The sequence below is a fragment of the Pseudorca crassidens genome, chromosome 2 (genome assembly GCF_039906515.1).
Source record: "Pseudorca crassidens isolate mPseCra1 chromosome 2, mPseCra1.hap1, whole genome shotgun sequence".
Taxonomy (NCBI): Eukaryota; Metazoa; Chordata; class Mammalia; order Artiodactyla; family Delphinidae; genus Pseudorca; species Pseudorca crassidens.
In genome coordinates, this window is record NC_090297.1 from 22065045 (window position 1) to 22293022 (window position 227978).

General features: G+C 42.7%; 5 protein-coding genes, 3 long non-coding RNA genes and 7 other non-coding genes across 40 annotated transcripts; 7 read left to right on the forward strand and 8 right to left on the reverse strand.

The window, feature by feature from the left end:
* The first annotated feature begins 5038 nt into the window (after positions 1–5038).
* PHACTR4 (phosphatase and actin regulator 4) lies at positions 5039–122114 on the forward strand. 17 transcript variants are annotated; one of them, XM_067725077.1, is made up of 16 exons: positions 5052–5165; positions 45439–45493; positions 45900–45953; positions 90735–90762; positions 91717–91887; positions 92527–92607; positions 98717–98881; positions 99599–99994; positions 104211–104814; positions 106204–106391; positions 107172–107325; positions 113518–113573; positions 114791–114852; positions 116119–116256; positions 116878–116954; positions 119814–122114. In XM_067725077.1, the coding sequence occupies exons 2-16, from the start codon at positions 45461–45463 to the stop codon at positions 119827–119829; spliced, it is 2223 nt and encodes a 740-aa protein (XP_067581178.1). In that variant the 5' UTR covers positions 5052–5165; positions 45439–45460; the 3' UTR covers positions 119830–122114. The 17 variants fall into 17 exon arrangements, with proteins under 17 accessions (XP_067581177.1, XP_067581178.1, XP_067581182.1 ...); XM_067725082.1 differs by having other exon boundaries at positions 5088–5165; positions 90735–90758; XM_067725087.1 differs by lacking the exon at positions 45439–45493 and adding an exon at positions 75293–75579 and having other exon boundaries at positions 5112–5165.
* Positions 122115–127899: 5785 nt separating this feature from the next.
* LOC137218396 (uncharacterized) lies at positions 127900–131213 on the forward strand. Its single transcript, XR_010940687.1, has 3 exons — positions 127900–128022; positions 129026–129059; positions 130736–131213. It is a non-coding gene; the product is annotated as an uncharacterized lncRNA (long non-coding RNA).
* LOC137220308 (small nucleolar RNA SNORA73 family) lies at positions 128712–128915 on the forward strand. The gene has a single exon (XR_010941612.1). It is a non-coding gene; the product is annotated as a small nucleolar RNA SNORA73 family (small nucleolar RNA).
* On the forward strand, positions 130458–130662 carry LOC137220309 (small nucleolar RNA SNORA73 family). The gene has a single exon (XR_010941613.1). It is a non-coding gene; the product is annotated as a small nucleolar RNA SNORA73 family (small nucleolar RNA).
* Positions 131214–136912: 5699 nt separating the features above from the next.
* On the reverse strand, positions 136913–137103 carry LOC137220383 (U2 spliceosomal RNA). The gene has a single exon (XR_010941679.1). It is a non-coding gene; the product is annotated as a U2 spliceosomal RNA (small nuclear RNA).
* Positions 137104–139777: 2674 nt separating this feature from the next.
* On the forward strand, positions 139778–158907 carry RCC1 (regulator of chromosome condensation 1). Of its 9 annotated transcripts, none has more exons than XM_067725094.1 (12): positions 139829–139921; positions 146957–147179; positions 152026–152107; positions 152659–152766; positions 153579–153766; positions 153948–154127; positions 154953–155049; positions 155164–155286; positions 155792–155947; positions 156193–156312; positions 156659–156811; positions 157759–158907. In XM_067725094.1, exons 2-12 carry the CDS (start codon positions 147165–147167, stop codon positions 157932–157934), a joined length of 1398 nt encoding a protein of 465 aa, XP_067581195.1. In that variant the 5' UTR covers positions 139829–139921; positions 146957–147164; the 3' UTR covers positions 157935–158907. The 9 variants fall into 9 exon arrangements, with proteins under 9 accessions (XP_067581198.1, XP_067581202.1, XP_067581203.1 ...); XM_067725098.1 differs by having other exon boundaries at positions 139830–139921; positions 152659–152724; XM_067725097.1 differs by lacking the exon at positions 146957–147179 and having other exon boundaries at positions 139778–139921.
* LOC137218401 (uncharacterized) lies at positions 157186–162940 on the reverse strand. Its single transcript, XR_010940689.1, has 2 exons — positions 162806–162940; positions 157186–158120 (listed from the first exon to the last, which is right to left on the reverse strand). It is a non-coding gene; the product is annotated as an uncharacterized lncRNA (long non-coding RNA).
* TRNAU1AP (tRNA selenocysteine 1 associated protein 1) lies at positions 162908–185331 on the forward strand. Its single transcript, XM_067725104.1, has 9 exons — positions 162908–163064; positions 163596–163693; positions 168623–168722; positions 169327–169379; positions 171448–171579; positions 172907–173026; positions 177037–177199; positions 177420–177453; positions 185056–185331. Exons 1-9 carry the CDS (start codon positions 163038–163040, stop codon positions 185190–185192), a joined length of 864 nt encoding a protein of 287 aa, XP_067581205.1. The 5' UTR covers positions 162908–163037; the 3' UTR covers positions 185193–185331.
* A 915-nt stretch (positions 185332–186246) lies between these two features.
* Positions 186247–189027, reverse strand: LOC137218400 (uncharacterized). Its single transcript, XR_010940688.1, has 6 exons — positions 188874–189027; positions 188379–188434; positions 187726–187825; positions 187348–187432; positions 186955–187007; positions 186247–186370 (listed from the first exon to the last, which is right to left on the reverse strand). It is a non-coding gene; the product is annotated as an uncharacterized lncRNA (long non-coding RNA).
* LOC137220377 (small nucleolar RNA SNORD99) lies at positions 186441–186514 on the reverse strand. Its single transcript, XR_010941675.1, has one exon. It is a non-coding gene; the product is annotated as a small nucleolar RNA SNORD99 (small nucleolar RNA).
* LOC137220351 (small nucleolar RNA SNORA61) lies at positions 187194–187320 on the reverse strand. The gene has a single exon (XR_010941653.1). It is a non-coding gene; the product is annotated as a small nucleolar RNA SNORA61 (small nucleolar RNA).
* Positions 187549–187676, reverse strand: LOC137220347 (small nucleolar RNA SNORA44). Its single transcript, XR_010941649.1, has one exon. It is a non-coding gene; the product is annotated as a small nucleolar RNA SNORA44 (small nucleolar RNA).
* On the reverse strand, positions 188192–188326 carry LOC137220331 (small nucleolar RNA SNORA16B/SNORA16A family). Its single transcript, XR_010941633.1, has one exon. It is a non-coding gene; the product is annotated as a small nucleolar RNA SNORA16B/SNORA16A family (small nucleolar RNA).
* Positions 189028–194677: 5650 nt separating the features above from the next.
* On the forward strand, positions 194678–200755 carry RAB42 (RAB42, member RAS oncogene family). Its single transcript, XM_067725106.1, has 2 exons — positions 194678–194930; positions 195725–200755. The coding sequence occupies exons 1-2, from the start codon at positions 194692–194694 to the stop codon at positions 196146–196148; spliced, it is 663 nt and encodes a 220-aa protein (XP_067581207.1). The 5' UTR covers positions 194678–194691; the 3' UTR covers positions 196149–200755.
* A 4662-nt stretch (positions 200756–205417) lies between these two features.
* Positions 205418–224849, reverse strand: TAF12 (TATA-box binding protein associated factor 12). 2 transcript variants are annotated; one of them, XM_067725107.1, is made up of 7 exons: positions 224720–224831; positions 217561–217645; positions 216583–216834; positions 214848–214925; positions 211419–211533; positions 207359–207447; positions 205418–205896 (listed from the first exon to the last, which is right to left on the reverse strand). In XM_067725107.1, the coding sequence occupies exons 2-7, from the start codon at positions 217630–217632 to the stop codon at positions 205861–205863; spliced, it is 642 nt and encodes a 213-aa protein (XP_067581208.1). In that variant the 5' UTR covers positions 217633–217645; positions 224720–224831; the 3' UTR covers positions 205418–205860. The 2 variants fall into 2 exon arrangements, with proteins under 2 accessions (XP_067581208.1, XP_067581209.1); XM_067725108.1 differs by lacking the exon at positions 217561–217645 and having other exon boundaries at positions 224720–224849.
* Positions 224850–227978: the final 3129 nt, after the last annotated feature.

Below are 227978 nucleotides of genomic sequence, written 5' to 3' on the forward strand. Positions count from 1 at the left end.
TGGGTACTTTATGGGTTACTTTAATTCTCACACCAACCTATATATTAGGTACTATTATGTTTCCTATGGTACAACGAGAAAACTGAATTTTTTTTTTTTTTTAGTAAAAGGTGAAAAATTTATTCGATCTGAAGAGAAACAGGAGTGTGGAGGCTGAATCTTAACAAGTTTAAATAACTTAGCCAATTGCACACAGAAAGGGACAGAACAACTCTCTATTGCCAAAGCCTGTGCTGTTAAATTAACATTATGTTTCAGTAGTGCCCCAAAGCCCCAAATCCAGAAATATTAATAGTTAGAAATAGTCTTTATGGTTAACTGGTCTCTCAGAAGACAAGAGAGGCCACCTTCCAGCTAAAAATTATATCAGGAGTATCATACATATGCAGAAAATTATACATACCCCACTGATTAATTTTTACAAACTGAATATATTCATGTAACCAGCACCCAGATCAAAAACCAGAGTATTACCAGCATTTAAAAAATGTCCTTTCACCCTCTTCCAGACACTGTTCTTCCACTTGGAAGGGTAGCTGCTGTCCCAACTTTCAACAGACTATTTTTGCCTGCTTTGTGTTTTATTTATGTGAAAGCATACGGTATACACTACTTGGTCTGGCTTCTTTCACTTAATATTATTTGTGAGAATCATCCATATGGTCGAGTATAGTGTTTATAGGGCACAAAAGGCATATGGCACAATGTACATTTTGCAAAGAATTATGAGCACCACTGAGATTGTAGCCAGCCATTACTGAAGACTAGGTGATAGACTGGATTGAATGTAGAGCATGGGCAAATCTGAGTCTTGCAGGGGATGGTGTGGGACCTCTTTTGCCTTCTGTCATCTCAGCCTTACCTTAGATTCTAGATGAAGCTGCAGAAAACAGTACAGTGGGAGCCTACCCAGAAGTGGGAGGGGAGTTGATGCCCCTGGGCCATCCTAAACAATGGGGGATGGGAGTCAATGGATAAATGCTTCTTCATGGCAGTCCTTAGGTGGACCATGCTGAGAAGCATTCTAGGAAATCCTCAGATAGCTTTGGTAGGATCTAGCCCCAGGTACCCACAGCAGTGAACACCTTGGTAATGCATCTTTTGTGTTGGCCTTTCTTCCTTCCCTATTTTACCCTGTACTTTCACATTAAATCCCTGGGATCACATTCCAAGTAAATTACCTGCAACTAGTAGTTGTCTTGGTTCTGTTTTCTGGCGGGACTCCTAATTAAGACATATGTAAACTACCTGGTTCATGGCAGATGTTCAAGAAAAAGTAGCAGTTGTTTGTTTTTTGTTTGGGGTTTTTTGGGATGCATTGGGTCTTAATTGCGGCACGTGGGATCTTTCATTGAAGCATGCGGGCTTCTCACTAGTTGTGGCAGGCAGTCTCCAGAGTGCAAGGGCTCAGTAGTTGCACAGCACGGGCTTAGTTGCCCCATGGTATGTGAGATCTTAGTTCCCAGACCAGAGCTCGAACCCGCTTCCCCTGCATCGGAAGGCGGACTCTTAACCACTGGACCACCAGGGAAGTCCCAGCAGTTTTATTATTACTACTTTACTGCTACTACTACTGTTACCACCATTATTAGTTACCTGGAATTTCACTATTGCCATCCCTATTAGTCCCCTTCCTCATGGATGATACTGAAGCTTCACAGTTAGAGCTTCTATGCAGTGATTTTTGCTTTTTTCCTAGGGTACTAGGAAGCCATTGAAGAATTTTCTTTCTTTTTTTAAAACAATTTTTAAAAAATATTTATTTATTTATTTTGGCTGCACCAGGTCTTAGTTTCAGCACACTGGATCTTTGTTGCAGCATGTGGGATCTTTTAGCTGCAGCAGGCGAACTCTTAGTTGTGGCATGCAGGATCTAGTTCCCCAACCAGGGATGGAACCCAGGCCCCTTGCATTGGGAGCTCGGAGTCTTAATCACTGGACAATTTTTTGACTATATTATTTTTCAGGTTTCGTGAAGTATAAATGGCAAACAATAAACAGCATATATTTAAAGTGTGTAGTTTGATGAGTTTTGATTTTTTTTTGTTTTTGCCGTGCTGTGGCAAAAACCATAAGCACAAACCTTGAAACCATAAGCACAATCAAGATAATTAACACAGTTAATTACTGTGTTATTGTGTGAATTAAAAATATTACTTGCCGTATCAGTAAACAAAGGATGTTGCAGCCATCAAACCATCACATTACAGCCTCCTGGATGGTGAGCCCCAAGGGAACTCAGGATAGAAACAGGATGCCCGCCATCTAGCATGCTGAGGAAACTCAGGATGAGAAAGCACAGGATGCTGGCCCCAGATACCTGAGGTGCATACCAAAGGAATGATTTCAGTGAGCCCAGACTCTTTCATCTCTCCATATATAGAAAAATGCTAAATTCCTTAACTTGAGACATCTGGTTTTCTTTAATTAACCATAATCTTTTGATGTTCCTACTACCTGGTCTTTGTTGCAAAAACTCCTATATATCCTGGGTCTCCCCTTACCTCTTCAGAGCAGCCTCTCAGAGTTATCTGAGATGTTGTGTCCCGGGCTTAAGTCCTCAGTTTTGTACACCAAATAAAACATAACTCTCAACTTTTAGGTTGTGTATTTCTTTTTTCAGTTGACATCTGTCACCCCAAAAGTTTCCTCATCCCTTTTATTTATTATTATTATTTTTACTTTGGGGGATCTTAGTTCCCCAGCTGGGAATGGAACCCACACCCCCTGTAGTGGAAGCGCAGAGTCTTAACCACTGGACCGCCAGGGAAGTTCCTCCTCATCCCCTTTATTATCCCTCCCTGTCATGCTTCTGCCTCGTTGGTCCCCAGGCAACCACTTGATCTGCTTTTGTCACGATAATTCCTAGAATTTATGTAAGTGCAATCATAGAGAATATACTCTTTTATGTCTGACTTCTTTCTTTCTTTCTTTCTTTTTTAGTGTCTATTTATTTATTTATTTTTGGCTGCATTGGGTCTACGTTGCTGCTCACGGGCTTTCTCTAGTTGCGGCGAGCAGGGGCTACTCTTTGTCCTGGTGCTCGGGCTTCTCACTGTGGTGGTGCACGGGCTTTAGTAGTTGTGGCACGCGGGCTCTAGAGCGCAGGCTCAGTAGTTGTGGCACATGGGCTTAGTTGCTCCACGGCATGTTGGATCTTCCCGGACCAGGGCTCGAACCCGTGTCCCCTGCATTGGCAAGCTCATTCTTAACCACTGTGCCACCAGGGAGGTCCCTGTCTGACTTCTTTCACTCGGTATAATTATTTTAAGATCCATCATGATGTTACATGTATTAGTAGCTCATTCCTTTTTATTACCGAAGAGTGTTCCATTGTGGAAATATCCATTTGCATTGTGAAGAACATTTGAGTTGTTTCCAGTCTTTGGCTAGTAACAAAGCTGCTATGAACATTCATGTTCAAGTCTTTGTGCAGATGTATGCTTTCATTTGTCTTGGGTAAATACCTATAGTCAGTAAATGGTTGGGCCATATGGTAGGTATATATTTAATTTTTAAAGAAACTGACAAACTGTTTCCCAGAGTGGTTGTAGCATCTTAACAATCCAGCCAGCAGTGAGTAAGAATTCCCATTGCTCTACATTCTCACTAACACTTGATACTGCCAGTCTATTTTATGTTAGCCAATCCAGTGGGTGTGTAACGTTATCTTGCTGTGGTTTTAATTTGCATTTCCTTAACATCTTTTTTTTTAAATAAATTCATTTATTTTATTTTTGGCTGCGTTGGGTCTTCGTTGCTGCGCGCGGGCTGTCTCTAGTTGGGGCGAACGGGGGCTACTCTTCATTGCAGTGCGGGGGCTTCTCATTGCGGTGGCTTCTCTTGTCGCGGAGCACAGGCTGTAGGTGCACAGCCTTCAGTAGTTGTGGCTCGTGGGCTCTAGAGCGCAGGCTCAGTAGTTGTGGTGCATGGGCCTAGCTGCTCCGTGGCACGTGGGATCTTCCAGGGCCAGGGCTCGAACCCATGTGCCCTGCATTGGCAGGCAGATTCTTAACCACTGCGCCACCAGGGAAGCCCTCCTTAACATCTTTTATGTGTTTATTTGCCGTACATTTATCGTCTTTGGTAAAGCGTCTCTGTTCATTTTTTTTTTTTTTTTAACTAGGTTGTTTGTCTTGAGTTGAAAGAGTTCTTTGTGTGTTCTAGATACTAGTCCTTTGTTGGCTATAGGTTTTGCTGCTCTTTCATCCAGGTCTGCAGCTTGTCTTTTCATTTTCATAACCGTGTTTTAAAGTGCAAAAGTGTTAATTTTGATGATGTGCAGCTTATCAGTTTTTCTCCTTTATGGATTGTGTGTTTGAAAGTCACATGGATTTCCTCCTGTGTTTTCCTCTAAAAGTTTTGTAGCTTTAGGTTTTACACTTAGGTCTAACTTGGGTTGTGACACAATGTGTTTGGCATTTAGAAAAATCCTCTGGCAGCAGGAAGGAAGGTGTTTGGACGGTGACTGCCTGGAGGCCTGAAACTAGAGAAACTTGGAAAGGTGATGGTACCTCCCCTTGGAAAGGTGGTAGTGGAAAAACTGGTAAGGAACTGGGATGTAAAATGACTGGACTTAATAGGCTGAAGGAGATAAAAATGATTCCTGGGTTTCTTCCTTATGCACAAAATTGAGGGTAACTTGCTTCTAAGTTTACTGCACTTCAGTAACTGGCCCTCAATAGCTTTTTCCTTTGCGGAGATTATAACTGAACTTTAGCCAGACAGGGACTGGGCACAGATTTCTATAACAGCACACCTCCATCAGCTCCCTCCTTAGGCACTCCCTGAAACCCAGCATTGAACTCTCTCCTCCCAAGTCCAAAGACCTTTGCCCTCCTGCATAGCAGGAAAGGTGCCCAAGCTCTTTTACAAGAAGGGGCGGCGCATGCCCAGAGAGGCCGTGTGGGGCCGGCCGCCCAGAACTAAGGGCGAGAGGTTCCCGCCATTTTGTCCGGCCCGCGGCACAGCTGGCTCCTCCTGGAACTACAAGTCCCATGAGCCCCCGCGGCGGCACTTCCTACCCCTCACTGTCCCGCCGGCTCCCTTCCCCCCCCGCCACCCCCCCTCCCCGGGGGCCGAAGTCTCTGGCTGCAGCCTGGCGGCCGGCAGGCCAGGTAGGATTTCCGGGGGAAACCACTGAGGAGGCGGCGGCGACGCCCCGGGTGAGTTCGGCAAGCAAGGGAAAGTGAACGGAAAGTGCACAGAGTCGGGCTGCGGGCGCCTGGTAGGCTCGGGCCACGCTTTCAGGTCCGCGAGAGGGTGGCGGTGCGGGCCGGGGTAACGGCCGGGCGGTGGTCGCTTCGAGCCAGGGCGGGGCGGGCGGTGGCCGCCGCCTCCTCCTCGGCCCTCCCACAACCGTCCGCCTTGGCTTCTCCGCCTGCGGCGCGCCTCGCTCAGGCTCGCCCTCTCCGCCCACCGCGACTTGGCTGGGCCCTTTTGTCTCGGCTGCTTTGCGCCCCTTTGTGCCCGGGCGTGGAGTCGCCTCCTCGGGGGAGCCCGCCGGGCCAGTCCCTGACAGGGTCCGGTCCCTGACAGGGGATCCGGTTACGATAACCAGATCGGGTCAAAGTCCACTTTTCAAACCTGTCTTCCCTCATACCTCTGCATCCCAGCTGGGCAGATCGGAGGCTTCGGAGCCAAGGCGAGGCGGACGGGGTTTCTATTGAAACCTCGAGGTTATTGTCCAACTCTTAAACGTCAGTCCCGGTTGGCTTCAGGGCACTAATCTCCAGGCATTTTTCTGGAGGGGGGATGGGCCTGTAGGAAAGAAGTGAGCCCCCCTCCCCAGGAAACCGGGAAGGGATCGAATTTGCTTCGAAGTCCGTATGGGTCGCTGCTGTGATCGAGGAATCAGAACCGGTGCGGATGGTCAGAATGGTAGTTCACACACCGCTAGAATCCCGGAGGAGAGAAAGTGATTTATAGGGCGGCGAGCAGCCTCTTCATCCATTGCACGCAGAAAAAGACCACAGTACTTCATCCAGCCGCCCAGTTCCACGCCCTGTATTCCCCTCAAATCCATTTTCACTTCTGCTGAAAACGCAGAGTTGAAAGCAAATGTCCATTAATAGAAGGATCTGCTTTATAAAGAAACCAGAAACCTAGTGGCTTCTAGAAAGCTACAGAAGTAATCGAAATCAAGCCAGTTTGAGGGAGGAGAGGTAGTAGATCCTTACTGCAACTGGTGAATTTTGTGGGTTTGATCACATTTTGTTAGTGGCATCTTTGTGTATGTCCCGTTGGAAGACTAGGTTCAGCTTAAGGTAAAGCTTTTAAAATAAAAGCCATTGCAGATACTTCTCTTGAAAAATACGTTAGTCTTTCAAGTCTCTGAAATGAGGACAACCAGGTCCCTTTACATGAATCAGGGAAGGTTATTTAAGTTATATAGGTAAAATTCCCACCCTAGTCACGTAGGCAAATAAACCCCTTTGTACTTTATTACTTTGTTTGATACCTCTTAATGCAAGTGATTTACTCTGAGAATCTCTGATTGTGTTAGTAATATTGTGTAGGGATGATAGTGCTATCGGTGCTTTTTTTTTTTTTTTTTTTTTTTGTGGTCTCCCTGCCTGGCTTGAGGGATCTTAGTTCCCGGATCAGGAATTGAACCCGTGCCCCCTGCAGTGGAAGTATGGAGTCCTAACCACTGGACCACCAGGGAATTCCCACAGTGCTATTTTTGAAAACTGTTCATATATGTTATATAATTGAATTTTCACTGTGCAGTTCTGTGAGGTGGTGGTTCTCTCATTTTACAGCTGTAAAATGTTAAATTGACAGCCTCTGAAATGCTAACTGACTTGCCGGGGGTCACACAGTTAACCTGGATAGGAAATAGTAGGGTAAACCGTATTCCAAATCCAGGGCTCTATCCGTTACCTCACGCCTATTGCAGTTATTTATCATAACACTATCAACAGCTTGTGATTCACTGAAATTTAAATATTGGAGAAAAGTATGGAAATATTTTCAGTCAGAGCCCCTGATTTATAAGGAACTGGACTTTCTAGGACCACAGACCATTGCCATACTGAACATCGGTTCCGTCACCTTGTCTTATGGTATGCTGTGTTACCTTGTGCCCAGGCAGAATGGCAACTTTATGGAGCCCTGGAGGTGGGGAAGGGTGGTGAGTTATTGGGCTGTGGTTTTGACTAATGGTTATTGAAAGTTTTATTTACTAAAAGGGTTTAACTAATCTTTGCTTAAAGGTATATTAAGAAATATATTGGAGAACGTATATACGGCAGCGTCAGCCGCTGAAAATAACAGAAGGAACTGATATTCAGACATTTTTCTAGCCAGAGAGTCAAAACTCAAGAAAATGCTTTCTTAGTTTTTGCTTTTAATAAAAACTTTTGATCAATTTCAAACTTGCAGTTTAAGCCTGGGTTTATGTCAGTACATGCCATGAATGTGACATCAGAAATAAAAACCTACTTCACCTCCCTTACTTAAATTCTTCTTAGGTAAAATGCATTACATGCCAGTGGAATTGAGTCAATACAATTAGTATAGCCTTTCTAACTAGTAGAATCCTGTTTTAAATCTTTTATTATGCCATCATAATGGGAAGGAGCTTTTTTCCTTTGTGTTTTTTGCTCTTGATCTGCTGTATTTTCAAATCAATTCAGTCAACAAATATTTATTGAAAGCCTGTTGTGTGTTCTTTTTTTAAGAAGGGAAGTTATTTTAAGAAGGGAAGTTATTTATTTTATTTATTTATTTGTTTATGGCTGCGTTGGGGCTTTCTCTAGTTGTGTTGAGCTTCGTTGCCATGCACAAGCTACTCATTGCAGTGGCTTCTCTTGTTGCTGAGCACAGGCTCTAGGCACGCAGGCTTCGGTAGCTGTAGCTCGCGGGCCCTAGACCGCAGGCTCAGTAGTTGTGGCGCGCACGGGCTTAGTTGCTCCGCGGCATGTGGGATCTTCCCAGACCAGGGCTTGGACCCGTGTCCCCTGCATTGGCAGGCGGATTCTTAACCACTGAGCCACCAGGCAAACCCCACCTGTTGTGTTTTAAGCACCTTTGTAGTCCCTGAGGACAAAGCAGTGAGAACAAGTCTTTTTTCTCTGGGGCTTACAAACTGATTAGGTTTGAAAGGGAGGAGTAAGACTGTAAATAAGTACTAAATAAATCCCCTCTTATTTACTGTGCAATTTTGATCAGTAAGCTCTTTGAACTTTAGTTTTCTCATCTTTAACATGGGTGTAATGATTCCTGCTCTACCTAGCTTGTGGAATTGTTTCCAGAATCGAGTAGGATAAAAATTTGGTTGCACTGTACCCTTCACATTCCTGTGGTAAGTTATTGTTACTGCTCTTAGAAAAGGAAAAGGAACATTGGGGAAATGTTGTTTATAAAGAAAGACAAGGCTTCCCTGGTGGCTCAGTGGTTAAGAATCCGCCTGCCAATGCAGGGGACATGGGTTTGAGCCCTGGCCCTGGAAGATCCCACATGCTGCGGAGCAACTAGGCCCGTGCGCCACAACTACTGAGCCTGCGCTCTAGAGCCCGCGAGCCACAACTACTGAGCCTGCGTGCCACAATTACTGAAGCCCGCAGGCCTAGAGCCCGTGCTCTGCAACAAGAGAAGCCACAACAATGAAGGGTCTGCACACTGCAGCGAAGAGTGGCCCCTGCTCACCGCTACTAGAGAAAACCCGTGCACAGCAACGAAGACCTAACACAGCCAAAAATAAAAAACAAACAAATAATTAATTAATTTTTTAAAAAAAGAAAGACAGAGTAGTTGCGTTCTCTGTTCTGAGAGAGTCTGATGTCCCATTGTTAAACCTTCTGTGAGTGTTAGTCACATCTTCACATGGGCTATCACAGCCCTTCATGTAGACCTTTTTAAATAGCACTTATCAAATAAGACCATTATTATTCTATATTGTCACAGTTAACTGCCTTAATGTCAGGGACCATGCCCTAGTCTACATCCTTACTGCTTGGCACACAGTTCCAGGTATTTCATTGGAACTTTATAAATGTTTGGTGAATGAGTGAATGAGTAACAGAAGTGGGCAGGAGCAGTTGAGTGCCAAAATTGTTCAGCAGATTTTTTTGTTTTGCCCATCATGTGCTAGGACCTGGGTTATGTTCTGGCGGTACAAAGATGTGAAGGTATATAGCTCCCGCCTTAAAGCTTACAACATTACAACACCTAGTAGTCTGGTGAGTATTAAATAGGGATGTGTTATACTATAGGTAAGGGACTGAATGATTCTGTTTTGGTAGACAGTGAAGGAAGGCATTACAGAGGAAGTGATTTTGGAGCTTGTTCTTGAGGGATTAATAAGAACAGTTACTATTAAGGTTATTCCAGCCAGAGGGGGCAGTTTGAGCATAGGAATGGAGATGCTGAAGTATAAGGTGTGTGTCTGGTGTGGCTAGAGGATATTGCAGTGGGTTTTTACATTTTTTGGTTCAGGTACCCCCTCTAGAAAATTTGAGAATAGCAATAGATTTTCACCCCAGAAAACTGCATATAAGGAGACATATGCTGGGACTTCCCTGGTGGTCCAGTGGTTAAGACTCCACACTCCCAGTGCATGGGGCCTGGGTCCAATCCCTGGTCAGGGAACTAGATCCTGCATGCCGCAACTAAAAGCCTACATGCCACAACTAAAGATCCCACATGCCGCAACTGAAAGATCTCACATCCACAACTAAGACCGGTGCAGCCAAATAAATAAATACATAATTAAATATTTTTTAAGAAAGGAAACATATACATACCATTCTAGAAAGTTATGGAATACTTAGGGATCTCTGGACCAGTGGGGCTGAGAAGTTGAAAAGTGCAATGGCAGGTGAAAGGAAAGATCGATGGCTGGGTGCTGAGAAGGATTCAGAATGCTTGTTAAAGACTTCAGGCTATGGGAATTCCCTGGCAGTCCAGTGGTTAGCAGTCGGCACTTTCACTGCTGTGGCCTGGGTTCAGTCCCTTGTCAGGGAACTAAGATCCCGCAAGCTGTGTGGTGGCACGGCCAAAAGAAGACTTCAGGCTTTATGTTTAAGGAATTGCTAAACCATCAAAAGTTTTTAAGCAGGAAATTGACATAAGCTGATCTGTTTTGAGGTAATTGCTTGCTATCTTAGAGGGTTTAGGAGCATATTTAGAGTAAGTGCTAAGTAGGAGGCAGGATTGAGGGCCTTTTTTTGATTTTGTTTTGATTTTAAAGAATGGGAGAGATTTGACATGTTTGAAGGTAAAGGAAAAGGAGCCAGCAGAGAGCTAGATATTGAAGATCTGCGCAAAAGAAAAGGAAGATAATAGAGAAACATTGGGAGGAAATAAAATCAAAGCTCATAGAGAGGTGAGCCTTGAAAATGAAACATGAAGAAAGGATGGGAGAAGATATATTTGAAGTGACGGAGGTGGACATTGAAATTGGAGTAAGTTACCAACAGCCTATTTTGTACCCAGACACTGATCTAGGTACTTTTCTATGTGCTATTTCATTTAATTTTACAAAAATTCTGTAGATTGGGTGGGCATTCCCATTTGACAGCTGAAGGAGGTATGGCTCAGAGAGATTAAATTTCCCAAAGGCACTTTTAAGTAATTGAAGAGATCTGGAACCCAGATATATTTTGACTTCAAAGTTTAGAATAATAATTTCTGCCTTGTAGGGTCTGTTAATGCCTGATGACTTCTTTGTTTAAAATCTTTCTGAATGAATGAGTTAAGTTATCTGCAGAATGGGCTAGAGGACTTCAGAGAGTGTTAAAAGTTTGGAATAGCAGTCATGGAAAATGTAAGGGAGCCCACCAGAGATGAGCAAAAGGGCTGCTGAACCTCAGTTAGGGCCCCACCAAGGTCAGACAAATTAGCCAGTCGGCCATCCATTCTGTCTCCTCCATTCTCAAGACATTTCTTGAATACAGTACTGTTGATGTGGGCCTTAGAAAAAGACAAACTATGTTGTAATGGGAGACTCGGAGCAAGTCACAAGTCTTATGCTTCAGTTTTCTCATCTCTAAAAGGGTCTGGTTTAGTTGATTTCTCAAATTCTAGGATTTTTATGGTATTCCGAGGAGTTTAGGAAAGGAAGTGTGTTTAGTGACTGATTTTTAGGGAAGAGATGATTGAAACCATACAGCTTTCAGATTCAAGCTTGGTTTTCAGTTGAACTTCTCTATTGTGTTAAAAGCACCAGGTGTCTGTTTTGACAATCTGAAAGTTCTGACATAGTTACTCAATGCAATGTATTTACTACCTTTGGAGTCTGAAAACCTGCGTTCTAGTTCCAGCTCCATCACTTCTTAGCTGTGACTATCCAAGTCAGCTGACCTTGAACTTTAAGTTTCCTCATTTATAAAACAGAGTTAGTAACTATTTCTTCAAAAGTGTCAGATGGGATAACGTATATGAGAAGTCTTTGTAAACTGTATAGTGTTTAGTAAATAAGAAAAAAGATATGATTATAGCTGGCAAAGAAAAAGGGATTAGTACTGTGATCAGTGCTGTACAAGGGAGTGAGAACTGGTTTAAAGTGCATCCTTCACTTCCAGGGTACTGAGTGGGTAAGGGAAACCTCTCAGGGTATGTACTATCAGTGCACTGAATTTAGAAATTTGTTTGTAGTATATGATGTTGCTGGATGTTTTTTCAGGTATACATTAAAATCAAATCTTGAATCATATCTGTGACTTAAAAAAAAACCCTCCATTGTTAAAGATTCTCTGCATTTATTCTCTCAAATGTGAACTTGTTAGCCAAATTTCCAGGAATATTTTTAAAATAGTTGTTGACTGTATTTTATTTAAGGGTAGATAACAATTTTATGATTATCTCACAGAACTTAAGTACATTGCTTCATTTGTTTGTTTCCTTTGTGCATGGCTAATTCTGATGGAACTCAACAAAATCTCTTATAGAGAACTGTCTTAGCCCGCCTTGACCCTGCAGATATCTAGCAGATAACCAACGTACTTGATTCTATCTACCCAGCTACCTGTTCTCTTCTTTGCTCTTAGGTTGGAAGTACAGTGTCAAAAACTGGCTTAGAAGGTTAATGATTCATCCTTACCTTGAGTGATCCCAGAGCACTTTGTCCATGTCTTTGCAGGGCACTTTTCCCTCTGTGGCTTATTTACCTCTTTATTCTCCCCACTAAACAGTGCCTGTTTATGAAAATAAACTGAACTAAGGGAAATTCCCTGGCGGTCCAGTTGTCAGGACTTGGTGCTTTTACTGCAGTAGGCCCAGGTTCAATTCCTGGTCCAGGAACTAAGATCTGGCAAGCCACACAGCACAGCCAAATTAAAAAAAAAAAAATTAAAGAACAACTGAACAAAGGATTCCTATATTGTTGGCTTCAATTTATTTAACCATTGTGAATAATATTTCCACATAGGTCTCTGTACGTGTAACTTTTTTTTTAATGAAATTACTGCCATATTCAATATCCTGTGATAAGCCATAATGGAAAAGGATATGAAAAAGAATGTATATACATGTATAATTGAGTCACTTTTCTGTACAGCAGTAATTAACACAACGCTGTAATTCAAGTACGCATCAATAAAAAATAAATTAAAAAAATGAAATTACTGGATCACCAGGTATGAACATTTACACAGTGCTTGATTTTTAAAATATTTTATTTATTTTTTTCATTTTATTTCATTTATTTATTTTGGCCACGCCGCACAGCTTGCGGCACAGCTTGTGGGAGTTCCCCGACCAGGGGTTGAACCTGGGCCACAGTAGTGAAAGCCCGGAATCCTAACCACTAGGCCAGCAGGGAACTCCTTTATTTTACTTCTTTAAAAAATCTTTTTTTTATTAAAATAGAGTTGATTTAAAATATCTCATGTCAGATGTACAGCATATATATCCTTTTTCAGATTCTTTTACCTTATAAGTTATTACATAATATTGAGTATAGTTCCCTGTGCTATACAGTAGGTCCTTGTTGACTATTTTTTTTAAATTTATTTATTTTTGGCTGCGTTGGGTCTTCATTGCTGCACACAGGCTTTCTCTAGTTTGTGGCGAGCGGGGGCTACTCTTCGTTGCGGTGCGCAGTCTTCTTATTGTGGTGGCTTCTCTTGTTGGGATGCACGGGCTCTAGGCACACGGGCTTCAGTAGCTGTGGCACTTGGGCTCAGTAGTTGTGGCTCACGGGCTCTAGAGCGCAGGCTCAGTAGTTGTGGCACATGGGCTTAGTTGCTCCTTAGCATGTGGGATCTTCCCGGACCACGGCTCAAACCCATGTCCCCTGCATTGGCAAGCGGATTCTCAACCACTGTGCCACCAGGGAAGTCCATGAGATATTCATTTTTATTTTTGTTTTGTTTTGTACAGAAATCTAAATATTTCATGCCATAGCTCTTCACTGGTTCCTTTGTAATTTCTTCCATCATTAGAAAATTGTTTCTCCATAGGTGGAGCAAATATTAATTTCTCAACTTCTGTTTCTCCCATTCTTTTTTCTTTTTTTTGAAAAATTAATTTTGAGGTGTGGGAAAAAACGTTTGTTTTTTTTAATTTTTGAATTTTATTTTATTTATTTTTTTATACAGCAGGTTCTTATTAGTCATCCATGTTATACACATCAGTGTATACATGTCAATCCCAATCTCCCAATTCATCACACCAACACCAACACCACCCCGCCGCTTTCCCCCCTTGGTGTCCATACATTTGTTCTCTGCATCTGTGTCTCAATTTCTGCCCTGCAAACCAGTTCATCTGTACCATTTTTCTAGGTTCCACATATATGCGTTAATATACGATATTTGTTTTTCTCTTTCTGACTTACTTCACTCTGTATGACAGTCTCTAGATCCATCCACGTCTCACCAAATGACCCAGTATCGTTCCTTTTTATGGCTGAGTAATATTCCTTTGTATATAATGTACTACATCTTCTTTATCCATTTGCTGTTGATGGGCATTTAGGTTGCTTCCATGACCTGGCTAATGTAAACAGTGCTGCAGTGAACATTGGGGTGCATGTGTCTTTTTGAATTATGGTTTTCTTAGGGTATATGCCCAGTAGTGGGATTGCTGGGTCATATGCTAGTTCTATTTTTAGTCTTTTTGTTGGTTTTTTTTTTTTTTTTGGCGGTACGCGGGCCTCTCACTGACGTGGCCCTCCCGTTGTGGAGCACAGGTTCCAGACGCACAGGCTCAGCACCCATGGCTCACGGGCCCAGCCGCTCCGCGGCATGTGGGATCCTCCCGGACCGGGGCAGAAACCTGTGTCCCCTGCATTGGCAGGCGGACTCTCAACCACTGCGCCACCAGGGAAGCCCCTATTTTTAGTTTTTTAAGGAACCTCCATACTGTTCTCCATAGTGGCTGTATCAATTTACATCCCCACCACCAGTGCAAGAGGGTTCCCTTTTCTCCACACCCTCTCCAGCATTTATTGTTTGTAGATTTTTTGATGATGGCCATTCTGACCAGCGTGAAGTTAATTTTTTTCTTAATGCTATCCAGTTATTTCTTTTTTAAAAAATATTTATTTATTTATTTGGTTGTTCTGGGCCTTAGTTTCAGCATGCAGGATCTAGTTCCCTGACCAGGGATCGAACCCGGGCCCCCTGCCTTGGGAGCACAGAGTCTTAACCACCGGACCACCAGGGAAGTCCCGTATCCAGTTATTTCTAGTAGCATTGTTTCGTGAGGACATTTTAAGCTTTGGAGGACACTAAATTGAAGTGTTCTTATTAAACTTGCACTACTAATATCCACCTAGGTCACTAGAAATTAAAAATCTTTATAAGGAATCAAGGATATTAAAAAAAATATGAAGTATTTTTCTCACATTCGTGTTGATGATGTATTTTATTCTTATTTACCTCGGAATGGGTTTCATAGAAAATAGTAGTTCTTTGGGTGGGTTGATTGTCTATTAATCAAGGTTAAAAAGTAGAGCCCTGAAATACTTTTTCCCCTCTTCCTGTGGGTGACAGGTAGAAAGGAGGCGAGTTCCGAAGGAGGGTAGCCTTACCTGTCTTCCCCTCCCTCATGGATAAACCCCTTTTAAAAATACTGCCAGTAGAAACTAACACACCATTGTAAAGCAGTTATACTCCGATAAAGATGTTAAAAAAAAAATACTGCCAGTAGATACCAAAGAATAACTGGATAGAACCAGTCAGAAGGTATGAAGAGTACTTTCCACTTCCTTTTATTTGCACACACTCAGCTTAGCCTCCCGTCCCTTCCTCTGAATTTACATTTGAGGGAGAGCATTAGGATTCAGGATATGGGTGCATCTTTGCTGTAAGTATTTTAAAAAGACACAATTTTTTAAAAATAAATTTATTTATATTTATTTATTTGGCTGCGTTGGGTCTCAGTTGTGGCACATGGGATCTTTGTTGCAGCATGCAGGATCTTTCATTGTGGCGCGGGGGCTTCAGAGCATGCGGGCTCAGTAGTTGCAGCATGTGGGCTCCAGAACACACAGGCTTAGTTGCCCTGTGGCCTGTGGGATCTTATTTCCCAGACCAGGGATTGAACCCGCGTCTCCTACATCGGAAGGCAGATTCTTAACCACTGGACCACCAGGGAAGTCCCATGATGTTTTTTACCTATTGGTGATACCACTAAGATTGGCTATTTTACAAACAGTCTTTTACATATTCTGTGTGCTTACATAAAATCCCAGAGATAATTGGCTTCTGGGATATCTTTGTATAATTGGGAGAGGGACTTTGTCCTTCCACTGTAGGCACAGACCACTAAGACCGTTCTGTTAAACAAATATGCATTTGCATATTATGGCATAAGATAAGTAAGAAGTCTGCTTCTCTGCAACTGCATTAATGATTGCAAACTTTTTCAAACTGTAAAATTTACCATTTTATCCTTTCTTTAGTGTATAATTCAGTGGTATTAAGTACATTCACAGTGTTGTGCAGCCATCACCAATATCCATTTCCAGAACTTTTTCAGCATCCCACACTCTGTACCCATTAAATAACTCTCCATTGTCCTCCCCCCTCAACCCCTGGTAACCTCTGTTCTGCTTTTTATCTTCTATGAATTTGCCTATTCTAGGTGCCACATATAAGTTGAATCATAATATTTGACCTTTTGTGTCTGTGTTTATTTATTCATTTATTTTGCGGTACGCGGGCCTCTCACTGTTGTGGCCTCTCCCGTTGCGGAGCACAGGCTCCGGACGCGCAGGCTCAGCGGGCATGGCTCACAGGCCCAGCCGCGCCGTGGCATGTGGGATCCTCCCAGACCGGGGCACGAACCTGCGTCCCCTGCATTGGCAGGCGGACTCTCAACCACTGCACCACCAGGGAAGCCCTATTTCTTTATATTTTTAAAACTGTCTCCTCTTTGTGCTTACATTTGTTTTATTTTGTAGAAAATCAGAAGCTTCTCTCTAGCCTCTTAACCCTCTGGAGAAGAGCAAGCATTTAACTATCTTCAGGGTGCTTATATTAAGAATTATTAATAAAAGGTTTAGAGGATTTGGTAACTAAAATATTTTAGTATGTGCTAGTGCTTTTGGAGGGCAGAACAGAAAGGAAAATATTAAGGAGCAGTTGTTGAGCAACTTCTTCTTTTTAATTAAAAGAGATTAAAAGGGTTAACCTACTGGGACTTCCCTGGTGGTCCAGTGGGTAGGACTCCGTGCTCCCAATGCAGGGGGCCTGGGGTTCGATCCCTGGTCGGCGAACTAGATCCCTCATGCATGCTGCAACTAAGGAGTCCACATGCCACAATGAAGATCCCGAATGCTGCAACTAAGACCCAGCACAGCCAAAATAAATTTTTTAAAAAAAGGGTTAACCTATTAAACATCAGTTATGCCACATTAAGTTCCTATAAATAGTGATCCTCAATATTATTTCATGAAAAAATATTCATACGTGATATCGTATGATCCAGGGATACATGAAACTTTTTAAAAAAATTTTTTGAAGTATAGTTGATTTACAATATTGTGTTAATTTCTTCTGTACAGCAAAGTGACTCAGTATATACATATATATCTTTTTCATATTCTTTTCCTTATGGTTTATCATAAGATATTGAATATAGTTTCCTATACAGTAGGACCTTGATGTAATCCATCCTGTATATAATAGTTTACATTTGCTAATCCCAAACTTCCAGTCTTTCCCTCCCCCACTCCCTCTCCCGCTTGGTAACCACAAGTCTGTTCTCTGTGTCTGTGAGTCTGTTTTTGTTTTGTAGATATGTTCATTTGTGTTGTATTTTAGATTCCACATATAAGTGATATCACATGGTATTTGTCTTTCTCCTTCTGACTTACTTTGTTTAGTATGATAATCTCTAGGTCCATCCATGTTGCTGCAAATGGCATTATTTCATTCTTTCTAATGGCTGAGTGATATTTCATTGTATATATGTACCACATCTTCTTTATCCATTCATCTGTCGATGGACATTTAGGTTGTTTCCATGTGTTGGCTGTTGGAAATAGTGCTGCTATGAACATAGGAGGTGCATGTATCTTATGAAACTATTTTTTAAAATTCATTTGTCAGTCTTTCCATTGACCATTTTTACTTCATTTCTAACACTGTATAGATATATTTAACCAAACTTCATCTATTAAAGGGAAACTTTCCTTGCCTAAAACACAACTTTAGTCTCAAGTATTCCAGGAGAAGAAATAAGATGATTAATTCTGATTCTGCAAATCTTAAAAATAATTTTTTTTTTTTTTTGGTCATGCTGTTCAGGATCATAGTTCCCTGACCGGGGATCAGACCCATGCTCCCTGCAATGGAGGTGGGGAGTGCTAACCACTGGACCGCCAGGGAATTCCCTAAAAATAATTTTTGATTGTAAAGGAAATATACAATAAAAATTCAGATAGTATATAAGTACATAAAATAAAAAGCAAAAGTCCTTATCACCCTACTCTCTCTCTCTTATTCCCACTCCTGTCCCCTCCAAACTTCCACTGAGAACCCTTTTGGTGTGTAGCCTTATAATCCTACCTTTCGTTACGCAACTTGTTTCTTTTTTTCATTCAACAATATGTTGAGTATATCCTTTAATGTCAGGACATAGTAGATCTTTGAATGTCTTCATGGTATTCAATGTATGAAGGTTTCATTCTTTAGCCATTTTCCCGTTGACAGACATTTCAGGTATCTCGAGTTTTTGCCATTATAAATAATACTGCCACAATATCTTTTTGAGTCTAGTATATCTGTACTTTAGAAGTGGAATTGCCGGGTCAAAGGTTTACAAATTTGATTGGTACTGCCAAAGTGTCCTCCAAAAAGACGCATCAAATTACCTGTTAATTTATGAGAATACTTTTCTATGCATTAGTATTATTTTTTTCTTGAATTTTTGAATTTTATTTCTTTTTTTATACAGCAGGTTCTTATTAGTCATCCATTTTATACATACTAGTGTATATATGTCAATCCCGATCTCCCAATTCATCCCACCACCGCCACCACCCACTGCCGCTTTTTTTTTTTTTTCCACTGCCGCTTTTGTTTCTTGAATACCATCACTACTGGATATTTTATTCTTTTTTTTTTCCAGCTTTATTGAGATATGATTGACAAATAAATAGTGTATGTATTTAGGGTACACAGTGTGATATTTTGATGTACATATACTTTGTGAAATGGTTACCACATCAAGCTAATTAACATATCCATCACCTCACACAGTTACCAGCGTGCACACATGTGTGTGTTGAAAACATTTGAGATCTACTCTCAGCAAATTTAAAGTATGCAATACATTGTTATTAACTGTAGTCATCATGCTGTACTTTAGGTCTCCAGAACTTACTTATCTTATACCCTTTGATCAATATCTTTCCTTTTCTCCTTCCTCTCTCTGCCAAACTGAATAGTTTAAATCTTCAAATTTTTAGCCATTCTGATAGGCAAGAAAAATAAAAATGAAACTCACTTTACATTGGCATTTTCCTTATTAATAATCAGGTTGAACATATTTTCATCTTTATTAACCATTTGTATTTCTTCAATGAATTCCCTCTCATCATTCCCATTTATTTGTTCATGGGTCTTCATCACATAACTATTTTAAAAGTCAAGTTGACAACAAATATGAATTTCATTTCTTTACATTTTCAGTTTGGGGATAAAGTTATTTTTGGAGATTTTATAAATAGTATTTTCATCATAGTTAATGTTCACTGCCAAAACTGTTTTTTAAGAAGATTTGATGTATCACTGAATACTGTAGCTTTTAAAAATATGTTTTGTTCTGGGGGATTTTCTCAAAATGTGATATACATAATGCCAGTGCTACATTTTTCTGGGTGTAGATTTTGTCATGGCTATTTGAATTGCCCTTGCTGAGGTCTGTCCTTTATAACTCACTAATGATATTTCCTGAGAGTACTTTTGGTTATCAGTAAGCCACACCTCTGTTTCAAAGCTGATTCATACTGCTTAGTGTGAATGGACTTAGACAGAAGGACTGTTTAACTAGGAAGAGGTTACAGTTTTTGTTTTTTTTTAATAAATTTATTTATTTGTTTATTTTTGCTGCATTGGGTCTTCATTGCTGCACGCGGGCTTTCTCTAGTTGCGGCGAGCGGGGGCTACACTTCATTGCAGTGCGCAGGCTTCTTGTTGAGGAGCGTGGGCTCTATGGTGCGCAGGCTTCAGTAGTTGTGGCACTCAGGCTCAGTAATTGTGGCTCGCAGGCTCTAGAGCGCAGGCTCAGTAGTTGTGGCCCACGGGCTTACTTGCTCTGCGGCAATGTGGGATCTTCCCAGACCAGGGCTCGAACCCGTGTGCCCTGCATCAGGAGGCGGATTCTTAACCACTGCACCACCAGGGAAGTCCCTACGGTTTTTCTTAAAAAGGGAAATTACCCCCATTTTTATGTCTTTACCCTTAAGTAATATGTTAGATGTTCATTATTTGTGCTTAAAATTAAGTAATCTTTTTGCAAGTGTAATTTTTATTGAACAGACCTTTTAAAAGACATTTGTAAAACTGTTGTACTGAGAGCATGATTGTAAATCTCTATTTTAAATTTTTCAATATTTTTTATTTCTGCTAAAATCCCATTTATATTTTTAACTTATCTGTAAATCTCTTTATAATGTTTCATTTTTCTGATAAGGCAAAAACAAATGAAGTTCTTTGTGAACCAACTATTTGTAGCTGCCAAATTTCTATGTAGTATTAACAAAAATAGTTAAGAAATGGCAAAGAAAGTTATTTTAAGAAACTAGAAGTTTTCCAATTTCCAGTCAAAGGGGTAGATTCTGTGGTGACAGATAATAATGGTACATGTAGATTACAGTGTTAATTCCTTACATTAAAGTAGTAGCATCTGTCTGAGCAATTGTAGATCACTCTGGAAGAGCAGTTGATACACTGTTTCTTAATTTTGTTTATTTCTGTAATGATGTGCTTTCCGGTCAAGTCCAAGGAATAAATGGAAATGATACTTTAAATTGTCCCTTCTCTGCCAATGTAAATTGGTTTCATCATCTTGATAATATTTGTAGATATTATGTATTCTGGTCAAGCTTAGACTCATGACAGCTAAAATCTGCTTTGAGTTTTGATTTGGAACTAAAATCAAGGAGTGGGGTGAGCTTTAGCATTACATGGAAGTCCAGCCCTACTTCTCATGTGGTTAAAAAGGAAAGGGCGGGGGAACCCTTTTCTTTGCTATCTGTATTTACATTATTGCATGTGTATTATATTAATACCTATTTGTTAACATGACCATCTCTTTTTCTTTACTGGTGTTGGTTTTTAAGTTTAAAGACCATAAACTTACTTCTCTTTGTACACTGTCTGGCACGGTACTTGGCATCTATCAATAATTGGTTCTTAATAGCCACTTGCTTAGCTGAACACTTATTAAGTACTTACTGTATGCAGGCACAGCTCATTTTTTACTGTTTTTTTTTTTTAACAAATACTATTTCATGATATTCTCACAACTCTTTGAGGTCAGGTATTATTAATCCCACTTGAAGCCAAAAGGACAAGGAGATTAAATTCTGCAGTCTTATCTTTTGTGACCAAAATGACTAATCAGTTTTGTGTGAGTGAATGATATTTAAAACTAATTTATGCTGATTTGTTCAATGGAAAATAATCTGAGTTCTCTTAAACATCTACCCAGTAAATGTTTGTTCTTTAGTTTTTGCCTGAATAATTATATTCACTTGTTGTGCTTTCTCAGGAGGAAGAAGGTTATTTTGCAGAGCACGGGTCTAGCATTTTGGAAGTGCCATAAAAAGGAATAGAAAAGGCAGAAAGATAATCTTTTCATTCTTGATGGTTCACATATTGGTAGACTCATTTATATCTGTATTTACAACTTGTGGCTATCTTGGACACACAAAGTGAAACAAAGAATGAAGGCTATTACTAGGGTGATTGAGATAAAGAACCATTTTTGCTTTTAATATCAGAAGTTATTAGTCTACAGTGCACGCTTATGTGTTTCTCTCACTAGATTGACCTAGCCATGGTTATTAAAGTTGAGGAAGCTGGTACATATGAACGGTTTTGCTAAAGCTGGGAAGGGGATAGTTGTATTTCACGATTTTCATACACTAATGTTAATACCATCAAGACTATGGCTACCATTAGCAACAGCAGCATTAAATATCTATTAGGTAAACTATAGATCAAGGCTTTTAGTTTTGCAGATATCAAATAAAACTAAAATTACTTTTCTTATTATTTGCCCTAGATTTTATGGACGTGGTCACAGATACAACTTAAATGTAAACCAAATTGACAAATCTGGTTTTCATATACCTCTAAAATTTTATTTTAAAATCTGCTTGATATTAAAAAAAAAAAAGATGGTTTTGGCTCGGAAGTAGAAACATTATAGTCGATTGTCCTTTGTAAATCCACTTTTATCTATGTGTGGCCCAGCACATCCTTGTATTGATGAATGGCTGCTGTTTAGTTTAAAGCAGTGTTCATGCAAAATAAGATTTTTAGCATTTGATGAAGTAATTTAACTGATTTGTTGTTTGGCTAGTTTCATTTGTAATCAGTGCTTTCATGGAATAAAAAAATCCACCAATATATTTCTTACCCTTTTCTGAATATGCGGAACCAGAAGGGGACTTTGGAGGGATTTGTTAGAAGAATTTGGAGATGACGGTGGGGTGTGGAATAGTATTGGGAAGAGGATGAAGAGCATACAAGGATTCGTGAAAAGAGGGGTGGTGTCTTGGGATTTGACTGCCTTTCCTTCTTTCTTGTCCTGCCATTTTTTATGGCGGGAGCAACTTTCCAGTTTTTGCAAATTGAAATGAACCCATTCACATATCAGGGGTTTGCCATATTTTTTAGAAACGTCCTGCTGTTAGTATGCATTTGTTCATAATCCCCTAGTTGAATTTTTATATGATCTTAAAACCACTTGGCGGGATTCCCCGGTGGAGCAGTGGTTAAGAATCTGCCTGCCAATGCAGGGGACACAGGTTCAAGCCCTGGTCCGGGAAGATCCCACATGCCGTGGAGCAACTAAGCCCGCGTTCCTAGAGCCTCTGCTCCACAACAAGAGAAGCCACCACAATGAGAAGCCCACGCACTGCAACGAAGAATAGCCCCTGCTCGATGTGACTAGAGAAAGCCTGCGTGCAGCAACGAAGACCCAACGTAGCCAAAAATAAATAAATAAATTTATCTATTAAAAAAAAAACTTGGCAGTTTAGCTGGTGAAGAATCTTCTAAGACATATTAGACTAGTGGCTGTGCTTTTTTTGTTGCTTTAAATAATTCTAATTATCTTACAATTTTAGATAGAGGAAACCTGTATTGATCAGGACTTTTAACATACGAATCTCTTGCACAAGGGAATTCCTCAGCTCTTTGGTTTAGCAGAGTGTAAACCTCTTACAGATCTTAAATCAGTTAACATTCCTTGATTTAGGATCAGGCAACATCGTATATGGTTTAAATGCAAACTCAGAAGTCAGGCTGCCTGGATTAAAAAATCCTGGCTTCACTATTTATTAGGTAATTGACCTTGGATAAGCTACTTAACCTTCCATATACCCTAAGTTCATCTTAAAATGGGGATGGTAATATCTACCTTATGGTTATGTTGAAGATTAAGGTCATATAGCAGGCAAGTAGCCTATTCAAATCCTGAGAGGTACCAGTTCAAGTACCTTTGACTTTTTTTTATTTTTTTGGTTGACAAGTTTTCTTTACTTGTTTTTGTCAGTTTGACTTTTAAATTCTTTTTCCTGGTTTCCTCGTAGTTAGATAAACTATACTACTTTACTTTATTTCCTTTATTATTTTTATTTTATTTTAAAAAAATATTTATTTAGGCTGTGCTGAGTCTTAGTTGCGGCACGCGGGATCTTTAGTTGTGGCATGTGAGCTCTTAGTTGTGGCATGCATGTGGCATCTGGTTCACTGACCAAGGATCAAACCCCGGCCCCCTGCATTGGCAACGTGGAGTCTTACCCGCTGGACCAACAGGGAAGTCCCGGAAAAAGGGTTTCTAATGGACCCTGAGACTACATAATTTCCTCTAGCAGGATATATACATTTTGAGAGATTGTTTGCTGTTCCGGTCAAGCCAGGACTGAAAGCAAGAAGACACTGAAACAATATTTTACAAATGCTAAAAGAAAACACCTGTCAATTTAGAGTTGTATACCCACTAAAATCATATTTCAGAAATAAGTCTAGGGACTTCCCTGGTGGTCCAGTGGTTAAGACTCCATGCTCCCAATGCAGGGGGCCCAGGTTTGATCCCTGGTCAAGGAACTAGATCCCGCACGCTGCAACCAAAGGAGCCCGCATGCCACAACGAAGATCCTACACGCAGCAATGAAGATCCCACGTGCCGAAACTAAGACCCGGCACAGCCAAATAGTTAAATAAAATAAATAAATATTTTTAAAAAATAAGTCTAAAAGAAGGAAAATTTCAAACAAAGAAACTGAGAAAATATATTGCCACACAACCTCACCAAAGGAACTTCTAGAGGATGTACTTCAGGTCGACGGAAGAATGCTTCTTGGAAACAAGGTCAGAGATGCAAAGAGGAATGATGAGCGAAGGATATGATGTCCGCTGGGGAAAATCTTAAGAAGGATTGACCTAATAAAACAATAATAACATATTATTTGTGGATGTAAAAATGGAAAGTACTCAAATATAAGTAGGGAAGGGGTTTGAAGTAAAAGCATTCCAAGAGTTCTTGTTTAATTAAGAAGGAGAGTAAAGATATTAACTTTAGACTTCAGGTAAAGTATTCATTTTTGCCTTTCAGGGGTGACAATAAAAAAGTAGAAATAGAAAGAATTAAAATAAATAGAAATTAGTAGAAAAATGGATGAGAAAAAAATCCAACAGAAGGCAAAAGAAAAAGAAAACTGGAAAGTGGAAGAAATAAAAAATGGAAAATAAAATGGTAGAAAGGGATACAGATATCTCTTATTCACAATAAAAATAAATTAGATCAGGTTTTCCCCAGAACTCTCTGTTTAAAAGACCAAGATGGTCCAATTAGAGAAGTAATAAAGAAGTCCTAAATAAATGGGAGACACATATGATATTCATGGATTGAGAGTCAGTATTATAAAGATGACAGTTCTCCCCAGTTTGTATTTTAGGTTGAATGTAATTCTAATAAAAGTTCCAAGAAGTTTTTTTCATGGAACTTGACACTTTGATGGAGCAGCTAAGATACTTCTGAAGACAAAATGGGGAAACTTGCCATACCTGATTACAGGACTCATTGTAAAACCGTAATCGTTATACAAGGTGGTTTTGGTCCTGTGATCAAGAAATAGACCTGTAGGGCTTCCCTCGTGGCACAGTGATTGAGAGTCCGCCTGCCGATGCAGGGGACACGGGTTCATGCTCCGGCCCGCGAGGATCCCACATGCTGCGGAGCGGCTGGGCCCGTGAGCCATGGCCGCTGAGCCTGCGCATCCGGAGTCTGAGCTCCGCAACGGGAGAGGCCACAACAGTGAGAGGCCCGTGTACCGCAAAAATATTTATTTATTTATTTATTTATTTATTTATTTATTTTTGGCTTTGTTGGGTCTTTGTTGTTGGGTCTTCATTGCTGCGCGCGGGCTTTCTCTAGTGGCGAGCAGGGGCTTCTCTTCGTTGTGGTGCGTGGGCTTCTCGTTGCGGTGGCTTCTCTTGTTTCCGAGCTCAGGCTCTAGGTGCGCAGGCTTCAGTACTTGTGGCTCGCGGGCTCTGGAGCACAGGCTCAGTAGTTGCGGCGCAAGAGCTTAGTTGCTCCACGGCATGTGGGATCTTCCTGGACCAGGGCTCGAACCCCTATCCCCTGCATTGGCAGGCAGATTCTTTTTTTTTAACATCTTTATTGGAGTATAATTGCTTTACAATGGTGTGTTAGTTTCTGCTTTATAACAAAGTGAATCAGTTATGCATATACATATGTTCCCATATCTCTTCCCTCTTGCGTCTCCCTCCCTCCCACCCTCCCTATCCCACACCTCTAGGTGGTCACAAAGCACCGAGCTGATCTCCCTGTGCTATGCAGCTGCTTCCCACTAGCTACCACTAGCTATCTATTTTACATTTGGTAGTGTATATATGTCCATGTCACTCTCTCACTTTGTCCCAGCTTACCCTTCCCTCTCCCCATGTCCTCAAGTCCGTTCTCTAGTAGGTCTGCGTCTTTATTCCCGTCTTGCCCCTAGGTTCTTCATGACCTTTTTGTCTTTTTTTTTTTTTAGATTCCATATATATGTGTTAGCATACTGTATATGTTTTTCTCTTTCTGACTTATTTCACTCTGTATGACAGACTCTAGGTCCATCCACCTCACTACAAATAACTCAATTTCGTTTCTTTTTATGGCTGAGAAATATTCCATCGTATATATGTGCCACATCTTCTTTATCCATTCATCTGTCAATGGACACTTAGGTTGCTTCCATGTCCTGGCTATTGTAAATAGAGCTGCAATGAACATTTTGGTACATGACTCTTTGAATTATGGTTTTCTCAGGGTATATGCCCAGTAGTGGGATTGCTGGGTCATATGGTAGTTCTATTTTTAGTTTTTTAAGGAACTTCCATACTGTTCTCCATAGTGGCTGTATCAATTTACATTCCCACCACCAGTGCAAGAGGGTTCCCTTTTCTCCACACCGTCTCCAGCATTTATTGTTTGTGGATTTTTTGATGACGGCCATTCTGACCAGTGTGAGATGATATCTCATTGTAGTTTTGATTTGCATTTCTCTAATGATTAATGATGTTGAGCATTCTTTCATGTGTTTGTTGGCAATCTGTATATCTTCTTTGGAGAAATGTCTGTTTAGGTCTTCTGCACATTTTTGGATTGGGTTGTTTGTTTTTTTAATATTGAGTTGCATGAGCTGCTTGTAAATTTTGGAGATTAATCCTTTGTCAGTTGCTTCATTTGCAAATATTTTCTCCCATTCTGAGGGTTGTCTTTTTGTCTTATTTATGGTTTCCTTTGCTGTGCAAAAACTTTGAAGTTTCCTTAAGTCCCATTTGTTTATTTTTGTTTTTATTTCCATTTCTCTAGGAGGTGGGTCAAAAAGGATCTTGCTGTGATTTATGTCATAGAGTGTTCTGCCTATGTTTTCCTCTAATAAGAGTTTTATAGTGTCTGGCCTTACATTTAGGTCTTTAATCCATTTTGAGTTTATTTTTGTGTATGGTGTTAGGGAGTGTTCTAATTTCATTCTTTTACATGCAGCTGTCCAGTTTTCCCAGCACCACTTATTGAAGAGGCTTTCTTTTCTCCATTGTATATTCTTGCCTCCTTTATCAAAGATAAGGTTACCATATGTGTGTGGGTTTATCTCTGGGCTTTCTATCCTATTCCATTGATCTATATTTCTGTTTTTGTGCCAGTACCATACTGGCTTGATTACTGTAGCTTTGTAGTATAGTCTGAAGTCAGGGAGCCTGATTCCTCCAGCTCCGTTTTTCTTTCTCAAGATTGCTTTGGCTATTCGGGGTCTTTTGTGCTTTCATACAAATTGTGAAATTTTTTGTTCTAGTTCTGTGAAAAATTGACAGGCGGATTCTTAACCACTGCGCCACCAGGGAAGTCCAGAACATGAGGTTTTATCTGTTTTGTTTTTTCTTCCAGTTTTATTGAGATATAATTGACATATAGCACTGTATTAAGTGTTAGGCATACTGTATAATGATTTGACTTAAATACATCATGAAATGATTACCTCAATAAGTTTAGTGAACATCCATCATCACATGTGGATACAAAAGTAAAGAAAAGGAAAAAAATCTTTTTCCTTGTGATGAGAACTCTTAGGATTTACTCTTAACAACTTTCATATATAACATAGAGCGGTGTTAACAATATTTATCATGTTTTATGTCACATCCCTAGTACTTATTTATCTTACAACTAGAAGTTTGTACCTTTTGACTGACTACAACCAGACCCCCCCGCCACCCGCTACCCCAGCCTCTGGTAACCACAAATCTGATCTCTTTTTCTGTGAGTTTGTTTGTTTATTTTTTGAAGTATAATTGACCTATAACAGTATGTTTCTGTTACACAACATAGTGATTTGATATTTCTATACATTTCAAAATGATCACCACAATAAGTCTAGTTACTGTCTGTCACCATATGAAGATATTACATAATTATATTGACTGTATTCCCCAATGGTACATTTCATACCCATAACTCATTTGTTTTATAGCTGGAAATTTTTACCTCTTAATCTTCCTCACCTATTTCTCTCCTCCCCACACCTCCCTCCCTTCTGGCAACCACCTGTTCTCTGTATCTATGATTCTGTTTGTTTTGTTCTGTTTGTTCCTTTATTTTGCTTTTTAGATTCCTCATATAAGTGAACTCATATATTATTTATCTTTCTCTGTCTGACTTATTTCACTTCTCATTAAAGTCTCTTGTCCCAACCACGTTGTCACAAATGGCAAGATTTCATTTTTTTTTTATTTTTATTTTTTGTGGTATGCGGGCCTCTCACTGTTGTGGCCTCTCCCATTGTGGAGCACAGGCTCCAGACGCGCAGGCTCAGTGGACATGGCTCACGGGCCCAGCCACTCCGCGGCATGTGGGATCTTCCCAGACTGGGGCACAAACCCGTGTCCCCTGCACCAGCAGGCGGACTCTCAACCACTGTGCCACCAGGGAAGCCCTCATTATTTTTTATAGGTGATTAATATTCCAGTGTGTGTGTGTGTGTCTGTGTCTGTGTGTGTGTGTGTACCACATCTTCTTTATCCATTCATCTATTGATGGGCACTTAGGTTGCTTCCATATCTTAGCTGTTGTAAATAATGCTGCAACGAACATAGGGGTGTATATATCTTTTCTAATTAGTGTTTCTGTTTTCTTTGGGTAAATAACCAAGAGTAGGAATTGCTGGATCACATGGTAGCTCTGTTTTTAATTTTTTGAGGAATCTCCGTACTGTTTTCCATAGTGGCTGCACCAACTTACATTCCCACCAATAGTGCATGAGGGTTCCCTTTTCTCCATATCTTTGCCAACACTTGTTATTTGTTGTCTTTTTGTTAATAGCCATCCTGACAGGTGTGAAGTGCTGTCTCATTGTGATTTTGATTTGCATTTCCCTGATGATTAGTGATGTTGAACATCTTTTCATGTACTTGTTGGCCATCTATATGTCTTCTTTGGAGAAATATCTATTGAGATCCTCTGCCCATTTTTTAATCGAGTTTTTTTTTGATGTTGAGTTGTATGAGTTCTTTGTATATTTTGGATATTAATCTCTTACAGAATATTTTGTTTGCAAATTTCTTCTCTCAGTAGGCAGCATTTTCGTTTTGTTGATAGTTTCCTTTGCTGTGCAAAAGCTTTTTAGTTTGATAAAAAACATATTACTGGGCTTCCCTGGTGGCACAGTGGTTGAGAGTCCACCTACCAATGCAGGGGACACGGGTTCGTGCCCCGGTCTGGGAAGATCCCACATGCCGCGGAGCGGCTGGGCCCGTGAGCCATGGCCGCTGAGCCTGCGCGTCCAGAGCCTGTGCTCTGCAACGGGAGAGGCCACAACAGTGGGAGGCCCGCGAACTGCAAAAAAAACAAAAACATATTACTAAGACCGATGTTAAGGAGTGTACTCCGTGTGTTTTCTTCTAGAATTTTTATGGTTTCAAGTCTTACATTTAAGTCTTTAATCTGTTTTGAATTTATTTTTGTGCATGGTGTGAGAAAGTAGTCCAGTTTGATTCTTTTGCATATAACTGTCCAGTTTTCCCAGCACCATTATTGAAGAGGCTGTCTTTTCCCTATTGTGTATTCTTGCCTCCTTTGGCGTAGATTAATTGCGCAAGAAGCGTGGGTTCATTTCTGGGCTCTCTATTTTGTTCCATTGATAATATGTGTCTGTTTTTCTGCCAGTGCCATACTGCTTTGATTAGCTTTGTATTATAGTTTGAAATCAGGGAGTGTGATATGTCCAGCTTTGTTCTTCTTTCTCAAGACAATTTTGGCTATTCGGGGTCTTTTGTTTCCATACAAATTTTAGAATTATTTGTTCCAGTTCTATGAAAAATGCCATGGGTATTTTGGTAGGGATTGCACTGAATCTGTAGATTGCCTTGAGTAGTATGGTCATTTTAACAGTATTAATTCTTCCAATCCATGAGCATGGTGTATCTTTCCATCTGTTTTTGTTGTCTTCAGTTTTTCATCAGGGTCTTATAGTATTTCAAGTATAGGTCTTTTACCTCCTTAGTTAGATTTATTCCTAGGACTTTATTCTTTTTGTCGCTACTGTAAATGGGATTGCTTTCTTAATTTCTCTTTCTGATATTTCATTGCTAGTGTAAAGAAATGCAACAGATTTCTGTATATTTTGTATCCTGCAACTTTACTGAATTTGCTGGTGAGTTCTGGTAGTTTTTTGTTGGTGTCTTTAGGATTTTCTATGTATAATATCATGTCATCTGCAAACAGGGACAGTTTTACTTCTTCCTTTCCAATTTGGATTCCTTTTATTTCTGTTTCTTGTCTGATTGCTGTGGCTTGGACTTCCAATCTATGTTGAATAAAAGCAGTGAGAGTGGGCATCCTTGTCTTGTTTCTGATCGTAGAGGAAATGCTTTCAACTTTTCACTGTTAAGTATGATGTTAGCTGTGGGCTTGTCAAAACTGGCCTTTATTATGTTGAGGTACGTTCCTTCTACATGCACTTTGTGGAGAGCTTTTATCATAAGCAGATGTTGAATTTTGTCGAAACCTTTTTCTGCATCTATTGAGATGATTTTTATTCTTCAGTTTGTTAATGTGATGCATCACATTGATTGATTTGCAGACATTGAACCATCCTGCATTCTGGGATAAATTCCACTTGATCATGGTATATGATCCTTTTAATGTATTGTTGAATTTGGTTTGCTAATATTTTTGAGGATTTTTGCATCTATGTTCAGTGATATTGGCCTGTAATTTTCTTTTTTTGTGATATCTTTGTCTGGTTTTGGTATCAGGATGTTGCTGGCCTCATAGAATGAATTCGGAAGCATTTCTTCCTCAGCAATTGTTTGGAATAGTTTGAGAAGGGTAGGTATTAACTCTTCTCTAAACATTTGGTAGAGTTTACCTGTGAGGCCTTCTGGTCCTGGACTTCTGTTTGTTGGGAATTTTTTAAAATCACTGACTCAGTTTCATTACTAGTAACTGGTCTGTTTATATTTTCTATTTCTTTCTGATAATCTGTCTTGGGAGATTGTACATTTCTAGGAATTTGTCCATTTCTTCTATGTTGTCCATTTATGGTACATAATTGTTTGTGATAATATCTTATTGCCCCAGTTATCAAAGGCAGGTGAGGAACAGGAATTGGGAATCAAAGAGTTTGGTTTTTAAAGTATAACATGTTTGAGAGACTTACTAGATTTCTAAGTAAAAGTATTGTGTAGACTGTGAATATACCAGTCTGAAGTTCAAGGAAGAGATTCAATCTGGAAATAGGAATTTGGGAGTCATCAATATATATATAGCATTTAAAGCTATAGAAGTGGATAAGATGACTAGTCAGGGTTCATATTTGGGGTGTTACTACATCTCTAGGAGGATTTAGATATTTAAGGGGATGGTTTTGGGTGTCATAATAACTGAGGAGGCAATGGGCACTTAATGTGCTGGGGTAAAGAATACTAAGTGACGATTGCTAAATGTCCTGCAATGTATGGGACATTACTCAATAAAGAATTGTCTCAGCCAAAATGCCAGTGATGTTCTAGGGAAGGAGAGAGTGAAAATAGTAAAGAGATGAGATTCAAGGGCCAAATCTGGAGCTCTGCAATGTTTAGAGGTCAGGAAGAAGAGGAGGTTCCTGCAAGAGGCTACCTCAGTTGAAGTAGGAAGAAAACAAGGACTCTTAAGAGTTGCATAGACCCCAGTTTAGGGAACACTTTAACAATTAATTACTGGAGCTGTGGTACCTAGATTAAAGAGGAATAAGTCCAGAGGCAGTGAGACTATTTTGGATTCTGTTGTGTCTTCAGGCAGTGGAGATGAAGAGATGGATATGAAATATGTTTTGGAAATATCTCATATGATGTGGAGGATGAGATTTCTGGTTTGGGCAACTAGGTGGGTGGTGGTAAGGTAGGAAATTGCAGGAAGGGGAAGGAGTAAGGATGAGTGGGAGGTAGATAATGAATTGTTTTGTGCATGTTGAGTGGAGGTTTATGGATATCTAAGTGGAGATGTTTAGTGAGGTGTGTGTGTGTGTGTGTGTGTGTGTGTGTGTATATATATATTTGGAGCTCATTCATTCAAAATATATTTGTTATTGAGCACTTACTATTTTCCAGGTACTATTCTAGGTGTTATAGAGATATAGCAGTGAACAAAAATAGGCAAAATACTTTTCCTGAAAGAGCTTGTATTTTAGTGAGAGGAGATGATAAACACAATTTAAAAAGTAAATTTATACAATGTGTAGAAGATAAGTGCTCTCTGAAATATAAAGCTGGGAAAAGAGATAAAGCAGGGGTAGAATGGGGTGATACTGGTGATTGCGATTTAAAGTAGGATGATAGGGACTTCCCTGGTGGTCCAGTGGTTAAGAATCTGCCTTCCAATGCGGGGGACGCGGGTTCGATCCCTGGTCAGGGAACTAAGATCCCACATGCCGCGGGGCAACTAGGCCATGTGCCCCAACTACTGAGGCCGCGTGCCCCAACTAGAGAACCTGTGCACTGCAACTACTGAGCTGCGCGCTCTGGAGCCCACACACCACAACTAGAGAGAAGCCCACGCACCACAACGAAAGATCCCGCATGCTGCAAGGAAGATCCTGCATGTCGCAACTAAGACCTGAAGCAGCCAAATAAATAAATAAATATTTTTTTAAAAAAAGTAGGATGTTAAAGGAAGGCTTCACTAAGAAGGCAACACTTGAGCAAAGAACTAAAGGAATTGAGGAATGAATATCTGGGGAATGAGCATTCCAGAGTGAATAGCAAGTGTAAAGGCCTTGAGCATTCCTGGCAGATTCAAGGAACAGCAAGGAGGCTCACCTGCCTGACGTTTTAGTGAGGGAGGGAGAGCGTAGTTGAGCATGATGGGGGTATGTGAGCATGGTCATCTGTTGAAAGTACTTTGGGACTTCCCTGGTGGTCCAGTGGTTAAGAATCCACCTTCCAATGCAGGGGACGTGGGTTCGATCCCTTGTCAGGGAACTAAGATCCCACATGCCGCAGGGCAACTAAACCTGCGTGCCGCAACTAGAGAGAAGCCGTGCACCGCAACTACTGAGCCCGTATGCTCTAGAGCCTGCACACTACAACTACTGAGCCTGCGTGCCACAACTAAAGAAAAGCCTGCAATGAAGAGCCTGCACACTGCAACGAAGATCCAGTGTGGTCAAAAAATAAATTTAAAAATTAAAAAAAAAAGAAAGTACTTTGGCTTTTATCCTGAGCTTTTGAGAGGGATCTGGACTGAGCATATGTATAGGTTTGGGCATCTTCTGCACGTAGACGGTTAGAGAAGCCATGGGAATATTTCTGTCTTGCACATGCATTCATTTAGATGGAGACACAAAGTAGTCTCATTTTCTGCAAAGACTACACAGGATTCTTCAGCAAGATACCCTTCTGTTTGTGATTCTCTGAGGACAGGGGTGTGTTTGTTTGTTTTATTTTATCTTTGCCAGGTCTTAGTTGAAGCATGCGGACTCCTTAGTTGTGGCATGCATGCAGGATCTAGTTCCCCAACCAGGGATCGAACCTGGGCCCCCTGCATTGGGAGCATGGAGTCTTACCCACTGGGCCACCAGGGAAGTCCCAGGGGTGTTTTTTGTTTGTTTGTTTTTTATTTATGTTCTTGGCTGTGTTGGGTCTTAGTTGCAGCATGTGGGATATCTTTTGTTGTGGCATGCGGGCTTCTCTCTAGTTGTGGTGCGCGTGTTTCTCTCTAGTTGTGGTGTACGGGTTTTCTCACTCTAGTTGTGGCATCAGGCTCCATGGCATGTGGGCTCTGTAGTTGTGGCGTGCAGGCTCCAGAGCGCATGGGCTCTGTAGTTTGCGGCACATGGACTCTCTCGTTGAGGTGCGTGAGCTCAGTGGTTGTGGCACACATGGGCTTAGTTGCCCTGCGGCATGTGGAATCTTAGTTCCCCGACCAGGGATCAAACCAGTGTTCCCTGCATTGGAAGGCGCATTCTTTACCACTAGACCACCAGGGACGACACCCCAGGCGTGTTTTAATTGAAACTTTACATCAGCTAACCCAGGATCATCATCCCTATTATCTAGTGATAATGTGATTAACAGTTGAGGTACTACTGATTCTCCCTTCTCAATCTGCCTGTAAATCCTGTTACTTTCATTAACCATTTCAGATATTCAATTTTTTGTTATTATTGCCATTTCACTTGTTTACCAGATATTTATCCAGTGCCAAGTACATATGAAAAAAACGTGCTAACCTCAGATCTGTTGGCATGAGAGGTTGGATGGAGCTTTGTTTACACAAATGAACACACTGTATTGAGGTTTCTAATGACTGTTGCCCATATTAGTGACAATTTTCTAATTTCTTTTGTACTTGTTCTTAGAAGGTTAACACTCTACTAATTTGACTTCCCAGCTAGTTTTAGTGGTTGCTCTGGGGATTACAATTCACATTTTACCTTAAAACAATCTAGTTTAGATTAATACCAACTTAATTTCAGTAGTGTACAAAAAAATTTCTCCAATGTAGCTTGACTCCTTCTCCCCTTCTTGGTGCTTTATTCTCATATAAATTATATATTTATATATTACAAGCCCATTAACATGGTTTTATAGTTACTGCTTTATGCATTGTTTTTTAAATTAGATAGGAGAAGAAATAAAAAATACATTTATACCGTCTTCTTCTTTTGGGAGGGGTGTGCCAGCTGTCATGTGGGATCTTAGTTCCCTGACCAGGGATTGAACCTTTGCCCCCTAAAGTGGAAGCACAGAGTTTTAACTGCTGGACCACCAGGGAAGTCCCTATACTGTCTTCTTTATTTTTATATTTATCTATGTAGTTACCTTACTGGTACTCTATTTCTTCCTGTGGATTCTAGTTACTGTCTGGTTTCTCTTTATGTCAGCATAAAAGTCTCCCTTTAGTATTTCTTGTAGGCATGTCTGCTAGTAATGAATGCTTTATGTTTTTGTTTATCTGGGAATGTCATAATTTCTCCTTTGTTTTAGAAGCATAGTTTTGCTGGATATAGAATTCTTAGTTGACAGTCTTTCTCTTTCAGCACTTGAACATAAGTATGGATCACTTTGTGTTTATCCTACATAGACTTTATTTAGCTTCTTGGATGTGTTTTTCATCATATTTGGGCACTTATTGGCCATTATTTCTTTTTTTTTTTTTTTGTGGTACGCGGGCCTCTCACTGTTGTGGCCTCTCCCATCGCGGAGCACAGGCTCCAGACGCACAGGCTCAGCGGCCATGGCTCACGGGCCCAGCCGCTCCATGGCATGTGGGATCCTCCCAGATCGGGGCACGAACCCACGTCCCCTGCATTGGCAGGAGAACTCTCAACCACTGTGCCACCAGGGAAGCCCGCCATTATTTCTTCATCCTCCCATTTGCTTGTTTGTATGCTTGGTGGTTTGTATACTTGATAATTTGTTCTCTGAGGCTCTGTTCATTTTTCTTCATGCTTTTTTCTTTCTGTTCCTCATATTGGATAATCTCAATTAACCTATCTTAGAGTTTGCTGATTCTTCGGCCTGCTCAAATCTGCTGTTGAGCCTATCTAGAAAAATCTGTTTCTTTCTTTTTTAAATATAATTTCTGTCTCTGTTGAGATTCTCTATTTAATGAGGCATGATTCTCATACTTTAATTCTTTTTTTTTAAATTTATTTTAATTTGGCTGCATTGAGTGTTGCTGCACGCGGGCTATCTCTAGTTGTGGCGAGCAGGGGCTACTCTTTGTTGTGGTGCATGGGCTTCTCATTGCGGTGGCTTCTCTTGTTGCAGAGCACGGGCTCTAGGCGCACGGGCTTCAGTAGTTGTGGCTCACGGGCTCTAGAGTGCAGGCTCAGTAGTTGTGGTCCATGGGCTTAGTTGCTCCATCACAGCATGTGGGATCTTCCCGGACTAGGGCTCGAACCTGTGTCCCCTGCATTGGCAGGCAGATACTTAACCACTGCGCCACCAGGGAAGTCCCTCATACTTTAATTCTTTAGGCATGGTTCCCTTTAGTTCTTTGAATTTTTGCTTGTGTGTTCTTAGTTCCCAGACCAGGGATCAAACCTGGGCCCTCTGCAGTGAAAGCGCAGAATCCTAACCACTGGACTGCCAGGGAATTCCCTTCTTTGTAATGTTTATAATACCTTATTTAAAGTCTTTGTCTAGGGCTTCCCTGGTGGCGCAGTGGTTAAGAATCCGCCTGCCAATGCAGGGGACGTGGGGTCGAGCCCTGGTCTGGGAAGATCCCACATGCTGTGGAGCAACTAAGCCCGTGTGCCACAACTACTGAGCCCGCATGCCACAACTACTGAAGCCTGCGCTCCTAAAGCCCATGCTCCACAACAAGAGAAGCCACCACAATGAGAAGCCCTCACACCACAACAAAGAGTAGCCCCCACTCGCCGCAACTAGAGAAAGCCCACGCACAGCAACGAAGACCCCAACGCAGCCAAAAAATAAATTAATTAAATAAATTAATTTTTAAAAAAGTCTTTGTCTATTAAGTCCAACATCTAGGCTTCCTCAGATACAGTTTTATTGATTGCTTTCTTCCTCCTATATATGCACCATACTTTCCTGTTGATGTGTCTTATTTTTGTATTGAAAAGTGAGCATTTAAAATAATGTGGCGGGGGCTTCCTTGGTGGCGCAGTGTTTGGGAGTCCGCCTGCCGATGCAGGGGACGCGGGTTCGTGCCCTGGTCTGGGAAGATCCCACATGCCACGGAGCGGCTGGGCCCCTGAGCCATGGCCGCTGGGCCTGAGCGTCCGGAGCCTGTTGCTCTGCAACGGGAGAGGCCACAGCAGTGAGAGGCCCACGTACCGCAAAAAGAAAAATAATAATAATAATGTGGCAGGACTTCCCTGGTGGTCCAGTGGTGAGGAATCTGCCTTACATTGAAGGGGACGCAGGTTCGATCTCTGGTCAGGGAACTAAGATCCCACATGCCGTGGGGCAACTGAGCCTGTGCGCCACGGCTACTGAGCTCACACGCCTCAACTAGAGAGCCTGTATGCTGCAAACTACAGAACCCACACGCTCTGGAACCTACACGCCACAACTAAAGAGAAGCCTGCGCGCCACAACGAAAGATCCCATGTGCCGCAACTAAGACCCGACACAGCCAAAAATAAATAGAATAAAATAAATAAAATGATAAATAAATCTTTTTAAAAATTAAAATAAAATAAAATAATGTGGCAAGTCTGCAAATCAGATTCCCCTCCTTCCTGTGGGTTTCTCATTGCTGTTTGTTGAGTGACTTCCCTGGACTAAATCTGTAGAGCCTGTATTCTTTGTTTTGTGCAGACGTTGAAGTGCCTGCTTGGTTGACTTAGTGGTTAGCTAATGATTAGACAGAAATTTCCTTAAATGCCTTGAACCAATAAGTTTTCTAGCCTTTGCCGAGGGTACTCTGTGTATATTGCAGTATGCCATCAATGTTCCTGCAGGCAATTTACAACTTTGCCTTAGCCATCACTTTCTGCTTGCACAGACCTCAAGGTCACCCAGAGGTGAGAGATTAGGGCCTTCTTAAGACTTTCCCTGAGCCCATAAATGCGTGTGTCCTTCTAGATATCCAAGAATATGTCAGCTTTTCAAAGCCCCTTATAGACGTCTCATTCCTGAACATTCAAATTTTTTGGTCAGTGTCCTGTTAGCCCTAACTGGTATCATCACTGCCTTAGGCAGTTGGGATGTTAAACAGTTGCCACTGATTATTTTTGAAAAATGTGCTAAGGATAAGGTTGTTCACACACAACAAGCTCTGAGTCAGGTCAAATAAAGTAACTCTGAGAATGGAACTTCTTGGTGCTAATCAGATCAGATAGTAACAGTTCTCTGGGCATGGGGTTTTTGGGGAGCTCCAAATTTGTTCTGCCCCCTCCAGTGGTTGCTAGGCTGCTGGTTTTAATAACTAATGTTGTGAGGCTCTTGGTTTTCAAGGCTGCCAGAAAGCTAGGGGAGGAGAGGGAGATGGGAATCAGGCAAGTTAAAATGCCATAAAACTCACTGTACTTACCAAGATTCAGGCATTTTCTTTTTTTTTTTTTTAATTATAGTAAAATATACATAATATAAAGTTTACCATTTTAACATTTTTTAAGGGTACAGTTCAGTGCCATTAAATACATTCACATTGTTGTGCAGCTGTTACTACCATCCATTTACAGAACTTTTTTATCTTCCCAAACTGAAACTCTACCCATTAAACAACTCCTCCCCCTACCCCGGGCAACCGCCATCCAACTCTCTGCCTGTATGAATTTGGCTAGTCTGGGTACTTCATGGAAGTGCAGTCATACAGTATTTATCCTTTTGTGTCTGGCTTATTTCAGTTAGCATAATCATCCATGTTGTAGTATATGTCAGAATTTCATTCCTTATTAAGGCTGAATAATACATACCACATTTTATTTACCTGTTCACCCACTGATGGATATTTGGATTGTTTCCACCTTTTGGCTATTGTCAGTAATGCTGCTGTGAACATAGGTGTACAAATATCTGTTTGATTTCCTGCTTTCAATTCTTTGGGGTATATACCCAGGAGTAGACTTGATGAATCATATGGTAATTGTTTTTAATTTAAAAATTTTTTGAGGAAGTACTATTCTGTTTTCCCAGCAGCTGCATCATTTTATATTCCCACCACTAATGCACAAGTGTTCTAATTTCTCCACATCCTCCTAACACTTGTTATTTTCTGTTTTTAATTTGGATAATGTCAAGTTTATCTATTTTTTTCTTTTGGTGTCATAACTAAGAAACCATTGCCTAATCCAAGGTCATAAATTTATGCCTATGTTTTCTTTTAAGAGCTTTCTAGTTTTAGCTCCTACATTTAGATCTTTTATCTATTTTGAGTTAGTTTTTTCAAAGTACCTTTTAAATTAAATTAAATTTTATTTACTTTATTTTTTGGCCACACCATGCAGCATGTGGGATCTTAGTTCCCTGACCAGGGATCAAACCCGTGCCCCCTGCAGTGGAAGTGTGGAGTCTTAACCACTGGACCACCAGGGAAGTCCTATTTTGAGTTTTTTTTTTTTTCCGGTACGCAGGCCTCGCACCACTGTGGCCTCTCCTGTTGCGGAGCACAGGCTCCAGACGCGCAGGCTCAGCGGCCATGGCTCACGGGCCTAGCCGCTCCGTGGCATGTGGGATCTTCCCGGACGGGGGCACGAACCCGCGTCCCCTGCATCGGCAGGCGGACTCTCAACCACTGTGCCACCAGGGAAGCCCTTGAGTTAATTTTTGTATTTTCTATTTCATTAATTTCCACTCTAATCCTTATTATTTCCTTCCTTTTGATTTATTTTGTTTTTCTTCTATTATCTTACAGTAAACTATTGTGTTGTTGATTTCAGATCTTCCTTCTTTTTTAATGTAGTATTTACAGCTATAAATTTCCCTCTAAGCACTGCTTTAGCTGCATCCCATACGTTTTGGTATTTTGCATCATTTTCATTCGTCTCGTCTACTTCTTTATATATGTTGAGAGAGTAGCTGGAGGGCCTCTCTTCCTGGGGAATACTTAGAAGAGGAAGATTAGTACTTTGTCTCCTGCTGCTGCAACTGGTTGGTCTCAGGGTTACAACTAATAATTGTTACCTCTTTCCACTCTCCATTTCAGATTCCCCTTGCCCTCAGCTACCATCTCTGCCAGTCTCAATGGCTTTACTTAGTGGTATGACCTAAACCCTCATTCCTGAGGGATCTGAACCACTGGTTACCATGCTTTTCTCAGGTTAGAGTTTCCAACTTGTCTGTTTACTGTACTGTCAGAATTGGGAAGGAGAATACCAGTAGGCACCAAAGTGGATCATCTGAATTTTAAATATATTTTCATTGTGGTGCGGAATAGCAACCCTCTTTCTGATAATGAGGATTAGTTACCCCTACCAAGATGATAGTTCCTCTTCTTGCCTGATGATCCCTGGATACGAGGACTCCACAATGCCCAGGTGACAGCTGTAGCTTATAGCCTCTTGGGACTCTTGTCTCCTGTGGAAGTGTTCCTTTTTTGGTGACCAAGATCTTTAACTCTGCAGAACCCAGAGTTGCAGAGATAGGAAACAAAAATTCCCCAGGTGGGTCTTTGGGATTGATAATAAACAGGGTATGCTATTTCTACCCATCACCCCCCCGCCCCATTTCTCACATCCATGTATTTTTCCTGTTTTGAAGACCACTAGCATATAAAGGTCTTTGATTTGGTGTATATATTGCACCCTGGAAGATGGTACTCTTTTGTCATAAAATACGTCATTGAGTTGGTGCTTCAGCTGTGCCTTCATCAGGCCATTCCAGTGCTCTTTTAGGTTAGCAGATTCTAGGTGGTGTTGTATATATACCACCAGTAGATCCCATGGTCCTGGGCCCTCTCTTGCACTTACTTTACTACAGAGTGGGTCCCTTGTCATGAAATGATGTTATGTAGGATGATGCTTACTGGTAGATTAAACATTTCCTTAACTCTCATGTACTGTTCACTGCAGCCCTGAGGGCAGGAAAGGCAAATATACAGCCAGAATATGTCCCTATTTCTTTCTTTTTTTTTTTTAATTAATTAATTTATTTGGCTGCTCCAGGTCTTAGTTACAGCATGCAGGATCTTTGTTGCAGCATGAGGGATCTAGTTCCCTGACCAGGGATCAAACCCGGGCCATCTGCATTGGGAGCATGGAGCCTTAACAGCTGGACCACCAGGGAAGTCCCCCTGTTTCTTTCAGAATAAATTGTTCACCTTTTCAGGGTGGAAGGGGCCAAAAACAGTCAGCTTGCCATCCAAAGGCTGGTTGGTTTCCTTGAAAGATGTCATACTGGAAGCTTTGTGTTTGTCTCTGTTGCTGGCCTTTCGGGCTCTTGGTGGCGTCAGTAGCTAGAGCATACTTGGTAAGTAGGACTTCATACTGTTGTCTATGCATAGAGTATATCTCTGCCACATGACCACCTTCTTTCAGGTGCTCATTTTTCTAGCACTGGGGAGGCCATGACAAAAGATGGCTGATGTAAACTGGTTGAGTCATTGTCTACTTGGTTGTTTTGTGCTTTTTTCATGGTAGATGTTCTCTGATGTCTGTTAACATGTGATATGAAGATCTTCAAATGTGTCTATTTTTGTATCCTCCCACGTGCCTCTACCTTAAGACCTCCTTCCCCTAATTTTCTTTTTTTCTCCCCCTAATTTTCTAATCATTCTCCTTTTATGCCCCCTGACCAGCACATCAGGACATTTACCTGTGAGTCCACATATATTTTAACCTCAAACCAATTCTTTGTCTGCACAAAGTAGACAGTCTGCCTGAAGCTCTGCCCATTGGGCACTGTCCTTCAGTGCCAACCCCGAGTGAGGCTGTGGTGCAACCACTGTCCATTTTTGACTTGGACCCAGTGACAGCCATCTGTGAAGAAGGTGAGGGTTTTTCCTTTGTCAGCTGGCTGTGAGGGCCCCCCAGTATGGCCAAAGGTATATGCTAATGAAGGGGCACTTTGCAACAATGGTAGATGATATGAGGGTTTGGGCTATCTGCTCATGCTCGTGACTTCTGGTCCTACTTGTGCTAGATACTGGTTGTATCACCTTCATCTTAATGCTGAATTATTGCTGGGTCCACCCAACCCTATGACTTGGTATCTCATAGAACCTAGGTCATGGTGGGTGATTCTGGATAAATGGTCACTTGGTGTCACATCATCAGGTGTTCTATATATGCTAGGACCCAGTAGCATGCCAGGAGTTGTTCTGCAGAAGGCATACAATTTTCCACTGAAAATGGAATGGCCTTGCTCCAGATCCCAGGGGTCTGCATAGTGATTCTCCCACTGGGGCTTGCCATAATACCATAGCATTTGCCAGATTGTTTGCCTCACCATCCAGACCTACCTGCAGAGTCCTTTACTGTTCTGGAAACTGGTAACTTTTTGTGTCACCTGATATAAAAGCCAGAACAGTATTCTTGGGTGTCATGCTTCCCTCTTAATGGTGGGAGGTGCAAGATGCAGTTGGTTACTTGGATGCCTTTACTTGAATGGCATGTTTTATCAAGCCCCTGACTACTGGGCCTATAAAAATTTTACTGATGAATGGGTGCCTGAATCTCTGTAGCATTTATCTTTCACCCTCTGGAGTCCATGTGTTCTGTCAAGGCCTTCAGTGTGCTATCCACCTCCTGTTCATCTGGCCCAATTAGCATGATGTTATTAATATAGTTGGTCAGTGTGATATTCTACAAGAAGTCTATATTATCATAAGACTATATTACATGAGACAGTGGCAAAATTGACATGGTCCTGTAAAAGTATGCTATAATCCATTCCATGTGAATGTGAATTGTTGCTGATCCTACTTTCTTGACGGGATAAGAGAAAAAGAACTTATTCCTTCAATCTCTGACAGTGTACTGTGCTCTTGGGGCTGTGTTAATTGGCTCTAGCAAAGATACCACATCTGGCATGGCAGCTGCAGTTGTGGCTACTATTAGATTGAGTTTGTGGTAATCTACCTTCCTCCAGGATTTATCTGGTTTCTGCCGGGACCACACTGGTAAATCCTGCATCCTCTGGGGGTGTAGCACTAATTTCTGCCATCTCCCCTCCCTTGCCCCCAGAATACAATATTGTTTTCTTTTGTGTTTATTATCTTGGAAGGTGGGATGGGGCACCCACCTTTAGAGGCTTCCTTCCACTTGGCCTTCTCCAGTATAACTCCTATCCCATAGGCCAAGGACTCACTAACTTCCAGGTATGTCTGTTTCAATTATACATTCAGGGTCCAGGGAAGTGACCACCAGGATGGTTCACACACCCAGTGGGCCCATCGTGAACTGGACCTTGGCCAGGGCTCAGTTTATTTCCTGGTCCTCATAAGTCCATGATTATACTTCCAGACTCCTGGTGTCAATGTCAACCTATCCTTAAAATGTTAGCATTCCCGTTTACGCAGTTTACTGTTACCTGAGTAAATGACCGTAGACAGAGCTGACTACATAATTTGCATGCTGATTACACCTGGATTGAGAATGGGCGAGAGAAATTGCCCACCAAAAGTACGTGGCACTCCTAGCCCAGGCAGGGAAAGGATGGCCAGCTGGGACCAGAGGGAGTGGCCAAGAGGCCGCTCCTGGGAAGACAGGAAGAGGTGGACTGTGTGTGAGCTGAGGCTTCAAGCCCCCAGCACATGCTTCATTTTCCCCCTCAGATTTCACTTATGGAGCAGAAATTCATAGATAAAATTATTAAGAATTTTAAGACAGTGACTGCAGAGCATTAAACTTCAAGTGCAGGGACCTTCTGAGTATGGAGTCCGTAAGACCTATAGTATATGGGTCTCTTAGGCCATAGGTTTCTCAGGGAATTGTTATACTTGCTTTGGTGTTGCAGGTTCTTTTCTCTTGGGTACCTGGCCTCCTTCAGTCAAAGGGGTCAGGATCTGAAACTGGCTCATGTTCAGACACTGGGCATGGATTCTGATATTTTTTTATTGAGGGGACTGACCTCAGCATCCAGATCTTCCATCCCTGATTTCTTTTGATGTTACAGATGGAGAAGTGCTCTTATTAGCTGCTTGTCTATTTTGCTTCATAAATACACCATGCTTTATTAACTATCTCTGCAAATCCTGTGAGTCGGATTCCTTTGACTGCCACTCTGACTTTGCTGATCTTTATAGTAAGTGTCTCCATCTGGCTTCAATCATTAAGTACCATGGCCTGGTCTCCTTTGTTTTAGGGTCCTATCATCACCGTTGCTATCAGTGGCATTAGGGGGTTTTTTTGTTTTATACATCTTTTTCTTTTTTTGGTTGTGTTGGGTCTTCATTGCTGCGCGCGGGCTTTCTCCAGTTGCGGCGAGCGGGGGCTGCTCTTCATTACGGTACACTGGCTTCTCATTGCAGTGGCTTCTCTCGTTGCGGAGCATGGGCTCTAGGTGCGTGGGCTTCAGTAGTTGTGGCACGCGGGCTCAGTAGTTGTGGCTCGGGGGCTACAGAGCACAGGCTCAGCAGCTGTGGCGCACGGGCTTAGTTGCTCTGTGGCATGTGGGATCTTCCCAGACCAGGGATCGAAGCCGTGTCCCCTGCATTGGCAGGCGGATTCTTAATCACTGCACCACCAGGGAAGTCCCAGTGGCATTAGTTTTATAACAAATTCTCTGTGGAGAACAGCTTTTAAACTTCTTAATGATGCTGGTGCCCCTCTCACCAGCACATTCCTTATAGTATCCTCCCAGCCATTTCAAGGAACGTAATACTTTTTTCTGACCACTTCAGCAAGCCAACTTCACTAAGTGAGCCTTTTAATCCCTTCCTCCCCTGTCTGCCACTGCAGTTTTGTCATTGCTACTTACCATGGGCCATGACTTTTCCAGCTTTTAGGAACCATCCTAGTGATAAGTTCATACCATATTCTGAGGTTTTTGCCAGGGTGTTAAATCCTGTATCTCTGGAGAGTGATCAGTAACTTTATGTTCTGGTTCTGATGTTCAAGCACCCTCAGAATTCACATTTGCTCTCACTTAGCCCCTGCCAGTACATGCTGGCTAAGTCTTGCAGCTCCCTTGGGTTATAATTCCTTTGTGACCTTATCAGGCACAAAATATCTGGGCTGGGTTATGCCCTGACCTACTACAAGTTAGGAGGCATGGAGGTGGCAGATCCTGAGGGGACATTGTTTATTGAGCAGGGTGGGGAGGCCTCTGCATCATCTTCAAGTGCGGGAAGAGTGCTAGCTCTTACAGAGATGGTGAGCCAGTTTCGCAGTTTCAAGGGCCCTATTGCATTCAAGATATTGGAGGGGCATCAACTCACTTGTCTCCATCGCATGTATGAGGGTCTCGTTCTTTCCCAGTCAGGGGCCTGACGTGGCATAGCATACCTCCCTTGGCTGAGAGTTAACCTTCCTTGGTGCTCGGCTACTCTGTTGATTAACTCTTGGGCCTGGTCTCCAGCTTTTTCTCTCCTCCTGCTGCCACAGAAAAGAGCCTCTTTATGAATTACCAGGAGGCCCTGGGGTGTTCATATTTGACTTTTTTAAAATTACTTATTGATGCTTACTTACTTATTTATTTAGGCTGCGCCACACAGCTTGTGGGATTTTAGTTCCCAACCAGGGACTGAACCCCGGCCCTTGCCAGTGAAAGCATGGAGTCCTGACCGCTGGACTGCCAGGGAATTCCCCACATTTGACTTTCAGTTGACTGTTGATCACTCTTAGCTTTTTGTTATCTTCTTCTAGAGCATCAGTTAAGTTTAGTAATAGCCGTTCAATTCCATTGTCATTATAGTTATTTCCCCCTTACTCTTCAAGTACCTCATCAATCCAATCAACTAGATCATTCTGTCCATAGATAGATCATCATTATTCACCACTAGTGAAAGTTTAAGAATTGTACCAGCACCTTGTGCCAGGGATTATCTGGTTACCTACCACCACCAGTGGGGTCCTCAGTGCTATCTAGTCTGTGAGGATTCAACTCCAAAACCCCTTCACAGTCCTAATTTTCTCAGATCACTGCCAGCCCCCACTGTTAGTAGGTTATATTCTCTGAAAAGCAGACTCTGAATTGGAGTTTAGTATTCAAATTGTTAACTAAGGAGTGCCCTTGGGATCAAAACTATGAAAGAGATAAAAAAGCAAGATTGGGCAGATTCGATCCTTGTTTTGATTAAGGGTGAGGGAGGTTGAAAATCTATACTTATTCGACTTTTTTCAAAATTTTTTTGTTTTATTTTAATACTTGAGCATTCTTAACTTACTGAACTACTTTCTACTTTCCTCAGGCAAAACCAATTCCTTCATTCTATGATATCCTCATATGCTTTCCCAGATGTTTATGTGAGTTTTGTGAGTTTTGTTTGTTTGGGGGTTTTTTTGCATAAAAATTTGGCTTTTTGCTGCTCTCTCTCCTTCCCTCCCTTCTTCCCTCTCCCCTTCCCCACCCTTCCCTTTTTCCCTTTGTCCCCCCTCCCTAAAAAATAAAAAAAAATTTTTTTAACTTGCTTTTTTCCTTACACTCCAGTAAATTCAAGATGGAGATTGGAAAGGGAACTTATATCTGTACCTCAACCCCCTTAAAATAAATCCCAGTTGGCAATGTTCTCACTTAATAAGTTGTACATTTCTATAATGTTCTAGTTTTAAACTATAATCAGTGTTACTGAATTGGGTTTATTTTTTAAGAAATATAAAAGGTGATGGATTTTATGTTTTAAGTATATCATTTACTTTTTTCTCTTTTTAGAAACTATATACCACCTCCCTAAACTGGTTAATAGTGGCATGGAAGATCCATTTGGTGAGTATCACCTACATTTTTCTTAGTAAATGATATTTGTGTTTTATCCTTACCTCCATTAAAGCTTTGAGAATAAATTGATTTTTTTCATGTTTAGTGTGCTAAGCTCTCTAGTTTATCAGTTCTCAAACTTTTTGGCCTCAGGATCCCTTTATACTCTGAAGTATAATTGAGGGCCCCAAAGAGCTTTGTTTGTATGATTTATATCTATTGATATTTACTATATTACAAATTAAAATAGACATTTAAAGATATTAATTCATTTCAAAATAACATTAATAAACCCATTATATGTTACATAAATAAAATTTTTTAATGAAAAATAACTCCCCAAATAAAAAAGAGTAACAAGAAGAGTGGCATTGTTTTACATTTTGCAAATCTCTTTAATGTCTGGTTTAATAGAAGACAGCTGGATTCACATATCTGCTTCTGCATTTAATCTGTTTTGTTATCACATACCCTGTAGACTCTGGAGAATTGACTGATTGGAGCTAATGAGAGTGAAAAGGCAAATAGCACTTTTGTAATATAAAAAGTAATTCTGACATTGCTATGCGTCATCTCTAGTAGTTCCTAGACCACACTTTGAGACCTAATGCTCTAGAATGTTAGTTACTTCAAATACAGCAAAGAACCAGTTGGCAAGTTAAAATAATAAGTTTTAAATTCTGTAACAACATGGTTAAGGGAGTATAAATCTAGATACACAAAGGTTTTGTATCTACCTTTTTGACTAAAAAGTCAGTCACTGTGTATTGAACTCTGTTTTCCTATTGACTGCAATTTCACAGAGAGATACGGTCTGAGATAGTTAGTAGGCCATTTTGAACACTTGTGCCTTGGGGTGTTTATTGAAGCTTTTTGAAAATTATTGATGTTTCTTTAGTATCTGTAGAGTTATATCCGTGCTTTAAAAAGTTTCTCTGTAGGAGAGAAATGGTATTTCTACCATATTTTAAAATTCTCTAAGATGAGACATCTTAGCTGCTTTCCAGGCTTTTATTTTATTTTTTATCATTGTGTTCTGAATCCACAGCATTTTATTTATTTATTTATTTATTTATTTATTTATTTATTTTTGGCTGCGTTGGGTCTTCATTGCTGTGCACAGGCTTTCTCTAGTTGCGGTGAGTGGGGGCTAGTTGCAGTGCATAGGCTTCTCATTGCGGTGGCTTCTCTTGTTACGGAGCACAGGCTCTAGGCACGTGGGCTTCAGTAGTCATGGTGCACGGGCTTAGTTGCTCTGCAGCATGTGGGATCTTCCCAGGCCAGGGATTGAACCCATGTCTGCTGCATTGGCAGGCGGATTCCTAACCACTGCGCCACCAGGGAAGTCCCCAGGCTTTTAAACTATTAAGCTACTCACCTTGCCTACATGTTATTGGAAATACTTTTAAAAATTTTTCCTGTGGTCATCTAGAAAGCCCTTTGGGGGAAAAATTCACAATTCCAGTGTCATTGCTGTACAGCTTCATTAGAATTGTTGAACCACAGCTGAAACAAGCCTTCTATTACTTTTTAGTTCCCCCCGATACGATTTAGAATTTTAAAAGTAAAGGTGGTGTGTAAAAACTTAAGAAGGAGCCTTTCCATTATCTTAAGTTGCAGGAAACTTCATAGTTTTTTAGGTTTAACACATTGTATATCCTTAAATTTACATTAATCACTATGCTAATGAGTATGTAAAACATTCTTGTACATTGATGCATATTGTACCTCCCACAATTAAAAGCGTAACAGCCAAAAAAAAAACAAACCCACATATTATACACTTGGAAGACTAGTTAGGACGTACTTCCCACTTTATATGCATCAGCAAAAAAAAAAGCAACCAGAGAAAGTTTTCCTTGTTAATAACCTCATTATGCTAGAGGCAGGTTTTGTTTTTGTTTTTGTTTTTTTAAAAGATAGGTACTTTTATTTTATTTATTTATTATTATTTTTTTTTGGCTGCGTTGGGTCTTCGTTGCTGCGCGCGGGCTTTCTCTAGTTGTGGTGAGCAGGGGGGCTACTCTTTGTTGCAGTGCGCTGGGCTTCTCACTGTGGTGGCTTCTCTTGTGGAGCAAGGGCTCCAGGCACGCAGGCTTCAGTAGTTGTGGTGCATGGGCTTAGTTGCTCCGCGGCATGTGGGATCTTCCCGGACCAGGGATCAAAGTCGTGTCCCCTGCATTGGCGGGTGGGTTCTTAACCATTGCGCCACCATGGAAGTCCCAAGAGGCAGGTTTTTTTTTTTTTTTTTTTTTTTGCGGTACGCAGGCCTCTCACAGTTGTGGCCTCTCCCGTTGTGGAGCACAGGCTCCGGACGCGCAGGCTCAGCAGCCATGGCTCACGGGCCCAGCCGCTCCGTGGCATGTGGGGTCTTCCCAGACTGGGGCACGAACCCGTGTCCCCATCGGCAGGTGGACTCTCAACCACTAGGCCACCAGGGAAGCCCAAGAGGCAGGTTTTTTTTTTGTTTTTTTTTTTTTTTTCAAGAGGCAGGTTTTGATTCGAGCATTTTGTGCTTCTTCACCAAATGGGGAAAAGTCTGAATCTCATTTTATGGCAGTGTAACTTGAAGTAGTAGTGTAAAAAAGGTTCCAAGTTTATATTCTACTCACACACAGTTACTGTAGATGACTGAAATTAGGCTCTTTGGGCACCTGGTACAAGTAAGTAACCAGATAGCTCAGATTAATAGCTTGTTGTCTTGCTTTGAAAAGACTGTTGTTGAAAACCTTGCCAGATAAGAATTTCTCCTCTGATTTTAATGACCCTAAATGGCTTCTTTAGGAGTTTGGCTTTTTTCACCCTGTAGTGTACCTTGCATCTAGCTCATCAGTGAAATCCTTATTTTGAACACTAGAGGGCAGTCAGTACTTTATTCATAAATTTGCAGTTTCTTTACAAATTAATTCTTAAGGGCGTTATTTATGAACAATTTGGTGAATCGAGTTGATATAGTTGCTTGGTGACAAATCCTAAAGAACATGTTCGTATGATAAACTAGCGTAACGTACGACAACTCCAAAGGCTTTTATGGGAAACATTTTTTTTTCTGCTGAGTGACCTCCTTACCTCACCTAACTTAAACATAACTTAAATGGAATTTAATCTAATTAATTAAACTTATTATTAAGCTAATTAAATCAACTTAAATTAAATTTAAATATAATTTAAATTTACTAGAGAATACCAAAGGGAAAGTTGCTATGGAAGTTACAGTTGGCTAGTAGTCAGTTGAAATATAAATTAATATGTGCTTTTGATCACTAATATGAGAAAATGTTTGTCTTCTGTGCTAGTGAGAGGATTTTTTCCTCTTATACTTTTATTTATTTATTTATTATTTTGGCTGCATTGGGTCTTTGTTGCTGTGCATGGGCTTTCTCTAGTTGCTGTGAGCGGGGGCTGCTCTTTGTTGCGGTGCGCAGGCTTCTCATTGCAGTGGCTTCTCTTGTTGCGGAGCATGGGCTCTAGGCGCGCGGGCTTCAGTAGTTGCAGCACGGCGGGCTCAGTAGTTGTGGCTCTTGGGCTCTAGAGCGCAGGCTCAGTAGTTGTGGCGCACAGGCTTAGTTGCTCCGCGGCATGTGGGATCTTCCCAGACCAGGGCTCGAACCCGTGTCCTCTGCACTGGCGGGCGGATTCTTAACCACTGCGCCACCAGGGAAGCCCTTATACTTTATTTTTATTTTTTTAATTTAATTTGGTTATATTCCCTGTGTTGTACAATATATCCTTGTAGCTTATTTTATGCATAATAGTTTGTAGGGTTTTTTTTTTTAATTGCTCACAAAACATACATATGATAAGAATCTGGTTTATTGAGTTATGGTCCACTCAGTGCCATTTGAAAAGGAAAAGAATTCTGAATGTAAAATGAATTTGTTTCTAAGAAGATGGAGCCCCTGGAAGATGGTTGAGAATTTTGTTACAGTTAGGTTAACTAACAGTTATGTAGATACATTGGAAAAGAATTATTTGTTGCATTCTGAAAATTAAAGTGAGAGATTTTTACCCATCACATTCTAGTGGGACAGACCTAAGGCCTCTAGGACCTTTCTTACATGGACAGATGTTTACACATTTTATTATATAATATTCTAAAATCACATTTGTTAATGCCACCACTGATCTCACCAGAAAAGTCTTTAAATATTGGGAAGTTGGCAGGCTCACTCTAGTGGATATGTTTTCCAAAACTAGAATTTTCTCTTGAAAGCTTGACATATATCACTGGCAACAAGTACTGTCAGTTTTATTTGTAGTGACAGGCTCCATTCATTTTTGAGAAAATATCTGTGAAATATCTAAGCTTGAACAAAATAGTTTGTCATTCAGTCTTTCCAGTAAAAGCAGTACTTCATGAAACAAACTGGCCAGTTCAGCTTGCAACTCAACTACACAGGTGCCTTAACTGAAGGTAACCATTGTACTTACCATTTCATCATGCAAAATAGTAAAAAGACACATAGAGGGCTTGAGATTCATTAAAACTAATAATAGTTTTTACGGCTTTATCAAGGATATTCTTAAATTGGCATTATTTTTAACTGTAATTATGTAGTGGTGAAGATTATGCATCCTACTACAGTTTGGTGCTACTGCCTTGATATGTGTGAAGGTGCCAGCAGTTTTGCTCACCATTGCTTTTGTACCCTTAGTACCAGTGTCAACATGATGAAAAAGGCAACAAATTCTTTAGTATTAAGTATATCATTGTACCTCTTGGGTCCTGAAAGGATCTTGGGGGATACCCAGACATCAGTGGACCATACCTGCTTCAGTTTCCTAATTTTCAGAGTCTCTTCTGTGGAAGTCATGGACAGAGTCAAGACTTAGTCCTGGAAATTGTTTTGGGCAGGGCTTCAATCTTGGACACTTGGCAGAAGTATGGTCAGAGAGAGTGAGCTGCTCTGTGGTCTCTCCTAAGTTGATCATGACCTACCTGAAGCTTTTAGGAATAAGTTAAAGAACACTTCTGTGGGTGAAATGAGTGTTCTGAGCTCATTAGGCAGCTCAGTATTTTGAGAAGAAATTCACCAGCATTTAGTCAAGATGAGCTCACCTGGGCACTATCTTCTTATCTTTAAAAAGAGAGTAAATGGCAGCAGAGATCTTGGTGACAATAGCCTTCAGTATGTCTGTTGAGTCACATTGCTCCAATATGGACAAGTGTCTCCCTGTGTGTGGTACACAGCTGTCATCCTGGGGTATTCTTATTCACCTGGGAACTCTGCTTCTCTCCTGTGTTGGCTCTTTTGTTTCCTAAATCCCATGTCTTCTGCTTTCTTTCTTTTTTTTTTAATATTTATTTATTTATTTATTTATTTATGGCTCCGTCAGGTCTTATTTGTGGCGCTTGGGCTTAGTTGCCCCACAGCATGTGGGATCTTAGTTCCCTGACCAGGGACAAACCTGCGTCCCCTGCTTTGGAAGGTGGATTCCTAACCACTGGACCACCAGGGAGCTCCCGCTTCTTCTCTCTTGATTGCCAATAGCTGCTTGATGATGGACTCCTGAAATAGTTCTCTAATTTTCATCTCTTTTTTTCTTTAGCTCTACCTCCTGAAAGATTTCTTTATCTTTATATTCTATTAAATTTTTCTTTTCGGGCTTCCCTGGTGGCGCGGTGGTTGAGAGTCCGCCTGCCCATGCAGGGGCCACGGGTTCATGCCCCAGTCTGGGAAGATCCCACATGCCGCGGAGTGGCTGGGCCTGTGAGCCATGGCCACTGAGCCTGCGCGTCCGGAGCCTGAGCTCCGCAACGGGAGAGGCCACAACAGTGAGAGGCCCGCGTACGGCAAAAAAAAAAAAATTCTTTTCTACTATTATGTTTTTTAATTTCTAGGAGTTCTTTTTTTTTTAAGATTTTTTTTTGATGTGGACCATTTTTAAAGTCTTTATTGAATTTGTTACAATATTGCTTCTGCTTTATGTTTTGGTTTTTTAGCCTCAAGGCCACTTCTGATCTTAGCTCCCTGACCAGGGATCGAACCCACACCCCCTGCATTGGAAGGTGAAGTCTTAACCACTGGACCGCCAGGGAAGTCCCTAGGAGGTCTTTTTTATTCTCTGAATATTTCTTTCATAATATTCTTTATTGTTTCAACAGATTTACTTTGCCCTGCATAGGCTCTTTTCCCCCAAAGTTGTTTTCCTTTGTTTGTTTTGATCTCTCTTATGTAAGAGTTTTCCTCTGAAGTCTAGTAATAATTAGCTGTCTGCTTGTGATTAAGAGTGGTGAGCTTTAAATTAGAAGCTTTAAATGCATAGGCTGGTTGCCTTTGGGCCTTACTATAGTGTGAGCTTCTTGTTCCTATTGTTGAGGAACATGTCTGTTACCAGTATCAGGGTTCAAGGGGCGGAGTCTTCTCATCACTGGATGGTAAAGGGTGATGAAGACTGGGAGGGTTGCTGCATTCAGTATTCATTATGTTCACTCAATTCCCCTCAGTTTTTCATGCTCAACCGCCCTTTGAGTCCCCCAGTCCAGAGACCATTTGTTTTATCCCTTCCAGAAAACAGGCCTCCAGAATTCTGCCAGGGTTGGTATGGGACAGACATTCAAGGTCATGGAGTGGGGAAGGTGGTAAAGGAATCAAACAGCTTTTACCCTGATTCTCCTTATTTTATTCCCTTTCCTTTCAAAGGGACCTGGTAGAATACAATGAAAGTATTCATTGTTAATTTATATTGGTATAAGCTACTAGTTTTCTTTTTTAAAGTAAGGGCCACACTGTACATAAGTGCTGGGGGAAGACAGGGTCCAGAGAAAATACGTATACATTTTAAGCTACTGTGATGCTTCATACCCTGCTACTTTTAAAAATGGCTTATTCCTGCTTCTGCTTTCTTCCTCCCTTCTCAAATGTTTATGGGTTAACAGCCATTCTCTCTGTAGCACACCCAGGAAAAGGGACTGAAACCCTGGCATATGAAACTTCTTCTAAAAGGTTTTTTGGGGTAGGAGAGGATCTGTATATACTAAATTGCCTTCTCAAAATGTTTTAAATTTTCTAACAACTTCATTAAGTTTCTATATACCCTCCCTTCCACAGAAGAGAGCACAGTTTGTTGAAAAAAAAGTTTTTGGTTGTGTTTGATGAAATAATTATTTAATGAGATAGATTGTTGTTGTGAAGCCTGAATTTCAAGCTAGGTGCAAAGGCTTTATTCATATGCATGGTATTCTGGGAACAGATTAAACAGATTAAACAAGGTAATATCACCTTTAAATTAGAATTTGTATCACATAGGAAATATGAGAATCAGTTTGTTGAAGTGGAAAACAGAAACCATATCCTAAACAAATAAAGTCAATTGTTTTCTTCCTATTCTGAATCTGAATTTATAAATCATTATTATGTTTTAAAGGGGGTTTTCCTAACCTTTCAAGGACATTTGTTAAGGAACCATGCTCAAGACTAATGCATTTCACTTAAGTTCACGGGAAAATTTTTTGTGATGTTATCATGTTATTAGTACTTGAAGCTCAAAATATGCTAATAACACAGCCCTTCCCTCCCTTCTCTTTAAGAATGAAGGCAAAATATGAACTTAATTAGTTTTGAGATTCTTAAGGTGTAGGAGATAAATTCCTCTGGAATTAAACAATGCCAAAAATGATGTTACTTCTATTTTTTTCCCTGTGGTGTTCAATAGAAATTTAATATAGCATTATTATATGTATATTAAATATCTTCTGTCATCTTATTTTCTGATAAGAGTATAACTTATGAAGGGCAAGATCTTTTTACTGTTATATCCTACTGCTCAATAGTAGGCAATATTTGTATGTATTTCTTATAGTGGTTTTAAATTTTCTGCATAAGATAGAATTAACAATCTTAAGGGAAATAGAGTGCATAGAACACCATGAAAGTTATAGTAGAACACTATGAACTTTAATAACACAGATGCTCTATAATTATTTTTTTCTGTCAATAGGAAAAGATGAGCCATCTTTGTAGTCATGCAAGCCTGAAAAGTAGTGATGCTGACATTCTGGACCATCTCCCATATCGTCTCACCACTGTTCATCACTTCTGATTGCTACTTACTCCCTAGAAAATCATAGAAAGTATGATGGGTGGACTAAATGTGTAGATGATTTTCCATCCGAATTTATTTCTGCATACTGAGCCCTTCACCAGTGGGTCTTGGACAGGGATTTCCCTGGTGGTCCAGGGGTTAAGACTCACACTCCCAATGCAGGGGGCTGGGGTTCAAGCCCTGGTCAGGGAACTAGATCCTGCATGCGTGCCGCAACTAAGACCCAGCACAGCCAAAATAAATAAATATATATATATATTTTTAAATGTGTCTTGGACACTACATAGGCAATGATTATAAGAATGAAAATTAAAAGGGAGGGATAGTGGGAATTCCCTGGTGGCCCAGTGGTTAGGACTCTGAGCTTTTGCTACCATAGGCCTGAGTTCAATCTCTGGTCAGAGAACTAAGTAAGATACCCAGTAGCTGCGCAGCACGGCAAAAAAAAGAAGAAAAAAGAAAAAGGAAGGATAGAAGGTTTTCACTTATCATTTTGTATCTTCCCGTGTGGTTTGCATTTTCATCTATATACATATATTACTTTTGGTTTTTTAAATGTAAAAAAGGATTTTATCTGGATTGTAGGGTTATGGGTGTTTTAGTTCCTTCTTTGTATTCCTCAGTGTCAAAAATTAAAATATGTAAAATTATTTCTTAAAGGAGGTAAAAGAATAAAAGGGTATTGTTAAAGGGTATTAAAGACTATCATGGTCATTCTACATTCACAGCTTACCTGCTACACCTAAAATTACCACTTTACTTCTGTACTTAATAACGTGTCCTTTTAAATATATATATGTTTTATTCTTCCTATGAACTGTCAATAGATTCAGCCTACCCTACCAAACTCCATCATAGTTGACTTGTTCCTCATCCATTCATTTGTTCACTAAACACTAAGCAAAATCAGCAAAGCAGTATATCCTAACAGTTAAGCCCTCAGGCTCTGGAGTAAGCAAACTTGGTTTCAGATCCCAGTTCTGCCACTTTGTGGCTGTGTCCTTTTGGGCAAGACAGTTACTCTCTAATCTTAAGTTTATCCCTAAAGTACAGATATGAATTTTACCTTTCCCACAAGGTTGCTATAAAAATTAAATGGGGACTTCCCTGGTGGCACAGTGGTTAAGAATCTGCCTGCTTGGGACTTCCCTGGTGGCACAGTGGTTGAGAATCGGCCTGCAAATGCAGGGGACACGGGTTCGAGCCCTGGTCCAGGAAATCCCACATGCCGTGGAGCAACTAAGCCCGTGCACCACAGCTACTGAGCCTGCACTCTAGAGCCCGCGTGCCACAACTACTGAAGCCTGCATGCCTAGAACCTGAGCTCTGCAACAAGAGAAGCCACCGCAATGAGAAGCCCATGCACCACAACGAAGAGTAGCCCCCGCTCACCTCAACTAGAGAAAGCCCACATGCAGCAACGAAGACCCAACAACAAAGACCCAATGCAGCCATAACTAAATAACTAAATAAATAAATAAATAAAAATTTAAAAAGAATGTGCCTGCCATGCAGGGGATACGGGTTTGAGCCCTGGTCTGGGAAGATCCCACGTGCTGCGGAGCACCTAAGCCTGTGTGCCACAAATACTGAGCCTGTGCTCTAGAGCCCGTGAGCCACAACTACTGAAGCCTGCACACCTAAAGCCCGTGCTCCATAACAAGAGAAGCCACCGCAATGAGAACACACCGCAACGAAGAGTAGCCCCTGCTCGCCACAACTAAAGCCCGCATGCAGCAATGAAGACCTGACACAGCCAAAAATAAATAAATAAATAAATTTTTATTAAAAAGAATTAAATGAATTAGTACTTATAATGTGCTTAGCATTGTAACCACATAGTGAACATACAGCAGCTGTAATATTCTTATTAATTATGATCACTAATAAGATGTAATCTCTGTTCTTATGGAGCTTTTGGTGTGTGTTAAGCAGTTACAAGGTGCTCCTTAGAATTCCTTTTTTAAAAAAATAAGGTTAATTGAGATACAATTTATATACAATAAAATTTACCCTTTTTAAGTATATAATAGTTCTTTTTTTTGACAAACACGTAAAATCATGTAACTACCACCTCAATCAAGATGAAGAGTACTTCCTTCCATACCAAAATTTCCCTGCTTACCTTTTGTAGTCAGAATTATACAATATATATATAGCCTTTCTTTTTTCTTTTTTCTTTTTTTTTTGCGGTACACGGGCCTCTCGCTGCTGTGGCCTCTCCCGTTGCGGAGCACAGGCTCCGGACACTCAGGCTCAGCGGCCATGGCTCACGGGCCCAGCCACTCCACGGCATGTGGGATCTTCCCGGACCAGGGCACAAACCCATGTTCCCTGCATCAGCAGGCGGACTCTCAACCACTGCGCCACCAGGGAAGCCCCAATATGTAGCCTTTTGTCTGGTTTTTCACTTAGCAGAAAGCTGTCAGGATTCATACATGTTGCATGTATCAGTAGTTCATTCCTTTCATGCCTTTTTTTTCCATATTTTTTTTGGTTTTATTTTTTAGTAGATCTTTATTGGAGTATAATTGCTTCACAATACTGGGTTAGTTTCTGTTGCAGAACAAAGCGAATCAGCCATATGCATACAGATGTCCCCATATCCCCTCCCTCTTGAGTCTCCCTCCCATCCTCCCTATCCCACCCCTCTAGGTCATCGCAAAGCACCGAGCCAATCTCCCTGTGCTGTGCTGCTGCTTTCCACCAGCCAACTATTCTACATTCGGTAGTGTATATATGTCGATGCTACTCTCACTTCGCCCCAGCTTCCCCCTCCCACCCCATGTCCTCAAGTCCATTTTATATGTCTACCTCTTTATTCCTGCCCTGCAACTAGGTTCATCAGTACCATTTTTTTTTTTTTTTTTAGATTCCATATATATGTGTTAGCATACGGTATTTGTTTTTCTCTTTCTGACTTACTTCACTCTGTATGACAGACTCTAGGTCCATCCACCTCACTACAAATAACTCAATTTCGTTCCTTTTTATGGCTGAGTAATATTCTGTTGTATATATGTGCCACATCTTTATCCATTCATCTGTCGATGAACATTTAGTTTGGTTCCATGTCCTGGCTATTGAAAATAGTGCTGCAATGTACATTGTGGTACATGTCTCTCTTTTTTTTTAATTTATTTATTTTATTTATTGATTTTTGGCTGTGTTGGGTCTTCATTGCTATGCACATGCTTTCTCTAGTTACAGCGAGTGGGGGCTACTCTTCGTTGTGGTGTGCAGGCTTCTCATTGCAGTGGCTTCTCTTTCTGCGGAGCACTGGCTCTAGGCACGCGGGCTCAGTAGTTGTGGCTCACGGGCTCTAGAGCGCAGGCTCAGTAGCTGTGGCACACGGACTTAGTTGCTCCGCAGCATGTGGGATCTTCCCGGACCAGACAGGGCTCGAACCCGTGTCCCCTGCATTGGCAGGCAGATTCCTAACCACTGTGCCACCAGGGAAGCCCTACATGTCTCTTTTTGAATTATGGTTTTCTCAGGGTATGTGCCCAGTAGTGGGATTGCTGGGTCATACGGTAGTTCTATTTTTAGTTTTTTAAGGAACCTCCATACTGTTTTCCATAGTGGTTCTATCAATTTACATTCCTAGCAACAGTGCAGGAGGGTTCCCTTTTCACCACACCCTTTCCAGCATTTATTGTTTCTAGATTTTTTGATAATGGCCATTCTGACCAGTGTGAAGTGATACCTCATTGTAGTTTTGATTTGCATTTCTCTAATAATTAGTGATGTTGAGCATCTTTTCATGTGCCTCTTGGCCATCTGTATGTCTTCCTTGGTGAAATGTCTATTTAGGTCTTCCTCCCATTTTTAAATTGGATTGTTTGTTTTTTTGATATTGAGCTCCATGAGCTGTTTGTATATTTTGGAGATTAATCCTTTGTTGTTTCATTTGCAAATATTTTCTCCCATCCTGAGGGTTGTCTTTTTGTCTTGTTTATGGTTTCCTTTGCTGTGCAAAAGCTTTTAAGTTTAATTTTCCATAATGTCATAAAGTTGGAATCATACAGTAGCTTTTTCATACGTAGCTTTTTTTTTTTTTTTTTTTTTTTTACGTGGGCCTCTCACTGTTGTGGCTTCTCCCGTTGCGTAGCACAGGCTCTGGACACGCAGGCTCAGCGGCCATGGCTCATGGGCCCAGCCGCTCCGCGGCATGTGGGATCTTCCCAGACCGGGGCACGAACCCATGTCCCCTGCATCGGCAGGCAGACTCTCAACTGCTGCGCCACCAGGGAAGCCCCCATACGTAGCTTTTTCAGATTGCCTTCTGTCACCTAGTAGTATGCATTTAAGGTTCCTCTTTTCGTGGCTTGATAGCTCTTTTCTTTTTAGCACTGAAAAATATTCCATTGTTTGGATGTGTCATGGCTTATTTATCCTTTACCTACTGAAGAGCATCTTGGTTGCTTCCAAATTATGGCAGTTATGAATAAAGTTGCTATAAACATCTGTGTGTAGGTTTTATGTGGATACAAGTTTTCAGTTATTTGGGTAAATACCAAGGGTACAGTTGGAATGTATGGTAAGGGTATGTTTAGTTTTTTAAGAAACTGCCAGATTGTCTTCCTGAGTGGCTGTACTATTTGAGTTCCCATCAGCAATGAATGAGAGCTCCTATTGCTCCAGCATTTGGTGCTGTCAGTGTTTTGGATTTTGGCCATTCTAATAGGTGTATAGCGGTATCTCATTGTGGTTTTAATATGCAGTTTCCTCATGACTAATAATATTGAGTAACTTTTCATGTGTTTATTTGCCATGCATATCTTTTCTCTGATGAAATGTCTGTTCAGATCTTGATCTTTTTAAAAATTGGCTTATTTTCTTATTATTGAGTTGTGAGAGTTTTTTTGTTTTTTTGCGGTATGCGGGCCTCTCACTGCTGTGGCCTCTCCCGCTGCGGAGCACAGGCTCCGGACGCGCAGGCTCAGCGGCCATGGCTCATGGGCCTAGCCACTCCGCGGCATGTGGGATCTTCCCGGACCGGGGCACGAACCCGTGTCCCCTGCATCGGCAGGCGGACTCTCAGCCACTGTGCCACCAGGGAAGCCCATGAGAGTTTTTTACATGGTCCACATACAAGTTCTTTATAAGTGTTACTACACAAATGTTTTTTTCCCAGCCTGTGGTTTGTCTTATTAGCAGACGTTTTTAATTGATGAAGTCCATTTTTTTCTTTTTTGGTTAGTGTTCCTTATCTTCTAAGAAATCTTTGTTCAACTCAGGGTCAGAAAGATATTTTTGTTTTTCCTTCAAGATGTTTTATCTTTTTAGGTTTTACATTTAGATCAATGATTCTTTTCGAGTTAACTTTTGTATATGGTATGAAGTTGAAAATATTCTCCTTTGTCCACTGCATACTTTTACACCTTTATTAATAAATTCCTGATTAAATAGGTAATTTTCTAGGGAAATATAATTTACTAAAGTGACTCAAGACATGAAAATCCCATATAGACTAACAGGCATGGTCGAAATGTTAAAATGTATCTAAGCCCAGTGAGTTGTTTGTTTGTTTTTCTTTTTCTTTTTTTGGCTGTGTCGGGTCTTAGTTGCAGCACACGGGATCTTTGTTGAGGCATGTGCTATCCTTTGTTGCAGCACACAGGCTCTTCATTGTGGTGCATAGGCCTCTCTCTAGTTGTGGCAGCGGGTTTTCTCTCTCTAGTTGTGGCGTGCAGGCTCCAGGGTGCATGGGCTCTGTAGTTTGTGGCACATGGGCTCTCTTGTTGAGGCGCATGAGCTCAGTAGTTGTGGCATGTGGGCTTAGTTGCTCTGTGGCATGTGAGATCTTAGTTCCCTTACCAGGGACCAAACCCGTGTCCCCTGCATTGAAAGGTGGATTCTTTACCGCTGGACCACTAGGGAAGTCCCCCAGTGATTCTTATGGACAGTTTCATTAATTGTTTGAAGAAGCAAATAATTATAATGCTATATCACACACTGTAGAGAAAAAGAAAGTACACTCATTTATTTTATAAAATCTTGATAACTGAGAGCTGACAAAGATAGTGCAAAAAGAAAATTGAAATTTTTCCTATCTCACTTAATGAATATAGTTGTAGAAAGTCTGTATAAAGTACTTGCAGATTAAATTCAACAAGTCATTATTATATTTTTTTCTGATTTCAAAAACAATACATATTTCCTCTGGAAAATATAAAGTGGTGTAAAGTAGAAAAATTTAAGTCACACTTGATCTTTCCACCCTGTGGTAACTACTGATAATATTTTGATATATTTACGTCCATGTTTTTTTCTAGAGCAGTTATCTATATAGTTATAGATAACTATATTACTATAGCTATATAGTTATTTTAACATACTGATTAGAACTGCTTTTTTCCCCATTGGATATGTCAGATCTCTCAGTATATTAAAAGAATATAACCAAGAGGAATTCTTTCAAGATCTAAGTATTATATTAAGGAAACTATAAATAATAACACATTAGTACATTGATAAGTCAAAAAAACAGGAGGAAAACGATATGCTTATCTCTACTGATCACAAAAATTTTTGATAAAGTTCAACTATTCCACTCAAAGCTTTTATTACACTAAGAATAGGATAATTTATTTTTATTCTAAAATATTTAAATAATAACAAGAACCTATATTTCTACTCAATTGATTTTAAAATTGGTAACATTAGGGCATATTTATAAAAGTTAGTTATAATCTCCTTTGACCACTACTCTCCAGTGACAACCCATAACATGAATGTTGTGTATATCCTTTTAGTTCATTTTTTTCTTTTATAATATGCTTGCATAATCCTTTAATATGATAAAGAATAGCTATCTGAAACCAAGAGACACTAGCACACTTACCAGTGAAATACTGAAGAAATGTCCACTAGAGCAAGAACAAGACAAGAATGCCCACTGTTACTTTATTTAACATTATTTTGGGGGTTCTTAGTGCAGTAAGATGAGCAATCATTAGAGGTATGTTTCCAATAACAAACAGAATAAGTATATAGTTGTTGGCTAGTATTATTCTCTCTTCAGAAAAATATTCGCAAAAGAATCAACTGAAAAAGAATTCAGTAACATGGCTGATAAATGCAAACTAAATGTTCAAAAATGAATCATAAAATTTTTATATCTATTAGAATAAATTTTTTTTTTTTTTTTTTTTGTGGTACGCGGGCCTCTCACTGTTGTGGCCTCTCCCGTTGCAGAACACAGGCTCCGAACGTACAGGCTCAGCGGCCATGGTTCACGGGCCCAGCTGCTCTGCAGCATGTGGGATCCTCCCGGACCGGGGCACGAACCCGTGTCCCCTGCATCGGCAGGCGGACTCCCAACCACTGCGCCACCAGGGAAGCCCAAGAAAAGTACATAACTTATAAAACTAGAAATTTGCTATCATAGATAAGTAAATAAAGGCGTTACGTCAAGAAATAAGAAAATTTATGAGTGTCCATCTACCCAATTTACTTAAAGAAATAACCTTGATAAACAGCAGTGTGCACAGCACAGTGTATTGGCATATTCAGATTTAAAAGTGTGTATTATTTTTATTAAAGAAAAGAAAACTTTAAAGTTCTTGAAATTTTTATGGTTTAATAGTAAGTGGTGAGTGGGACTTCCTTGCCGGTCCAGTGGTTAAGACTCTGCACTGTTGCAGGGGGCATGGGTTCAATTCCTAGTCGGGGAACTAAGATCCCGCAAGCCCCATGGCACGGCCAAAATAAAAATATAAATAAATGTTTTTCTTCAACTTTACTTCAAATTCAGGTTAAGTATGATCAGTGGGATTTAAAAGTTGGTAATAAAACGTATATGAACATTTCCCATTAGGCGGTGGACCATTAGTTTCAAAACAACCTCAGTGGTTGGCTTCTTGGCCCTCTAGAGTTCTATCATACTAAAAATGGCCTTTCATGATAGAGCTTTGACTTGATTCAAAGGCAGGATAGGTTTTACAAGATTGCAACATGAAACATCAGTGGAGTTCAAAACACGCACAGATGTGCACACACGTACACACCCCGTAATGGAGGCTTCCATTAAAAGAGGGGGATAGTAGTATAATGGACTATCTTGTGGAATGATGTTGATGGCCTTCAGTTCCTCATTGAATATTTGTGTGTGTGTGTGTGTGCGTGTGTATGTGTATGTGTTTAATATTTATTTATTCTGGCTGCATCGGATCTTAGTTGCGGCATGCAGGATCTTCGTTGTGGCATACAGGCTCTTAGGCATGGTTTGCAGTCTTCTTGGTTGCGGCATGCAGATTCTTAGCTGTGGCATGCAAACTCTTTAGTTGCGTCATGTATGCAGGATCTAGTTCCCCGACCAGGGATCGAACCCAGGCCCCCTGCATTGGGAGTGCGGAGTCTTACCCAGTGGACCACCAGGGAAGTCCCAAAGAGTTGTGTTTTGTTTTTTCCTCATCAAACTAGTGTGTGTATCTCTTGGTAGCCAGAGTGACATCATATCAGATTGCAGTCTGTAGCTACAGCTTTCTTTTTTTTCACTGCATGAGAATATTAAATAAATACTGCATTTTATTTGACTATTCAAACATTATAAAATTTCAGATTTAGGTTTCTTTTGATGATTGTGTATCTTCTGTTTTTCTTCTTTGATCTCCCAAAAGAATTTAAATGGTGTAAAGCAGATGGGTCTAGCAGCTTTATTTTGTCCATTTTACACCCCGCCACCCACCCCAGGTCAGTCTTTTCCCTCTTCAGTATAGAGCTGGATAATCAAAGGGCTTGAATAGCAAGAACCCGTAAGAATTATGTCTTAAATAGTAAAGGAGAAAAGTGGCACCAAAGAAAAGACATTCTTGCTGGGGTGAAGCGCTTTGGTGTGTGCTTGTTACTTCTAGTTATAATCTCATAATGCATCCAGGGCCAGTAGCTTAACATTGGTTACAGTGAAGTCCAGTTGGTTTTGCTTGATAATTTATTGTCATACTCACTACATACCCTAACCAATCAAAAGGTGAAAAAGCGGATGGGTGGGTGATTGGCTGGCTGAGTAATTCATTAATTCATTTAATAAATTTTCCCAGGCACATTGCCCTAGCTGCCATGAAGGACAAAAAAAACAAACAAAAAAAGAATAAGATATACTTTCACCAAATGACCCAACAATCCCACTACTGGGTATATACCTAGAGAAAACCATAATTTAAAAATACACATGCACCCCAATGTTCATAGCAGCGCTGTTTACAATAGCTAGGACATGGAAGCAAGCTAAATGTCCCTCAACAGAGGAATGGATAAAGAAGATGTGGTGCATATATAAATGGAATATTACTCAGCCATAAAAAGGAATGAAATTGGGTCATTTGTAGAGATGTGGATGGACCTAGAGAGTGTCATACAGAGTGAAGTAAGTCAGAAAGAGAAAAGCAAATAACATATAATAAGGCATATGTGAAGAATCTAGAAAAATGGTATAGGTGATCTTATTTGCAAAGCAGAAGTAGAGACATAGACGTAGAGAACAAATGTATGGATACCAAGGGAGAAAGGGGTGGGGAGGCAGGAATTGGGAGACTGGGATTGACAAATATACATTACTGATGCTATGTATAAAATAGACAACTGATGGGAACATACTGTATAGCACAGGGAACTCTACCTAATGCACTGTGGTAACCTAAATGGGAGGGAAGTCCAAAAGGGAGGGGATATCTGTATGTGTGGCTGATCTATTTTGTTGTGCAGTGGAGGCTAACAGAATATTGTAAAGCAGCCATACTCCAATAAAAATTAATTTTAAAAAAAGAATAAGATATAGTTTCATCACTCAGAGAGGAGATTAAAAACTATTAATGCTAGGCAGAATGAGTAAGTGTTTTTATACAGATAAAAATAATTGTGTTATTGGAATTTCATGCCATGTTATTCAACATGACTTGTACTTAAGGAAATTATTAAAACAAAACTTGCTTTATAGCATCTATATTGCCTTTTCTATATCTGTGTTGTTTGAACAGTTTAATACTGATGACTTTAAGTAGAGTTTTTTTGTTTTAATTGTTTTTGTCTCATATCTAACAGGAAAATTTGGTGAACATGGAGAAATAGGAAAAACTAGGGGCTCCTAAGTACCTTAGGGAGTATGGTACTCCCTAAGGAGTACATGGTGGTGAAGCACACTTGTACATTGCTAATCATGATTGCTCCCAGTAGCATACATGTGGGTTAAAGATGTAAACCTGTGCTTCAGTAATTTGGGTTTCTCATGCAGTATTGGGCCTGAAGTATTTTTGTTCTAGATTTGGTTTGAGGGGTAGTAGAAATGTCTGTATCCCATATAGCCAACTTCTCTTGATTCTAGACCTTTCACTTATTTTCTAAGTAATTCCTTTAAAAATTGATTTTGAGATAAGAAACATCATTCTTTTTGGTAGTCATACTGGAAATATCAGGGGTAAGCTAAAAGAACAAATTGTTGGTGTTTTTAATTTTAACATTGTCATTTTGGGCAATTCACATAACTGTTCTGTACCTGAATTTTACTTTTGTTAAAGTACTACCTCCTGGGCTTCCCTGGTGGTGCAGTGGTTGAGAATCTGCCTGCTAATTCAGGGGACACAGGTTCGAGCCCTGGTCTGGGAAGATCCCACATGCCGCGGAGCAGCTATGCCCGAGAGCCACAACTACTGAGCCTGCGCGTCTGGAGCCTGTGCTCCTCAACAAGAGAGGCCACGATAGTGAGAGGCCCGTGCACCGCGATGAAGTGGCCCCCGCTTGCCACAACTAGAGAAAGCCCTCGCACAGAAATGAAGACCCAACACAGCCCTAAATAAATAAATAGATAGATAAATAAATAAATAAAGTACTACCTCCTAAAGTTTTTATAAGGTTAAAAATAAATGTTCTTATCTAAACACCTAGGAGGTATTGTGTGAATTCAAAGTCCATTTCGTAGTACAAACTATCTTGTAGTAGTTGGGAGTGGAGATTCACATCCAGATTACTTAGATATGAACCTTAGCTTTGCCGTTTATTAGCTATGAACTCCTTGGACAGGTTTACCCCTGGGTGACTTAGTTTCCTCAACTACTAAATGGGGATAATAAGTGGTATCCTTCTTATAGCCTTGTTGTAAGAATTAGACAAAACAAAACACTTAGAATAGTCCCTGGCATTATAATACATGGTCGATTAATGTTAGCTATTATTATCCGTAGAGAATGGGGAGAAGGAATGCATAGGAAGTTGAACTTAATTTACCTTTTCTAAGCTTTAGCTTTCTTTTTCGTCAGATCTTTTGTTAGAGATGTTCATATGTAACAGTAAATCATTTTGAGTTTAGTATTATTTTCTTTATGTTTTGATTTTTTTGATGGAAACTTTTACCATTTAATGAAATGATCAGAAACCAGAAAACAGGAATGAAGGGAAGAAGAAGCAGAGACCAGAAATCAGCTTTGAGTGATTAAAAACTCGTGGCGCTACTTTAGTCCTTTTGTTTCTCTTAGGAACTAGAAGAAAAGTAGAGCTATTTTTTTAAATCAGTTTTTTATAAGTCTAAAAGCAAGAGTAATTAGAAGATTATGTCACTGTAAGCATCTATGGAAGTGAATTTATAGTAACATGTAACCCATAGCTAAGTTAGCAAGGTAATCTCAATTATATGCCTTTTTCTTTCCTGTTTGTCATGAAACTGTTCAGTGATTTATTATAATATGTTCAGTACCTACAGGCCTGGCATGTTTCCCAAAACAAATACTCCATAATCTGAAAGGGACACTTAACAAGCTAAACTAGTGAAAGATCTTACTTTCCGTTTGCCTCCCTCCATTTAAAAAAATATTTATTGAATGCCTTCTATGTGCTGAGAAGTATGTTACTAGCTGAGGATATAAAGACAGTCTGTTCAAAGAATGTAGGAGAGACAAATAAGTAAGTAGATAATTTTAACAAAAGTGATTTATACCCCTATATGTAGAGGTATATACAGGGTGACTTCAGAGTACCGAAGGGGTGCATAATTCAGTCTTAAGTATAGAAAGGTAGATGTTCAAGGAGCGATTCCTAGAGGAAGTGAAACATAAACTGAATTTTGAAGGAGTGGGAGTTAGCCAGATTAAAGAATGGAGGGAGAGGACATTTTAGGCAGCTAAAAGAGCAGATGCATAGATAGATAGACCTGGGCAAATATATCATCATTTAAGAATTCCAAGTGGTTTGGAATAGAACTTAAAAGACAGCAGGCATGGGAGAGTGGTGAGAGAAAAGGTTAGACAGAAAGATAAGCATTAGTGCAGCAACATGGATGGACCTAGAGATTGTCATACTGAGTGAAGTAAGACACACAGAGAAAGACAAATATTTGATATCACTTATATGTGGAATCTAAAAAATGGTACAAATGAACTTATTTACAAAACAGAAATAGAGTCACAGATGTAGAAAACAAACTTATGGTTACCAAGGGGGGGGGATAAATTGGGAGATTGGGATTGACATACACACACTGCTGTATATAAAATAACTAATAAGAACCTACTGTATAACACTGGGAACTCTACTCAATACTCTGTAATGGCCTGTATGGGAAAAGAATCTAAAAAAGAGTGGATATATGTATAACTGATTCACTTTGCTGTATACCTGAAACTAACGCAACATTGTAAATCAACTATACTCCAGTAAAAATTAAACAAAAAAAAGAAAGAAAGATAGACATTGGGCCAGGTCTTGAAGGATTTTTAATAAGCTATGAAGAGTCCTGTCAGATTTGTGTTTTTGTAAAGGTCATGGTGGTACCACTGTTGAGAATAGATCAGAAAGGGACAAAACTGGAGTCAGGTAAGAAGGAAATTATTACTGTCCCAAACACACATAAAAGGATGTCACATTTGAAAGCTGTGATCCACAAATAAATTCTGTCAGACTGGGATTTATAAATAGAAGACTTTTTGTCCCAAGTGAATAAATCCCAGAAGAATCATTTTAGTCCTTTATCTTTTTTTTCTTTTCATTCACTACAAATCAACACAACAAACTTGGTTGTCAGCAATTTGGATTTTAGGATAGGTGGTATTCTGAAGGCTCTTGGTGCCTAGGCCTGGGAACAAGATGAGAATGGGTAAAGTGTTTAATAGCTAATTGGATCCATTTGGGGCTTTTTCAACAAAGGAACTTATTTTTAGGCTGAAAAAACAGTAATCAGATTTGCATCTTAGATGGTTTTATTTGGTGACTACATTTTTATAGACCCGGTAGCACTAATATAGATTAGCTTTTCAGAAAGGTTAAACTAGGTTTGGGCTCATTGCTTTAACATAGACAGATGAGCAAAGGGACAGGTTGTTCATATTTTCTCTGACCTCATACATTGTTTTCCTAAAGTGTTAAGGTGTTTCACTGTTACTTTATTTTATTTTATTTTACAAGATTTAGAAGCAAAGGTATGTATAATCCAAAACACTATTTCTCTTTGAATTTAGAAATTATATACATAGCCTTTCTTTTCTCCTGTACCTCACCTCCTAGGTTCTGTGGTTGTGAAAGTTTGAGAATTTTGAGGGAAGAGAATGGTATAAAAGAGATGGATATTTCTTACATGGAAAACAAAGAATAAAGTACATTTGAATTACTGGCTGGAACAAGTTTGATAGAAACACCATTCATTTATATGGTCATCCTTGGTTCTTTTGTAGAATTACTGCTGACTCACAGTGTAACCAGGTGTTCATTACTCAGAATTTTTATTTAGTAGAAGATGAAGTCTGTATTCTCCTGCACGTGTACCAGAAAAGAATGTTTAAGGAGATTTCTTGTTAGAAATTTCTGAATAACTTTTACAAATGTTATAGCTATCATCAGACTTATTGTATTTCCACTGGATATGTGGCTGAGTGTTGGTAATATTTGGATTTCTTTCTCACTGTCTGAAAGTGAAACTGAGAACCAAATGAGTTAGAAAGAGTTATGAAAGAGAGAAGGAAGGAGAGACGTGGCATCGACTAGTAGTCATCTCTGAGTCATCAGCAATGAATGCCACTTTACTGGAGAACATTCAGTGTTTCAAAACCCTGTGACGGGCAGCTCCTTGATTTCTGACTGGTTAGTTTCTACACATCATTGATACCTCCAGGTTCCTTAGTAGACAGAGGCCACTTGGGACTTAGTTTTTATGAATATCATGTGGTTTTATTAAATTTTTTTTTCTTTAAGATTAAGATTTCTCAATCACTTTCACTGTAACTACATGAAAAAATACTATTTGGGGTAGATAGAATATTAAATGGATGGCCAGTAAGATGGAGGTTGTTAATTTTCAATTGGTAACAAATGGATATAATTCTCAGTAGATCTTTAAATTGAAATAAAACCATCCTTCCCTGAGCTTTGAGTTGTTATTAATAGTCAAAGACTTTGCTTGAGTGTTACTAGGAAAAGAAACAGTAATTCAACTGTTAAAGTAAGAGTATCAAAGATTGTGAGTATAAATAGCTCAATAGTTTGTGACTGAATAAAAGGAAACTTTTTTTTTTTTAACTGTCAGTGTTCCTTCGGAGTATACTGCCTCTAGTAATTAGTGTTTAGTCATTGGTGCCATGGAAAATAGATACCACGTGCTGATGAAATACTCTGTTTTGCATTGTTACTGGAAGACTTGTAAGTGTACTTTAAAAATACTTTGGGTTTGGCCTGTCTGATAGAACTTTGTGCAGTGATGGAAATGTTCTAGATCTGCATCGTGCAATGTGGTGGCCATGTGTGAAATGTGGCTAGTACAACTGAGAAACTGAATTGCAAATTGTGTTTAATATAAATGTATTACATATTAATATACATATAAATAATCATTCGTAACTAGTGACCACAGTATTAGACAGCACATCTTTAAATATTTGAGAACTGAGCAGCCTGTTTGATAACCCTTACTTCACTGACCAGTCATTAAAATATACTATAGTTGTAATTAATATCTACTTTTAGTACGTTAATTGAGGAATGTGTTGTTTACTTCAGGTCTTTGTTTATATGTCATCTTCCCAATGAGGCCCTTCTGCTTGCACAGTTTATAATTTAGCACCCTCTTTCTCAGCCCATTGTATTCCCTTTCCCTGAGTAATTTTTTTTCTATAGCACTTATCACCGTCTAACATACTAGAAAGAAGGCATAGATTTTTCCCTCTTTGTATCCAGTCAGTGTTTCCAACACCTAGAACAGTAACTGATACTTTAGAGGTGCTCAGGACATTTTTTGTGGAATGAATAAATGAGGATTGTGGTTTCCCAATAATAATACCCCAATTCATTAAGCACTTATTTTGCATTCTATGGCAAACATTGAGTTGGATTAGCTATATAAAGTGCACCATGGCCACTGTTCTCTTCCGTAATAAAACATTTCTTGGAACCATTATTTGAAACAGAACACTGAATTAGTTGTCATTAGTTTGACTCTGCTGTAGAATTTCAGAACCTGAAGGGAGCTTGGCAATAATTTGATTCAGGTGCTTGATGTCACATAGTGGATTAAAGTTTTGATAAATGTCATTTGTATCCTCTTCTCATTTCCCTTTTTCCCTCATCCACACAACCTGTGAATCTTTTTGCTCAATTTTTTTTCCACTTCTTCTCATCTCCATTCAGCTATTCTTTTTTCTTAATTAGGATTTTTTAAAATTAATTAATTTATTTATTTTTGGCTGCGTTGGGTCTTCGTTGCGGTGCATGGGCTTCTCATTGCCATGGCTTCTCTTGTTGCAGAGCACAGGCTTTAGGTGTGCAGGCTTCAGTAGTTGTGGTGTGCGGGCTCGGTAGTTGTTGCTCGCAGGCTCTAGAGCGCAGGCTCAGTAGTTGTGGTGCACGGGCTTAGTTGCTCCGCAGCATGTGGGATATTCCTGGACCAGGGCTCGAACCCGTGTGCCCTGCGTTGGCAGGAGGATTCTTAACCACTGAGCCACCAGGGAAGTACCCATTCAGCTAATTCTCATTTTCATCTACGCCTACCTTTTCCACTGACTCTACTGTACTCTGAGGAACTACCTAATCCCTTAACCCAACCAGAGAGAAATGTTTCATCTTTCTTAACTGAAACTTTCCTGCTTACTATAATTTTTATAACTAACTCCTCAGTTCTAGAAACATCTCCTGACCACTAGGGCATCCTTAAGAATTTATTGTCTTCAAAACAAAAACTTTAAGAGAAAGCAAAAAGAATTTCTGTAGCTCCAATTTCCTAGCCTGAGGTCTCTTATTCCATGGATCTGAAAGCAGTCCTGCTGGCATAATTTCAGTTTCTTTCTCCCATAAACATAGTCCAACATACTGTAGGTTTGCAAACATATACATTACTTCATGCCTGCCATATGTATAGCCACTGTGATGTAAAGGCATAGCAGACCTCCCCATTTTTTCCTAAGGAATGGTGGTACTTAAATGTAAGCATTCGGTGGAGGGGAGGAGTCATTTATATGAAGAATCTAAGTGAGGTGAGAAGGATCCAAATATATTAAGCACTTTCAGTCATCAGACTATAATTTAGAGATTTCTCTTATTTGATCCTCACAAAAACTCTGAGTAATTATCTCTATCTCATATAAGTTAAGTAATTGTTCAGAGTCACCTAATCAGCAAATGGAAAAGCTGAAATTTTACATAGTTACGTATATGTAACTCCAAAGCCTCGAAAGCTTTCCTCCGTTGGTAAGCCATGCTTCCTTCTGGAAGTGGGGGTAGGCAGGGGACAAGAGTTACAGTATTTGATGTAGAATAGGTGGCGCGTGTGTTCATTTTTTGCCTCCAATGAGCCAGCCACAGAAAGAAACCAGTGTCGTTGGGAGTAAGAGGGATGAGTATCTGGTGGTACCAGTGGCTCCCCCTTAACTTTAATCTCTGTCTTTCAGCCTGTTCTTCCGGCTAGTTCACATGGAGTAGAAGTGCTTTCTGCTGAGGATCTTGAGCCTAGCAGTCGTGATTATATGAGGGTTTATGTAAACATTCACCTGACACATTTGTCTTCTTTGAAAGTTATTACGACTTGCAAAGCAGTAAATTCTCAAAAACCATCATAAGCATGCCATTTTTTCACAGAGAATTGAGAGTTTCACAGTAGTTCTCAAGATTGTTTGGAATGATAAACTAGTCTATGGTCTTGACATTTCTTCCACCCTTCGTCTGTGGCCTTTTTGCCTTAACTGTCTTTTGCTACCAGATTCTGTGAGCAAAGCTTAAAGTTGAGGAATGCTGTTTCTTCCCTTGTCCTCAAGGTTAATAAATACTTTTTGCATGTCCACCGTGCACTGAGTCCTGCCAGGCACTGAGGGCTTAAGTGTAGGCACGTCATGGTTCCTGCCCAGCAGAGAAGTCAGAAGATCATTGCAGTTTAGGGTGATACATCCGTCATGAGCAGCTCTTTACCTCTACAGTCTTATCTCTTGCTGCCCTTACCTTTTTCTCACCTCTGTTATTCCTTCTACGACTGACTCTGTCAGATTTTAGAAGTCACTTAATTCAAGATATTTTCTCTCATCTCTCAGGAGAAAGCTAGATGCCCCCAGCCCCATCAATATGTGTTTGTGTAGCACCTAGGTACTTATCATGCTCTATTGTTGATCCTACTTATTTGAACTGTAATCACCTTAAGGACAAAAACTATTCTTTTTAGTTCCAGAGCATTGCTGGGCACATAATCAGTGATCAGGAAATCTTTGTCTGAATTCTGCTTGAGTGACTAAGAAAAGACTCTTAATAGTGGAAGCAACATTTGAGCCAATTCTTAAAGGATGGGTAGGAGTTCCCTAGATGGATCTGGGAAAGAAATTCCAGGCCAAGGGAGTGGTTTGTACAAATAGATGAGACAATGAAGAGTTTACAAGTGACTAGCAAGGCTTTCTAATTTCCACATGGAATATGAGACAAAGGTTATTAATTGTAGGATTTTATCTCCTATTCAGAGCCAGCCAGACTAGATTAGAGTTAGATGGTGGAATAAAGAATAGAAAGCTGCTCCCACCCTCAATTATATATAAAGAAGTTGAAAATTAGTCTTTTACTTGAATATGTATCCGTGTGACCTGTTAATAATTTCTGTTGGTCAGCCTTTCCAAGAGGAAAGTGACCTTCTTCCCAACCTCTCACTAGAGCTCACCTCCTTGAGACATCTCAAACTTAAAGTGGTATGCTGAATTAAGCTGAGGGAGATGTAATTGAAATAGCGAAGAGTTTACTCTCCTAGGTAAGCCAATTTATATAGGTACCTCAGCATAAAATTACATTTAAATGGAAGCATTATACTTTTGTGATTGATCTTGTAAACTGTTTATTGACAACATAAAGCATGTTCTCACGTTAGTGTCTGATGTGCTGGCCAATAAAAAGTTTTGGAATTGTAAGTGTCACTAAAGGTTTTGAATGCTCAGCAGTGTTTGTTTAGAAACAGTTCTTCGATAAAATGAGACTGCTTGGGGGCTTCAATTGCTATCTAAATCTAAGCTGTAACTTAGATTCCTTTGCATATTAAACTTTATAAGGCCTTTTTTGCTCTTTCCCTAAATAAAATAGGAAGAGATTCACAAATTTTAATCTGTTACTTGCCCCATTCCTTGAGGCAATAAGCTGTGGAAGAAAAGTACTCTAAAAAGAGAATATCTTATTAGGTGACACTTAAGAGAGAGTTGTCTACTTCTTATAAAGTTGAAGTGAGAGTTACCTTTGCATTTCTAAAATGTAATACATGGAAAACTAGAATGAACACAAGGCCTTATTGTTAAATTTTAAAGCCATTAGTAGGCCAATACTTTCCCCTCTCCCTGCTTGTCTGCTTTTGTCAGCACAAAGTAAATATTGATTGTTAAAATGAAACTGAAGCATGCTGATTAGGGAACATGTGTTGGTTTGGTCCATAGGTGACAGAATTAGAATCTCTGAGAGATTTGTCATTGTTGTAGAGTGTGGACTTCCCTGGGAAATGAATATATCTTTAGGAAATAAATATTTCCTTGGCCATTTATACAAGAGCCAAAGTGAGTCCTGGAGTTAGAATCAGGAGTCTTGGGTTTTAGTTCTGGCTCTGAGCAAAGCATTTAACCTCTTGAACCCTCAATTTCCTTCTTCCGTAAAGAATAGGAGATTGAGCCAAATGATCACTAAGAATTCTTTTTCTAATCTTTGAGTTTATTGCTGCTTTCAAATACCCAAGATCAGCAGTGAGCCAAGTCAAGTTGGACATTTAAATTTGGCAGGTGGTAAACAGCAGCCATATGAGGATCCTTAAATCTATCTGTTCTTCTCTTGTATAACTCTGTCAACATGAACTAGATTCTGTAATACTGTTTCTGGGCTCTGTGTGTGTGTGTGTGTGTGTGTGTGTGTGTGTTTAATGTGCCTGGTTTGAACTAATTCATGATAATACACACATCTGGGCTGTTCCATCTGTTTAATGTTTCTGTGCACCAACCTGATTGTGTTCACACTTCCTCCTTGGCCTGCTTCTTCCAGTTTGCTCTCTGGATTCATGGTACAGAAATGTCATCCTCTTCCGTTTCTGACTAACCTCCTTGTAATGACTGGGTTTTCTGCCATGTACCATTGTCTGGCTGCCCCTGACCTGCCCTCTCCTTTTTTGACTTGTTTTTTTTTTTTTTTTTTTACTATAACAGCTGTGATAGGTATTGCTTGCATTTATTGAGAGCTTTCCATGTGCCAGGCACATTACAAAGTGCTTTATTTCTGTTCATGTCATTTAATGCCTTGTACTGGTAAGTATTGTTATGCCCACTTTACAAATGAGGAAACTGAGGCTCAGGGAGGTGAAATAACTTGCCTAGTGTTAACAGCTAGTAACAGATCTGGAATTAAAATTTTAGTCTGCCTCCAAAGTTCATCTTCTTAAACAATATGCTGTATTGTCTGCATGATGATGATAACTACAATATGCTGAGCACCTGCTAGGTGCTGGGCAATGCATTTGCCACCTTTTGCTTCCCCATTTTACAGTAGTGGGTGGTGCTCTTGCACATGATCTGCTTTTAGGCTTATAAATGTAAGGGCCAGCTTAGAAGGAATTTGACATTCTTAGATTGGCGCATTCTTTTAATGGAAAATTTCGCTGTTTTTTTCCTTTTATCCTTTCCTATTTTAATGGTCAATGTCATAATTTTTTTTACTATTACCAGTACTAACAACTGAGTTTCGCCCAAGTGTACACTTTTTTTTTCTTACTGATGCCTTAGCATTGTCGTTTCCTATTCCTTACCTTTGCTACTTTTTTAATCAAAAGCAGATAATAGAGATAAGGTAATGGGGAAAGAGGAGCAGGTGCTAAGGAAAGGCAAAGGAAAAATCCAGATACTAGAAATCTTTCCGAAATCTCAGTTTGGAGAACAAAGTTTTAAACTAAAAGCTCAGTTTTAGGGGTAGCTGTCATTTGTTAATGGAATATTAGGGCTTTGACAAACACAGGATTTAACCTCAGTAGCCTTATTCTCATCTGATAATAGGGTGAGTAATATATTCTTCACAATGCCTGTTTATTTGTGGTGATAATTAAAGGACATAGTATAAAACTCCTTAATACAGTGCTCAGAATTGTTAGTTCCCCCTTTACCTTCAGATGTTAAATTCATCAAGCTATATATCCTTAATATTTATGTATATGACTGTATATAAATTAGTTATATCTGAATAAAAAAAATCAGCATGCAGGCTGGCCCTTCCATTGCTGCATGTGGTTAGCTGATACTGCCTGTGTATTATATGCAGCACGTAGGGCTACTCCCTATAGTTTTGTATTCCTCAAGATCATTATTGAACTTTAGCAGAAAGAGAAATATTGCATAATACCTTAAAATATTCATTTCTAGTTTACTATTTTAGTAAGCAAAATTTTCAGAAATGTTTCTTTTTATTTTTAGAAAAGGTATATTTAATTCTAAAATATTGTTCCTAATGTTATTAATTCCCAATACACAGATCTTATTCTGCTCTGAGTATGCCACTCACAGGTACGAAATACAGTTTTAGAGCAAGCAGTGAAATGTCAGAATGGTCTGATTTTGAGATAAGCTTGTATCTAAAATGTACCTTTGAATGGACTTCTGCTCCCATCAGCTTGCTTACGCATAACCCTGATGTTTTTTGTGTGATTAAATTTACAAATTCTTTGGTAGACTCTTGAGCAGCCTCCCTTTCTTCGTGACTGTGAGTCTGGAAAGTTGTAACCCAGCTCAGTGTCAGAAAAAGTAGGTGTGGACTTTGAGGGCTGTGCCGCTCAGCAGCTAGAATGTGGTTGGCAGTCTCCTCCCCTTCCTGCACTTGAGCTCTTCACAGTGTGCACTCTGGAATGACAGGCATTCCTGTGTGAAGAGAGCCAGCGTGAAGACATATTTGTGAGAAACACCAGTGCCTTGTCCGGGATACAGGGAAACAGAAACTCCTGCGGATTAACTGACTTCCTGCCATTTCCTGATGTCTGGCGGTGACACTGAGAGAGGAGTGCATGTCCCCTCCTTACGTGGATTTATCGTTTAAGAAAAGTTCGCTTTGGTCGGGGACAATTTGTTGTTGTGAGACACATGAGACAACGTAATCATGGGGCAAGCTGACATCTCCAGACCGGTAAATCCAGATGGAGTTGGTGAGTAATAGAACGCAAAGAAACAAAATCTTGACAGAGGCAAGGCAGATCTGTAGGTGAAGTTGACTATTTTATAGGAATTTGAATATGAGGATTTTGATGTTTTTAACTTTGGGATGTTTATCACTTTGTGAAGAATAAATGAAAAATAAGTTAATTTTTCATTCAGTTATATTAATTTACCACTCATAGTTGTGTTTTACTGAATCCTTTTGGACTTTTTAAAGACAATATTGCTAGTAAACCATCTGTTAATTTCTTGCCCTTGCAGAACATAAGTGCTACAGGAACTCGTGTTTAGAAATCAATGGTGTTTTACTGCTCTTTTGCAGGACTTGGGCAGCTGATATATACGTGTGGTATAGCATTAGAATTGTTGACTTCTATAAACAGGACCTGTTTTGTTTTGTTTTGTTTTGTTGGCTGCAGCATGCGGGATCTTAGTTCCCCCGACCAGTTCCACCAGGCCCCCTGAAGTGAAGCACAGAGTCCTAACCACTGGACCACCAGGGAATTCCCGACAGGACCATTTTTGAGATTTGACTTAATTTTTTAGACTCAGTTATACATTTTCCAAATAAGTCTCAGGCTTTTTCCATTGTGCTGGTGTTTCCGTTTCTCATAAGGCAATACTTGGTATAAACATTGCTGAAGGCAGTGCTTTGCGTTTGAAGTGTTATTGTCTCAAAGATAGCTGGAGACCAGGCTGATAAGTGTAGCCAGAGTTTCAAAGCATGTAAGTGAAATGGAAGTCCACTGTCACTAAAAGACTCATTTTCCCAACCTTGTGGGGTTTTGTATAAAATGAAGATAGAAAGGTGGGAAAGATAGATTTAAGTGGATGCTCATTAAAGGCTTCCTAAATATAAACAAAGTGGGGAAAAGCCTGTGAATCATTCCTTGACATTATACTTTTTTTTTTTTTTTTTAAGATTCATACCTTCTTATACCTTCTCTTTGATTTACGAAGCAGCAGAAAACATGTTCAGTCCCAGGGTGCTTTTTTTTTTTCCCCCAGAAATGAAAAATGTTAGTGACTTTAAAGAAAACCATAAAGTGTGGGAACACAGGTAACACGCCCAAATGTGTCTCATGATTTAATGTAATTTCATTTCTAAAGGTATGTTTTCCCCTGAGAACTTTCCAGATGAAATTCCTACAAAGTACTTTTCATATTTTATTGAAACTGAAGCACATGGATCGCAAAGTGAGTCATTCAGCCACAGATTTTTAGGACTGAAATCAGAACTTGACTTACTTTACTTTGATCACCAGGGCTGGGTCCATATCAATTCAGTAGCTCAGTTGTTTTGTTTTGTTTTTATTCCCTTAATGAAATCGTTCTCATCGGGTTGGCCGAAAAATTCATACGATGTTAATGGAAAAACCCAAATGAACTTTTTGGCCAACCCAATGGCTAGAAAAGGGTATAGAGGAAAATATAAAGGACCCTCTGGGGCCTCTACTCAGCTTGAGATGAAATTAAAAACAGAGTTATATCCCACCCCACCCCTCTCTCTATGCCTACATTCCCTTATGATGGCATTTTGCTTGTTTGCTCCCAGAGGTAACCACTCTCCTGAATTTGGTAAATTCCCTTTTGGGCCACTAAATTCTCCTGTGGTTTCTACTACAAAGGTGGTTCTCTGTTAACAAGTCAGGATGTAAATCATGCTAGGCATTTATCTATGAGATGGAAATGAAAGGTCTTTGAAAAGCAAGAAATGGGTAAGCAGGTACAGCGTACCAATGAGTGGTAATATTTATGAAGAATGCCGATTTAATATCTATATACTAGACAAAAAATTTCATCTCAACAGATAAAGTTTCAAATTTTTTCTGCCTATTAAAAAAAAGTAGGGCTCATCATTCATCAATTTTTCCTTCTACCAATAATCCTAATAAAAGTCCTGTGAAGTGGGGAGTTCCCTGGTGGCCTAGTGGTTAGGATTCTGGGCTTCCACTGCCACATCGCAGGTTCAATCCCTGGTCTGGGAACTGAGATCCCGCAAGCCGTGCAGCGCAGCCAAAAAAAAGATTTACTGAGATAAAACTTTCAAATAGTACTTTGTAGTTCTCAATCAACATAAAAAGCTGTTTCTGTGTTCACTAGAATCCTTTACTATGTATCATATTAAAACAAACAGCTAAAAAAAAAAAAACCAGCTGATTTAGCACATGTCCTTAAATTAGGCACAAGACCAAAGATATTTATTTATTTATTTAGCTGAGCCGGGTCTTAGTTGCGGCACACGGGATCTTTAGTTGCAGCATGCGAACCCTTAGTTGCAGCATGCATGTGGGATCAAGTTCCCTGACCAGGGATCGAACCCAGCCCCCTACATTGGGAGCATGGAGTCTTAGCCACTGGACCACCAGGGAAGTACCAAGAATTTTAGTGAATTCTACCCAACCATTTAAGCTGGAACTTTCCTTCTCTCTCTAACTTTCCATTCCCTCTCTCTAGCTCTTTTTTTATTTTCCCCATCATATACCTTCCACTCAATAATTAGCCTCTTTTTTCCCCACTTTTCCTTTGTATAAGAATATATTGCTTTAAAAGATGTCATATTGTAATACGGGAGTTCCCAATCCCCGGGCCGCATACCAATATCCCCTCATTCATATTACTGCCTGAACCATCCCCCACGCATCCCCCCATCCATGGAAAAGTTGTCTTCCACGAAACTGGTCCCTGGTGGCAAAAAGGTTGGGGACCACTGTTGTAATATTTCCTCTTTCCTTCATTCCTTTTCCATCAGTATTCAATTCATTTTACTCTGAAATTTGTTGTTATGTGTTCTCCCACATGAGAATAGGAGTGGTTTTGGGAAAGGTGCTTTAGAAATAATTTTGTTATTTGGAGGCAAAGTTAGTAAGGAGATTGCTGGATGAATAAATTTTCATATAGCTATAGAACAATATTAACATAGAAATAAATAATAGATGGATTAATTAAAAATAAACTTCTTCATGAGACTTGAAAGAAGAACATTTGGCATTATTTGGTCACCAGAATTATCAGAGACATTTCTCATACCTATCTAGATCTAAAAATAAATGCTTCTGAGAGAGAAGGAACAGGTATACTTTCTTCATGTAATCCAGGAATCAAGAGAAAGTGTTAGGGGTCTGTCATGTACTCCTTAAAGGATTTTCTGTTGAATACCAATCAAAAATTATTATTCCCTCTTTCTGCTTCAGTAGATTTTCTGAATGGCCTATTGTCACAACAGTATATTCCCTCTTTCTACTTGCAGGTTAATTTTGATAGGTTTAAAGTTTTTTTCCTTGAGAGAATATATTTTCTGGCACCTCACCTTAAAACCTTTCTCTCAACTTAGAACTTTTATCAAAAAAGTATACATATCAAATTACCAGAGTAAAGCAGCATCACTTCTTGACGTAGTTACGGTCAAAGATCTCTTTTCCCAGAGTTGGAACCTCAGACCTAATTGTACCTGCAGGTACAGAGAGAGACCTTCTCCCTGGCTATCTTCTTGAGTGCTTTGCCCAGTTCTATTTCCCAAAGGTCAGAACTATGCAGTATTTCCAAGGGAAGTTATGGGCCTGCTCTAGACAAAGCCTGCTTTGTTCATTAGTGGCAGGTTTTGCTTTCTGTAATTTTGTTGCAGTTTTCTAAAACAGTTTTTTAAATTCAATAATAATCCTCTTTCAGAAGGCAAAAATGAGTATAAGTACAATAGTGTAAGTACCATAAATTAGTGTTCTCCATTTACAGAATTCTAATGCTGTTAAAATGATTGTATAAAAGCAAGATCTGTTTCAAGCTGGATGGGCATAAAAGATAATTAAACAGACCCATTAGATTATAAAAGTAATTGGCCACAATATACTTAAGTCAAACCATTATGCCATATACCTTAAACTTAAAAAAAAAAAGATAATTGGTACCTCTTGATAATGGAGTATGTATCTCGTTGCACAAAGCTATGTATTTTTAAGTTTTGGACAATAACTGATTATTAAAAGTTTTGGGGGTAAAATGAGAGAATTTTATACACTTTAAATCTACACATTTTTTAAGACCCGACAAGGTATAAGAAATAGGTGTGGAACTAAGACGGTCCCAGTAATTTTGTTGCTTATTACTAAGCCTAGTGAAGGGGAGTGGGTAGTGAAGGCTATCTTGAAAACTAAGTTATCTGTCAACTACAATTGCCTGTGCCTTACCTTGCCTTCCAACGTGAATGACTAATTGGTTGTAAATCAGATTCTCAAATGAACTAGGTTTACCGTCTAACCCTGTTTTATCCCTTATCTCTAGCAAGTAATGTAGGTATAACATGTATCTGTAGCAAATAGTTTATCTGAAGATGAAAAGTGCTAAGTTATTTTTTAATAATACTATACATTTATTTTAAAATCACCTCAGAAATTCACCTGGAACAACTAAACTTGAACTAAAAAACATTGAATTAAATGTTGACCAGGAAAAAACTTAGGGTTGAAGAAAGAAACTGCTAGAACTCTGCATAATATGTGAAATAAGAAACAAGCCTCTGAAATGTGAGGTGCTAGCTACAACTTGGAGGAGGGAGTAAGTAGTTTAAACACCAGGGCATAGTTTCACGGTACTTCTCAAACTGGAAACTCCCAACTGTAATTAGTTATCTTCCTCTCCTAACTCCACCCCCTCCAAAAAACACCAAGACCTCCAACTCTGTGAATTGCTTTCCTAGTGGCCTGCGGCTGCATGACTTCCTTGGAACACACAATCCTAAAACTATAGCCAGCATTCTACACCCTGTTTTCTGGCAAACAAAGGGAAACAAGGAGGGAAAAGCCACCTTGTTTTGGTTCTCATTGGAAAACAGAATGGGACCATGAGGACATTTTAAATTCCATACTGAGTTTAAATAGAAACAGTGGGGTATCCAAATGTGACTCCAAGCCTGTATTTCTTCTGTCAAATTGGAAATAGGGGCTTCCCTGGTGGCTCAGTGGTTAAGAATCAGCCTGCCAGTGCAGGGGACACGGGTTTGAGCCCTGGTCCATGAAGATCCCACATGCCACGGAGCAAGGCCGTTCACCACAACTACTGAGCCTGCACTCTAGAGCCCGCAAGCCACAACTACTGAGCCTGCATGCCACAACTACTGAAGCCGCGTGCCTAGAGCCTGTACTCTGCAACAAGAGAAGCCACCGCAAGGAGAAGCCCGCGGACGGCAATGAAGAGTGGCCCCCGCTTGCCGCAACTAGAGAAAGCACGTGCGCAGCAACAAAGACCCAGTGCAGCCAAAAATAAATTAATTAATTTTTAAAAATTGGAAATGGGAGGGAGATGGTCATAAAATCAGAATTGCTGAGAACAAATATTTGGTTGATGTGCAGGTTTGCTTATGAACAGTTTCAAATTCACCTCCCTAAGCCTTTTATTTATGAGTACAGAAACAATATTTGAGGTGTAATTGTATCATTAAGAATAAAAAAGATCGGGACTTCCCTGATGGCGCAGTGGTTGAGAGTCCGCCTGCCGATGCAGGGGACACGGGTTCGTGCCCCGGACCGGGAAGATCTCACGTGCCGCAGAGTGGCTGGGCCTGTGAGCCATGGCCGCTGAGCCTGTGCGTCCGGAGCCTGTGCTCCGCAACGGGAGAGGCCACAACAGTGAGAGGCCCGCGTACCACCAAAATAAAATAAAATAAAAAAGATGGTTTCTCAATACCTGAGTATACTTTTTCTTGTATAATTTATTCATCCATCAGTTTCTCTTTCTTTCTATTGCAGTTTTCTAAGTGATGCAATTGAATTTTCTTAAAGTCAGACAAAAATTCACAGTAGGAAGCCTGAATAGTTTCAGTGGATCCAAGAATGCTACGGAGATTAGTGGCTTCAATTAGATCTAATCAGCCACTGCTCTCAAGAATTTATGCATACTTTAAAACCCTTTATTCCACAGCTGAAAAGTTTACACCTGGTGAATTTAGATTACCGTTAAAGTTGGTCTCTAGCTCCTTTAGCACAAGATTGTACTCATGGTGAACAAGGGTGGTATTCTTAAAAGAATGTAGGACTAGAAACTGTTGTTTGGGTGATCCAAACCTACTTACTTTAACATGTGTCACTACTCCAAGAAAATGTCCTTGAATGGTTTAATTTGCTTAATACTTCAGACTATGATTTTTATGTAGGAAATAATTCTTTTTTTTTTTTTTTTTTTTGGCTGCATTGGGTCTTTGTTGCTGAGCGCAGGCTTTCTCTAGTTGTGGCGAGCGAGGGCTACTCTTCGTTGCAGTGCGTGGGTTTCTCGCTGCAGTGGCTTGTCTTGTTGTGGAGCACGGGCTCTAAGCACGTGGGCTTCAGTAGTTGTGGCACGTGGGCTCAGTAGCTGTGCCTCGCGGGCTCTAGAGCGCAAGCTCAGTAGTTGTGGCACACGAGCTTAGTCGCTCCGCAGCATGTGAGATCTTCCTGGACCAGGGCTCGAACCCGTGTCCCCTGCATTGGCAGGTGGATTCTTAACCACTGTGCCACCAGAGAAGCCCGGAAATAATTCATTTTTATAGGAACCTAATGTTTAGAAAGAATTGCTTTCTTTTATGTACTTATATATATGCTGGACTTTATAAACTGTTATGATTTGAAAGCTCCCACTTTCAAAGTAAATTTGTTTTTATTCCAATTATAAAAGCCATACATGTTCACTGTAAAATAAAAAAACACACACACACAAAATAAAAGAAGCTAGAAGAAGCACAGATATCCTGTAGTCCTATCATCAAATTATATTTACATTTTCATTTAGTTCTTTGCATTCTCCTTTTTTTTTTGAATTTTTGAATTTTATTTTTTTTTATACAGAAGGTTCTTATTAGTTATCTATTTTATACATATTAGTGTATACATGTCAATTCCGATTTCCCAATTCATCCCACCACCAACACTGCTCCCCCCTGCCCGCCACTTTACCCCCTTGGTGTCCATACGTTTGTTCTCTACAGCTGTATCTCTTTTTTTGCCCTGGAAACCGGTTCAACTGTACCATTTTTCTAGGTTCTACACATATATGCGTTAATATATGATATTTGTTTTTCTGACTTACTTTACTCTATATGACAGTCTCTAGATCCATCCACGTCTCTACAAATGCCCCAGTTTCGTCCCTGTCTGAGTAATATTCCATTGTATATATGTACCACATCTTCTTTATCCATTCATCTGTCGATGGGCATTTAGGTTGCTTCCATGACTTGGCTGTTGTAAATAGTGCTGCAATGAACATTGGAGTGCATGTGTCTTTTTGAATTATGGTTTTCTCAGGGTATATGCCCAGTAGTGGGATTGCTGGGTCATAAGGTAATTCTATTTTTAGTTTTTTAAGGAACTTCCATACTGTTCTCCATAGTGGCTGTATCAATTTACATTCCCACCAACAGTGCAAGAGGGTTCCCTTTTCTCCACACCCTCTCCAGCATTTATTGTTTCTAGATTTTCTTATGATGCCCATTCTAACTGGTGTGAGGTGATACCTCATTGTAGTTTTGATTTGCAGTTCTCTAATAATTAGTGATGTTGAGCAGCTTTTCATGTGCTTCTTGGCCATCTGTATGTCATCTTTGGAGAAATGTCTATTTAGGTCTGCTCATTTTTCGATTGGGTTGTTTGTTTTGTTAATATCGAGCTGCATGAGCTGTTTATATATTTTGGAGATTAATCCTTTGTCCGTTGATTCGTTTGCAAATATTTTCTCCCATTCTGAGGGTTGTCTTTTCGTCTTGTTTGTAGTTTCCTTTGCTTTGCAAAAGATTTTAAGTTTCATTAGGTCCCATTTGTTTATTTTTGTTTCTATTTCCATAACTCTAGGAGGTGGATCAAAAAAGATCTTGCTGTGACTTATGTCAAAAAGTGTTCTTCCTATGTTTTCCTGTAAGAGTTTTATAATGTCCAGTCTTACGTTTAGTTCTCTAACCCATTTTGAGCTTATTTTTGTGTATGGTGTTAAGGAGTGTTCTAATATCATTCTTTTACATGTAGCTGTCCAGTTTTCCCAGCGCCACTTATTGAAGAGATTGTCTTCTCTCCATTGTATATCCTTGCCTCCTTTGTCGTAGATTAGTTGACCATAGGTGCATGGGTTTATCTCTGGGCTTTCTGTCCTGTTCCATTGATGTATATTTCTGTTTTTGTGCCAGTACCATATTGTCTTGATTATTGTAGCTTTGTAGTATAGTCTGAAGTCAGGGAGTCTGATTCCTCCAGCTCCGTTTTTTTCCCTCAAGGCTGCTTGGGCTATTGGGGGTCTTTTGTGTCTCCATACAGATTTTAAGATTTTTTGTTCTAGTTCTGTAAAACATGCCACTGGTAATTTGATAGGGATTGCATTGAATCTGTAGATTGCTTTGGGTAGTATAGTCATTTTCACAATATTGATTCTTCCAATCCAAGAACATGGTATATCTCTCCATCTGTTTGTGTCATCTTTTTTTTTTTTTTTTCTTTTTTTGCGGTACGCGGGCCTCTCACTGTTGTGGCCTCTCCCATTGCAGAGCACAGGCTCCAGACGCGCAGGCTCAGTGGCCATGGCTCACGGGCCCAGCCGCTCTGCAGCATGTGGGATCCTCCCAGACCGGGACACAAACCCATGTCCCCTGCATCAGCAGGTGGACTCTCAACCACTGCGCCACCAGGGAAGCCCCTGTTTATGTCATCTTCGATTTCTTTCATCAGTGTCTTATAGTTTTCTGAGTGCAGGTCTTTTACCTCCTTAGGTAGGTTTATTCCTAGATATTTTATTCTTTTTGTTGCAATGGTGAATGGGATTGTTTCCTTAATTTCTCTTTCTGATCTTTCGTTGTTAGTGTATAGGAATGCAAGAAATTTCTGTGCATTAATTTTGTATCCTGCAACTTTACCAAATTCATTGATTAGCTCTAGTAGCTTTCTGGTGGCATCTTTAGGATTCTCTATGTATAGTATCATGTCATCTGCAAACAGTGACAGTTTGACTTCTTCTTTTCCAATTTGTATTCCTTTTATTTCTTTTTCTTCTCTGATTGCTGTGGCTAGGACTTCCGAAACTGTGTTGAATAATAGTGACGAGAGTGGACACCCTTGTCTTGTTCCTGGTCTTAGAGGAAATGCTTTCAGTTTTTCACCATGGCGAATGATGTTTGCTGTGGGTATGTCATATATGGCCTTTATTATGTTGAGGTAGGTTCCCTCTGTGCCCACTCTCTGGAGAGTTCTTATCATACATGGGTGTTGAATTTTGTCAAAAACTTTTTCTGCATCTATTGAGATGATCATATGTTATTTCTTCTTCAATTTGTTAATATGGTATATCACATTGATTGATTTGAGTATATTGAAGAATCCTTGCATCCCTGGGATAAATCCCACTTGATCATGGTGTATGATCCTTTTAATGTGTTTTTGGATTCTGTTTTCTAGTATTTTGTTGAGGATTTTTGCATCTATATTCATCAGTGATATTGGTCTGTAATTTTCTTTTTTTGTAGTATCTTTGTCTGGTTTTGGTATCAGGGTGATGGTGGCCTCATAGAATGAATTTGGGAGTGTTCTTTCCTCTGCAATTTTTTAGAAGACTTTGAGAAGAATGGGTGTTAACTCTTCTCTAAATGTTTGATAGAATTCAGCTGTGAAGCCATCTGGTCCTGGACTTTTGTTTGTTGGAAGATTTTTAATCACAGTTTCAATTTCATTACTTGTGATTGGTCTGTTCATATTTTCTATTTCTTCCTTGGATCAGTCTTGGAAGGTTATACCTTTCTAAGAATTTGTCCATTTCTTCCAGGTTGTCCGTTTTATTGGCATAGATCTGCTTGTAGTAGTCTCTTAGGATGCTTTGTATTTCTGAAGTGTCCCTCGTAACTTCTCCTTTTTCATTTCTAATTTTATTGATTTGAGTCCTCTCCCTGTTTTTCTTGTTGAGTCTGGCTAAAGGTTTATCAATGTTGTTTATCTTCTCAACGAACCAGCTTTTAGTTTTATTCACTTTGCTATATTGTTTTCTTTGTTTCTATTTCATTTATTTCTGCTCTGATCTTTATGATTTCTTTCCTTCTCCTAACTTTGGGTTTTGTTTGTTCTTCTATCTCTAGTTCCTTTAGGTGTAAGGTTAGATTGTTTATTTGAGAGTTGTCTTGTTTCTTGAGGTAGGCTTGTATTGCTATAAACTTCCCTCTTAGAACTGCTTTTGCTGCATCCCATTGGTTTTGGATCGTCGTGTTTTTGTTGTAATTTGTCTCTAGATATTTTTTGATTTCTTCAGTGATCTCTTGGTTATCTAGTAACATATTGTTTAGCCTCCATGTGTTTACGTTTTTCTCCCTGTAATTGATTTCTGGTCTCATAGCATTGTGGTCAGAAAAGATGCTTGATATGATTTCAGTTTTCTTAAATTTACCAAGACTTGATTCGTGACCCAAGATGTGCTCTGTCCTGGAGAATATTCTGTGTGCACTTGAGAAGAAAATGTAATCTGCTGTTTTTGGATGGAATGTCCTATAAATATCAATTAAATCTATCTGGTCTATGGTGTCATTTAAAACTTGTGTTTCCTTATTAATTTTCTGTCGGATGATCTGTCCATTGGTGTAAGTGAAGTGTTAAAGTCTCCCACTATTATTGTGTTACTGTCGTTTTCTTCATTTCTAGCTGTTAGCAGTTGCCTTGTGTATTGAGGTGCTCCTATGTTGGGTGCATATATATTTATAATTATCATATCTTCTTCTTGGATTGATCCCATGATCATTATGTTGTGTCCTTCCTTGTCTCCTGTAACATTCTTTATTTTAGAGTCTATTTTATCTGATATGAGTATTGTTACTCCAGCTTTCTTTTGATTTCCATTTGCATGGAATATCTTTTTCATCCCCTCACTTTCAGTCTGAATGTGTCCCAAGGTCTGAAGTGCGTCTCTTGTAGACAGCATATAGATGGGTCTTGTTTTTGTATCCATTCAGCGAGCCTGTGTCTTTTGGTTGGAGCATTTAGTCCATTCACGTTTAAGGTAATTATCAATATGTATGTTCCTATTACCATTTTCTTAATGTTATGGGTTTCTTTTTGTAGGTCCTTTTCTTCTCTTGTGTTTCCCACTTAGAGAAGTTCCTTTAGCATTTGTTGTAGAGCTGGTTTGGTGGTGCTGAATTCTCTTAGCTTTTGCTTGTCTGTAAAACTTTTGATTTCTCTGTCGATTCTGAATGATATCCTTGCCGGGTAGAGTAATCTTGGTTGTAGGTTCTTAACTTTCATTGCCTTAAATATATCATATCACTCTCTTCTGGCTTATAGAGTTTCTGCTGAGAAATCAGCTGTTAACCTTATGGGAGTTCCCTTGTATGTTGTCATTTTTCCCTTGCTGCTTTTAATAATTTTTCTTTGGCTTTAATTTTTGTCAATTTGATTACTATGTGTCTTGGCATGTTTCTCCTTGGGTTTAACGTGCCTGGGACTCTCTGCGCTTCCTGGACTTGGGTGGCTATTTCCTTTCCCATTTTAGGGAAATTTTCAGCCATAATCTCTTCACATATTTTCTCGGGTCCTTTCTCTCATCTCCTTCTGGGACACCTATAATGCGAATGTTGTTATGTTTAATATTGTCCCAGAGGTCTCTTATCTCTTAGGCTGTCTTCATTTCTTTTCATTCTTTTTTCTTTATTCTGTTCCACAGCAGTGAACTCCACCATTCTGTCTTCCAGGTCACTTATTCTTCTGCCTCAGTTATTCTGCTATTGATTCCTTCTAGTGTATTTTTCATTTCAGTTATTGTATTGTTCATCTCTGTTTGTTTGTTCTTTAATTCTTCTAGGTCTTTGTTAAACATTTCTTGCATCTTCTTGATCTTTGCCTCCATTCTTTATCCGAGGTCCTGGATCATCTTCACTATCATTATTCTGAATTCTTTTTCTGGAAAGTTGCCTATCTCCACTTCATTTAGTTGTTTTTCTGGGGTTTTATGTTGTTTCGTCATCTGGTACAAAGTCTTCTGCCTTTTCATTTTGTCTAACTTTCTGTGAATATCCCATTCTCCTTTTTAATGTATATTATAGTTCAGGTAATGCAGTGCATGTAACTTCCTACTGTATTTTTTTTTTTTTTTTTTTTTTGCATTACGCGGGCCTCTCACTGTTGTGGCCTCTCCCATTGCGGAGCACAGGCTCCGGACGCACAGGCTCAGCGGCCATGGCTCACGGGCCCAGCCGCTCCGCGGCATGTGGGATCTTCCCAGACCGGGGCCCGAACCCGTGTCCCCTGCATCGGCAGGTGCAGTCTCAACCACTGCGCCACCAGGGAAGCCCCCTACTCTATTTTTAACCTGTATTTGAAAAAATATGTTCATGGCCCTGGCCCCTATTCTAGTTCTAAATAATACCTAGTTAGGGACTTCCCTGGTGACCAGTGTTTAAGAATCTTCATTCTAATGCAAGGGACATGGGTTCAGTCCCTGGTTGGGGAACAAAGATCCCACATGCCACAGGGCAACTAAGCCCGCACGCTGTAGAGCCCCCATGCCACAACTAGAGATAGCCCCCGCGCCGCAACAAAAGATCTCACATGCCGCAGCAAAGATCCCACGTGCCACAACTAAGACCCAACGTAGCCATATGAATAAATAAATAAATGTTTTTTTAAAAAATAATAGGGACTTCCCTGGCGGTCCAGTGGTTGAGACTTTGCCTTTCAATGCATGGGGTACGTGTCCCATCCCTGGTCAGGGAGCTAAGATCCCACATGCCTCATGGCCAAAAAATGAAAACATAAAACAGAAGCCATATTGTAACAAATTCAATAAAGACTTCAAAAATGGTCCACATCAAAAAATAAATAAATAGAGACTTCCCTGGTGGTGCAGTGGTTAAGAATCCGCCTGCCAATGCAGGGGATACGGGTTCAATCCCTGGTCCGGGAAGATCTCACATGCCACGGAGCAACTAAGCCCGTGTGCCACAGCTACTGAAGTGACCTGCATGCTGCAACTACTGAGCCCACATGCTGCAACAACTGAAGCCCAAGTGCTTAGAGCCCATGCTCCACAACAAGAGAAGCCACCACAATGAGAAGCCCATGCACCGCAACGAAGAGTAGCCCCCGCTTGCTGTAACTAGAGAAAGCCCGCACATAGCAACGAAGACCCAATGCAGCCAAAAATAAAGAAGGGAAGAAGGGAAGAAAGGAAGGAAGGAAGGGAGAGAGGGAGAGAGGCAGGAAGGAAGGATGGAAGGAAGGGAGGGAGGGAGAAAGAAAGAAAGAATTAGGTTACGTGCAGAGAATGTCTGCCTGTCTCTTTTAACATGCAAAAGTTTTCCAGATAGTAATCTGGAATTGCATTTAACAAGCTGACTAATCATAAGAATTGCCTGAGAAATTTTTTAAAAACAGATTTTTAGGTCCCAGCTCCTGGAGATTCTGTGTTTTGAAAAGGCAACTGGGCTGATTCCAAGTATTTGGAACAGATTTGGGTGTCACGGAAATAATGTTCTGTTTGTCATGAAAGTGAGGAGGGGAGAAGGGGAAGGAAAGGAGAATGTGAGAATATAAGAATATGAATGAATGAATTTGGGATGATAACTGGGTCAGGACTTGGTGTGGCTGAACCTCACTGCCTGATGCAAGAGGCATACCAGTTTCTAAAAGCTTTATGGACATGAAGATTAAACACATTTTCATAAAGCGTCAAAGAAAAAAAGTACTGCTCTCTTTGCTTTTTGTTTTCAGTGCCTTGATGGCAGATGCATTCATTTTTATCGTAAGCTGTTGGTATTTTCCACACACACTGTGACTTAATAGAAACTGAACTTATTTTGAGTTCGTATGCTAGCAGGCGTAAATATGTTTGAAAGGATATCATGATTTTCTTGTTTTGAATGTATAAGAGAAAGGACAGATAAATTTGTTGTTCAATATAATGAAGAACTAAAAGGGTTGAACTAAATCCTACTTTAGAAGGTCATTAGATATCCAAGAAGATAGTGGAAGCAGGCTAGATTGGATATATTTCATTTTAGGACTTTACAGACAGGAACTTTTCTGTGAATATGTTACCACCTAACATTCCTAAAGTTTTTGGCTATTTTTCTTTGTAAAAGCGTCACATAGCGCTAATAACCTTTACTTTCATACTGTTAGTTTGGGGTTTTGTTTGTTTTGGTTTGGGTTTCGTTTTTTTATATCATCTTCCCTATTACTTTTAACCAAACAGGCTTTTTCCTGTGTGTCTTTTGGAACTCAGTGAATTTCACTCAGTGGGTGGGTTAGCAAGAGATTTAAAGTTTCAGTCCTTCCTTGTCTCTGTAAGGAAGGCTACTCTTTGAGAATGAACAACTTATGATACTTATCTCCATTTCTGAAAGTGTTATCATTAACATATGTTAAATATCAATGTTATGATATCATGAATGCTCTGAAATGTGTCCAGGTCTCATTGACATTCCACAATTGGTAGAATACTGTCTTAGTTAAAGCACTCACTCTTAAAAACAGTACCATGTGTTCACCCTAGTGCCACTCTTGGTGGTCCATCCTGGGGTACCATTGAGGGGAAATTGTTAGGATAGGAGTTATTCTACGTCTCTAGCAACTAAACTTTAAAAAATATGATCCAATGTTATAACCATGTTCTATTGCATTTCATGTAAAGAATTAAAGTAGTTGAGACCCAAGATGCCCTCAAGTAAAGAAAAGAGTCACTGTCCTCTGTCATCTTCATCTGTTGCACTTCAGGAAACAGACCCCTGTTTTGCCTATGTCATCTTAGGCATAGCAAAGTAATGCATCAGCAGCCATTGCTGCAGTCGCTCTGATAATTACTGTTGTGTAAATCTTACCTTTATCAATGGACTTCCCTAGACTCAGCATCTATGAACTGAAAAAAGATTGAATTTTTCAAGTGTTTCTTTAAAAAAAATTAATGCTTGTTGATTGTGTATTTTCTCTTATGAAAAAATATCGAATTAAGAGGGTTTTTTTAAGAGTATATATTATGCCCCTTTGTCCCCCCCACCTCCAAATGCATTACTTGCTTCAAATGTGAAATTGTTTACAATAAACATGTTAACTTATTACATGTGATTATACAGTATGTGGTCCTTGATGTATTTCTATAAAGTAAAGGTCCCAATTTAATTCCAGGATTGTTATTCCACATGACTCTTTTTTTTCTTCTCCTCTAGACTTCTCCAAAGAACGCTGGGACAGTAGGTGGAGTGCAAAGTTGTATTGTGTTGCCTTCCTGCTTTTTTTGTTGCCTTCCTGCTTTTTTTTATTATTCTTGGCCCAGTCTTGGCTGCTCCTTTCTCTGCCACTAAAGCTCACTCACTAAACCCTGCATGTGTGGTCATTATGAGGGACTCATGGCCTTTCATTTCGATCCTGCACATTTATCATGTCAGTTATGTTTCTTGTCAAATCTTTAGAATCAGGATTGTCCCTAAAGCAATATTGTAATAAGCAAACTGAAATCTCATCTCTACTTTCAAAAAAGTTTTCCTTTATTTTGAAGCACTAATACCCCTGCCTCACCCCGCCCCCCAAGCCCCTTCCAATACTCCAAAACTACCTAAGGTCTTTTTTGCAAAGGGAGAAAATAATTTGATAACATATACAAGTAAGGTGTTAATACTTAAGTGTTACCCCCCTCCCTGAACTATTTATATCCTGAAAAAGGAGGGCAAGGGAGGGCAGTGTTTAACAGAGAATAATGACTCACTCACTGATGGTAGAATTCTCTGCTTCAATGACACAAGAGATAGTGGTGTTAGCTGAGACAGGCCTTCCCCCATGCCAAGAGGATGAGCATAGCAACAGCAATAGCCTACATTGGGGCAAGATCTCATGCACATTGGGAAGATATCCACATTTGTGCGTGTGTGTGCCTTTAAGAGACTTGAGCTGGTTATGATCATCTCATTGAATTTTTGTCCTAAAATGATGTCAGCTCCGTTTGGTTCCTTTTCCTCCTTAGTAATTTATCTGTTATGGATTTTGATGTTTGGTGTCCATGTGATGTCAAGGAGTCTGTCTGCATGATTATTTTATCATTGCTCTGATCCTTTCCAACTACCACAGGAAGAGAGGGGAAGGGACGTTTTCAAGATTGTGCTGAAATAATAAATTGGCTGTTCTCTTCCCTTTCTCCCTCTCACCATGCAACAGAAGAAGCAGGTCAGCCCACTGCAGACCCAGGCATGGTCATGGACAGTGTGGAAGCAGGAGACACAACACCTCCTACCAAAAGGAAGAGCAAGTTCTCAGGGTTTGGCAAGATCTTCAAGCCCTGGAAATGGCGGAAAAAAAAAAGCGATAAATTCAAAGAGACATCAGAAGGTGAGATGTTAAGATTTAAATATATGTTCTGAGTTAGAGAATTCCCCATTGAAGGTACCTAACTTTTTCATTCTCTTCCCAAGTTTCTATAACCCCCTGTTTGAAAAGGGAATTGAATCTTTTAATTAAAAAAACAAGTGGTCACTCACTAAGCCATATATGCTATATCCTCATTCCTAGGTTGGTATTTTGATAGGGTTCATGTTTATCAATTGAGTGGTGAATGGAGCTCCTGAACTACAGCAGATATAAGATGCTTCTTTTTTTCTATTCTGGCCACTTCCTCCCAGGAGAAGTTCATCCATAAGTATCTTACTATTGCGATTTCCATTAAAAAAGGAGGGAATTCTCTGGCGGTCCAGTGGGTTAGGACTCCTCGCTCTCATTGCCAAGGGCCCGGGTGGCGGGCCAAAAATTTAAAAAAAGGAAAAGCTAAACTTATGAAAGGATAATTCTTTTTGGAAATGATATTTTCCCAATAGTACAGGTTGTGAATGAAATTAAGTTTTTAAATTCAAAGTTAGTTTTTGTGTTCTTTTCTTTCCTAAGAATAGAAAATTGAATCACTTTATTCTTTTACCTAAGGAGGTGAATTTTATCTGCCACATTTCTGAGTGTTTTTTTCCAATTTAATGTTAGTTTTAGAGCGAAAAATATCTATGCGAAAACCGAGAGAAGAGCTGGTTAAAAGAGGGGTTCTGTTGGAAGACGCTGAGCAGGGTGAGTTTGCAAATAGCATATGCCTGTCTCTGTACACTTGGTCTTTGGTTCTGCTAAGTATTTGAATTTTCTTTCTTTATTATTGCTGTTGTTGAGAGGGAAGGGGACTTAAAAAAACTGTTCATGCATCTAGAATATATATTTTTCTAACTTCTGTTAGAAAAGAAAAAGGCAATGCGGTAGAAAAGTCTGCAAAAGCACTGAACAGACAGTTCACTGAAGAGTACATACAAATGCCCAATAAACAAAAAGGTGGGTTTTTTACTTCATTAGTAATTAAGGGATACAAATTAAAACCAAAGTAAAATAGCTCTACATATAAACTAGAAAACCTAAAATTAATCAGATGACCAACAACAAGAGTTGATGAGGGTACGAAATAAGTGGAATTCACATACACCTATTGATGCAAGTGTTAAAGTGGAAGAATCACCTTGAAAAACAGTTTAGCATAATCTATGAAAGCTGGAGATATGTAAACCTATGTGCAGTCTTTGGTATATACGCAACAAAAATATGTATACGTGTGTATCAGGAGATATGTATAAATATGCTCATAGCAGCAATATTTATTAACAGTAGAGCAAAATTGGAAACAACCCAAATGTCCATCAATAGTAAAATATATACATAATTTGTGACACATTGATAAAATGAAATATTATATAGCAATGCAAACAAACTATACCTACATGCTTTAATATGAATGTCATAAGTAATACTGAGCAATTGAAGTCAGTGATGAAAGAATATATATTGTATCATTTCTGTAAGTGTGAAGAAAAAACAGTGTTAGGGAAAAAAAAAAGAGTTTAGTGAGCTGTATTAAGGAGAAAACTGGCCACCTCACAAAGAAAGGCCTAATGGCAGCAATGACTCTTACAAGATAGGAAATAATTAAAAGTTAAATGTGAGTTGAGACTGAACTGAGGAATAAAAAGTTCTTCTTGCCCTTTTACTAATTTTTGCTTACAAATTCACTCCAAACATGCTTTTCAAAGATACTTTCTCCCAGTAAATGATCTAAAAAAGTGATTGTTTAGAAAAGTGGGTTGATTCTCCTGATTATCAAAAGAAAATGGAAACTAACTTTTTGGACTAAAGCTCAGGGGGTTTTAATGAATGAACTGTTGAAATAAATGCCTTCAAAACATAAAAAAAAAAGAAAAAGGAAAAACTGTTTGGAGATGCATGCTTATGTGGTTAAACTATAATAACACAAAGCAAGGATTATCATAAGAGTTAGGAGAGTGATTGATTGCTTTGTGGGGGAAGGAAAGGATGTTACTAGGGAGAGAGAGAGGCTTCAGAGAGCTCTGAAAACATTTTATTTCCTAATGTCCATGATGATCACACAAGGTTTTCCTTGTAATATGTCTTTGAAATTTACATTTCTATTTTGTACATTTTTCTCTACTGGCATTAAACTTGACAATGAAAAATACTAAATAATGATAAGATATTTCTATGGAATTCAGTGGCATACCATCTATATTTGATTTATTTTAAGAAGGCATTTTTTGTATAATTTTTAAAGATTACTTTCCATTTACAGTTATTACAAAATATTGGCTATATTCCCCGTGTTGTACAATACATCCTTGAGCCTGTCTTACACTCAGTAGTTTGTACCTCCCACTTCCCCACCCCTTTATTGCATATAATTGGGCATATATTTTTTGTGGGAATGAAAATATCTAATGAAGAAAAAAATATTAAAACATAAATGAGAATAATTGATTTTTTTGTTTAAGGAATCTCAGCTTAGGGGGTAAACATAAGGGGTAAACCCCTTCCAATAATTGCTGCCTAATTTTCTGTATTAAAGTCCATTTTCTTGCTGAGGAATAAAAAAAGCTTCCTTCACCCTTCCTTCCAAGTACCTACCTTATCTGGTTGTGGTCTTTAACTCTGGAATTGCAGTTGAGTGGTTGGTGAAGGATCCTTGGGACAACCATTCTCTGTCTCTTTGTACATCCTCAGCTTTGTGCCAGCTGCAGTACTGTGTCATTTCCTTTTTATTTTTTAAATACCAAATTTGTCTCCAGGCCCATATTGCTGCCCTAATATTTCTTGTTTGTCTGTCATAAAGATCATGTTTTGGTATTTCAACACTCACTGCTGGTTTAATAATGTCAGGACTTTCTCTAATGTATGACTTTTATGAAGCAGCTTATCAGAAGAGTAAGGCTGTAGTACATTGGTTGCATTTCATTTCTCTTCATTAGAATTACTTAGCATGAGACAAAATATGAAAGCCACGTTTTTGTTTGTTTGTTTGTTTGTTTTTTGTGGTATGCGGGCCTCTCACTGTTGTGGCCTCTCCCGTTGCGGAGCACAGGCTCCGGACACGCAGGCTCAGCGGCCACGGCTCATGGGCCCAGCCTCTCCGCGGCATGTGGGATCTTCCCAGACCGGGGCACGAACCCGTGTCCCCTGCATTGGCAGGCGGACTCTCAACCACTGCGCCACCAGGGAAGCCCTGAAAGCCAAATTTTAAAAATATATCCTTTGGTTGGTGGAAGAAAGGAACCAAACCGAAGAAATACTATACTCTTTAGGTTTTGAACCATTTGAATATATTGCTTGTTTGCAAAATTTAATTAAATTATGTATTTATTGTCTCAACTATATAAAAGCTTAAGTAGAAAAAACAAGCTTGAAGGAAAAATACTAAAATATTATTAGCATTGGTTATTTCTGGATGTTGGAATAGGAATGTAGGGGATTTTTTTTCTTTCTATTTTTCTAAATTTTCTAAATTTTCATGAGTGTATTTGTTTTTTTACAGTAGGACACAAAAACTTCTAGGTATTTAGGTGGGTAACTACAGTTATAATGCCTCTGTTGCAACGTCTTTGGCCATTGTTTTTTGATAATAGCCGTTCCTCACCCTATGCCCTTTCCTACCTCTCACCTTTCTTGCTCACTCACCAAACCCCATACATTACTTCTTTCTTGTTTTTCACCTTCATTCAGTCTTTTTTGCCATATGCTTCCTATTGGCTCTTGATCCAAGTTGTTTACAGCTTAGAAGCAAGCTCAGAGGTCCAATTGCTAAGTGAATTGTAGCCATTGGACAAGATGTCCCTCTGCCAACCAGAGAACTGACCTAAACTGTACTCTGTAAGAAGAAACTAAGAGGACTTCCCTGGCGGCACAGTGGTTGAGAATCCGCCTACCAATGCAGGGGACATGGTTTCGATCCCTGGCCCGGAAAGATCCTACATGCTGCGGAGCCCCTAAGCCCTTGAGCCACAACTACTGAGCCTGCACTCTAGAGCCCGCAAGCCAAGAGTACTGAGCCTGCGTGCCACAACTACTGAAGCCCGCACGCCTAGAGCCCATGCTCCACAACAAGAGAAGCCACCGCAATGAGAAGCCCACGCACCGCAACGAAGAGTAGCGCCCGCTAGCCGCAACTAGAGAAAGCCCGCGTGCAGCAACAAAGACCCAACACAGCCAAAAATAAATAAATAAATAATTTTTTAAAAAAAGAAGAAACTAAGAGATGGGCCTCACAGCCTGGCTTACATATCTCCAGTTAAGGCTAAAAGCAGTATTTGAACCTTGCAGTTCTTTTCATACTCAGAGATGGCTTTTGGCTTGATTATGGTTCTGACTTGACTATATTATAAAATATGTAATGGATTTTCTGAGTTGGGGGTTGAGAGGCACTCATAGATGTTGAGGCCAGATTCTAATTCTATTCTATTCTGTTAGCATTTAGCACAAACCCTTTGCATTAAATATAAGAAGTTTGGGACTTCCCTGGTGGCACAGTGGTTAAGAATCCACCTGCCAATGCAGGGGACACAGGTTCGAGCCCTGGTCCGGGAAGATCCCACATGCCGTGGAGCAACTGAGCCTGTGCACCACGACTACTGAGCCTGCGCTCCAGAGCCCGCAAGCCACAACTATTGAGTCCACGTGCCACAACTACTGAAGCCCACACGTCACAACTACTGAAGCCCATGGGCCTAGAGCTCGTGCTCAGCAATAAGAGAAACCACTGCAATGAGAAGCCCGCACACCACAATGAAGAGTAGCCCCAGCTCGCTGCAACTAGAGAAAGCCCATGCACAGCAACAGAGACCCAACGCAGCTAAAAATAAATAAATGAATTTATTTTTTTTAAATATATGTATATATAAGAAGTTTCACTTCAAAGTAGACAATCCTGATTAAGTAACTTGCAAGATGACTGATCACTTTTGCTGGTATGTGCTGAGTAGAAACTAATTAATAATGTGTCTTTACCTTTCACTGTATGTTTTTTAAAAGTAGGGGCTTTGGGCTTCCCTAGTAGCACAGTGGTTAAGAATCTGCCTGTCAATGCAGGGGACATGGGTTCGAGCCCTGGTCCAGGAAGATTCCACATGCCACTGAGCAACTAAGCCCGTGCACCACAACTACTGAGCCTGCACTCTAGAGCCCGCGAGCCACAACTACTGAGCCCGTGTGCCACAACTACTGAAGGCCACGTGCCTAGAGCCCGTGCCTCGCAGCAGGAGAAGCCACTGCAATGAGAAGCCTGAGCACTGCAACAAAAGAGTAGCCCCCGCTCGCCGCAACTAGAGAAAGCCTGCACGCAGCAACGAAGACCCAATGCTGCCAAAAATAAATAAATAAATATTTTTAAAAAAAGAAAGAAAGTAGGGGCTTTGAAATGATTCATTGCTTTACATTCTAGAAAGTCCTGTTTTTGTTAAAGGTGCGCTATATTAACATAAGCAGTAACTTACAACATTTACATAGTTGTTGTCATCTTGTCCCTTCCTCTGTTTCAAAATTTAAAAAATAGTTGTCAGAATACTTTCACTTTAGAAGTACATTTTTCATTCAGTGCTCATTTGCCTTAGACTTATACTACTTTTAGCCCAAGCTCCACCTCTTTCTGAGACTGTATGAAGAATGATACTGTCTAATCTCTTAGTAGGAAGTGGTGGGTTGGGGTGAGGGAGTCTGGTCTATGAGAACTCGAGGGACTAACTCAAGAGACACTAAAATGAAGAGTGTCTCCCTATGGAAAACAAAGAGAGTAACTAGAGAGCAAATAGTTCCAGTTCCCATGACACTAGGAGGTGAGACAGTTTTCAGTCTCTAACCTCAGTGTTTCAGTTCTCTCCTCCAAAGGAAACCTCAGCAGTAACTGGGAACACTTGTCTATTTCCTCCATAAAAGGATCTTGCCTACAAGTTTAATAGCGATGAGTGTTCATCCCAAAGCCTGCAGCCTAGTGATCATTCCTGCAGTTTAGCTTATAGGAATTCATCATGTGTACCGTGTTTTACCTTTGATGTGTCTATCAGTTCTCCCCCTTGCTGTCCACTCCTAATGCCCTCAGGCACCCTCTGCTATTTCTCACCTACATTCTGCTCATTATTAGTTTTCCTATTCCAATCACTGCCTAATCCATCCTTCTCACAGCTCTCAGAATTAACTTTCTAAAAGACAGAGCAGATCATATCTCTCTCCTACTTTAATTCTTTGGCTTCCTGTTTCCTAAAGGATTCAGTCCAGGCTCTTTTACATGGTGCTTGGCACCCTTCATAGGCTGGCTTTTGCTTGCCTTTCCATTCCTATTAACTTTTTCTTATGTGCATCTGTTCTCCTGCCAGGACAAACTAATTGTCAGTTCCCAAACATGTCGAATAATTTCACACCTTCATACATGCTATTTCTTCTTCCTACGTGGTCTTTGCTCATCTTGTCATCGAGTGGCAGGCTCCTACTCCTCCTTTAAGACTCAGTTTAGCTACGACTTTCTGTGAAGCTTTTCTAACCCCATTCCCACCCCCAAGAAAATTGTTTCTTCATTTGTACCATAGCACATCACTCATAATAGCTCTTAACATTTAGCATTGTAATTATTTGTGTGAAATAAATCTGTCTTATTCATGTAGCAAAGCACCCGGCACATAATAGACAATCAAATGTTTATTGGAAAAAGAACTACTTATTTTCATTACTACTATAAAATCTAAATAATAAGCTAAAACAGGAAGAGGGTTGGATAAAGGGGATAAGAAAGGTTAGAAATTGCCAACTCTTCTCCCTACCTGACCACACCAGTCCATCAATTTGCTCTTTCTTTTGGACCTTGCAGGTGGTGAGGATCCAGGGAAGTTGAGCCATGCCACGTTAAAGAATGGCCATACCACCCCCATAGGGAGTGCCAGATCCTCTAGTCCAGTCCAAGTAGAGGAAGAACCAAGAAGAATAGCAAGTCTTAAGAAGCCTATTCCAGAAGAGGACCCAAAGAAGCGACTAGGTAATTAACTCTGAATTTTTTGCAGTTCGCGGGCCTCTCACTGCTGGGGCCCCTCCCTTTGTGGAGCACAGGCTCCGGACACGCAGGCCCAGCAGGCTTGGCTCACGGGCCCAGCCGCTCTGCGGCACATGGGATCCTCCCGGACTGGGGCACAAACCTGTGTCCCCTGCATCGGCAGGCGGACTCTCAACCACTGCGCCACCAGGGAAGCCCAACTCTGAATTTTTTAGTTTAAGAGCCATGGATCAGTCATTCTAATTTACTTCGGGGGTTTACAAGAGCCAGGGGAGAAATAAAATCCAGAGGGACTTCTGTTCTCCTCTAGCAGTTCCTCACCTAGTTGCCACTTTAAGTACAATTTCTCCCCTCATTCTTGTATTCACAAAATACCTAAATGTGTGATTCTCAAGGATGGAAGAGGATGTTAAATATCAGATAACTGTAGGACTTTTTCAAGCTACACATTCCTCCTCCTCCACCCAAGGGACTCTGTGTCCAGTTGCCTGGCTCTTGTATGAAGAATCACTACCATAACAAGTCTGTCTTATGATTGAGAAAGTGTCATATACCTTAAGTACGTTGAGGTTGGGAAACTTTGTCCATAAACCAATCTATACATTAAATAATGGATGGAATTGACCGTAAGCTATGGGTGTGTTAGCTTTTTCAGTCTGTCTTGTAACTCTTTCCTTTTAAATCACATCTGTTATTACACAGGCTCAACTGGAAACCAGCCTAATTCTGAAGCAGAGTCCATTCCTGAGAATGTACCCAAACAGCCTTTACTTCCCCCTAAAAGACACTTGTCCTCTTCTCACGAAGCAAATGAAGGGCAAGCAAAGGATGCCACTTCCTCTGGCAGCACAGCAAGACCACTCTCCTCCACGCCCACCACTGCCATCACCACAGCACCTGCTGCCACCACGGCTGCCACAAACCCAGCAAAAACGGTTAATTCCTCTGTCCCCCCTTCCCAAGCACCCAGGACTCTGCCTGCTTCTTCTGCCAGCACTAACACTACTGCTACCCCGAGCCTCACTCATACAGTTCCTGCCAAGCAGCCCCCTATCCCTCCCCCTAAACCAGCTCACAGAAACAGCAACCCTGTCATTGGTAAGTAAGTCTTTAGATTTCCATTGTTTGGGGTTTGGTTTGGTTTTAGAGAGTTGTTTGGTTTTTTTGGGGTTTTTTTGCGGTACGCGGGCCTCTCACTGTTGTGGCCTTTCCCGTTGCGGAGCACAGGCTCCAGACGCGCAGGCTCAGCAGCCATGGCTCACGGGCCCAGCCGCTCCGCGGCATGTGGGATCTTCCCGGACCGGGGCACGAACCCGTGTCCCCTGCATCGGCAGGCGGACTCTCAACCACTGCGCCACCAGGGAAGCCCAAGACAGTTGTTTTATTGGATAACTGGTACAATATTGATTTGGTCTGTGAGAGAGTTCTCCATAGCTTGTCCTTATGAATGCCCTCAATATAGAAAAAAGCCTTGAAAATGAGGCAGATGGCTATAAATGGAAACAGTGGGGTTAAATATCACTAAAATTAGGTTCAAGTTTTGGGGGATTAATATTTATTTTCCTAAAACAATGTTTCTGAACTACTGTTTGTAGTTGGGGGACTGTACGTGTGAAGACCACAATGGGTTTGATCTGCTTGGAGAAAAGGGTTTTTTCTTTAACCTACTTTAAACTGCCAATGCCTTCCTTCAGCATAAATCCAGTGGATAAAAAGATGATTGTATAGGTGCCAGTGTAACTTGCGATTCAGTGTCTGGCATAGTACATTCATGGGGAACTGCAAAGGTATTTAAATTATCCTGATAAAATCATGTTTTGTCTCAGGAGAGTTAAGAATGCTACTTTTAATAAAATAAGTGGTAGAAGAATGAAAGCAGGGAAGATAACCAGTAACTTTTTATTGGTTTAGTAATTTTTTTATATTTACCTGAATATATTATAGTATATTTAGGTCAGTTTTCCTTATATAAATTTAGAGGAATTTTAAGAAAGGGAGGAGAGGAAAAAAGGTAGTTTTTCAAGAAAAATGATATTAGGCTTAGTACTGCTTAAAGTTTTTGTTAATGATTGGAGAAGCAAAAAGTGTGCTCATCAAATGGCTAATTAACCAAATTGTATGGAGTGACTAGAACCTTGAAAAACAGGCTTAGAGTTCATTGTGACTATAGCAGGTTGGAGGAGCTTGATAAAAACAGGATGAAGGTTATTATTATTATTATCACTACCTTGGATGGATAGTGCTGTGTTGACTTATCTCTGAGGACTGAGGAGCTTTCATATACTTATTTTCAAAACCTTGTGAAGTTCTATCTATTTTATCTATTATATAGTTAGGGCAATAAGAATGTGAAGAAGTTGTGATTGACTCAGGTTGCAGTTAGTGAAAGATAGAAACCAAACACAACCTTTTCAACTCTGGAGTACAGACCTCTGTCCTGTATACTTGTGTTCTCAACCTGTTGTCTAAACAGGGGTTCTCATCATGGTCACCTGGAGGGCTTGTTAAAACACAGAGTGCTGGGCTCTGCCCTTAGAGTTTCCAATTCAGTAAGTCTGGGGTAGTGCCTGAGAAGTTGCATTTCTGATGAGTTCCCAGATGATGCTGATGCTCTGTATATGGGGACCACACATCGAGAACCACTGCTCTAAACCAGTAGTACTCCACCCTTTTCAGGGTAAGACAATATTAAAAAATGATAATATGTGTACTGTATCCTGGGCTAAACTGCGGAGGCCACTCTTGGCCTCAGATGAATAGCCCAAAGCAATAGGCCCTGTGACTGAGGGACCAACATCAGTCCACAAGTGGTCCTCGGCAGAAAGAGAAAAATAGGATAGTTCACAGAGTTTTTATTAAGGTTAAGTAGACTTGATTTAAAGAACTATCCTTTAGGGAGTTCCCTGCTGGCCTAGTAGTTAGGATTCCGAGCTTTCACTGCCGTGGCCTGGGTTTAATCCCTGGTCGAGGAACTGAGATCCCACAAGCTGCACGACATAGGCCCAAAAAAATAAATAAATAAAAGGACTATCCTTTATTCTGAAATTATGGACCTTCCTAATTCTTTGGTGTTAAAAGACCATTTCTTCCATGAAGGGGTTGTGTTCATAAGTGGTTTACTGAATATCAAGCCTTAGTTGAGGGAATTCACTGGCAGTCCAGTGGTTAGGGTGCCATGTTTCCACTGCTGGGAACCTGGGTTCAATCCCTGGCTGAGAACTAAGATCCCACAAGCCACGCAGCACGGCCAAAAAAAAAAGAAGCCTTAGTTGAAAATAATAAAAATTGACAACCTGAGATTGGTTGAGAATCTTTTTAATAGTATTGGTCCATGAAACCCAAACATTTGGAAACCAATGTTTAGACATTGCTATGTCTACTAACGGGCATAATAGTATTAGGACTAATTAGTAGTGTTGGGACTAAGGAAGGACCACCATAAATAACTGAACAGATGAAGGGAATTTGTAACCCCTCCAATGAACATTTTGGCATCTTTCCCACGGAACTACAGCCAAATGCCATTGGGTATTTGTACCAGAGGGTATGTGTACCAGAGGTCATTTCCTTTACTTTTCAGGTATATGTTTTCCATAAATTACCAAAGGTAATTTACTTTATCAATTCAAATGTTAAAATACTCAAATTTGGTCTTGTCAGGGGTGGGTTTTGTTGTAGATGGAATAGCTAACCACTGTTTTTAGACAGACAGCAAAAATCCAGTCTACCAAAAAATACCTTTTATTGATCCTGAAATTCACATTTTTCGAATCCTTTTTTATATGTGTATGCAGTATTTTTCTAGAAGGACCTTTTAAAATTTTACTTATGAAGAGTGACATTAAAGCATTATCAGATTAGCTAGACTTTTACTTTGAATGCTGCCAATGGAATGGGATTTAGTGCAGTTAAATTTTTAATTTAGGGAAACTAGAAGTGTTGCTCTCTAGGTAAGACATATAAAACCTTTGAAAACAAGTGAGGGGTTTGGGTAGAGGGTTGGAGGTTGGTAACCGAGAGAACTACTATTTAATTATTTTGCAAGGTTGACCTTTTGTGATGTGTTGATCCACTTCTTTTTTTTTTTTTTTTTTTTTGCGGTATGCGGGCCACTCACTGTTGCGGCCTCTCCCGCTGCGGAGCACAGGCTCCGGACGCGCAGGCTCAGCGGCCATGGCTTACGGGCCTAGCCGCTCCGCGGCATGTGGGATCTTCCCGGACCGGGGCACGAACCCGTGTCCCCTGCATCGGCAGGCGGACTCTCAACCACTGCGCCACCAGGGAAGCCCGATCCACTTCTTAGAAGCCATTTGGAGCTCTCCAAAGGGACTTTGTGGAATCAACACCTGAGACGTTGTGGGCTTTGGGGGATCACATAGGGATATATACTGTCATGATACAGGGTAGGGGCCTCTCATCTAGTAAACATGTATTGAGGACCCACTATGTGCCAGGCACTGTGCCCCACCCTGTGAATATGCTGATAGAGACAAGGGGTGCCCTGTTGTCAGGGAGCCCATAGGGTAGTGAAGAGTGGAGATGACAGATTGGACATAAAGGACAAGAAGAGGTGTGGACACTAATAAGAAACAAAGTCAGTGGGATCCAGATGATGGAGCCTCATAATGAGTCCCGGGAACTAGCTGAGTCCTTACCAGTTTGTAGTATGATCTTGGGCAAGTCACATAACTTCTGTGGCCTCAGTTTTTGCTTCTGTAAAATGGTAAAGATGATCTCTTGTATAAGAAGAACATGAAGTCAAGGATAGAAAAGCACCTTGCTTTCTTCAAAGGCCTCTGCGTTTGCTATAAAAATCCAAGATATCATTGATAGTTTAATAATAAAGTGCTCTGATATCTAGATATCATTATTTATCAGTATATGGTAACAGTGCCTGATAGTGTTTGTTTTTTTGTTTCAATCTGCATGTTTAAATTTTTTAATGGAGTACTGTTAGACAAAAGAATTTACTAGCCACATTTTTTTTTGTTTTTTTTCATATTAACTTTATCTACACCAAGATCAAGTCATAAAAAATTGTCATGTCTATTATCATAGTAAAGAAGTAAGAAGTTTCTCATCAAAATATTAAGGTAGTGGTCTTCCTACACCTCTGTATATTTATTAGGGCTTCTATATATTTAAATATTAATTTTGTTTCAGGATTAGATAGCTAGGGAATGGCAAAGCCATGAAATGGTATAATTTGCCCAAAAGATTAAGACTGAGCTCAGCTCTAATTCTAGGCCCTGGACTGGCCCCTCAAAGCACTGTAAAGCCATCTTAAACTGAGGTGTTGCTTTCTCTTTTCCAGCTGAACTATCCCAAGCAATAAACAGTGGTACGTTGTTATCAAAGCTGTCCCCACCTTTACCACCTAAGAGAGGCATTCCATCAACTTTGGTACCCACCTCAGAGTCTGCTGCTGCCACTGCCACCACCACAAAAGCACCAAGTGATCAGAAAGAGAAGAGCACATGCTCTGTGGGCTCCGAACCCCTGCTGATGATCCCCCCTACCGCCCCATCCCCCCCACTGCCTACTCATATACCTCCAGAACCCCCTCAGTCCCCTCCATTCCCTGCTAAGACTTTTCAAGTTGTGCCAGAAAATGAGTTTCCACCTTCCTTAGACCTACCCCAGGAGGTTCCCCAGCAGGAAAGTCAGAAAAGGGAAGTACCCAAGAGGATGTTGGACCACAGCTTTGGGGAGCCCCATGTACCCTCTAGGCTGCCCCAAGTCCCACTGCATATCCGAATCCAGCAGGCCCTGGCCAGCCCACTCCCCATGACTCCTCCCTTGGAAGGCTCTCATAGAGCTCATTCATTGCTCTTCGAGAACAGTGACAACTTTTCTGAGGACAGCAGTACCCTGGGTCGGACCAGGTCACTTCCCATCACTATTGAAATGCTGAAAGTGTGAGTGCCTTTAAAGCTTGCTTCTTGTTCCCTCTTTACTGTAGCTAGTCCTTCTGGGAAAAAATTACTTATAGAGAGAAAATGTGAATAAATTTAAATTAAGAAGAATACTCAACAAATAGGACATGTTCTTGAATTTGAACTTTTACTCTCCTGATTTCTATAACATTGTTTCCATGGCAGAAATTTCCATGATGATACAAAAATTACAAACTTCTGTACTTGAAAATTAAAATCACTATGTATTTTTATATGATATACGGGAAGCAGTGTAACATGGTGCTTATGAACATTGACCTTGGAGTAAGATGGCTCTGGGTTCAAATCCCAGCTCTGCCTCTGATTTACTAGCGTGCAGTAGTGTATGTTACTTAATCTTCCTGCTCTTCAGTTGTCTAACCTGTAAACAGAAATAATACCTACCTCATAGGCTTGCGAGAATGAAATTAGACAAATCTGAAAGCTCTAGTGCCTGGCACAGAACCTGGTAGAGAGAGACAGAGAGAAGCCTAGAGAAAAAGAAGGGAGCTCTGAAAGATAGCTCAGTATTCCAGCCCCACAGACTGAAACTGCTCATCTTTTCTCTCCCTCATCTGTCCCCAAACACTCAATCTGTTCACAGTAGCATTGGTACTTATACCTATTTTGTCTGTCTTTTTAAAATTCAGACAAATTGTGACTGAAGATTAACACTTCTTGGCAAGTTGGAAATTTGTCTTACTAATAACTAAAAGAATGGTTATAGAGTTGTTGCAGTATCCTACTTTTTGGTTTTTTTGCCATAATCTTTTGTACTTCCTGGTATTATTTATTTTGCATTATTTATTTTGAGACAGTTTAGGAATTTGAAGTAGACTAAGTAATAGTTTTATGCCTTCAGAGTGTAAAGCAAAGAAGTTAGTTTTCATCTGTACTTCTCTTTGCTTCCTTGGTTTAGGAAATGGGTTAAGTATTTTTATTGAGTATCTTCCATGAGCCAAGTACTGTGTTAGATGCTGTGTGATCTTCTCATTCAATCAGACCAAGGCAAACTTGCATTTTATGTATTGATCATCAGGGCCCTATGTGCAAGACACTAGTGCATTCTAGAATTTGTCTATTTCATTCTAAGAACAAACCAACAAGGTAGGTATCATTCACATTTACAGAAAAATTAAATAACTTAACAAGCTAGTAAATAAGTTGTAGATCTGGGATTTGAACCCAGAGCCCTTTAGATTAATAGCTGCTAAAAAGTTTCTTAGCAAGAATGTAAAAATTAAGGGAAATAACTATAAATTATTTCATTTATGGACTTTTTCATGGTTATTTAGTAGTTTGCCTTGCAAATCAGTTATTCTTTATGTCTCTGAAAGGAAAACGTAAAATGTAATTATGTTAATTTGTTAGTCCAGACGATGAAGAAGAGGAGGAGCAGATCCACATAATTGCATTCGATGCAGATGTAGCATCTACCTCAGTCATTCCTAAACTACCGCAGTGTCTGCAGGAGGAAGAAGAAGGGAAAGAGAGTGACTCTGATTCAGAAGGTCCTATTCAATACCGAGATGAAGAGGATGAAGATGAAAGCCATCATAGTAAGAAAGGGAGGGGAAGAGAAGGAGAAAGTTCTCTTACAGATAAAGCTGTGTGCTGGTCTTAGCAAGTGTAAGATGCATGGAAGCAGGCACCCTCTCCCATCGAGTCGTCTGGCTGACTGCTCTTGGAAGGCTCTGTGAAAGACTCTTGTCCCTGCTGTTCCCATTGTTATAACAAGCCAGTGAGAGGGAGCCCAGTAGGTTGAGTCAATCAGTTTTTTATGTGTTTGGTTTTGATTTAAAAATTATTTACCTTGATGGTGTTAAAGAATGTGGAGTAAAGGAAAGTTGGTATTTGGGCTTTGTGGAAAAGACAAAAATGATGCACTCCTTCAGCCTAGTGAGCTTCCTGTGTTCATGGGGCAAAGAAAAAAAACATGTTCATGTACACACATCTGTGAATAATAGAATCCTGATTCCTAAAAGTGGAAAGCAGCTTTAAGAGTAGGAACCTTATGAGGTGTGTTAGTGCAAATGCCTCTGTGTTGTAATTCAGAGGCTGTCCCCTGCTTAGACCATCCCTCCTCTAGCAACTCTTATTAAGAAGAAAAATGTAGACAGAGAACTGGTAGAAGGGAAAAGATATTTTTAGCCCGTCTGAGGCCATCTGCTAAAAAGATTTTTAGATGTCCTCAGCTTTACCCCCACCTCTCTGTTAGGTGGATCATCAGAGGCCAGCTAGAAAGCTGGGATTATGATATTGTTTATTCAGACTCTTACCTAGCTCCAGGTGAGGCTGAGCTTTAAGCTCCTACATGTTTTTCTTTCCCTTGTACAAAGGTGCTCTGGCCAACAAAGTGAAGAGGAAAGACACACTGGCAATGAAGTTGAACCACAGACCCAGTGAACCTGAAATGTACGTGAATTCTTGGCCTCGAAAAAGCAAAGAGGAGTGGAATGAAATACGGCACCAGATTGGGAACACGCTCATCCGGTAGGCCTTTTCTTAGAATAGATTGATTTGATTTGATTATGCCAGTACATGTCTTAGAGATGTACTTTGTGGTGGAGCATGCAGGTATCTTTATTTTTTTAATTTTAGAAATAGCATAATTTTTAAAAATACATATTGTACACAGATGGGTATCTTCTAAGAGTTTGGAAATTAAGGAACTAGATGGCTCTCAGAGCTTTAAACCATGAGATAGATCTCACAGCTTTACACCATAAGATAAACATAAGTATGTTTTTTTTTAAAGTTTCTAAGGATTTAGGTGGCTCCCAGGACAGCAAGCCTCTTCTGGCTTGCTCAACCATGAGGTGCCAGCCCAGTTAAAAATCACACACATAATTTCCATTGTATCTATTTCACATGTTCCATGTAACTGCCTCCTTTCAACGTGTTAGTATATTTTTCAAGTCAGCTGGAACCAAAAGCATAGAGAGACTGAATGCAGGCCAGCTTCCTGCATATGTACTATACATAGAGTCTAGGTATACAGACAAGTGTTTGCCCACCTCAGATGTTCCTCTCGGAAAGTGGAACTCCTGGTGTATTCCTTAAAAACAAATAAGGATGCCTGTTAATTAAAATATATTCTCCTCTCCTACCTCAGACACCTGGCTTTGCTGATGGCAATCTTAATGCAGAACTGTGGCCCTCTGAGTGTCAGCAAGAGACCATCAAGATTAGGAATTAGTTAAGAATGGGGATTTTTTTTTCTTTTAGTTTTATTGAGATACATTTGACATACAGCACTGTATAAGTTTAAGGCATAGAGCATAATGATTTGACTTGCATACATCATGAAATGATGACCACAATAAGCTTAATGAACATCCATCGTCTCCTATAGATACAAAATAAAAGAAACAGGAAGAAAAAGTATTTTCCTTGTGATGAGAACTCTTAGGCTTTACTCTTTTAACAACTTTGATATATAACATACATGTTAATTATATTAATCATGTTGTACATTACATCCCTAGTATGTATTTATTTTACAACTGGAAGTTTGTACCTTTTGACCACCTTCATCCAGTTCCCCCTGTCCACCCCCTGCCTCTGGTAACCACAGATCTGATCTCTTTTTCTGAGTTTGTTTGTTTGGTTTTTGGAGTATAATAGACCTACAATACTATATTAGTTCCTGGTGCACAACATAGTGGTTTGATATTTCTATACATTGCAAAATGATCACCACAATAAGTCTAGTTACCATCTGTCACCATACAAAGATATTACATTATTATTGACTATATTCCCACACTGTATATTTCATCCAAGAATGGGGATCTTTAATAATAGATTACTTGGGCTTCCCTGGTGGCGCAGTGGTTGAGAGTCTGCCTGCCGATGCAGGGGACACGGGTTCGTGCCCTGGTCCGGGAAGATCCCACATGCCATGGAGCAGCTGGGCCCGTGAGCCATGGCCGCTGAGCCTGCGCGTCCGGAGCCTGTGCTCCGCAACGAGAGAGGCCACAACAGTGAGAGGCCCGCGTACCGCCAAAAAAAAAAAAAATAATAATAATAATAGATTCCTTTGGCTTTATTGCAATGCTAGTTGCTCATCTTTGAGTGTTTTTTCCCAGGTCATAATCGTCTTAGAAGAGCTTGTTGGACACTAGCAATGAATAGTCTAAAATTAAAATGTAGAAATACAAGAGATTAACATTTACAATAGCAATTTACAATACCATCAAAACTCTTTAAATACCTGTGGATAAACCTGATGAAAGATTGTGTAAGACCTATGCACTGAAAAGTATAAAATAATGCTGAAGAAAGTAAAGAAGACCTAAATATATGGAGACAAATAACGTATTCATGGATCAGAAGTCTCAGTATTATCAAGACATCAGTAGATTTAATGCAGTTCCAATCAAAATACCCCCTTTAATTGACAAACTGATTCTAAAATTGTTACGGAAATATAAAGCAACTGTGAAAAAGAACAGGACTGGAGGACTAACACTGTCTTATTTTAAGACATATTATAAAGCTAAAGTAACCTAAACAGTATGGTATTGACGTAAAGGTAGGATAGACAAAGAAGTCAATGGAACAGAAGAGAGAGCCCAGAAATAGACCCACCCATATATGTGCAACTCATTTATGACAAAGGTACAAAGACAATTTCATTAAGAAGGGATGGTCTTTTCAACAAATGGTCCTGGCACAAAAATAACTTCAATTCATTCAGTGTATCATATAAAAAATTAACTCAAAATGGATCATAGACTTAAATATGAGAGCTAAAACTGTAAAATTTCTAGAATATGGGTTAAAGAAAGATTTCATAGATATGATCTCAAAGCATGGTTCTTAAGAGAAAAACATTGGTAAATTGCACTTCATCAAAATTAAAATTTTTTGTTCTGTGAAAGACACTGTTTAAAAATAAAAAAGTAAAAATAAGCCACAAACTGGGAGAAAAATATTTGCAAACCATGTATCTGATAAAGGTCTTATATCTCTAGAATATATGAAGAACTCTCCAAACTCAGTAAGAAACAACCCACTTTTTAAATGGTGGGGGAAGCAAGGACTTCCCTGTTGATCCAGTGGGTAAGACTCTGCCCTCCCAATGCAGGGGGCCCGGCATGTGGAAGATCCCACATGCAGCACAGTAACTAAGCCCATGTGCCACCACTACTGAGCCTGCGCTCTAGAGCTGCGTGCCACAGCTACCGAAGCCCGCGCACCTAGAGCCGGTGCTCTGCAGCAAGAGAAGCTACTGCAATAAGAAACCCGCACACTGCAATGAAGAGTATCCCCTGCTCACCACAACTAGAGAAAGCCGGCGCACAGCAGCGAAGACCCAACGCAGCCAAAAATAAATAAGTAAACAAATAAATTTATTTTTAAAAATAAAATAAATAATAAAAGACTGATAATATTAAGAGTTGCTGGGGCTTCCCTGGTGGCGCAGTGGTTGCGAGTCTGCCTGCTAATGCAGGGGACACGGGTTCAAGCCCTGGTCTGGGAGGATCCCACATGCCACGTAGCAACTAGGCCCGTGAGCCACAACTACTGAGCCTGCGCGTCTGGAGCCTGTGCTACGCAACAAGAGAGGCCGCGATAGTGAGAGGCCCGCGCACTGCGATGAAGAGTGGCCCCCGCTTGCCACAACTAGAGAAAGGCCTTGCACAGAAACGGAAACCCAACATAGCAAAAATAAATAAATAAAAATTAATTTTAAAAAAGAGTAGCTGAGGATGAGGCCCAGCTGTATTCTCACACAGTGGTGGTAAAATAGACTGGGAGCGTAAAATAGACTACTTCGGAAAACAATTTGTAAGTCTCTTTAAAAAAATCAAACAACATACGATCTAGCCATTCCATTATTTCTAATAGTCCCCCAAAATAGAAACAACCTAAATGTCCATCAAAACATAAATGGATGAATATGAACATAGTCCTGTGATGGAATACTACAGAGTAGTAAACAGGAATGAACTATTTATAATGCCACTACTTGGGTGGATCTCAGTAATTATCCTGAGTGAAAGAAGCTAGACAAAAAAAAGAGTACATACTGTATGATTTTATATAAAATTTTAGAAAATGAAAACTAATTTATAGTTACATAAAACAGATCAGTGGCTGCCTCGGGGCAGGGTGGTTGAGAGTAAATAAAGCAGATGAGTGTTTGCTTGGAGGCAGGGAGATAGAGATTACAAAGGAAAGGAAATTTTGTCAGGGAGGTTGTAGTGGGTAGAGTTGTATGTTCCAAAATAAATCCTAATCTCTGGTACCTTTGAATGTGACCTTATTTGGACAGAGGGTCTGTGTAGATATAATCAACTTAAGATGAGGTCATACTGGATTTGGTAGGCTCTAATCCAATGACTGGTGTCCTCATAAGAGGAGGGAAATTGGGATGGATAGACACAGACACACACAGAGATCGCTGTGTGACTAAGGCAGATACTGGAATGATGCATCTACAAGCTAAAGAACACCAAGGACTGCTGGCAACCACCAGGATCTCGGAGAGAGGCATGGGACACATTCTCCCTCTGAACCTTCAGAAGGAACCAACCTTTTTAACACCTTGATTGTGGACTTCTGGACTCCAGAGCTGTGAGAGAATAAATGTCTCACAAAGTGAATGTTATAAGCCATTCACTTTGTAGTAATTTGTTACAGCAGCGCTAGGAAATCAGTCCAAGGGTGATAGACATGTTCCTTACCATGACTGTGGTGATGATTTTTTTTTTTAAGATTTTTACCCTGAGGAGCTAAATCGTTTAATGCACTCTTTTTTTTTAAATATATTTATTCATTTATTTATTTTTGGCTGCTGTGTTGGGTCACCATTGCTGCGTGTAGGCTTTCTCTAGTTGTGGCGAGCGGGGGCTACTCTTCATTGTGGTATGCAGGCTTCTCGTTGCTGTGGCTTCTCTTTGTTGCAGAGCACGGGCTCTAGGCACGCGGGCTTCTGTAGTTGTGGCTCACAGGCTCTAGAGCTCAGGCTCAGTAGTTGTGGCGCACGGGCTTAGTTGCTCCGCGGTATGTGGGATCTTCCCAGACCAGGGCTCAAACCCGTGTCCCCTACATTGACAGGCAGATTCCTAACCTCTGCACCACCAGGGAAGTCCTGGTGATGATTTTATAGGGACATACCTATGTCAAAATATCAAATCATGCAATTTATTGTATGTCACTTATACCTTCGTAAAGCTGTGGTGGTGTTTTTTTTAATGAACATTGAAAAAAGAAACGCTTTGAAATACATAAAGTTGTAAATTGTATATAAAATGGGGGTGGGAGTTTTCCATGCAACTAAAGAGTTACTAGCACATAGTTCAAATACTGTCAGAGCTATACATTAAAAGTAAGAAATGAAGAACTTTCTGATTCTAGAAATGACAAGTTGTCGTTGGTGAATAACATCTCAGAACTGGGAATGAGATGAGAAACTTCATCAGATATTTCAGAGAGGACTGAAATTAAAATCATAGGTTTTACAGAATATAACTCCAAGAGAGACAACTTTAAATTCCAGTAGTTCCTAAAACACTGGTTTAAAAATCAAAAGAGAGGCTTCCCTGGTGGCACAGTGGTTGAGAGTCCACCTGCCGATGCAGGGGACACAGGTTCATGCCCTGGTCTGGGAAGATCCCACATGCCGTGGAGCGGCTGGGCCCGTGGGCCATGGCCGCTGGGCCTGCGCGTCCAGAGCCTGTGCTCCGCAGCGGGAGAGGCCACAACAGTGAGAGGCCCACGTACCGCCAAAAAAAAAAAAAAGAAAAATCCACCTCCCAACGCAAGAGACATGGGTTCGAGCCCTGGTCTGGGAAGATCCCACATGCCACGGAGCAACTAAGCCCGTGTGCCACAACTACTGAGCCCATGTGCCACAACTACTGAAGCCTGCGCACCCTAGAGCCCACGCTCTGCAACAAGAGAAGCCACTGCAATGAGAAGCCTGTGCACCACGACAAAGACTAGACCCCGCTCGCCGCAACTAGAAAAAGCCCGCGTGCAGCAACGAAGACCCAACACAGCCAAAAATAAATAAATTAATATATTAAATAAATAAATCAAAATCAAAAGAGGACTTCCCTGGCGGTCCAGTGGTTAAGACTCCACGCTTCCAATGCGGGGGGTGCAGGTTCAGTCCCTGGTTGAGGAAGTAAGATCCCACATGCTGCACAGCCAAAAAAAAATAAAACAAAATAAATAAAATAAAAATAAAAAGAGGAACATCAGAGTCATATGGGAAGCATTATACACACACACACACACATACACACACACACACACACACACACACACACACACACACATAGTCTCAGTCCTCATTCTGGTTTCCTAAATGAGAATTTTTATTAATATCTTTGAGGATCTGTGTTAACCCATATGCTGAAGGAGCAAATCTGTTTGGTTGCCACCAGAACAGTCCAAATCTTCATTTTACACATGAGTAACTCAAGGTCTAACTGAGCTTTTTTGTGGTGATAGGGCTTGCTGGCATCAAAGCTAGAACTAGAATCCTGGCCTCCTGTTTGCCTGTACAATTCCTTTTTATGTTGTAATATCTGTATTAACACTTTCAGTGTGAAAAGTGTTTTATAAACACTTTTCATAACGTGTTTCAAAAGTGTTTCATAAACAGATCTTTATAAACAGGACCGGGAGACTTAACATTGACAATATTCTTATTTATCTCCTTTTTAGACGACTGAGTCAAAGACCAACACCAGAAGAACTAGAACAACGAAACATACTACAACGTGAGTCCAGCTATGGAAATGAAGTCGTATAGATTTTCTTTGTGTGTTTCTGACTTTAATATACATGACAGAAAAGAGAAGCATTTTTCAACAAGGGCCAAGGAGAGAGTATTCTAGCCAAGGAAGGAGTATTCATACTTTTTACCCCTGAAGGAACATAGTTCCCCCCAAGCTTCCTTTACAAGATATCATTATGATATTGTTTAGTGTACTGGGATACTCCAGAAAATTGTATTTTAATTTTCTCATAGTATCCTGCACCTACCTTGGGCATTTGAGAGGTTTTGACAGCGTGTGCTGCCCAACTTTTCTCTGCCTTAAGAGAGGTAAGGTAGTGGTTGTATATTTGGAGTGGACCTTCCTATTCCTAGTGTCTGAGAGCTGGGACCCAGAGCAAGTCTCAAATGCAGCGGTTGTTCTGCCTTTTTCATCTCTTAAGGCTTTCATACCTCCAAAGTCAGAAAATAGGACCATGTATTTAATTTGCTTTCTGTTTATGTAAATGACTAACTGAAATAGCATTCTAATCCAGCACAGATTTATTTTTCCCGATTATAGGGTGAAATTTGTCCTTAAATACCTCCACAGTGAAGAGGATTAGGCTTCATAGGGTTACAAGTGTGGGAGCCTTTATAGACTTATCATGTGAAACCTAGTGTGAGCTCCATTCTCCATTGTTAGTGGTTACTCTTGAGCAAAGATCTGCAAAGTTTTTCTTCCAGGGCACATAGTAAATATTTTCAACTTTGCAGGCCAAAGAGCACAAGGAAGCTATTATGTAGGTACTTATCAAACCATTCAAAATGTAACCATTTAAAAATGTAAAGGCCATTCTTAGCTCATGGGCAGGAAAAGTACAGGCAGCTGGCCAGATTTGATACCATAGTTGGCTGACCCATGCTCTTAAGTATTTGACTACACCAGTTGACAAGAAAATTGTCTTGATTAACCAGTCCCAAAGTAAGTATTTTATTCTGACTTGGAGCCTGTAAGAAATATCTGTGTATGGGACTTCCCTGGCAGTCCAGTGGTTAAGACTCCAGGCTTCCACTGTAGGGGGCCTGGGTTCAATCCCTGGTCAGGGAACTAAGATCCTACATGTCATGGGGTGCGGCCAAAAAAAAAAAAAAGAAATATCTGTGTGTAATTACTGAAACGTTTGATATGCAGATTGCCATTTTGAAGTAATATTCTTTGTTTGTGGCTGTCAACTGTAGCTAAAAATGAAGCTGATCGTCAGGCAGAAAAACGAGAGATTAAACGTCGGCTCACTAGAAAGGTACACTGTCTCTGTCTGTCCACTCACTGTGTGTCTTGTATTTGAATGACCTATTTGACTGGAAAGAAATAAATTTGACTTGAATTGCCATAGACTGCTGTGAAAATAGAACACATGATGAAAATACAGAAAACAGCATTATAAGAACTTTTTTTTCCCCATTTTTACTGTTTAAAGAAAGCCTGGCACAAGAAGGTGCTCAATAAATGTTTGCACAAGTTTTGACCTTTTATTTGGTAGACCTGGGATTTTGGTGTAGACTATAAAAGCTGTTGACGTATGGAAGCGGTAACAGGAGGAGTGTGTAGAATTCAATTTTGCAGGGCAAACTGGTGGTTTTCTAAACAGAGAAAGAACTGAACTTGACCCTTAGTAACACCTGAAAAGTATGAAAACCAAATAGGATTTTCTCATTGGTCCCAAATCAGTTAGGGTAGAATCTTTTCTGTATCAAACTTGTGTTAACCCTTAAACTCCGGGATTAAGCCCTTTTTCCTTTCCCTCCCTCCATAATAGTTGGTGATTACCTCCTGTAGATTCTTGGAGTTGGTCTGAGTTCTCTAGACATTTCTTAAAATGTATAAGAATCCCCAGGAGAGCAAGGAATCTAGGCATTTTCCTCCTGATTTTTCCCACTTCTCCCCTTCCCCAGGACCAGAGGAATTATCCTTGATAGATTGAGCAAGTTACCTGATTGTTCAACCTTAAATCATGATTTGTTACAGAATCTGATATCTTGGGCATTATTCATGGTGAAAGGAAATTCACCCTTAATATTACCCATTAATAGATATTGCTTTCATATTAAATGTATTCACTTTCTAATGTATTAGATATGAATTTGTAGCCCTGACCCTTTTGCTACCCAAAATGTGGTCCATGGAGCAGAAGCATTGGCATCACCTGGAGTTTGTAAGAGATACAGAATCTCAGGCCCCACCCCAGATCTGCTTAGTCAGAATCTACACTTTAACCACATCCCCAAATGGTTTGTATGCATGTTGAAGTTTGAGAAGCACTGGTTATACTGGTTTATAGCAATGGTTCTCTGTCTTGGCTGTGCACTGTGGAGCTTAAAGAAACAAACAAACAATCTCCTGATACCCAGAATCTCTGAAGATGGACCCAGGGATCAGTCACATTTAAAGGTCCCCAGCTGATTCCGATGTGCACTGAAAGGTTGAAGCTCTGAGTTAGAGGCAGTTTGAATGCATGATTGATGCCTAACTCCTGGCATAGTGAACTGAGAGCCTTCATTTCTTTCAGCTCAGTCAAAGGCCAACTGTGGCTGAACTACTTGCCAGGAAGATTCTGAGGTTTAATGAATACGTGGAGGTAACAGATGCTCATGATTATGACCGGCGAGCTGACAAACCTTGGACCAAACTGACCCCTGCTGACAAGGTGTCTGTCGTCTGTCTGTCTCTCTTTCTTTATTTGAAGGGTACAAGACATTAACTAGAAGGGGGAACCATAACAAAATTTCTACTTCTCGTATAATGTTAAATATCTAAGGTACAAAATACCAAGATGTACCAACCAAAACTTTATACTAATGACTTCACCACCACCACCAAAACTGAAACAGAAGAAAATCCCTGCTGCATCACAGAGTACAAAAATCTGGAAATACAACACATTTTTAAACAGTGGTTATGTTTGGTTGGAGGGAGTTTGGATGGAATATTTTAGTAATTACCCATATTTCACTTTTATAACAGGAAAAGCACTTTTACATGCTGTGGAAACTATAAAAAGTACAATATCTCTTTGGAGGTCTTCAAGTGTTTCGATTTAACTGGAGATTTCAGGTTTATTATGAGATGAAGGGTGTCAGGAAAGGCGATATGCATCAGGCTCAGAGCTTCACTCAATGTGTTGACCTGGCTTCCTCCCTCCCTCTGGGTTGCCTTCCGGGGGTCGCAGTCACTCCCAGAGTTAAGCACAGTAGAGACTAGATGGCAGATACACTGCTGTACTCTAGCAGACAGAAGATGCTGAAGCGTTTTTGTTTCTACTCTGCAGGCCGCCATAAGAAAAGAATTAAATGAATTTAAAAGCTCAGAGATGGAAGTTCATGAGGAGAGCAAACATTTTACACGGTAAGACCCAAATACTGTGAGCTAAGTAGAGCTCCACCAGAAAGCAAATGTAGCAGAGTTGTTCAGCTAGGAAGAACTCTAATGACATAGTTAAAAGAACAACACTCAGTGTTAATTGCAAGAAGACTACGTTAAGAGAAACAGATGAGAACTAAGAGGCATAGTTCATGCCTTATTGAATATGGCATTTTATGTATATTATCTTATTTAATCCTTGCAGCAAACATACCAGGTGTGTTCATATCCCCATTTTCTTGATGAGGAAGTAGACTCAAATAGGTTAAGTAACGTGCTTGACTTGCACAACCAGGATGTGGGGAAAGGAATGAATGACTAAAAGCCACTGGGTGCTCTCTTCTCTGCACTTCACTGTCCCAGGTTATGGATGAGGAACTGTTGCTGAGCTAGACAACAGCCTGCCCTCTCTGGTTTCAGTCCTTTCTAGCACACTTGATCTTACCAATTTAGTGTATAAACATCATGAAACAAGCCAAGAAGCATTTTGATTTGGAATTACTGTTGTGATTAAGGACCCAGCCCATACCTAAAGACTCAGCGAGCCACAAATGGAATCAGTGAAAGTATCTAGGTGACTCCCAGAACATTTATAAAAGGAGGCTAAATGAAAGAAGTTATAATGACAATTACAGTTTGCTGTAAAAAAAAAAAAAAAAGGAAGAAGCAAAATTGGAAATAAAATATTGTTAAACTTTTTTCGATCACAGTACAGACAAATGGTTATTTTAACTACAGAATTTTTTTGTACTGAACTCTGACAGGATTAGAGAAGGCAGATTCTTTGAACAATAGTAACACCATTCAGGGTGCTGTAATATGAACTCAAATAACAAACCATACTTGCCAGCAAGGAGATTATAGTCTAATCCAGGAAGAGACCTATGTACCACTGTGTACAATCCATATGATAAATGCCTTAGTCATTCTGAGGCCTGAATCTGTCAGGTTTCGTATCCCAACTCCACCATTTCCTGGCTATGTCAGTGTTAGCTATTTTTTTAAAATAAATTTATTTATTTGTTTGTTTATTTATGGCTGCGTTGGGTCTTCGTTGCTGCACGCGGGCTTTCTCTAGTTGCAGTGAGCGGGGGCTACTCTTCGTCGTGGTGCGTGGGCTTCTTATTGCAGTGGCTTCTCTAGTTACAGAACACGGGCTCTAGGCGCACAGGCTTGAGTAGTTGTGGAACATGGGCTCAGTAGTTGTGGCATGCGGGCTCAGTAGTTGTGGCTTTCAGGCCCTAGAGCACAGGCTCAGTAATTGTGGCGCATGAGCTTAGTTGCTCTGCGGCATGTGGGATCTTCCAGGACCAGGGCTCGAACCCGTGTCCCCTCATTGGCAGGCACATTCTTAACCACTGCGCCACCAGGCAAGTCCAGTGTTAGCTCTTTTTATTAGTAGTAGTATTAGTAGTAAAGTACCATATTGAGCAACAATACAAGAAAGTCAGAGAGAAGGTGACATTTAGGCTGCATCTTAAATTATGTAAAATAATTTATTTGGACAGGAAGGAAGGAAGGAACATTGTAAGCAGAACTGCCAGCTTTAGCAAGACTTTGGGAGGCAGGAAAATGCGTGTTCTGAGTAATAGAACATGTAGCTGGAGCAGAGGATGGATGGGGGCAGCATGGTGAAGGTGAGACTAGCAAGATGGGTTACAGTCGTGTTCTGAAGAGCTTTGACTCATGCTAGGATATTGGGTAACCATTGGAGTTCTGTGTATTTGGGGAAAAGCCCTGGTGGAACTGTGGAAGGTGATTTGGAAGAATGACCAGCAGCAGGGAGACCAGCAGCAGGGAGACCAATTAGGAAGCAACTAAAATAGAGTGAGCATGCTGCTAGCTCAGACCAGGGAAGATAGGTTTGAAAGACATTTCAAGCATAGAATCAACAAGATTTGGCAATCTGTTGATTCCAAGGATGAACTAAAGGAAGTAATCAAAATGACTCCTTAGATTTCCAACGTGATTTTTGAAGACTGTTTAGTTAATAAGGAGTTCAGGCAAACAGTTTAGGACATTTATTCAGTGAATATTCAGCACCCACTACCTGATGGATACAGTGCTAGGTGCTTGGGATATAGCAGAGAACAAGATAAAGTCCCTGTCCTCAGGGAGCTTTTATTCTAAAAGAGGAAGGCAGACAGTGAACAAACTAGAAAGTCAATTATATATGTTGAGTCTGATGAGCCTGTGACACATGGAGGGGGAGCTGCCTAGAAGACAGTTGGATATTCAGCCTAGAGTCCAGGGAGAAACGCAAGGTATAAAGATTCAAATTTACGAAAAAAGATAGTAGTTCTTAAGGAGAAAAGTGTTTTGTATTTAAAGGGTGGACAGAGGAAAATGAACCAGGAAAACATTGAGGAAAAGCAATTGAAAAAGAGGGAAAACTAGGGAAAAGATAGTGTTACAGAAGTCAAAAGAAGAGAGTTTCCAGAAGGAAGGAAGAGGATCAGGAGTATCGGCTGCTACAGAAACGTTAGGTAGGATTAGAGTGGAGGACAGGTGACTTTTTCAGTTGGAACATTCATTTCATTACTTTTAAGATAATACAGTTGACCTGTGAACAAGGCAGGAGTTGGGGCTCCCACAACTCTCTGAACAGTTGAAAATCCACATATAATTTATAGCTCCCCTCCATATATGTGGCACCTTGGTATCCATGGTTCCACTTCCTACACAGGCTATTCAGTCATGTAGTTCTGTGGTATTTACTATTGAAAAAACTCCACGTACAATTGGACTCGCACAGTTCTAACCCTTGTTGTTCAAGGGTCAATTGTAATTGCAAAGAAATCTACGATATTTGGTAACTCGGCTCTTTTTGATCATCCGTTTTAGCTACCACCGTCCATGATGCTGAAGTTTGAGAGAGGATCTAAGCAACCCCCTAAAACAGGGCTGCCTTGCTGCTTCAGTCTCCAGAGCGACATGGAGGGAACTTCAGCACTTCTCAGCGCAGCCAGAATTGAGTCCTCTGGGATATAGTTCTGGGGTGAACAGCACTTCTGTGAATGTAGCATTTCACTGGAATGGATTCTCATACGCTGCCTTGGGCAAAGCTGAACACTTTGTCAGTGCTTTTGAACCTTTTAATATTGCAGCGTACCTGAGGGCTCTTCCCTCACCAGCCACCAATGTTCTGAGTCACTTGCAGGTTCCAGGGTTTATTGGCTGCACCTCACCCTCACCCACGATGACTGCCTGTGCTGAGGCACAGTTTGCACGATTAGGCTTACCTGCCCTGTCCTGTTGTGAGACCCACCTGTGTAGGCGCTAAATTCTAGCCATCACATCTAGTTGGTGGTGGGGGAAACCTTCTGGAGGCCCCCAACCTTCTGGAAAAAGTGGCCCCCACCTCCAGGGGAAGCCTTCATACCACACTGGCATGTCAGCTGAAAGCACTGCACTATACCTCTTCTGACACAGCAGGACAGTCCTCTTCAGGCAGTCCAGCCCAAGAGAAGCTCAGGATCTGACATGTTCTTCCTTTTGGCACAAGTCATTCTGACTTTTATCTGTAAAAAAAAGACAGAAATCTTGAAGAAATGATGGGAACTTATGTTTTTCCTGTCTGTTGAACAGTCTGAGCTGCAACCAGATTCCAAGTTGGGAAAATGAGAAAGCATATATGTTTTCTGTATATAAAAGCAAAACCAAAAAAGGCCTTTACATTGAGGCTAACTTGGCAGAAAACTGACTCATGGCTTAAATTTTATAGGCTATTGTACTTTTGTTGTACCAAATGATACCCTAACTCATTCTAACCAAGAGATGTGTTTTCCCCCATAAAACAGAGTTGCAGCAACTCTGGGAGCACTTGTGTGCTGTCAGCCCCACACTTCCAGCCAGAACACAGCAAGGTCCTGGGGATGTGGAGTGCTAGATAGAAAAAGGTCTTTGGAGAAGCAGTTAGGAGGGGCAAGATCATGACCCACTGCTCCTCTCTTTTCCTCAGTACTGTTTGCCTTCTCCTGCTGTGTGCTTTGTCTTAACTCCCAACACTGATCTTCCTGCTGACCCTCTCTGGGAGCTTCCACCTCACTCACTCCTCTTCCAAGCTGTAGCCAGTGCAGCTGGTGCCTGGGCATTGACTCAGGCCCCACTCCTTTTTGTATGTGTAATATATGTTAATATGATTTCCTAAAACAGAAGATTTAGTTGCTTTCTTTGAATTTTTACTGAAAACCATACAGCCTTACTATTTCCCTCTAATTCCTGTACATTCTAAGTGGAAGGGAAAAAAATAGTTTCTACTTAACTGATAAATGTGGCTTTTTCCCTTTAATGTTCAGAAAATTGTGGCTATCTTACAGATTTCTTCTGATTTCTTCTGCAGTCCTTGTTGTTCTGTATGTGATCTTTAAGTGGATTTTTCTCTTTTCCTCCTTTCATGTCCATGTAAGATTTGCTGAACAATCAGAATATCAGGTTAAAACAAAGCTAAAGTGACCTTAAAAGGTATATCTTCCCTCCATACAGGGAATAGGGAGGTATTTGGATTTCTCAGTAAACGTCAAGTGCTTTATGGCTGTGGAGATACACTGGGCCCACATCTCCTTCAAATTCATTAACATTTGGTATGACCAAGGGAAGATAAGTGACAATTCTACAAAGTTGTTAGAGGTCTGTATATAAGGTGGCCACACATTAAGCGTTAACTTCTTCTAACCTTTCTGTCTTGTTGTTCTGGAAACTATTTGGCTTATGCCAGCATCCTCTGTGGCTTCAGATGACATTTTTCAAACCCCTTTCACCGCCTTCCTTTCCCTTAATGTGCCAAGCTTGAAACAGGATTTGATTTCCCGAGCTACTTGTCTGCTTTCTATGTGCCACCAAGGAATCTAGTTCATCTTTCATCTCATTCATGTTCTTTCGAAGCAAGATACTTTGGGAGTCAAGTCTTTCAGGTGTTTATATAAATATATATATAAAGAGGATTTTGTGTTCTCTTTCCGTGTAAGTAACAATTCACAATCATAATGTAAAGAAGAAATAAAAGCCTGTTGTATTGTACTTCAAGATGCTTCCCTGATGTACAGAATCTCCTTGTAAAATAAATAATTGCATTGTAAATCAGTCTTCCTATCAATGTTAATTATTAATGTATTTTAGAATTAAAAAAGTTATACTATTCTGGTATGTAGTGTTTATTTTTTATGTTCTACCTCACTCCAAATGACTTAAGGTTGCTTAAAAATGCTCCCTAAGGGACTTCCCTGGCAGTCCGGTGGTTAAGACTCCGTGCTCCCAGTGCAGGGGGCATGGTTCAATCCCTGGCGGGGGAACTAAGATCTGCAAGCTGCACAGCGTGGCAAAAAAAAAAAAAAAAAAATCCCTAAAATATTGCTAGACACCCTAAATGAGAAGTAGATGAGGGGGGAAAATTAGAGTAAGAACATTAAATGTAACCAGAGATGAAGGTCAGTGATGTTTGTGTCTGTCTGTACAGAATTGTGGAAAAAGAATAAGCTGCAGAAGGGAAAGCCAACTATGAACCCCACACTGTGTAGCAGGTGCAGCTCTAGGTTTTATTAATCCCACCTAGACTGGGAGGTAAGTGAAAGTACACTCATTTTACCAGTGAAGAACTTGAGAGATGAAGTTACCTCCCCAAAGTCAAAGATAATTATGTAACCACTCTTTACATATATTCAAGGAAAAGCAATTGCATCCTAATCAGTTGTCCCTGCAAGGACTTACTGTGTCTGGACCACATATAATTAGACCTCAGGCTGACATCACAATAGGACAGATCGTAGCTTATGTACTCCTCTCTGGCAAGCAGCCCAGTTTCATTCGAGGTGGCCCCACCAATGACTCACTTCGTACTTGTCACTTCAGAGACTGGCCTTGATTATTGTACCACCCTTTACCAAGGGTTAAGAGAAACCATGAGTCAGAACTGCTCATGCCATTGGCCTCCACCTGCTCCCATATTTTCCTTCTACTAGCCCTCCAAAGAGGCCTCAAACTGCCATTACCCTTTTGAGGTCACGCATTGTCTCTAGAAGGGTATTTTGAAGGTACACATTGCCCAGTGTTTGCTGAAACAATGAATTTAGCGTCCGTAAGGATTTTGATTACTGTACCCCAGGAGAGAGAGGACTACAATTGCAGAGAAGGGGTTTGGAAAACCACCATCAGAAAGGGCAAGTCCAGTGGATATTGAATGGGAGGGGGTGGGATAGGAAGTCTACTTATAAAAGTTGAGAATGTACAACAAAAGCCAGGTGCTGAAACCAAAACACAGCCTAAACCACTGTTTCAATTCCATCTGTAAGAGGCGTGAAGGGAAGAGACGGAAACACCAGCAGCCTGGACCGCTTGCTCCATCTTTCTCCTCTGTGGGTACCATTAATTTCTTCCCCCAAGAATTTTTGCCTCCTTCATAAAGCATAGAGGTCATATGAAAGGAACAAACACCCTCAACTTCTCTGCATCTGGTACTGAGGAGACACACACACACCATTAATTCATTTATTTGATCAGCGTTTATCTCCTTCCTGCCCCACCAAGAAAAACAACCTTCCCCTGTTGCTCTATCACCTACTTTTCCCGTACTCCCTTCACATAATCTATTCTAACATTAAACAACTTAAATTCCTGTACAGTCCAAGCACTTGAACTAAATGAGTGACAGAGGAAAAAGAAGCAATGCAGATGTAAACATTGCATTGATTGACATTGACATTGACATTTGTGTAGGACCTCTGGTCTATACATGCTGTTTTCCATTTCTAAAGCCATGTTCACTAAACTCATTAAAATATAAACTAAAACCAAAATAAAATGGCTTTCCCTGAGGTTACCAGTGTCTTCTTAGTTAACTGCCACATCCAAGGCCTGTTTTCAGCTCAAAACGTATCCGACTACTCTGCAGCATGTGATGCTCTGGGCCATGTTCTAATCCTCAAAACTTCTTCTTTGACTTGTCAGACACCACTCACTCTCCTGGTTCTCCTCTGATCATGCTTCCTCTGTCCCCCGGCTTCTTCCCTGACCACCATTTAAATGTTGGGTTTTCATGTCCTCTCATCACTCTCCCTGCTCTTCCAACATGACTTCAGTCACCACTCTTATTCTGACAACTTCTACATCTTTATTTACAACTCGAATTTCTTGCTTGGAGTCCAACCCTATATCCAATTACCCTGTAGACATATATACACCCACATGTTCCCAAGGTACGCACCTCCAGCCTTCCTTTTCAAGGGGGTGCTGAGAGAGGGGTCGCAATGAGTGAGACTTCAGCAGCGTTTGCAGCAGTTCACAATTCAATAAACAGGTTAACAACAACAAAATAACTTATATTCACCTTCTATGCAGACATTACTCACCACCCCTACCACCTACTTTCTCAGTTATCAGAGTTAGAGACCACAATATGTTCAGCATCCCAAATCTGAAACTTTGATATTATCTGCAAGTTTCTCTCTTACCTCGCAGGTCCAGTAGGACAATAAAGTCTGTACATTCTCTACCTCAGAAATGTCTCTCAATTCCTTTATCTCCTCTTGCCTTGTTTACCATTCAAGTTCAAAGCCAACATAATTTGGGCTTCCCTGGCAGTGGGCAGTGGTTGAGAGTCCGCCTGCCGATGCAGGGGACACGGGTTTGTGCCCCGGTCCGGGAAGATCCCACATGCCGCGGAGGGGCTGGGCCGGTGAGCCGTGGCCGCTGAGCCTGCGCGTCCGGAGCCTGTGCTCCGCAACGGGAGAGGCCACAACAGTGAGAGGCCCGCGTACCGAAAAAAAAAAAAAAAAAAAGCCAACATAATTTAACGGGACTTTATAACCTCCAGTCTCTCCAATTTATCCTCCGACTTTGCCACTAGAGTTACCTTTCTAAAAGGCAGAGATAGGGACTTCCCTGGCGGTCCAGTAGTTAAGACTCCGCACTTCCACTGCAGGGGCACAGGTTCAATCCCTGGTCTGGGAACTAAGATCCCACATGCCCTGTGGCACAGCCAAAAAAAGATAAAATGCAAAGACAGAGCAATCCTTTACTTCAAAACTATTGACCTCTAGTTACCGGCAGGATAAAATTTAAACTTTGTCTGGACCACAAGATACTTTGTATTCAGCTCTTGCCTATTTCTCAGGCTCATGAAAAGCCCAGGCAGTTCTCCCTTTGATGTTCCTAATCAAGCTGACCTCTCACCCTTCCCGGGAGACCACAGGCCTGCTAGTTTCCTCACTTGGAACGCTGTCATCGTCCACACTCCACCCTTTTACTATTCCTTCAAGTTTTAGCTCAGATTTTAACTCCCCAGGAAAACCCTCTCAGCCTTTAGCCAATTGTTCAGTTGCTCTGTCCTCAGAATACATTATTCATGCCACACAGAGCTTATCAAATAGTAGTATAATTTGCTGTCATGTCTATTTCCCCCACTGTGAGTGCTCAAGGACAGAAAAAGTGGTTCATCTCAATCCCCAGTGTCTAGCACAATGCCTAGCAAATTAAGTCATATTCACCAAGTAAATGTTGAATGAGTGATTGAAAGGCAACTGAATACTCGCAATATCACCAGAAAAGTAGCAGAATTATTTGTCTCTCTTCCTCTAAACTACTGGTTCTCAAACATTTTTGTTTCGTGACCCCTTCATAATTTAAAAAATTACTCAGAACCCCAAAAAACTTTCTATCTGTTGGTGATATCTATTGATACTTACTGTACTAAGATTAAAACTGAGAAAATTTTAAAATATTTATGATACATTTCAAAATAATAATCCATTACAGGTTAATTAACAATATGTTTGTATGAAAAATAACTATTTTCCAAAAATAGAGAAGAGTGGCATTGTTTTACATTTTTTGCAAATCTCTTTACTGTCTGGTTTAATTGAAGGCAACTCAGTTCTCATATCTGCTCTTGCATTCAACCTGTTACTATACGGTGTTTTGGTTTAAGTAAATGAAGAAAATCCAGTCCCACACAAGATATATAGTTGGTAAAGATGTCAGCCATTCTTTCAAATAAAACAGTATTCCATGAAAAACGTGGCTTTTTCAGCTCACAACTCAAACAATGTCAGAAGTGCTTTTCCTGCAGATCAGCTTTTCACATGCAGCATAAATGCTCTATGTGTACTTCTCACTTTGTCACATAGAATATTAAAAAGACAGATACTCAGGACTTCCCTGGTGGCGCAGTGGTTAAGAATCTGCCTACCAATGCAGGGGACACGGGTTCGAGCCCTGGTCCGGGAAGATCCCACATGCCGTGGAGCAACTAAGCCCGTGTGCCACAACTACTGAGCCTGCGCTCTAGAGCCCGTGAGCCACAGCTACTGAGCCCACACGCCTAGAGCTTGTGCTCCGCAACAAGAGAAGCCACCGCAATGAGAAGCCCGCACACCACAACGAAGAGTAGCCCCTGCTCATCACAACTAGAGAAAGCCCGTGCATAGCAACAAAGACCCAACACAGCCAAATAATTAAATAATAAAAGACAGATACTCAAAAGGCAAGAATTAGTAAAATTAATGATTTTTACTTCTTCACCAAGGACGTCCTTCGGTGAAACTGACTTTTTTTTTAATCTTAAATTTGTGTTGATGAAGAATACAATGACCACCAGTACAGTTTGGTGACAGGGCTTTGAAGCAAACTAAGACACCAGCAGTTTAACCCACATTTTCATTTTACATCAGTGTAGACTCAACATAGTGAAGGAGGCAGAAAAAGTCTAAGTATTATTATGAAATAGTTTTGACCTCAGGGACCCCACAGTTGGCCAACTACACTTAGAGAACCACTGCTCTGGGCCTGTTTCGCATCTTAAAACCTGGGTAATAGGGCTTCCCTGGTTGCACAGTGGTTAAGAATCTGCCTGCCAATTCAGGGAACACAGGTTCGAGTCCTGGTCCGGGAAGATCCCACATGCCGCAGAGCAACTAAGCCTGTGCACCGCAACTACTAAGCCTGCGCTCTAGAGCCCACGAGCCACAGCTACTGAAGCCCGTGAACCTAGAGCCCGTGCTCCACAACAAGAGAGGCCACCGCAGTGAGAACCCCGTGCACCGCAATGAAGAGTAGCCCCCACTCGCCACAACTAGAGAAAGCCTGCGCGCAGCAAGGAAGACCCAACACAGCCAAAAATAAGTGCAAGAAAGAAAGAAAATGCATGCTATTAAAAAAAATTTTTTTAACTGGGTAATAATACCAATGTCTTAGAATTGCTGTGATGGTAAATAATGTATTTAAAGCACCCAGCACAAAATCTTATAGGAAGAACACCACAAATGTTTCTACTCGTTGTAGCAGAAATCTTATAGGAAGAACACCACAAATGTTTCTACTCGTTATAGCAGAGCTGTGATGGCTCTACGTCAATTTATCTAACATTTATTCGGAATTCTATCGCATTTGCAATATTTCACATGTAACATTTATCTTCAGGATTCTTTGCTTGCCTTCTTTATATTAGGTGTCTATATGTGTTAAAATACACGTAACATAAAATCTACCAGTTTAACCATTTTTAAGTGTACAGTTTAGTACTTCCGACTTATTTACCAACGCCATTTATCAAATGTTTATTTCACACGTAACAGGGTAGATTCAATCCCTTTTGAGACTGCATTTCTCTAGATGCCTTTTTCTTTTTCTGGTTTTTTTTTTCAGACAAGGCTTAAATGCCTTTTCTATTCAGAACACTTATTAATCCAAAGGTTTTTTGACTTTATTTAACGGCTTATCCTCCAGATTGGTGAACTGATCGTAGAGCCGTAAATACCCGATCCAGCACTTACCCATCAGCCTAAATACTTCAAAACCTCTCTTTCTGTAACTTGCACTTTCAAGGTCCCGCGCGAAGTCTCTAGTATCGCGAGATGCCTCTACGCCAGGTAGGGGTGGGGCTTAACCTGCGGTGGAGTCCCAGCACCCTTAGCGAATTTCTAACTCCCTAACTGCGCATGACGCGGCGCAGGCGCAGTAGAGATTTCTTGACTTCCGAGGGCTTCAGAAGGTATAAATACCGACGCCTTGAGACCGTTTGGTCTTTTCGGGGGAGGCTATTGTCATCTTCGTTGGGTGATAGGTGAGTGTGATTAGATGCCTGCTTCTTCAGCGTTTTGTCTGGTACTAGGTCCGACACTCAGCCTTTTCTTTGGGGATCATAGTATTTAGAATGATTCCGAATCTTCGGCGTCCATGCTGACTACCCTTACTCGCAAAAATAGGGCCGGGTCGGGTGTGGGCGGGGGAGGCCTCGCCGGCCGCGGGTCTTGGCCGTAACCAAGGGTCGCTAGCGCGAGAATTCCCAGGCCTGCAGGGCACGACCCTCCGCGCCCACAAGCTAAGTGCGCAGCGCCCGCCCTCATTTCCTGTTGCGCCATTATGCTGCTTCCTAGGAGGCGCGTTAGCGTCTTCAGTGGAGTTGAATGCAGGCCATTTTGTTCCCGATTCGGGTTATTCTTAATTCTGGTGCCATTTATTTTTTCTTTTGGGGCAATTTTTTTATTTCAGGCGATCGGGTTAAAGGTAGTAGCCTTTACTGGCGTCATAACGGCTGTTATTTGCTGTTCTTCGGCAGCAAGCTAATCGCCTGTTGGGGTTCCTAGATGTCTTTGGAGTACCTGGTTGAAAATTCAGATTATTGATGTGTCTGCTCGTTAGTCTTGCGCTCAACTCTTGTTGACACTCTGGGGTGATTGGGATCTACTCCCTTATAGATACTCCTGCGAAGTAGCTGTCAACTTGGTGAAGTTAATTTCTAAAGTATAGTGACCAACGTGGATACCCCGGGAGGTCACTCTCCCCGGGCTCTGTCCTGGTGGCGTATGGGAGCATAGGGCTCTGCCCCATGATGTACAGTCCCTTTCCACAACGTTGGAGATGAAGCTGGGCCTTGAGTCTGCGCCTGCATATTCCTACAGCTTCTCAGAGTCCTGTGGACAATGACTGAGGAGACAAACCATGCAGGAAACAGCTCTCTAGAGCAGCATATCTGAATCTAGGTTGATCCGAAGTGAATGAAAAATTTGTTTTAATCAGTTTCGGTGTACTGCTGGATTAAAGCTCTTACCTGCTTTGTTTTGCAGCATTCGTTTGGGATTCCAAATAATTTGATTCGGGGTAAGTAAATCTACGAATTCCTTTTGGCCTATCAGTGTTTGCCTGCCAACATTTTGCATAAGACATTTGATCATTTTGAGCTCAGTTCCATTTCATGAAGATGCTGCCGTTCAATGCATCTAGATATTTTGCTACTTTTTTCGTAGGCATGTTGACAGTTTCTTAGATGTATGCTCGTATTCCAGGAAGATGGCTTTTTAAAGCTTATCTTCACATCTTTAATACTCACGATAGAGGAGAGATTTCTGTTTTGCAAATGGAACAATTTTGAATGACTTAACCAAAGACAGCAAAGCTGTCACATGAGCCATGTAATGTGTGTACCCTCTCGATCTTTCCAGGGGAACTAAGGGTTTGGTCTCTTGTACAGTTCCTTTCTGTGATGTGGAGGGTTAAGTTGTGCCAGCATATGTCTACAATGACAGTAACTATGATAGATAAAGCATAACTTTTGGAAGTTATTAGAAACAGTTGCTAATCCTGGTGGACTTGAACTTCCCTCAGGTGTACATGTAGTATGGGATGAGGGGAAATGAAATGTCTTGAAAACAGGGTTACAGTAAGTCCTTTACATACAAACCTTAAGATGCAAACATGTCCAATCACGTAAGTTAATTCAGGTGTCTGGTGTACATTGTCACACGCGTGCATCCTCTACAAGTGGTTGTGTTTTAGTATACTTTACAGTACTGTATGGAGTACAGTAGGACAGTATCTGTATTTCAAGCCCAGGATGTCTGGAAACAAGCATAAAAGCAGCAGTGACATAGGTGGTACTGCTGAAGAATGAAAGAGATTCATGATGCAGGAAGTGGTAAGGGGGTTTTCTTTATTTGAGGAGGCACTGTTGGTTTTTGAGGCAGAGGACCCGGACATAGAATGGTACACGAAAGTTGCAGCAACCATTCAGAATGCAATGCAGTGCTACTGTGTCATCTGATGAGAAGAAGAGCTAGTACCCAGATATCACTGGATCATTTTTTCAGGAGGGTAGATAGAGTTGAATCCAGCAAGGGACCAGAACCTGTGCCATCAGTGTCAGGCATGAGTGAAATTGCAGCTTGCCCTCCATCTCCTGTTGCTAATGATCCTTCAGCTCTGCCATCTCCCACCTCCTCTCCCTCCAGTCAGTAACTCATGGCCTGTTCACTTGAGGCCAGCCCCTGTATGCTAGCTGTTGTACTTTTCAAGGTACTGTAAGATTTAAAATGTTTACTTTATTTCTTTGTGTTTGTTTTTTATGTATTTGTGTGAAAAGTATTATAAACCTATTACAGTACAGTACTATATAGTCGATCGTGTTAATTGGGTACCTAGGCTAACTTTGTTGTACTTTGTCCGCTCTCAGAACGAAACTTGTCCATATGGGAACTTACAGTAACTGTTCAGTCAGACATTCCAATGTGGATACCCCGGGAGGTCACTCTCCCCGGGCTCTGTCCTGGTGGCGTATGGGAGCATAGGGCTCTGCCCCATGATGTACAGTCCCTTTCCACAACGTTGGAGATGAAGCTGGGCCTTGAGTCTGCGCCTGCATATTCCTACAGCTTCTCAGAGTCCTGTGGACGATGACTGAGGAGACAAACCATGCAGAGAGACATCTAGTATACCAAAATTTAAAAGTGAAATAAGATTGTTATGTATGAATCTAATTCTTTTTTTGTCCTTTCATTCAGGAGAGAAGAGGAGCCTTACCTGACTTGTGCAGTTAACAATGCTTTGGGGGCCTTTATTTGGCAGGGAGATTAGTAAAGTGAGTAATACACTATTTTTGGAAGATCAGCCTGGGCAATTTGAAAATGTTAAGTTTCAGCACAATGTTTAACCCTGGAATTGCACCTTAAAAACCAGCAGAGTAATAGTGTTCTGTTAACCAGGTGCCTTTTGAAATTTAGAAGGAATTCCAGAAGACACTTGTGTGGGCAGATCTGTGGACAGTGTAGTGACCTGGGAGTCCCAAGAGACCCTTTCAGGTTTCCTATGAGGTGGAAACTTGATGTACTGATACTAAGATCTTGGCCATTCTCAAGTAAACTGGATTTTCTTAAAAGTGGAAAGCAGATGCCCATGAGAATCTACATGTCTTAATAAAGAGATCCATGTCAGTTTCTAATGTACTCGGGTGAATTACAATAAAGGTGACTATATACATAATTGTGTGGTTCTTTTTTTTGGCCGCACCATGTGGCTTGCAGGATCTTAAGTCCCCCAACCAGGGATCAGACCTGGTCCCCCTTCAGTGAAAACACCAGGGAATTCCCTATGTGGTTCTTTCTATGCAACTATGACTGCTAAATGAGTATTCTATAAATGAAGCTGCTTGTTCAAGCAGTAAATACCTGATTGATTCTGCACTAATTAAAGGCCCTGAGCTCTTGCATTTATTATTGGCATTTGTGTACTACTACTTGGGAAAATGCATGTATCCTAACCAGTTGTAAATAGGTAACTTAAGGTATGGTCTTAGAGACATACATTAGGCCACTGGACATGGGTGTTGAATGAGAGGTCTTCATGCTGATGAGACCTAACCATTGTACAAGATTTGGTGCAGATGTTAAAAAGTTAAAAGCAGCTGTTGGGGTAGTTAATCCTCTGCTGTGTCAAAGAGCTATGCTTGAGTCACAGTAGGACTTTGTCAAGCCTGTGTACAGGCTGCCAGCATTATAGGGAAGTCATAAGACTGAAGGATGGGGACTAGCGGGGAACCATCTAGAAGGTAGAGTCTAGATCTTGGGTGGGGCTATTAAGTGAATTTTACAAGATGGGGAGGTAGAATAACCCATTTAGAATCCATTGGAGTCAGGTTTAAGGGGGGGATTTGGGGGTTTGGTGGGTTGTGGCCCAAACACATGGAATGTCCAGATGTACAGTTTTACAGCGTTCAGGGACGAAAGGGTAAAGAATAGGAGCTAGTTTGTGGCTTTGATTATTGGAGAACCTCGGTTGCTTTACCTGAGCAAGTAGCAACACTTTAGTGCTTACCTGTGCCGGGCTTTTCTAAGCACTTGGCATGTGTTAATCACAGCCCTGAAGTGGGTATTAATCTGTCTGCTTTGATAGGAAAACCCAGGAGGAGAAAGGCTAAATAATTGCCCAAATCTACAACTAGGAAGTGGACTGGTCCTGTATCCCCAGGGTTAGCCCTGTGTCCAGCGCACATCTTGGCATTCCCACATAAACAGTCTTTGGATGATAGATGCACAGTAAAGTCTGAACAATGTTTTTAGTGTAAATTCTCAGGGTAGGGCTGGGTGCTAGGTGGGGAATACATCCATTTCTGGTGTCCAAGTGTAGCTGAAGCAAAGCTGTCAGCAAGTATTCTAGGTCACACCCTTCGCTGAACTTCAGGTTGCAACATACGTACCTGTAGACTTTTTACAAAAGGTTATTCTGGCTTTTTTCTCCATGTAGGCCTCAATAGTCATAGCAGTAGTTGCTAAAGTGAGACTGCCTGGGTTTGAATCCTGATACCACTTGTCCCTGTGACCTTGGGCAAGCTACTTAACCTCTCTGCCTCAGTTTCCTTATGCATAGAATGGGGACAATAAAAATACCTCTTGGAGTTGCAGTGAGAATTTAGAGTTAATATTTGTAAAAAAGCTTACAGTCTTGGGCTTCCCTGGTGGCACAGTGGTTGAGAGTCTGCCTGCCGATGCAGGTCTGGGAAGATCCCACATGCTGCAGAGTGGCTGGGCCCATGACCCATGGCCGCTGAGCCTGCTGCTCCGCAGCAGGAGAGGCCACAACAGTGAGAGGCCTGCGTACCGCAAAAAAAAAAAAAAAAAAAAGCTTACAGTCTTATAAGTACAGTGAGCTTGTGAGAAAATTCTCTGACTGCGTACCGCAAAAAAAAAAAAAAAAAAAAAAAAAAAGCTTACAGTCTTATAAGTACAGTGAGCTTGTGAGAAAATTCTCTGACTTAAAAGCAAACAACTAGGGATATAGTATCCATTAAAGTTTTGTTTAATAAAGTCTGCCACCACAGATAAATGATCTACTAAACCAGGCTTATCTCACTCAGAACACTACCTCTTCGGGAGAGAAAAGGGGAGAAGATGGAGGGATTAGTACTGCCCAAGATCACCGAACTAGTAATAGAACCAGGATTTGAACCCCAAAACCGTATCATGATATACTGTTACCTTTGAACAAGGCAGCGTGGTAAGATACGTACATTATTTCGTCTAATATTCTATGTACCCCTGTAAAGTAGGTACCCTTTGTGCCCATTTTGCAGAGGAGACTGAAGTTGGAGTTGAGGAACTTGCACGAGTTATATAGCCAGTAAGTGGCAGAACATGCATCTGAGCAAGGCAATTGACTGCAGAGCCTGTGCTCAACCCACATCATACCATGCCTTGAGAAAATTAGCTATTTACACTTCGTATTCAGCTAATTAGTACCCACTACACCATAAAAACTCGGTTTCAGTTGTAACAAATTATAAACCTACTATGTGCCTATGTCTGCTTGGCTCTGGATAATACTAAGACATGAGTGCAGTTTCTTGGGGAGCGGGAGCCCTTCCTGGCTGTTACTTCTGTCTTTCACCATTTTCTGTCTTTATGCATGTCTTTCCCTCTGATGGATGGGATCTTAGTTCCCCAACCAACCAGGAATCAAATCTGGGCCCCTGCAGTGGAGTCTTAACCACTAGACAGCCAGGGAAGTCCCAGAACCTGTGTCTTTATGATGGTATCTGACATTTGATGAGGATTTACTATGTGCTAGGCATTCTTTAATCCTTACAACAGCCCTATGCAGGGCAGGGACATTTTTTATGTCCATGTTATAGAAAAGGAAGACAATCAAGGTTAGATTATTTGCCCAAGGTCACACATCTTTAGATGAAGGTCTGCATCTTTAGAGCCTGAACTCAGCCACCATTCTCACCTCCCCTTCCCTAAGCACCCATAATGGCTTCTCTCAGAGGTAAGGTGGGCACCTTGAGCATTCCATCGTAGTAACGTTATTAGCATTCTGATGTGCTTATTTTTTAGTTGATGTCCATCTAACCTACTAGTTGAGTTATCCTTAAAGAATGGGACCATATATGTATGCTCAGGACCTAGTACTGGGCCTGGCACATAGCAAACGCTGGTTGATGACTTTATTCTTCTTCTGTGTTCTATTTCATTGATTTCTGTTTTGATCTTTATTATGTTCTTTTGTTTATTTTGGGTTTAGTTTGCTCTTCTTTTCCTAGTTCCCTAAGGCAGAAGCTGATTAATTTGAGACATTTTCTTCATTTCTAGTTTAGGCATTTAGTGCTATTAGTTTCTCCCAAATACTCCTCTAACAATATTCCACAAGTAAAAAACAAAACAAAAATATTCCAGAAGTTCTGCTATGTTATGTTTTCATTTTAATTCAGTTCAAAATACTTTGAAATTACCTTTTGATTTCTTCTTTGACCTGTGGACTATGTAAAAGTGTGTTTTTATTGTTTTTATATTTATTTATTTAGGCCACGCCAGGCGGCTTGCAGGATCTTAGTTCCCCGACCAGGTATTGAACCCAGGCCACAGCAGTGAAAGTGCTGAGTCCTAACCAGTGGACTGCCAGGGAATTCCCAAAAGTGTGTTTTTAAATATTTGGGAGTTTTCCAAAGATCTTTCTGTTATTTGTTTCTACTTTCATTCCATTGTGGCCTAAGTATATGTTTACTTTGTATGATTGAATCATCTTAGATTTAACAAGACTTTTTCTATAACCTAGTATAGCCTATCTTGGGAAATGTTTCATGTGCACTTAAAAGGCACGAGTATGGGGCTTCCCTGGTGGCGCAGTGGTTGAGAGTCCGCCTGCCGATGCAGGGGACACAGGTTCATGCCCCGGTCCGGGAAGATCCCACATGCCATGGAGCGGCTGGGCCCGTGAGCCATAGCCCCTGGGCCTGCGCGTCCGGAGCCTGTGCTCCGCAACGGGAGAGGCCACGGCAGTGAGAGGCCCGCGTACCGCAAAAAAAAAAAAAAAAAAAAAAAAAAAAAAGGCATGAGTATGTAACTGTTGTCCGAAAAAATCAAGGTGGAGTGTGAAGAATGGTTAAGTGTTCCATAAATGTCAATCAGTTCAAATTGATTGAAAGTGTTGTTCAAGTCTATTCTATCCTTGCTGGTTTTCTTCCTACCTGTCCTATCAGTAATATTGAGAGTGGGTTATTGAAATCTCCAGCTATAGTTGTCGATTTGTCTGTTTCTTCTAGAAGTTCTATCAGTTTTTACTTCACTTTTTTTTTTTTTTTTTTTTTTTTTTTTTGCGGTACGCGGGCCTCTCACTGTTGTGGCTTCTCCCGTTGCGGAGCACAGGCTCAGCGGCCATGGCTCATGGGCCCAGTCGCTCCGCGGCATGTGGGATTTTCCCGGACCAGGGCACGAACCCGTGTCCCCTACATCGGCAGGCGGACTCTCAACCACTGCGCCACCAGGGAAGCCCTACTTCACGTATTTTGAAGCTCTGTTATTCGTTGCATATACTGAGGATTGTGCATTTTGATTGATTCCTTTACCATTGTGAAATTACCTTCTTTATTTCAATAATACTCTTTGCTCTGAAATCTACTTTGCTATTAATATAGCTGCTCCAGCTTTCTTTTGACTAGTGTTACCAGAGTATGTCTTTTTCTGTCTTTTTACTTTTAATCTATTTTTTCTATCTTTTTACTTTTAATCTTGAACAACATGGGAGTGCTACTGAAAATCCCCATATAACTTCACAGTTGGCCCTCCGTATCTGTGATTCTGCAACCATGGATTTAACCAACCTTAGATCGTGTAGGACTGTAGTACGTAGTACGTATTTATTGAAAAAAATCTGAGTATAAGTGGACCTGCATAGTTCAAACCTGAGTTGTTCAAGGGTCAACTGTATTTATGTTTAACGTGTATATCTTGTAGGCAGTATGTGGTTGGGTCTTGCTTTTTTTTTTTTTTTTTTTTGCTGTACACGGGCCTCTCACTGTTGTGGCCTCTCCCGTTGCAGAGCACAGGCTCCGGACGCGCAGGCCCAGCGGCCATGGCTCACGGGCCCAGCCACTCCGCGGCATGTGGGATCTTCCCGGACCGGGGCACGAACCCGTGTCCCCTGCATCGGCAGGCGGACTCTCAACCACTGCGCCACCAGGGAAGCCCGGGTCTTGCTTTTTCTATTTATTATGACAATCTCTGCCTTTCTTTTGGAGCGTTCAGACCACATTTATTTTACTTTTTTTAAAGCTTTTTTTTTGTATTTATTTATTTGGCTACATCGGGTCTTAGCTGTGGCATGTGGGATCTTTAGCTGCAACGTGCAAACTCTTAGTTGCGGCACGCATGTGGGTCTATTTCCCTATCCGGGGATCGAGCCCGGGCCCCCTACATTGGAAGTGTGGAGTTTTAGCCACTGGACCACCAGGGAAGTCCCAAGACCACATTTATTTTTAATCACAGATCTGTAGGTTTATAGTTTATAGGTTTATAGTTTGAACATTTTTTAGCCATTATTTCTTCATGTATTTTATGTCCCCAGTTCCTCCTTATTTTCAGGGTCTCCAATTACCTGTAGAGTAGGCTACTTATTAAAGTTATTCCATAGTTCACTAATACTATTTTCACTTAAAAATTTTTTTTCTATGTTTCATTTTGGATAGTTTCTTTTGCTGTGCATCAAGTTCACTAATCGTTGCTTTTCCAGTATCTAATCTATTGTTAATGCTATCCAGTGTATTTATAATCTTAGATATTGTCGAGAGAGAAACTCACTTTGGGTCTTTTTATATCTTCCATGTCTCCACTTAGCTTTTGGACATATGCCATACAGTTATTTATTTTTTTTTAATGTCTTTTTTTTTTTAATGTTTTTTTTTTTTTTTTTTTTGGTGCACCGTTCCTGGAAGTACTGCAATACCAGGTCGATACGTGGAGTGGACGGAGCAAGCTCCTATTCCAACTCCCTGCTCCAAAAATCCATTTAATATATTGTCCTCGGATAGAGGACGTATCAGATATTAAACTGATAAGAACAGATACTACACTTGATCTTAGCCAAAAGGCCGAGAAGCGGCCTTTTATTTATTTATCTTTTATTTATTTATTTATTTTTGGCTGCGTTGGGTCTTCGTTGCTGTGCACAGGCTTTCTCTAGTTGCGGCCAGCGGGGGCTACTCTTCGTTGCAGTGCGCGAGATTCTCATTGCAGTGGCTTCTCTTGTTGCGGAGCACGGTCTCTAGGCTCCCAGGCTTCAGTAGTTGTGGCATGTGGGCTCAGTAGTTGTGGCTCATGGGCTTAGTTGCTGTGCGGCATGTGGGATCTTCCCGGACCAGGGATCGAAACCACGTTCCCTGCATTGGCAGGCGGATTCTTAACCACTGCACCACCAGGAAAGCCCTGCCACACAGTAATAATAACTTTTAAGATCGTTTACTTCTAGTTCTATCATCTGTGTCATTTCTGGGTTGGATTCAATTGATTGTTCTCCTTACTATGGTTTGTGTTCAATAAATAAAATACAACAATAATAGAGTGTGAAAAAAATGAATATTTGCATTCAAAGAAGGAAAAGATAATTAGGGCTTAGGAAGGCTTCATGGAGATGGCAACTGACTTGAGCCTTAAAATATACATATCAAGAATTCAGCTAGGCAGGAGAGAAGGCACCTGGTAAGAGAGGTGAGAAAGGTAAGAAAGGAGGAATGAGCATGGGCATGCTCAGAGTTCAGTGCAGACGCCAAAGGGGAAATAGGAAACCAACAGCTTGGGGCATTTGCCACCTGGTGCTCCTAGCACAGCACTGAAGAAATATCTGAGTCTTTAAAGATTTTTAAGCAGGGCAAAGTCTCACAGCCATGATTTAGGGAGATTAACCTTGGGATCTTGGTGGAATGAAATGAAGGGGGAAAGGATGAGGGGTGGGAGCAGAGGCCAGGTGGGTGGTGCTTTAGACCAGAGGGGCAGAAATAAAAGATGGAGAGGAGAGGGAAGAATCAGAAAAGATGTGAAAGTTTGAATCTGTACTTCTCGGAGAACCTTAACCTTGGCTTGAAGGATGAAGGGGGTGGTGGTGGGGGGGGTCTAGATCCAAGGAAAATGAGTTTTATTTGGAATATTGAGTCTTCTGGGAAGAGCCGTAGGACTAAAACTTAGGGTAGAGGTCAGAACCAGACCAGGTGGGCTGCCTCTCAGTTAAAAGGCGATGGCTTGGCCCTAAAGAAGATTTCTGATCTCCTTCTACCACTTGTATGATGACCCCAGAGAAAACTTGCTTAACCTCTTTGAACCTCATTTTTTTTCATTTTCCAACTGTCAAGGGTTTTGTGAGGAACCAATGAAGTAATGGACGGATGTGTTTCTGTAGTTGAAGTAAGAGGTTTTACAAAATACGTGATGATAGTTATTTTTATAATTACATCAAGCCATGTGAATGAGTAAGATCTTGGAGGAAGACAGCAGAGACAGATCAGAGATCCCAGGGTTAAAACTTGGAGGAATTTCACAGTGTAACATCCAAAAGAGGAGTCCCTGATGGAGGCAGAAGTAAACTTGAGGAGGTGAGAAACCTTAAAGATGGGGAGTGCTTTGGGGTGGGCTCTGTGTAGAAGAAACTCAGTTGGTAAACACTCATCAAAAGTGTCTATCTAGGGCTTCCCTGGTGGCGCAGTGGTTGAGAGTCCGCCTGCCGATGCAGGGGACACGGGTTCGTGCCGCGGTCCGGGGAGATCCCACATGCCGCGGAGCGGCCGCAGCCTGTGCTCTGCAACGGGAGAGGCCACAACAGTGAGAGGCCCGCGTACCGCAAAAAAAAAAAAAAAAAAGTGTCTATCTAGAGTTCAGGTATGATAGAATGACCTTCAGAGTCAGAATCAACATGAAATGGAGAAAATATCCTTCTGCAGAGGCCACGCCTTTGACCTGGGAAACCCCCAGACACAATCAAAAGCCCTGAAAGGTCACCACAGGGAACTTGAAATCCTGAAGAACTGTATCCTGTCCTGAAGAAGGAGTGGAGTGTGTTAACAAGACAGGGTAGTCGGCTTGGCGCCTGTTTTCCATCACTAGCTCCCAACCTCAGTTCACACCCTCATCTTTTTTGTCTGGCCTCCCTCCCCCACCCTTGGTTTCCCCTTCCCCCAAGTCCATTCTCTGCATTCTCCATTTTGTTCTAAAACAAAACTCTGCTTCTGTCACTCACGTGCTTAAATCCGTTCCATAGTTCCCCATTTCCCCAGGGAAGAGGCTGCCTCCTTAGACTATACCCTGAAGCCATGGTCTGTCTCTCCCTCTCCAGTTCCTCCGCATGGCACCCTCTGCCCCAGTCAGACCTTGGCAGTTTCCCACAACCACCACAGGCTCCCATCGCTCCCTGTCAGTGCACGGGATGCTTCTCCTAGGATGCCCGGCCGTTTTAGGCTTAACCTGGAAAGCCTTTGTTAAGCCCCGGCTGAGCCAGATAACCTTGTGCGTACCGTTGTCACACCCTGAGTAGTTGCTGATAGTCCTATTTCTCATCTTTCTCTGATGGAGAGCCTCTTGAGAGCAGGGAGGATCCGAATCTCTTTTGTCCGTACAGTCCCTTCCACACTAGATTCTCCCAAACAAACCTTGATTTCAAGTAGTCTTTCTGGTTGTCAGTCCTCTTGTCCCAATTTGGGGTCTTCAAAATACACACCCACTGTACCCTTGCCAGGGCGGAGAGAGCCTGGTTAGGAGCGCCTTAGCCAGAGCGCGCCACTCGCACTTCCCGGGGCGGCCGCCAGGGGCCGCCGGGCTCTTTGTTTTCTTTTCTGGCCCGGGGTCGGGGCCGGAGGCCTGTAGAGCGCATGCTCTGGGGCAGTTCGCGGCCGGGCCGGGGAGCGGAGGAGTTCCTTGTGGCCGACCTGCAGCGAGGTAGGTCGCGCCCGTCACGCGCGGAGGGTCGGGGCGGAGGGCGGCGCGCGGGCACCGGCGGTCGGCGGCGGGTCGGGCCCGTTGCCTGCGCGCGCCCGTGTCGCGCGGCGCCGGCGCCACGTGAAGCCGAGTGGCTGAGAGGTGCGGGCGCGCGAGTCTCCGGCCCCGCGGGGCCCCCCGGAGCCTGCCGGGCCCCGCCTCGCCCGAGCGAGGGCCGCGCGGCCCCTCTGCAGCCGCGCCTCGCACGCCTGGCCCGCGCCGCCCGCGGGGGCGGGAGATTCAAACGGCCCTAGCGCGGCCGGCCAGGTTGCGCGCGGCCGCGGTGACCTCCCGCCAGCGGTGCGCCGACCAGCGCGCCTCCCGGGCCGGGGCGGCAGCTCCGGCGGGGCCGCGTTTCCGGAGCGGGAAAGTGATTAAGTCTAGCACTGGTTTGGAGAATGCGGTTTGCAGAGTGGGGCGGAACCCTGTCCGGCGAGGGTCTGCTTTTAGGAGGGTAGGCTGCTGAGGGTCTACGCGGAGAGCGAAATCTCAGCGTCAACAGGCACCGTCACGATGACTGTTGACCGGTTGGAGAGGTGTGCCGGGAACTCCGCACCAACTCATCTGTCAACAGATTATTTACTGGCTGTCCACTCCGTGCCGCGTGTGCAAGGCTGGGGAACATGGTGAGAGGGCCCCGTGTGGCCTTGGCGGAGCTCGCGGTCTCCCTGGGGAGGCCCATGTGGGGCCACACTTACGATCCAGGGCGATCCCTGAAGTGTGCCCGTGGATCCGGGGCGCTGCTGGCGGATATTAACAGAGGTGCGCCAACCAAGTGTGACTTGGGTGCCCCAGCAGAAGCTGAGTGTACGGAGTGTGGAGGGGAACTCGGAGGTTCACCCAAGGCTGCGCAGGAGGGTTAGGTATGGCTTTCCAGCCGAGGTTACTCTTGGCCCGGGTTTTGAAGGAACAATGGAGTTATCCAGGCAGACTGAGGATGGGCGGGGTTAGGGTGATCCTGGCAGGGAACACAGCACATGCAAAAGCATGAAGGTGTAGTTGAATGTTATCATCAGGGGTACCACGGTGTTTGGTTGGAGCACAGGGTACAAGGAGGGGAAGAGCAAGATATTCCTGCAGGGGCTGGGTCTCAAAAGGTCTGGAGTGCAAGACCAAGGAGCACTGGGTGGGGTGGAGAAGGCAGCGATGGTTTCACCCAAAAAGGGCATCAGAATGGAGTCTGGAAAGATGAACTAGGAGTTCTACATGCTCCTGTTGGCGAAAACATCCCAAGAGCAGGAATAGTGTTCAGCTTGGCAACTTCCTAGTTGGGTACCCTTGGGCCACCCACCCAATCCCCATGGGCCTTGTTTCCCTTACCTGTAAGGTGAAGATAAGAGGCTTGTGGTGAGGATTACTAATACCCTATTATTTCCATAAAGCTGTGGTTGTAACATCTGGTGGAAGCTGTGGCCCCTTTCCCCTGGGAAAAATGAACGCACTTAAGCCGAGGCTCAGCTCCCTATGTAAGGGGGATCCTCCAGTAAGGAGTTCCTGGGTGAAGTCTACCAGCTCTGTGCCTGACATGAGGCAGGAGCTCAGCAAATGTTTGTTGACAGATGAGCCTCTCTCCTCCCTTCCCTCCTGGGGACTTTCTTTTTTTTTTTTTTGAATTTTATTTTATTTATTTTGTTATACAGCAGCGTCTTATTCTGTATTTTATACATATTAGTGTATACATGTCAATCCCAACCTCCCAATTCATCCCCCCACCACCACTCCCCCCACCACTTTCCCCCCTTGGTGTCCATAGTTTGTTCTCTACATCTGTGTCTCTATATCTGCCTTGCAAACCGGTTCATCTGTACCATTTTTCTAGGTTCCACATATATGCGTTAATATCTGATACTTGTTTTTCTCTTTGTGACTTACTGCATTCTGTATGACAGTCTCTAGATCCATCCACGTGTCTGCAAATGACCCAATTTCCTTCCTTTTTATGGCTGAGTAATATTCCATAGCGTATATGTACCACATCTTTATCCATTCATCTGTCGATGGGAATTTAGGTTGCTTCCATGACCTGGCTATTGTAAATAGTGCTGCAGTGAACATTGGGGTGCATGTGTCTTTTTGAATTATGGTTTTCTCAGGGTATATGCCCAGTAGTGGGATTGCTGGGTCATATGGTAATTCTATGTTTAGTTTTTTAAGGAACCTCCATACCTTTCTCCATAGTGGCGGTATCAATTTACATTCCCACCAACAGTGCAAGAGGGTTCCCTTTTCTCCACACCGTCTCCAGCATTTGTTGTTTGTAGATTTTCTGATGATACCCATTCTAACTGGTGTGAGGTGATACCTCATTGTAGTTTTGATTTGCATTTCTCTAATGATTAGTGATGTTGAGCAGCTTTTCATGTGCTTCTTGGCCATCTGTATGTCTTCTTTGGAGAAATGTCTATTTAGGTCTTCTGCCCATTTTCTGATTCGGCTGTTTGTTTTTTTAACATTGAGCTGCATGAGCTGTTTATATATTTTGGAGATTAATCCTTTGTCCATTGATTCGTTTGCAAATATTTTCTCCCATTCTGAGGGTTGTCTTTTCGTCTTGTTTGTAGTTTGCTTTGCAAAAGCTTTTAAATTTTATTAGGTCCCATTTGTTTATTTTTGGTTTTATTTCCATAACTCTAGGAGGTGGATCAAAAAAGATCTTGCTGTGATTTATGTCAAAGAGTATTCTTCCTATGTTTTCCTCTAAGAGTTTTATAATGTCCAGTCTTATGTTTAGGTCTCTAGTCCATTTTTTTTTTTTTTTTTTTTGCGATACCCGGGCCTCTCACTGTTGTGGCCTCTCCCGTTGCGGAGCACAGGCTCCGGACGCACAGGCTCAGCGGCCATGGCTCACGAGTGCAGCCGCTCCGCAGCATGTGGGATCTTCCCGTACCGGGGCATGAACCCATGTCCCCTGCCTCGGCAGGTGGACTCTCAACCACTGCGCCACCAGGGAAGCCCTCTAATCCATTTTGAGCTTATTTTTGTGTATGGTGTTAGGGAGTGTTCTAGTTTCATTCTTTTACATGTAGCTGTGCAGTTTTCCCAGCACCACTTATTGAAGAGATTGTCTTTTCTCCATTGTATATCCTTGCCTCCTTTGTCATAGATTAGTTGATCATAGGTGTGTGGGTTAATCTCTGGGCTTTCTATCCTGTTCCGTTGATCTATATTTCTGTTTTTGTGCCAGTACCATATTGTCTTGATTACTGTAGCTTTGTAGTATAGTCTGAAGTCAGGGAGTCTGATTCCTCCAGCTCCGTTTTTTTCCCTCAAGACTGCTTGGGCTATTTGGGGTCTTTGTGTCTCCATACAAATTTTAAGATTTTTTGTTCTAGTTCTGTAAAAAATGCCACTGGTAATTTGATAGGGATTGCATTGAATCTGTAGATTGCTCTGGGTAGTATAGTCATTTTCACAATATTGATTCTTCCAATCCAAGAACATGGTATATCTTTCCATCTGTTTGTGTCATCTTTGATTTCTTTCATCAGTGTCTTATAGTTTTCTGAGTACAGGTCTTTCACCTCCTTAGGTAGGTTTATTCCTAGGTATTTTATTCTTTTTGTTGCAATGGTGAATGGGATTGTTTCCTTAATTTCTCTTTTTGATCTTTTGTTGTGAGTATATAGGAATGCAAGAGATTTCTGTGCATTAATTTTGTATCCTGCAACTTTACAAATTCATTGATTAGTAGTTTTCTGGTGGCATCTTTAGGATTCTCTATGTATAATATCATGTCATCTGCAAACAGTGACAGTTTGACTTCTTCTTTTCCAATTTGTATTCCTTTTATTTCTTTTTCTTCTCTGATTGCCGTGGCTAGGACTTCCAAAACTATGCTGAATAATAGTGGTGAGAATGGACATCCTTGTCTTGTTCCTGATCTTAGAGGAAATGCTTTCAGTTTTTCACCATTGAGAATGATGTTTCCTGTGGGTTTGTCGTATATGGCCTTTATTATGTTGAGGTAGGTTCCCCCTATGCCCACTTTCTGGAGAGTTTTTATCATAAATGGGAGTTGAATTTTGTCAGACGGTTTTTTTGCATCTACTGAGATGATTATATGGTTTTTCTTGTTCAATTTGTTACTATGGTGTATCACATTGATTGATTTGTGTATATTGAAGAATTCTTGCATCCCTGGGATAAATCCCACTTGATCATGGTGTATTATCCTTTTAATGTGTTGTTGGATTCTGTTTGCTAGTATTTTGCTGAGGATTTTTGCGTCTATACTCATCAGTGATATTGGTCTGTAATTTTCTTTTTTTGTAGTATCTTTGTCTGGTTTGGGTATCAGGGTGATGGTGGCCTCATAGAATGAGTTTGGGAGTGTTCCTTCCTCTGCAATTTTTTGGAAGAGTTTGAGAAGGATGAGTGTTAGCTCTTCTCTAAATGTTTGATAGAATTCAGCTGTGAAGCCATCTGGTCCTGGACTTTTGTTTGTTGGAAGATTTTTAATCACAGTTTCAATTTCATTACTTGTGATTGGTCTGTTCATATTTTCTGTTTCTTCCTGGTTCAGTCTTGGAAAGTTATACCTTTCTAAGAATTTGTCCATTTCTTCCAGGTTGTCCATTCTATTGGCATAGAGTTGCTTGTAGTAGTCTCTTAGGATGCTTTGTATTTCTGTGGTGTCTGTTGTAACTTCTTCTTTTTCATTTCTAATTTTATTGACTTGAGTCCTCTCCCTGTTTTTCTTGATGAGTCTGGCTAAAGGTTTATCAATTTTGTTTATCTTCTCAACGAACCAGCCTTTAGTTTTATTCATTTTGCTGTTGTTTTCTTCGTTTCTATTTCATTTATTTCTGCTCTGATCTTTTTTTTTTTTTTTTTTTTTTTTTTTGCGGTACGCGGGCCTCTCACTGTTGTGGCATCTCCCGTTGCGGAGCACAGGCTCCAGACGCGCAGGCTCAGTGGCCATGGCTCACGGGCCTAGCCACTCCACGGCATGTGGGATCTTCCCAGACCAGGGCATGAACCCGTGTCCCCTGCATCGGCAGGTGGACTCTCAACCACTACGCCACCAGGGAAGCCCTCTGCTCTGATCTTTATGATTTCTTTCCTTCTACTAACTTTGGGTTTTGTTTATTCTTCTTTCTCTAGTTCCTTTAGCTGTAAGGTTAGATTGTTCGTTTGAGATTTTTCTTGTTTCTTGAGGTAGGCTTGTATTGCTATAACTTCCCTCTTAGAACTGCTTTTGCTGCATCCCATTGGTGTTGGATCGTCGTGTTTTCGTTGTCATTTATCTCTAGGTATTTTTTCATTTCCTCTTTGATTTCTTCAGTGATCTTTTGGTTATTTAGTAACGTATTGTTTAGCCTCCATGTGTTTGTGTTTTTTTCCCTGTAATTAATTTCTAATCTCATAGTTTTGTGGTCCGAAAAGATGCTTGATATGATTTCAATTTTCTTAAATTTACCGAGGCTTGATTTGTGATGCAAGGTGGGATCTATCCTGAAGAATGTTCCATGTGCACTTGAGAAGAAAGTGTAATCTGCTGTTTTTGGATGGAATGTCCTATAAATAGCAATTAAATCTATCTCATCTATTGTGTCATTTAAAGCTTGTGTTTCCTTATTAATTTTGTGTTTGGATGATCTGTCCATTGGTGTAAGTGAGGTGTTAAAGTCCCCCACTATTATTGTGTTACTGTCGATTTCCTTTTTTATAGATGTTAGCAGTTGCCTTATGTATTGAGGTGCTCCTCTGTTGGGTGCATATATATTTATAATTGTTATATCTTCTTCTGGGATTGATCCCTTGATCATTATGTAGTGTCCTTCCTTGTCTCTTGTAACATTCTTTATTTTAAAGTCTATTTTATCTGATATGAGTATTGCTGCTCCAGATTTATTTGCTTTCCATTTGCATGGAATATCTTTTTCCATCCCTCCTGGGGACTTTTCTCACAAAGAGATTCTTTAGCCATTGCGTCTGGTGGGCAAGTGTCTGTCTCCTGATGTCGGGGTGGGTGGGGACAGCTGCTGTGGTCAGAGAGGGCTCTGTCTCCCTTTGCAGAGATGAGGTCACAGCAGGTCACTGCAGGAACACCACGGCCCTGGTAGACTGTCTAGTCTGCTGTGCCTTCATTCACCAAATGAGGAAACTGAGGCCCAGAGAGAAGTGGGGAGGGGGGATGCTCTCTTCCTAGTGGTGAGTGGTTGGGAGACCTGGGCTGTCATCCCACCTCTATGTGGCCTGGGGCACCTTCCTCTGAGCCTCTACTTTCTTATCTGTAAAGCCAGGATGATCACACCTCCAAGGGCAGGTGTGAATGTTCTAGGAGAGGCTGGCACACCTTAGGTGCCTATTGGTGGAAGTTGTCTCTGTATCTGACTTACTGGATTGTATCTCACTCTTCTCCCAGACTGTAAACTCCTTGAAGATGGAAGCTGTGTTTGTCTGTTGGGGAGTGCAGGGTAGGGACAAAAGACTACTACTTATTCTTAGCCCAGGTACTCCGTGTCTGGCTAAGAAAACACACCCAGAGCGGTTAGAGAGGGAGTCTGTCAAAGGACTGATGTGTACGGTAGAGGATATGCAGGTGGGTCATGGGTACAGGGCTCCACCTTTTAGAAGGTGCCCTCTCATCTTCCACCCTCCCTCGGCGATTGCTCACAGCAGCACCCTGCAGTGCCTGGAGTGCTCTCTTTGAGAGATGAAGACTGTCAGGCTCAAAGGGAACTCAGGTGTGTTGGACTTGAAAGCCAGTGCTCTCTTCACCACAGCATGGAGTTGTACCCGTCGTCCTTCCATACATCTTTCAGCAGATTTGTCACCCACGTGGCCCACCCTCCCAGGCCCTAGCCGCCTCCGAGCTCCTCTCTGCTCTCACTATCCTGTCCCCCTCAGCAGGCTGCTGCCCTCTGCTCCTTGCCTTTGGCCAAGCTCATAGAGGATCCTGGGGAGGCCTGTCCAGGCTGCCTTGACCCCTGCCTGGATCACGGCCTGCCTTTAGCCGACCATTCTTGTTTTGTTTTTGTTTTTAATTATCAGGTATACCTGGATTCTATTCCTGGCTCTCCTTTCTGATGGTATGAACTTAAGCAAGTAAATTGACTTCTCTGAGCCTCAGTTCCCTCAACTGTGAAATAGGAGTGACAGTGCCTTCTTCAGCTTGTTGTGAGAAGTTAAAGGTTGTTGGCATGTGGAAAGTAGGCGAGACCAGTGTCCCAGAGAGACTCATTTTAAGGAGCAGATTGATATGGTGGATAGACAGGTAAATTTAAATAATCGTGATCTAAAAGTCTGCCCTAATTTCTCTGTGAGAATGATTCCTTTAGGATTGAGAGAGGGATCAGAGGTGGCTTACCAAATGGAGGTGACTTTGAGCAGAACTTCTTCTAGTCGGATAGGGATGGGATGGTACAGAGATGCACGTGGTATGGAGAGAATAGTAGGCAGTCTAAGATTGTGTGAGAAGAGAAGGGACGATGTGACAGATAAGGTAGGAGGCCAAAAGTGTTAGTATTAGACCCTGGGGGTCTTTAGTACCAGGTTAAGAAATGTGGGCAGAGGGCGCCACTGAGGAGTCTGAGCAAGGAAGCAGCTTGTTTCAGGTTTGAGGTTTAAAAAGATCATGAATGGCTTGTAGAGCGGGATGGCGATGGGGGTGGGCAGTAGGGAGATGAGAGACAAGCTTCTGTCTTTTCTGGGGGAGAGAGTATGAGGGAGAGTTCTCAGACAGGCTGAGGGACTGGGGAGTGTGGGGAGGAAGTAGGTAGGGGCACCAGCCCTGGGGTCTGAGTGACTAGGTACTTGGTACAGATCTTGATTTCCTCGTCCAGTCTTGGGTAAGACACTTTACCTTTTTGAGCCTCGGTTTCCTCGTCTGTAAAGTGGGATCAGTGTGGTTAGCTTGCAGTGAGATGCCCCAGAATATTAGCCCAAAACACAGGTGGCTAAGGAGATATTGCCTGGGTCTGTTCCAACCCACACTAACACTTTTTTTTTTTTTTTGGTTAATGACCCATGACACCAAATACCTCATATAGCCTTTATTTTTCTCCACCCCAGGCCTTGCCCACAGGTCAACCCAACATCAGCAGCAATGTGCTGATATTATTCTGTTCCCTTTTTTCTCACTTCTGGCTGTAAGTACTTTTCCATGCTACTACACAGTCTCCCTCCCCAGCACAGCTAACTGGTACAGGTCATTCTGATGAACTGACGGGAAATATGCCCTTGGCGGGACAGGGCCCTGGACACAGTGAACTGGCTGGCAACCTGGCCAGGGGTACAAGAAACAGTGGATACCTGTTACGTCCCACACTCCTTAACCCATCCAGCTCTGCCTACCTAACATCCCTTCTTGGTCTGCTCCCACGCACTTCACACTTAACAAAAACGCCTGGTGAGGTGGACCTCTCAGTCTCTCCTCTCCTGTTTGTCCCACAGTGTTCTCAGTAACTGGAAGTCGACCATCTACTTATTCACTTAAGCCAAAGCCTGGGGGTCCTTGTGTTTGGCCAAGTTCATGGGGGATCAGGGAGGCTGGGTATTTTAGGATGAAAAAGTCATTCTGGCTTCCTCCCTCACCCTCATTCCCCACATCTAATCCGCCAGCAAAGCAAGCCTGTCTCCTAAATTGATCTGTTTTGTCTACTTTTCTCTCTTGCCTCAGACCAAATCAAGTCGGTGACTTCTCTCATTTGAATGCCTGCAATCTCCTCCTCTTCCAAGCCACTGCATTTTCTCTACAGTAGCCAGAACAATCGTTAAGACATTTTTCTTAAAACTCTTCTGTTTTCCCTACTAGGCCTTGTACGATCCGTCGCCTGCTCCCCTTGTGCCATGTGATCCATCGCTGTCCACCTACAGCCCTGCTGGCCTCCCCAGGTTCCTGAGCACATCACATGCTTTTGTCCGGGTCTTCCCCTGCTAGCTTTCTCTTGCTAGTATTTCAAGCCTTAGCCCAAATGTTACCTATCTGACCTATATCTCCTCCCCCGTCCCAGTTTTTCTCGCTTTTTTTTTTTACTGAGGTAAAACACACATAACATAAAATTGACCATTTTAACCATTTTTAATTGTATATAGTTCAGTGGCATTAAGTACGTTTACAGTGTTGTGCCTTGCCTATCCTTCACACAACACCATCTGTAATAATACTCTGTGTGTGTGTGTGTCTTTCCCACTAGAATTAAGCTCCATGAGAACAGGGAGAGGGTTAGTTTTCTTTTTCCTTGCTACACCTGGCAGTGGTAATAGGCATTCATGGAATGAATGAGTACATGCTGCCACGTATTGAGTACTTACTGTGTGCTTGGCACTCCAAAGTCCCTTACAAACATTTCATTCAGTCTTTTTTTTTTTTTTTTTTTTGGTTGTGCTGGGTCTTCGTTGCTGGGCGCGGGCTTTCTCTGATTGCGGCAAGCGGGGGTTAGTCTTTGTTGTGGTGTGTGGGCTTTTCATTGCGGTGGCTTCTCTTGTTACGGAGCACGGGCTCTAAGCACACGGGCTTCAGTAGTTGTGGCACGTGGGCTCAGTAGCTGCAGCTTGCAGGCTTTAGAGCACAGGCTCAGTAGTTGTGGCGCACGGGCTTAGTTGCTCCGCGGCATGTGGGATCTTCCCGGACCAGGGATCGAAGCCGTGTCCCCTGCATTGGCAGGCGGATTCTTAATCACTGCACCAGCAGGGAAGTGCTTCATTTAGTCTTGACAACAGCCCTGGAAGTGGTCATTGCCTCCCTTTTTACAGATGAGGGTACAGCTCAGAGAGGTTAAAGCTGCTAGAGAGGGACTTCCCTGGTGGCGCAGTGGTTGAGAATCTGCCTGCCAATGCAGGGGACACAGGTTCGAACCCTGGTCTGGGAAGATCCCACATGCCGCGGAGCAACTAAGCCCGCGTACCACAACTACTGAAGCCCGTGCGCCTAGAGCCCATGCTCTGCAACAAGAGAAGCCACTGCAATGAGAAGCCCGCGCACCGCAACAAAGAGTAGCCCCTGCTCTCCGCAACTAGAGAAAGCCCGCGCGCAGCAACGAAGACCCAACGCAGACAAAAGTAAATAAATAAAATAAATAAATTAAAAAAAAAAAAAGCTTCCATAGAGGTCAACCGTGGTCACAGAAGCAGGGTTGAACAAACCACAGCTCTGGCAGATGAATCCAATTCCCTTTATCCTAAGGAATGTGCATTTCTAATGTGGGAAAAGGGGTTTCAAAGAGGCTACTTGGAGGGGAGGAGTTCAACCCCGGGAGAATAGAAGTTGGGTGAAACACAGAACTGCCTCAACAGAGTCAAAACTGGGCCAGTCACAACCTGTAGAAGCTCAACCTGCAGAGGCTCAACCTACACAGCCTTGACGGATTGTAGGCCTTTGGCTATTTCGCCATCTTCGGTACTTTGTTCTCTTCCCCCAGGATAGTCAGCAGAAATGGCCTGGAAATTCCAGGCCACTCCCTTTGTGTTCATATACCATGGAATGCGGAGCTGGAGAGGCTGAGGCTCTAGGACCTACTGGAAGAAAGGAAGGGAGGGAGGGAGGAAGAATGGGGTGCTGTTTAGGCCCACAGAGGAGCCTGAGAAGGTCTCTTGGAGTTCTCTTTCCATTTGTAGCCTTGGGTAGAGTCTGCATCCCTTTTCCGTAGAATGGAGGAGAGGTGGGTTAGATTAGATTAGAGCTGTGCCTGAGCAGCACCTGGGACAGACCCTAGGTGTTATAACACCAGCATTGATTTATTGAGCACTTACTATGTTATTACTTTTACAGTATTAGCTCAATTAGTCATAGACATCACAACAGGGTGTGAGTACTATTATTATCCCCGTTTTACTGAGGAGGAAACTGAATCATGAAGAGATTAAATAACTTTGTCCAAGGTCAAACAGCTAGAAAGCAGCTGAGCACATATTCTGGCTCCTCTTAACCACCACTTGCTAGTCTACCACTTTTGCATCTGGGTAGCTGCGAATTGCCCTCATTAGAGTTTGGGAGCCTGAGGCTTAGACAACTGAACTGTCTTTCACAACCTTAAAGACCAGGGCTCAATAAAGATTTATTTCCAAAGCTGCTTATGTGGGGGAGAAAAGGCTTTCGACACAATTTGGGCTGGATTGGAATTGAGATAGCCGCGGAGAAAGTCAGTTCTCAGAGGTCTTGAGGAGACAAGGCAGCAGCAGTTAGTTTAAGGAGTGAAGGGCTCAGGGCTGAGGCTTTCAGCTGCCCGGGATCGTGCTAGGTGCAACAGCCCTTCTTGTCACCCATAGGTGATTTCCTTTCCCCCTTTTGTAACACCGTCTGTTTGTGTGAGTGTGTATACAGTGTTTGTCTCTTGTTGGACTGCTTAGAGGAAAGCCAAGTTCCTCCCAGGAGTGGTGGCATTTTGGATCAAAGGGCACAGATGGTTTGGTGTGCTTTTATTTAATGAGAACAGCTTTGTGTGTGTGTGGTCTGATTATGGCAGTTATGTATAACCAAAGTTACTAGTGGTTATGTTGGGGTTGGGAGGAGTTGTGAGGGATACTTCACTTAATGTTCTTCAGTGTTTTAATTTTTTATAATAAAATTTTAAAAATACATGTAGTGTTTCTTGTAGCTTCGATAATATAGGTAAACTACAAAGAAAGAAGTAGAAGTTGTCCATAATCCCATTTTCCAGAGGTTACCATTATCAATATTGAATGTATTTCCTTCCACACATTTTTATATGTGTATGCTTTTTCTTTTCCACAAATAGGATGATGGGCTGTTTTTCAATCTGTTTATATTACTTGGCAATGATTCAGTAAATAAATCTCTGAAAGCATCACTTTTAATGGCTTCGTCCTGTTTTATCATCAATGTACCACATATTATCTAGCCAGTCCCCTACTCCTGAGTGTATGGGTTGCTCCATTTTTTGTTGTTTTTTTAATGTTATGAAGAATACAGTAGAGAATATTTGTGGATCCTAATCTTTGGGTGTATTTATTATTTGGTTCTTCTCAGATAAATTCTGAGAAGTGGAATTGCTGGGCATTTCTTCTCACTTTTTTTTTTAGAGTTTTTGATGAATATTGCCTAATTAGAGCAGGAAAATGATTGCCATTTCTGACATGGAGTATTTGCCTGGGTTTTTCAGGACAGGGAGATGCCACCCAAGCGTATAACTAAGAGAAGGTCACCCCCCGAAGATGCCCTCCCCAAAAGCAAGAAGGTGAAGGGTAAGTTGGCCTTGGCCTCTACTTCAGTATGGGTGGCCTCTTGGCACCCCCAGAATCTGGAACTGGGCTCCCTGAGATTTGAAGCTGAGGGGCCTGGAAGTCCAGGAACTCCACCCAGCTGGAGAGTCTCCTGTAGCTCACTGAATCCCACCCTCTGGGAATCTTAAAGGGGCAGAGACTTGCCTAAAAGCACTCAGATACTGGCAAAAAACTAGACCCTAGGGCTTTGCCCCAGGCAGTAATGCATCATGGTTAAGACCATTGACCTCCAGACTGGGTTCAAGTCCTGGCTCTGCCTCTTTCTAGCTACATATAGCTTTGAGCAAATCACTAACCTCACTGAGCTTGGACTACTACCCCATTCATAAAATGGGCAACCTCACTGGGCTGTCCTGAGGAAAATGAGATCATGTCCTGGTAGCACTGGAGGGAGGTGGCTGTGGTCTCCTCTCTCCTTGGACCCTGGAGGGAGTCAGGGAGGAGAGAGAGCCACCCCCAATCTGGGAGGGGGGAATATGGACCCACACTCAGACACTGTCTGTCTTTTGCAGACCCTGGTAACCAGGCAGTGAGGGTCGTTGCCTCCCGCCGCGTTCCAGGCGCCCGCTCCTGCCAAGGTGCCTGCGGGCCGAGCCCTCCTGACCAGAAAGCCCGACCAGGTGGCTGCTTGCCCAGCACACCCGCACCCTCTGCGCAGCCGCAGCAGACCTGGCAGCCTGGCCACACCCCCAGGGGGAGGGGCTGGACGCCATTGGCTGTCCGGGGCTACGGGCGGTCGCTGTTGGCCACCAGATGGCCCTGTGCCGCACACTGGTTGGCGTGTTCCTCTCTGCAAAAGCCTGTGCGGGCTCTTAACTCCTACCCCTTCCTTTTCAGCTGCCTGTCCGCTCCCACATAGGAGCAGAGTGGGGGTCAGTGTACCTATGTCCAGGGGTTAAGTCACAGCCTGAGGATGCACTGCAAACTCTACTAATTATTCTGTGACCTTCTCTGAGACTCTGTTCCCTTTTCTGTAAAGTGGGATCCTAAGAATGGAAGGTCTCTAGCATAATGTGAGGGGCTGCAAGGCAGTCTAACACTAGTAAGCAGTCGGTAAAGGGGTAGACGTTATTATGCCCTGATAGTATGGTTCCCGACCAAGAACAACCTATCAGGAAAACTAGCTTGTGTCCCCACTGTTCTTTAGCCCTCTCCACCAAGATTCATTTGCCGATATTGAGTGTCTCGTTTCCATTTCCTTCCACTCACATTAATAATGTGATCAGTTTTTAATCTGCACAAAAACCCTATGAGATAAGTACTTTTGTTATCCTCGTTTCACAGATGAGGAAACTTAGGCTTGGAGAGGTCAGATGGTCTGTGGCAGGGCAGGGGCTTGAACCCAGGTCTGTGTGATCACAGAGCCTGTGCAGTGACCTCTTCTCTCTCCCATCATCCTACACACTCAGGGGCTGTCTCCTTCACCCCTCAGTCTCACATAGGTCCCACAACACAGAACCGGGTTTGGTGCTGACGCTGGGCCAGGGCGACGTGGGCCAGCTGGGGCTGGGCGAGAATGTGATGGAGAGGAAGAAGCCAGCCCTGGTGCCCATTCTAGAGGACATCGTGCAAGCTGAGGCTGGGGGCATGCACACTGTGTGTCTAAGCAAAAGTGGCCAGGTAGGTTGGGCGTGGCACAGGATGGGACAGGGCCTGGGGTTAGTAGGGGGCTTGGGGAAGGAGCTTTGAACCACACGCATTACTCTGTGGAGATGGAGCTGGCTAGACAAGCAGGGATTGGCCTAAACAAGAACGGACGGAGAGGCCAGGCCTTGCACTAATGGGGGCATCCTGGGCACAGGTCTACTCCTTCGGCTGCAATGATGAGGGTGCCCTGGGAAGGGACACATCAGTGGAGGGCTCAGAGATGGTCCCTGGGAAAGTGGAACTGCAAGAGAAGGTGGTACAGGTGTCAGCAGGAGACAGTCACACAGCGGCCCTCACCGAGGATGGCCGTGTCTTCCTTTGGGGCTCCTTCCGGGTAAGACTGGGTCTGGAAGACGTCATGGGGGCTGGTGGGCAGAATTAACTGGTGGGGCCCCAAAGATAACCCATCATGAGACCCCTGTTTTACTTACTGGGGAAATCAAGGCCCTGGGCAGAGCTTGGGCCCAGACCCAGGTTTCTGGCTTCTTCATCCAGGCCTGTCCACACCACTGCTGTTCCCTGGACTCTGATGTTATGATGTGTGCGTCTTGGGAAAGGGGTGGGTCAAGGATGCCTTTGGGCTGAGGCTAAGCCAGGAAGCCTACTGACCCATCTCCCTGCCTTCAACCTCCCCCCCGCCTTCCCAGCCTTCTTCCACACTTCTCAGGGGTTTGGGGGCACATCTCAGAACTTCCAGGACAGGAGAGTGTGGTTTAAAAAGCAGATACAGCGTTAAAATTGTTTTTGGTACTTTAGTATTCAATTTATTTTGAAATGTCAAAAATAAAGGGATCTGATGTTTCCTCATTGGGGCTCGTTTTAAATTTTTTTATTGATAATTTCAAACACATAAAAGTAAGCAGAATACTATATTGAACTCTATCTGCTTGCCCCAACAATTATCAGCTTATGACCAAACTTGTTTCATCTTTACTCCCTTCTGTTCCCCAACTCCTTTGTTATTTTAATGCAAATCACAGACCATGTATGATTTCATTCGTAAGTATTGCACTATGTGGCCTGGCTCCTGCCCACTTCTCCATCTCCATCTGGCACCAGTGCCCTTCACCAGACAGCTCCGTGGCTGACTGCAAAGCTGGATCTGGCTGGTATGAGGCAGGAAGAACTGGCTGAAAACTCTTCCGCCCCTCCCTTCCAGGACAATAATGGTGTGATCGGGCTCTTGGAGCCCATGAAAAAGAGCATGGTGCCTGTGCAGGTGCAGCTGAGTACGCCCGTGGTGAAGGTGGCCTCAGGTGAGTCTGCAGGTACTCACTCTGGGCAGGAGTTGGAGAACCTTTTTGGGGGGCTGGCCCAGCCTTGGCCCTTACAGACAAGCCCTGCATCCCTTGCCTTCCTCTCACCCTCAGGAAACGACCACTTGGTGATGCTGACAGTTGATGGCGACCTCTGTACTTTGGGCTGCGGGGAGCAGGGCCAACTGGGCCGCGTGCCTGAATTATTTGCTAATCGTGGTGGCCGGCAGGGCCTCGGTAGGTGGCTTAGGTCCCTCTGGCGGGGCAAGTTGGCAAGCCACCCCCGGTGAAGGTCAGAGGTAGAAGGGATTCTCTGTGTTCAGGCTTGTATCAGGTGGACGTGCGGTGGTAGTTAAGGACTCAGATTCTAGAGCCAGACTACCCCAGGTTTGAATCGTGGCTCTACCAGCTACTGGCTGTGGGCCCCTGGACATAGTTTCCTCATCTCTAAACCCACCTACCTCTAAACCTACCTCACTGGTTTGTTGTGAAGTTAAATGAGTTTGCATAAAAGACTGTCTGGCACATGGTAAGTTCCAGGTAAGTGTTACCCCTATGGCTGTGAGAGTCTGAGTGAGGCACTTGGACTCTCCTGGCCTCAGTTTCCTCTTCTGTATAATAGGGACAAGAGTCCCTGCCTAGCCTCCCTGCGAGGGCTTTAGCAGTGAAGGAGAAACAGATGGGGCAGAGAGGAGAGGCTGTGTGTGTCTGCCACTGACCCTGGCCTGCTCTCTGCCTGCAGAACGACTCCTGGTCCCCAAGTGTGTGATGCTGAAATCCAGGGGAAGCCGGGGCCATGTCAGATTCCAGGATGCCTTCTGTGGTGCCTACTTCACCTTTGCCATCTCCTCTGAGGGCCATGTATATGGCTTTGGCCTCTCCAACTACCATCAGCTAGGTGAGTCCCAAGCCCATCATCCAGGGTCTCCCAGAGTGACCTGGGCTCCAGTCCTGCCTCCACCCCTCATTCATTGTGCACCCTTGGTGGGGTCACCTAACCCCTCAGAGCCTCAGTTTTCTCATCTGTAAAATGAGAATAGAAATACCCTGGTGTGGGGTGGGGGCCACACTGGGAGGGGAAGAAGAAGGCAGCTCCTTGGACACCCTCACGCCTGACAGCTCTGTCCTGGCCTCTTCCCCCAGGAACCCCAGGCACAGAATCTTGCTTTGTACCTCAGAACCTGACATCCTTCAAGAACTCCACGAAGTCCTGGGTGGGCTTCTCTGGTGGCCAGCACCATACAGTCTGCATGGATTCAGAAGGTAGGGCCTCCTGGTCCATCTCTGGGTTGGAGGTGGAGTGTTCCCTGGGCACAGGCCTGGCCACACACTGGAGATCGCGGTGCTCGGAACCTGGGCCTGCTCCATGGACTGGGCTGGCTGTGGGTCCACGAGGGTCGCCCCCGTCCCCCAGCGTCCTGGTGTTCTTCCACGTGTGAGTTCAATAGGGGCCTGGGGGGGGTTCTCCCAGGCCTCCCCCAAAACTGAAAAGGACACTTCAGACCTCACCACCCTAGGAATGGGGGACCAGCTCCCACAGATATAAGTGCTAAATGGCCTACCCGGAGCATGCCCTCTGCTACTCCTCGTCTCTCTGCCTCCTCCACAGGAAGAGCATACAGCCTGGGCCGGGCTGAGTATGGGCGGCTGGGCCTTGGGGAAGGTGCCGAGGAGAAGAGCGTACCCACCCTCATCTCCAGGCTGCCCGCCGTCTCCTCAGTGGCTTGTGGGGCCTCTGTGGGATATGCTGTGACCAAGGATGGTGAGTGGGGCTGCCCACAGTCGGTCTGGTTGGAGTCTGGTGGTCGTGGTTCTTACCGAAGTGCCCAGTAGCCTCTGATGTCCACCATCAGATGGAGCTGAGGTGTGGAGAACACTGTTTGTGGTGATGTTGCTTTTGGCCTGATTGTCAGAAGCTCTGGCTTTGATGACAAAATGGGTAAACATGTTATTTTAATAGAAGTGATTTGTTCTGTAGAGGAGAAAAACAGCAAAGGGAGATATATCACTGAGGCCCAGACAAGCAGTAGGACTTGAACCCATGTCTCCAGACTCCTAACTCAGGCTTCTGTTTACATTTTATACCATGGTGACCCTTTTTATTTACAACCTAGTATGTGCCAGCTTCCCAGGGGGTTGTACTTAGAATTTTATTAGAGAAAGAGGGGTTAGTAGTTGGGGTCCTGGCAAGTACAGCAGAGGAGGGTGTGGACAAGTGGTCACCAAAGCCTGAGTGGAACAGCCATGGAGGCCTTGAGAAATCCGGCTGGCAGAGGTGCTTGACCTGGGATTATCTGGGAAGAGTTCCTGAGGAAGTGGGGCTTGTACTGCACCGTGAAGATTCAGTCCTTTATGATAAGCAAAGGAGGGCATCCAGAGCAGTCTCAAAGGCAGGTGGTCCTGGGAATGGAGGTGATATGGGGGTTTGGGAAATGGCCAGTGATTGACGGGCCTTGAATGCCACGCCTAGGAGCAGGCAGAAGTTTTTGGCAGTGTGTAAGGACTGCGGTCTCTGGTTGACAGAGCTCTTCTTTGTCCATCATCTCCTTGCTTCCTCCCATCTTTCCTTAACGCCCGGAGGCTGGGACGTTGCCAGGCTGCCACAGGCCCAGGCCAAAATCCACCCTCGTGTGCCAGGCTTCTCACACTACAGAAAGGTGGGGCTTGGGACCCTGGAGATACAGCTGCCCGTATTTCTGTCCTTTGTAGGTCGTGTTTTTGCCTGGGGCATGGGCACCAACTACCAGCTGGGCACAGGACAGGAAGAGGATGTCTGGAGCCCCGTGGAGATGACAGGCAAACAGTTGGAGAACCGTGTGGTCTTATCTGTGTCCAGCGGGGGCCAGCACACAGTCTTACTAGTCAAGGACAAGGAACAGAGTTGATGAAGCGTCTGAGGGCCTGGTTTCCGGCCCCCCCACCTCCCTCCTGGAACAAGGAAGCCATGATGTCTACATATTCCAGCAGGCCTCTTCTAGCTCCAAGTACTCTGTCATCTCCTGCCTTTTTCCCATCAGCAGAACAGAATGCTTCTCTTTTTTTCCCCTCCTTTCCCGGAATCATCCTGGGACCTACAGGATGAGGGTGGGATAGATGGAAGAGGGGTTTAATCAGAAGGAACATTGCTGACCCCACAGCTATGTGGTTAGACCTTTCCCCCTCATCCCTATTTCCCATGGTCCTGGCTGACCCTGGTTTTGCCTATCAAAAACCAAAACTTCCTCTCCTGCGTGTTTGGTGCCCATACTCTGAGAAGTCGGGGCTCTGCCAAGCCCTGCTCTAGTCACGTGCCACTCTTCCTGTCCTTCACAACCCACAGACAGACAAATGGTACCGTCCTGAGACCCAGCTGTCATGGACCTACGCCTGGGGAAACTGGAGAAGGGGCAGGGCTACCCAGCCATGGGCAACCCCAAGCCAAATATTTGGCCCTGAACAGGTGCCCATGGGGCAAAAAGAAAAACAGTGATCCTCCGCTTGATCAAGAAAAAAGCCAGTCAGCCTTTCTCCCAGAAGCACAAAGCATTCTGCCCTTCAGGCCTTGTCTGCCCACCCATCCAACCTGCCTCACCTGCAAGCCAAGGGCCTGAAATCCAGAAAGGAAGCTATGCCTGCAGGGCGGGACCTCGGGGAGAGGGGAAGGAGGGCTTTATAAGCAAACTTACAGCAATATTGAGAGTGAAGGGAGGGCAGGGAAGAGGGTTGGAGGGGCAGAGACTGGTCCCCAGAAAGGGAAGCAGTAGCTTGTACAGAGGCTGAAAAAATAGAAGAGAATATTGATTTTTTTTTAATGTAAAGTATTTTGGAGGGGAGAGTGAAATCTTTTAACACTTTGAATAAATTTAGAGTTTTATAAAACAGGCCACTTGTTTTCTACATGCTCCCTGCTTTTTTAAGGGAGCACCTGCTGTGTTGGGATGGGCAGAATAACCCCATGCCTGTAGCCCTGGTGAAGACTAGGGCTTCAGTGATGTCAAGAGGTCCTGGTGTGTGCCAGTCAGCTGGGGGTTTTTTTTGTTTGTTTTTTTGTTTTTTGTATGGAACAGTGGCTGTTCTAGACAAATAAAAAAAAAGTTGATTGATTTTTGTTAGGTATTTATGTTTCAGGAATCACTGGATTTTTAAAAAAATTATACTGTATATTGTGTGAGACATGGGATGGATCTTTTAATATCCTAATCCCAAACCGAGATTTTTGAGTACAGTACATCTCTAGAAATACTTATGCTAAGTTTAATGATGTACTGTATCATTTCAAAAGCTAGTATAAATGATTAAACATGATTAACTGCACAGTAACAACTTAATGCATAATGATGTAGATTTTCACAGGCATTTGAGCAACCAAATCATATAGAGCTGACCTGTCCAGTATGGTGGTCAGTACCTACATGTGGCTGTTTACATTTAATTTAAATTTGTAAAAATGTAAAATGGACTTCCTCGGCTGCACTAGCCACATTTCAAGTCCTCAGTAGTCAGAAGTGTCTAGCGCCTATGGTTCTGGGCTATGCAAATACAGAAATTTATAGAACATTTCCATAACTGCAGAAAGTTACAGTGAACAGTGCTGATATAGGAGGTTTGTATATTAGAGCAGGAAAGTTTTACTAGCACCAGGAGGATTCTTCCATATCAGTGACTCTTGGAAAAATGAATATGATGTAAAATAACTTAAAATGTATTCTGTGATTGTTTTTTTTCCTTGAACTTTTAGTTTTGATGCATGTACTATCCTGATTAGAAATTGACTTCTTAGAAGGGAAAAATTACACTTTTGATTTTAGTATTTTCTTTGTGAAGAAGCACCTGTGTGTCTGCTCTTCCCACGCCCACTCCGCCCAAAAAAGTCCAGTTGGATTAGATTTACTGAAGTTTTCCCTTTTGACAATATAGCAGGTTGAAAGTGCCCTATCCTTAATAACAGCTCTTGTGGATTGGGACTTAAAGGGGCCAGGCATTGTGCCGAGCACTTTGCATACAATAATAGCTCATTTGATCGCCTTGTGAAGTGGGAATTGCTGTCCCTCAGGAAAAAGTCCCTGAGAGTTCAAGTGTCTAGCTTGAGGCCAAGCTACCAAGTGGCACAGACTAGGCTAGAATTTAAATCAGCCTCCACCCGAGCCCAGAACCTCAGTTTCTTTTCCTTGTATTGAACATAAGAGTTATAAAGCTCTCTGTAGGTGCTTTACATATGTTAGAACAGTTTCAGGCACATAGCAAAGGCCCCACAAGCCTCTGCTGTTATGACCGTTGAACATTTTAAAGTTCCCTGTAGTTAATAATTGCCTTGTTTTTCACATGCTTAATTTTTTGGTGTAAGTATCATTTATTCGGTGTTCATATCGCTATCAGAAGTGTAAATCCCCTTTTCTGTGTTCAAACACATCAGGTATTCTCAATTTTACCTTTTCTCCCTCCTCCAACCTGAATTGGTTACCCCAAAACAAATGTAATCACCCCATATGGCTCAGCTATAAATAATATTTGCAAAGTCGTAATAATGTAAATGTTAAGTGTTTTGACAAATTATAGTCAGAAGATGGAGAAGTGTGTATGTATGGGGGCAGTCCCTAAAATATCTGGGGCTTCCATGGTGGCGCAGTGGTTGAGAATCCGCCTGCTAATGCAGGGGACACGGGTTCAAGCCCTGGTCCGGGAAGATCCCACATGCCGCGGAGCAACTAGGCCCGTGCGCCACAACTACTGAGCCTGCGCGTCTGGAGCCTGTGCTCCGCAACAAGAGAGGCCGCGATAGTGAGAGGCCCGCGCACCACGATGAAGAGTGGCCCCCGCTTGCCACAACTAGAGTAAGCCCTTGCACAGAAATGAAGACGCAACACACCAAAAATAATAAACTCCTACCCACAACATCTTTTTAAAAATAAATAAATAAAATATCTGAAACTACAAATGAATAGAAAGTATACTATTTAGGGCTTCCCTGGTGGTGCAGTGGTTGAGAGTCCGCCTGCCGATGCAGGGGACACGGGTTCGTGCCCCGGTCCGGGAAGATCCCACGTGCCGCGGAGCGGCGGGGCCCGTGAGCCATGGCCGCTGAGCCTGCGCGTCCGGAGCCTGTGCTCTGCAGCGGGAGAGGCCACAGCAGTGAGAGGCCCGCATACCGAAAAAGAAAAAGAAAGAAAGTATACTATTTAGAAATACACAGATTTTAGGGAAAAGATTTGGAAGTGGTTGCCTCAAGGGACTGGAAGTTGGGACTAGGGATAGATGGGGTAAGGGACAACTGTTTATCGTTTGACATAAATTCAAAATTTTTTTTTCAGTGCCTACCATATCCCAGACATGGTTGTGGGAATTTGATTAGAAAGCGTGAACAAGGAATCCTGTCTGATAAAGCTTACATTCTAAATTAAAAATAAACATTTAAAAATCTTCCATAAGTAAAACAATTTTTTTTTTTTTTTTTTTTTGCGGTACGCGGGCCTCTCACTGCTGTGGCCTCTCCCGTTGCGGAGCACAGGCTCCGGACGCGCAGGCTCAGCGGCCATGGCTCACGGGCCCAGCCGCTCCGCGGCATGTGGGATCCTCCCAGACCGGGGCACGAACCCGTGTCCCCTGCATCGGCAGGCGGACTCTCAACCACCGCACCACCAGGGAAGCCCAGTAAAATAAATTTTAAAAATGGTAAGCAAAGAGCACAGCACAGGGGCTGGCAAATAGTACTAAATAAAAGAGTTACCAGTTACAATTTGAAGGCCTCCAACTGCCATGTTGGAGAACTTACTGGAAGCCAGGCATTAGGGCAAGTGTTTTTCCCTACTTCTCATTTTATCCTCACAACAAACATGGTATGAGGTAAGCACTGTTATTATCCACGTTAGTCTCAGAGTTTAAATAACCTGCCAAAATAATTAGTGAGAGGGGACTAGGATTTGGGCTCCGTTTGTTCAAATCTATAGCCAAAGCACCCAACCACTACACTACTATGGCAGTGAATAGGATAAAGCTGGAATTTGGCAACTTGTGGTTGGATCCAAGACGTTAGACTCATGAGTGCCTGACTTTGGGGCCCAACATCCCAAGTTTGGGGTGTATAAGCTGGTAAGGAAGGGCCGAGGGTGGCCTATACCAACCCAGAGGGAGCCCCAGAAATGGATCCTCAGGCACTTGCGATGACCTTCACTATGGGAGATGACAATTACCACCTACAGAAGCTTCACATTCTGAGAAATGGGTATCAAACTGAGGCTACAGCCTGGGACACTCCCAGATTAGGAGTCGAATTGTCAGGATTATCCGTGTTTACTTGAGGGCCTTCTATAGCAGGTCACTGTTCTGGGACAGGTTAGAACTGGCAGTTTGGATTAGTGTAGGGGATGTGGACGCAAGAAAGTGACAAGACTTGGGGATTGATTTGACTGGTTGGGAAGACAGGGTTACCCTAATTTACACTCACTTTAACTCTACCCTCCCCGCACCCCGGGGCTATACACGGGAATGGTGAAAGAATCCCATTGCAGCGTCAACAGAAATGTCTTGCAAACTGGGAAATGCGGGGTGAAGGGGTGGCTGGGGCGGGCCAGTCGGTAATTTGCCTGACGTCACACAGAGTTAGTGGGACTGAATCGTCCAGGTTCCCAAAGGGGATCTTTCACTTGTTAAAAAAAAGATGTGCTTATACTTGCAATTTTTTACAACGAGCGTAAAATTACTTCTGTAATTTTATATGTACGTGTGTGTTTAAATAAAATCAGAAAGAAACCCGAGAAAGCCCCTCACCCGCGCCACTCACCATCCAACGCCAGGCAGTGTCTGCCCCGCCCCATCCTGCAGGCTCCAGTCTTGAGACCCGCCCACAGGGATCCCGCAAGACCCCGAGCGGCACGTGGGCGCGGCCCTGGGCGCCGAGTTGCGGAGCGTGCGCAGAAGGCGTCGGAGGCGCATGCTCTGTGGAGGTTCCGGCTCGGCGGTCCGGCGTCGGCGCTAGCCTCGGTGGCCAGCGACGTCCTGGCGGGGCCTCGGGCATGGCGGCAAGCCTGTGGATGGGCGACGTGAGTGACGGCGGCCGCCCGGGTCTGCGGAGCAGGAATCTTAGTGTCACGAGGGAGAAAGGGACTGAGGAGGAGGGTCCTCGGATCCCAAAAGGGTGGAAGTGAATGGGCGGGGGAGTTCTCTTAGGTGACTCCAAAGCGGGTCCCAGCATCTAGGTGAAGGGGCTGATTCGGAGTGGGAGGGACCCTGGGGCCCCGCCTGGGTTCACGCCAGGGAAAGAGGGAGGGTCTTTGGGCGGATAGAATGAGAGGAATCCCAAGGATTGAAGAGCGCCCGTGGTTGTAGGACTGGAGGGATGGGGTTCCTAAATCCAAAGGGGAGACTTCCTCAAAGGAGTAAATTTGAAGGGAAGGAAGGCAGGGGACTGGGAACGCAGGCTTCAGATCACACCGCAGACGGAAGCCTCTTCACCCCACTCCACTCCCGCCCGCAGCGTGCAGCAAACCCCGGGCAGAGGGGGAGGGGCTCCGGATGCGGGAATGAGGAGCCTGGATGCTGGCCTGAGCAGCTCCGCTCCTGTGTTTACGCAGCTGGAACCCTACATGGATGAGAACTTCATCTCCAGAGCCTTTGCCACCATGGGGGAGACCGTGATGAGCGTCAAAATTATCCGAAACCGCCTCACTGGGTATGTTCTCTCCTTCCGTCTCAGCCTCAGGTCTCCTCAGTAGATCGCGCTGCAAGTGTCATTCAGGAGAAGGTAAACATCGCAAGAGTCGGGGCTTCTCACCCCTAATAATGTTATTGTAATGATATAAGCATTTGGGGGCTTGTTAAGAGGACGTATAGCGTATTGCTGACTCGAGCCAAACTGGTTTTGAAAGCTCTGTCTGCTGTGTGACCTTGATCAAGTTATTTAACCTCTTCCTCTTCACCTTGCCTATAAAAATGGAGATAATAAAAGCACCTACCTCATAGAGTTCTGGTGAGGATTAAGTGCCACTAATTCACATTCAACGTTTACAACGATGTCTGGCATATGGTATATGCTTGGTAAATATAAACAGATTATGATCTGCTAGGTAATAAGCACTTTAAAATCACAAAAACCTCTGAGCTAAGTACTGTTATTAGAGAAGCTTAACAGTTGTCTTAAAGTTACACAGCTTTTAAATGAGAAGCCAGGACTGTAACTCAGCTCTGTTCTCAAAGTTCATGAGTGCCCTTAACTCTTATGTGAATAAGATGCTACCTATGTGCTGCTGTTCTAGATTCCCTGGATACATGGCTGAAACTAGCCAGACGTAGTCCCTCCTCTCGTGGAGTTTACTACATGCTAATGGGGGAATGAGGTAATAAATAAATATTCAAAACGAAATGCAGAGAATACTGTCAGATAGAAGTGCTCTATTGCCTCCAGTTTCTTCTTTCTCTCTTAGGAGCTTAGGTTTCCTTAGGGTTCTAGTTAGAAATAACAGGATTCCTTTATCAATTTGACAGTGTTTATTGAGCATCTACTCTGTGCCAAGTACTAAAGCAGCTTGCTAAAATGTCAAATAGTTGAAAAATACAGGTGAGAGATACGAAATGTGGCCAGGTTTTTGGCTGTTTGGTGAACAGGTACTTTGTGTATTCAGAACCCCGGTACCCAGGGACGGATTTTCTGACTGGTAGAGCATGCTGGCCTAAATGTTTTTCTTCTTGTTCCTCCAGACAGAAAACCCCGATAATCAGCTACTGGCATGAAAATACATTCTGTAATACTTTATTCTTTTTAAAACAGTGATATAGGTTCTCACATTTTAATCTTTATTAAGAATTGGAATTATCCTTTCATACCATTGATTACTAAACTCTAGCTGATTTTTTATGGTGGCATTTACAGACACATTACATGTGCATTCTGTGTCATATGACAAAGACTTTGAAGTGGTGTATAAGAATACTGTAAAATAAATAAACGTAAATTAAAAATCAGGAACTGAGGGCTTCCCTGGTGGCGCAGTGGTTGAGAGTCCGCCTGCCGATGCAGGGGACACGGGTTCGTGCCCCGGTCTGGGAAGATCCCACATGCCGCGGAGCGGCTGGGCCCGTGAGCCATGGCTGCTGAGCCTGTGCGTCCGGAGCCTGTGCTCAGCAACGGGAGAGGCCACAACAGTGAGAGGCCCGCGTACCAAAAAAAAAAAAAAAAAAAAAAATCAGGAACTGAGAAAATACGGGAAAAAGATAAGACCCAGGAAAAAATAATATGCAGCAGAGCATAGTGCTTAAGAATATAGTGATTGGGGACTTCCCTGGTGGCGCAGTGGATAAGAATCCGCCTGCCAATGCAGGAGACGTGGGTTGGATCCCTGGTCTGGGAAGATCCCACATGCCGCGGAGCAGCTAAGCTTGTGCACCACAACTGCTGAGCCCGCATGCCTAGAGCCCGTGTTCCGCAACAAGACAAACCCCGGCTTGATGCAACTAGAGAAAGCCGGTGTGCAACAACGAAGACCCAATGCAGCCAAGAATAAATAAAATTAAAGCTTAAATAAAAAAGGAAGGATATAGTGATTGGTTGCAAAACAGTGTGAATGTACTTAATACCACAGAACTGTATACTTAAAAATGGTTAAAATGGTACATTTTATGTTTTGTATACTCAATGACAATTTTTAAAATTCAACAAAGAAAAAAAAAGAATGCAGTCATATGTGGAGCAGCCACGTCTCTCATCACTGGTGGGACTATAAAATGGTATGACCCCTGGGGACAAGTGTCTGGCAGTTTTCTTTTTTCTTTTTTTTTTTTTGGCCATGCCGCACGGCTTGCAGGATCTTAGTTCCCCAACCAGGGATTGAACCTGGGCCCTGTCAGCGAAAACATCGAGTCCTAACCACTGGACCACCAGGGAATTCCCTGGCAGTTTCTTAAATACACCTACCACCATATGGCACAACAAGTCTAGTCCTAGGTATTTTTTATATATATATATATTTAAAACATCTATTTATTTATTTGGCTGCGCTGGGTCTTAGTTGCCATGTGTGAGATCTTCATTGTGGCATGTGGGCTCTTTTTTTTTTTTTCTTTCATTTCCCTGACCAGGGATTGAACTTGGGCCCCCTGCATTGGGAGTGGGGAATCTTAACCACTGGCCCACTGGGGAAGTCCCTAGTCCTAGGTGTTTACCCAAGAGAAATAAAAACATGCATCTACCAGAAAAAGGACTTGAAAAAGGATGTGCGTAGCACATTGGACAGTGGCCCCAAACTGCAGTCCAAGTATCCATGAATAGGTAAATAGATAAATAAATACTGGTATATTCATACAATAAAATACCACTTAGCAATAAAAAGGGACAGACTACTAATATAGTGACAACATGAATGAATCTTAAAAACATTATGCTAAATTAAAGAAGCCTTACTGCATTTACATAAAGTTCTAAAATACACAAAATTAATCTGGTGGAAAGAACTCAGCATCTTGAAGAATATGTGCATTTCATTGCATGTAAATTTAACCTTAAAAGGAAAAAACTAAATCATTGACCTCTAGTTAATAATAAGCATGTTAAAGTAATTGAGGGAAGTATACCAATATCTGCAACTTACTTCGAAATATATCAGAAAATAAGGATGATAAATGGGTAGGGGCATGGATGGATGGATAGTTATGTGATAAAGTAAGTATAATAAAGTGTTAATTGTAGGTGGTGGGTATATATATATATATGGTGTTTGCTATGCAATTCTTTCAATTTTTATATTTGGAATTCTTCAAAATAAAATGTTCAGACTGTCCTGAATTCAAATCCAGCCTTTGGCACATACCAGCTGTGTGGTTTAAGGCATATTGTATAATCCTAAATCTCAGTCTCCACATCGAAATAGGAGCAATGGTTTCATTCCCTCATAGAGTTATGTGAGGATTAGATGAGATGGTGCATGTGAAGTGGCTAGCACAGTGCTTGGACTGCAGTGGGTGCTCAGTAATGCTCAGCTCTTACTGGTGGTGGTCTTTATATCTGTGAGCTTTAAGATTCTAGCACACACAAGACAGAAGGCACAGAGTTGGCCCACCATTCCTCTAAGCGTCAACATTTATGGAGCTCATAGACTGTGTTCTGAGATCCTTGGGCTCAGGTACTGCCCTTGCCCATACCTTTTGGCTTGGTGTCCGGAAGGTTATTTGAACTGAGTATCATAGTTCCAGAGAAGTCTGGTTTATTTCACTGGTGATAGCTTTAAGGAGGCAGTTGAGGAAAATTAACTGTTTTCAGTATAAATCTCTTAGGAGGAAGGGATGTCAGAGGATCTAGCCACATCCTCCTACATATGTCTCTTAGTGATGCTTTAAAAAATAGAACACTAGGAATCTCACGGACATCCCCCAATTAGGTAAGGTCCATAGATTTACGTTGTCCAAATAGATTTCAAGTTTCTAAATAGGAACCATGTTCTTCAACTCTGTATCAGCCTGGCCGGTGGTAGGTGATCCAAAAAACCTTTTAAATTATGAAAAGTTTAAAACAAATGTAGAAAGAAGAGTACAATGAACTCTCATACAGCCACCCCCAAATTTCTTTTTCTTTTCTTTTTTTTTTTGTAAATTTATTTATTTACTTTATTTTTGGCTGCCTTGGGTCTTCCTTGCTGCCGCGGGCTTTCTCTGGTTGCGGCGAGCAGGGGCTGCTCTTCGTTGTGGTGCGCGGGCTTCTCATTGCGGTGGCTTCTCTTGTTGCAGAGCACGGGCTGTAGGCGTGCGGGCTTCAGTAGCTGTGGCATGTGGGCTCCATAGTTGTGGTGCATGGGCTTACTCACTCCGTGGCATGTGGGATCTTCCCGGACCAGGGCTCGAACCCATATCCCCTGCACTGGCAGGCAGATTCTTAACCACTGTGCAGGGAAGTCCCTCAACACCTAATTTCAAAAATTGTTAATATGTTGCCATATTTTTCTTATCTACCTGTCTATAAAGATAGATTTAGATAGGTAGATTTTTTTTTTTGCTGAACCATATGAAAGTAAATTACAGGCATTATGATATTTCACTGCTAAATATTTGAATATACATTGCCAATAACTGGACATTCTGTTACATACCAACAATGCTCATATCACATTAACAAAATTAATGATTCCCTAATACCACATAATGGTCAGTCTACATTTAAATTTTTATGATTGTCCCCAGAATACCTTTTATAGCTTTTTTTTTGTTTTTTTTTTTTTGTTTTTTTTTTAATGAATTAGGATCCAGTCAGAGATCAGATCCTGTATTGCATTTAGTTCTTTTGTCTCTTTTTAATGTGGAAAAGCCCACTTCTTTCTTTTCTCAGAGCACTGACTTTTTAAAGACGTAGGATTGCCTTACATAAGGTTCTACATTCTGGATTCTGGTCCTGCATTCTGGATTTGTTTGTTTCCTTGTGGTGGTGTTTTACTTGTTCTGTTCCTAATATTTCCTATAAACTGGACATTAGATCTAAAGGTTTGATTGGATTGCATAGTAAACATTAATAGTATGGGCTCTGATTAGAAAAGGATTTTTTCCTCCCTTCAGGCCCAGACTCAGTCTCTCATCTGGGTATCACATCTTTAACCATTCTCTTTTTCTGTTTTCTTTCCAGGATCCCAGCTGGCTACTGCTTTGTAGAATTCGCAGATTTGGCCACAGCTGAGAAGTGTTTGCATAAAATCAACGGGAAACCCCTTCCAGGAGCCACACCTGTAAGGACACTGAGATAATGATGATGTCACCATTTTTATCGTTATTGATAACTCATTTATTGAATCCCAACTGTATATTTTATTTAATCCTGTAACAACCCTAAACAGTAGGCGTTGTTATCTTTGACAGACCAGGAAACTGAATCACAGGGAAACGGAATAACTTACCCAAGGCAACACAGGTAGTAAGTAGCAGAGCCAGGATGCAAACTGAAGATTGGTTGCCTCTAAAATCCATTCCCTTTTCACTCTGCACTGCTGCCTCCATAACGGAAGACTTGAAACTCTAGACCTCTTGCTTGAGAAAGCAGAACAGGCTGGCAGCAGTGAGGACACTTTTCAAGAGAGTTACATTCTGCTCTTCCCACAGTTACTTAGCTTACAGCTGCACCACGCTGGCACACCTGGGCTCATAGAACCATGGAGCTGGCAGTGCTCTTAGCGGTCATCCGTGCAACCCCCTCCTTTTATACAGGAGAAAAAGCTGAGGCTTAGAGAGGGGGAGATATTTTGGCCAAGGTAATTTATTTCAGTTTTTTTCAAATATTGTTTGACTCTTAAAACACCTTTCTCTGTTTTAGTTTGTTTGTTTTTGAATTTCCAGGCAAAACGTTTTAAACTGAACTATGCCACTTATGGGAAACAGCCAGATAACAGGTAAGTACAGAGTAGCCACAAGGTAGCTTCAAGTCCCAGGAAATGTCTAGATAGAGACAAGATGCGTCACTGTGCTGGTCACTCCCAAAGAGGAGAATGGGGAGCTGAGTTTGGCCCTGCTTTGCCTCCCTCCTAAGGTCGACCCCCTCCCATCCCTATTGGTGGACGCTTCCAGTTTGCTTCCAGTCAGGGCCCATGTCTTCTCTATATTTGGTCCCTCCCCTAGTCCCATGACTGCTCACAGTATTGACATTTTATTCAGTAAGAATCAACCTGTTGTAGCAACATAAATTGATTGAGCATTCCAAACTGCTGTCTGAAAGCTTGAAAACAATGTATCAAAAGCTTTAGATAGAGTTGTACCCTTTGAACCTGTAATTCTGCTTTTCAGAGTTTATTCGTTGATGTGTGTAAAGGTTAGCCTTGAAAGTGTTCATTGATATCATATGATATCACAGTGGAATCTCAAAAAAGGATACAGATGAACTTATTTACAAAACAGAAGTAGAGCCATAGACTTAGAAAACTAACTTATGATTCCTAGGGGATAAGGGGAGGGAGGGATAAATTGGGAGATTGGGATTGACGTATACACACTACTATTTATAAATAGATAACTAATAAAAACCTACTGTGTAGCACAGGGAACTCTACTCAGTACTCTGTAATGGCCTATATAGGGAAAGAATCTAAAAAAAGAGTGGATATATGTTTATGTATAACTGATTCACTTCACTGTACACCAGAAACTAGCACAACATTGTAAATCAACTATACTCCATTAAAAATTTTAAAAGAAAGTATTCATTGAAGTGTTACATATAATGGGCAAAATTGGGGGAAAACCCAAGTAATCTAATAATAGGGAAGGGGTTTAAATTACAATATGTTCATTATTTGGAATGCTGTGTATCTGTTAATGTACCATAGCAGAATACTCATATGTTAAGACGTTGGTGAGATGCTAAAAGTGAAAAAAATGCTAGAAACAAAACGAGTCGTATCCAATTTTTGTAAATTCAAAAGAAGAAGCCAAAGAAAAAAGACAAAAGTATATATCAAAGTGTTCTTAGTGATTACCCTTGAGTGGTTGGATTATTGGTAATTTTAGTTTTCTTTTTCCTTTTGTGTATTCTGACTTTAACTTGAAATAAAATAATAATGTTTGCTTTTTTTTTTCTTAAAGAATTGTTCTAGAACAGGGGTTGGCAAACTGTGGCCTAATTTTGTTATCACCTGCAAGCTAAAGATGGTTTTTACTTTTTTTTTTTTTTTTTTTTGGCTGTGCCGTGCGGCTTGTGGGATCCTAGTTCCCCAACCAGGGATTGAACCTGGGCCCTTGGCAGTGAGAGTGTGGAGTCCTAACCACTGGACTGCCAGGGAACTCCCTTTACATATTTACTTATATATGTATGTATGCATGCATACCATGCCATGCCATGCCACGTGGCATGCGGGATCTTAGTTCCCTGACAGGGATCGAACCCATGCCCCTCTGTGGTGGAAGCGTGGAGTCTTAAGCACTGGACCACCAGGGAAGTCCCCTCTTTACATTTTTAAAGGATTGTGAAAACAGACAAAGAAAGAGCAATAGAGACCAGAGGTGTCCCCAAAGAGCCTGAAATATTTACTATATGGCCTTCATAGAAAAAGTTTGCTGACGCCTGTCCTAAAAGTTGAGGCATTTCATGTTAGCACATCTTGAGGAGAGAAGGTTCAGTTCTCATTTTCCCTCTGCCTTTCACCATTTGAATTGAAAATATGCGGTGAATACAGAATCTCTAGTTTTATGTTTTGAGCACCTCTGACGTGTGCCCCTGTCTGCACTCATGTAATGCTTGAAGCCAGACAGGCGTTATACAGTGGGTGAGCGACTTGGGGCGGGGGACTCCTTCCGTAACTCTTCTGCCGGGACTGCCAAATGAAACAGATTAGGACCTGGTCAAGGACCCATCAGATGTGTTGTTGCCTAAGGCGGCCCAGAAAAGATTTACCTAGAATGGGCCAAAAGAGCTCATCAGAACAAAAGTTTTGGTCTTTGTCTCTGAATTTTGTTCTCTCTTCTCAGCCCCGAGTACTCCCTCTTTGTGGGGGACCTGACCCCAGATGTGGATGATGGCATGCTGTATGAATTCTTCGTCAAAGTCTACCCTTCCTGTCGGGGAGGCAAGGTGGTTTTGGACCAGACAGGAGTGTCTAAGTAAGGCCTTCGTTTTATTGATGCCTACCCTGTTGGTTGCAGCATTTATCTCATAGATGGAGGTGTGGTAACGAGGCCCTGTTGCATTGTGGTTAAGAGCACAGGCTCTGGAGCTAAACTGCCTGGTATGAATCCCAGCCTCAGTACTGCCCAGGGATTATGCAGCAGACAAGTTACTGAACCTCTGACCTTGTTTCCTCATCTGTGAAACGGGACTGATTAATAGTTTCTGCATCTCTCGTGGGGTGGTTTAAGGATTGAATGATGTAATATAAATGAATCAATAGGAAATGCTTTATAGGTGTTTCTTCTTTTATTTATTATTGTTACTTTAAAAGTGGAAAGACCTCAGGAAAGGTTTATATGTGTATATATTCTTTTTCATATTCTTTTCCATTATGGTTTATTACAGGATATTTATATAGTTTCCTGTGCTGTACAGTAGGACCTTGTTTATCTATTTTATATATAGTAGTTTGTATCTGCTAATCTCAAACTTCCAATTTATCCCTCCCCCACCCCCTTTCACCTTTGGTAACCATAAGTTTGTTTTCTATGTTTGTGAGTCTGTTTCTGTTTTGTAAATAAGCTCATCTGTATCATATTTTAGATTCCACATATAAGTGAGATCATACAATATTTGTCAGGAAAAGTTCTTTCTTGATCTGAGTACTAGTTATGAGCTTGGGCTTTGAATTTGAATCCTGCTTCTACTACGACTTTGGGCAAGCTATTAAACCTCTCTGAACTTTGGTTCTGTCTTCAGTAGGATGTGGATACTCCCTTCATCAAGTTGTTGGACAGTTTAATGAGATAATCCTGGGAAAATGCTCAGCACAATGCCTGGGAAATAATAAATGGTCATTAAATGTTAGTTATCATTCATTCACCCCCCAAGTGGAATATGCGTTCAGGAGAGCAGGAACCTCACCTGCTTGTGACTGCTGGGTCCCAGTGCCTCGTGTAATACCGAGCATACTCGGTAAATATTTGCTGAATGACTTTCTATGACTGTTACTACTGCTGCTACTACCATAATGATAATAATAATACTTTCAAGTAGATTGGGAGGTAAGCTACTCTTTGGGAAGAAGCCCTATCAGGACGGTATGGAAGAGACTGATGAGCTGAAAGTGGGAATTCCGCAGATCTTGGGATCCTCCAGTGCTTGAATCTCACGTGGCTCTGTGGCACCCCTCTGCTCATGGGGCTCTCAGCCCTGCCCATGTGGTTTGATGGACTCTCTCCCTTCTCAGCCCCTTTTCCATTCTTAGGCTTTACCTCCATCACATTTGTGATCCAAATAGTGTGTGTTTTTCTTCTGCAGGGGCTATGGTTTTGTGAAATTCACAGATGAGCTGGAACAGAAGCGAGCCCTGACAGAGTGCCAGGGAGCAGTTGGACTGGGGTCTAAACCAGTGCGTCTGAGTGTGGCGATCCCTAAAGCGTGAGTTCTGCGCTGGCGTGGGGGCCAGGGAGGGCTTCTGGACTGATCCCCACCCACACACGCCTCGTCTGTTGTTGATAATCAGGGCGTCCACGTGCTGAATGGGAGGCTGCCAGGAGATTCAGTTCAGGCCACAAATAATGAGTGCCTGATATTTGCCAGGCTGGGTGCTAGAGATGAGCTAGCATAACCCTGCCCCTCCAGAAGCTCGTAGCTGGGGAGAGAGCTATGGCTGGGGGAAGCAGGTACATTCAGACGTCGCTGGTAGCAATGCTGGAAGAGCAGTTTGGGTCTGCAAACTTAATGTCCCTGCTCTTTGCCCAGTAGTGCTGCTGTTAAAAATTTAGCCATACAGTTAATAAGAATTGAGCAGAAAGAAGAAAGTTACACTTTTTAGCCAATTTTAGCCTTTTTTATATCAATGAAACCTACAGACCTCTTATGAGTGTCCCTTGCTATGGGAGTGGCTAAGAATTCATGATATAGGGAACATGATATAGGGAATTCCCACAAGCTGTGTGGTGCAGCCAAAAAAATTAATGATACAAACACAAGAGAATATGTATATCAGTATTGTACCTGTCACTCTGTGCAGAAAACCCTTCTTTCCTTACAACTCCAAGCAGGTTTTTTACTCAGATGTAAGACAGTTTTTCTCTGCATATAATCTTCCATCCTTTGGCTCAAGCAATGGTTCTGAACTAGGGGTCATTGGAACACCTGAAGACAAATTTGGTTATCACAACTGGGGGAGAGGTGCTGCTGGCATCTAATGAGTACAGGCCAGGGATGCTACTAAACATCCTACAGTGCACAGGACAGCCCCTGTGACAAAGAGCAATCTGCCCCCGCCATCCAAATGTCAGTTTTGCCAAGGCTGAGAAACTCCGTGTTAAAAGTAGAAAAGTGGCTGCACTCTTAGGGCAGAACTTCCAAATGGCCATGTTTTTTAAAGCAGCAAAAGATTTGGAGGCTCTTTGCGGTTTAACAATGTTTAATACATGGAAGATCAGCTTGAGTGATTCCCCTCCTTCAAATATTATTTGTTTTGAGCCATATTTTTTAAAATATTTATTTATTTATTTATTGACTGCATCAGGTCTTAGTTGCGGCGCACGGGATCTCTAGTTGTGGCATGCAGGCTCAGTAGTTGCGGCGTGTGAGCTCTGTATTTGTGGCACACAGGCTCAGTAGTTGTGGTGCGTGGGCTTAGTTGCTGTGTGGCATGTGGGATCCTAGTGCCCCAACCAGGGATTGAACTGGCCTCCCCTGCATTGCAAGACCAGTTCTTAACCAGTGGCCCACCAGGGAAGTCCCTGAGCTCTACTGTGTATATAAAAGCATTAAAGAAAATATTGAAAAGAAAGGAATGTTCTCATTACTCTAAAATGACTGCTTATAATTTCTCGGTTCCTTTCCAGGCTTCTCCATAAGCTTCTGTGATGTATAAATATAGATATAGATGTAGATGTAAAAACACACACACTACATATATTTGGGTCAATTTACATGTGGTAGATTCATTTCTTCATTCATTAATAATAAATATTTTATTTATTTATTCATTCATTTGGCTTCATTGAATCTTAGTTGCGGCTCATGGGCTCTTCATTGCGGCACGCAGGCTTCACTCTAGTTGTGGCCCTCGGGCTCCCGAGCATGCGGGCTCAGTAGTTGCAACACACAGGCTCTAGAGCGCGAGGGCTTAGTTGCCTGTGGCACGTGGGATCTTAGTTCCCCGACCAGGGATCAAACCCGTGTCCCCAGCATTGGATGGTGGATCCTTAACCACTGGACCACCAGGGAAGTCCCTGTTTATTCATTTTTAAATTACAATAACAGTGCTCACTCTTTTTCTTCCCCAGTTTACTCATTATACACACTTTGCCATTGAGTTGCACAGTCGTCGTCATTGTAATATTTTTAATAGCTGCAAGATATTGTTTTGATTGTATATTCTGTCTAGCAGTTCCTCTGATGTTCACTATTTTGGTGGTTTCTGCTGTGTCACCATTTATTCAGTCAACCATAATGAGTCCCTACAACTGCAGCCCCACCCTAGACTTTGAAGTTGTAGCTATAAACGAGAGAAACAAAGTCCCTTTTGCAGGGAGCTTACGTTCTGTTACATCTATTTCTTCACTGAACATTGTCAGTATTTGATGCCTGCCTGTGGGGAGTGGCCCTCAAGCACTGGGAATTGAAGGTGATAAGAGTTCCCTTCAAGAGTTAGCCTGTAAGAGCTGAGTGTGGAGAAACAGAAGAGAAGTGTGCAGACGCAGGCCAGAGAGACTGTACCTCCAGTGACCTGAACATGTCAGGAGGGAGGTGGACTCCTTGGACACATGGCTGGGGTGGGGGGTTAGCATGGAGGCGAATGTTAGCAGTTTCCAGCCTGGCAGTGGGCGGGGAGAGGGAATCTGTGCCGTCGAACTTCATCAAGCCACCCCGTCAGGAGGTGATGCTAAGGAAATCAGATATGGTCTGTCTAACTGCTCTGGCTGAGTCCTGCTCACCAGCCAGACATTAAACTCACAAGGAACTTGGGAAGAGCTCATCACACGTGGTTTTTTACGTTTTTGAAAGCAGTGGATCCTTTGCAGGTTTGACATTCTGTCTTTGGTTAGCAGTGGCTGGGATAGCCATGCAATCAGAGAAGAAAGCTTTCTGCTGACCCTAGGCCTCAGCCCTGATTGGTGAATGCAGGAAGTGGGGGACAGGCAAGGGGTCTTGAGTCTGTCAGGGCAGGAGCTGTATGTAGTGGTGTGGTGGTAGGAGTGTGAGCCTTGGAGTTAAATTTGGCTTCATTCCTCTGTGTAGTCTTGGGTAAATCACTTAACTTTTCAGAGGCTCAGTGTTCTCATCTGTAAAATGGGAATAATAAATAATAGCTGTATCTCAGAGCTTTGCAGGACTTAAAATAGGAAACTATGTATGAAAAATAATGGGCATAGGGACTTCTCTGGTGGTCCAATGGTAAAGAATCCCCCTTACAATGCAGGGGACACAGGTTCGATCCCTGGTCAGGGAAATAAGATACCACATGCCACGGGGCAACTAAGCCCGTGCGCCACAGCTACTGAGCTCACGTGCAGCAACTAGAGCCTGCGTGCACCAAACTACAGAGTCCACGCACTCTGGAACCCGCGCACCACAACTGCAGAGCCCACGTGCCCTGGAACCTGTGCGCCACAACTAGAGAAGAGAAAACCCCCACACCACAACTAGAGAGAAGCCCGCGCACCGCAACGGAAGATCCTGCATGCCTCAACGAAGACCCTGCGTGCCGCAACCAAGACCCAAAGCAGCCAAAAATAAATAAATCTTTAAAAAAAAAATAATGGGCACAAATCTCAAGTACCTACTCCATAAACGGTAGCTTTGACTACAGTTCCAGGCTACTAAAACGCTTCTCTTATGTTTTTGCAGGGAAAAAGTGATAAGATATTTTGTCATTTAAAATGCTTCTTGGATCATTATAAATCCAGATCCTCCAGGCTATGTTCACCTGAGCCTTTGTGGCTGGCAGAAAAACAGCCCTCTAAGATCTTGAGAAGGGGAAAAGTCAGTACTAACAAGGTTTGACAAGAGAGACAAACCTAACCATTGAAAACTCCCATCTTTTTTTTTTGTTTTTGGCCGTGCTGCATAGCCCACAGGATCCCAGTTCCCCGACCAGGGATCGAACCCAGGCCCTTGGCGGTGAAAGTGTGCAGTCCCAACCACTCGACCACCAGGGAATTCCCGAAAGTTCCTATCGTTAAAGCTGGGCTCTGGGACCAGCCTGCGTGGGTTTGAATCTATTATTCGCTGTGTGACTTTGGACAAATGATGTAACCTCTCTGTACCTCAGTTTTCTCATCTGTAAAATAGGAATAATGGTATATTTACTGCATAGCACCATTGTAGGGATTAAATGAGTTAATCTGCGTAAAACACTCAGAACAGTCCCTGGTCATATAGTGTTATGGAAATGTTTGCTTATTTGTTTATTTCTTTCTTCTTTTAAGGAGCCGTGTGAAGCCAGTGGAATATAGTCAAATGTACAGTTACAGCTACAACCAGTATTACCAGCAGTACCAGAACTACTATGCCCAGTGGGGCTATGACCAGAACACAGGCAGCTACAGCTACAGTTATCCCCAGTATGGGTATACCCAGAGCACCATGCAGGTAACCGTGATTTGGCCGGTCTGGCCCTCTTGGGTTTCATCATCCTGTAGAGACCTGGGTGATTCTCCAGGATGGGATGGGTAAGGATGGGAGCTTGGGCTTCAGAAAAAAACAGAAGGAAAGATGAAGCAGCTTAATTCCTCTTATTAAAAATAAACCATCCTAGTCATGAGCTAGGATTTCACCATGCTTCTCACCCACCTCTCTGGTCTCTTGGCAGACATATGAAGAAGTCGGAGATGATGCATTGGAAGGTAAGAAAGGAGTCCCTTCACTCAGTGCGTAAAATGTGAGTGTCACCCGAGGGCGTAGTGCAGATCTCAAAGCACCCTGGGGAGCAACTGACAGGGGAGGGAGCCCTGACAGGATATAGATCTGTAGCAAAGACACCATTGCCTTATATTTGTTTCAGTTTGTAAAATTCATTTTTTTCATTTCATGTTTTAATTTTTTCCCATATATCTTTAAATTACATGTTTTTCTCACTCAAGTAATAGTTATTGAAAGTTTGAAAAATACAGTAAAGTATTATGAAGAAACTGAAAATCACCCCTAATTTTTCTACATAGTAATAGCCATTATTACTTTTTTAAATTAAAAGTTTATTATGATTTTTACTGAATTTAACAGAAGAAAAAGAAAGGAAAACCAGAGGAATTGCTAACCTTCAGACAAATGTTTTTTTCAAATGAGATATTCTTACTTCTTAAAGGAGTCTCTAAGGTTTGCAAAATTATAAAAAACAAGATTTTTTTCAACATGTTTCTGAACAGATGTTAGGTTTAAGGTTTAAAGAAGTAAAATAACAGTTGTCATAAAATCAGACATTGATTTCTAAGTAAATAAAACTTTATGTCAGATAGATTTTAAACTTTGAGTCTTTTTCTAAGTCTGTTTTAAGAATTGTTCTTTAAGAGAAGGTCAGGGGCTTCCCTGGTGGCGCAATGGTTAAGAATCCACCTGCCAATGCAGGGGACACGGGTTCGAGCCCTAGTCCAGGAATACCCACATGCCACGGAGTAACTAAGCCCGTGCGCCACAACTACTGAGCCTGCGCTCTAGAGCCCGTGAGCCACAACTACTGAAGCCTGCACGCCACAACTACAGAAGCCTGTGTGCCTAGAGCCCGTGCTCCACAGCAAGAGAAGCCACTGCAGTGAGAAGCCCGCACACTGCAGAGTAGCCCCCGCTCGCCACAACTAGAGAAGGCCTGCGCACGGCAACAAAGACCCAACACAGCCGAAAATAATAAATAAATGAAATAAATAAATTTATTTTAAAAAAAAAAGGAAGAGAAGGTCATAGGGAAAGTGTGATCTGTAAGCAAAATATCCTGTAAAGGAAACATCTGCAGGCAAAAAACAAACTTGTCTACTTTGTAGCATTTTTTTTTCAAATTTAATTTTTATTTTCAAATTGGGAGGTAAGCTTATTTAAATATTAATGGGAAAATTGCTAAGAGGAACAAGAGCGCAATTATGTATTTAGAGGGATTCATACAAATGATTAAACTGTTGACCAGCAGAAGTAACATCTTCTATTGGATAAAGCAAATCTGTTAGTGGGAGGGGCAGCTATTATCATATTAATATCTATTGGGAGAAATGCCATATAATTAATTAAAATGTTTTAAAAAACTATACCTATAGGAATATTATATATACTTCATAGCATTTTAAAGCACTTTCACTTATGTGCTGTCATCTAATTCTGGCAGCAGTGACCCTAGGGATGGGCTGAGCAGGACATTGAGCTCCAGTTGGCGGATGGGGAGCTGGCGATCCTCGCTGTCTTCTCAGGGTCACACAGTGAGTTAGAAGCAAGGTTGAACCTGGGGTCCCTGTCTTTCTATCCTCAGTCTCTCACCGTGTCCTGCAGGAAGCATTGCATTGCCTCCTTTTTAAAGAAATTATCCTGATTGTAATAATATTTGTGTATAACGCCTTAGAATTTTTCTATTTCTTTCTCGTCCATTAATAGTATAATAATAGCCAACATATTTTGTGCCAGGCACTGCTGCCTGTCAACACTTTGATGAGTAGGCACTGTTATAAACCCCATTCTACAGAAAAGAAAAACTGAAGCTTAGGTAGTTAATAATAGCTAACAGGTTGTACTATATGCAGGGCATTGTTCTAAGCACTTTACATGTATTAACTCATTTTACCTTCACTACGGCTTTGAGGTAAGTACCACAATTATCTTGATTTTACAGAGGCGAAAACAGGTAGAGAAGTTAAATTACTTGTTCAAGGTCAGCATAGTTGCAAGAGGTGGACTGTCTTGGAACCCCTGCAGTCTTGCCCCAGACTTCATGCTCTTTACCACAGAGTTATAATTTCTCCCTTTTTTTTTTTCTTGGCCACCTCGCATGGCTTGCGGGATATTACTTCCCCCACCAGGTGTTGAACCCGCACCTTTGTCAGTGAAAGCGTGGAGTCCTAACCACTGGACCGCCAGGGAATTCCCTAACACCTCCCATTTCAACCTAATAGCCACCCAGTGATGGGACACTGCAGGGATTGTCATCCTTCTTCATCTATCCCTTGGCTCAACAGGCCGTCCTCCAGGCCCAGTCTCCAGAGTGAGGAAGGGCGCTTTATTGTACGTGTGTCCATAGAGTTCCACACACCCAAATGCCTGCCCTTGGGGATTCTCCGGTGGTCCAGTGGTTAGGACTCGGGGCTTTCACTGCCATGGCCTGGGTTCTGTCCCTGGTCGGGGAACTAAGATCCTGCAAACCATGGCATGGCCAAAAAAACCCCAAACAAACAGACAAATGAAAAACAACAAGAAAACAAATGCCTGCCCTTGGTGGATCCCTTTGCTAGTCTGTTCCCATATGCTGATACCTCCACTGAGTGGAGTGACTAGAGTTTCCATATGGAGATGCTGTACGTGCTCAAAGCCTCAACTCATAATTTAGATTAAAATTACAAGAGAGGGCTTCCCTGGTGGCGCAGTGGTTGAGAGTCCGCCTGCCGATGCAGGGGACACGGGTTCGTGCCCCGGGCCGGGAAGTTCCCACATGCCGTGGAGCGGCTGGGCCCGTGAGCCATGGCCGCTGAGCCTGCGCGTCTGGAGCCTGTGCTCCGCAACGGGAGAGGCCACAGCAGTGAGAGGCCCGCGTACCACACACACACAAAAAAAAATAAAATTACAAGAGAAAGAAATATCCCTCTGGTGGCAGAAACGGACACAGTACTTATGTGAAAAGATTCACCACTGACTGGTTGATTCAGCACTCACTGGTTGATTCTTAAGAGTAGCTGAGGGCTTCCCTGGTGGTGCAGTGGTTGAGAGTCCGCCTGCCGATGCGGGGGACACGGGTTCATGCCCCGGTCCGGGAGGATCCCACATGCCATGGAGCGGCTGGGCCCGTGAGCCATGGCCGCTGAGCCTGTGCGTCCGGAGCCTGTGCTCCGCAACGGGAGAGGCCACAGCAGTGAGAGGCCCGCGTACCACAAAAAAAAAAAAAAAAGAGTAGCCAAGAAAACTGGAAACAATTTACAGAAGAAGGGACTTCCCTGGTGGCACAGTGGTTAAGAATCCGCCCGCCAATGCAGGGGACACAGGTTCGAGCCCTGGTCCGGGAAGATCCCACATGCTGCGGAGCAACTAAGCCCTTGAGCCACAAATACTGAGCCCGCGTGCCTAGAGCACGTGCTCTGCAACAAGAGAAGCCACGGCAATGAGAAGCCCGCGCACCGCAACGATGAGTAGTGTGCGCTCGCCTCAACTAGAGAAAGTCTGCTCGCAGCAATGAAGACTCAATGCAGCCAAAAATAAACAAATATATAAAAAAAGGGGAAAAAATATAGAAAAGAAGCACAAATGGCCTATAAACCACAAGAAAAAAGAATTTAAACATACATTATTTGTCAGTCAAGGTTCTCCAGAGAAACAGAGCCAATAGGATATACGTATCTATAATCTGTAAGGTGGGCCAGCAAGCTGGAAACTCAGGCAGAATTTCTGTATTACTGCCTAGAAGTAGAATTCCTTCTTCGGGAAACCTTGAGTTTAAGGCCTTAAGGCCTTTAATTGATTGGCTAAGGCCCACCCATGTTATTGAGAGTAATCTTTACTTAAAGTCAGTTGATTTGTTGATGTTAACGACATCTACAAAATATCTTCATCTAGACTGGTGTTTCACCAAACTGGGCACCAGTAACCTAACCAAGTTGACACATAAAATGTAACCATCACACTGCTAATACTAGTAATCAAATACAAATTAAAATATACTATGTTTCTGTAAAGAATTCTTATAATGTTCATGTCCATTGAATCAATTTTACCTGAAAGATTTTATCCCAAAATGATATCAGTACAGATAAATATCTAATAATAGGCGATTTGTTAAACAAATACAGTAAGGTTTTTGTTTGTTTTAATAAAATTATTTATTTTTGGCTGCGTTGGGTCTTAGTTGCTGCGCCTGGGCTTCCTCTAGTTGCAGAGAGAGGGCTACTCTTCATTGCGGTGCGCGGGCTTCTCATTGCAGTGGCTTCTCGTTGTGGAGCACGGGCTCTAGGTGCGCGGGCTTCAGTAGTTGTGGCACACGGGCTCAGTAGTTGTGGCTTGCGGGCTCTTGAGTGCAGGCTCAGTAGTTGTGGCACACGGGCTTAGTTGCTCCGCGGCATGTGGGATCTTCCTGGACCAGGGCTTGAACCCGTGTCCCCTGCATTGGCAGGTGGATTCTTAACCACTGCGCCAACAGGGAAGTCCGGTAAGGTTTTTCTTAAGATTTTTTGTTTGTTTTATTAAATCATGTCTTTCTCTAATAATATTGACATAGGAAAATGTTCTCAATGAACAAAGTCCTGAAATAGGATATACAGGAAGATCCCAGTTAGGGATTTGTGTTTTTTATTTTGGGGAATATAATTCACATAACATAAAATTCACCCTTTTAAAGTGTAGAATTCAGTAGTTTTTAGAATAGTCACAAAGTCTTGCAGCCATTACCACTAATTCCAGAAGAAACCCTGTGAAACCCCTAGCAGTCACTCTCCAATATCCTTTCCCTGGCAACCACTCATCTACTTTGGATTTACCAATCCTGGACATTTTAAATAAATGGAACCATCTATGATGTGTGGTCCTTTGTGAATGGCTTCTTTCACTTCTTTCACTTAGTGTTTTCAAGATTCATCTATGTTGTAGCATGTCATTCATTTCTTTTTATGGTTGAATAATATTCCATTGTATGGATATCCATTTTGTTGATGGACATTTGGGTTGTTTCCACTTTTGGTATCATGAATAATGCTGCTATGAACATGCGTGTATAAGTTTTTGTGTGGATATAGAAAAGTCTTCAGTACTCTTGGGTATATGCCTAGGAGTGCATTGCTGGATCATGTAGTAAACTCTTTTTAACCATTTGAGAAATGGCCAAACTTTTCCAAAAGGGCTTGGAACATTTCCATTCCCAGTAGCATAAGAGAATTCCAGTTTCTCTACATCCTCACCAACAGTCGTTATTTTTCATTTTAACTATCTTAGTGGCTTTGAAGTGGTATCTCATTATGGTTAGAGTTGCACTTCTCTGACGGCTGATGACGTTGAGCATACTTTCGTATGTTTATCGGCCACGTGTATATCTTTTTTTGAGAAATGTCTATTCAAGTCTTTTGCCCATTTTTAAATTGGGTTGTCTTTTTGTTGAGTTGTAAAAATTCTTTCTATTTTTTTCTAGTAGCTTTTATCTTTGAAGATTGTTTAGGCTGTTTTGGGTGCCTTGCATTTTCCATACAGATTTAATGATCAGCTTGTCAATTTCTGCAACAACAAAAAAAGGCAGCTGCGATTTTGATAGGGATCGCATTGAATCTATAGATCACTTTGGGGAGTATTGCCATCTTAACGATACAGGTCTTCCTCGACTTAACATTAAGTCAAAAATGCATTTAATACACCTAACCTACCGAACGTCATAGTTTAGCCTAGCTTAAACAGGCTCAGAACACTTAACATTAACCTACAGTTGGGCAAAATCATCTAACACAAACCCCATTTTATGATAAACTGTTGATTTTCTCAATTTATTGAATACTGTAATCCTAGTGAAAAACAACAGTTTCAGTGTATTACTTGTTTACCCTCGTGATCATGTGACTGCTGCTGCCCAGCGTCACAAGAATATTGTACTACACATCGCTAGCCCGGGAAAAGATCAAAATTCAGTTTCTACTGAATGTGTGTCACTTTTTTACCATCGTAAAGTTGAAAAATCGTGAGTTAAACCATCATTAAGTCGAGGACCATCTGTATTTGTCTTCCAGTAAGAGTACGTGGGATTTCTTTATTAAGGTCTTTAATTTCTCCAGTTAATTTTAAAATGTTTTAATGAATGGGTGTTTACATTTTATTTTTTAAATTAATTTATGGCCACACCCTAGGCATGCGGAACTTCCCCAACCAGGGATCGAACCCATGCCCCCTGCTTTGGAAGCACGGAGTCTTAACCACCAGGGAAGGCCTGGGTGTGTGCATTTTTGTTTTTGTTTTTGTTTTTTGCGGTACGCGGGCCCCTCACTGTTGTGGCGTCTCCCGCTGTGGAGCACAGGCTCCGGACGTGCAGGCTCAGCGGCCATGGCTCACGGGCCCAGCCACTCCGCACCATGTGGGATCTTCCCGGACTGGGGCACGAACCCGTGTCCCCTGCATCAGCAGGCGGACTCTCAACCACTGCGCCACCAGGGAAGCCCTGGGTGTGTGCATTTTAAACCAACAGTACTGAAAGGAAAATATAAAATGTTATCAGTCATAGTAACTGAGGATTCTTTTAAACTTTTTGAATTGTGAAATATAAGTACATGGAAAAGTAGACAAAACATGTATAGTTTGATATGTAATGATGAAATGCCCATGAAACCTTCATTCAGGTCAAGTGGAAACATTGCCAACATTCCCACAGTCACAACCCCCAACCCCGCTAAGGAAAACTACTTACTGTATTGGGTTTTGTGGGGACAAAACTCTTTATAGTTTTCTCACATAGATATGCATCCCTAAGTAGCAGGGTTTGGTTTTGCTTGTTTTTGAACTTCAGTGCCATTGTACTGTCTGTACTGTCTTGGTTCTTTCATTCAATACTCAGCATTTTATTTGTGAGACTCATCCAAGTTGGATGCAGCTGAGGTTCATCTTCAGTTCCCTCCTAAGGGTAGTTTACTTGTTAGGGGTTTTAAAAAAAAAAGAAAACTATTATGTATTTTGTCATGATTTCTAGTGAACAAATGCCACTATTGCAATCAAGAAAGACGAGTTTAAAAATACAGGGCTTGGTGTTTCAGCTCCTGTATTTGACCATAGCTCTTTCATTAGACATCCATTGTTCTTGATTATTTTGTTGATCAGACTTTCCAAACCCCAACTGAAAAACAGGACCACACCAGAAAACCCGGTGCATGTGACGGCTAGAGATATGTGTAGTGTTTAAAAGTGTGGAGTAACAGCCGCCATCATTTGAGTTCTAATTACATGTGTTACATTCTGAGTACAGGTGACCCTTGATCAGCTCAACAGTCGGGGCGCCTACCAACCTCACAAGTCAAAAATGCACATGTAACCTAGAGTCAGCCCTCCCTATCCTGTTCCTCCACATCTTCAGATTCAACCAACTGTGGACAGTGTAGTACTGTAGCATTTACTCTTGAAAAAATCCACATACAAGTGGACCCATGCTGTTCAAGTGTGAACCGTGCATTACCCTGTTTTCATCCTCATAGAAAGCCTGCAAGGCAGTGCTGTCAGCCCACGCGAGGAAGGAGGGTACTGAGTCTCTTGTGGCTGCTGAGTGCTTCTCCCCTCTGCGCCCCCTGAACCCATCCTTGCTTCTCTTCCAGACCCCATGCCACAGCTGGATGTGACCGAGGCCAACAAGGAGTTCATGGAGCAGAGCGAGGAGCTGTACGACGCGCTGATGGACTGCCACTGGCAGCCCCTGGACACAGTGTCTTCAGAGATCCCCGCCGTGATGTAGCCAGGACAAGACACAAGCCAGAGTGGACTTTGTGAGGGAGCTAAGAGACTCCTTTTTTAAAAAAAGATTACTTCAAGAACTTTTACCTTTTTTGAAATTTGGAAGATTTTAGTAATCAACTGTTTCCTGAAATTATGAATACTTCCTGGGATACTGCTGCCTTCATTTGAGCCATTTGAGTTTGAAAATGAAGGGACCAGCTGTTAGGAGAGGGATGAATGAGGTTCCATTTTATCTTTGAATAATAATCATTTATCCAGGTAGGGTTGTCTACACTCCTGGGGATTAAGGATTAACCACCAAAGTTAAGTTACTAAAACCAACTTCTTAGGTGACAGGCACATTACTCCTTAAGGTTCTCTTGAGGTCAGAGTGCATGGACTGCCTGCAGGAATGGTGCCAAATGGTGGGCAATTATCTGCTTTCAGGTATTCCCTTCCCCCAACAAACTTGCTTCCAGTCTGGTGGCTAGGCAGAGTTCATTATTCAGACTGGGGAGGAAGTGGCCCATTGAGAGACGTGTTGGGGCCAGCTTAATCTAGACCAAAAGTCCTGGATTGTTTTAGGTAAAGCCTGTACCATCTGTGCCAAGCCCACCTGTTAGTAGATATTAATCCATTTATATATAGGAACCGGTAATTCAGAAATATAACCTGACCATGAGGTCAACCATCACCAAACCATATTTTGATGCCAACCTTACACATCTCTGTATTTATTTTCCAAATAAATTAGGAGATCCCATTTAACTTACCACAAGGACCCTCCTGAAAAGCCTTACCTATAGCTTCGTGCTAGGAAACGGGGGGGGGGGGCCCCCCCGCCGGCGGCGGAGTATGCCGCCCCAGGACGTTAAGTACCAGTCCTGCGCTCAGCCTGAATTCTCACTCAGCAAGAGTAATACAATTGCAATTATAGAACTGATCGTTTTGTTCCTTTCTGAGATCAACCTTTTCTTCAGATATTGAGACTATAATTCATTCTGAGTCTTACAGAGTATTTAAATAGGGAATAACCAACAATCTGAGGGACATCAAGAAAACTGACACAAACATACATCCAGGAATCTTTTATTGGTCACTTGTATGCCAGGTACCAGCATCAGAAAGAAAAAAAGGTGTTTCCACCTCAAAGAGCCCCTTGTCTCTTCATTTGCCTCTTCCTGTAGTGTTTCTCTCCTGAAAAAGAAGTGTACACCAGTGTGTTAATAATGCCCCAATTAATCAATGCCACCCAGGTTTTCCTAAGGGCTGGTCTCAGTCCCATATCCGCATTTATCATCCATAGATGTCCACTCAGATTAGGTTTCATCCTGGACCAGTCACAGCCTGAAAAAATACCTTGAGCTAGAATAGAACCACTCTCCCAGGAGAGGGGTGGGTAAGACTCCAAGGTTACCAAAACCAATAAGCATGAGCTCAAGCCATTACTGCATTCACAGTAGTCAGCCCTCGCTGTAAAGACACAGGGCTGTCCCTTCTGCCACATTCTACTCTGCAGGTGTGTTCTTGGCATTTAGCATAGGCAAATCCAGCAGACCAAGTCACACTGTGAACATTTATTTTTTGTCCTACGGTTATGAAGAGCCAACAAATACAGCACACAAGGCCAGATGTAAATGATATATAAAAAAACGACTTTTACACACAGACCTGAGTAGCCTTATTATCTACTGGCTACACTGCTTAGGGTGATACCAGTGAAATACTAATGGAAGCTGCAAGGAAGTTGTGTGAAAGCTTCTGGCAGACATTCAACTCACCCAACTCTGTAGATCCACAATCGCAGAAGGCGGCAGCTTTACTGGTAACAGATCTTAGGAGGGAAAAAAAAGAACGCTCGATCAGGAGTCAAGAAAGCTATGGATAAACCCCTCCCAAATACAGAAATATTAGTCAGCAATCACTATACCAGCTGCCCAGTTTCACATACAGCCTCCCTTTAAGCCTAAGATTATCCCATTTTACAGGAGAGGAGGCAAAAAGTTCCAAGAGAATTCAACCTTGTTTGAAACTAGCCCACATGCTATATAAACAGACACCATGAGCATAGCTTCAGTACTACTATTCCTCCTCTTACGACCACCAAGACCAAGGTTCAGATCTGATGGGAAAGGGAACCGGAGGGTCAGGCTGTCTTCAACATCCAACTTTACCTTATTCTAAAGCATGGCTCCAGCAACAAGCTGGTCTTTTCAGATACTTCAGTATCAGGCACTGCCAGTAAAACGTGGGGGCAACCTGCAGAAAAAAAGTGTGGAAGCTCTAAACCAAAAAGTTGATCCATACACAGAAGCTGACTTTTTTGATGGAAACACATGGACTCAGGTGGAAGGCTTCCAGCCCAGGTCCTGAGGTACTATAGGAAAGGCGAGTGGCAGCTGCAGGTATTATGCTGACCCGTGCTGTCAAAGTCTCTCCAAGTTGCTCTTGCATGCAGTTGGAGAGCCCATGGCCACAAGCCATAGCCCTTGGGAACATGCTGTACTGACCCACTAGGTAGCTCCCAAATTACGTCCCTACAGAAAACCTACCAGGTCCTGAGGCTGCTGTGTTCCATCACTGTCATGACCCCAGTCTTCACTCACCAGAACGGTCAACTTCAGTCATCCTGGAATCTTCAATCTGGCACAGCTAAAAGGAGAACACAATTGTCCTGAATGATCTTAATCGTTCCCTTCATTTGGTCTTCAGAACTACCGTTTTTTGACTAGCCTTTGGTCCTAAGTACTGATGCCATAAGCTTTTCAGTGCAATGACCCAAAGCACGACCAAGATCTGCAGCACCTGCCACGGGATTTTCCCAGTACAGATATCTAACCCACCCCCATCTACCCCTCCATGCTGGTTCTTGGTCTCTGCAAGCTACTTCTCAAAAACCTTATTCTGTTAACTCTGTATGCATGACCCCATCAGTGGAACATTTCTGCTGGCCTCTGGAAACGTGTCAACTCTAATAAAGGTCTCTGGCTATACCTGAGAAATGGCAGGTACAGTGGGAGCTGTCTTTTCCTGAAATGTTGCAGATCAGTTACAGCAAACAGAACAGCGACCGTCAAGGAAAACTGTCACTCTGGGCTCCTTTTTGACCACAGCAGCTATGTGGAAGCAGCTGCAGCTTCGACAAGGGCCACAGGGTAATCCAGGTCACAGGGCAGGCCCAACACTGTGTAGCCCTCAGACTCACCTAAATCCTGTACATCAGGACTTATCACCAATTCATCTACTGGGACACTCTGGAGACTAAAAAAAGAGAACAAACATCATATAGGTCCCAATCACCACTTTGTTTTACTATATGCCAGTGTTGTGTCTCGTTTATCTTCACTGGACAATTTTATCATCCCCATTTTTTATAAGACTTAGACTAAGTTACTTACCGAAAGTTGTCTATCAATGGAAAAACTGACAAACCTAGGATTCAAAATAGTATCTGAATGACTAAAGCCCATCCTCCGGAAAACCTTGTCCTTATACCCACCAAGGTGACTTCCTTAACATGTGCTGTGCAGCCAGATAATTTAGATGAAGGCACGGAAGGCACCTGCCCAAGATCACCGAGCAGCTAGCTGTCACAGGCCTATTCAAGGTCTGGCTGACTCCATCACGTGGTCTCCCCCCAAATTAAGCCACTTCAGTCCCAGAACTGCCGTGCTCCCGGCGGCCTGCCCGCGTTACTCACCCGTCACACCGGAGCACAAGGCCCTGCGGACCGAGGGGGGAGCAGGGCGCGGCCCTCACAGGTTCCGGCTCCTTTCACTGCGCATGCGGCCAATGTGGCCTTCCGGACCTTGATCCGACCAGGTCGGCAGGCCAGGGTCCTCCGTGCTGCGCTCAACATCCCCCAACCTCGGGAAGCAGGTCCGGCGAGTGTGGCGGCGGCGGCGCCGAGGCTAAGGCCGGGTACGGCGGAGGATGGGCGTAAACCTTAGCAGAGAACGCGAAGACCCAAGAGAACAAGGACGCGGTAACCGGAGAAAAGGGTAGCTGCGCGCCGAGAAGGGGTTTATATAGGTCCCGCCCTTCGCGGCCGCGCCTGACAGTTGGAGCTGCGCGCCGCGCAGACTGCTGGGAATTGTAGTTCTTTCGCCACCAGCGCGGGCCGCGTGTCTGGCTCCCAGCCGCAAGCGCGTGCGGGGCGAGACCCTTTTCACTCAGATGGAGATACCTTGTGGTTTCTTCCGGACCGGAAGAGGTTCCTCCTCCTTCCTTCAGCATTCAGTGAATGTCCAATACCGGGCACTGGGCTCACAGATACCGCTGTGCCATCTGGAGTTCACTCCGGGGAAGACTTTCAACATCGAGAAGTTAACCGTTAACCCTGTGAGCTGAGAAAGGGCTGCGTTCAGACCGCCGTGGGCACGTGGAGGAGCAACGACTGAGTGATTTCGGGGAGGAGCTCTGTGAGGTCTTCTCGGAGAGGGATCTTGGGGAGGGCTTCCTTCCCAAAAGTAAGAGGCGACTGATTACTCATGAGATGAATGCATTATTTATTCAAGCCTCATCTCTTCCGCTGATAGATAAATTTTATTGAGTGCTTGCTAAGTACACTGTGCTCCATTATCTCAGCTAGTTTTCATTAACCCTGTGTGTGGGTATTATAATTATGCCTTTTTCACACATAAGGAAACTGAGGAATGGATCACACAGCTAGCAAGTGAGGTAAGGACTGGAATGCGGAAGTCCACCTCAAACAGCACACTCATAATCACTGTGCCATGTGCACGTTTTGTCCATAGAATGAATAAGCGTCAATATAAAAACGTAGTAATTGTCAAGAATTAAGCACCTATTCTGTGCTTAATCTATTCATCAGTTTTCATCCTTACATACACTTTAAAACGTTTTTATCCTTACTTACACTTTAAGAAGTGTTACTATTATTCCCATTTTGTGGAGAAGGCGACAGACTGTATGAGGGTTAAGAAACTTTCTGATGACTTCCAAATGTGTTTCCGCTTTTCTTCTGAGCTCCAGACTTGATATCCTGCTGCTTCCGTGACATCTACACTTGGATGGTTATTTATTAATAGGCTTCTCAGAACACAGTCTTTCCTCCTCTAGACCTGCTTTTCCCCATCTCAGTAAGTCCTTAGGGTGACCCAGGACCCCTCTTCTTCTAATATCCCACTTCCAATGCATCAGCAAATCCTGTGTTCACCTTTAAGATGCGTCAAGAATCTGACTATTTCTGGACTTCCCTGGTGGTCCAGTGGTTAAAAATCCGCCTGCCAATGCAGGGGACACCGGTTTGGGAGGATCTCACATGCCGCGGAGCAACTAAGCCCGTGAGTCACAACTACTGAGCCCGCGTGCCACAACTACTGAAGCCCGCGCGCCTAGAGCCCGAGCTCCGAAACAAGTGAAGCCACTGAAATGAGAAGCCCGCGCGCTGCAATGAAGAGTAGCCCCCGCTCACTGCAACTAGAGAAAGCTTGCGCACAGCAACGAAGACCCAACCCAGCCATAAATAAATGGGAAAAAAATGAAACTGTAAGTCTCTAAAATAATGAGACTAAGGCTCATTTAGCTCTTATATTTAGATCTGTGATACATTTTGAGTTAATTTTTGTGTATCATGTGAGGTAGGAATCAAGGTTTGGTTTTTTATTTATTGCTTATTGCCTATCCAATTGTTCCACCTTCAATTTTGTAAAAGATCATCGTTTTCCATCCAATTGCTTTGGCAATCAGTTGACCATGGGCTTCCCTGGTGGTGCAGTGGTTGAGGGTCCGCCTGCCGATGCGGGGGACATGGGTTCATGCCCCGGTCCGGGAAGATCCCACATTTGGAATAAAAGTTGAAGTCCCCATGATGGGCCTCTGAAGCCACAGGTGATTGCTCTCATTGCTCACCACTTGCTCCCCATTCATTCAGCTCCCTCTCTCTGGCCTCTGTGCTCTTGGCGCATCCCTTGCCTGCTCCAACCTCAGGGCCTTCACTCTTGCTGTTCTTCCTGCCTGGACCTGTCCTCGCTGTATATCACAGACAACCACGCTGCTCGCTCCCTCTCTTCCCCTGTTTTTCTGTTCAAATGTCACCTCCTCGGACCACCCTATTTTTTTTTTTTAAGATTTTTTTTTTTTTGATGTGGACCATTTTTAAAGTCTTGATTGAACTGGTTACAATATTGCTTCTGTTTTATGATTTGGGGTTATTTTTGCTGCAAGGACTGTGGGATCTTATCTCCCCAACCAGGGGTCAAACCTGCGCCCCCTACATTGGAAGGCAAAATCTTAACCACTGGACCACCAGGGAAATCCCCGGACCACCCTATTTTGATATAGCACCCTGCCACCCTTCAAGCTATGGCTTGTTACTTATAACACTTATTGCTCCCTGTCATCACATTTTATATGAGTTTATTTTCTGTCTTCCCCATTACAAGTGAGCTCTTCAAGAAAAGGAATTGTGTCTTTTTTCCCCACGGCTGTTTAAGTGCCAAGTATGTAAAAGATGGCCAGCATTTATTGAAATAATTACTAAGTGAATGAATTAATGAATGAATAAAACTTGGCCAAGGCCACATAGCTAGTAAGCATCATTTGGAACTAAAACTAAGATCTGTCTAATGCAAATGTGCACCTGCTACGATACACAGTAACCCCAGAACCATCCTGTGAGGTGGGTGCCATGATTTGCCTCACTTAGCGGAAGGGGAAGCAGGGTTGGAGAAGGGAAATGACTTGCCCCCTGCGTCACATAGGGAGTCCATGGCAAAGTCAGCTGACATCTGGATTCCAGCACCAGGTACAGTCAGGGACAGGCACATGACCCCAACCCGCAGCAGGAACGTCTAGGAGAGGAAGTTCAAGGAGTCCGATGCTGACAGTGCACTCTGCCCACATGCTGACTGCAAAGGCTTCTGGGACGTCTGGGTTCAAACTACCTTTCAAGCTGTTTCATGCCTCTGCCTTTGCCCAGCTGCCCCAGCATGGAGTGCACTTCCTCCCTGACCTCCCCGGCTCCCACTTGTTCTTGGAGACCCAACTTCAGCTTCACCTTCTCCAAGAGGTCTTCTCTGACCCCGTAGCTCCCTCAGCCCAGCTCTGTTGTGGTGTTTGAATGAATAAATGAGTGAATGAATGAACGAATAGCATTTATCCACTTTTATTCATTCAACCATAAATATTTACCAAGTTCTACTTTGTGCCAAGCACTGAGGATACAGCCACTGGTCCTTGTTCTCAAGAGGCCTGAGCCTAGAAGGGAGACAGTGGACAAAAGGGCCTGTGACCTCACTGGCCAGTGAAGTAGGGGTTAGTTACCCTTTGACGAGCAGAAGGGGAGTGTTCCTGGCAGAGGGCTGAGAAGAGGCAAGATGTTCAGCATGGCTGGAGCACCAGTGGTGGGTAAAGAAAGGCGGGGGTGGAATGGGCGGAGGAAGATCTGCACAGCCCTGACGCAAAAACTGTTTTTCCAGCTGAACAGAGCAAGGTGATAAGAACATCCCGATGGAAGAATTAGTGGGGCAGGTGGGAGTGGGGCAGACCTTCCTGGTTTGGGCAGAGCTGGCCGGGCGGGTTTCTTCCCCAACACACATACCCTAGCTGATGCCCCCCCCCCCCCCCCCCCCGCTCCTGGAGGTGGAGGCAAGCAGAGACTTGGGACCCTTCAGGCTAGTGCAGGTGACCAAAAGCCAGGATTACTAGGAGACCTAACAGAATGTCTTCTCACAGATTTGCTTAGAGTTAGCCACAAGAAAACCTGGGCCTTCCCAGGTCCCCAAACTGTCCAGCCAGAAACAGACTTGCAGCTAGTCTGTCTTCGTGCTGAGTGATCTTGGGTATTAACTTCTCTTAGCATCAGTTTTCTCATCTGTAAAAAACACTGGGCAGGGGGGCTTCCCTGGTGGCGCAGTGGTTGAGAGTCCGCCTGCCGATGCAGGGGACACGGGTTCGTGGCCCGGTCTGGGAAGATCCCACATGCCGCAGAGCGGCTGGGCCCGTGAGCCATGGCCGCTGAGCCTGCGCATCCGGAGCCTGTGCTCTGCAACGGGAGAGGCCACAACAGTGAGAGGCCCGCGTACCGCAAAAAACAAAAAAACAAACAAAAAAAACCCACTGGGCAGGGACTTCCCTGGTGGTCCAGTAGTTAAGAATCCGCCTTCCAATGCAGGGGACATGGGTTCAATCCCTGGTCGGGGAATTAAGATCCCACGTGCCGCGGGCAACTAAGCCTGCACACTCTAGAGCCGGCACACTGCAACTAGAGAGAAGCCCGCGTGCCACAACGAAGACCCAATGCAGCCAAATAAATAAATATTAAACAACAACAACAGCAACACTGGGCAGACTAACACCTACTCACAAGGTTGTGTAAGGAGGAAATGTGATGATATGATGGTTTGCATTAGTGAGAACTGCTTCCCACTGCCAATTTGCCACAACAAGTTAAACTGGTAACACCCGCCCACAGTGGGATAGTGGGATTAAACCAACAGGCAAGCTGTTTGGGACCGACCGGAGCTCCAGCCTTTATGTCCTGGGTGTCAAGAAGGCCAGACTGGAAAGAGTGGAGTACATCTTGAATGCAGATGTACCTGCTTTACCCTTGCCCCTAATCCAAGTGGGACCTGACCACTTAGCCCTGGTCCTTTGGGAACTTGCTTTGCGGTCCCCTTTTGTGACATCAAGGGGTAATGAAGAGTGAGACAAATCTGGATGTGAGGCCCAGCCCTACTGTGACCCGAGACGAGCCACACATCTGAGCTTCAGTCTCCTCAGCTCTAAAATGGGCACACTCTGGCCTTCTCAAAGGGTTGCTGTCCCAGAGCATAAGGAACTGACCATCTCACCTCATTAATGTTAGCTGTCCAGTTCACAAGCAAACTGCACTCCCTCTGGAATCGCAGTGGTCTGCTGCCTGTGTGCAAGTCCCTCTCTGGGCCCTGGGGCCCTGTGCAGGCAGGAGGGGAGGAAGCAGTGGGTGCTGTTGAACGTTGACCCTGAACACTGAACGGGAGGCCCCAGGCCAGGGCCAGTGGGGGTCCAGGAAAGGGGCACCTTGCGGGGAAAGAGCACCTATAAACCAACTTTCTTCAGGGGTGTCTCCGGGTCCAGCAGCAGCAGGGGCCCGACTGGGGGACTAATAGAGAGTGGGGCTGCAGAGAGAAGCCACCCCAACGGATGAATACAGTGGACGCTCTGGTGCTGCTGGTCCCAGGCCAGTGCACGTTTGGTTATCGGTCCTCCCTAGTCCTTCTCCCCACATTATCTAGGTTAATCTCTTCATCCTTGAAGTAAGGGCTATCATCTCCATTTTACAGAGGAGGAAACTGAGGCTCGGAGCAAGGAAGTGACTTGTCCAGGTGTTTCCACCGGGCCCGGTGGTTTCCTCGGGGTCCGGGCCCACCCCCGGTGCTGAAGACGCCCCAGGTTCTACAGTCCCGGGTCTGGGTGGCTCAGCGGCCGCCCTGAGGCGGGGGCGGGGCCCTGCGACTGGGCGGGGGCGGGGCCGCATAGTTGGTGGCTGGGCCCCGGGAGGCCAGACGTCCGACATGGAGGCGGGGGGCTGCCGCTACCAGTTTCGGATCGCGCTGCTGGGGGACGCGGCCGTGGGCAAGACATCGCTGCTGCGGCGCTACATGGCGGGCGCGCCTGGGATCCCGGAATCCGAACCGGAGCTCGAGTCGGTGCCCACGGTGGGCGTCGAGTTCTACAGCCGCACTCTGCAGCTGCGGGCCGGGCCGCGCGTGAAGCTGCAGCTCTGGGACACGGCGGGCCAAGAGCGCTTCAGGTGCGCGGTGGGTGGGAGGTGGGGCGGGGAGGGACGAGAAGGGGCTGGCGTGAGGGGCCTCTGGCTGGGGCGGGGTCAGTACTGGTCCACATGGGCATGGGGATCCCTCAGAGGGGTCAGCCTCAGTGGCCCAAGTAGAGAGCTGGGAGTCTCTGCCCTGGACCTGGGTCCTTCACTCTTGAGTCCTTCATCCTACACATAACAGCAGGTTGGGACTTCCCTGGCGGTCCAGTAGTTAAGAAACCGCCTTCCAACGCAGGGGGCACGGGTTCGATCCCTGGTGGGGGAACTAAGATCCCGCATGACTCCTGGCGCGGCCAAACAAACCAAAAACACAAAAAACAAACAAACAAAAATAAAGACCTGGCGCCCTCCCCAGAGGGATGTTCGATATTGAAACTTGGAGGCATGAATGACCTGGGTGCTGAGAGAGCCCACAAGAGGTCAGAGAGGGAGGTGTAAAGGAGATGTGAGAGGAAGAGAGATTCGTGTTGGCCATGAAGGATGTGTAGGAGTTTGCCAGGCAGAGAGTGGGGAAAAAAAGGCCTGAGATCAGGAAAACATGAGGCTTCCTCTAGGAATGGAGGAATGGTCAGGAGTGTACGGGAATCAAACTGCTGACTAACTGGGGAGCACACAGTCACTTGGGAGAGACAGATACGGGGAAAGAGAAGCACAGGGCAGTGTGAAATGAGCTTTGGGGGTGTGAGGCAGTCAGTGTACAGAGGGCGTGGTCTTGCATCGGGTGTCTTGAAGGCATAAGCCCCTCCCAACTTACTCCCTCCCACCGTCAGGTGCATCACCAGGTCCTTTTACCGGAATGTGGTGGGTGTCCTGCTGGTCTTTGATGTGACAAACAGGAAGTCCTTTGAACACATCCAAGACTGGCACCAGGAGGTCATGGCCACTCAGGGCCCCGACAAGGCGATCTTCCTGCTGGTTGGCCACAAGAGTGACCTGCAGAGCACCCGTTGTGTCTCGGCCCAGGAGGCAGAGGAGCTGGCTGCTTCCCTGGGCATGGCCTTCATGGAGACCTCCGCCAAAAATAGCTGCAACGTGGACCTGGCCTTCAACACCCTCACTGATGCCATCCAGCAGGCCCTGCAGCAGGGGGACATCAAACTGGAGGAGGACTGGGGGGGTGTCCGGCTCATCCAGAACACCCAAATCCCCAGGCCCCCCAGCAGCACACAGCACCCGGGCCCATGCAAGTGTTGACTCTGGGAGGGAAAGGGTTAAAGCAGTGTGGACCTCATAAGTGGTGGTGAGATGGGGAGTGTTAGTATCTCTCTGGAGGGCATATGGCAGAATCTATCCTGAGGGTTAATATAAACAGTATCCTGGTACAGTCTTGTCTCCTGGATTTGGGGGTCTCAAGAGCTCAGCCCCTTTCTACTAGAAAGATCTAAGAGGCCAGGTGTGCAACTTCCTGTCCTTGAGCCTGTTTCCTCCATGGTCAGAGAAACTCATAGAAGATCCTGCCTCACAGGGGGTTGTGGGCACGAATGAGATGATGAATGGGCTCCGCTCAGCCAGAGCCTCCCACACAATGAGACTCGAATGGCAAGAACTGTCATCACTGCTCTTTCCTCCCTTGTCCGGGATGTGGCCATTTCTGGCAGCGTCCCTGGGCTCAGATGCTGAACCACTCAGCGTTTGGACGCTGCTGCACAGGCCAGGACAGGTGCAGGGAATTTCAGGCTGAGCCAGCCTTGGAGCCTCCTTAGGTCCTCAGGTTTGGATGAGAAAGTGTGCCCTCAAACCCAGGTTGCTGCCCAGTGCCCCTACTCCAAAGCCAGGGACTGGATCTGGATCTGAGAGGCAGGGATGAATATGAACAGCTCATCTGTTGGGCACACGGTGGACACTGTGATTAGCCACCAACATCTCCCCTCCTCCCCACTGCACCTCCCAGCTGCTGGGAGTGCTGCCTGGTGGTGGAGCTCAGTTTATTCTCTCTGGGAACTGCCCACCCATCCGGAGCAGCCCACAATCCAGCGTCAATCTGTTCTGTCTATTGTGGGGCGGGGGCACTATTCAAAGGCCTGGCCCTCTTGTCTCAACTCTAGACAGCTCTGAAGGAAAAACCCAGCTTCATCACTCTCCCTGGGGTCACTTGAGGCCACTGTTACGACAACATCACAGCTAAATTCTCATGCTCAATCCTTTCTTCCCTTCCTCCCCGCAAGCAAGTATTGACCTCAAGAATCCCCTTGTAAAAGTCTGCACACTGAGTTCCCGCTCAGAATCTGCCTCCTGGGGAACTTAAGCTGCAGCAGAAACTGCTAGGCACAAGATGTCCAGCAGCAATGCAAGAAGGCTTTATGGAAGGAAGGATCTCAGCTGGTGTAGAGGGGGTATCTTGGGGGTGTCATTGTGCCAGCAGGCATGGGCAGGGCATGGGCAGTTGCCACAGCAAAAAGAGCACAACCGGGCTTCCCTGGTGGCACAGTGGTTGAGAGTCTGCCTGCCGATGCAGGGGACACGGGTTCGTGCCCTGGTCCGGGAGGATCCCACATGCTGCGGAGCGGCTGGGCCCGTGAGCCATGGCCGCTGAGCCTGCACGTCCGGAGCCTGTGCTCCGCAACGGGAGAGGCCACAACAGTGAGAGGCCCGTGTACCGCAAAAAAAAAAAAAAAAATGCTTTAAAATGAGCATCGGGAATTCCCTGGCGGTCCAGTGGTTAGGACTCTGGGCTTTCACTGCCGCGGGCCCCAGTTCAATCCCTGGTCGGGAAACTAAGATTCTGCAAGCTGCATGTGTGGCCAAAAAATAAATAAATAAAATAAAATGAGCATCTACTCTGATCTGGGCTCTGGGAATACAACAGTGAACATGACAGAAAAGCAGTCCTAGGGTCTAGGGGAAGAGAAAAAACCTGTAAGTGGAACTAAATGATTTCCAGTTGTAAGTGCTATGAAGACCACAGATCTGGAAGATGGGCCTGAGGGTAATGGGGGCCTCCTTTAGAGCAGGTGGTCAAGGACGGCCTCTCTCAAGAGATGGCCTTTGATCTGAGACCTGGAGGAGGAGGAGGAAGAGCTGAGCTAAGAGTAGAGATCTAGGCAGAAGGAACAGTATCCAGCATTGATTGGGCACTTCTTATAGTATTATTATTCCATTTTACTGATGTTGAGACTGAGGCCTAGAGAAGTTAAATGAAACCAGTAAGTGAGGGAGGAGCCCTGAGGCAAGGGAGAGCTGGGCTCTTTCTAGGAATTGACTGGAGAGCTGAGTGCTAGAATGAAGTGAAGAAGCAGGAACTGACCCTCAACTTGGTCTGTGTTTTCTCATCTCCCAGAGCTTCCCCGGACAGGAGTACAGGTCTACTAAACTGAAGCTTGTTTGGGAGATGAGCAGCTGGTCCTGAGGATGGTGGGGATTTGGCTGTCAGGTGCTCAAAAAAAAAAAAAAAAAAATCCCCAAGTCCCTGGAGAAAGAAAGAAGAAACTGAGCTTCTCCCCTCTCAGAATCCTGGCCGACTGTGGAAGAACCAGCCTGAAGGCCCTGCCCACCCAGGGCAAGGTCCACCAACAAGGACGAGATGTTGCCCGTTGTTTCCAACTGCCTCCCTTGAGGAATGTTCAGCAGACTGTAGTCACACATCTCTCTCAGCCTCAGTTTCCCATCTATAAAATGGGGATAATAATAGTTTATGTCTCACAGGGTTGTTGTGAAGATTAATGTATTATGTGAATTCCTACAATATGTATGGGCTCACACGCTGTGACCTATTTCTATTGCTTATTATATTATTATTACTATTACTATTATTTCTATGACTTATTATTAACCGTGAAGCAACCTTGTAAGGTCAGGCTGATCTTGTACATTTCAAAGACAGGAACCTAAAGTCCAGGAGGGGAAACTGATGTGGCTCAGTCAGTAAACCCCAGGCCAGCTCAGTGTTCCAACAGCCTTGTCCACCACCTCAGGCCAGGCCCAGAAGGTCCTACCTTATGCGTTAAGGCTGTGATCCCACACTCACAAGCACCATCAGTGTGGCAAAACCTCTGGAGACTGTAAATGGCTTTAATGAGAGTGATTCTGACCCAGCAGTAGGAAGCAGCCCTGCCCAGCCCACTAACTAGAGGAAAGGCACAGAATAGGACGGGAGAATGGGGAAGTGGCCGAGAGGGGCATGCCCTCCTGAGGGCTGCCCGCTGTTCAGAAGTAGGCGCCCTCTCTCCTGGGAACAGGCCCCGCACCCCGTTTGCCATCACTGTCATGGTTCAGGCTCCGCGGTCTTTCGTGTAGATTGTGCCACCCATCTTGAGGGTCTCAGGCCTGTAGGGTGTGATTTAGCATCCACATTGCCCCAGGGGATCTTTTTAAAATACAGATTTGACCTGCCTGCCGCCCTCCTAGAATCCTTCCCTGGCTCCCCCTGCCTACAGGGTAAAATCCGAACCCTTTCCCCCCAGTCCAATCTGATCTGGTCCTACAGCATCTCCACCCACTTTGCCCAGGTTCCCAACCACCTGCAGCCCTGGGCTTTGCACATGCGGTTTCCTTTGCAGGGAAGGCCCCAACACTTTCCCCTCTCCCTGTATTATCTGATCTGCCTGCACCACTCAGAAAAAGATCACCTCCTAACCATCGCATTATCCCAGCTGCCAAAAACAGGGCAAGCTTTGTGGTCAAAACTGGTTTTGAATCTCAGCTCTACTATGTACAGCTGTGGGACCCTGGGGAACCCACTTCATCTCTGTAAGCCTCAGTGGACTCATCTGTAAGTTGGGGATAATAATACCTAACTCAAAGGTTTTAGAAAGGATTAGATGACAAATCAAAGGCAGTGCTTGTCACACACAGGAATTCACAAGATGGACGTCCCCTTCTTCCCCTGAGGGTTTTACTATTAATCACTTTTAGGGAACAGAGACTACCAAAGTACACACTTTGGGGAAATAACAAGGATTCCAGACTCTAACAAAGCTCTTAAAAGATCCGGACCCCCTTCCAGAGATACGGGCTGGGCTCTGCTTTCTTACCAAGAGTGGCATTCCAGAATCGTCCCTTCAGGTCTATCCCCAGGTTATTCTGAGCAAGCAAAGCTAGCTCTCCAAGGCAGCACCCTGGCCAAATCCTCCAACCATAGCAGCATGGACAAGGTCAGGCTACCTGGCCTCCAAGGCTTTCCATGAGCTGCTTCCTCAGCCTGAAAACCTTGCAATCCAGGCTTGAATCCATCCCCTTTGCCCTTTAGAAGGAACAGAGCCAAAAGTCTGCCACCCATGGGGCCCTTTCTGACAACAATGCCTGCTCTGGGAGCCACTGAAACCTAGTGGATGAAGAGGGAAGACCCATCCCACCCACACTGCACAGGCTGGAACGGAAGCAATCTAGGTGGGAACCCAGATCTATCCTCTGCCTCTGAGTCTCAGTCTCTTCATGGTGAAATAAGAATGAGTCCTACCTCACAGGTTTGTTAGAGGATTAAATATGACGACGTGTGTTAAGTGCCTAATAAATGTTAAGTTCCTTCTGCCAACAAGCCCCCTCTGTGTCTTTCATGTGTCCTTCCCGTGCCTGGAATGACCTTCCTCCATATCTGTCAAAACTCTGTTCACCCTTCAAGGCTTAGTCCAGCCTAACATACCAGTTCCTTCTCTGAGCCTTCAGGGCACTAACAAGTTGGCTCTCTTTGCAGATTTCAGGCACTGTTGTACCTTTTTGCCCCACTAGAGTGTAGCTCTTCAAGGCCAGGGCTGATTCCCTTGGGGAGGCTGCCTTTGGCAGGGGAACGCGGGGCTTTTTAATACCATTAGGGAAAATTTAAAACATAACCAAGAGTAAAGAAACTAACGCAGATGTAGAGAACGGACGTGTGGACACGGGGTTGGGGGGGAGGGTGGGGCGGGAAGGGGAGGGTGGGATGAACTGGGAGATTAGGCTTGACATAAATACGCTACCACGTGTAAAATAGCTAGCTAGTGGGAACCTGCTGTATAGCACAGGGAACTCAGCTTGGTGCTCTGTGATGACCTAGATGGGTGGGATGTGCAGGGGAGGGAGGTCCAAGAGGAAGGAGATATTATGTATACATATAGCTGATTCACTTCACTGTACAGCAGAAACTAACATGACATTGTAAAGCAATTATACTCCAATAAAAAAAAAAACTAGTGTAAAGTAGTTTGAAGAACTTCTTGTACTCATAACTCAGCTTCAACAAATACCAGCAGGAATGGCCAGTCTTGTTTTACTCTCCCTTCTCTTTATTAATGTTATTCTTAGGATCCTGGCCCTGGAGGGGGAACTAGTGCTCGGTCTGTGGTTGACAGGTGTGGGAGGATTTCTCCAGGGCCCCTGGCTGGGACATGTCCCATGGAAGTCCCAGTGTTGGGAGAGGCAAGCCTCACACTGCACAGCCCTCCCTCCTGTCGGTACAGACCTAGGGCTGGGACTCAGGCCAGCAGAGAGAAGGAAGGACATCCTCGCATATGGGGGCTGTGGTCTGCTGCCCACGGTCTTTCAAGCTACACCTGGGGACTTCTCAGGATCGGTACAGGGCCTCTATTTTGTGGAAGTCCTGCTTCTGTCCTGAAGGGACTCAGTTCTGCATGGTGGTTTCAAATGGCACTCTGTCCCAGAGGCTTCACTAAGCCTGGGTCTGGGCATATCCTGGGGAGCCTAGACCCAAAAGCCCCTGATTGCCTTTGGGTTCTGGCTCTACGTCTCTCACTGCAAGTCTGAGCCAGCCCCAGACCACGTGGTTTATGCTTCGGTTCTGGGCTCGCTTCTCCTCCTGGCTGGTCTCCTGCACCACGTGGATCCTCTCTGGCAGTACCAGTTCCACATCCTCCTCCTAGGAGGCCCAAATGTGGACAAACCATCCTTGTTGAGACACTACGTGGAGGGCATCTTTGTCGAGGGCGTCGCCCAGGCAGTGGCGGTGGACTTCTCAGTGCCCTTCATGGAGGCAGAGCCTGAGGGTCCAGCTGGCCAGGAAAGGTCACCACCCACGCCTGAGGGGGCGAGCCCACCCATCAGGAAGAGAAGGGGCGTTGGTGGCCATGACAAAGATGAACTCTGGACCAAGAGCACAGGTCTGAGTCCTGGCCTACCCTGTGACCACGGGCAGGCCACATGATCTCTCCAGACCTCGATATCCTTACCTGTAAAATAAGAGGCTACACTGGTGACTCTGAGGGCCTTTCCTAACTATAGGGAACTGTGAGAGCTTAGTCCAGCTCTGTCTTCTTCCTCCCTGCTTCACCTCATGCAAGAGGGGCCCTCTCCAGGATGGCTTCATCCCAGATGGCTTCTTCTGTGTCCTCAAAACTCACGCCCGTTTTTGTGACCACCTCCTACACCTGCCTTTTGGTTCATTCTTTCTCAGGAAAACCTCAAGCCTTATTCCTTTACCTTTAGTCCAAATTAACTGCAGCCAACTTCTTGGCTGGTCCCCCTCCTGCCTGCTTCCAATTCCACTGGCAGCCAGAGCAAGGTTTTTAACATGTAGATATAATCACGTCAATCCTCCGTCTAAAACTTTACTGGCTCCCCATTACCTGTGCAGTGGTTTTCAAACGTTTTGTTTATATGCCTGTTTTTAGCGTCAGAATCTTCTTGTCAGATGGGATCTTTCTCACAGCCCTGAAATCCTCCACAAGTAAAAGAGAGATTGCTCAGGCTGAAGAGAGGTGGGAAGCCCAGAGCCAGCCTGCTGGGCCTCCCACACTATGTACCACCTCCCCCCGCCCCCCGCAAGACACACACATGGCGGCCTCCAAAGCATGAGCACTGGACCCCATCACTAGGCCTGAGGGCTGTCCACCCCCAAGCTTACCCTGCTCATCTCCGGCCATTCTCTCCTCATGTGGCACCTTGTGCTTTAGCCACAGTGATGCAGTGACTTCTTTACACCTCCGGACCTTTGCATGCGCTGTCACTCCCACCTCTGTCCCCACAGGACCTGGTGAGATAGTTTAGAGCACAGTTAAGAATGCAGGTTCTGGAGTCAGAGGGACTTGGTTGAAATCTCAGCACCAACACTACTACCTGTGTGATCTTTTTTAAAAATTAATTAATTAATTTTTGGCTGTGTTGGGTCTTCGTTGCTGCGTGCGGGCTTTCTCTAGTTGTGGCAAGTGGGGCCTACTCTTTGTTGCGGTGCGCGGGCTTCTCATTGCAGTGGCCTCTCTTGTTGCAGAGCACGGGCTCTAGGTGCGCAGGCTTCAATAGTTGTGGCACGTGGGTTCAGTAGTTGTGGCGCACGGGCTTAGTTGCTTCGCGGCATGTGGGATCTTCCCGGACCAGGGCTCGAACAGGGAAGAACAGGGAAGAATCTGCCTGCCTGGTTGGCAGGCGGATTCTTAACCACTGCGCCACCAGGGAAGTCCTACCTGTGTGATCTTGAGTAAATTACTTAAACTCTAAATTTTAGTTTCCTCATTGGAAAATGGGATTAAATGAGATATTGCAAACAAAGTGCTTGACAAACACTTGTTTCTTCAGGTCTGTTGGGAAAACAAGCTTATCCACAGAAGGTGCTTAGCATAAAACATGGCACTTAATACGGACTCTTACCAAGACCCTCCCAACACTGGAGCACAGGAATTCACCAGCCCTGCCACCCCTTGGGCTCCTCAGCATGTATTAAGTCCTACGTGTGCTCAGACTATGCTGGGCTCCGGGAATCAGGTGGGCCTGGTTACTTAGCAAGATAGAGGGCGTCGTGCCCAGGGCGAGGGGCTGAGCTGCCCCAGGCACCAAGTCAGAAGACTCCCCACAAATCACCGGGTGACACCCCACTCTCCAGTACCCCCACCTCCAGTAACCACTTAAACAGCTGTCGGATTTCGCCCTTCTCTCCATTTCGTCACAAATACCTCAGTCCAGGCAACAACCTTCTCAGGAACCTCTGCTTCCACAAATACCCTCTCTTCCCCCTCCACTGTCTGGCCAGAGTGAGCTTTTCAAAACATCAACCTGAACGATCATGCTTCTGCTTAAAATCCTTCAATGGCTCCTGCTACTTTTGGGTAAAGGCCACTCTTTGCTGGGGCCTACGAAAGACACTGCAGGACCTGGCCCGTCTTGCCTCATCACACGGCATCGGGGCTGGCATACGTGCAGCTCTCTCTCCTTGAAAGTGATCCCCACGCCTTCCCCTGGGTTCCTCAAATTACAGCTCTACTGCTCAGACGCCCTCCCCAGCCCTGGGAGTCTCTTCTTTGCAGCCCTGGTCATGGAAGCAGTTTTCCTTTCACTCAGGGGCAGGTCGCTCCCTGTTTTCATTCATCATTGCAGGCCATGCCTGGCATGGGCAGGGGCAGAGCTTATAAATACTCGCTGAATGAACAAGCCGCTCAGTATACATACAGGACAAGACGACTAGCTGGATGAAGCCATTCACCTGTCATGCAGCTGATCAAGAACTGAGGTCTTTTGACTCTACCTAGCTCTTTGCATTAAACTGCCCTGATTCCCCTGTCCCCTTCTGTCCTCAGTGCAGGATTCAAAACTAATTCTGGATTCCTTCCTGGCTGCCAAGGCCAATGACTCGCTCCTACTGCAGGAACTTGGCAGAAGGCCTTTTGCGGCTTGGTAATCACCAACAGAACATCCTTTGAGAGCGTCCCCCAGCGGCATCGGGAGGTTCTGGAGAAAGCAAAACCCTCCAGTATCTTCTTTCTGGTGGTAGGCCACAAGAGTGACCTGGTGGTTGAGGGAGAGGTGATGCCGGGGGGAGGGGAGAAGCTGGCTGCCTCTTGGGGCGCTCACTACGTTGAGACCTCAACCGAAAGCAAGGGTGACATCAGCACAGCTTTCAAGCTGCTCACTCAAGAGATCTAAGAGCTGTGAAGAGAGGGGTCATGGAGCCAAACCCAGGGTGGGAGGGAGTGAAAAGCAGGGTCCCACCACAGACCAAGCCTCAGGAGGCAGAGGCCCGAACCACGGCAAGGTGGATGTATCCATGCTGGTGGCCCCTGGGTGGAACAGCTACACTCCCTGAAGCCCACGGAACCCTCACAATCCACAAGGGCTCTGCCAGGAACATAACAGGATGATGCTAGCTGCCACTGAAGGTCATGACCCTGAGGTCTCAAGGGGCCTGGTTTCCTCTGCACGGTGGTAAAAATACTAGGATCAGGGACACCAACAGCTGAGAACAGAGAGAAACCTGCACAGAAAGGCCTTTCCCCAAGTCTACTGCCATCCTTTCTTAGCGTCAAGGATGAACTCCAGAAGTTCCGGAAGAGCAGGTCAGGAAAGGATTTCCCCAAATCAGGAGCCTCTTCAGGATGGGGCTCATGACAGAAGGTCACCCTGCTCGATTCTTATGGCAGACAATCTGGACTAAAAGTCCTACTGATGGTAAGGCCTTCCTTGGAGTAAAATAATGGAAAAGTTCCTGGGTTTTTTCCTCCATCACAGAAATGAATAATGGTGCTGCCATCTGCTGACTAGAGAGCTACATCCAGCCTTGCTTACCCTCCTCTGGCATTTCAAAGGCTGTAAGCCATGCACCCTGTGTCTTTCAATTAATAACTTCTTTATTCTGGAAAAGCAAATGAAAGTCATATTCATATAAACACTGACATTACAAAGTACAGGGAAAAGGGGGAGGGAGAAGGAAACAAAAACCTCTACAAATCCTGCTAATACTCTCTCACCAAACAAGACCATAATGCTTTTCCCCAATTCAATCACTTATATAATAAACCACAAATAACATCTTCTCTGGAAGATACACTGCTCCTCTTTGAGATGGCAGGAAAAAGGGACCAGAAGTTGGGGTAGGAGGCTTTATTCTTTTGGCAGATCCTCTCAGTCATTATAGATATTGCTGCACTGTTAATAAAAAATATATGCTTCTCTGTAAAGCATTAAAAAAAAAAAATCCAAGGATGAGATGGCTGAGGTCTCAGCTCAAGTATCTCCAAATACATTGTTGTCCATTCCCTGACCTTTCCGTGTGTTATTTCTTGGTTGTTTTCCGGATCAATGCCATTCTCTGAAAGGAGAGAGAAATAAGCAATTACACAGGTTAGAGTCAGGAACTTTCCAGGACATCCACGTGTGGCTACCAGGTAGCATGGTCTACACCACAGGCTGGACTCCTCAGGAACCTACAGGTACAGGGAAGCTCAGCAGTTCCTTCTAACTCAAGCACAGTCTGCGGGGCCCTAACACAAGTTTCCACAGGCCAGTGGACCCATTTCATTGACCAAAAGACCCCAAAAGCCCTATACTAGCAGGATGGCAAAAACAGTTAAAAGCAGAAGGTGACAGCTCCCGCCTTTTGGGGATTTAAGGGACAGGCCATCAAAACATGTGCTTTCTAGGCTTACCCCCTTCCCCTAATCTCCTTCTCTGATGATGGAAAAAATAAGGAAGAGGGCTCTGTTTTGAGCCTGTTGCCAACACGCAAAGGGAGCTGACATTCCTCACTTGATAGCCTGCAATGAAGGAAACTGACCCTAACAATTTCCACCATAACCCATCAGGGAAACATTCAGATCATGGGTTTCAAATCTTACTATTACCAGCCACTGGCCAAATTAATGACTTGCTTTGCTCACCCTTTTTGACTAAGAGATTGTTTGAACATTATGATATTGGTTGATTGATAAATAAATAAATAGGGCTGAAAAGTGGATAATTTGAGAGCCGAGCCAAATGACCATCTACTGCCTGGAGGGACTTCCTTCTGAACAACACTGCAGTCCTTCAATTCCGGCTATTGGCGGTCTCCTTGTAGGGCTTCCTCTGTGAGCTCTGTAAACATACCCACTCCAGAGATCCCAGGCTACGGAAAAGCGAGGTACACTCAGCCAGAACTGCCCGACTGTGGAACATCAAGCTTGAAAAAGCCCACTTTTCAAATCAGAGTAGCCAGTTAAACTAAGACTTGTCAAATGGAGGCCAACATTGCTATGAGACTGACCAATGACTGGGACAGCTTGTTCCCCAGTAGAAGTGGAGACAGGTTCTCTTACTGACCCCTCAGTTCTGCAGTAAGAGGGACGGAGAACAAAGGTTAAGCTGGGGCAGAGGCCAGACGCCTGGCAGAGAAGCTTGGGTGCTACCTCCTAGCACAAGTACAGCATATTTCTGCTTTGCTTAAACTGCCCTCTAGTCGGAGGGCCCTAGATGATGTTCAAATCAGCAACAATGAAGGAAGATTTCTTTAAAGAGATGTGGAGGGGGCGAGTTCCATACAGGTTAGAAAAACCTAGAATCAACAGCTTTAAGTGGCACCCATTAGAGTTGAGAGAAAAAACTGAGACCCCATATGGGAACAAAAAAGCACCTAGGAAAAATCTGGCTGATCTCCCGTACAGCCCTGCTGCCTCTTGCCCTCTCTGACATTTGGAGGAAATGACAACCACAGTGATGGTAGCTGTGTGCATTCTCTCTGAGACACAGCTCAAGGGATCAGCTGTGGCTGGCCCGAGACTCTGAAGCCTTCTCACCTGTTTGTGAGCTTCTGTGGTGCAAGCTTTTTTGTAGGGTCGTATTTCTTCAGAGCCAAACCCTGGGATCCACATGTTCCACTGGCGTTCTGTAAGAAAGAAGCCCACACAGAGATAAGGGGACCAGGAAGGCAGTGTCAAGGTGCAGTGTGACCCTCAGACAAGGGTCAGGGAGGACTAATCTGGGCAATCAACTGTACTAATTAACAGTAACTCTGCAGAGGGGCTCTATGAGACACAAATGGGGGAATCACATATGGTACCTCCAAGGTTTTAAAGGACACTATTTGACCTTCTGGCAAAGAAATAAGAGGTAAATGCGTCAAAACTTTGAGTGTGGAGCCCTAAGGTTTCCATGCAGCTCTTCAGGAAAGGAAAGTTATTTGTTTCTTCAATAAAAAGTTATTTGTTTCTTCTGTCTTACCCCTATGCTCAAGGTAACCCCTCTCAAACTGAAAGGAGGAGTAGGAAGAGAAAGGCATTCTTTGCAATCTGGAGTTAAGAGCCAAGCCCCAGTTCTGCTGCTTCACTGTGGAGCAATATGACGTTGGTCTCAGTTTCTTCACCTTTTTTATATGGTAGTAACAACAGAAATAACCACCTGATAGGATGGTTGAGAGGCTTCAATGGCATAATGCAATCCCAGAGCCTGGGATAAATACATAGAGAGACAGATACAGACACAGGTATGTCCACGCCACAGCTCCATGTCCTTGTGCCACTGGATATGACCATCCCTGTAAGACTGTCACTACAAGTTATCAGAGGGCAGAGATTTGGTTTTTCCACTTTTTCAGTAACTGGCATAGCCACATGGCCCCCTAAATCCACATATAAAAGTGTACTCGACTTCCCTAGTGGCACAGTGGTTAAGAATCCACCTGCCAATGCAGGGGACACGGGTTCAAGCCCTGGTCCAGGGAGATCCCACATGCTGCAGAGCAACTAAGCCCACGTGCCACAACTACTGAGCCTGCGCTCTAGAGCCCACGAGCCTCAACTACTGAGCCCACATGCCACAACTACTGAAGCCCACGCGCCTAGAGCTCGTGCTCAGCAACAAGAGAAGCCACCGCAATGAGAAGCCTGCGCACCGCAACGAAGAGTAGCCCCCACTTGCCGCAACTAGAGAATGCCCATACACAACAACGAAGATCCAACACAGCCCAAAAAAAAAAGTGTACTGCACTTTAAGTACATCCAATATAAAAAAAAAAATTATACTTACACAAGATTATTTAGGGAATAAATCTCTACTCAAAAGGAGTTACAATGGGGACTCCTTTATCATGCTCCCCTAGAGCACTGAAAACATTTGTTTTGCAAATTTGATTTGCCCCAGACAGGCACTTACTTAAAATCAAATTGAATATTAGTGGTTTTATAGTTATACTTTGTGTCTAATGCATAGCAAATATTGTGTGAATGAATGATTCATGGTTGGTTCTAGAATAATTTTATATACAGCTCTCTTCCAATATTGCTTTGAAAATAAAAATGAAACTTTCTGCTAATAATTTGTTGTCAGTACTTGAAGGTGACACTAAGATTATTCTCTGGGAATTACACTTTACAATCAACACAAAGTGGATCAGGATATGGATATGCAAAGTCACTTTAAAGAGAGTGGCTACCAGGCATGAATGCAAACATGTAAGTACGTGTAACTATATATTTAAATAAGTGTGTACAGTTGACCTTTGAACAAGGCAGGGGTCAGGGGCGCCAACCCTCCCTGCACTTGAAAATCTGCGTATAACTTATAGTCAGCCCTCCAACCATGCTGTTCCTCCATATTCACAGATTTAACCAACTGTGGATTAGGTAGTACTGCAGAATTTCCTACTGAAAAAAATCACCAATAAGTGGACCGTGTGCAGTTCAAACTCGTGTTGTTCAAGGGTTAACTGTATTTATATTTTATATAATATTAATAGAATAGCAACAACATTTAGTGAATAAAATGTGTAATAAAATGGCTGGGACAAAGCAGCATTGTGCAAAGCATTCTATGTTCATGATCTCATTTAACTTTCATATTTATGAAGAAAGATCCTGTCTCAAAAATACACATATTGAATATACTGAAGATACATTCTTGCAAGGAAACATTACGTGCATAATTGACTCAGTAATTCTGAAAAGTAATTACCATGAAAAGTAATCAAATGATCTTCACTTCAGACAAATCAAATGGAACATATGTCAGGTGTAATCACAATATAAATATTCATGCACTGTATAGCATTTATGGTAATATATATGGTAACATATGTGTATGTGTAATATGTGTGTATTTACATATACACGTTTATAATAGATTCTGATTAAAATATATCGTGGGGACTTCCCTAGTAGTCCAGCGGTTAAGACTCCACACTCCCAATGCAGGGGGCCTGGGTTCAATCCCTGGTCGGGGAACTAGATCCCACATGCCACAACTCAGAGCCTGCATGCCGCAACAAAAATATACCGCATGCTGCAACTAAGACCCGGCACAGACAAATAAATAAATAAATATTTTTTAAGAAAGAAATGTTATTAAAAATATATATATATTGTGGAAATGCAAAAAATATATATATATATATACACATATTGAACACATATTCAAGTAAAATAGGTTAGGAGATACATAAGTTAATCAGTTTAGTAACCCTGAACATTTACATTCAATTAAACCTAAAGATAATGAACTAGTATGAATATATACTCTACAAATAAATATGCTTAATGTAAAAAAAACACACAGAAATAAAGAAAGACCATGTCAATCAGAAGGGGAGGTTATTCAACTATTCAAGTATAGAAAATAGCCGGGTCAGAAGCAAACACTGGCAGTGCCCATCCCAGCCCATCCAGAAGAGAGCCATCAAGAGTTTACAGCCTCGCTGGCAAGCTTATCCTTGCTGGGCGCGGGGCAGGGAAGTTGTGGGCAGCAGCCCTAGATGGTTAACACCAGGTTCCCTAATTCCCCAAACCCTGATCCCGGGCCTCCCACATGCTGCGGAGTGGCTGGGCCCGTGAGCCATGGCCGCTGAGCCTGCGCGTCCAGAGCCTGTGCTCCACAGCAGAAGAGGCCACAACAGTGAGAGCCCTGCGTACCGCAAAAAAAAAAAAACACTCTCAGCCCCAGCCACCACCTGACTTCAATCACATGAGAGATCCTTAGCAAAGCTGCCCAGCTAAGCCCAGTCCACCCCCAGGCCCATGAACAAAATGAACAACTGTTACTGTTTTAAGCCATGTTTGTTACACAATAATAAATAATTGAAATGGCTGTCTTTTGCTATTAATATCAGCAATGTTAACCAGAAGTGTGTTATTTATCCCACCTCCACTACCAGCGCCTCCTGGAGCAGTATCTCCCTGACACTGGGAAGGAAGCTTTCAGCCATGGGCTGATCTGCACTCAATCCCTTAATATCTTCTGCCTCATTCCCTTGGCCTGACTGTCTTTGTAGTCACAGACTGTCCCCTTTCTTTTGATCACACTGCAACCAATGTAGGGGGGTAGCTTATTCATTTCCAAGTGATTACAATTATCAATGTTAGATGAGTATCTCCCAGAAAAACCCAAGCTCAAATTTAGTGTCTATTAAGTAGAACAGCAGAATACAAAATTATATGTACATTATGGATATAATGTTCTTGAGAAAAATACATCAATAAGCTAAAAACTGGAAGGAAAATACCATTATATGTATGGTAGAGATATAATAGCTACATTTACTAAGCTCTTACTTTGTGCCAGTCACTTTACGAACATAACCCATAATCCTCACAACGACCCTGTAAGGAGGGTATTATGATCCCCGCTATAGAAATAAGGAAACCAGCTCTAAGAGAAAGTAAGTAGGAAGGATGAGGTGGTACAGTTAGAAAGTGGCACACCCAATGCTAGGGTTCATTCCCCCTACCATGCATGGATTTCTCTTTCCTGTTTAATGCTACTATGGCCTGAATACATAAATCCCAGAGCCCAGAAGTCTGATCCTGGCATGAAGGTTCCTGGAGGAGCAATAGTGTGGATACCTCAGGGAGAAACGAGACCACATACCTAGATGCAGCTGGACATCTTTCACCTCCAGGGTGCTGGACTTGCGATGCCGAGCAAGCTGGCACGCTGCTGTCACCACGCTCTCGATAAAATCATCAGCAATCTGCAGCAGCATCTGGGGGAAAAAAAGTGGGGGAGAGTAACCACGACACTGGCAGGGTAGGCTCCTGTTGCTTGGACAACTGTATCTGCTTGAATCACATATTCAGTCAGGTTTTCTAACAGAAGGCCCGGAATCAGCATTTGAGCGAAGGTGGGGAAGAGGAGTGAGGACCACAAGAGAAACACATTAGCTCATTAACCAGGTTGAGAGAAACTCACACCCTTCTGAGGATGTACTTTCCGTACTTTCTACCTAGCAGCGATCAACCAGCCCAACCCTTACCCTCTCCGCATCTTCTTATGAATTAGGTAGGAAAATAAATGTGAATCATTAAATCCTCACTCCCTCGTATTCTCTTAAAGCATTTTTATTTCCATTATCTCACCTAGTCCTTATAATTATCCTGTGAAAAAAATGGGGCACAGATTTTACCCTAACTCCATAGAGGAGGATGCTAAGATTCAGGGAGATTAACTTGTTCATGGCCATGTAACTATTAAGCAGCAAAACCAGGATTCAACCTCAAGGTTCTGAGTCCAAAACCTGGATTCTTTCCAGTTTATTATCAATTATTCCTAGACTGTGTGAAGAGCAAAATCAGAATTCTGAAGTTAAAAATCTACATTAAAAAAACGGAAATTTTGATCAGTGAATACCTTCCTCATGGCTTCCTCTGCTGACCAGAAAAATAAAATAAAATAAAAGTACAACCATAGTTATAAACATTCCTTGTTCTGCTGGACTATCAATGCATTGTCATCTTTCCTACAGAACCAAATGGATACCATCTAAAGGAAAGATTTCTAATTAAACATGGCAGATCAACTCTAAAAATGACCTCCTCTCCTTCCCTACACCCATTAAAATAACAACAAAGGAAAAAAACAAAAGACATATAAATCCACAAAGACAAAAAGATAGGAGAGAAAACCTTAATGGACAAGATATTCCAATAAACTTTTAAAGTAAATTTTTGTTAAAGAGGTAACAAAGGAAGAATGGGAACTGACCTAGCAGACAGAAGGTATAACACAAATGCACGCAGAGGGGACGCCAATGAGAACGAACTGATTTGCCCTTTGCAACTCCTAAGAGATCCAGGATTTGAATGTGTCATTAACCACAGAAGACTGGACTGAGGTATGGAACTAAAAACTGGACAATTGTTACATGTCTGTACAGAGTAGTCCCCCAACCCCCACACTTCAAAAGCAGCCAAGTGACTTCCCACACGTACCTGACCCAGAACACAGTCGGTTTACTCCCCAGAAAAACTGAACAGGAGTGGCTATGGATGAGAGTACACCAGACACAGCAGAGACAAGGGAAAGACACAGTCCCTTTCTCTTGCCTTGCTTCCGGGATGTTAGAAGCTAGAGATAAACCCTCCAGATAGGAGACTAAAGGATTTTTCTCTGCATATACTAAGTGATTCCAGAGGAAAGACTTACAGATACTGATTAGGGAATGCCCCATTAAGAAGGTTGACTATGGACAAATTATTCTGAAGTGAAGCCAGTAGTATGCTGGAGCCAGATTAGATGAGGTCATGAAGGCCAATTACATGCATTTCTTCCCAATCCTGCATTCAGTGACAACATGTTGATAGCTTAAAATAGGGCATAGTGAGAATATTTACACCACAGAAATCAGGAAATGCTAAAAGTCAGAGTCTTTTTCTCCACAGAGCTGGTTGTTAAACATTTACCAATACATGACTGGGCGAAGACCATCAGTCAGTAAGTTCTGCTTCAAATCAGGTTTTTAGTGGCTCATTCTTTAAGAATGGATAGCCAGAATCACCAGACATTTGAAGAAAGTCTCCAACACTAAAAGGAAAATAAACAAACCAAAGGGGAAAAAAGGGACCCAGAGGAAACAAAGACAATGCAGGGAAAAGAAGAAAATGTCAAACAACGTAATTAATATCCTTAGAGAGAAAAATAAGATACTACAACTGTAAAATAAGAACAGAATGGCTTAGGGAAAAAAAAAGTCAACAAGAAAAAGTTCATGGAAATTAAAATTTTTATTATAAAAGAAAGTTAAAATTTAGAAGACAAACTAAGGAAAATCTCCCCAGCAAGTAGAATTTAGAATTACAAAGAAATGAAAAAAGAGAAAAGATAAAAAAACCTAAGAGGATCAATGCAGAAGATCCAACATCCAACCGTCATTACACACAGAAAGAAAAAAAGCAGAGAAGAAATTATCAAAAAACTAAGATTAAAAAAATGGAACCTTCATACACAGCTGGTGGGAATGTAAAAGGATGGAATGCTTTATAAAAACAGGAAGTTCCTCAAAGGAAAAACACAGAGTTACAATATGACTCACCAATTCCAGTCCTAGATATATATCCAAGAGAAATGAAAATGCATGCCCACAGAAAAACTTGTACATGAATTAAGAAAAAGAAAGAGGGGCTTCCCTGCTGGTGCAGTGGTTAGGAATCTGCCTGCCAATGCAGGGGACACGAGTTCGAGCCCTGGTCCGGTAAGATCCCACATGCCATGGAGCAACTAAGCCCCTGTGCCACAACTACTGAGCTTGCGCTCTAGAGCCCGCGAGCCACAACTACTGAGCCTGCGTGCCACAACTACTGAAGCCTGTGCGCCTAGAGCCCATGCTCCGCAATGAGAAGCCTGCACACCACAACGAAGAGTAGCCCCCGCTCACCGCAACTAGAGAAAAGCCTGCATGAAGACCCAATGCAGGGCTTCCCTGGTGGTGCAGTGGTTGAGAGTCTGCCTGCCGATGCAGGGGACACGGGTTTGTGCCCCAGTCCGGGAGGATCCCACATGCCGCAGAGCGGCTGGGCCCGTGAGCCATGGCCACTGAGCCTGTGTGTCCGGAGCCTGTGCTCCGCAACAGGAGAGGCCACAGCAGTGAGAGGCCCGCGTACCACGAAAAAAAAAAAGACCCAATGCAGCCAAAAATTAAAATTAAAAAAAAAAGAATATTACTTAGAAATACAGAGGAATGTTCTAGAAACAATTAAAATTGTTGAAAGTGACTGCCTGTGAGTAGCAGCCTATACCCTTTTTGACAGGCAAAAGTAGCAATGCTGTTAGCTATAAAGTGCTAGGCATTCTCCTAGGTGATTTGTATAAGTTATTCATGGGACCCTGACAATAACCCTGTAGATAAATAATGTCATACCTTACCAACACAGGAGGAAGCTGAGTCTCAGAAAAGTTAACTGACCCACCGACAGAGCCAAGTCTCAAATTCAGACTTGTCTGCCTCTATAATCTGTGCTCTTAATGGCTATTCTATACTATTTCTCAGGGACACAGTCTCTAGGGTACCCAATCCCAACTTACCTCCTCCACATCTTCATCCAGTTGCTCATTAGGATCCACTTCTCTTACTAAGTCTTGTAATTTCTTCTTGGTCAATACCTAAAGTTAATTGGGAGAACATTTTTTTCAGCCAAGTAGCAAAGAAACAAACACCTCATTACCCTATAATGAAAGGCTATCAATTTGTTGGGTTTGGTTTCTACTTTCCAAAGAATTATCAGTCTGGCTTACTTGGTGCTATTACTACAAGACTATAGTCTCAAGACAGAAGTAGCCTAGGGAAAGGCAGAAAGAGCAATATGGAAGAGAGGCCAACATCTGTCAGGTAGTTTTAGTAAACTCTACATTAATCTGCAATTTTCTGACCACCACAAGTTGTACAGTGCCCCTGCTGCCTTTGGACAAGCTCTTCTACCCTTCTTCCTACCTGCTCAGCTCACAGTGCCTCCTTTCTGACGCTCTCCCAGCCCACCCAGGTGAAAGCAACCACTTCCTCCTTTGGCCTCCACTGTACCCTGTGTGCCCTCCTATCATTGTGTACATTTATAAACTTGCCTGTTTCTGACTTAATAGGCTGAAGGCTCCTTGAGGGCAGGGAACACGTGTTCATCTCTGTATAACTAAATATCGATATTTGTGAAAGTATGTACAACTATGATCCCTCTTTCATAAAGGAAATGTTATACCACATATATATGCCACTAAATAAGGATCAAAAGACATACACTAAAATGCTAACCATAGTTATTTTGGGGTGGTGGTAGAATTTGGGGCTATTATTCTTTCTCTTTTTCCAAAGCTTCACGATAAGCATTGCATGACATTGGAAATAAGGAAAAAATAATAATTTTTAAAATAAATATTTGTTAATAATGTCTCAGACCTATCCATTCAACCATCACTTAATTCAAGCCTTTGCCACATATCTTGATTTACTGCAAAAGTCTTAGACTTGCTGTTCCTCCCAGTCTGCCCCCTTTCCTACCTTTCTTGTCCCCTTACTGTCAAGTTAATCCTCCTAAGATATACAACTTTTATTATGTTACTTTCAAGCTTATTAAATATTTGCAAAGATTGTTTATTGACTAAAAGTTCCAACGGAAACTGACTAGCATAGGCCTAGTATGTTCTGCCGTAATCCTACCTATACAATTTTATCTCCTGCTCTTCTCCAACACCACACCCATCATGGGTTGGTCTCCTGAATACCTGCCCAATCCTCCCCCATTCTCTTGAACTGTTGTCTCCTCATCCTATTCTACCCAGCCTACAAGGTCCAAGTCAAGAGAGTATACTTATTTCTTATGGCTCTGGAGGACAGAATCAGGATCATGGGTAGAAAGAGGGGGTCAGATTTTAGAATCACTGCAGAAAATAAAGGCAGCAGCTAGATGAACTAGGAGAAAAGACTGGAGGCAAGAGTACTTTTATTACAGGAATAATGAATAATGAATCCATTAATTATTTAACTATTTTATTTTATTTAACAAGTATATAGCATATATATTTATATATAAAAACCTGTCACAGACAAGCTGTTGTGTCAGTGCATGTATATATGGATGTATGTATATGTATATGCATACACACACTTAAATACTACAAAGTAAAAACTGATAAATGTACATGATATTTCGATAAAGAACTTGAGAAGTCTGAGCGGAAGAGGCAGCAGCTGAGATGGACATCTCTCAGAGTGTTATTGCTTCAAAGAACAGATAAGAGGTGCCCACAGAGAACAAAAAGCGGATGATACCTGATTGTTTTCAGGGCTGAGACGCCCTCCTGTCCCAGGAGTGCCTGGGATCTTTACCACTGTAGTGCTATTGGCCATGGAGCCTTGTGGAGGGGTGCTAGCTGGTTCCGGTTTTATTGATGAGAAATTGGACAGGTTGATTAGGGCTGAGGGGCCAAACTGGTTCATAATCTGCCGCGCTTTGGACTTCAGCTCATAGAGCTTATCGAGATCTTGTTTCTTTTTGGAGCTATGAGGACCAAGGCCAATCAACTGTAGAAGAAAAACAAGAGAATTAGCTCTGGAAGTACATGTAATAAAGGATGAGTTTTAAAAGTAAAATTCTATGAGGCCTGTCAGACTTTGAAGGGTCTTCATTTGATACCTGCACATTGAAAATGGAGGGAATGAAGAATGTTCATTGCTCTCACCTGATATTTAGAAACCATCTCTTCTCCAAAAGCTAAATAAAATAGTCCACACAAGTGAAATAAAGAAGTAAATGAAATGAGGAATCTTATGTACAAAAATAAACTAGAATGAGCAAGACATTTTTGAAGACTTTGTAAAAATAGAATACTTGGTTAATTGTAAAAATAGAATACTTGGTTAAGTACTACATGCATTATTTTTGAACATCAAATAATGCTAAACTCAAATAAATCATGGCACAATCACATACTTGAAACCTAGTCACAAAACTTCAGAAAACAGATTAGTTCATTTTGGTGTTTCAAAACATGCTTAAGTCTATGTCAGGGCCTAATAAACACAGTTTTTAGCAATTGTTAAAAGTAAGCTCTTCACTGTCATCAAGGGCAAATTTTCTCTGAGTGTTAGCAATCTTTAAATACATGCAGAGTCCCTAGGCTGGAGTAGCCAAGACTTCTAAATTTTAGAGCCATGAGGCTGACTCCGTGGACATCAGCTTTGGTGTCATCAAGATCAGAAGCACATTCAGGAAGTTCCACCCACAGTGACCTCAAGGAGCTTACTTACAGCTATCTGAGTGTCTAGATCTTTAATTACATCAGCAACGGCTGTGAGCCCGGTGAAACGAGAGGCAGCCATTTTCAAAAACTACCTGTAAATGAACAACTGGCATCAAGCACCACCCTTGCCACAGAACCATTTCAGTTGCATGGCCTGCACATCTTCAATGACCAGAATGCAGGCAAACTGACTGTGGAGAACATTTCCTTATTCCAACTGGGCACCAAGAAAAACATCTCCATTTCTTTCATATACAACTTTTAAAATTAATTAATGATGACAATAGTAACATTAAGACTCTCTTCCAATAAAATGAATGTACTATTGTTAGAGATAAGCTAGCAGCATATGAAATACTTTATTGGCCGAAACTGTGGAATTTGAACCTGCAAGAATCATGGCAATGTTTTCAGAACTTGATAAAGCTTAGCAACCTGAATGAGTATCTGTATCTTGCCCCTACTGCTGAGTTCCTCTCCAACAAATTGTCTAACTCTCTAATACAAGAAATCATCTTCTCCTGGTTTACCCTTAATAAAAGCAACTAACTACGCACTGGTTAAATGATCAAGAGAAACTTGTTGGCCAAGAGCCCGCTGAGGGGGGCAGCACAGCATCAGGATTACTTTTTTTTAAAACCATATGTGGTCCACGTCTCCTTTTCCCTTACCCACAAATCTTACCAATGGAAGAAATGGGAAAGGAAAAGATTGTTAACATGGTAACAGTTGCCCTAATGTTATAAAAGCAAACTAGTTGCGCTGCAACTAGAGAAAACCCATGCGCAGCAACGAAGACCCAACGCAGCCAAAAATAATAAATAAATAAAAGAGTCCATATTGTATGACTCCAGTTATGTAACATTTTTGTTTTCCTTTTTTTAAAAATTAATTAACTAATTAATTAGGTTGCACCAGGTCTTAGTTGTGGCAGGCAGGCTCCTTAGTTGCAGCACGTGGGCTCCATAGTTGTGGCAGGCAGGCTCCTTAGTTGTGGCATGCGAACTCTTAGTTGCAACATGCATGTGGGATCTAATTCCCTAACCAGGGATCGAACCCAGGCCCCCTGCTTTGGGAGTGTGAAGTCTTATCCACTGCACCACCAGGGAAGTCCCCTATATAACATTTTTAAAATGGCAAATTTTACAAACAGAAGACAGATTAGTGAGGTTGTCAGGGACTGGGTGGGAGGGAGGGAGGTGTGGTTATAAAAGGCAATATGAGGGGCGCTTGTGATGGAATTGTTCAATATCTTGATAGTGATGATGGATAAATGAACCTATAAAAAGTGATGAAATTGTATAGGACTTAGTACTCATACACATATAAGCAAACAAGTGCAAGTAAAACGGGAAATCTGAATAAGATTGTTGGGTTGTATCAATGTTGATATCCTGCTTCTCAAATTATACAACAGTTTTGCAAAATGTTACCGTTGGGGGAAACTGGTGGTGCAAAGTGCAAGGGATCTCTGTATTATTTCTTTTTTTTTTTGCGGTACGCGGGCCTCTCACTGCTGTGGCCTCTCCCGTTGCAGAGCACAGGCTCCAGACGCACAGCCTCAGCGGCAATGGCTCACGGGACTAGCCGCTCCGCAGCATGTGGGATCTTCCTGGACCGAGGCACGAACCCGTGTCCCCTGCATCGGCAGGTGGACTCTCAACCACTGCGTCACCAGGGAAGCCCTGTATTATTTCTTACAGATTCATATAAATCTACAGTTATCTCAATTTTTAAAAATTGGAAAAACAATATTCTCAAGAATAAATAATACCCTTCTAAGGATGACTTTACAAAGCTCAGGAGCCATCAAAGAAAAGACTAATATGTTTAATTACACAAACATAAAAATGTCTGCATGGCAACAAACATAACAAACAAAGTTAAAGGACAAAAGACAAACTAGCAAAAATATATGCAAGATATATCAAAGGACTAATTTCTTTTATATATAAAAAATAACTACAAATCATTAAGTACCAACTACCCAATAGAAATATTGTGAAGGGCTTCCCTGGTGGCGCAGTGGTTGAGAGTGTGCCTGACGATGCAGGGGACACGGGTTCGTTCCCCGGTCTGGGAAGATCCCACATGCCACGGAGCGGCTGGGCCCGTGAGCCATGGCCGCTGAGCCTGCGCGTCTGGAGCCTGTGCTCCGCAACGGGAGAGGCCGCAACAATGAGAGGCCCGTGTACCGCAAAAAAAAAAAAAAAAAAAAAGAAATTCAAATGGTTCTTAAAATAATGAAGTGATCCTTATTCTCATTCATAATAAAAATGCAAATTAAAACTACAACGTACTATTTATTCCCCATTTGGCAATGATGAAAAAGTTTTATAGGGACTTCCCTGGTGGTCCAGTGGCTAAGCCTCCACACTCCCAATGCAGGGGGCCTGGGTTCGATCCCTGGTCAGGGAACTAGATCCCACATGCTGCAACTAAGAGTTTTTCTTTTTTTTTTAACATCTTTGTTGGAGTATAATTGCTTTACAATGGTGGTTGCAACTAAGAGTTTGCATGCTGCAACAAAGATGCCGCATGCCGCAACTAAGACCTGGCACAGCCAAATAAAAAAATAAAAAATAAAATAAAATAAATAGTTTTATACATACTGTGTTTGAAAATTTTATGGAGCAATAATCATTTCATAAGTTGCTGGAGTGGGGGAATATAAATTAGTTACAGGTCTCTATAAAGAGCTACTTGGCTGTATCTACCAAAATAAGAAAAGCATATATTGTTTTAATCCCATAGTTCTATTTTTAGCAATTTATATTATAATTGAACTTGTATGTGAATAGAATACTATACATACAAGGAATTTCAACCTAAATGTCCATCAAAAGTGATATAGTTAAATAAACTACAATATAACTATATAATGTAATAGACTGAAAAAGAATGAGACTCATGAAAATATTATGCTAAGTGAAAGAAACCAGTCACAAAAGACTACATATTGTAGGATTCCATTTATATGAAATGTCCAGAATAGACAAATCTATAGAGACAAAAAGTAGATTAGTGGTTGCTAGGGCTGAGGAGTGGGGGAGAGGAATAGGGACTGACTTCTAATGTTTATGGAGTTTCTTTTAGGAGTGACAAAAATAATCTAGAATAGATTGTGGTGATGGTTGCACAATCCTGTTTGTAGCAAAAAACCACTGAACTGTATACTTTAAAATGATGAATTGTATAGTATGTGAATGTCTCAATAAACCTGTTTCTAAAAAATGAGGAAGCTCATGAAATGACCTTCAAGATACCCTGTTCATTTAAAATGCAAGGTTCAGAATAGTGAGGATAGGGACTTCCCTGGTAGCGCAGTGGTTAAGAATCTGCCTGGGGCTTCTCTGGTGGCGCAGTGGTTGAGAGTCCACCTGCCGATGCAGGGGACACGGGTTCGTGCCCCGGTCCGGTAGGATCCCACATGCCACGGAGCCACTGGGCCCATGAGCCATGACCGCTGAGCCTGTGCGTCCGGAGCCTGTGCTCCGCAACGGGAGAGGCCACAACAGTGAGAGGCCCGCGTACCGCAAAAAAAAAAAAAAAAAGACACATAATTACAAATGTATAAATTATTCCTGGAAAGATACATAAGAAGCTGAAAACAATGGTTGTCTTGAGGGGGATAGGAGAATGGTAGTACCTGGGGTGGTCCATGGGACCAAGGTGCGAGACTTATCTTTCATTGTATACCCCAAATTCTGTAATATGTGCATATGTAACCTATGAAAAAAATTAAACTACTATCTGGTTTGTTTCCACTGAAGAAATAGGTAATACTGACCCCTGTTTTTAAAATATAACAAAAAATATAGCAGTAGCAACAAAAATAAACCTTGACCTTTATTTCACACCTTATACAAAATATCAATAAATTAAAAACTGATCACAGACTTAAATGTGAAAATGTAAAACTATAAAACTTTTAGAAAACGTACGAGAAAATCTCCCTGACTTTGGGTCAGACAGAGTTTTTAGATACAACACCAAAAGCACAATCCACAAAAGAAAGAAATTGATAAAGTGGACTTAATCACAAAATAAAACTTCTGCCCTGCAAATGAAAACAAAAGACAAGTCTGAGACTAAGAGAGAATATTTACAAATCACGCATCTGACAACTTGTATCCAGGATATATATATAAAAGACTCTCAAAATTCAATAAGAAAACAACTCAATTAAAAAAATGGGTAAAAGATCTGAACTGATCCTTCAGCAAAGATTTACAGATGGAAAATAAACACATGAAAAGATGCCCAATATCATTATTCATTAGGGAAATGCAAAATAAAACCACAATGAGATACCACTAAGTACCTATTAAAATAACTAAAATTAAAAATAATATAGGGCTTCCCTGGTGGCGCAGTAGTTGAGAGTCCACCTGCCGATGCAGGGGACACGGGTTCGCGCCCTGGTCCGGGAAGATCCCACATGCCGCGGAGCGGCTGGGCCCGTGAGCCATGGCCGCTGAGCCTGCGTGTCCGGAGCCTGTGCTCCGCAACGGGAGAGGCCACAACAGTAAGAGGCCCGCGTACCGCAAAATAAATAAATAAATAAAATAAAATTAAGTCCATATATACAGATTTCAAAGTTTGTCTTCTGCCTCCAAAACACCTGTGTCACAGTGCAGGCTATAAACACTGCTGATGTACTACCTCCAAAGCACTTTGGGGCTTTCCACAAACACCTTTGGTCAAAAGTAGTATGTTCTATGTTCACATCAACTTTAACACAATGATCTTCTGATCAGGTACTTACTTAGAAATCCTATTCTAATAATTCAATTGATGCTAGAGCCACAAATGAGTGAAATAAGTAGTACAATTTGCAAATGTAGATGAGGATAACTCAGGAATAAACTATTATTAATTAAACCATCAAGTATTTTGAAATGGTGGTACGGCCATGCTTTACCTCATAATTTGGTGTAAGTTTTGACCACTTGCATTTAGTATAGGCACTTGCAAACAGTTTAGGCAAACCCACTGGGAACAAAGTTATTGCAGTTTCCCCAATCATCTAGTTCATGTTACAATAATTGTAAAGTTAATCCAATTTAAGCCCCTGTTCTTCAAATTGGTCTTTCTTGGCCTCCTAAATTTAAAATTAAATATGTCTTACTCCAATGTGAGGGAAAGTTCTATTCAGGTCCCATTTTTCTATCTTGAATATCTATGCTTCTTTAAAACACAGGAATTCAGTTCTCTTCAAATACTACACTACATAAATACCCTAATAAGTTATAGTACTTGATAGTAAGAGGAGTCTTTAGGAGGAGGGAGTGCTTTCATTCAATGCCATGCTTTGTATAACTATTACCTCTATTTTGCTGATGAGCAAGCTGAGACATGGCGAGGAATCCACTTAGAAAAACAGAAAAAAGTTTTAGTCAAACACATAACTGGGTTTGACTGTGGCTGGGCCACTTAGTAGCACGGGCTTTCAGGCAAGGAACTTAACCCTTCTGCACTGATTTCCTTACCTGTACAATGGGACTAACAATATCTAACTTGTGCGGCTGTAAGTGATAATTAAATGATTTAATATTTGAAAAGTGCTTATGATGATATCTGGTTAGTCTTTTTTTTTATTGGAATAAAATTGCTTTACAATGTTGTGTTAGTTTCTGCTGTATAATGAAGTGAATCAGTATTTGTATACCTATATCCCCTCCCTCTTGGACCTCCCTCCCCCCTCTCCCCCCATAGTCTGAGTAAGTTTCAGTAAAAGATATTACTGAAGAATGAAAGTGACTGGTCCAAGTTTCTCCACCATCCTTATCTAAAAGCAGCCATCTTCCCTAAATGCTTATGCTAAAAATAAAGGGTACATTTTACTTATTTGTGACTTTCTAAATGACTTACTATATTGTTAAGGGGGAAGGAGCTTCATTTAAAAGTTTCCTAACTCGTAAGTGACATTCATTGTATCAATGTCAATACAGTTAACAAGACCCAAAATAAAATACTAGAATTTGTAAAAACTTCCCTCTTGAGTTTGAAGTTAGAGCAAAGATTCTAGAAGCATGTTTTCAAGGAATATTAACCAAGCATCTCCTATCTACTATGCAGAGCAGGGTACTGTATCAAAATCATGATCTAATCAATCATTGCCTCACTGTAATCCTAAACCTTCTTTGGACTTTAACCTCCTTATATGTAAAATACGAGTTTAAAAAAGATTATCTTTCCGGGTCCTTCCATCTCTGCCATCCTCGTTTTTTGAGATGCAGAGATCTGTGCTCGGAGTTGGGTGGAATGGGATTTAAAGCACTTATCAAGTATACAGCTGAGTTCAAACTGCTTCACCTTTACAGCAGTGCTTCGCCAGAACGAAGCAGAAAACGAAGATGCTTCCAAGTGGGCTTCCTAGATTGTATCCGACACAAGATAAGCCTGCCAAAAGCCAAGTAGGCAGCGCAAAGGAGTCGTCTTTCCCTGAACACATCCTTTACGACCCTCGGTTCACCCAATATGAGAAAAAAAAAAAAAAAAAGGATCACTATATTTTTTCCGAACTCTCTCCCTTTCCCTTGGAGGCTGATCTCCTCACATCCATTGCCCCTTATAGTCTCCGCTTTTAGGAGCCAGTGTCCTCACAGCCCTGTTCCCTCAGGTACTTCGGAGTCTCCAAGCCCCGATCCCGTCCCCACAGAAGCCCGTCTTCACTGCCCGCTCCTGTTCTTCCCAAACCCAAGTGTTCTCTTACTGCTCCTGCCTCTCAGGAACCTAAGTCTTCGCCGCCCTGTTTCTGAATCCTTAGAAACCTGGGTCTTCACTGTCCCGCTCCTACCGCTTAGCAGTCCAAGTCCTCACGGCTCCGCTTTTACCTCTCAGGAGCCCGTGGCTTCACGCCCCGTTCTCTTCCGACCCTCTCCTCTTCGGAGCACTGGTCCTCACAATCCTGTCCCTCTCAGCCCACTTTCCCTCGGGTGCCGGCTAACTCCGTCCCCTTTCCCTAAGTCCCGCCTGGAGCCCAGGTCCCCACAGCCGCGTCTTCTCCGAGCCCCGAGCCCCTCAGTCCCGTCCCAAGAGCCCGATTCCTAACAGCCCCGTCTCCTCCACAATCTGGCTCTTGAAACACTGACCACTGTGGGTCTGGGTCCTGACTCCCTCCTCCCACTCTTCTTCCTTAACTGCCAGGGCCCAAGACTCACAGGCAGCAGCGTCTATCTCCCCATGATATGCGGAGACTGCCCCAGTGAAGCGCTCGTCTCAGCAGCCGGTCCGACTGCTCGGCCCTCCCCGAGTACTTCCGGCACCGCTCCCCGCCTCCAACCCGGAAACGCGCGGCTCTTCCGGCCGGCGGGCGCGCGCCTGGCTTGCACAGGCGCGGACCGCCCTCCGACACGTGGTCGATATTCATCGCTGTCGGTCAGCTCTGGCAGTTGGGCTTTTTCCTGTTTGGTAGTGTGAGCAAGCTCTGCGCCTTCTACCCGGCGTTACGAACCCAGCGCTAGCTATTTCTCCCCAAAATAGCCTGTTGTATATATTGCTAGCGTGACCGGTAACACGCCCTCGGATGGCCTAGAGGTCGCCATTTTTGGTTAGTGTCTTTGTCGTGATATGAGGACGGTAATATCTCCTGGGACCAACATTCCATAGATATCCTATTGGACCCCAACAGGAAAAACCTGGGGACAAGAGAGACCGGTTGTGGTTGTGATTTGGCAGTTAATAATAATTGAGCAATTGCTGTCTACCAGGAAATTTCCTATACACCTTACCTCCGATAAGTCAGTCATTTAATGATTTAAAGGAAACCTGTGAGAGGGACTTCCCTGGTCGTCCAGTGGTTAAGACTCCGCGCTTCCACTGCGGGGGGCGCGGGTTCAATCCCTGGTCGGGGAATTAAGATCCTGCATGCCGCGCGGCGCAGTCAGTAAATAAATAAATAAATAAATAAATGAAACCTGTGAGAGATTAGGCAAGTTCTAACTAATTAGTGAAAACTCTCAACTTGAACTCAGAATTCTCACTCTGACCATTAAACTGATGCTTTCGCTTGACTGTCAATGGTGAGAACTGCTGTTTACTAACTGTGCTAGATGCTAGGGTTGTAAAGAAGACCCGATTCCAGCCTGAGTCCCTTCTGGAGCCCGGGTCCTCACACTAAGATGGACAAGAACCCAAGAATCCACAGACATAAAGGAATGTACAAAGGGCTGGGACAGCAAAGAGTGAGCAGCAGTGTCAGCAGGAAAAGCTGCCTCCTACCTGGATTGGTGTAGCAACTTGCTCTCCCTGTCTTTATATCTTGCCATCGTCATCCCACCAAATTCCCAATCCACTCTTAACCCTGCCACAGATCCAAATTCACAGATTCCAGGCCCCTTCACCACTAAGCTCTAAGTTATCTTCCTAGTCTTATTTCTCTGCCACTGCTCTCTTCATTATCCTAAGGGTCTGGCATACCATTTTTGTTTTTGCACTCCATCTTTTTAAGACCCAGTTTACTTTTTTTGCTTTTATTTTTTATACAATTTTTAAAAGTTACACTCCATTTACAGTTATTACAAAATATTGGCTATGTATTTCCCATGTTGTACAATACATCCTTGTAGCCTATCTCTTACACCCAACAGTTTGTATGTCCCACTTCCCCACCCCTAAATTGCCCCTCCCCACTCCCCACTGGTAACCACTAGTTCTCTAAATCTGTGAATCTGCTTTTTCATTATATTCACTAGTTTGTTGTATTTTTTAGATTCCCCATATAAGTGACATCATACAGTATTTGTCTTTGTCTGACTTATTTCACTTAGCATAATGCCCTCCAAGTTCATTCATGTTGCTGCAAATGGCAAAATTTCATTCTTTTATATATAAATATAAATATATTTCTTTTTTATCCATTCATCTGTTGGACACTTAAGTTGCTTCCATATGTTGGCAATTGTAAATAATGCTGCTATGAACATTGTGGCGCATGTATATTTTCACATTATTCTTATTTTTTTCAGATGTATACCGAGGGATGGAATTGCTGGGTCGTATGATAGTTCTGTTTTTAGTTTTTTGAGAAACCTCCATAGCGTTTTCCACAGTGCACCACTACAGGTGGGAGGCAAGATAAACACAAAACTGTTAATAGTAGTTTGGGAAAAGCATTCTCACATTTCTGTACTGTATCAATTTCTTTACAATTAGCACAAAGTTTTTATATTAAAAATGAAGTATAAATGAATGATTCCATTTTTATGCCTTTCTGGAAAAGGCAAAACTACAGGGCCAGAAAAGAGGTTGCCAGGATTGGGAATGGGGGGAGGAGTTGACTAGAAAAGGGGACAAAGGAATTTTTTTGGGATGATAGAAATGTTTTGATTGATTGTGGTAACAGATACATGTCTGTTCAAGTTTGTTACAACTCACAGAACTGTATGATAAAAAAATGTGAACTTATGGGCTTCCCTGGTGGCTCAGTGGTTAAGAATCCACCTGCCAATGCAGGGGACACGGGTTCCAGCCCTGGTCTGGGAAGATCCCACATGCCGCGGAGCAGCTAAGCCCATGCGCCACAACTACTGAGCCTGCACTCTAGAGCCCGTGAGCCACAACTACTGAGCCCACGTGCCACAACTACTGAAGCCCACGCGCCTAGAGCCTGTGCTCCGCAAGAAGAGAAGCCACCGCAATGAGAAGCCTGCACACCGCAAGGAAGAGTAGCCCCCCTGCTCACTGCAACTGGAGAAACCCCGCGTGCAGCAACGAAGACTCAACGCAGCCAAAAAAAAAAAAAAAGGTGAATTTACTGTATATAAATTATACCTCAAGAAACCTGACTTTAAGAAATGAAATAGAGAAAATATAGAAAGCACGGACTGTATTTTTAAAATAATTTTAATTGCACAAGTAATAAAATGCACAATAATAAAATAATCTATACTTTTTAAAAATGAGAACATTACAGGTAAATCTAAAGTTTTGTGTGTCTCTGCCCTCATCCAGATTCCCTCTCTCCCTCCTTTCCAGAGGTAATTGATATGTGTTAATAATAGAAACATGTAGCCATTGAAAATAAAGCACTAGGTTTTGTGTGCACACGTATGCTCTTTATTACGGTATCATGCAGTACCGTATTCAACACCTTCTTCATTCAATTTTTTTATACCTGTTGATAAAGCGCAGTATTACTTTGTTTCCGTTAATGGTGTCATGCTGTAACTTATTCTGCAACTTTTATCAGTCAATTTTTTTGATGTCTAATTCACTCTTTAGAAGTACAGCAGATGGCATTCCACTTTATGAACCCACCACATTCTGCTCTTTCATTGTTGTGTAGGTGAAGATTAATTAGCTCCCAGTTTTTTGCTCTTACAGGGATCCGGTGCCTCCAGTGCTCACGTGCTGGGGCAGCTTCAGGGTGGACGGCTAGGAGTGGCACAAGTTTGTGCATTTTCAATTTTAACAGGATGG

Excerpts from the sequence above, each read along its gene's own strand:
- PHACTR4 (XM_067725077.1), top strand. The coding sequence starts at position 45,461 with ATGATATCCTCATATGCTTTCCCAGATGTTTAT. Across the intron at positions 104,815-106,203 it reads ACTATTGAAATGCTGAAAGT|TCCAGACGATGAAGAAGAGG; the intron begins GTGAGTGCCTTT and ends TTAATTTGTTAG. Across the intron at positions 113,574-114,790 it reads ACAACGAAACATACTACAAC|CTAAAAATGAAGCTGATCGT; the intron begins GTGAGTCCAGCT and ends TGTCAACTGTAG.
- RCC1 (XM_067725094.1), top strand. Across the intron at positions 154,128-154,952 it reads TCCTTTGGGGCTCCTTCCGG|GACAATAATGGTGTGATCGG; the intron begins GTAAGACTGGGT and ends CCTCCCTTCCAG. Across the intron at positions 155,948-156,192 it reads CTCCAACTACCATCAGCTAG|GAACCCCAGGCACAGAATCT; the intron begins GTGAGTCCCAAG and ends CTCTTCCCCCAG.
- TRNAU1AP (XM_067725104.1), top strand. The coding sequence starts at position 163,038 with ATGGCGGCAAGCCTGTGGATGGGCGAC. Across the intron at positions 163,065-163,595 it reads CAAGCCTGTGGATGGGCGAC|CTGGAACCCTACATGGATGA; the intron begins GTGAGTGACGGC and ends GTGTTTACGCAG. Across the intron at positions 177,200-177,419 it reads ATACCCAGAGCACCATGCAG|ACATATGAAGAAGTCGGAGA; the intron begins GTAACCGTGATT and ends GTCTCTTGGCAG.
- RAB42 (XM_067725106.1), top strand. The coding sequence starts at position 194,692 with ATGGAGGCGGGGGGCTGCCGCTACCAGTTTCGGATCGCGCTGCTGGGG. Across the intron at positions 194,931-195,724 it reads GCGGGCCAAGAGCGCTTCAG|GTGCATCACCAGGTCCTTTT; the intron begins GTGCGCGGTGGG and ends TCCCACCGTCAG.
- TAF12 (XM_067725107.1), bottom strand. The coding sequence starts at position 217,632 with ATGGCTGCCTCTCGTTTCACCGGGCTCACAGCCGTTGCTGATGTAATT. Across the intron at positions 216,835-217,560 it reads ATCTAGACACTCAGATAGCT|TTGATTGGCCTTGGTCCTCA; the intron begins GTAAGTAAGCTC and ends TTTCTTCTACAG. Across the intron at positions 214,926-216,582 it reads TCAGCCCTGAAAACAATCAG|GTATTGACCAAGAAGAAATT; the intron begins GTATCATCCGCT and ends AATTAACTTTAG.